Source organism: Papio anubis, chromosome 8 (genome assembly GCF_008728515.1).
Source record: "Papio anubis isolate 15944 chromosome 8, Panubis1.0, whole genome shotgun sequence".
Lineage (NCBI taxonomy): Eukaryota > Metazoa > Chordata > Mammalia > Primates > Cercopithecidae > Papio > Papio anubis.
In genome coordinates, this window is record NC_044983.1 from 35,057,741 (window position 1) to 35,346,098 (window position 288,358).

At 38.2% G+C, this 288,358-nt stretch overlaps 1 protein-coding gene and 1 long non-coding RNA gene across 2 annotated transcripts; one reads left to right on the top strand and one right to left on the bottom strand.

Annotated features, from left to right (window-relative positions):
* Window positions 1-31,366: 31,366 nt before the first annotated feature.
* Window positions 31,367-60,270, bottom strand: LOC103886738. Its single transcript, XR_650530.4, has 3 exons — window positions 60,184-60,270; window positions 41,138-41,220; window positions 31,367-40,444 (listed from the first exon to the last, which is right to left on the bottom strand). It is a non-coding gene; the product is annotated as an uncharacterized LOC103886738 (long non-coding RNA).
* A 417-nt stretch (window positions 60,271-60,687) lies between these two features.
* Window positions 60,688-229,435, top strand: KCNU1 (potassium calcium-activated channel subfamily U member 1). The gene is made up of 28 exons (XM_009212873.4): window positions 60,688-60,731; window positions 65,088-65,490; window positions 68,500-68,619; window positions 86,670-86,731; window positions 87,869-87,959; window positions 88,965-89,076; window positions 90,038-90,113; window positions 91,384-91,459; window positions 96,860-97,030; window positions 98,595-98,686; window positions 100,937-101,047; window positions 118,262-118,367; window positions 119,495-119,577; window positions 121,050-121,119; window positions 121,546-121,698; window positions 125,219-125,331; window positions 125,690-125,761; window positions 130,359-130,448; window positions 130,585-130,682; window positions 149,217-149,334; window positions 193,526-193,622; window positions 197,131-197,355; window positions 198,672-198,861; window positions 212,259-212,333; window positions 215,834-215,973; window positions 224,272-224,466; window positions 226,234-226,346; window positions 228,825-229,435. Exons 1-28 carry the CDS (start codon window positions 60,688-60,690, stop codon window positions 229,228-229,230), a joined length of 3,702 nt encoding a protein of 1,233 aa, XP_009211137.1. The 3' UTR covers window positions 229,231-229,435.
* Window positions 229,436-288,358: the final 58,923 nt, after the last annotated feature.

Sequence of the window (288,358 nt, forward strand, 5' to 3'; positions counted from 1 at the left end):
TTTGAACATTCCACATTCTATGAGCTATGAATTGCTTTCAAAATCAATGAGAACTTAAATATCATCTTAAACAACTCCCTCAATTAAAAGGTGATGAAACTAACTCTCAGATAAATCAAATGACTGCCCAGATCAGAAAGTAGGAAAATACGACTTTTAGACTTCAGTTCTGTGCCTTAATTTATATACATAGCACATACAAAGGATGCTTTTTAAACATTTTTTGAATGTGACTTCTACATACAGCTTAGAAATCACTCTGTATTTTTCTCACATAATGTTAGTTCAAACACATGTTTATTAATTGCTTACTAAGTGCCAAGCAATCAAGTTGCTAAAAGAAATGAACTCTTTCTTGCCCTCAACAAACACACAATACAATGGAAAAATGCAATGAGCAATGGTAAACAAGTCAGCTGTGGGCTGTGGAGACATCAAACAGGGAGGAATTAACTCCATGGGAAGAGATGGTTGATGTCGCCAAAAAAAAAAAAGAAAAAAAAACAAACAAACATAAAATGGATTTGATGGGGGTCACGAAGATAGTAAGTGTGAATTCACTGAATGAAATTGGAGTGGCAAGAAACAGTGCGAACAATGGCAAAAACATTTAGAAGGGCTTGATGCCTTTAGAGAGGGGTGAAGAATGTGGGTAGTTGTGATGTGTGCAGCAGAGAGGTGTGATAACAGGAGTTTAAGTTACTAGGATGTGATTCTCAGCTGTGGCTATTAGAATCACCAGAAAACTTTCTAAAACTCCTGATGTCCAAGGCCCCACTTCCAGACCAATTATACCTGGACATCTGGTAGTGGCTGCAGGCATGGACATTCTAAAAGTTTCCCAGGTGATTCTTATGTGAAAAATTGAATATCAGGGAATTAAGACAAGCTTACTATGGAAAAAAAGATTTTAAGTAAACTATCATATGGATCAATGCAGGATCAGATTCTTAATATTAAATGACTTTTTTAACTTCTAAGAATTGGTCCCAATCAAAAGACAACAAATTTATCTGATGACAAGAACCTAGCTCTTGCTTAAATTATTAGTTTTAGTTAAGGTAGTTTCTAATGCTCTGCAAGAAGGTAAACATCAGAGTCAAGGTAAGAAACTCAATTTAGGCTTGCTTCCAAGATGGCTGAATAGGAACAGCGCTGGTCTGCAGCTGCCAGCAAGATAGAATCAGAAGATGGGTGATTTCTGCATTTCCAACTGAGGTACCTTGTTCATCTCATTGGGACTGTTTGGACAGTGGGTGCAGCCCACGGTGGGTGAGACGAAGCAGGGTGGGGCGTTGTCTCACCTGGGAAGTGCAAGGGATTGGGGGATTTCCCTTTCCTAGCCAAGGGAAGCCATGACAGACTATACCTGGAGAAATGGTACACCACTAACCAAACACTACACTTTTCCAACAGTCTTAGCAACCAACAGAGCAGGCGATACGTTCCTATGCCTGGCTCAGTGGGTCCCACACCCACAGAGCCTTGCTCACTGCTAGTGCAGCAGTCTGAGATAGACCTGCAACAGCTTGATGCGGGGAGGGGCATCAGCCATTGCTGAGGCTTGAGTAGCTTACAATGTAAACAAAGCAGCCAGGAAGCACAAACTGGGCGAAGCCCACCGCAGCTCAGCAAGGCCTACTGCCTCTATAGATTCCACCTCTGGGGATGGGGCATAGTAGAACAAAAGGCAGCAGACAGCTTCTGCAGACTTAAATGTCCCTGTCTGACAGCTCTGAAGAGAACAGTGGTTCTATCAGCATGGCATTTGAGCTCCAAGAATGGACAGACTATCTCCTCAAGCGAGTCTCTAACCCCCATGTAGCCTGACTGGGAAACACCTCCCAGTAGGGGCCAACAGACAACTCAAACATGTGGGTGCCCCTCTGGGACAAAGTTTCCAAAGGAAGGATCAGGCAGCAATATTTTCTTTTCCACAGCCTCTGCTGGTGGTATCCAGGCAAACAATCTGGAGTGGACCCCCAGCAAACTCCAACAGACCTGCAGCTGAGGGGCCTGATTGTTAGAAGGAAAACTAACAAACAGAAAGGAATAGCATCAACATCAACAAAAAGAACATCCACAACAAAACTTCATCTATGGGTCACCAACATCAAAGACCAAAGGTAGATAAAACCACAAAGATGGGGAGAAACCAGAGCAGAAAAGCTGAAAATTCCAAAAAAAACAGAGTGCCTATTCTCCTCCAAAGGATTGTAGCTCCTCACCAGCAAGGGAACAAAACTGGGCAGAGAATGAGTTTGATAAGTTGACAGAAGTAGGCTTCAGAAGGTCAGTAATAACAAACTTCTCTGAGCTAAAGGAGCATGTTCTAACCTATCATAAGGAAGTTAAAAATGTTGAAAAAAGGTTAGATGAATGGCTAACAAGAATAAAGAGTGTAGAGAAGATCTTAAATGGCCTGATGGAATGGAAAACCAGGGCACAAGAGCTTTGTGATGCATGCACAAGCTTCAATAGCCGATTCAATCAAGTGGAAGAAAGGATATCAGTGATTGAAGATCAAATTAATGAAATAAAGTGAGGAGACAAGATTAGAGAAAAAAGAGTGAAAACAAACAAACAAAGCCTCCAAGAAATATAGGACTATGGGAAAAGACCAATTATACATTTGATTGGTGTACCTGAAAGTGACAGGGAGAATGTAACCAAGTTAGAAAACATTCTTCAGGATATTATCCAGGAGAACTTCCCTAACATAGAAAGGCAGGCCAACATTCAAATTCACAAAATACAGAGAACACCACAAAGATGCTCCTCAAGAAGAGCAACCCCAAGACACATAATTGTCAGATTCACCAAGGTGGAAATGAAGGAAAAAATGTTAAGGGCAGGCAGAGAGAAAGGTCGGGTTATCCACGCAGGGAAGCCCATCAGATTAATAGCAGATCTCTCGACAGAAACCCTACAAGCCAGAAGAGAGTGGGGACCAATATTCAACATTCTTAAATAAAAGAATTTTCAACCCAGAATCTCATATCCAGCTAAACTAAGCTTCATAAGTGAAAGAGAAATACAATCCTTTACAGACAAGCAAATGCTGAGAGATTTTGCCACACCAGGCCTGCCTTACAAGAGCTCCTGAAGGAATCACTAAACATGAAAAGGAACAACCAGTACCAGCCACTGCAAAAACATGCCAAATTGTAAAGACCATCAATGCTATGAAGAAACTGCATCAACTAACAGGCAAAATAACCAGCTAACATCATAATGACAGGATCAAATTAAAATATAACAATATTAACCTTAAATGTAAATGGACTAAATGCCCCAATTAAAAGACACAGACTGGCAAACTGGATGAAGAGTCAAGACCCAGCAGTGTGCTGTATTCAGGAGACCCATCTCACATGCAGAGACACACACAGGCTCAAAATAAAGGGATGGAGGAAGATCTACCAAGCAAATGGAAAGCCAAAAAAAAAAAAGCAGGGGTTGCTTTCCTAGTCTCTGATAAAACAGACTTTAAGCCAACAAAAATTGAAAGAGACAGAGAAGGCCACTATATAATGGTAAAAAGATCAATTCAACAAGAAGAGCTAACTATCCTAAATATATATGCACCCAATACAGGAGCACCCAGATTCATAAAGCAAGTCCATAGAGACCTACAAAGAGACTTAGACTCCCACATAATAATAATGGGAGACCTTAACACACCACTGTCAATATTAGACAGATCAACAAGACAGAAGGTTAACAAAGATATCCAGGACTTGAACTCAGCTCTGGTCCAAGCAGACCTAATAGACATCTACAGAACTCTTCATCCCAAATCAACAGAATATACATTCTTCTCAAAACCACATCACATTTATTCAAAAATTGACCACGTAATTGATGGTAAAACACTCCTCAGGAAATGTAAAAGAATAGAAATCATAAAAAACTGTCTCTCAGACCACAGTGCAATCAAATTAGAACTCAGGATTAATAATCTCACTCAAAACTACACAATTACATGGAAACTGAACAACCTGCTCCTGAATGACTACTGGGTAAATAACGAAATGAAGGCAGAAATAAAGATGGTCTTTGAAACCAATATGAACAAAGACACAATGTACCAGAATCTCTGGGACACATTTAAAGCAGTGTGTAGAGGGAAATTTATAGCACTAAATGCCCACAAGAGAAAACAGGAAAGATCTAAAATTGACACACCCTAACATCACAATTAAAAGAACTAGAGAAGCAAGAGCAAACACATTCAAAAACTAGCAGAAGGCAAGAAATAACTAAGATCAGAGCAGAACTGAAGGAGATAGAGACAAAAATAACCCTTCAAAACATCAATGAATCCAGGAATTGCTTTTTGAAAAGATTAACAAAATGGATAGACCACTAGCAAGACTAATAAAGAAGAAAAGAGAGAAGAATAAAGGGAATATCACCACTGATCCCATAGAAATGCAAACTACTGTCAAAGAATAATATAAACACCTCTATGCAAATAAGCTAGAAAATCTAGAAGAAATGGATAAATTCCTGGACACATACACCCTCCCAAGACTAAACCAGGAAAAAGTTGAATCTCTAAATAGACCAGTAAAAGGTTCTGAAATTGTGGCAATAATTAATAGCCTACCAACCAAAAAAAATCCAGGACCAGACGGATTCACAGTCAAATTCTACCAGAGATACAAAGAGGAGCTGGTACCATTCCTTCTGAAACTTTTCCAATCAATAAAAAAGAACCTCATTCTATGGGGTTAGCATCATCGTGGTACCAAAGCCTACTAGAGACACAACAAAAAACGAGAATTTTAGAACAATATCCCTGATGAACATCAATGCAAAAATTCTCAGTAAAATACTGGCAAACCAAGTCCAGCAGCACATCAAAAAGTTTATCTACCATGATCAAGTTGGCTTCATCCCTGGGATGGAAGACTGGTTCAACATACACAAATCAATAAATGTAATCCACCATGCAAACAGAACCAACGACAAAAACCACATGATTATCTCAATACAGACAGAAAAGGCCTTCAACAAAGTTCAACAGCCCTTCATGCTAAAAATTTTCAATAAACTAGGTATTGATGGAATGTATCTCAAAATAATAAGAGTTATTTATGACAAACCCACACCCAATATCATACTGAATGGGCAAAAACTGGAAGCATTCCCTTTGAAAACCAGCACAAGACAAGGAAGGTTGTCCTCTCTCACCACTCCTATTCTACATAGTGTTGGAAGTTCTGGCTAGGGCAATCAGGCAAGAGAAAGAAATAAAGGTATTCAATTAGGAAAAGAGGAAGCCAAATTGTCTCTGTTTGCAGATGACATGACTGTATATTTAGAAAACACCATCACCTCAGACCAAAATCTCATTAAGCTGATAAGCAACTTCAGCAAAGCCTCGGGATACAAAATCAATGTGCAAACATCACAAGCATTTCCATACACCAATAATAAACAGAGACCCAAATCATGAGTGAACTCTCATTCACAGTCACTTCAAAAAGAATAAAATACTTAGGATTCCAACTTACAAGGGATGTGATGGACCACTTCAAAGAGAACTACAAACCACTGCTCAACAAAATAAAAGAGGACACAAACAAATGGAAGAAAATTCCATGCTCATGGATAGGAAGAATCAGTATTGTGAAAATGGCCATACTGCCCAAGGTTATTTATAAATTCAATTCTATCCCCATCAAGCTACCACTGACTTTCTTCACAGAATTGGAAAAACTACTTTAAAGTTCACAGGGAACCAAAAATAGCCCACATAAACAAGACCATTCTAAGCAAAAAGAACAAAGCTGGGGGCATCATGCTACCTGACTTCAAACTATACTACAAGGCTACAGTAACCAGAACAGCACGGTACTGGTACCAAAACAGAGATATAGACCAATGGAACAGAACAGAGGCCTCAGAAATAACACCACACATCTACAACCATCTGATCTTTAACAAACCTGACAACAACAAGGAATGGGGAAAGGATTCCCTATTTAATAAATGGTGCTGGGAAAACTGGCTAGCCATATGTCAAAAGCTGAAACTGGATCCCTTCCTTACACCATATACAAAAATTAACTCGAGATAGATTAAAGACTTAAATGTTAGACCCAAAACTATAAAAACCCTAGAAGAAAACCTAGGCAACACCATTCAAGACATAGGCATGGGCAAAGACTTCATGACTAAAACACCAAAAGCAATGGCAACAAAAGCCAAAATAGACAAATGAGATCTAATTAAACTGAAGAGCTTCTGTACAGCAAAAGAAACTATCATCAGAGTGAACAGGCAACCTATAGAATGGGAGAAAATCTTTACAATCTACCCATCTGACAAAGGGCTAATATTCAGAATCTACAAAGAACTGAAACAAATTTCCAAGAAAAAAACAAACAAACCCATCAAAAAGTGGGCAAATGATATGAACAGACACTTCTTAAAAGAAGACATTTATGCAGCCAACAGACACATGAAAAAATTCTAATCATCACTGGTCATGAAAGAAATGCAAATCAAAACCACAATGAGATACCATCTCACACCAGTCACAATGGCAATCATTAAAAAGTGAGGAAAAAGCAGATGCTGGAGAGGATGTGGAGAAATAGGAACCTTTTACACTGTTGGTGGGAGTGTAAGTTAGTTCAACCATTGTGGAAGACACTGTGGCAATTCCTCAAGGATCTAGAACTAGAAACACCATTTGACGCAATGATCCTATTACTGGGTGTATATCCAAAGGATTATAAATCATGCTACTACAAAGACGTATGCTTATTGTGGCACTATTCACAATAGCAAAGACTAGGAACCAACCCAAATGTCCCTCATTGATAGACTGGATTACGAAAATGTGGCACATATACACCATGGAATACTATGCAGCCATAACAAAGGATGAGTTCGTGTCCTTTGCAGAGACATGGATGAAGATAGAAACCATCATTCTAAGCAAACTATCACAGGGACAGAAAACCAAACACTGCATGTTCTCACTCATAGGTGGGAATTGAACAATGAGAACACTTGGACACAGGGTGGGGAACATCACACACTGGGGCCTGTCATCAGGTGGAGGGTTGGGGGAGGGATAGCATTAGGAGAAAATACTTAATGTAAATGACGAGTTGATGGGTGCAGGAAACCAACATGGGACATGTACACCTATGTAACAAACCTGCACGTTGTGCACATGTACCCTAGAACTTAAAGTATAATAATAATAAAAAGAAATTCAATTTAAACTTAAAAAATCAATTTCCCAAGTTTAGCTCCCACTCAAATGTCCAATGACATTGACATTAAAGAAAGTCCTACAAGGGACATCTCAACTTCCCTGCATCTGCCAAGTCCTCATATTACAATTGTAACCCATTTCTCTAGCATTGTTTTAGCTTGATCATTTCAATGTCCATTCATGCAATAAATATTTATTGCATATCTGTTGTGTCCCAGGCACTGACCTGGGCTCTGAGGATAAAGCTGGGCATAAGTAGCCCCAGTTTCTCCATTCTTAGTGCTGACATTCGATCAGAGGACTTCCTTCTTTCAACTCAGTTCAGCACTTCTAATTTCAGCCTCTCATTCTTTAAACAATCCAAACAAACAACAAATTTTGAGCTTGATTAAAATATGCGATCACTTTTCCCATCCCTCCTCCTATTGTCCTCTTCTACTCATCTTCCATATTAATGTTTTAAAAGCATCGGTGTCACTAAATGCCACTCCCTGTTCAAAAATCTCCAATAGCTCCCCATGACTTATAGCAGAGAATCTACTGACATTTATAAACCTCCTCTCTCTGCCGTTTTTGAGGACCACTGTGGTATCAGCTCCTGTTATTGAGATGAGCCCAGTCCCCATGTCTATTAGAATGGAGAATAAAACACGAATCCTTACACTAACTGCAGCTATGCCTGACTTCCCTTTTCTGTTCAGTCTTATGAATCTCTGATAAAGGAGCATTAGCGCACTCTGTTGTCGACTAACCTTCCATATCCCTGCCTGAGATGTCTATCTTTACCCTGATTCTCCTACCTAAAAGACCCCAGTACTTTTGATCCATCCCTTTCTTTAGCAATGTGTTTCTCTTGAACTAATCTCTCATGCTATTATTTTAATCCCTATGTACCCAAAAAGAAAAATCATTTCTTGAAAAATCAGGGATTTGTTTGATAAATGTGTGTCTTATTCATAGCACCTAAAAGTGGTGGACACATAGAGGCATTGCAGAGTGAATGCAAGAGTTTTAGGCTTAGAAGCTGCAGACCTTGGTTTAACTCTAAGAGCCAACATAGTCAAACTCATTTTCCTTATATCTAAAATGAGAACTATGGCACTCGCCTTTCAAGTACCAAAGAATAAAATTAAATCACAAAGTTTTTTTAAAAAATAAACACAGCTATGAGTATGTCAATTTGCCAACAAGGAAACATGCCATTGAAGAAATTCACTTAGTTGTTTACTAGCTACAGAAAAAGAAATCAGGGGAGTTTAAGTGCTGGAAAGAAGGAGTTAATGGTGGTTATGCTAGTTAAGCTTTGAAGTCTGGCACTATGGATAGAATGAGTCCATGGGTCCAGAGCAATTGGTTGAAATGAGTCCCGTTGTTCATGGGTTAGAACAGCTTTTTCAGTTATGTCCAGTAAGAGTCTAGAGTACTGGGGTCATTCAAAGGTCATGTCTTCCATTTGCTTTAACTAGATAGAGTAACTTATGAAATACAACACTGAATTTTAGTATCTCCTAGGAAAGCACCGCCTTCAATGAAAAATGTCCTTTATAAAGGCTTGTTTAAAAAAAATCTTAAAAGTCAAGTAATTAAAATGTATATTGTCCAGAATATAGTAAACATTTAATAAATTACATGTGGCATTCTTATTGAGTAATATTTGCTCATTAGTTAATTCTTAGATTGGTTCCAAAAGACATGCCCTTGAGTTCTGGTTATCTTTGGAAATAATTTTGAAAATGAGAAGTAAAATTATTTTAATAAATATTATGTTAGCAGCTGTATGGCTGAATTGTGTCCCCACTCCCACCCCCCAAATTCTTATGTTTAAGTTTTAACTCCTAGTACTGCAGAACATGGCTTTTTTTTTTTTTTTTTTCTTTTTTTATTCAGGGCCTTTAAAGAAGAATTACGGTAAAATCCAGTCAAAGGAAGTGGGGGCTAATATAATATGTCTGATTTCCTTATAAGAAAAGGAGATTAGGACACAGACACGTAAGACAGATCTCAAGAACAATGTGAAGACACCAGTAGACAGCCATCTACAAGTCCAGGAGAAAGATCTCAGAAGAAACCAACCCTGCTGACACCCGTAGAGTAAATGTGCCTGACACCAATAATTTAAGCATACCCTTAGAATGACCCTGTATGGCAGACACACTTTAATGTGTGTTCTGAGCTACTGAATCTGGGAGTGGCCAACCTGAAGATTCATTCCTTGTCTATAATAAACATCCTAGCCCCACATCCTGTCCCATGGAACATAAGCCATACAGGGGATTGAGGGAGGCCCTGAGTTTGGGGTTAAGTGAGGTTCCCAGGTGGAGATCATTAGGGGAAGGGTGTTAAGTGAAAATGCTATATAAAGTGCATGACATTTGGAGGTGATTGTGTTTTCCTGTCCAGCTTGCTGCCACTGGGGCATGTGGTAACGTTGTTCAGCCTGCCACCAATGGACCATTTCTATAAGTAAGTTGGTTCTCCTGTCTGGCCTGCAGGCACTGGACTCCTCCGTATGTAAGACCCAGTAAAACCCCATGTCTTGTTTGCTGGATAATGGGTCTCTTCTTAGGCCTCTCAAACCTGGTTTCTTCCCAACTGAGGTTAGTGGGGGTTGGCGCAATACCACCTTGATGTTGGCTTCTAGCTTCCAGAGCTGTAAGGAAATATATTTCTGTTTAAGCCAACCAGGCTGTCTATCGTTTATTATGGCAGCCCTAGCAAACTAATACAGGGGCTTTCATTTATTATATATATTTTAACCATAACCCTGTGTAGTAGACAATATCCTCATTTTACAAATTCAGAAGCTGGGGTTAGAAAAATTAGGTAGACTGGCTTGTATTTTTACAGTGTCCTAAATGCTGGAGATCTCATTGAATCTTTAGGATCAGGGTTCAGACCAAGTCAAGGCTGGTGAAGCACTTGCCTCAGGCTCAAATTTTAAGGGATGACAAAATATTCGTCAATAAAGATAAATGGGTCTGGCGTAGCGGCTCACGCCTGTAATCCCAACAGTTTGGGAGGCCAAGGCGGCCATCTACCTGAGGTCAGGAGTTCGAGACCAGACTGACCAACATAGTGAAACTCCGTGTCTACTAAAAATTCCAAAAAAAAAAAAAAATTAGCTTTGTGTGATGGCGCATGCCTGTAATCCCAGCTACTTGGAAGGCTGAGGCAGGAGAATCGCTTGAACACAGGAGGCAGAAGTTGCAGTGAGCTGAAATCATGCCATTGCACTCCAGCCTGGGCTACAAGAACAAAACTCCATCTCAAAACACAAAACAAAACCAAAACAATAAATGGCTCAATGCAGTATATTTTACATTCAACTTGTTTTGGGGATAATTATAGATTCACATGCTATTATAAGAAATATTACCCAGACCCTTCATGTACCCTATTCTCAGTTTTCCTGAAGGATAACATCCTCCAAAATTATACTACAATATTATACCAGAGTATTAATCTTGATACAGTCAGATACATAACATTTCCATCACCACAAAGACCCCTGGTGTTGCCCTTTTGTAGCCAAAACCGCTTTCCCCATCCCCACTCCCTCACCGACTTCTGAAAAGCACTAACCTATTCTCTATTTCTATGATTTTGTCATTTCAAGATTGTGAAACAAATGAAACCACATAGTAAGTAAGCTTTTGGGGTTGGCTTTTTTCATACAGCGTAATTCTCCGGAGAGTCAGCCAGGCTGTTGTGAGTCTCAGTGGTTTGTTCCTTTTTATTGCTGAGCAGTGTTCCATGGTATAGATCTACCACAGTTTAGCCACTTGCTCATTGAAGGACACCGAGATACTTTAGTTTAGGGTTTTTAAGAGTAAAGCTATTATAAACATTGTATACAGGATGGTTTGTTTCGTTTTGTCAGAAGATTTTGTTTTTATTTTCCTTTTTAAATTTTTTTCCTAGCTTTATTGAGATATAATTGACTAATAATATAGTGCAGGGCTTTGTGTCGTAACTCCTCATTTCTCTGGGATAAATACCCAAGTATGATGGGAGTTGAATGTTTAGTTTGTTAAGAAACTACAGAACTGTTTTGTAGAATGGCTATATCATTTTACTTTCCTACAAGAAACGTGTACGCAATCCAGTTTCTTCACTTCCTAACCAGCATTTTTAATTTTAGCCATTCTGACATATTAAGGGATAGCTCATTGTTCTTTTAACTTGCACTTCCCTAATGGATAATGATGTAAATAGCTTTTTGTATGCTCACTTGTCATCAGTTTATCCTCTTTAGTGAAATATCTGTTTATATCTTTTGTCTTGTTCTAATTGGATTTTGTGTTTCTTTCTTTAATGCTGAATTTTAAGCATTTTTATTAGTCTAGATATCAGTCATTTGTCAGATTTATGACTTGCAAATATTTTCATCCTCTTAAAAGATCGTTTTTTAAAAAGTTTTTAATTTTCACTAAGTCCAATTTATTAATCTTTTTCTTTTATAGACTCTGCTTTTGTGTTGAATTTAAGAACTTTTGCCTATTGCTAAATCCCAAAGAGTTTCTTTTACATTTTCTTTTCTAAAACTTTTATATATTTTCTGTTTTACATTTAAGTCAGTAATCCATTTTGAGCTAATGTTTCTATAAGATGTGAGACAGGCTGAGATCAATTTTTTTGTCTATGGATGTCCACTTTCTCTGAAAGGCTATGTTTCCTCCATTAAATTATTTTTACATCTTTTTGAAAAATTAGTTGGGCATATTGAATGGGTCTCTTTCTTGGTTCTCTAGTTTGTTCCATTGATGCATGTGCCAATCACCTACTGTCTTCATTACTATAGATACATAAATACTGAAATCAGTTTGCAAAGCAAGAAACACACTTGCCTTGTTCCTGATCTTAGGGGGAAACAATTTTGTCTTTCACCACTAACTTTGGGGTCCCCTGTAGGCTTTGGGTAGATGTTCTTTGTCAAGTTAAGAAGATACCCTCTATTTCTATTTTGCTGAGAGGGTATTTTTTAAGTCAGTTGAATCATGTCAAATGCTTTTCCTACATTGATTGATATGATTATATGATTTTTGGTTTTAGCATTTTAATGTAGTGGATTGCATTAATTGACTTTTTTTTTTTTTTTTTTGAGACGGAGTCTCGCTCTGTTGCCCAGGCTGGAGTGCAGTAGCGGGATCTCAGCTCACTGCAAGCTCCGCCTCCCGGGTTCATGCCATTCTCCTGCCTCAGCCTCCCGGGTAGCTGGGACTACAGGCATCCACCACTGCGCCCGACCAATTTTTGGATTTTTAGTAGAGACGGGGTTTCACCGTGGTCTCGATCTCCTGACCTCGTGATCCACCCGCCTCGGCCTCCCAAAGTGCTGGGATTACAGGCGTGAGCCACCGCGCCCGGCCTAATTGACTTTTGAATACTGAATCAGACTTCCATCCCTGAAATAAACCCCACTTGGTCATAGGTATAATTCCTATTATATGTTGCTGATTTATATTTGTTGATATTCATTTACAAATTGTACTAAGAACTATTTTGATCTGAGGGTTTTTTGTTTTTGTGCTGTTGTCAGATTGATGCTGGCTTCATAAAATGGAAAACGTTCCTTTCTCTTCAATTTTCTGGAAAAATGTCTTTTGAATTGGTGTTAATTTCTTTTTAAAAGTTCAGTAGAATTATCTGGTGAAACCATCCGGGTGTGGAGATTGCTTTTGGGGGAATTTTAAAATTATGAGATCAATTTTTTAACAGTTATAGAGCTATTAAAATTTTCTATTTCCCATTTGTGGAGTTGTCATAATCTTTTCTGACAAATTGGTTCTTTTCCTCTAAGTTGTTAAGTTTACATATATAGAGCTATTTGTAATATTCCCTTATTATCATCCTAATGTCAGTGAGGTCTCTAATGACATCCCCTATTTCATTTCTGATTTTGGTAATTTATGTGTTTCTCTCTCTCTCTCATCAGTCTTGCTAGAGATCTTTGTGACTTTTATTGATATTTTCAAAGCGCCAGTTCTTTGTCTTATTTCTTGTTTTTCTCTATTGCTTTTCCATTTTAATTTTATTTCTGTTTTTATTGGTATTGTTTCTTTTGTTCTCCTTGTTTGGGGTTTATTTTGCTCTTCAGTATTTATATTCTTAAAGTGGGAGCATGGATTATTGATAGGAAACTTTTTCTCCTTTCCTTTTATTTTATTTTATTTTATTTTATTTTTTGAGACAAGTCTTGCTCTATCATTCAGCCTGAAATGCAGTGCCAAAATCACAGCTCACTGCAGCCTTGACTTCCCAGGCTCAATTGATCCTCCCACCTCAGCCTCCCAAGTACCTGGGACTGCAGGCATGCACCACCACTCCTGCTTAATTTTAATTTTTATTTCTGTAGAGATGAGGTTTCTCCATGTTACCCAGGTTTGAGCTACTGGGCTAGAATAATCCACCCACCTCAGTTTCCCAAAGTGCTGGGATTACAGGCATGAGCCGCCATGCCCAGCCCTTTGCCTCTTTTCTAATCAATGCATTTAGTGTTACAAATGTCCCTCTCAGCACTGCTTTAGCTGTGCCCCACATATTTCTTATATGCTGCATTTTCATGTAGTTTAATATATAGTTTGATTTCTTTTCAGACTTTTCTTTGGCCTGTGGATTACTTAAAAGTGTGTCGTTCACTTTCCCAAAGTTTAAAGATTCTCCTGTTATCTTTGTTACTGATTTCTACTTGAATTCAGTTGTTGGACAACAATTCAACATAAGCTCATTTTTCTATAAGTTTGTTGAGGTTGAATTTATGACCCAGTATGTGGTTTGTCTTCATACTATATATCCTTTGGGCACTTGGAAAAGAATGTGTATTCTGCTGTTGTTGGGTGGAATGTTCTATGAATGTAGATTAGATACTATTAGTTGATGGTGCTGTGAGTTCTCTTCCACATTCTTACTGATTTTCTGTTTAATTTTTCTATTAATTATTGAGAAAGGAGTGTTGATATCTCCAATTATAACTGTAGTGTTGTCTGTTTCTCCTTTTAGTTCTATCAGTTTTTACTTCACATATTTTGCAATTCTGATGTTTGATATATATACATTTATATAACTTCTTGGTGAATTGATCCTTTTATTATACAATATATCCCTCTCTGGTGATTTTCTTTCCTCTAAAGTCAAATTTATTTGTATACTTTATATTTGTATCAAAATATCACATGTGCCCCCAAAATATGTACAACTATTATGTATCCATAATAATTAAAAAGTTTAAGTGAAAAAAATAAATTCTAATTTATGTAATGTTAATATAGCTACTTTTGCTTTATTTTATTCATGTTTGCATAATATATCTTTTTGCATTATTTTATTTTTAATCTCCATATGTCATGTCTAAAGTGAGTTTCTTGTAAACAGCATAAAGTTTGATTACATTTTTTAATCCATTATGCCAATCTCTATCTTATATTTATACCACTTATATTTAGTGTAGTTATTGTACTATTTTATTTCATTTGCTGTTTTTTTTTTCTTTCTTTTTTTATCTGTTTTGCTTTTCCTGCCATGTTGGGGGGCTACTTTAACATTTTTTAGAATTACATTTGGATTTATTTTTAGTATATCTCTACGGATAGCTTTTTTTTTAGTGGTTGCTCTAGGTATCACTTTATTTATATATAAATTACTGGTGTCCATCTAAGTGACACATAGAAAGCTTATATTCCTTTAAGTCCTTCTACCCTTCCTTATATATCATAGAGTTGGATTAAATATTTCCTCCTATATGCATTTAGAATTACATCAGATAGTGTTATAATTTTTGCTTCGATCACCAAAAATAATTTAGAACACCGACAAAGAGAAAGAAAAACTATACTACTTACCTGTATTTTTGTTTACTGTGTTCTTTCTCCCTTCCTGATATTCTAGGATTTCTTATTCTATCATTTTCATTCTGTTTGAGGAGTTTCTTGTAGACATTTCTTAAGGTAAATGTACTGGCAACAAATTATTTTAGTTTTCTTCTATTTGAAAATGGATTCATTTCCCCCTTATTTTTGAGTAATATTTTTGCTGACCATTGAATTCTGGCTTGATAGTTCTTTTCCTTCAGAGCTTGAAAAATGTTGTGCTACTTTTTTCTGGACTCCATGTTTTCTAATGAGAAATCTGTTGTCATTGAAATTGTTTTCTCCCATACGTAAGGGATCATTTACTTTGACTGCTTTCAAGATTTTATTCTGTCTTGATATTTCACAGCATTTGTTGTGATGTGTTCTTAGTGGATTTATTTTAGTTTATTCTTTTTAGAGTACATTCAGATTTTTGAATGTGTAAGTTTATGTATTGTGCCAAATTAGGGAAGTTTGCAGTCATTTCTTCAAGTTCTTTTAAGCCTCTTTCTTTCTACTCTTCTTTTAAGAATTTTATAATATTTTAAAAGTTCATAAAGTGCTGTCCATATTTAAATTCAGTTTATTTACTCTCTGCTGTTCCTATGGGTAATTTCCAGTATTCTACCTTCCAGTTTACTGATTCTTTATCTGTCCTTTTCATTCTGCTATTGAGAGTAAATACTGAGCTTTTATTTTGGTTATTGTAGTTTTCAGACAAATTTTATTTCTGAAATTTCCACTTGGTAATTCTGTATATCTCTTATTTTTTTACTGAGACATTCTACTTTTTTGCTGAGGCTTTTTTATATTTTTGTTGTTTTAAGCATGTTTGTAATTGTGCACTGAATCATTTTATAATGGCTGCTTTAAAATTATTCTCAGAATTCTAATACCTCTGTCATCTTGATATTAGCATTCATTAGGTCTATTTTTATACACTTTGAGGTTTTCCTGGTTCTTAGTATGATGAGAGGTACTACCCTGGATAGCTTTGCATTATGTTATGGGATTCTGGATCTTACTTAAATCTTCTTTTTTAACTGGCTTTGACTGACACCACTGCAGCAAGAGAAGGGAGAACACTGTCTCATTACTGTTAATTGTAGGTATAAGTCAAAGTTTCTTACTAGTATACCTTTGACATTGGAAATTGAAAGGACATTTTGTTACTGCTGATGAAGAGTATAGTGCTGGTTTATCATGTAGGCTCTACTGATCCCACATTTGTTGAGGATTCATTACTGTTGGGCAATAGTAAAACCCTGACCTCTTTAGCCCTCTTCTGACATTGCCCCAGGAGAGGAGAGAAAAACTGTGTTACTGTCAGTGGGGAATGGGAATTCAGGTTTCCATTATGGTCTTCAATGACACTATCATAGAATGAGACTCAATACTAATCAGTGGGAATAAGAATCCTGGCTTTGGGTAAATCTGACATTTAAGAAGCTTAGAAGACATCACTCTGTCCTAACAACAAATAAAAAACTGAACAAACTGAAAAATACCCAATTCCAGCTCACCCTCACCATCCTATTCTATCTATGAAGAGAGGAAGGGGCTACTGAGAAACACATGTGAAGTACACAGTCTAAAGGCATAGGCTTACTAAATGACTGAGACCTAATTTTAAAACTATAGAATGATTCCCAATACCCAGCCTTTACCACCACATTCCCAAAGGTCTATTTATTACATTTTCTTTTACCAAGTATCATATCCAACTATCAAGAATAAATCACAAGGCATACTAAAAGGCAAAAGCAAACACAGTTTAAAGAGACCGCACAAGCATCACACCACACTTGAATATGGCAAAGATGTTGAAGTTATCAGACCAGAAATGTAAAGCAACTGATTAATATGCTAAGAACTTTAATGAATAGAACAATATGCAAGAACAGATGGGCAATGTAATCAGAGAGATGGAAATTCTGAAATCAAAAAGAAATGCTAGAGATCAAAAATACAGTAAAAACATAAATAATACCTTGAATGAGCTTATTAGTTGACTGTACACAGCTGAGGAAAAATATCTGCACTTTGAACTATCTCAATAGAAACTTCCAAAACTGAAAGACAAAGAGATAAAAGACACATACACACCAGAAAAGACTTATAATGTCCAAGAACTGTGAATCAACTATAAAAGGTGTAACATTACCAGAGCAGAAGTAAGAAAGAGATGCCATATTTGAAGCAATGATGACTGATAATTTTCTCAAATTAGTGTCAAATACCAAACAAAAAATCCACAAGGTTCAGAAGACATCCATCAGGATAAAAGCCAAAGATAGCTATACCTGGGCATATTATATTCAAGTTACAGAAAATAAAAGATAAAGAAAAAACCTTGTAAGAAGCCTGAGAATAAAACATAAATAAATAAATCTTACCTAAAGAGAAGCAACGATAAGAATTATATCTGACATCTACTCAAAAGTAATAAAAGCAAGAAGAGGATGGATAAATTCTTTAAAGTTTTGAAAGAAAAAAGACACTAACCTAGAATTCTGTACCCTGAAAAAATTAACCTTAAAAAGTGAAGGAAATACAAATACATTTTTGGAAAACAAAAATTGGAGGAATTTGCTGTCAGTATACCTTTCTTGCAGAAATTTTAAAAGATGTTTTTAGAGAAGTAAAGTTATGTAAGCCAAAAGCTTAGACATGCATAAGGAACTCCAGAGTAGGAATAAGTAAAGGTAAAATATAAAATTTTATTTTTCTTATTATTAGTTGATCTATTTTTTGCCACTTTCTCCTAGAACTTATTCTTAATTGATCTGACAGATAATAGGTTTCTTAAAAATTATAACAACAGTATATTTGAATACACACACACACACAGAATTCTGTATGCTTATATATAAATGAAATCACTATAAACAATGACACAAGGAACAAGAGGAAAGAATTAGAATTATTTTGTTATTAAAAGACACTTTCATGACCCATAAAGTTGCATAATATTTGTAAGTGGACATGGATTACTTGTAAATGTGTATTGCATATTCTAGGGCAACCATCAACAAAGTAAAAGATGGCCAGGAGCGGTGGCTTATGCCTCTAATCCTAGCACTTTGGGAGGCCAAGGCAGGCGGATTGCCTGAGCTCAGGAGTTCAAGAACACCCTGAGGGCAACATGGTGAAATCCCATCTCTACTAAAATACAAAAAATTAGCCAGGCTTCATAGTACATGTCTGTAATCCCAGCTACTCGGAAGTCTGAGACAGAAGAATTCCTTGAATGCAGGAGGTGGAGGTTGCAGTGAGCTGAGATTCCACTGCTGCACTCCAGCCTGGGCCACAGAGCGAGACTCTGTCTCAAAAAATAAATAAATAAATAAATAAATAAATATAAATTTAAAAGGAAGAATAATATTTCTAAGAAAGGTAGAAAATGAATCATATAAAATGTCCAGCTGAAACCACTGAAGGTAGAAAAAGTAGAAGACAAAAATAGAAACAAAAATCAAGGGCAACAAATAGAAAACAGCAACAAATATGGCAGATGTTAACTATATCAATAATTACTTTACACATAAATGGTTTAAGTACAACAATTAAAGACACAGATTTTAGAGTGGATAGAAAAATAAGACTCAATGATGTCATATGTAAGAAATATTTAAATATAAAGACTCAGGTAGATTAAAAGTAAAGGGAAGAAGAAACATGCTAACAAAAGAAATTATAAATAGCTATATTAATTTCAAACAGCAGACTGTAGAGAAAGGAAAGTCATCAGGGATAAAGAAAAGCATTACATAATGATAAAGGGTTTAATTCTCCAAGAAGACATAACAATTCCTAATGTTTATGCATCCAGCAACTATGCATCAAAATATATAAGACAAATACTAATAGAACAAGGAGAAATCGGTAAATTCACTCTTAGAGACTTCAACATCCCTGTATGAGAAATGAACAGACCCAGTGGGCAGAAAGTCACTAAGAACATAGTTGGACTCAACAGCACCATCAATCAAATGAATATAATTGACATCTATAGACTACTTCATCCAACAACAGCAGAATGTACATTCTTTTCAAGCCTACATGGAACAGTCACCAAAATACATCACATTTATGTCCATAAAACACATATTAACCAATTTTAAAGAATAGAAATCAAGCAATGCCTACTCTCAGACCATAATATAAGTAAATTAAAAACCAGTAACAGAAGGACAGCTGGGAAATCTCAAAATAAATGGAGATTCAACAACATATATTTCAATAACACATAAGTCAAAGGAAAAATCTCAAGATACATAAAAAATATTTTGAACTAAATGAAAATGAAAATATAACATCAAAATTTATGGGATTCAGTAAAAGCAGTCATTAGATGGAAATGTATAGCACTGCATACATATAGTAGGAAAAAGAAAGATCTAAGATAAATAATCTAAACTTCTATTTTAACTAGGAAAAAATAGCAAGTGAAATCCAAAGTAAACATAAGAAAATAGAAATTAGAGCAAAAATCAATGAATTGAAAACAGGGAACTAATATGAAAATCAACAAAGCTAACAGTTGCTTTTTTAAAAAAAGACCAACAAAATCAATAAACCTCCAACTAGATTAACTAAGAAAAAAAGAGAAAGATGTAGTGGCTAATGTCTGTAATCCCAACACTTTGTGGGGGGGCCGAGGCAGGTGGATCACTTGAGGTCAGGAGTTCAAGACTAGCCTGACCAATATGGTGAAACCCCATCTCTACTAAAATTACAAAAATTAGCTGAGCGTGGTAGCAAGTGCCTGTAGTCCCACCTAGGGTAGAAGAATCACTTGAACCCAGGATGCGGAGGTTGCAGTGAGCTGAAATTGCGCCACTGCACTCCAGCCTGGGCAACAGACAGAGACTCTGTCTCCCACACGCCCCCACCCCGAAAAATAAGGAAAAAAAGAGAGAGGACATAAATTACAAATGTGAAAAATGAAAATGGAGGCATCACTATAGATACCATGGACGTTAAAAGAAAAATAAATAAATACTATGAACAACTATATTCTCCCAAACTTGATAACTTAGATGAAATGGACCAACTTCTTAAAAGACACAATCTTCCAAAGTTCACACAAGAGGAAGTAGACAATCACAATAGGCCTATATCTATTACAGAAATTAAATCAGTAATTAACAACCTTCCAAAAGAGAAAGCAACAGACACAGATGGGTTCACTGGTGAATTCTACTAAATACTTAATGAAGAAATTATACCAATTCTCTCTAATTTCTTTCAGAATACAGAAGCAGAGGAAATACATCCTAATTCATTCTATGAGGTCAGGATTACCTTAATATCAAAATCAAAGACATTACAGAAAGAGAAAACTACAGGCCAATAGCTCTCATGAACACAGATGCAAAACTTTTCTTTTCAACAAAATATTAACAAATCAAATCAAACAATGTATAAAAAGAATTCTACGCCACAACAAGTGAGGTATATCTCAGGTATGCAAGGCTGATACAACATTCAGAAAGCAATTAATGGAATCCATCGCATCAAAACTCTAAAGAAGAAAAATCACATTTTTATATCAGTAGATGCAGAAAAATGATTTAACAAAATTCAACAACCATTCATGATTTAAAAAAAAAAAAACCTCTTAGCAAACTATGAATAGAGAAAAAGTTTGTAAATTTGATTTTTTAAAAAAATCTACACAAAACCTACAATTAACATAACCCATAATGATAACAAACTAGAAGCCAGCCAGACACAGTGGCTCACTCCTGTAATCTGTAATCACAGCACTGTGGGAGGCCAAGGCAGGCAGATCACGAGGTCAGGAGACTGAGACCAATCTGGAAAACATGGTGAAACCCGGTCTCTACTAAAAACACATACACACACACACAAAATTAGCTGGGTATGGTGGCACAAACATGTATTTCCAGCTACTCGGGAGGCTGAGGCAGGAGAATTACTTGAACCAGGGAGACGGAGGTTGCAGTGAGCCCAGATTGCACCATTACACTCCAGCTTGGCAACAGGGCAAGACTCCATCTCAAAAAAAAAAAAAAAAAAAAAAAAAACAAAGCAAAACAAACAAACAAAAAACTGGAAGCCTTTCTGATAAGATTAGAAACAAGGCAAGGATATCTTCTCTCACCACTTCTTGTTGATATTACTCTGGAATTCCTAGCTAATGCAACTAAGAGAAGAAAAAAATTAAAAGGTACACGGATTAAGGAGGAAGAAATAAAATTGGCTTTGTTCACAAATGACAATTAAAGAACTGACAAAAACTTTGCTTGTAACCAATAAGTGATTATAGCAAGGGGCACAATAATACGAAGTTAATATTTATAAAACTCAGTTTCTTTTCTATATACCAGCAATGAATAAGTACAATTTGAAACTAAAAATACAAAACCATTTATATTAACCCCCACAAAAATGAAATACTTTGGTATAAATCAAATAAAATTTTTATAAGATATATATAAGGAATATCACAAAACTCTCATGAAAGAAATCAAAGAAATAAATAAATGGAGAAATATTCTGTGTTCATGGATAGGAAGACTAATATTGCATGATGTCAGTTTTTCTCAACTCTATCTATAGATTTAACACAATCTCAATTTAAATCCCAGAAGGCTATTTCGTGGATGTGAACAAACTGATTCCAATGTTTAGAGAGGGAGGCAGGTGACCTAGAATCGACAATGCAATATTGAAGGAGAAGAACAAAGTCAGAGGACTGATACTACCCTACTTTAGATCTACTAAAATGTTACGGTAGTCAAAGCAGCATGGTATTGGAAAAAAAAAAAAAAAAAAAAAAAGGCAGAAAAAGTGTTCAATGGAACAGAAGACAAAGCCTAGAAATAGACCCACATAAATATAGGCAACTTGATCTTTGACAAATGAGCAAAGGCAATACAATAAAGCAAAAGATCTTTTCAACAAATGGTGTGAACAACTGGACATTTACATAAAAAGAATCTAGACACAGAACTTATACCCTTACAAATATAAACATTAAATATATCATGAACCTAAATGTAAATGTAAAATGCAAAACTAAAACTTTCCTAGACAATAACATAGGAGAGAACCTAGATGACACTAGGTATGGTAATGACTTTTTAGATACAACACCAACAGCCTGATCTGTGAAAGAAATCATTCATAAATTTGACTTTGTTAAAATTAAAAATATCTTCTCTGTGAAAAACACTGTCAAAAGTATGAGAAGACAAGCCACAAACTGGGAAAAAGGATATTTGCAAATCACATATGGTAAAGTACTGTTAACCAAAATATACAAAGAATTCTTAAAACTCGACAATAATAAAAATACAACCCAATTTAAAAAACAGCCAAAAGATCTGAATAGATACCTCACTAAAAAAGATACATGGATGGCAAAAAAAAAAAAATAGCATTTAAAAAGATACTCAATATCATATGACATTAGGGAATGGGAAATTAAAACAACATTAAGTTATTCTCACACCACTACTAGAACGGTCAAAATCCAGAACACTGACAATGCCGAATGCTGGTTTGGATGTGGAGCAATGGGCATTCCCATTCATTGCTGGTCAGAATATAGAATGATATAGCCATTTTGGAAGACAGTTTGGCAGTTTCTTATAACCCTAAACATACTTTTACTATACAATTCGGCAATAGTGCTCTTTGGTGTTTATCCAAATGAGTTGAAAATTTACATCCACACAAAAACCTACACATCAATGTTTACAGCAGCTTTATTCACAATTGTCAAAACTTAAAAGCAACCAAGATATTCATAACTGTTACATATATATATATGTATGTATATATCCATACAGTGGAATATTTAGTCCTGAATAATATTCCACGGTGGAATAATATTCCACTGTATGGAATATTATTCAGGACTAAATAGGAATGAGCTCTCAAGCCATAAAAAGACATACAGGAAACTGAAATTCACATTACCAAGTAGAAGAAGCCAATCTGGAAAGACCATATACTACATGTTTCCCACTATGACATTGTGAAAAAGGGCAAAACTATGAATACAGTAATAGAACTAGTGGTTACCAGGGATTAGGGGGAGGAAGAGAAGAATAGGGAGAACACAGAAGATTTTTAGGGCAGTGAAACTACTCTATGATACTAGAACGGTGGATGCAAGTCATTAGCATTTGTCAAACCCATAAAAGATACAACCTCAAGAAAAAATTCTATTGTAAACTATGGGCTTTAGGTATCAATGATGTGTCAATGCAGGTTCATCGACGGTAACAAACGTACCACTCTGGTAGGGATGTAGGTAACAGGGGAGGCTGTGCTGTCTGTTGGGGCAGGAAGCATATGGGAACTCTGCATACCTTGCAATAATTGTTGCTGTAAAACTACTGTAAAAAATGAAATCGATTTTTTTTTAAACCTGACTCCATATTGGCCTTCTCTGATACAATTCCTGTGAGGGTCTTGGGCACCTTGTTTCATCTTCACAAGTGTCCCCCCTCAGTTACCCATTTAATCTTTGCTGGCTTGGGTGGAGTGGAGCCACACTTTTTCTGTAGTATTTGGATAAAGCAGAGTAGCTATTTTCTAAGTTTCCTGTCTTAGTAGACTGCCCCTTTCCTGATCCTTTGAGTAGTGAAAGCAACTGTTTGCTGCTGGGACTAGTTGCCTCTGCTCTAATTGGCATTTATGGGTTGCCTGCTTCTTCAGTTACATGTGCAAGTGACATGAGGTGAAAAGATAATCAAGGGAGTTCACTGCTGTGTCACTCCTCTGGTCCTGAGGAAGCCTTCTGCCTTCTGCTGTCATCACATATAGAATGTATGTCCAAGATTTTTAGTTGTACTTAGTATGAGGAATAGGTGAAAGTATTTGTAATTTATCTTTTCAGGAGCACAAGTCCCAGTGCAATAATTTAAAAAATCGAAATGAATGCAAAAAAAATGCATGATGAATAAAACATCAAAACTGTAAAGGCAGAATCAGTATTACAAAAGTTTCCTCTTCTCTGAGCCTCCAGTGTGGCCTTGTGCAGCACCGCTATTGATCTTGCCTATATTTAACATTTAGAATTGGCCTTCCTTTAGCGAAGAAAACAACAACCAATGGCTTAAACAAGAGAGGAATGTTTTTTTATTGTTGCTGTTGTTGCAGAGAGGAAGTCCTGAATCAGCAGCTTCGGGCTAGGAGATGCTCCATGGCTTTATCAGGAATTTGGGCTTCTTCCTGTCTATTTCACCGTCTTTAGCCTATGGACTCTTTTTCAAGGTCACCTTGTGGTATTCACGGCTAGTCGAGGCCAGAAGGAGGAAGAATGGCTGGAGAGTACAGATGGACTTATGTTCAGCTGAGGCAGCATTTTTCAAGTAGCCTTTCCACAAATTCTACACATTTCCATTCACATTTTCCTGGTAAAGACATTCTTTTGCCTCTTCTAGCTAAACACGAGGGTTGAATATATTCTTCATTTCTGAGCTGCAATATATCAGCTAAGAATTAGGGTTATCTATTCGAGGAAGAAGAGATCAAATGTTGGAGGAAGGGAATTAGCAATCTCTGCCATACATATGCCACTTGGTAAGTGTCCAAAGTCTGAAAGAGACTGGCCCAATTGCTGTATATCTCACGATGCTGTAAATGTTGGTAAATAGGAATAATTTTCTTTGGGGGGAAAAGCAAAGTCAAAAGCAGTAAGTATAAATGCAAGACCTCAACGTACATGCACACTGAGCACTGCTGGAAAACATCAACACTCACAGTTCCTGTCCACCCTCTTCCTGGGGCTGACTTGGAAGTTCTCACATATCCTCCTGGTCAATGTGAATGGATGCTATTTTAGATCCAAAGGGCAATATGTCCTGTTCGCTGAAATAAAGTGTATGTTTTTATTTCCCAATATCAATCCCATTGCTCTGGACATTTAAGAGGCAAGTTCTCATCAGCATTCGGGATGCTGTGGATGGTATCAATATGTTCACACTTCCTGCCGTTAAACTCTCTGTTTTCATTGCTGACAGCTTTATGGGGTGGATATAAAGTTTTCTTAGGCAGCTCGTCAGTCCTAGAGCAGCACACCTATTCGAGAAGGAGGGACAGAGCCCCTTATTGTAGCAATTTTGAACAAGGTCAAGAGTTTTTCTGGCATGACCCAACCCAATGCAATAACAGGACAACAGCCCCAAGCCAAGGGCTGAAAGGCAGAATTTTATTAAATCTTCAAGGAAAAGGGCAAAAAAAAGCCATGCATCTGCAACAGAAAAAAATGTGTGTTTTTTCAAAGGCTAAAAATGAACAAACAAATAAAATCACAGAAAAAATATAAAGCACACATGGAATAAAACATACCTGTTCGTCTTTTTAGTTTTCACTGCTTTCTTCATTGCTTTTCATATTTTAGTTTTCATTGCTTTATATATTTTACATAAATGTATGTGTATGTAAATTTTTATATTTACATACCTTTGATATATTTATACATTTATACACAAATATATTTCATTCACCTGATTTAAATATAACACATCTTTTTGTAGGTTAACACATCTTTTTGTAGGTTAATTCAGAAAATATTTTATATATAACACATCTTTTTGTAGGTTAATTCAGAAAATATTCTCATATACCTCAACTTGGAAGAGCATGTGAAAAAAAGAAAGACATAAGACTTGAAATGACCTTGTCAACTAGAAAACACTATCCAGATATTAGGAAGAGGATTCTGGCATTACCACCATCCAAGAGCTGAGCGTGCAGTCTTACCTCTCAGAGAGATGAAAATATTCTCCAAAGGTTACACATTTAGGAGGAGTCAGAGTCGGGACTCAAACTGATACAAACTTCTACCTGCAAAATACATGCTACTGTCCAGGTATAGGGACACCATAGGCATGAATAGCAGTGACGCAAAGTGCAACAGCCAAGCCATACTAGAGAACAGCTGAGAGCAGGAGTGACCTGGTGCCGGGGTTCCCCAGGGTTCATGAATCCTGACATCACCTTCTGCCATCCACTTAGCTAAGGGTCCTCATGTTTCTTATACTTATTACTCATTTTTTGAAAATGTGATATTCCTGTATTATCCAGTTCATAACTCTCCAATTCTTTTCTACCTTCAGCCACACCAAGTGCCTCTGGTGGTGAGTTAGGAGGAAACTGTGCAAAGGATTAAACAAAAATGACCACATCACTTGACCTTAGAGGAAAATGAAGTTAAAGGCCCTTTCCCCTCTAGGCTGATGATTTCTTACTCTGATTTATAAGGTTAGCAGGAAAAAGCCATTCTGCACCCAACTCTACTTCATTTATTGTAAGATTGCATGCAATTGTATGAGAAGGCAACAATTGCCCAGTTGGTCACTGCAGAGTTTGTCTCTCCCTCTCTGACCCACTCACTTCTATTGGCCAAGTGCTCTCAGTGTGAGGCCACTTGTCCCAGGGCACTCTTGAAATGGGGATGTGTGTTCCTCCATTCAGTACCCATTTCTCTAACTTGCCCTTTATCTCTCTTCTAGAATTCTCAATAAAATAGTTTTTAATTCATTAGCAACTTGTTAGCACTGGGTTGCTGTATCAATTCTTAAGAGAGATGTTAAAGTTAACAGAGGAAACTGGAAAAGAAAATCTCCTAATGCTAAGGTAACACTTGCCTGTGAATACACCACTATGGAGAAAATAGGTAGGGATGTTGGAACGTTCGGTCAGTCCCTAGAGACTTCTACCCGGATCAACGTGCTCCCAAGGGTCGAATTAGGAGCTTCCTGGCAGGCTTCTGACTTGAAGGAAATATGTGGGAAGTAGTCATATCCTTTGTCCTCTAAAGTGCCACTGGTTTCTGTGGGCACTGCAAAAATCCAGAGATTGAGAATGGTTTGAAAAAAAGGTGCTTTTGTAATTGGGAGAAATGTCTACAGCTGTGACTTTCGCCTCATGGATTCTAGAAGATCTCTTTTATTCTGTAATTCAAGACTGCATGGGTAGCAAAAAAATTATGTGGCATATCAGAAGCATGAAGTAAAATTTAAAATACTAGAATAATATATTCAGTCACATCACTGTATATAATCCTTTTTAAGAAATGGTTCTTTCCTTTGTTTAACTTAGTCTAAAATTCCATCAGATATCTGAGGCATCATTATAAGATTTTAAACCAAGATTAGTTCAGTATGTTAAAGGGGAAGAAAATGTTTCTCTTCAGAAATGTTAGTAAAAGTGGGTTGAAATGTTGAATATCATTCCTCTCAAATAAAGCTGACAGAATATAAATCACCCTTAATGTGTCTTATCCTCTTTAAAAAATGTACCAGGAGAAAATGGTCTCTGCTCTTCGTATACTTTGAAGGGTTTTAATCCTCATTTCATTTTCTGACTTAGGTGCAAAACAAAGAACACTGAAGACCAAGGCAAGAGTTGGGTTTTCATACTAAATGAGATTTCTGGTTTATTTAAGATGTTGCCCAATCCAGAAGAAATCATAATCTCAGAACAGCTGCCAAATTAGGAGGCAGTTCTGGGTTTTCCTATCACCTGACATTTTCTGAGTTTGCTGTTTGTCCAGACCCAGAGTTCATTTTCATGTTAATCAAATTTGTCCAGTCACCAGGCGGGCGGGACCACCTGACCTTGTGAAGCTAGCTCATCTGTTTCTCAAATCATGAGCAGTCCCTAGTAAGAAGTGATTCTTGTTAATAAGAAGTAGAAACCCCCATTCGTGACCAAAACAACTTTTAATTAGAAATACAAAAAAAGAGCATTTTCTATAGATATTCTCCACTTAACAATTAAAACATTAAATATTTATGTTTTAAATTGAAAACAGATTTTAAAAAGCCTAGGACCCTACTGTATTGAAGCATATAATTTATAGGAATAATCCATATATGATTGCTTTCTCAAATTACAAACACTAATTACCTCAGCAAGTTAGTCTCTGATTCATTTGGTATAGACTTATACCTTTATGCATGAGTGTTGCTAAGCCAGGATGATCCAAGCAACCTTAAAAAATCTCCTTTATCCACAGGCCTAGGCTGTTTGGGCTCAATCAGTATTCATGAGAAGTGTCCTGGCAATTAGTAGTGAAAGAACAGAGAGAGTTTGATAAACTAAAACTCAGAAAATTTTTAGAATTCAAAATGGTGAGATAGTTTAAGATAGAAATTGATCACATAGATTTCAGTTCTGGATTCCTAAAAACAGATGTAGCAGAGGATTTCAGGTACAGACTGATAAGCCCTTCTTTCCACGGGTTGGCCAGTAAAGCATGTTATTGAAAATCTGTGGTTAACTTTGACACAGAGAGGAATGATGTCATACAGTTTTGTAAGTGGTCAGCGATAGGCACTCTAGGTTAACATAACAAAGGCTAAAGTTTTCTATAGAAAACATAAGGATACTCTTGGCTAAATTAAGGCTGTATTAAGTTTAATTAGAGCTGTCACAACAGAATCTGTAACAAGGAATCCAGATTCTGAAAACATCTAGGTGTCAAGGTCATTCAGATTTTATTAACCTGAGGACTGAAAAAGGAACTGATCTATGGAGAGCATTGCCGCTGCAACAAGACAAGGTACTCGATGCTTTTGGCAGACATCATTTATTTTCGTCTTAACACAGACCTTATGAAGTAGGAATTATGAATCTTTATGTTCACATAGTTTATTAGTTAAGTTATAGCACCAGGTTCAAGTCGAGGCCAGTGTGACTCCAAAGCCCATGCATTTCCCATTGCATTATACTGTTTATGTGGAGGAGGCAGTAGGCATTGGACAGTAAGTAAAATTAAGTTAGCTAAATTACAAATGCATCCATGCTTTCACCTAACCATTCTACCTGGAGTAATTTACTTTGAAAAGATACCTACAGAAGTCCAAAATATAATTCACAAACTTATTGACTGCTGCATTATTTGTATTATTAAAAGTCAGAAAAGAACGCTAAATGTATCCTAATAAGGGAGAGGTTAAATAAGAAACAATGCAATTATACATTAAATTGCTATGTGGCCAGATAAAAAGGATGAAGAAAATATATCCTTACATGGAATAATCTTTAGAAAAAGTTAATTAAAAAACTAAGACGAAGAACACTGTATAAAGGGTTAATATTTATGTGAGAAGCGAGAGGAAATAAGAACATATATGTATATGATTTTATATATTATACACACCCTTAAAATGAGAATCATCAGAAAAAATAACCAAACATTTTTTAAATGTTCAGCTATAGATGGTAGAGAGCTATGGGGTGAGGGGACAGAGATAGAAATTAAATGTCTCTGAAATTGTTGTTTTGACTTTTAAACCATGTAAACATCATACAATGCCTAAAAGTAAATAATAATAAAACAGAAAAACAAAGGAATAAAAATTTTAAAGTGAAAACCATTTGAAACAAATGAACCTTATAATATTGGCCACATGGAGCAAATAATTATTTTAGTGTCATTAAAAACAGCACTGATGTAACACTGGGATATATTCTAAGACAAAAAAAAATTACGAAAATAAATTTAAAACTTTATCCAGAAATTTTGTTTTGTTTTCCTCAGTGGTAATATTTATTTCCTTGTTTTGAATCATTTTTGTGAATATTGTATTATGCTACAAATAGATAGTTGTTTGTTATTATATATCAAGATTTCATTTGTAAGGGAACAGAGATACAAATCTAAAGTTCAAGAAGTTAAGTAAATCTCTTGTTCAAGTTAAAATAAAAACAAAATGATAAATTCATGAGTTTAAAAAATCTATCCATGAAAGGGCCGAAGAGCAATAATACCTAAGTAGTATTGGGCACCACTTATGTCCAAAATTTGCTTTCTATACACCATTCGTCTCTAAAGGAGACTGTCTTTGTTTCTGAAAATAGCTGTTTCCAGATCTAATAGAGAAAATACAGTGTTGGGACATTTTTTGGTCCCAGAAAGCAAAAAGCATTCCAAGACCAATGGAGTTCTGTCAAAAGGACCCAGGGCCCAGTCAAAAGGGATTCTACCAATCAAAATTGAAACAATCTGAGTGACAAAATAAAGATAAAAGTATTTGATTTAAGCATATCGAATATAAACAATTTCAGACTACAATGATGCACACATACCCCTACACACTCACATAAATTTTAAAAAAAAGCTTCCATTAGAGATGACAATTATACCAAGTCCTTCTGTGGAAATTAGTAAATTAATGAATTAAACGATTATATTTTTATTTTATTGACCATAAAATTTCACCAAATAGTCCTAATTGATGAGGGAAAACTTTTATTATAGAAAAACATCGACTAACAATTATAGATGGAATAACAGGGGAAATACCACCACCATTTAATAGCTCCTAATAGGTATTTGATTCAACAAGGATCAAGAATGAATGCTAAAATCATTAACTGACAAGTTGATGGTGCTAAAAATACTGCCACACAGATAATCTCCTAATTGTAAAGGGAAAAAGATAACTTTACAATGGAGAAATCTGATTGCTACTATCATGAAAAATGAATCAACCAATCATTTTGTGCCTCCTGATATGACGGAACATGAAGTACCTACCATCACCAATAACTTACTTTGTTAAATTGTGGTTAAATATAAACAATATAAAATGTACTATTTTAACTGTTTTTAAGTGAACAGTTCAGTGGCATTAAGTGCATTCATATTGATATGCAAATATCACCACCATCTATCTCCAGAACTTTTTATCTTCCTAAACTAAACTTACCACCCATTAAATACTAACTTCTTACCTTCTCTTCAAAGTTGTGGTGACCATCATCCTACTTCCTGTCTCTAAGAATTTGACTACTGTAAGTACCTTATATATGTGGAATTATACAATATTTGTTCTTTGTGACTGGCTTGTTTCACTTACCAATGCTTCAATGTTGTAGCATGTGTCAGAATTTTCTTCTTTGTAAGGATGAATAATATTACATTGTGTATGTTATACTGACCGTTGTCTGAGCATTGGGCCTATTTATTCCTCCTAAAATTATCATTTATGAACCCTCAAAACGGCCACATTTCTCCAATACTCCCTTCCCCTATTAAGATGGATATACAACTATGTGTACCTCATTGGGTCATTGGATAACTATCCTGAAATTCTTCAGTGCTTATGCACATTAAATTTATTTGTATGCTTTTTTCTCTTATTAATCTGCCTTATTATCAGTTCATTTTTAGTGAATCTTTAGAGGGGAGGGGAAGGATTTCCCTTGGCCCCTACATAACAATTCAATTTCTTAAATAGTTGCAAGAATATTCAACTATCTTTCTTATATTGGGTGATACATATATATTATAAAAATTTGTTATATGTTATATAACAAATGTATATATATTATATAACAAATTTGTTTATTCATGCAACCATTGATGGACACTTAGGTAGTGTTTACCTTTTGGCTACCATAAATAATGGTGCTATGACCATGAGTGTATAAAGATCTGTTCTACTCACTGACTTCAGTTTTTTGGGGTTTATACCCAGGAGTGGAATTGCTGAGTCATATAGTAATTCTATGTTTAGTTCTTTGAGGAATTGCTTTACTGTTTCCCACAGCAATTGCATTATTTTACATTCTTATCAGCAAGACAAAAGGGTTCCAATCTCTCCACATTCTGGCCAAAAATTACTTTTTCTGGTTTTGTTCGTTTGTTTGACAATAGCCATCCTAATGCATGGTAATTGGAATCATATGGTGTCTCTCCTGCTGTTATTGTAGATCTGCCTATTTGTCCCTTCAATTCTGTCAATATTTGCTTCATATATTTAGAGCTCTGATGTCTGGTGCATACAAATTTATAATTGTTATATCTTTGATTAACTGACACTTTTATTATTATACAAGGTCTTTCAATATATCTTGTAATGGTTTTTGACTTAGTCTATTTTGTCTGATATTAGCATAGGAACCTCTGCTTTCTTTTAGTTAATGTTTACGTGGAATTTCCCACCCTTTATTTTTCACTTTCAACCTATGCATATCCTTAGATCTAAAGTGACTATGTGGTAGATAGCACATAGCTAGATCCGTTAAAACAAAAATTCACTCCATCAATCTAAGCCTTTTGTTGGAGACTTTAACCCATTTATAATTAATTACTGAAAGAGCAGCACTTACTTTTGACATTCTGTTATTTATTTTTCATACATCTTATTTAATTTTTTATAGTGACATTCTAATTACCTTCTCATTTTATTTGTGTATATTCTACAGATATTTTCTTTTTGGTTAACATGGGGATTATATTTAACCTCCTGAAGTTATAATAATCTATCTTAAATGAATACCAACTCAATTTCAATTGCATACAAAAACCCTACTCCTTTGTAGCTCTGCCCCCTTTATGTTATTTATGTCATAAATTACCTCTTTATATATGTGTGCCTGTTAACAGATTTATAATCAATTTTATGCATTTGTCTTTTAAACCTTATCAAAAATAAAACATCGAATTAAAAACCAAAATTACAATGACAATTTTAAAAAATGTCTTTGTACTTCCCTTTATCAGAGAACTCTATATTTTTGTATGGCTTTTGAGCTACTATCCAGCATCCCTTCATTTCAACTTGAAGGACTACATTTGGAATTTTTGTAGAGCAGATTCAGTGGTTATGAACTCTCACAGATTTTTGTTTATCTGAGAAAGTCTCAATTTCTCCCTGTTTTTTGAAGAACAGTTTTGCCACATATAGAATTCTTGGTTGATGGTTTTGTTTTATTTATTTTTTTCCGCTTTGTATATGTATCAATCTACTGACTTCTGGCCTTCAATGTTTCTTCTGAGAAATCCACTGATAATCTGGGGACACACTGATAATATTGGGAAATTCTGTGATTTACTCATGACATGAATAGTCATTCTGCTGTTGTTCTTCTCCAGATTCTTGCTTTGTCTTTGACTTAGCAATTTGATTATAATGTGTCTCACTGTGGGTCTCTTCAAGTTTGTAGATCATTGAGCTTCTTCCACTTGTAGAACCATACCTTTCCTCAAATTTTGAAAGTTTACAGCAATTATATTTTTCAAGTAGTCTCTCTACCCTTTTCTCTCTTTCTTCTCCTTCTGAACATATAGTGTATGTATTTGTCTGTTTAATGGTACCTTATAAGTTCCTTAGGTTCTGTTCACTTTTCTTAATTCTTTTTGTTCCTCACACTAGATAATTTCAAATGTCCTGTTTTCAAATTTTCTGATTCTTTCTTTTGTCTGCTTGAGTCTCTTGTTGTATAACTGTAGTAAGTTTTTTAATTCAATGATTACATCTTTCAGCTGTGGGACTTCTGTTTGGTTATTTTTATTAAATAACTTCTAGCGCTTTGTTGCTCTTCTCATAGTATTCATTTATTACTTTCCTACGTTTCTTTACTTATCTGTCATGTTTTTATTTAGCTCTGGGAATATTTAAGACAGTTATTTTAAAGTATTTTTCTAGTAAACATGACGCCTGTGTTTTTTAAGGATAACTTCTGGAGATGTATTTTCTTCCTTTGAATGTGCCATGATTATTTATATGACAAATATGGGAAAATGTTCCAATTGTTTGATTTAGGTAGAGGATATATGGGTAGTAATTGTACTATTCTTCCTGCCTTAGAAGATATTTGAAACTATTAAAAATAAAATGCTCAAAATTTAAGAGGTCTAAGTAGAGTAGAACAGGATTAACCACTTATAAGAGCAGAAACTTGTGGTGCAAACAAACAGGGAGCTGAAGTAGCTAAACACAGTTCACAATGGTTGGAATACTCCTCAGTCCCACTGATTTCTCTCACTCATACTTCTTTAGTACGTATGGGTTAGACAATAATAAGCTGGGGATGCTTGTACCTGTAGATCTCAGATGAGGTTGATACTTTCCTTCTCCATAGATTATAGGCAACATAAATATAGAAGCAGTATTTTTCGTTCCTTTTGTCACTCCTTATAGCATCTACCTGTACAGACACTGCCACGGTTATAAATTACCAAGAGGCTTATGAAAATTTTCAGAGGGGAGTGACAATGATAAACACTGTCATAATTTTCTACTTCAACCTTTGTCCACACTTCTGTGCAATGTGACTTTACAGTACTTCCCATCAAAATGTGGAATCTATTCCTTAATTGTTTGCATCTGGGCTGTGACTTGCTTTGACCAATAGAATGCAGCAGAAATGATATTTGTACCAGTTCCAAACCTACTCTTCAGGAGGCCTTGCGTGCCTTCACTCTCTCTCAGAATCCTCCCAGCCACCATGTGAACCAATACAGGCTAGCCTGTTGTGTATTAAAAGATACTTGCTCAGTTCTCCCCGATACCCCAGCTAACAGGTAGCCAACCTGGCTTTCCATAAGCTGACAGATGCATAACTGACAACAGAGCAGAATAACTGGACAGCTGAGCCTAGCGCAAATTGCTGACTCACAGAACTGTGAGCTAAAAATAAAATTGTTATCTTTTAAGAGATGGGGTCTTGCTATGTTGCCCAGACTGGCTACAAACTTCTGTTCTCAAGCAATCCTCCCACCTCAGCCTCCCAGCTGAGACTACAGGTATATGCTGAAGCAAATGTCTCAAATGGTTGTTGTGTTAAGCCGCTCAGTTTGAGGTGGTGGTGCTTTGCATAGAGAAAGATAGATGATGCTAAAGATGAAGGAGGATGATTTTAAAAAGAAAGAGAGAAGGAAGAAAAAAATAAAAGAGCTCCTGAGCATATGTATGACTTCTTTTCATGGATCTCTTAAACCTACATTTTATTTAATCGTAGTTTCTGTTGCATTGGGAGCATTCAGCAAAAACACAAAAGTTATGTTGCATTACTTCTATTTTCTCATGCATGGGATTTGAAATATTTTTACAGACAAAAGAACTCATTATAATTCAAGAGAGTTTATCTCATTTGCCATTTGTTCATATCTACAGAAGCAGCATCTGTCTTCCAGCAATGGGTAGCTACTTAGTCTCACCTATCAGTTTTTCCTTTGATTAATCCCACAAACCAGAACATTGTTGCTTTCCTGTGTCTGTTACGACTTTACCTTTTTAACTGCTATATTTTTTTAAAGCTGTTAATGGAGTGCTGAGTGAGGTGACACCTCAGACATCGACTAGATTCCAGAAGACACAAGGATTCTGGTCCCCAATTCGAAGCTCCTAATTTCTTCCTCTACCTCCACCATACACCACCTCTGAGTATAAAACAATATACCCGGAAATACGTGATGAATCTTATCCAGTAAAAAATACTGACAAAGACCTAAAAAAAAGATCAATATCAAAGTCCACACTAAAGATATTTATTTGAAATATTTATTCACAATCAGAATGTCAGTGTGCTGTCTTGATACTGTGTAAGGATCTCAAAGAATATCTGTGGACAGAGGAGATTAAAGAAAAAGTGGAAGTAAATTTAGAGAAATATCAAACTAAAGAATCACTCAAGTGCCTACCCTTCTCACTCCTCCTCACGTTTTCCCCCACTCCATCAAAGGTTTTGAAAAATTGTAAGAAGTCTGGGGAATTTGGAGGCTGAGCAGGGCAGAGAAGCTTATGTTCATCAGAGAATAAGTTGGATTAAAATAGAAGAAGCAGAAGAGACATCTGATCCACTTCTGCTTCTGTAATATTGGCTTCAGCTACCTTTCTCTTGGGTCCTGACCTTCTCATTCAGTGAGATGCTCTGACAGATTGAAATAAAGTGATTAATGCCAATAAATTTAATTAATGGACCTGTCCAGCAGTTCAGCTGCAGTAGTTAATGTACTTCTGTGGCCCTCTCATCCCTCCCCACCTAGGGTGAGAAGGACAGGGAACCAATGGCTCCCAATACACTATGCAAGAGAATTGCCCAGATATTTTAGTGAAAAAGGTAGACAGGCTCCATCCCTGACCCACACTGAAATCAACGTATTTAAGGATGGGGGCCTACTAATTCAAATTCAGAAAACTATCCCAGTTAATTTTCCTGCAGCCATTCAGATGCTGGTTCATGGATAAAATTTTGGAAATCACTGGAGAAGATGAAATTAAGATCAAGATTTTATGATGTGATATTTATAGAGGTTTTAGTAGAGTTAGTTGACTTCTATAGAATTACTTTAGACACCTCCATAAGTATGCCATTTGAGTGAGACTCTAAAGTAGATAACACAAATATAAATACCTACAGAATAAACAGGCAAGTAGAAAGTGCCAAAAGCCAGAGACTAAAGCCCTCTCTAAAAGTCATAACCCATTACTGCCATTTAGAAATGAGGGCACAGTGTGATTGTTCAAATACATATGAACATTAAGATATTTTAAAGTGAAATTTCTTAATTTTAAAATCATAACAACTTAGTTTTAAAAACTTAAAATACTGTTTTAATGCCTAACTGGATGCTTCTATGGGTCTGAATGTGATTGCCAGCTCCCTTTAGGTATCTGCAAATAAGTTGTTACCTTTGTATAACTTCAATCTATAATAAACATTCTGAAGTATTCCAAGTATCAAAGGATTTTAAGCACAACAAAAAATTACCCCAAATTGAGTAATGACTAATCTTTACCAAATACAATTTTTCCACTCAGCATGCATGAGGGTAGGATAGACATCATTCTAAACACAAACTTGTATGGTGCTCAGCAGCACCCCCTCCCCAAATACAAACTCGAACACACACAGATATTATCTACCAGGGTCTATCTGTATGATGTTATACACACCAGGTGTTTGTTTTAGGCTGGAGGAGGGCACCTTATTCAGGGAGACTTGGGATAATGAGATAATGAAACAACTACTACTACTGTCAGTGCTTCCTGAGCTGTGGTTTTTGACTCCTTGTGGAGAAAGATGTTAAAACCACAGGATAAAATAGCTGTTTCCTTGAGTCTTTATGGGACTCTGAGTACAAGTGCTGCTTGGGGGCCTGGGTGAGAAAGTCAACACAAGCCAAGAGATTGGTATTCTCTGCTTCTTTCTGGTTACTCTATAGCTCCAGCACCTGGAGGGCTGAAGGATAATATAGCTTCATTTGGTGTCACCTGGGATGCTGCAGCCTTTATGGAGGTGGAGTCAGGGCTTCAACATCATTTGGAGTGGCAGCCCTGACAGTGCCAAATGATCGACTTTGAGTCACTTGTGAGCAGGCACCACCTACAAAGAGATCACAGTTGATATAAGCCAATTTGTTCCTGTATCTCAATGAAACTATGCAGGCAACTCCCAGAAAATTGATGCCTCCCCACCACATACCCACCACCATCACAAGCCATGGCTGTACTGAATGTCTTATTCACCCTAATAATTTCTGTTAAGGATAGACCTAAGCCAATTTAGCCATTCAGAGTCATCAGGTTCTCCTTGGTAAATATTGGTTGCCTGCAGTGACTAGTGATGGCTGCAGTCAGTTGTTTTCTCTACAATGTTATTGCTAGATGCTATGTTTAAAAAAATACAAATTCTGAAACAAGTACCAATATGTATTAATGAGCAGGCATCAAAACATGCAAACAATGAGGTCTTGCAAACTTGAGGAACTGCTAGCTCTCCACCCTTCCCACTCTTCTCTTTTGCACACCACAAGGCCACTAATAGCTCACACTGAGACAACCCTACAAATACTCTGATGGCAGAAAAGCAATGTTTCTAGTCTCATAGAGCAAATAATTCTCCATCAGGTGAGAAAGTTGGGAATAAGGGGAGTTTTAGAGCTGAGGTGCTACTCAAAAAATATTAGCCTGCTGGGATCATAGAGGATTGATCATGCAAGAGTAGATTTTTCTGTACAAACCTTTCCAGACAGCATCTATTGAATGCTATTTATTTCTCCAACAATATATTTTTAATATTCCTTATGTCAGTTAATAAACCCTCCAGTACTGAATCAGACTGTGATATGTGAAACACATTGTGTGTAGCTACTTCTGTGAAGTGTGAACTGTGGTATAAAGTTTTCTAAATTCTAAACAACCACCTCTGAAGCATCCTGAAATGGAAATTACTGGGTAACATTCTTTACTTATGTGATCATCCCTGCAGTACAGATTCATGTTAACTTGCACACACATCCACACCTCACACTCTCCAGATATTTTTAGATAATAAAATAATATCCCACAGAACACTATTTTTTGCACAAGGAACCTACTTTATAGTGAATTAACATTACAGTAAAGGAGATCAAGCTGGTGGGTTTCACTGATCTTACGCTCTATTCAATTGTCTAGAAGCAGCTGGCTCTGTAAAATAGAATGGTATATGAAGACTCTGGCACAATATTAATCAGGAGAAAATACCACATGAGACAGAGGTGTTGCTCACAGGCTTGGTATCCCCTCTAAACAGCAACCAACAAGGGGCTCTTTCCCCCTGGATACACAGGCACAGAATACAACTGGTTGAAGTGAAAGGAGTCCCTCTTATTTTTATGCACATAATGGTCTTCTCACAAAATTTCACCTTGTGTATCAGCAAATATATACCTCCTTGATAAGCAAGATCACTTTTATTGGCCAATATCCCAATATTATAAACCTCCTTTCCTCCTGTTGACTTAGTGGCTGGAGAAGCCCAGATTTATCAAGTGGATGTCTCAGCTTCATATACAATGGAAGCATTGTTTATTCTCCTGCTGGAAGCACCAGTATTCTCCTGAAATATTAAAATCTTAAAACCATGGGAGCCTAAGGTTTATCTTGTATTGGACAATGAAAAGAGTGGTATATGGCAGTAGTAACACTTGTTGCTTGATCACTGAATATGGTTTGGCTGTGTCCCCACCCAAATCTCATCTTGAACTGTAGCTCCCATAATTCCCATGGGTTGTGGGAAGGACCGGGTCGGAGATAATTGAATCATGGAGGCAGTTTTCCCCATACTATTCTTGTGGTAGTAAATAAGTCCCACGAGACTTGATGATTTTATAAGCGGTTTCCCTTTTCGCTTGGCTCTCTCATTCTGCTGCCATGTTAAGACGTGCCTTTCCTCCACCATGATCGTGAGGCCTCTCCAGCCACATGGAACTGTGAGTCCATTAAACCTTTGTCTTTATAAATCACCCCGTCTCAGGCATGTCTTTATCAGCAGTGTGAAAATACCATTATTTGAATCTCCTTTCAATGTTTGGGGAATTATTGATGAGAAGCACAGCATACCCCACCCCGCCCCAACTATAGAAGCTGATTATTACAGGTAGCCACGTTCCAAGCCTCTTTTGTAGTTAGTGCATGGCACATGGTCTAAGCATAGCTAATAACAAGCACTCATTCTGGAATTTGAATGAGAAACTGATGAAACAAAGAATTAAGATAGGAGGAAACTTCTCTGCAAGCAGATGAGAGGTGCATCTAGCTTCCCAGGTAACCAAGCCATGAAATGCCAGCAATAGCATCCAGTGATGAGTGTCACAATGAGCCCCATGCCCACTATGGTGCTCAGGGACCATACTAATTTTCTATTGCTATATAAAAAATTATCACCATCTTAGTCCGAAAAACAACACACACTGATTTTCTCACCATTCTGTATGGCAGAAGTCCAGGTGGGTATGACTGACCTCTCCATTCCAGGTTTTATAAGGAAGAAATCAAGGTAGTGGCCAGTCTGAGCTAATATCTACAGGCTCTGGGGAGAATCTGTGCAGAAGAGTAGCTCTTTCATGGTTTCCTGGTGACTTTTCATGTATTTATGTAGCTCATGCATGCAAAGGCTTGAACCACAGCTTACCTGAGCCTTAGAAGAATGCTTTGTGATCCTTCCAGAACAGGAGAGGCTAGGAGCATGATGAGGAGCTTCTGTGAGGCCATCTCCCACTGAACCTACCTCTCCCAAGAGGCTTTCATGAGATGATATGGTTTACTGCAGCTTCCCAGGTTGTGATGAGGCATGGGAATGTCTTCTCTGCTCCCCTGAAAATGGAGCTGTAGGATATAAGACTGCTTAGCTATAGTGTAGAGTTAGCTCCCCAGGAACACCATAGCCCACAATCCATATTATAGCCCCCTTTTGTTTCTGTATAATTCTTTCTGGTGTGAGGGATGAGGACCATTGGGAACTGCAGCCCTTGGTTAATCTCCCTCTTGCTGTCTATGTAAGTAAATCAGCTGTTTGAATCTAAAAAGTGGCTTGTTGTATTTTTACTAAACAGTAAATGAGACTTGCCTTGTCTTGGGTGGGCTTGGAGACCTGCTTCCAAGCTTATTCAAGTTGTTGGCAGAATTCGGTTTTTTTGTGGATGTGGGCTGAGTCTCCCATTTTGGCTGACTGTCTGCTGGGAATGGTTCTTATCTCATCAGGCTCCAGTCAACCCTCATCATGTTGCCGCCTCCATTTTCACACCAGCAGTGGTGCAAATCTCATTCTTCAAATCTCTCCAACTTCTCCATCAGATCTCTTCTTTCTCCTTTCAGAAAAAGTTCTGTTTTAAGGTTCATATTATAACATTGGCCCCACCTGGGTAATATGGGATAGTTTCCCTATTTTAAGGTTCATAAACTTAATTACATTTGCAAAGTCCCTCTTGTCATGTAAAATAACAATGTCACAGGCTCTGGAATTACGGTGTGGATATCTTTTGGGATACATTCTGCCAACTAAAATTGGAAATGATGTTGGCATCTCATGAGACCAGATTTACGGCACAATTTTGAGTCTTGCTATGCCTAGATGGCTTTCAAGCTTGGTTCTACAGCACTTCCAGCTACTCAAGCTACAGTGAGCTACTCAATATCTCTCTATAAATCCCTCTCCTGCTTGTCAGAGTCAACTTTTATTTCTTGCAAGTAAAATTCTAACTGATACCGATCCACATCATTTTTAGCACTGTTGACAAATATTGGATGACATTTCTTAGGGCTTAAAAATTTTTGCCAAATGATCATAGCCCATAGACTGGCTTACAAATATATCCTTTACGACTTTCTAATAACAATGACATCTTGGCATAAAAAGCTTCCTTTTCTTTTTTGAGACAGTCCCCTCTGGGGCTTGTGGTATCAATGTCTGTAACTGTCTTATGAAATAATTCCTTATTCTCAACTGACCATTATTAGAGAAAACAATTGAGAAAGTAGCCACCCAAAGACAAACACCTTACCTCTCACTCCCAGTAAGAATCTTCCATCCTACTCTCGCCTCCCTCAGTCTTATTCTCAGTCAAGGTTATTACACAGACATCATCTGAAATTACAGAGGAAGCAATCACTCCATATCATTTAACTTCTTGCAACTGTACTTTGAACTAATTGTTCCCCTTCCTCTAGGAGCCATCAGAGGTAACCCCACAATGTCTTGCATCCCTGCTGGCCTTAGGTACCACCTGCACTCTTGTCCCCTTCCTGCTTGGAACCCCTCATAGTCTGGTCCATTGCCTTCCCCTTCCTGCCCATGCAAAGTCTACACTATGCACATTAGATGGCCTCACCTGGAAACAGCAAGTCCATCTTCAACAGTTGCTGATTGTGCTTTTACTGAAAGCTGGTTTTCCCATTTCTCTAAAACTCCCCCAGTTGGAGGCCTTTTATCTCCCTCTCTCATTTCCCCACACCGCAGGGCCATGAGGCAGCATAAGTGTTCTCTGTGCTCCCTCTTGCCTCTTCCATACCCTTTCTCCTTCCTCCTGCAATATCCCAGCTCCTCCGATACTGAAGCCACCAGAATATACCAGAGATGCTGCTCCCTCCTTGCTATCATCTGCAGACATCTCATTCTCATCTCTTAACTGAAGAGGTTACCAAGTAAAATGGCTTACTCCTAGATGCACAGGAAGCCAATATTATATCCCTGGGTTTTTGAGAAAAGAAAAGCATTTTTTATTGCAAGTCAACCAACAAGGAGACTAGAGTCTAGCTCAAATCTGTCTCCCTGTACTGGCTCTAAGGCAGTCATTTTATTAGAAAAGGTTTAGGGGGTGAATTCTGAGATTAGTGGGTGATTGGTGGGAGGAAAGAGGAGGACTAAAAAGTTCTCAGGCATGCACAGGTATCTCTTCACTGCCTTCTCATGAGTCAGTCACGTGTGCACATTTGATGGGCATTATTAGTATGAAACATGTGATCGAAATTTGGGCTGTGACATCAGCAAGCCCATTCTGCATAGACTCCAGTTGGTCATATTTGTTCCAATCAATTGTAATCAATGTTTGGCAGTCTTTGAAATCTCATGAGTGGGGGAAGCTTCAGCATTTCAGCAAGTCTTTTGTTGTTGTTTAATCTGCCATCCTACAAACTCATGAATATCTTAGTCATTAGTTTCTTTAACTATTTTGGGCACAGTTTCAATTCGATATGGTTTGGCTGTATTCCACCCAACTCTCATCTTGATTTGTAGCTCCCATAATCCCCACAGATTGTAGGAGCGACCTAGCAGGAGATCATTCAATCTTGGGGGCAGTTTCTCCCCTATGGTAGTGAATAAGCCTTGTGGTAGTGAATAAGTCTCACGAGATCTGATCGTTTTATAACAGGTTTCCCTTTTTGCTTGGCTCTTATTCTTCTGCCTGCTGCCATGTAAGATGTGACTTTGCTCCTCCTTTGCCTTCTGAGACCTCCCCAGCCATGTGTAACTGTGAGTCCATTAAATCTCTTTTTCTTCTAAATTACCCAGTCTCGGGTATGTCTTCATTAGCACCATGAGAACAGACTAATACACAATTCTTGTGGTCTCTGCTCAGATTCCAACTTCTTAAAGGAGCCTTCCATGCCACCCCATCTGAAGTCACTTTACCTCCGCCTCATTTCTTCTCTAGCCCATCAACCTGCTCATTTCCTTCAGAGCATGTATATTCTGAAGTTTTTTAAATTACTTTATTCATTTGTTTAGTGTATGTTTATCCTCATTAGAATAAGCAAGGTCCTCATCTTTCTATTTCACAGATATAACCTCAGTACCTAGAATAGTGTCTGACACTTTTAAGAAAAATTACCTACCTGAAATTAAGTCACAGTTACATGAAGTTCTACTTTCATGTTGTATCCAAAGAGCCAATTTTCCTACTGCTATTGATAGAATAGTAAGCTTTGCTCCTGCTAACATGCAATGTTTTGTGATATATTACATAGCAATATTGGGTCTGTTTCATGATTTTCTACTCTCTCATTTGAATGCATTTGTCTGATTTTTCTGGCAAAGCCAAACTGTTTTAATTACTGTGACTTGATAAACTTGGTAATACTAGTAGGACAAGTTTCTCCCCGCCCCTTTTTTTTTTTTTTGACAGAGTGTGGCTCTGTTGCCCAAGCTGGAGTGCAGTGGCACGATCTCAGCTCACTGCAATCTCCAGCTCCTGGGTTCACGTCATTCTCCTGCCTCACTACAGGTGCCCGCCACCACGCCCAGCTAATTCTTTTTTTTTTTTTTTTTTTTTTTTACTTTTAGTAGAGACAGGGTTTCACCGTGTTAGCAAGGATGGTCCTGATCTCCTGACCTCGAGATCCGCCCGCCTCGACCTCCCAAAGTGCTGGGATTACAGGCTTGATCTTTTCCCCTTTTAAGCTTTTCAGAGGAAGTCTCTTTTATATGGATGTTAGAGTTCAACTTATTAGGGTACTTTCAATGTACAATGACAATGGAGTAAATCATGAGTGAAAAAAATAACTTAAATTTGATTATATAAAAATACAAACACTTTGGGAGGCCAAGACAGGCAGATCATCTGAAGTCGGGAGTTCAAGGCCAGCCTGGCCAACAAGGTGAAACTCTGTCTCTACTAAAAATACAAAAATTAGCCAGGGGTGGTGGTGCACGTCTGTAATCCCAGCTACTCGGGAGGCTGAGGCAGGAGAATCACCTGAACCTGGGAGGTGAAGGTTGCAGTGAGCCAAGATTGTGCCACTGCATTCCAGCCTGGAAGACAGAGTAAGACTACCTAAAAATAAATAAATAAATAAATAAACAAAACAAAACAAAACACAGAAAGAACTTTAGCATGTTGCAAAACACCAGAACCAAACTTGGGAATAGTTAAACAATATGTAGCAGTATTTGTGTTGGGGTTTGACAGAGGCTATGAGTCCTCTTAAGGAATCAGGTCATACCATCCTCAGGACCAGCCTCAACCTGCCATCAAACTCCCAAAGGCCCCACCACCACAGAATGCTCAGGGACAGGGAAGGGATGCTGCACACAGCCAATCACTTGGAAATATCTGGGAGCCAGTAAGAAAGAGAGAACAGCAACCTTCAGCATAATCAGGATTTAAATGTGTCCACAGATCTGACAGATGGACTGGACAGAAAGCAGGAAATGGAGGAGTGTGTCTGGAAGAAAGGGCTTGCTGCTTGATGCACTAGAAGCCAACATCATGGCCTTGGATTTCTGAGCAAAAAAAAAAAAAAAGCTTTTTATTTTAGAGCAACCAACAAGGTGAGTGGAGTCAAGCTCCAACTCTCTCCCAGGGCTGGCCTGGTATTTTTATTAGAAAAGGTTTAGGGGGTGGATCTGGGGATTAGTAGGTGACTGGTGGAAGGAAAGGGAGGTCTGGAAAATCCTCGGACCTGTGTAGTTGTCTCTTCATGCCTCCTCCTGGGTTGTATGCATAAATTCACAGGGAGTTAGTATGAAGCATGCAACCAACATTTGAACCAGATTGTTCTGTGCAAACTTCAGTTGGCCATATTGGTTCCAACCAATTTCAGCCAGTTTTGTTATTTTATAAGCAGAGGGAGTTTTAGCATTTCAGCAAGCTGATTTTATTTTTTATAATGTCATCATGTAAACTCAATAATTGGCCACTCGTTTCTTGACCTCAAGAATTGGCCACTCGTTTCTTGACCTCTTTGGGGCACAGTTTCAAAAGTGTCAGAGCCTAAAGATCAGTGAAAAGGAGTGTGTGAAGCTGGCCTGGTCATGCCTGTTGCAGCCCCTCTATTCTTGGAGTCCTCTGCTATCTGATAAGGAAAAATCTAAGGCAGGAAGGAGCAGATGGAATTCTGTTTCTAAGACCCCAGTGAACTGCTGCGGAAAGCCCTTTCTGAAGAGCTGGTCCTGCCAGTCAGTCACACAGAAGATCCCCTTGTTGGTTCAGGAATGTGGAGAACAGCATCAGGCTGACGGCCAAGGATGATGAGACAGAAAGAGGAGCCATCACGGAAAGGAACAGATGCCTGATTTTCTTGCCAGTTCCTCCCTTTTCCCTAACCAAGTTCTAGGGAATAATGGGGTGAGGGGAACCCTAGTAGAGTTTGATTAGGAGGTGAAGACTCTAATTTGTGGAATTTGGAATTGCTAAATATTTGTAATCACTGGTAGGTGAGGTCAAGACACCTATGAGCTATAAATAAGAGAACCAAAGGGTTAATATTATCCTCAATGGAAAAGATGTTCTTAACTCAAATAAAGACAGGACTGGCTTTCCAATGGAAAAAAAAAGTCAAATATATACATAAACACACACACACACACACACACACACACATATATATATATGTTTTGAGACAAAGTTTTGCTTTGTTGCCCAGGCCTCAGTGCAATGGCACAATCTCGGCTCACCACAACCTCCACCTCCCGGGTTCAAGCAATTCACCTGCCTCAGCCTCCCAAATAGCTGGGATTACAGGCATGCGCCACCGTGCCCAGCTAATTTTGTATTTTTAGTAGAGACAGGGTTTCTTCATGTTGGTCAGGCTGGTCTCGAACTCCTGAACTCAGGTGATCCACTGCCTCGGCCTCCCAAAGTGCTGGGATTACAGGCGAGAGCCACTGCACCCAGCCTATACTTTTTAAATGTTAAATATAATAATATGGGTGAAATGGAAAAGACCTAGGAGTTCCAGTAGGCATAAAAATATTTCAAGCTTTCTAAGAAGAGATTTGGCAACAAATATCAAACACTTTAAAGGAGCTCATTGTCTTTAAAATAGTAATTTTATTTTTAGGACTCAACCCAAGGAGCTCACTGGAGATGGAGACAAATATTTACAAAGATGCTTATGCAGCATTTTTAATCATAAAAACATTGGAAAGAGCTTAAATATGTAGGAGATGGCTAAATAATTAAGATAATGTAATAAGCATTATGCAGTCATTCAAATGATGTCTTAAAGTAATGTTACTGACATGGAAAATATTCAATATATAATGTTCAATGGAAGAAAAAAAAGATGCAAAACGATATAGTATGATTACCTACAAGCCATAAAATCACTGAACTGTACCTCAGGCATTACCCAGGCCACTGCGATCATTTTATGGATGAAGAAATTAAGGTTCAGAAAAAAAATTAAAGATCGGAGAGGATAAACGACTTCCTCAAAGTCACAGAGTTAGTTTGGAGCAGAACCAGGACTAGAATTCTGAAGTCCCTGAACTCTCCACTGAATGTTTCTGAAACTGGCTCACAAAAATTTTTCTTAACCATAATATGCATTTATGCGTTTTTTTTAAAAGGGCTTCCAACCTCCTACCTATATCACTACATTTCTCTCTCTCTCTCTCTCCCTCTCTGCCTCCCACCCCCTTTTTTTCCATTATTATTACTCTTATCAATCTATTATGACTCTGGCTACTAAAACTGCCTTATCTCCAAATCCTTATCTGACTAGGTAAAGGGAATTCTTTTTTGTTCTTTTCATCAGATCATTAACACTTTAAGAAACATACATTGATGTCTACGGCCATACCACACTGAACACACCCGATCTCATCGGACCTCAGAAGCCAAGCAGTACTTGGATGGGAGAAATATACATTCATGAGGGGAATGTCCCTAGGCCTTCTCAAATTTGCAAATCTGAAAATACCCCTATTACACATCATTTTTCCATAAAATGCTATGTAAAGTATAACTTAAAATTTTAAGTGACCCCCTTAGACAATTAATGATTCTATAAATTCAATACTGAAGGCTTTACACAGCTATTAAAATAAATTCTGGCAGAAATAGTTCCACAGATTGCTCACTCTCGTTTCTCTGTAGAGAGCATGATAATTCTGAGTTGAACTCAGCATTTGACTCTATTTTTTTTTTTTTTTTTTCTTTTCTGTCTAAGAAGTATAATCTTCGGAACCACTTAACTTTTATCCCAAACTTAGCTACTGACTTCCTTTTCCAGGTCATTTTTTCAAAAGAAATAAATGTGTGTTTTCGTGTTTGGTTTTTTGTTGTTGTTGTTTTGTTTAATTCAATCACTACCTACAGCCAAGAGACAGTGCTGAGCAGAGAACAGAGTTACATCTAGATTTAGATACAGGGAAGCCAATTATGTTGCCACCTATTAAGATCACTCTAAAATACTAAATTCGAATTCATAACGCTGTTGTGGTATTGGGTGCCTATAATCCCAGCTACTCGGGAGGCTAGGCAGGAAGAACTGCTTGAACCCAGGAGGTGAAGGTTGCAGTGAGCCGAGATCAAGCCACTCTGTCTCAAAAAATAATAAACAACAACGACGACAAAAATTCATGATGCCCACAAAATTATTAATTACTATGTTCCAAAATAATTGAAATTTTAAAGGTTATCCCAAAATGCCAAGTTTTGTTTTCCTATAGCGTTTCATTCCTAGTAAGACACTTTATCACCTCGAGTTTATTTTTTAATATTTTCCTTTGCCTACCTATCCCACTTCCAATTAGCTGAGGTGGCTATTGTGTGTTCCTAACCTCATCTATAGCCCAGCGATAAACACTTTACCAGTTGCTCAGTACTTACCTGCTTGTCTGACAAAAGATCTGCAAACACTTCAGTCCCAGATTGTTGGTAGGATGGAAGCAGGAAAAATCTAAAATGCATGCTCTTGGGATACCCCTATGGTCTCATACAGCCCAGTCTTTGATTTCCTACATTATCTCAAAGCAAATGCTTTGCTCTATTAAAACAGATTAAAATCTGCCATGACCTATCAAGTCTTTTCTTTAATGAAAGGAGAATGAGAAATACATCAGTTAATACAGCAAATGAAAGGGGGAAACTGCATTGTAAAAGTATGGTTGAGGAATCAAATTTCACTGTCCCTTGCATGAAATAAAATACAGATGGACATTCTAATAGTCATGTTCTTCTTTCCTTACCTAGAAAATACCAGTCATCTCAGGATTATTGGATAAGTGTGTCAAGACAAAGTCTGGCCTCATCATGCTGACAACCATGAAGGGTCTAGAATGTGGCCTAATGTGCTAGAAGCCCAGACTTCTCACCGGTGACCTAGGGACAGGCCCTGTTCATTATTACATACATATTTGGGACTTTGAACAATTCAATTATTTTTTATTTATACTTAATCTTGGAATATCTTTCTGTTACAAATTCACTTTGGTTAAGGGAACATTATAAAGGGCGTTTTTCCCATAATTATGATAAAGCTCACCAGCTGTTAGCGACTCTTTGCATCTAGGAAATAAATCTCAATTAGATTTCACATGATAAATACTAGTGTGTCTTACAACCATTCCCATATGCAGTCATAAACAAGTCATCACTATTTTACTCATAAATATCTGTCAATTCCACCCACCCTCCTCTGTTTGACCCTCATCCACTTCCACACTGTCCTATGATAGTGCACTGACCACCCTTTTTCATTCTGGTTCCCCAGCAATCTCTTCTTCTCATTGCAGAGAGAGGAAAGATTTAGAAAATGTAAATCTGTTGTCAAATCTAGGCTTAAATGCTTCAAAGGTTTACCAGTGCTTTCAGGAAAATAAATGCACAGGTTAAAATCCAGGACCCAGAAGCCTCGCACACTTTGTCTGACTCTAGCCATGTCCAGTTCCATTGTCTGCATCTTCTCCTCACCTCAGCCCAGTTGTGCTCCAACCACCAGGTTGAAGGGTATGTCACCTGGAGAGTAAGACCTGGGACGGAGGAGAGAAGGGTGGGGAGCAAGCTAGGGATTGTCGTCTGTTAAGTGTCCCAGGTGATTCCAATATCAGAGTTGAGAACTATTCCTGTCAAGTAGTTTGGAGCAGGTTACTTTACTCTGAATTCTTTTGTGTGTGTGTGTGTGTGATGGAGTCTCACTCTGTCTCCCAAGCTGGAGTGCAGTGGCACAATCTTGGCTTACTGCAGCCTCTGCCTCCCGGTTTCAAGCGATTCTCCTACCTCAGCCTCCCAAGTAGCTGGGATTACAGGCATGTGCCACCATACCCAGCTAATTTTTGTATTTTTAGATGGCCAGGCTGGTCTCAAACTCCTCACCTCAGGTGATCCACCGGCCTTAGCCTCCCAAAGTGCTGGGATTACAGTCGTGAGCCACTGTGCCCAGCCTCTGAATTCTTATAGAAATGTATCCTCTTCATTCATAATACTTATTTTCATTTGTAATTTTACACTGGATCATACACTTGAAAGTTCCTTGGGAGCAGGGACTCTGTGCAGCATAGTGGGCAAGTGCCTGCCACCACATAGAAGCTTCTCTGTAATGACTTTTCAATGAATGAATGAATAAAGGAACAATGGCAAGCTAGTTGATTATTTTACTTAAAATATGTACCATAATACAGTGCATTTTCATTTTAAAGACAATAAAAAGTGTATTTTAACAATTTTTTTTTACTTTTTTTTTCTTTTCTTTTTTGAGACAGGGTCTCACTCTCACCCAGGCTGGAGCTTACTAATATCCTCACAGCTCACTGTAGCCTCAAGAACTCCTGGGCTCAAGTGATCCTCCCACCTCCATCTCCGGAGTAGCTGGGACCACAGGCCCACGCCACCATGTCCGGCTAATTTTTTTAGTTTTTGTACACAAGGGATTCCCATTATGTTGTCCAGACTGGTCTCAAACTTTTGGGCTGAAGTAAATCTCTCACTTCAGCTTCCCAAAATAATGGAATTACTGGCATAAGCCACTGCGGCTTGCCAGAAATATATATATATTTTAAATCCCTATATTTTCACACTAAAAGATAGTAAATGACCCTATATTACATTTCCTTCTGGTCTTTTTTCTAAGCATACAAATTTCAATATTATGAAGATAATATTGTACATTTAATGTTGCTACTTAAAAAAAAATTTAATATTCTTTTGTCATAATTTTCCATACTATGAATGGCAAGATAATCCACCAATGGATGTCTTTATTTATTTTCTTTTCATTTAATAATTAGGTACTTGCTATTATTTTTCCATTAAAAACAAAAATTATTCTTTTGAAGTTTACTTTGAAGTTCTAATTACTTCTTGAGGATAGATACCCTAAAAATGAGTTACCAGGCCAAGCTCAGTGGCTCATCCATGTAATCCCAGCACTTTGAGAGGCCGAGGTGGGTGGATCACTTACAGTCAGAAGTTTGAGACCAGCCTGGCCAACATGGTGAAACCCTGTTTCTACTAAAAATGTAAAAAATTAGCCAGGTGTGGTGGTGCATGCCTGTAATCCCAGCTACTCTGGAGGCTGAGACAGGAGAATCAATTGAACCTGAGAGACAGAGACTGCCATGAGCCAAGATTACACCACTGCACTCCAGACTCCAGCCTAGGCGACAGAGTGAGACTCCATCTCAAAAATAAATAAATAAATAAGTTACTCAGTTAACAAAATAAATATTTTGATACTTCTGCAATATTTACATTTTTAACAGCTGTATATGAGGTAACATTTTTGTGCTCATGACAAAGAAGACTTTCTTTTATATGAGTATTCACATCGTTATCAAATATTAGCCGTAGTCTTCATCACTGAATGTTAATGTTTCTTTTCATTTTTCCAGTACTGTTCAGTATTGCTTACAAATTTTATGAGTTATTTATAAGAGGTACCAAATTTTGTACCAATTATTTGTTGTAAAAATGTATTGCTTGGCTTTAATTTTATGATGTTTATGAACTATAAAGAATTCAATTGTCATATAAGCAAAGAAATCTATTTTTGGTTACTTTTTTCATTCTTTTTATGCTTAGAAAGTCCTTTCTCCTACCATATCATATAAATAGTAACTGGATTTTTTTTTCTGGTTTTAATTTTTTTTTTCTTTTTGAAAGACATTTATTAGTAAATCACACTCTAAAATTAAGAGGAGACATCGTATAAGGGAAAAAATCCATGCTTTGGGATCACAAGATTGGGCCTTCTATTCCTAATTAAGTCTGTGATCTTAGGCACATCAACTCACATCCTAGAGTTAATTGGGTATCATAACACTCATTATCTAGGACTGTTATTGTAAAGGAAGTGTAAAATGGCTAGATCCCAAAAATGTTATTTCTTCCTCCTTTTCACATACGTTCATTCTTACAGTTCCTGACATTTTCTCATCTGGAATGACTCTGTCTCCTTTATCCTCTAAATTCTACCTGGTCATTATTACCGTCTCTTCCTTAAAAACAGTACCGGATCTCACATCCCTCCTTCGGGTTGCACTCTTGAGGTTATAATAAAGTACTAAATTTATTTTTCATAGTTTTTCATTACGCGTGTGTGTTCACTCTCATCGCATAGCTCTCTCTTCCAGCAAGCTCATTGTTTAAAATATGAACAGATTTTGCAAGATGTTGTGGAGGCTGCAAAAGAAGATCTGAAACTCTCGGCTTCCTACCCTACCCAAACCAAGGAGATAGTACTTTTAAAATATTAAGAGAAGGGACAAACTAATCCCAGACATGTACACCAAGCAAGGAATGGCGAATGATGTATCATAGGTTATACCCGCTTCCTGATGCATTTCTGAACTCTGGAGCTATTCCCAGTCTCCATAGTTCAGACCTCAAACTGAAATACTTCTAGATGACCTTGGTTCCACCTGCTAGAGCCCACTTCTTCCTGTCTCCTAGGGGACAACATTTCCTGCAAAGAAACACACCCTCCTCATCTGGCTGCTCCTCAGGAGAGCTCTTGTCTGTGCAGGCTGCAAATGCAGCTAATTAGGTGTGGTGACTGGCTTCAGCCTTTCCTGTATTTTTCCCTTTTCCCCCACTTCCACCCCCTTTTCTTTCTCATTAGACTGAAGAGGTCTCCTTAGATAGAGCATGATTTCCAAATCAGAGTGGTGGAGGCAATCAGGAGTTACCTAAAGCCATTAAAGATCCTTCATTAACATGGAGTGCCCCTTTGTAATGACCCATATGGTCAGAAAGAGGAAGGAGGTTTAACCTCTTTACAGAGAAGCAGCCTCAGATGCTGAAGGTTTCACTGTCCCAGATACAGACAGCAGCTTGCAACACATCTGTCTGTAAAGCTTAATAGTGAGAGCAACGATTTTGGAGCCTGCTTGACTGAGCTGTGAGTCAAAACCGCCACTTATTGGCTCAGAGACCATGGGCAAATCAATGAGTGTCTCTGCCCCTGAAATTTTTAATCTCTAAAGTGGATCAATGTATGTCTACGGTGAACCCCAAATATCTAACTCAGGTCTCCGGTCAATTTAGGAAGTTTATTTTGCCAAAATTAAGGACACGTGTCTGTGACACAGCCTCAGAAGGTCCTGAGGACATGTGCCCAAGGTGGCCGGGGTACATCTTGGTTTTATACATTTTAGGGAGACAGGAGACCTCAATCGATATATGAGGATGTACATTAGTCTGGTCCAGAAAGGCAGGACAACTGGATGCAGAGAGGGAGCTTCCAAGTAACAGGTAAATAAGACACAAAAGGCTGCATTCTTTTGATTTCTGATTAGCCTTTCCAAAGGAAGTAATCAGATATGCATTTATCTCAGTGAACAGAGGGATGACTTTGAATAGAATGGGAGGCCGGTTTGCCCCAACAGTGCCCAGCTTGATTTTTCCCTTTAACTTAGTGATTTTGGGGTCCCAAGATTTGTTTTCCTTTCACACTACTATGCACTTACTGTTGAGATGATTTAGTGAGGCAGTCTGCAAAAACTGTTTAATATAGAACTCTGTGCTCAATAAATAACAGCTATTATTATAGTAGTCCCCCTTTACCCACAGGGCATATGTTCCAAGACTCTCAGTGGATGCCTGAAACCCAATACGTGCATAAAGTACAACGATTTTTCCTACACATGCAGAGCTACAATAAAGTTTAATTTATCAGATATTAACGACAATAACTAATAACAAAATAGAACAATTATAGCAATATCTTGTTCACAATTTCACCAATATAAGATTTGCTCTTACTATATCTCCTAGCAACCTCAGCATACAATTTCTTTTCTTTCCTTATGGAGAATTTTCACTTTTTCACTGAAAAAAAGCACTTGATGGCTTCTCTTTGGCAGATCTGAATTGCCAGCATCACTAAGGTTGCATTTGGGGGCCATTATGAATAAGTGAAGCCGTGTCATTTGTCTGGGGTAATACCTGTGGTTCCTTGTTCCACAGTCATGGAAAACTAGGATTTGGATACACCAGGGTGAGGTTCAGAGCAGAAGTTCAATAGGCAAAAGAAAGAGAAAAGCTCTTTAACTGCAGAGAGGGGTCCCAGAGAAAATGAGTTGCCAGTTCCTTGGTGAAATGCACAGAGTTTTATAGACTACCTTGAGGAGGTGGTGTCTGATTTACATAGGGGACAAAGAATTGTTTGGACCAGATATGCCATTTACATAGTGTGCAAAGAGACTGGCTGCCCCAGCCTAATCTGTTATTATGCAGACGGGTTCTCTACCTGGCGGGTGCCATGTTGCCTGCTTCTTTATTGTACACGTGGCAACAAAGAAAAGGGAAGATGGAGCCTCCACGTTGAACATAACTGGCTTTCAGGTAGCCCTTTTCTATTTGCACAGCTGCTGGCAGTCACCTGTGCAATCTTCCAGCTTGCTTATGTCTGTAGCTCCATTTTTCAGGCTGCTGTTTGTGAGAAAAGAAATAATTTGGGGACTGCTTTTTATTAAAAGGGAAATTCCACTGAGGACTCTCTTACCCTCACTATCTGCCTAAATAATTTCTTTTTAGCTTCTGTATCATTAGGGTGACTTGAACTCAAGCACTACAATTCCACGACAGTCGGTTTAATAACCAGGAGGGCTCCTAAGTGACTAGTGGGCCGGGAGTAGAGACAGTGTGGGTCCCCTGGTTAAAAGGATTCATGTCCTTCCTGGAGGTGGAGCAGGATAATGTAAAATTTTATCACACTACTCAGAATGGTGTACAATTTAAAACATAGACATCTTTTATTTCTGAAATTTCATGTTTAATATTTTCAGATTACAGTTGACCATGGGTGGCTAAAACCATGGAAAGTGAAGCTGTGGATGACGGGACTACTGTATTATTATTGAGTGCCTGAGTGCTGTCACACGAAAGAGCTTTCCTCATGGTGCCTAACTTGACCTCATACTGTCTACGAGGCTTCAGGGTAGGGTAGGTATTTTATCTCCATGGATTCCGCAGGGTTTTTTTTTTTTTTCCTTTTTTTCCCCGGATCTGATAAGTAGCAAAGCCAGCACTCAAAGCCCTCCCTAGAGGATTCAGGGCACTTTTCCCCTGGCCACAGACCCTCTTGCCTTTCCGGTAGAGGAGCTCTAATTTGTAGAGGCCATGATTCCCCTGTGAATAATGAGCTTCTAAACAATGAACAGGGGTTTGTTTGGGTTGTTTTCATTCCATCTACTGGAATCAGTCAGGTAGTATTGAAGCCCAGAAGCCTCACTACTGTGTGCTATCAATTTGTTCAACGATTATTCGAGGAGCAGGTGAATTCCATTAGATGATCCATTAAATGGGGATGTGTGTTTTTCAAACTGGAAACTCTCAGCAAACAGAGAAGCAGAGCCGGCTGATCTGCCTCCCTGGGAGCCACTGTCCTTAGGCTGAGCTTGGGCGGGAAGGATAACAGTGTGGTTATCTGGGTGTTGTGTGGTCAGGCCAGGTATTAGACTCTGAGTATATCCACTGCCAAGAGTTAACTTACCCAGCAGTGAGAAGGATATGAGACGGGTCAGGGAGGGAAAATGACAGCCAGTGTGTGACAGACAGGTTGAGAAGAAGACTCCAGAAACCAAAAGAGCTCCCAGAAGCTTATTTTCTAGCTGCAGAAGGGGTTAGGGATAATTCACAAAGCCAAGAAAGAAAGTCCTGGACGAGCCTTCTAACATCACCACGATCTTTCTGGGGAAAATTAGTTAATTACCTTCTACCTTTCTGTGTTTTTATTTTGTATGGGCACATTAAATGGGGAAAATGGTTAAGACTCTCCCACTTACATCTTGATGTCTGTGTTAGACCTTAATAATCTATGGCTGAGATCATCTTGTAACGTGGTCTTTGCTGCAAGAAAAGTCCATGCTCAGGAAGACATTTTGAGTGGACATGCAATAAACGAGTTTACTTTTTAGTTCTTTCACTAAGTTAACTAATCCAAGGATGGTGATCCAGGACAAGAATGAACTTTGCAAACCTAAATCCTCTCTGGATTTTCAGATGTTAATATACTTCTTAAATATAAGACTCAGAACAAGTTTCTTATGTTCCCTGAAGCATAGTTTTCTCATCAGTGTAAAGAAGAGTCTGAACTGATCTCTGAGATCCCTTCTGGCATTGACATACTACCAATCTTTTACTCTATAATCTTAGATTATTTCTGTAATAGACTGTAAACACCTTACCATATTTCTAGAATCTGACCTCATTCTCCAAATGGACTCTTTTAAAAAATGAACAGAGTTACCTGTGTTACATGCAACCACCCTGCCTAGTTATACTAGTGAGATTCACATCTATAGCCCCAAACACTTGTCCTTCCAGTTTCATCGAGGTGAGCACCAAGGTAATTGCCAGGAAAGTTGCCAAGGGCTCTCCTGTATCTCATTGTTAATCAGGACTGCATTTCTTTCCCCCCATTCTGATCAGGGACTGCAAAGATGTGACTTCTGAAGGGTTTATTTGGCATACTCCTGGGGAAAACACACACACACACACACACACACACACACTTTTCCTTAAAAAGGGGGTGGAAGTTGTGGAAGTTGGTGGGGGTGTTGGCAGGTCCCTAAGAGCAAAAGTTAGACAGTGTTGCCCTCTGGTGGCAAAATTTCCCAACAGTGACCTTTGCTTTGAAGAAACTGCAATGACACTGGCTCGTCAGGGCGCTGGACACAGGGCACAGGGCGCTCGGGACACAGCATACATGCGGAGAGGAAGAGGTCACTTGCTCAGAGATGGCCATTCCATACAGAGTTGCTACCTTGACAAGCAAATAAAATCTTGCCACCAAATTGCTATGCTCTCTCCTTTCACTATCTCTCTTGGCCACAAAGGATTTGATCTTTATCTCATCTGTAGTACTCCCTTTTCTCCCATCAGTTCAATGCTTGTTAGAAATAAGATTAGAAGATATTTTAAAACTCAGAGGATTTGCCAAATCAAAGGTTTTGCCAAATAAGCTTATCATTAGTCCTTATGACTGCTTGACATCATAAGGTTTTCTTTTTTTCTGCGAAATACTATGCGTGTGGATGAATTGGGGTAGCTCTGCATTCATAGTTTGAAGAACAAATTCTTCTGCCCGGGTATCAGTTTCCTCCTTTCTAAAAAGAATGAACAGGAATAAGTGCTAAACAGATTTAATGCTCAATGATTCTTGTACCTCGATATTTATCTATATAGTTTTTGCATTTTATATTCCAAAGACCCATATTTCAAGGACATGCTGAAAAAAGAAAATAAATGTATTAATGCAAACAGCTCCACATCAAGGGCATTGCATAGAAAGGCAGTTTTTAGACAAATGCAATTAAAATCACAATACTGATGAAGAAAGTCAGAAATACCAATAAGGAGGGCAACATTACCCTTTGATGGTAGAAAGAACAAAGCTGGGTGAATAAGTAAAGCTCTGCATAAGAATATGTTAATCAGTTTCAGGGTATTTCATTTGCCTCGTGCATGCATCTTATAGCATTTGTTTGTATTTTCTTGTAAATATGTGAATTAAAATAAATTTTATTATGGAGAGCTATTTTATCTATGGCGTTTTAGTTTCTCCCTTAATTGAAAAACTACTGGGCTATCCTCAAACCAAAGATGGATCTAATGGCCACTCCTTTCAACTCCTGCCAGAGCTCACAAGGAGACAGAAGGCTGTGGAAAGGAGTATTTTTGCATGAACGTGCCAATTCAACAAGATCTGATACAGAAAAGATGGCTTTCATCTCCTATGCTTTTTAACCTAAGCCTCATGTTGGGACTCAAACAAATACACAGTTCATTGTAATTAGGATTTCGGAAACACGTTCACACAGCACCCACGGAAATAATGCAACCAGCCACTGGGCCAATGCCTGGTGATTTGCTTTAGTCTTTTAATGACAGACCACTAATTCCAAATAGGAGTGGTGGAGAGGATGGGCAAAGGGCTGGCATCAGAAGCTTGGCCAGAGTTGCTAGTCAGAACTGCCAACAGTGAGCCTCCACTGCTGTCTCCTTCACTCTGCTTTGTGGTGGACATTAAGCATTCCAATAAAATCACCAGCTTGATGCTCAGCTGGCCTGATTGCTGAAGAGACTGATTGCATTATTCATTCTCATGAAAAGATTTTTAGGACTCTCAAGGATCTATAGAGATTACATTAAAAATATTTAAAAAAACTCCAGAGTTATCAACAGTTTAATTTATCCTCCTATTCTCTCAAAAGGAACAAAATCACAGAAGACAATAGACAGAGCCTGAACAGAAAACAGGTTTTTGCTGAGGTTGAATCAGTTTGGAAGCCCTGCATGTTATGGGATTGGGTGCCCCTCTCTTAGTCTTTTCTTTCTTCTTTTTCATTTCCCCTTTCCACTTTTATTCCAGACAGGTTCCTCTAACTTTTTTAAAAAATAAATAAACAAAAAGTAAACAACACCCCCTCCACCAAAAAAAAAAAAAAAAAAAAAAAAAAAACACCAAAAAAAGTCCCAAAACAACAAAAGCTTGCTGCTTGCTAATTCCCTATGAAATACTTCCATCTACTGGCTGAATGGAGAAGACTCATGTTTTAGCTTTTGTTGTTGAATTTGTACCACAATTTATGAACACCACTCTTCAAGTATTTAATACAAAAAAATAGGAATCGCAAATCCAAAAATTAAAGAAACTGAGCAATGTTTTACTTTATATTTAGCAATAGACCCAAGGAATACCCCCAAGTATTTGATATAGGCATGAACATTCAAATGCACTTTGCAAACACCCAAAATGAGGCACAGATCTGCAGTACTGCAGAAAGCAAATTGGTGAGAAAAAAGGAATTGAGAGACTAGGGAGAGCAATGGTAAGAGATGATCTTTTAAGAGATGATCTTTCTGTCAAGTTAGTCAGGATATTTTAAATCAGACCACATAGGGAACAAGGCCGTAGCATTAGAGATGAAATCAGAGACAGTGGCCAAGGTAACCACATTCTCTTTATGAAGAAAAGTAATTCTGTGAGATCTAAAAAGAAACCAAATTGGATTTCAAGTTATGTTATTAAAGAGGATGCCTTCAATAAAAAGCCATTCAGAAATGATGCTTCTTCCTCTGTGTTCATTTTTTAAGAGTCCATTTGGAGAATGAGGTCAGATTCTAGAAATATGGTAAGGTGTTTAGTCTATTACAGAAATAATCTAAGATTACAGAATAAAAGATTGGTAGTATGTCAATGCCAGAAGGGATCTCAGAGATCAGTTCAGACTCTTCTTTACACTGATGAGAAAACTATGCTTCAGGGAGCATAAGAAACTTGTTCTGAGTCTTATATTTCAGAAGTGTATTAACAAATTCAACAAAAAATACAAATAAAACTCAGAGTTTCCATATGGATGTTAAATGCATTATATTGTTTGTAATATTCTTTCAAGAGTTGTTAGTTTCTAAAAGCAGATCCATATGCACAACAGAGCATCACAGACATCCTGTTATTGGGTTAATATTCACATCACAGTGGAACGTCTTGCTGCGGTTTGTCCATTTAGAATACACAGGGAACAACAGACTGCAGAGAAAATACAGTGCCTTTTTCAAAGGGTAAGTCTCAATAGGTCATGGGGCTAAATAAAATACGGATTGAATTACGTTCCCTCATTAGCTGGGCGTGGTGTTGTGTGCCTATAATCCCAGCTACTCAGGAGGCTGAAGCAGGAGAATCACTTGAACCTGGGAGGCGGAGGTTACAGTGAACTGAGATCGCACCACTGCACTCTAGCCTGGGTGACAGAGCAAGATTCTGTAGAGAAAAAAAAAATGTTCCCTTTGAGGGAACTTCTCTAAAAGTAATTAATATGTTATGTACCCTATTGGTGAAATGTAAAAAGAGGGGTCAAACCAAAAATGAATCCTTAAGAAGGTTTAAGGTAAAGACGTGGTGACTTAAATAACTCCACACACATCTTGAGAAACTGAAGCTCTAATCTTTAAGTCAATTTCCTTAGTGATATATATAAAAACTCAGCAAGGAGAGAGTTCCCCAGAAGTAGCTGGCTGTGATGGGCTTTCGCCATGACTCTAGTGCTCTGTGGCATTACAGCCATTTCCATTCCCAACTTCAGACCTGCTTCTGCCATTGACTGGCCACACGAATTGAAGATTGAGGCTTAGCATTTCTCAACATTGCAATTTCCCAATGGTATGAATGTGCTCTGAGGATATAAAAAGAAAAACTCTGCTTGTAGAAATAGAGAAATGTGGGGGTATAGCATTAAGTGCAATGGATAGGCACTTAAAAGGCAACATTACAATATAATTTATTACTTCCGGACGCATTGCAAACACACACACACACACACACACACACACACATTCATGAGTGCTGTTATCTACACTTAAAAAATGTAATTCTTACTTTCCTTTCCCAGATATGGCATGTTTCTTGATGAGAGTAAATTTTTAAAAATTAAACATTTATTCAATCCCATTACAAAGTATAATTTTCCAGAATATTTGAGTGCCCAGAGGCAAATTGCAGAAATGTGTACAAAATGAAGCAATTTTTCTAATCAAATCACTGACATGTTAAAAAATTCATCTGAAATTTTAAAAAAGAAAAAAAAAAGAATAGATTCCGTAGCACAGTCTTCATTTCTTAGATTTACTATTAAAGGCATAGCAGTGAAAAGCCCCCAAAACCACCCAGAGGTATCACTCAGAGACCCAGGATCAGCTTTGATGCTTCCTGACCCTCACGCCCCAAATGCTGACTTTTCCCCAGACATCACTCACATCTGCGCACTTGTGTCTCTTCCCACCAGCTCCATCCCACCAGGACTAGCGTTCTGTCAGGGTCGGGACCAGCTGTCTCTGCATGGAAACCAGTGTGACGCTTTCACAATGGAAATGCAATCACTTACCTCCCTTCTTTAGAACCTATCAAATATTTCCTCTTGACCTTAGGATAAAGTTGTTCTTGGTTTTTAGCCTAAGCTGGAACACAAAGCCTTGCATAATCTGGTTCCCTTTTAGACAGCCAGGTTGGAAGCGATCCCGGAAAACCTCCAACCAACCTGTGCACTAGGAACAACGCGCGCTGGGGTGGAGACACAGAAGTTCGTGACCTTTGGAGCAGGGAGGAGCCTGGCCCCTCCTCTTCCTGTGTGGAACCTGGGATTCAAACTGCAGGCGGGAAGCGCCCTAGCAGGGACTCGCCTTGCGAGAGTTCGTTTCCCCCTTTTCTTCCTCTTCACCCACTACAACTCTCTCCTACTCACCATTCAAACCACCTGCGAGCCTAAATTTTCATGGCCATGGGACGGACGAGGACCCCGTCTTTAGCCGAACCAAAGAAAAGTCCTGCAACACGTTTATACACGCCCAGCCTTCTTTTGGGTCACGGCGTTTCATCTGGCCGATGATGAATGCCCTTCAGCACTTTGGGAGGCCGAGGCGGGCGGATCACGAGGTCAGGAAATCGAGACCCTACTGGCTAACACGGTGAAACCCCGTCTCTATTAAAAATACAAAAACTTAGCAGGGGGTTGTGGGGGGCGCCTGTAGTCCCAGCTACTGGGGAGGCTGAGGCAGGAGAATGGCGTGAACCCGGGAGGCGGAGCTTGCAGTGAGCCGAGATTGCGCCATTGCACTCCAGCCTGGGCAACAGAGCAAGACTCTGTCTCAAAAAAAAAAAGGTGCATTCTCCTTCCCAGCCTAATCATGCTTTACCCCAGCCTCCTTAACCCCTTCTGTGGTCCTGGCCTGGGAAGCTTCTCATCCTTCAGACCTCAGCTTCAAACATGATGTATTTGAGGTAGCTTTCCTGACCCCCTGGCTCCTTACTAGATTAGTTTATTTTCTAAACACTTTTTGCAGTTTGTCATTGTAAATGTCTTCCTCAGTTGACTCTATCTTCTGTGAGGGAATGAACTAGATTTGTTTTGGTGACCCTGGTGCTGCCAGTCCTTGGTATAAGGTAGTTGTTCAATACACACAAACACACACACACTTAGACAACAAAGATTCTAGCTTGCAGTTGGTAGTCAAAAAAATAGTTATTGTGTTTTATTCTTATCAAACCATCAAGTACAAGGAGAATACTATCTTTCATTACTGTGAAGGGTATCATTGCTTCAAAGTTCTCTAACTTCCAAGTTCTGAACCCTGAACTGCTACCAAGCTATAAAGGGCTATGCCTAGTCACATGTCCACCCATCACCAAATAACTCACTAACCGAGAATAATTACCAATTTTTTTTTTTTTTAATTTTGAGACGGAGTCTTGCTCTGTCGCCCAGGCTGGAGTGCAGCAGCACCATCTCAGCTCACTGCAACCTCCACCTCCCGGGTTCAAGTGATTCTCCTGCCTCAGCCTCCCGAGTAGCTGGGATTACAGGCATCCACCATCCCACATGGCTAATTTTTTTTGTATTTTTAGTAGAGGGGGGTTTCACCATGTTGGTCAGGCTGGTCTCAAACTCCTGACTTAAGGTGATCTGCCCACCTTGGCCTCCTGAAGTGCTGGGATTACAGGCGTGAGCCACCGCATCCGGCCATAATTACCAAATTTAAATTTGCAAAGATGGTGACACTTTGACACTTGATCCAAATCAGGTGCCCTTTTCACTACACACACACACGCACATACACACACAGTATGAACCATGCATTACACACTATGGGTGATGCTTTCATCACAAGAACAGTTTGCAGTCAGAGGTGGAGAATATGGAGCAGAGAACTCTGGATAACTTGGGTTAAGGTTGATGCAGATTCAGTATTTCATTCACCTAACAAATATCTTTGAGGATCAACATGCATTCGTTCAATCGCCAAATATTTACAAAGTCCGTACATATTCCCAGGCACGTGCCAGGTACAACACTAGACATAGTAATCGGTGATGAGTAAAGCAGAAATGACATCCCGTGCTTGTGGAGCTTACAGTCTTGTGAAAGGAGACAGAAAATAAACCAGGCAACAAGTAAATCACATAACAACAAATCTTGAGTACTATGAAGTGCTATAAAAGAAAGGGTCAGAAAGCCGTAAGAGAGACCAAGGGAGATCTGAAGAACAACAAAATAGCAGCCACTACTGACGTGAGTGCTCTGGGCAGAGGGAACAGAGGCATTGTGCTGTAAGGGCCTGGGCCAGGAAAAGGTTTGTATGTCCTCATAGCTAAGAGGAGGCAGCAGGATTGGAGTGCAGCATAGATGACGTGTTGCGGGATGCGGGGTGACTAGTCGCTGCAGTTTGCTAGGACAAGGTGGTTTCTCAAGACACTGGACTTTCAGTTTTGAACCTGGGACAGTTCTGAACAGGGACCATTCGTCACTCTAGGTTCAAGATGGGTTTGAAGAGACTGATTTTGAATCTCTCCTGTCCAGACCTACAACTGCTCCAGTCAGTAAGCAGGGCCTGGGCTCCAGCGCTGTCTGGTGTTCCCCCTCTGCAAGTCTTTGTCCAATAAATCTGTGTTGCTGTTGAGCAACCCTCCCCACCGCTGTCTCTGTTTCTTTTCTCCATTCTAACAAATAGTAAATAGCAAAAGTGAAGAAAATGAGAAAATTAAAGTGATAATGATAGATTAATCATTACTTAAGAGGGAGAATACTAAGTAAAGGATGTGGATGAATTTTGGCTTAGAAACTCTGATCTTGTCCACATAGCTGTAAGTGTATGTGTGTGTGTACATGCACACACACATATGTGAAAGAGATAAACAAGTGATTTCTCCCTTTCTTCCTTCCTCCCTCCCTCCTTTCCTTCCTTCTTTCTTCCCTCCCTCCCTCTCTTCCTTCTTTCCTCCCTCCCTCCCTTCCTTCCTCCCTCCCTTCCTCCCTCCCTCCCTTATTTCCTTCCTCCCTCCTTCTCTTCCTTCCTTCCTCCCTCCCTCCCTTTTTTCTTTCCTTCCTCCCTCCCTTCCTTGTTTCCTTCCTCCCTCTCTCCCTTCTTTCCTTTCTTCCTTCCTTTCCTTCCTTCCTTCCTTCCTCCTTCCCTCCCTCCCTCTCCCCTTCCCTCTTTCTCTCCCTCCTTTCCTTTACTTTCTTCCTCCTCCTTTCTTTATAATTAATGCCATTCAAAAAAGGAACTGAAATGGCTAATGGCATCTTATATTGAGTTTTATGCTTTTCAAAATATGTTCACACTACCTTCTTGAATCCCCACAATAATTCTACCAAGTAGGTATTATCTTCCACATAAAATCAAAAGACTATGAAAATTAAAATGACTTGTTAGACATCACACAGTAACTTAACAAAAGGACTAGGCTGGAACGCAGGGCTCCTAACTCCTCGACCAGTGTTCTTTTAAACACCGCCCTTTATTATTAGCTAGCTCAATGACAGGATTTTGTAGAAATGATAGGTAAGCTTAAAGGCAGGAAATGTAACTGTGGCAGCAGTTCTAGGAAATGCTACAGTTATCTTCTGAAGCAGCCTGCCAAACAGCTCGGAGTCATGGCGGGCTCCCAAGGACAGTGTGAAGATTTCTCTTGGGCCTCTTCACCTGGTGTTAGGTTATCTTCATAATAACTGGGGTGAACTAGGCCCTCCACTGGGCTCTGACATTTCACCTGCCACTTGTGCACACTGAAAGGCATGACATTTCTTACACCTTTGAAAACATCAGGGAAAATCAAAGAAATTTCTCTCATTCTGAACTTTACCTCTGCTGGGCCAAAAGGTTTGCTACCAGGGCAATAATAAAAGCAAGAAAGGAGAGAGTTCCATAAAGAAGAGATAAGTGGAACAGATTTATGGGCTGAAATAACAATCAACCAATGACCATACTAGTTAAATTGCCTTCTTCAATACCTGCACTCTATACTATGCCTTTCTTACGTAAAGAGTAAACAAAACCCTTTTTTTTTCTGTTTCAAGACAATCTTGATTTTCATTGTGTGTAATTAAGGAGTACAATGTGATATTCTTTGGATTGATGCACAATAGATACACATATTTTCAAGTCACGTGGGATAATATGTTCATATAATTTGTACAGATCAAGTCAGTGTACTTGGGATATCAATCAACTTACATATTTGTATTTTCTTTATGCTAGAAACATTCAAATTTTTCTCTTCTAGCTATTTTTAAATGTACAATAGATTATCATAAGCTTTAGTCACCTCACTGATCTTTAGAACAGTATATGTTATTTCTTCTATCAAACCAAATATTTGTACCCATTAATCAACTTCTCTTTATCCCACTTCTTTCTTTGGCCACCCTTCCCGACCTCTGGTAACCACAAATCTACTCTCTTTCTTTATGAGATCCACTGTTTTAGCTTCCACATATGAGTATAAATGCAAAATGCTCTTTTAATATACTTATGCGTAGTGAAACAGTGACTGTAGTCAAGCAAATTCACATATCTGTCATCTCACGGAGTTAATCTTTTTTTGTGTGCATGTAACAAGAGCCCTTAAAATCTACTCTTTTAGCAAAAATCCTGAATATAAAATAATGTTATTAATTATGTTCTTTGTTCTGTACACTGAATCTTCTAGACTTATTCATTCTGCATATCTGCTCCTTTGTATAAAGGATAAACAAAAACTTTAAAATACTTCTCTCTTCTCTCCTTCCAAGCCTACTAAGCACGTGGCATCCTCCCAGATGGAGAACCAACTCATTCACACACATAGTTGGCTGTTGTTTCACTCAAAAGGAGTTGATTTGAAATTATCTGACTGCATTAACTGAACTGATAACCAGCTGATCATTGCTATAGATAATGGGATTTCTTCAAGGCATAGAGAAAGTCAGTAACAATCAGATCTAGAATTATGATTTTTTGACTATTCATATTGTAGGCCCCAGCCATCTCCAGTTGTGTATTCGTCCACAACCCATGAGCTGGCACCGGGGGATTGGCAGACCCTTGTTCCTGGAACCTCCCACTGGTTATCACACCTAACGTTGGAACACTGTGGTACAGTGAACTCTGATTCCTGGAATTGTTACCAGGTGACCACGACGTCATCAAATGGTCTGGCCATTCCTTCTACTGATGTCTCAAACATGTTTCAGACTAAGCTACGAAATGATAGTTGGGAAGACTTGCAGAAAATGTCCTGCACAACTGAGATCCAAGTAGCATTCATTCTCTCCTCCTTTATGACCTTCATCAGTGGACTCATCATCCTGCTGATCTTCAGGCTGATTTGGAGAACTGTTAAAAAATGGCAAATCATCAAGGGAACAGGAATTATCTTGGTCAGTTTCCTTATTAGGGATCCCTTTGTGTGAAGTTACAGATGAGTTTGGGGTAGTTTTGTGTTCAGCAAAAGATCTAAGCTTCATTCAGTTTTTCAGGCTAACACAGTCAGCTTCTCTGGCCTGGTGCCTCAGAAAGGGTAGTAAGCCAGACCTCAGGCCACATTCTGAAGCCTGAAGAGACAGGGTCAGGCCTCTTTTTTCTCCCATCACTGGAAAAAGCAATGTCTTGTATGGTTAATGATTAATGTTAGCTCTGGAAAGGGAGGTCACTGTTCTGAAAAAAAGGTTCATAAACATTATGTCCATGACTCTATCTTGAATTTTAACAAGACAATTGTGCTAGGTTGTAGAAAGGAGGTGAAACGGAACAAGACATCAACGTCAACCTTGCTTTCATAAATTGTTCATGCATAATGCATATGTACTGACATGTGTACATTGTCTTTTGTATGCTATGTGAAGACAACACATTGAGTTGCACATACACAGAGAAGCTCATGCATACATGCCTGTGCTATCCAGGCATAGATGCAAGGACATTTCTTATAACCAAACAACCTTAGCAGGAGTTGATGTTGTTGAATAACAGCTGGCAAATGATGATGATGAGGATAAATGATGTATTATACAGATAAGGCATTGCTTAAGAGCTTGAAATAAAGCTCTCAAATGCTGTGTAATGGATGTTCTATTACCAGAGGTCAAAGACGAAGAGTTTTATTATACCCTGTGTAGTTTGTTTCCATTTTTGCTTCCCAAACTTTCTTTCTCTGATAGATTATAGCAATTTCCATAACACAGCACATTTCACCTGTGCATTATAATATTGAAAATTTGCTTAAAACATTTCTTTTAGTGCTAAAACCTACAGAAAATATAATTTATAAATTGATAATTTTTAAGGTTATTGGTAATATGGAATTTTGTTTTCCATATTTGAAAATTAGCCAATATTGAAGCTTATAGATTTTGTTCCTAAACAAGTTTATTCTATTGATTATTTGTACATTATGGATTTTAAGCAGTGGCACAATAATTGGAGAAAGAATACTGGGATACTGACTTATGGGTAAATAGCCTTGATGAATCTGCCTCCTGTTTTCTACCTTGTTTTGTTGTTGTTAATGCACAACTGAATTTGTAGGATTTTTAAATCGTCTTAGTCTTCTGCTCTAGGCAGTGTTCTTCTCCATTATGTTCATTTTCTGTGATTACAAAAATGTGAGAGTACATTTGTCAATTTCCTATATTTTTCATTTCTTACTTTGGGTGTAATTTATGTCTACACTTCAATCCAGGTGTATCCTTTAATTACAAATATTTAGCAAATGTTACGAAATGTTAAGAAGTGAGCCTGAGCAACCAGAATGCTGTACCGTTCTGCTTTTGAATCTTGAGGAAAGAGTTTGATCAAGTTGAGTTAGTTTTCAATGATTTGTTTTGTTTCATCAAATTAAGAGTGACCTGTTTTTCTCTAAGCCTTTGGAGAAGTTGGACAAATGCAAAAAAAAAAAAAGTCAGAAATCTAGGTGTACTGTGAAGAGTTATTTTAAAAATTATTTGGAGAGTTATAATTTCTCTCCTTAAATGTGCATTTAAAACATTTATTACATCTATAAATATGATTTTATTATATCTTAGGACCAATTTGTTTTTCCACAGAAGGTAGCTCCATTTTATGATGGAATTCAAATGAGTATTCTATATTAATGTCATACCTAGTATTTTTTTAAATTAATTCTCAGACAACATTTAGAAACAGACATGAGTCCTGTGTATTAGAGGACAAATAATTGATCAGGATGTAAACTTTTATCAAAGAGTTTTTAAATGAGACTTCCCTTCTTATCATTCAGAAAATATGAGTAGAAACATTAACTGATTTTGGAAATCTTGGTTTCATATAAAATGAGCTTTTTTGAAAGTCAGAGGGAGTCATTTAGCTTGGTGTGGGTAGTCCTAGGTGGTTTGTGTATTTCTTTGTGGTGGTTCTAAAATATTATCAGCAAACAATGAATGCCAGCTCAGGCCCCAGCCTTTCCTCATTGCCTGATATTAGGAAAGTCATTTAATTTCTCTATACCTTGGTTTCCACATCAATATAAAATTTATTTAGTCATGCCTAACTTTATCATATGAGATTACTGTAACATTTAAATATAATAAGTGAAGACATTCTGGCCGGGTGTGGTGGCTCACGCCTGTAATCCCAGCACTTTGGGAGGCCGAGACGGGTGGATCACAAGGTCAGGAGATCGAGACCATCCTGGCTAACATGGTGAAACCCCGTCTCTACTAAAAAAATACAAAAAAACTAGCCGGGCGAGGTGGCGGGTGCCTGTAGTCCCAGCTACTCGGGAGGCTGAGGCAGGAGAATGGCGTAAACCCGGGAGGCGGAGCTTGCAGTGAGCTGAGATCCGGCCACTGCACTCCGGCCTGGGTGACAGAGCGAGACTCCGTCTCAAAAAAAAAAAAAAAAAAAGACATTCTATAAATGTGAGGAAGGATTATAATTTCAGAATATAATACCAGCCAAAAAAACTAAAAGCAACACAAAATTGCTGAAAACTTCTCCCTTCTCTCACAAAATGCAGACACTTAAGAATCACCTAAAAAATCAATTTGTAATCTTTTTTCTTTGTCCACATATCTTGATGAAAACTGTTACACTTATACCCAGAGCAGAAGAAAGCATGATGCTCCCAATTCTGATCGTTGCAATGATGTCAGTATGAAGGATCTGGGACTGAGTATACATGAGAAAGACATAGAGGAAGATTGCAGAATTTCAGCATAAAAAAAGCTGTGCGGAAAACCAGGAAAGTGCAAATCCAGTAAAATCCATATTATGAAATATTGAATAAGCAACTTCAGGGTTCCCTGATTTGGACAAGGTAGAGTGGTTTTCGACTGATACCATCACAAGAGGCTCTATCAACATAAGTAAAACAGATTTCTTTCTCTCAGATCCAGCTCACATTGTCAATTTCTTTCTCTCGATTGTAGGAACTGTTCACATCAGGTAGCATCCCTAGGAACCATGTAAGAAGCCTCCACTTCCAGGGACGATTTCGTGATCGTATAGAAATGTTGCTTTCGGCCCAGACCTTTGTGGGGCAAGTGTTGGTAAGTACATTTTCAGTGTTAGCTTGCTAACAAACTTTAGCCATAGGTGTGATGATAGTCAGTATAAATCAATTGATTCTGTAGGTAAACAACTGATGTTCCTTTGGTCGTCTTATCTATAATATCACCACCTCCCCGACCCCACCTCCCTGTGTCTACCACTCTTTACCCATTATCTTGCTTTATATCTGGAGTGAATATAATTACTAATAATTGTATTATATTATTATATATTAATGTAAATCATATATATTATTAATAATGTTATATAATTAATAGTATATAATACATTATCTGTAATAATATGTAATTATATGGAATAATTATATAATTATTAATAATTATAATCTTCCTATATATAATCATATATTTATAAATAGTAATTGTAATATTATATATTTACTAATTAATGATATATATTTATAATTATATAATTACTAATTATGTATTATAATTATATTTTATATTTATTGTCAGTCTTTCCACAAGGAAGAAAGCTTTGTTAGGGCAATAGTTGTGAGCGTTTGGTTCTCCTTATATATGCAGATGGGTGTGCACATAGATATTTTCAAAACATGTTTAGTAAACGAATCAGACCTGAAATATATAGCTACTTTCCTCTCCTTTGATTTCAATAGACCTCTTTATATCATTATGCAAAGTAGCCTTTAGTGTCCCTCTATGATATTTATCCCTCTACTTCCTATTTTAATCTCGGTAATTTGAACATATTAAATCTCACTTTGGGCATCATCTCTTTGGGGCATCCTAACCTTACCTCTTTATTAAGTTAAGAGCTCTTCCTCTAGCTTCTTTAATATTTGTTGAGCATTGCTATTAAAATTATCTGTGCACATGCCTATCTCTCTCAGAGTACAGTGAGCTCCTGTCCATACTATGTCATGGAACTGTTTATTTCCCATTATCTGGATATAGCAGATGCCCTGTAAATGAAGATTGCGCTGATCATCCTTTCAGTAGTGTGGTTTGATCTAAAATATGAAAAGATGAAATTCATAATTAGGGGTCTGCTGCCATCAGATGGTCTTATAATGGAAGTAGGTTCGTGTGAGCTAAAGATTATCCTCTGTTTCTTATAACTAGCAAAAACATGGCCCTTTTCCAGTTACTGTTTAATTCCGATCTCATACATTGCTAACGCTTGGTTGGAAGTATTAAGTAAAACTGCTTTCATAAAAGCTGCAGGGAATGTTGAGTCATCTGGAAATGTGCCTCTCCTTTTTCTGTCTTCTAAAGTTTTTTATCTCTTTTCCTGAAATCTCTGTGGGTATGACCCATTGCAGAAGGATTTTGTAATTCTCTCTGATGATATCAAGGATTTCTTGGTTAGGATTCAATGTTCTTCAAATGTTCAAGTCATGTTTGTGTGAGAAACTTTGGGAATAATGTATTAAAGGTCACTAGGGTGAGGGAGAAGGGAACTTACAACATCCATCATATGAGCATTGCATATGGGAAGTGGGTGGGAAAGGAATGATGAAAAATTACCATACCAATAAAAATTACTTATTTAACAAAGGGAAACTGTATTATTTTAACCTATAACAGCTGGTGATTATCTAGTTGGAACAGCAGGAGGCAAGGAGTAAAGCTTAGATTAGAATAAATACTTCAGGCCGGGTGCGGTGGCTCATGCCTGTAATCTAGCACTTTGAGAGGCAGAGCAGGAGGATTGCTTGAGCCCTGGAGATCAAGACCAGCCTGAGCAGCATAGCAAGACCTCACCTCCACAAGTAATTTAAAAGTTAACTCAGTATATTGGCCTGCACCTGTGGTCCCAGCTACTCAGGAGGCTGAGATAGGAGGATCGCTTGAGCCCGAGTGGTCAAGGCTGCAGTGCTGCAGTGAGCTGTGATCATGCCACTGCACTCCAGCCTGGGCAACAGAGAGAGACCCCATCAAAAAAAAATACTCTAGCATTGAAAGCCAAAACTGAGCCTCTTAGAGATCCCAAGTACAGTTTTAAGAGAATAAAACGGCTTAAAAGGAAGGCTTCCTTCCTTCTATCCTTCTTTCCTTCCTTTGTAATTCTTTTACTTCTTTTTTTTTATTTTAATACTTTAAGTTCTAGGGTACATGTGTACAATGTGCAGGTTTGTTACATATATATATATATATATACACACACATACACACACATACATACACACACACACACACGTGCCATGTTGGTGTGCTGCACCCATTAACTCGTCATTTATATTAGGTATATCTCCTAATGCTATCCGCCCCCCCACCCACTCCCCACAATAGGACCCGGTGTGTGATGTTCCCCTTCCTGTGTCCAAGTGATCTCAATGTTCAATTCCTACCTGTGAGTGAGAATATGCAGTATTTGGTTTTCTGTTCTTGCGATAGTTTGCTGAGAATGATGGTTTCCAGCTGCATCTATGTCCCTACAAAGGACACAAAATCATCCTTTTTTATGGTTGCCTAGTATTCCATGGTATATATGTGCCACATATTCTTAATCCAGTCTGTCATTGATGGACATTTGGGTTGATTCTAAGTCTTTGCTATTGTGAATAGTGCTGCAATAAACATACATGTGCATGTGTCTTTATAGCAGCATGACTTATAACTTTGGGTATATCCGGCAGTAATGGATGCATAATGTATATTTCTAGTTCCAAGGCTAAACCAGAAAGAAGCTGAATCCCTGAATAGACCAATAGCAGGCTCTGAAATTGAGGCAATAATTAATAGCCTACCAACCAAAAAACATCCAGGACCAGACTTAATTCACAGTCAGGAATTGGTCGAGAGGCAAGGAGAGTTGGTACCATCTTCGAAACTATTCCAATCGAGGAAAGAGGAATACTCCCCAATCCCATTTTTACGAGGCCAACATCATCCTGGATACCAAAGCCTGACAGAGACATAACAAAAAAAGAGAATTTAGACCACATGCCTGATGAACATCGATGCAAAATCCCCACAAAAATACTGGCAAACTGAAACCAGCAGCACACTCAAAAAAGCTTTATCCAATTATGATCAAGTGGGGTTTCATCCCTGGAATGCAAGGCTGGTTCAACATACACAAAATCAATAAACGTAATCTAGCATATAAACAGAACCAAAGACAAAACCATATGATTATCTCAATGATGCAGAAAGGCCTTTGACAAAATTCAACAGCCCTTCATGCTAAAAACAACAAATTCAGTATTGATGGAACGATCTCAAAACAATAATAAGAGCTATTTATGACAAACCCACAGCCAATATCATATTGAATGGGCAAAAACTGGAAGCATTCCCTTTGAAAACTGGCACAAGACAGGGATGCCCTCTCTCACCACTCCTATTCAACATAGTGTTGGAAGTTCTTTTACTTCTTTTAGCAAATATTTATTGTTTGCCAAGTACATGCTAGGCAAACACTCTAGGTATAGTGGAGAATTCAGGCAAGAAACTTGCATTTAAGAAACTTAAATTCTAGTGAGGGTAGATATGAAAATTACATACATATGTAAATAAGATAAATTCAGATAAGGAGTGCCATGAGGGAAATGTGAGTGAAGTGTTTGTGAGATATGGTTGTTACAGAGTTAGATCACAGTGATGATAGAAAAAATCTCTAAAAAGGTAAGATTTGAGCTAAAGCATGATGACAAAGAATAAAGCAATTGAAGAATTAAGGGAATAGAGTTCCAGATTGAGAGAATAGAATTGTGGAGTCAAAGAGTGCCACAAGAGTTTACTGCAAGTACCAGAAGGAGGCTCCTATGCTAGGGACATGGAGGGCAGGGGACAGCGAGGTCTTACAAGAGACTGTAAAATGGCTCAATGTCTTAAGATTCATAGGGAGGAGCTAAAAGACTCAAAGGGAATCACTCTATTCTAAGGTAAAGGGATGTCTGAGATCTTAAAGCATGAGTTGACATGGTCTGATTATATTTTAAGGTTCAACAGGCACTAAAGGCTGAAAATAGAGGAATTGTCAAAAGTAAGCCAGGAAAATGATGGTAGAAATTAGGAGTACAATTTTAATATCACATAACTTTAAATTCAACAAAATTCAACCATAACCTTTGAAATGATAAATGTAACAAACCACAAAGAAGATATAACATCATTAACATCACTGCACCAAAAATATAACCCCAACATATGTAAAACATTAAAAAGTTATTTTGATAAATGAAAAAGTAATTAAAATAAGTGAACTAAGTATCAAATGCAAAAAGTTAGGGAATAAAAACATTAAATCTAAGCAGAATAAATTTAAAAGATAGTTAGAAAATAATGAATTATAAAACAGTTGATTACTTCAAGCAATGAAATAGAGAAATCAATAGCTACTCTATAAACAAGGAAAAAAAAAGGAAAAAGAACAAATATATGAAATAAGACATTTAAATGAGAAAATAAGTACAGATAAAAAGGAAATTGAAAAATATATATATATGCAATTAATTTTGAAAACTAGATGATTTCTTATGATAATATGAATTACCAAACTGTCCATAAAAGGAGAAATTCAAACAGACCAGTATCTGGAAAAAACAAAGTTGTCAAAGACCCATAATCATCATCACCCTCCCTTTTTGCCCCTTTGAGGAGAGACTTGGATGATTTCAAGGACTAGTCTATAAAACCATCAAGGAGTAGATATCTCTAATGCTAATTAAACAGCTCCAGGTCATGGAAAAGAAAGCATTACATTTTCTTTTCCAATGAAGACACAGTACTTACATGAAAATCCCCCCAAATAGCAAATTTTATATACCCTAAAAACTAATGCCCTTAACACTTTGAGGGAGAATACATGGGCAACCACTCAATAGAAGTCTAAGAAAAGGAAGAAGGAGGAAGAGGAAACTAGGAAGATGGGAAAAAAAAGGAAAACGAGAAAGAGGAAAAGAGAAAGAAGGAACGTGAGAAGGAAACTCCAACAGTAAAATAAAAAGATTCCCTTCATAAAAGCATGCCCTCTAGAAGTCTTCCTATATTATTAATATTAATGGAATGACAAGGTGTTGATCAACTCTGTAGCATCTATGGGTTTGATGTTTAGTGCATTTATGGGTTAGGTGTGTTATATCAACTACCTGCAGAAAAAAATTTTTCTTCTAAATTTAGTTCCAAATATGATCCTATTCTCAAACAATTATCTTATTCCTTTTTGAGATTTTGTGTTGTGGTTAATTATGTAACTGACTGTAATTCTCTATTGCTTTGTGGCTAGAAAATGTAAAACCAAAATTACGGCTTATTTTTAGCAAGTGTATCTATTTTTAGCATCATCCTAAGCACTACTGTATGTTCACATTCTGTTTTTCTGGCTTCTCTGGCGTCTCTTTTTTTTTTTTTTTTTTTTCCCCAGGTAATCTAGCATTTGTGTTTTTATATTCTGCCTTAAATCCTTTCTGTAAATGCATAACTTTTTCTGTGAACATGTAATCCTCTCTGTAGATAAATTAAGCCCCTAGCAACAACAACAGTTGTCAACCTTAGTATAAAGAAGAACTAAATGCACAAATAAAGCATCATAATTCATTTCGAAATGGGAAAGAATATTTCAAAAATGGTGTTTGGAATGACTAAATAACTTATTTTGCTATTTTTGCTCATTTTCCTAATGTAATGCAACCTCTAGGGAAAAAGAATAAGAAAAACATAAAACATTGGAAAAGATCAGTTTCTTCATATTTTATATGCATTGTTTATGTGAAAATAAAATAAACCTTTTCCACCACCTTGAGATAAGCTGTATCTTTATCTTTGTTTTCTTCCTTTCCTTATTCCATATTTTATATTGAATATACCATCAAGCATCAAGAATGTACTTTGATATATATGATGAGAATACAGTTTAGAGATCGCTATCATATGAACAAAGAAAACACTGGCAGGAAACACTACACTACCTTCCTAGAAATGTTTTTGGCAGATGATTACCTTGTTTATGTTTTTTTCTGCACTGATCATTTATGGATATTATTGTTTATCTTTTCATGCACATGATACAGTATTTTAAAAGTACAAAGTAAAAACTAAATTCCTTCCTTACCCCTATCCCCAGAAGCAAGTACCTACTGCCATGAGTTTTTTCCTTCAAAGCTCTGCAAATTCTCAGCAACATTGTCAGATTTATTTTATTTAGGTGTTCAGGCCACTTGGGATACTCTTGTCCTCCCATAATTGTATCTACAAATACAAATTTTGAAATAATGTGTTACTTCTTGTGGCACTTCTTTGTGGAGAGTAGTAAAGTGAATGGCCAGTGAAGCTAGTGGAGGTAAAATGAGATCTGAATTCAGGTTAGTCCATAGATCCTGTCTTCAAATAGGGATACACCCCGCGAGAAAGGGAGGGATGCCAACAGGTTTCTGAGGGGTCAGCAGGTGGAACGGTTCTCCAGCTTTCCTTGGTTCTACTTCCTAACATTGATGAAGCTGCGAACTCCACATGCTCACTTTCCTTTCCCCCACTACCATTTCACAATCCGTTTTTCAAGAGAGGCACTATCATTACCTCCTTTTTAAATGAGGAAATTGACACATATCTCATAGAAATATAATGTAAAAATTATACAGTGGGGATGAAAAATTCTATCTATAGATTTCAATAAACAAGCTAAAACATAAGAATGAGTTAACATTGTAATCATTACTGTAGTGTTGTCATTATTACATGAGTTAATAAGTGTAAAATATACATAGGTTGTGCATATAATAAGCATATATAGGTATCGTTATTAATATTTTTATAAAGAAAATATCTCAGGACTTATATCTATAAACATAAACAATGACTAATATTGATGTTGAACCCTGTCTCATTCTAACAATAAGTGATATCTATAAATACCTACATTAATTTGAAAAGTCCATCTCATGGGTGAATGTCTTATAAAATTTTACTTTTTATGTTTTGCAATGATGAGCTTATAATATGTTGTTTAATAAAAATTATCAAGACAATTCAATATAGAAAAAAATATACAAAATAATATTTTGAGGCAGATGTCAGGAAATTTAGATTCCCTTTGAGTTTCTTGCACCTATCTTGAGATTTCAAACCTGCTGTCCCATTTTTCCATTTGTTTATTACTGGAAATAATATTTGTTAGAGGCATTAAGCAGTAATTAGTAATTAACATGACATTTTATGTTGTAACTAGGATGATCGTAAACACAGATTTCTGCTAGTTGTCCTAGTGTAATTGTTAGTAAAGCCTCTTTTATTCTTAAAAATCTATGTATGGCCAGGTGCAGTGGTTCATGCCTGTAATCCCAGCACTCTGGGAGGCCAAGGCAGGCAGATCATGAGGTCAGGAGTTTGAGACCAACATGGTGAAACCCCGTCTCTACTAAATATGCAAAAATTAGCCAGGCGTGGTAGTGCTCACCTGTAATCCCAGCTACTCAGGAGACTGAGGCAGAAGTATCACTTCAACCTGGGAGGCAGAAGTTGCAGCGAGTTGAGATTGTGCCACTGTACTCCAGCCTGGGTGACAGAGCGAGACTCTGTCTCTTTAAAAAAAAAAAAAAAAAAAAAAAAAAAGCTATATATTTGGACAATAAATAATATAGTCACCTTGGTTTTAAATGAAAGCAAGTTACAGGTCATTTTCCAAAGAAGAGGAGCCAACAGAGAGAAGACAACTTTGTCTCCTTGACGGCCCCACAGATTAAATTACAGCTTTGATTAGAAAGAACCTTTTTTTTTGCTTTTGTTTGGTATGCCTCTTTTTCTCCAATTTGCACCCTTCTTCCCCTTTCCTCATGGGTCATGTTCCTTCCTTTTGGTCTCATTTAGCCTTTTTGGAGATGTATATGTTTCATTAGTCTCATGAAGAAAAGTAGCTTTATTCATTAATTCTACCTAGATGTATGTATATATATATATACTTCAGTGTGTGTGTACAATTTATACACACACATATATGTGTAATTAATATCTTCCTTAGCCTTCTTAATTTTAATATGGATTTTTCCAATTTACCTTAATTTTCCTTTTCTCCCCCTTTAGTCAGTTATATGAATGTATCACATGCTACACCACCAGTTCAGGATGAGCATTTTCTCATAAACTTTTTCTGATACCCAAACTGCTTCCTCTTACCATCCAAAAGTCCATCCTGTCCAGGCATGATGGTTCATTCCTATAATCCCAGGACTTTGGGAGGCTGAGGCAGTAGAGTCACTTGAGCCCAGGAGCCTGAGACCAGCCTGGCAACATAGTGAGACCTCATTTGTACAAAAAATAAAAATATAATTACCCAGGCATGGTGACGCACACCTGTGGTCCCAGCTATTTAATTGAGAGGCTGAGGTAGGAGGATTACCTGAGCCCAGGAGGCTGAGGCTACAGTGAGCTGAGACTGCACCACCCACTCCAGCCTGGGCAACAGAGCAAAACCCTGTCTCAACAAAAACAAAACCATAAAAAACAAAAGTCCATCCCAAGCTGAGGAAAGGGAAGTCTGGTTGGGCCCTAAGTTTCTTGAGAGGAATCCCCAAATCCACATTTCCTCTTTGCAAGGAGGTGGGGCAGGGAGAGCTAATTCTAGCCCACAGGGCAAAAAGGATTAATGAGTAATAAACACATTGCTCAATGGTTCTTGTGAAGCTTGCCGTTTAAAAATAACATCCTCAGCACAGGTTTTCAGTGGCAGTGGCTCACACTGTTGGCTTTGGCAGAGGGGCCTGGGCTCCTTCCCCCTGGAGCCTCTACCTGCCTCTGTTACCAGCAGTGACTAGTCTTGGACGTCTCATGTACTTGGCACTTACTCTTAATCACTGACCCTGATTGCAGATACCCAGCAGCTCTAGCAGTAACCCCCCTCACATCTGGCATCCACATTCATGCCTTGTCCATGCTGTCAGTAATCATCCACTTCAAAGCCAGGAAGTGGCTGATCAATGAGGGGCACAGGGGCTTGGTAGAAATGGCCCCTGGAGGGTATGTACCTGATCCATCCCAGGCTGGCACTTCAGGAAAATTCCTCAGTGGTTGGTGGAAGGTGGTGTGGGAGTTGGGCTGGACACTTACCCCTTCCTTTGCAGAAGCAGCGTGATACTTTCCAAACTTATTCTGTCCATAGTTCCCTGAGTCTGTGTCCTAAAGGCTCTGGCTGTACTTGACTTCCTCCTTCCGTGATGATGAATTCATCATCGTGTTGATGAATTCACTGGACCACTGGATCTTCCAACACAGCTTGTGTTCTTGACTGGGGCAGCTTTGATAAGTGTCTTTCTGAGATCCAGCTCATCCTTTGCCCTCTGGATGAGCTTGGCCGTGGGCTTGGGTAATATTCGTTGTCAGTCTGGGTATCCCCGTATTCAGGACCAGAGATTCATCATCTCCCTCAACTTAGCCCAGAGGCGCAGGACAGCACCACAAGCCCAGGTTAGGTTCCACTATCTTGCACAGCCTTCACCGTGGAAACAGCCATCTGGGCTGGCCACATTTTCCAGTTTCTTGAGTTGAAATTAATTGTATCAGAATTTTTCCTCGGAGTACTTCTTTGGCTATATCTCAGAGACTCTGGCAAGTAATGCTTTTATTTTTATTCATGCATAATTCATCTTTTAAGTTGTTTAAATTTTAATTTTGATTTCTTGTTTGATTCATGATCTATTTAGAGAAATGTTGTGTGCTTTCACTTTCCTTGGATGGAGGGATTTTCGATTGGGGATGGAGTGGCTATCTTTTCTACTTTGGTAGAAATTTATGGTCCAAGAATGTCAAAGCTTTTATGATTTCTACTTCACAGAATTTATGGAGAAATTCTTTGTTGTCTAGTACATGATCAATTTTCATGACCATGTAATGGAATTTTGAAAGACTATATATTATCTATTTGATGTATAAGCAATACTAATTATGTTATATGTGTTTTCCATATCCTTAATTATTTGCTGAATGATTGAAAGGGACATGTCAGAAAGCTTCATTTATAATTTTTTAGTTTTATTGACAGTCATGTATTTCCAGCAGACTTTGAATGATATATTCTTATATGATATCCACTGATATACAAAGTCACCTATTGCATCTTCTTGGTTGATAGTGCCTTTTATCAATATGAAATATCCATTTTTGCCAAATTTTGTATTATTTTTGGCTTTGTTTTGCTTTTGCTGGAATATTTTAGAATGCAATATTAGCATGTAATGTTGATCCTGTTTTCATTTTATTCCTACTGGGATATCTTTGCCCAGCTCTCTTTCAATCTTTCTTTCTTATTTCCTCTTAAGTATGTCTCTTGGAAGTGTCATATAGCTGGATTTTTGTTCTTGTGTTGATTTAAAAATACATATATTTTTTAATTTGCCAGGAGAATGTGATCATTTTCCTTTATGGTGATCTATTTTATTGGTCTTTATATTATAATATTTAGAGATTAAATGTACTGCATAATAGAATATCTAAATATTAGTGGCTTAAACAAACAAATGGGAGATCTGTTAGCAAAGAAAGAGAGAACAGGTATTGGACACACACTAGGAGCTCTGCTAGGGTCTGAATTTCCTACCTCACCAGAGAGGCAGAACTACATGGTGATTGTGAATTTCAGGAGATTTCGGTTCAAACACTCACGCCTCCACTTCCTAGTATGTAATCTTGAGTGAGTTAATTTTTCTAAATTGGAATTCATTCACATAATATGAATATAAAGAAGGTTATAATAACACCCATTAGAGTGTTGCAAGGAGAATTCTATCATAATACATGTAAACCACTCAAGGCAGAGTAAGCACTGACCATTGGCTGATATTTACATTTTTACTTTATTTTTTATTACTTTAATTTATTTTTTGGCATCCTCTAATGTGGCTAATTTAATTTTGATGGACTATTATACACATTATGTAAATCAAATGCAGAACAAACTATCTGCCCTATATTTCTCTGTGTATCTTTGTGTGTTTATTATATCTATATGCTCCTTTTGTATGAGAATAATTGCAGGGGAGGTCAGGTAGCATTATACATGTAGTATGATTCCTTCTTAACATTTACTTTAAAGTCTAAAATTACACTAAAACCTAATTTTATCAGTTTTATTATGTACCAGTTTTTCTTACATAACATACTATTTCTTTCTGAATTTTTCTTCTTCTTTTTTTTTTTTTTTTTTTTAAGAAGTGCCCATATTCATTTGCCATGGGGAAGTGTGGGTAGTATACTTTCTGAATCTTTGAGTGTCCAAAAATGTTTTTTTTTTTTTGCTCTTACAAGTAAACAACAATGTGGTTGAGTTTAGAATTCTTGGCTTGCAATCTGTTTTTCCTAAAACTCTGTAAAAGTTGCTCCAGTGTTTTCTAGCACTTAGGGCCACATGCCAGGTACTAAGCTATTGTCTAGCGGCTCCCAATGTAGCCTCTCTCCTCTGTTTTGTGAGGCGGGGCCAGAACTCAGCAAGTGTGTCTCTTCTATAAGCTTGCTCCTAAACTCTGCCAATAGAGAGTACAAGACGAGGCAGGAAGCCTAGAGGTCAGAAAAGGGAGCTGTTTGTTGCTTCTGTGTTTTGTGTCTGTTCCTTTCAGTCCCACCTACTCAACAGATTTTTAGTCCAGTTGTTGTACTTGATTCTTGTTTCCATTTTTTTTCTTCCAACATTGCCACAAGCAGCTCACAGCATCACTGCAGAGGCACAATTACCATCTGTGCTGGGATCCTTCCTCTTAGATCTTGAGGACTAAATTCTGATTATTTTATCTTGCCCAAATTCCTATCTAAGGGATGTAGGGAGTCATGCCCTACAAACCGTAAATTCTCATCGATAGGTTTTATTTAACCCTATATATTGTGAGTTACTTTCCAATCTGACTGGCATAACATTATGCCAGAAGAAGAAAGTCAAATTATTTTTACCCCAAAACATGTTTCTTTGCCATATTTTGAATGGCCCTGCAAAGCTGTCCTTTGTGGGGGAATATTTGCATGTGTAAAGAATCTCTATTAACATAGCTAGATCTTTTTCTTCCAGGCCCTCCCAATCCTAAAGAGCTTAACTAAGAGTCCAGCAAGTTTTAAAGATCTGGATAGGAAACATTTGTCATCTATTGTCTCTAAGGGCAGCTATCATAAGACTTCAGAAGAACCTTGGTCTCCGCAGTCTTTTACCTTAACTTGAACATTTCCTTTCTATCAATCCCAGGTCTCCAGACAAACTCAACCAATTGTCAACCAGAAAATGTTTAAATTTACCTATATCCTGGAAGCTCCCCACCACTGCTTTGAGTCCTGCCTTTCCATACTAAACCAATGTATTTCTTAAATGTATTTGATTGCTGTCTCATGCCTCCCTAAAATGTATAAAACCAAGCTGCATGCTGACCACCTTGGGCACAGGTTCTCAGGATCCCCTGAGGGCTGTGTCATGGGCCATGGTCACTCATATTTGGCTCAGAATAAATCACTTCAAATATTTTACAGAGTTTGACTCTTATCGTCGACAGTCTGAATCCCAACTCCAAAGAGCACCTCTTTTAAACTACTAAATTTTGAGAATTCCAATCTCTTTTTTGTTGATCCCCCAGGCACTGGGGTGCAGAAGCTCACAGTGAGTTACACCCATATTCCTCTTTTTGCCTTTCTGATCCTCCAATCCTACTTAATAAACTTTTAAAATTCAATTCTCTTAAAATGACTGGTATGACTTATGCTTTCCCTTCCGGATCCTGATTGATACAGATTAGAAAGGAGAATTACAAAGTCAGTCTTACTCTCTTTAGTTTGCAGATAACCTGTATTTTTATATTTTCCAATGTAGAAAAGTATAGACTATCTTCAAAATCTGAAATTTCCCCATGATATGGCTGTGTGTGTGTCTTCTTTCAATGTTTCCTCCCTGACAAGTTTTGGTGGGCCTTTTCAATCTAGACTCAGGTTAGTTTTCAGTTCAGGGAATCACCTTTTGCTTTTTTCTTTAGCTATTCTTTTTTTTTTTTTTCCTTGGGGGGGGTGGGTAGAAGTGTTTGTCTTATCCTTCTAGAATGCCCATTATAGTTGTTTCTCTTGCATTTAACCTCCCTGCCTTTTATTTTTTATTTATTTATTTATTTATTTTATGGCGTATCACTCTGTCACCCAGGCTGTAGTGCAGTGGTGCAATCTCGGCTCATTGCAACCTCCGCCTCCCGGGTTCAAGCAATTCTCCTGTTTCAGCCTTCTGAGTAGCTGGGACTACAGGCGCATGCCACCACACGTGGCTATTTTTTTTTTTTTTTTTTTTTTGTATTTTTAGTGGAGATGGGGTTTCACCATATTGGTCAGGCCTGTCTTGAACCCCTGACCTCAGGGGATCCTCCCACCTTGGCCTCCCAAAGTGCTGGGATTACAGGCATGAGCCACTGTGCCAGGCCCCTGCCCTTTTAATTATAATTTTTATCTCGGATTTTTTGCTTGGTGGTTTTGGAGAATTCCTTTATTCTAGTTCACTTTCATCAGTAGCCATTCTGCTATTCAGTACCTCTATTGAGATATCAATTTTGTCAGTCACATTCCCTCCTGCCCTAAGACTTCTCTCATTCTCTTATTGTTCCTTCTGATTGTAGGCTGCACTTATTTCATCAGTATAATATCCTCTCAAGTCTCACTAGAAACTCTAATTGTAACTTTAAACTGTTAAATCGTAACAGATTCTGTGTTAACTCTTTCATGAAAGTCATTCCATGTACTTTCTTTGCCTGATCCTCCTGTTTTCCTATACTGCTCATAAAACAGGCACTTCTCCATGGTATGTTACTATTCCCAAGGTTTAGAGTACTCCTGGTGCCCTTTTTAAAAAGCATTGCATTTTGTTTCTTATCTGAAGACTCCCACAACTATCCGCTAACTAAACAGGGTTTTTTAAATCGTTGTGAAAATCAAACTCCCAGGTTTCTATGTGTTTCCTCATAAAGATAAGCGTGGGAAATAAGGCTGAGGCCAGCAACTCTACCAACGAGGCTCTGTCTAGATGAGGTCTCCACTCTTTCAGTTAATTTTTCTTTGATTTCTTTCTAGTGTGCTTCCTAGAAAAAGAACTGTTGCCACTAGCCAAGAGGTTCCTCCTCCGGGACTGCTCAGCCTCAGGGTGTCTCCTCTCCACCACTTTCAGCTGGGTGGCCCCATCTCCAATCTATGGCCCCTATGGCTCAGATAGAAGGCTTTCTACCCATCTCTGAACAGTCAACTCTTCCAGATTTTGCTCCTCCAACCCAGTGAAAAATTTACAGCTCTTCTCAGAATTATCTATCATTTCTACCCGACTCACTGAACAGTGTCAGTCAGAGCCCTAGCATCAGAAAGTACTCATCTTGAGAGTTGGTAAGAATGACTGACAACAGTATAACAGGTTTGAAAAAGGAAAGTGTTATCGGAAGGAAAGAAAACTGCAGTAGAGTTCAGCAATGTTCTTCAGCAAAACAGGACTGAGTGTGCAGCAGGGTGCTTCAGCAAAGCAGGACTGAGTGTGTAGCAACAGGACTGAGTGGTCACCAAGGTGCTTTGACAAAACAGGACTGAGTGTGCAGCACGGTGCTTCAGCAAAGCAGGACTGAGCGTGTAGCAACAGGACTGAGTGGTCACCAAGGTGCTTTGACAAAACAGGACTGAGTGTGCAGCAGGGTGCTTCAGCAAAGCAGGACTGAGTGTGTAGCAACAGGACTGAGTGGGCACCAAGGTGCTTTGACAAAACAGGACTGAGTGTGCAGCAGGGTGCTTCAGCAAAAGAGGACTGAGTATGCTGAGATGGATTTTTCCTTAGGGGTGTTTTGGACCTTTAAGCAGGAGCTTAAGGGAAATTTGAACCATATTCGCCCATAGGTCTGCATAAATGATTACATTTGTAGACATCGTGGTGCCTTGATGTCAACAAGGGTTGTGCGATGAGTTTCGACATGCATGCAATCCAGAGATGTATAGAAATTCTGGTTACTTGTAAATTTGGGGGAAAGAAACATGGAACCAGATGCCTGCTTTAGGTAATAGGAAAGCCCAGTTACTTGTAATTCCTCAGGTAAGGAGTTTTGTCTCTGGATGGTCTGCTTGATGGGCATCAGGTGATCTTTCCTCTCCTTAGTGTCCACAAAGCTGTCAGCTCCCAGTGCCTTCTTTTGGTTTTAATATACATTTTGCTGTTGGTTTCCTATGATTTCTGGGTAATGTTCTTTGGGTTTGTGGTATTCAATTCTTAGTTTTGACAATTTTTTTTCTTTTTAAATTTACTTACATGTTTTTGTTCATTTCCATGGGTTGGGGGGGTTGTAAAAGTAAGGCATGTATGCCATCATCTTTCCAGAAATCTGTCAATATATGATTTTTACTTGAACCTTCTATGGGATTTCATAAGAGAAAAAATGTACATAATCATATGTAAAGAAAAGTAAAAGGATTTCATTAAAATTATTAATAATTATCAATATGCTGCTGTTAAACGTATATATGTGTGTATAAATACACACAAACACGTATATATCTCCACTCCCAACAACTTTTCTGAGCTTCAGACCACAGTTGCAACTGAATATCTGCATGAAACCATCAAACTTAGTACTATCTTCATCAATATTTAACCTAGATTTTTAAAATGGAACTTACAGGGCCAAGCGCCGTGGCTCACGCCTGTAATCCCAGCACCTGGGAGGCCAAGGCAGGCAGATCACTTGAGGTCAGGAGTTTAAGACCAGCCTAGACAACATGGTGAAACCCCATCTCTACTACAAATGCAAAAATTAACTAGGTGTGGTGGCAGGTGCCTGTAATCCCAGCTACGCAGGAGACTGAGGCAGGGGAATTGCTTGAAATAGGAAGGCAGCGGTTACAGTGAGTCGAGATTGTGCCACTGCACTCCAGCCTGGGCAAAAGAGAAAGACTCCGTCTCAAAAAAAACCAAAAACAAAACAAAAATGGAACTTACAATAAGAGCTGAGACCCCAGCACTACCACTTACAAAGCTCTTGAAAGAAAACCAGTTGAAGCTCCTAACCTCTTACCCAATCACTTGTAAACTAGGGTAAATTTGAAATAGAAGAGCATTTTTGGAAGGGACTCTGCTGTTGGAGAAATGTGAGGGTACTTTCCTCTCATCTCAAACTTAGGACAGGAAGCTGAAGAGGGACCACTCAGAAATCTCAATTTGCCTTCCTTGGAACTTTGGGAGCACAGAGGACAGGTCTGTGCCTCCTCTGTGGCTCACTGTTGGCTAGCTGCTTTGTGTCAGACGAGTTGCCACCCAGGACATAATCTGTCCCTTCCAGTGTTTGTTGGAGCAAAGAAAACTTAAGAGTTTCCATGGGCCAAACATGAATCACAGGGGAGAGACTTCTATAACCAGCTGAACGGGGGATCTGGGAGGATAAGGGTTCCTGCGGAAAATAGGAGGGTGGGAAGTAGCGAGAGAAGAGTGGCTGTGAGAGAACAGGCTTCACAGAAATAAGGGAACCACAAATCAAAAAGATTGTCTTCCCTCTTCCCCTTCTTCCCCTTGCATTTTCCCCCTTTATTTTGCTTTGTTTTATTTTCAAAGAATTTCACTTCTAACATATCAGATGATTTGCATATTAATTATCTTCATTTGTCATCCAGGCTGTGATGTCCATGAGGGGGCAGGGATCTTTGTGTATGTTGCTCACTGATGAACAGAAGAGTACTTGGGTCACAAGAGGAGCGAGAGAAATCTTTGTGGAATTTGAACATGAATTCAGTTGGAATCTCCAAAGAACAATGGGACCACCATGAAAGTAAACATTAAAGACCTTTCATGGCCAGAGAGCCCCAGGGTGTGAGCACCATGATCTAACACCAGTCAGAGAAGCAAGTTCCTTCTCTCATCTCCCTTTTCTGATCCCTCCCCAGATGGAGCTACAATTCTGGAGAGGTCAGTGCTGGCCTAGTCAGCAGAATCCAGGAATAACAACCTAAAAATGGTTAATAGAGATGAAACCAAGTCCTTTCACAATATACATAGCCCACCCAAGGAATATCTGAGCTAAAATTAAGAGAAGATTTAATCCTAAATAAAAATCCAGAGTTTCATTATTAGAATTACACTGGACTGAACATGTTCAAGAGCTGGATCATTTGGAAACAAGAAATAACTGGAGGAATGTTAAATTACCTAAAATTAACCTGAAATGCATTAAGGCCGCCAAAGGTTTTATCCAAACACCCCCAGGGCTTTGAATGGACAGTTTCTAATTGCATTCCCCGAGTTATCCCTGTTTTACCGAGGCACTGGCATAGGAAAAAACCACCTTCTTCTCACTTGCAGCGTTTTCGCTACTGGGAAAATTCTGGCTATACTTTAGGGAATACATGTCTGTAATTTTTTCTATAGTATAAACAACAATTCAAATCCAGGGTCTATTTCCCATAACCCCTTCTTTTCTAGCGTGTGATAAGTTGCATAATGCCTATTAAGCACTTAATAGATGTTTGATGAGTGAATAAGTGATCACAAGATAGGGCCTCTTGAGATCAAAGATTAAAAGCCTCTAGAAGTGCAAGAAGAACAAACTGTATTCTGAAGTGTATGCAAGTGAAAATTAAGTAAGTAAAATGGGTGCATATTCATTTTTATAATAGTCAGGAAAGGTCCAATCATGTTTTCTTGAATCAGCCAGGCGTGGTGGCTCAAGCCTGTAATCCCAACACTTTGGGAGGCAGAGGCAGGCGGATCACTAGGTCAGGAGATCGAGACTATCCTGGCAAACACGGTGAAACCCCGTCTCTACTAAAAATACAAAAAAACTAGCCAGGCGTGGTGGTGGGCGCCTGTAGTCCCAGCTGCTCAGGAGGCTGAGGCAGGAGAATGGCGTGAGTCCGGGAGGCGGAGGTTGCAGTGAGCCGAGATCGCATCACTGCACTCCAGACTGGGCGATAGAGCCAGACTCCGTCTCAAAAAAAAAGTTTTCTTGAATCAATAAATGAATGAATGAATGAATGAATACTAACATAAGTGAATATGTGAATAAATGGCTGTACATGCACAGGCATGGGAAAAAGAGAAAACAAGCTTTTGTCGATGTTGTTTAATGCAAATAAAGTGGATTTAGACATTTGTTCCTGTTTTTCATTTTCAGGTGATCCTTGTCTTTGTACTAAGCATTGGGTCTCTTATTATCTATTTCATCAATTCTGCTGAGTGAGTACAATGTCCAGCCATGCTTGTCTGCTATATCAGTACATTGCTCGGCTAATTTGGAATTTTCTCCTCAGGAATAATGCTTAATATACTTTCACACACACATGCACGCACACACACAAGCTCATAAAGAATGATGTGTTTGGCCTCTCCCAGTAAGCACTAAGCCCAGCTCTGCAAAATATACAAGAGTTTCCTTGTATCCTGCCACCTTCCACTGCTAGGGGTCAGGGTGGTCTGCAACCCCCACCCCAGATTTATTCTGGAGTCTCTGGGACACCAGCCTTCAGCTTTCTTTCCCTCACTTAGGCCACTCATAAAGATTTTGTATGTCTTTGGTTTCCTTGGGTGTTGGAGCAGAAACTTTTGGTTTCCTTGGGTGTTGGAGCAGAAACTCTGTTGTAGTTTCAGGGTTTCTCATAGGTTTCAGGCAACTTCGGATGGTATTAAGAAAGGAAAATGCCAGCCCTCACCTGCGACAAAGAAGCGAATTGTTGCCTGCTGTCTCTGAAAGCATCCCCTTCTTATTGCTCAGGGTTAGGGCAGCTATTTTGGACAAAGCCCACTCTACTCTGAATTCCATGTCAATCACCTGGGAATTATATTGGATTTCTAGCTAAAATGGACTTGGGATTGCAGGGCCGCAGAAAGCCAGGCAACTTTAGAGAACCTAGGGAAACTGGTTGTCTTTGCATTGTAAATTCCTAAGAGATCTTTTAGGAGATTTTCTTTGAAATTGGTTCAAATCAATCCATTTGACCTAGAGTATCTCTGTATCAGAAGAGAATAAAGTCAAAATATACTGACTAGATAGATGATCTTGCAAACCAGGAAGAGCTCCCTCATCTCTCTGGCTCTGAATCCCCATTGTTAAAATGGAAATAGAACCAATACATCCTACGAAAGAAATTGTGGGTAATTTTTCTGTTATTTCCAGTGCCATGGGCAGTCCACTGGTTTTGTTCATGCATTCCTCTACTCCCAAAAGAAAAGTTAATTTCCTTGAGATCTGAACTTAAGTATCTGGATTCATGGTGAATGAAGAAAAATTTTCCTATTCTTTCCCTTTAGTTGATCTTATATAGACATCACTTTTAAAATGTTCATCTTCACAAACTGTCCTTCTTTCTTTCCCAGCCCTGTTGGAAGCTGTTCATCATACGAAGATAAAACCATTCCTGTTGATTTGGTTTTCAATGCTTTCTTCAGTTTCTATTTTGGATTGAGAGTAAGTACCTACTGAAAGTGGGAGTGAATATCCAAACACCGCAGGCACAACATACAGAGAACTAACTGTGTCTCAGTTAGTCCTACAATCTGCCTGAGTTTTCAAACTCTAAAGATAGATCATCTGTGCCCTAACTTGCTAAATATATACTGATCCCTAAAAACTCTTTCTCTTGCACGTGAAACCCTAAACCAGGTTAAAAGTTCCAATACAGCATGAAAGTGATTCTTTTGTTAAATGCCATCATCGTGTTCCCATGGCCTCCTTACTGGCTTCCCATCTTTACTAATAAAGTCAAACGAGCAGAACTTGAGTAGCAAGTCTCTGGAGATGTCCTTGGCTCCACTGGTGGCATGCCTGCAATACAACTGTGGAAAATAACTTTGTATCTTTATTTCATTTTGTTACACTCATTTGTTAAATATTTCTCTCTCTCTAGAGGTATTTATTAAGACCTTTTCTAGATCTAGATTTCAATCTCTTTATTCATTCCTTGTTTGTGGGAGACTAATGTGTGTATATAAAATATACACATATATGTATGTATATATAGGCATGCTATATATAAAAACATATCTTTTTTTTTTTTTTTTTTAAAGACAGGATCTTGCTTTGTCACCTAGGCTGGAGTACAATGATGCATTCTTCGCTCACTGCAACCTATACCTCCCAGGTTCTAATGGTTCTCCTGCTTCAGCCTCCTGGGTAGATGGGATTACAGGTGCCTGCAACCATGTCCAGCTAATCTTTGTATTTTTGGTAGAGACAGGGTTTCACCATGTTGGTCAGGCTGGTCTCAAACTCCTGACCTCAAGCTATCTGCCTGCCTTGGCCTCCCAAAGCATCCACATAGCATATAAATATACGTGTCCGTGTATATGTAAAACAGAAAGAGATCAAGGCTTCAGCTGATAAGTAAAATGTAGCTGAATAATGCTGTCTCTTGTGTTCCTTTAAAATTCTTGAGGGTAACAGAATTTGTGTTATTCTGTTTCCGTTTCATAGTTTATGGCAGCTGATGACAAGATCAAGTTCTGGCTGGAGATGAATTCTATCGTAGACATCTTTACCATCCCACCAACCTTTATTTCTTACTATTTGAAGAGCAATTGGCTAGGTAAGTGTGCTGTGGGAACTGGTAGCAATATCTATGAAAAAATAAAAACTCAACATTCATTTATAAGTATCTATTTTTCATTTTTGCTTAATGCCTGACTGTCATTTTAAAAACCCCTCACCTTAATAGTATGGTTTTGCAATACACTTGCAGAAACCTTTTAACTTTAACACTTTGCAATGCAGCAGGCACACAGTAGGTGTTCAATAGGTGTTGATGGAATTGACTGCATTTGTCATGTGAGAGGCAAGGTACCAACATCTCATTCCCCTCATAACACCTTTATGCTGGGATCCCACAGGACCTGGGGGAGGTGAAAAACCTCCCTTTGTCTTTAAAAGCTAATCATCACCTCCATATGTACTATGGCATTTTAGAGAATTATTTAATTAATTGTTTTGTCTTTAAGGTGAATGTGTTGACAGTGCATGGACATTATGTAGCTTTTATCAGTTTCATAAAATAAATATGAATTCCATTCTTTGCTAACATTATCATACCACCTAAAGTAAAATATTATACAAACATTGTGAAGCATATCATAGAGACTGTAATGTCAGGAGTTTAAGTGGTTAAGGGAAAATTTGCTCTCTGTTCTAAAGAAGGGTTAAATAGAGTAAAATGAATAGTCCCCATAATATGTCAGGCATGCTTCTACATGCTTGATAGGGATGCTACAACTCTGTGAGGTTGGTACTATTATAATAGTAACATTTTACATTTTACATTCCCATCTTACAGATAAGGAACTAGAGACGGTGAGGGGATTGCCTTAGGTTACAACAGTGTCAGGGCTAGTATTTGAACTACAGCTTAAGCTGTTACACCTATAACATGAGAACAGATTTGGAACATGTCGAGAAGAAAAAGAATGTAAGCAATTCCAATGATGTTATAACGTAGGCTCCCTCTGGGGTGACCCTCTGATTTTGGCAGCTTTCTTCTTTCCACTGGTTTGTAGGTTTAAGGTTCCTAAGAGCATTGCGGCTGCTAGAACTCCCTCGAATCTTGCAAATTCTACGAGCCATCAAGACCAGGTAAATAGCCCTGACCGAAGTACTGCTTACTTACTAGTTTGGATTAGAAAATGAATGTATTAACTGGACCTTAAACTCAATGCATTTCTTATCAGAATTTCAGTGCAAAGATCATGAAATCTCTCAGCTGCCAAAATATTATTTGTTCACATTCTCCCATTATATTGCATCTTAAACTAGCTGAAAACTTTGCAATCATTTTAAATAGCTGGTTTAGTCTTTGTTTTGTAAAGTTATGGTGTATAAGTTTATTTAGGTTTTAATTCTAGGTCCCTCCACCAAAAAAAAAAAAAAAAAAAGTCAAAACAATTCAGAGGCATTGGTTCCATATATTTGCTTTAACAACGCATGTCTCTCCTGGCTAGGTAAAGAAAAAGAAATAATTCTTCAAGCGTTAGAGTATAAAACAATTCCTTGAAGCATATGTCACCCAGTAGCAGCCAGCAGTGAACTATTGCTTGCAGAAATATAGCCACCTAAGTATTTCCAGACAACAAGAACACAATCCAAACTGCCTTTGAGCAGCAATACTTGTAAAGTTTTGAGCAGTTTGATCTGTTACCCACTCAAAATCTCCATGCCTTGACAGTCAAACTAGAAGCATCAAATATTAGAGGCCAGGTGGATTTCATTTCTATGTGTTTATGAATTATGGAGAAGCTGGAGGAGGAAGGGCTGCTCCTGTGTGACAGGTGGTCCTGCCTGAAAACCAGAGAGATCTCAGCTAAACTCTAGGGCTCTCCTTAGGTGACAAGGGCCCCTCTCATCCTTCTTCACTTGAAGACCCTGTTATCAGTTCAGCAGCCTGAGTGACTTTATATTTTTGTGTTCTGTTCAGAATTTTATTTTGCAAATGTGCTCCCTGGATTTCTACTCCTTGGATTCCTGGCATAATGCATTGCATATTATTATGTTGGACAATATAACAATCTCTATGATCCACATGTAGCATATTTTAAAAGTGATATGAGGCTAGTGGATATCGCAGCAAAATTCAGACTTTCCAAACAAGTATATGTAACTGGGCGAGTTTTAAAGCTGTGTTTCTCAACCTCTAATGTGTATGTGAATCAAGCAGAGAATCTTGTACCAATGCAGATTGAAAGATCGGGGCAGGGACTGGGATGCTGCATTTCGAATACGTTCTCGGGTAACGCCATTCCTTCTGGTCCATGAGCCACACTTTGTGTAGCAACATCTTAGAGGATGAGGTGTTTATGTTGTTCTGGAATCTGTTAGACCCAACAGCTCTTTGTCTTTCTTCCTCTAGTAACTCAGTGAAGTTTTCCAAACTATTGTCAATAGTTCTCAGTACCTGGTTCACAGCTGCAGGATTCATTCACCTGGTAAGCATCTCATCACAATTCCTAGTGGCGTCTGTTGTTACCAGCATCCGTTTTTTGAAAAATGGAAGGGAACCTGCTGAGCCCCTGTCTCCACCACTGTAAGCCAGTTAGAGGTGTGTCTTTCTACTTCCCATTTTCAGGTTTTCTTTACCCTCATATTCTCACAAATATGCATATCCTACAATCAAGGTGTCTCTGTTTCCTCTTCCAACTTTCAAAACCTACTCTTAGGGAAAGACCCAGTAAGCTCCAAAAGTATCAGCAATAAGTAAAATGTATCACTGTATCTTCATAAGAGTTCTAGCATTAAAAAAAATTAAAAAGCGAAGGAAATGAAGCCAGTTACAGGATTTCAGACTTATAAATGCTGGAGACATATGAGGGAGGAGTTACTGTTGCAAAGGGAAGTTTGGGGGCTTTTTTGATCCTCCTGAAATCAATCTGTAAACCTAGCTGCCTCCTTTGCCTATAGGAAAGGCTGGTTCTTATCCCACGTAATAAGAAATCTAGGAAATGGATCTCAACCATAGGAAAGGAACTCCTGGACCTTACTTTTTGAGGACAGTTGAGGAGCAGTCATTAGCAAATACAGAAATTGATGGGAAATGTTAAAAGCCTGCAAAAGCTTTTGAGATAAACAAAACAGAATTCATAACAGGTCTTTTTTTATCTGAGCCCTTCTCTCAAAATTAATGTAAGACAATAACAATTTAAAAATACACTAAAAAGTTACCATTGTTCGATTCAACAAGAAAAATGTCAAATGCAAACAAGGATATGAACCTTCAAGAAATCTGAAGCTCTCTACGTCCTCCACAGCACTCAGGAAGGAAAGAGATTGTCCTGAAGTGTCACAGCAGTAAAGGCTGATTCCTGGATTTAGAGAATTGAACCTTCGAGTCCTGGACCCACCAGGGAACAAGTAGACATTAGTGTCCCTTTAGAAACCTTGTGGCCACCACAGGATGCTAAAGGAAAAGTCATTAGGGCTTTTTTCTTTTTCCTTTAATAGCTGTTTCAATGAGAAGCTCGAAGCCTAAATGTGGCCTACAAGCATATTATTATATTTGACCTAATTATGTTTCAATTTTTTGTTTGCTATTTTTTGTCACTTGCTGACTTTTATGAAGAGCTCAGATAAAAATCAGAATTTCTGAATTCTTCAGGAAAATATAAGGTTCTAATAATCCCACTCTCCCAAGGCCACCAACAGCTATAGCTGAAGAATAGCTTCATATCACAAGGTCAAGAGATCGAGACCATCCTGGCCAACATAGTGAAACCCCATCTCTACTAAAAATACAAAAATTAGCCAGGCGTGGTGGCATGCATCTATAGTTCCAGCTACTCAGGAGGTAGAGGCAGGAGAATTGATTGAACCCAGGAGGCACAGGTTGCAGTGAGCCGAGATCGTGCCACTGCACTCCAGCCTGGCAGCAGAGCGAGACTCCATCAAAAAAAAAAAAAAAATAATCTTCTCCCTATGTACAGCAGGTGCTCTTGGGTTTAACACAGTTTCTGCCAGGCCTACTTGAATCATTGTAGTTTTGCTCCACTTCTCTAAGAATGTGAGCATGTTTCCCTGCTGGACATCTGGTCTCCCAGAAAAGGAGACCTCCAGCAAGGAAGTAAGCACAGAAAAAAGGAGAAGCAATCAGATGACATGTGAATTAAATGGTGCCACTTTGAGCCATACCAATTTCTAGAACATTAAAAACCTAGAAGAACTATATCCCAGAGCAAAGAGGATAGCAGATTTTATTGAGGGGATATTTGAAATGACAAGCTAAAATAAAAGCTATGGTTGTCCTAACTCACCATCTTCCCATTCTCATGCTATCCTTCAGCTAAAAGATGATATCATTCAAAGATTAATATTAACTAGAAATGAATCAATATGGCACCTGTGCCTAAATTCTGCTAAAAACAACAAGAAGGTGTATTGGAAAGCGAGAGAAACATTAGCATAATAGAAGTTACAAAATAAAACAGTTATGAGAGCAACAATTAAGATAATTTGCCCAAGGGAACAAAGGAAAAGCTAAGGAAAAAAGCCATTTGTATTTAAAAAAATAAATAAATTTTTTAGAAAAACTGAAAATGATCCTTCACAGAATATTTATACGGTTTTAACTGAGGGATTATTAAACAATAGAAGTAATTGAAAGTGGGCCAAAAGACATCAGAGAAAAATAACAAGAAGAGTATTACGGAGCTAAAAACCACATTAGAGGGAACCAAAATGTAATACATTTGACAAAATCACATTCAGAAACATGATGGACAGGACTGGAGCAAAAATCTTGACATGGAAAATAACAAAGATACTCAAATGGTTGTAAAAAAGAAACGTGAAAGTGGGACAATATTGATTCAACCTACTGTAAATATCATTAGGGTATTACAGAAAATAATAAATGGTGCCAGAAAAGTGTTTTAAAATAAGGTGTTGAATCTGGAGATTAAAGGATAGACTGTATTCCAGGAAAGATAATTCTAAGATATTAATTCTAATCACATATTGGAGCAGTTACAGACATTCAGGGATAAAAAGATAATCCAAGCAGAACAAAATAAGATTTATACAGGGGGGAACCAATGAGACTAGCTTCAGGTTTCTTGGCAATATAGATCAATACCAGAAGATGATACAGCAGTGTCTATAAAGTTTGCATAAAAGAAAGTGTAACCTGTCTTGTCATTTTAAGCACGCAAGGGGTAACGCACCAGTGAGCTTCTTTTGAATCTGTATTAATAGCTTAATGATAAAATTCAGTCACATAGGAGATTAATGAAAAGAGAATTAAAGAATGGGGAAGTCATGGTAAGAAGTAGTAGTAGTGGCTGGGCACGGTGGCTCACGCTTTTAATCTCAGCACTTTGGGAGGCCACGGCAGGCACATCATTGGAGGTCAGGGGTTCGAGACCAGCTTGGCCAACATGGTGAAACCTCGTCTCTACTAAAAATACAAAAATTAGTTGGGTATGATGGCAGGTGCCTATAATCCCAGCTACTTGGGAGGCTGAGGCAGGTGCATAACTGGGGGGCAGGAGTTCAAGACCAGCCTGCCTAATGAAGCCTCATCTCTACTAAAAATACAAAAAAATTAGCTGTGCATGGTGGCATGCACCTGTAATCCCAGCTACTCGAGAGACTGAGGCAGGAGAATCACTTGAATCTGTGAGATGGAGGTTGCAGTGAGCTGAGATCATGCCATTGCACTCCAGCCTGGGTGACAGAGTGAGAATCCATCTCAAAAAACAAACAAACAACAACAAAAAAAACTATGATATTTTGGTCAGGCGCCTTGGCTCATGCCTGTAATCCCAGCGCTTTGGGAGGCCAAGGAGGGGTGGATCACCTGAGGTTGGGAGTTCAAGACCAGCCTGGCCAACATGGGGAAACCCTGTCTCTACTAAAAGTAGATAAATTAATCAGGTATGGTAGCAGGCACCTGTAATCCTAGCTACTTGGGAGGTTGAGGCAAGAGAATTGCTTGAGCCCAGGAAGTGGAGGTTGCAGTGACCCGAGATCATGCCACTGCACTCCAGCCTGAATGACAGAGCAAGACTTCTCTCAAAAACAAAACAAAAAAGTAGTGGTAATGATTACTGAATGGATATAAAATAGAGCTAAGACATAATCAAGGTAATTATCACTACAGAATAGAATGTAGATGCACAAAGTAAAAGTAATATAGCTAATATAAATGTTGATGGGCAGGTAAGAGAAGATGAGAGAATGTCCTCATATTCTTCTTCCTAGTGTATCTCATCTAAAGTTGAAACAAAGTTTAAAATAATAAGAATTCAGTTTTGAAATACGTGGTTAAAGTAGAAAATGATTCAGTCTGTTAACATTAGTCTGTAATACTTTACCTTAACTGTATTTCCCACCTTGGACTGATGGGTCAATGCTAACATGGTTAAGAGAAAGAACAATGTGAATAAGTAGACCCACAGAAGGCTGCCAACTCCCTTCTTCCATAAACTAAAGAGATACTGAGGAAGTGGAAAGGGATTTGAAACACCAAATTATTACTCCCAAGGACAATGAGTTAAATTTCAAAGCCTTCTTTAAAAAATTGTAAAGGATACTTCCAGATTAAAATAAATTTAGTTTTACTTTGTACATATTGTGCAGGGATAATATTGAATCCCTGTACTACGAGTTGTAAGAGACACTATGGGATTTTAGCTTAAAGGGAACTGTGCCAATAAACATGAATGATTTAAATCTGTGTGACTTAAATTTGGTTTTCTTGTAATGTAAGTCTTGGAAAATAATGAAGACTCCAGAAGTCAGTGACTTTGCAACAGTATCCACTATCAGCCATAAGACTTAAGAACAGACATAAAATCCCATTCTTACTTTGGAGTGGAGTATTATAGGGGTCCACACTCTTAACCTATTCATTAAATTTAAGAAAGGGTCAGCACTTGGCACATCACTTTTAAAAAGGGAACAAATATCTGAGCAAACTGCATGGTTTCTAATTTCCATCCTAGTTCTTAAAAACAAAACAAAAAGCCCACTTCCCCCAGTTAGACATCTCTAAGATTTTATCATCTTTTGTGCTAAATAGAAATGGAAACATCTAGAAAATATGTGAGGTGAGGAGAAAAAAAGGTCTAAAAAGAAAAAACAAAAAAGAATTGTATTATAAACTATATATGTATAAATGTATGTTATATATAATATGTTACATAATATTTTACACATATTTATAATAAATTTATATATGATATAAATGTCTAAGTTACTTCATTTATCTAATATAAAAAAATCTGATAAATTTAGTTTTCTTGAAAGGTGAAGACTCAAAGAAAAAATCAGAAGAAAATATTTTTAAAGGTTTTTTTTTTTTTTAATCAACAAAAAGATCATTGTGCAAAGAGATAAACAACTTGGAAAATTGGTTTGTTTTTCCATAGACACTAGCATTCTATATGCTTAAGCTTACTGAAATGAAGTGCTCATTTAAGTGTTTCTTTCTTTAATGATAATCCTAATCTGGTTAAAAAGTGAGAATATGTTATAATTGCTCAGTCTGAGAGCCTTTGGAGTCCCCTGGCTCCAGGATGCAATGTTTGCACCTACTTGAAAAGAGAGCACAGAGGCATCTGTGCCCTGTGGAACTTTTCAAATGCTGTGCTGCAGCTACAAGGCCCCTCATATTTCGGCAATGATCACAATTAAGGAAACCAAGACTTTACACTCACTACCCGTGATTTAGAAACTCTTCCATTTATGTAAACTCTTCATAGCAACCTGAAAGCCATTTGGTATTTCATTTGGATTGAATGAAGTGCAATTAATCTCGTGTTTTGCCTATTCTTTAAAACTCTTCTCTTGGATTCTATTCAGAGACGTTTCCTGAGTCTTCTCTCTTTGAACAGGTGGAAAATTCTGGTGATCCCTGGCTCAAAGGTAGAAATTCACAGAATATATCATATTTTGAGTCAGTTTACCTGGTCATGGCAACAACGTCAACTGTTGGCTTTGGAGATGTGGTAGCCAAGACATCCTTAGGACGGACGTTCATCATATTCTTCACACTGGGGAGTTTGGTGAAGAGTATTTTTAATATGTTTTGAATATAGTTACATAAACCAGAAAATATTTGGTTAGTGGTAATCAATGAAGCAATATAGGTTTAAGAGTGAACGTTGCATTACCTGGGGCACGTGTCAAGGGCAAATGAAACATGCACAGATCCCGTATTTTCCAAACTGCATGCCCTGGAGCTCAGGATAAAATTGCTCGGTTTCCAGGGATGAAGGATGGTAGACAAAAGAAGCAGACTTTCCTGATTAAGATCTACATTGATTTGAGCAAACCTATCTTCCTTCATAGTTTGCCCATCAAACTAAAGTCTTTCTTCTAGAGGAAGGCTATTTGAGATTTGATCTGAAGAAAATTCCATTCCTCCCAGCTCAAATGAGTAACCTTTCACTAAAATAGCATTTAAGTTTAGAGATGTGAATATCTGTGCCTGGGTTACAGGTATAGCAAAGGCAAAAGCCTTCTTTTCTTTTAGTGACTTTCATTTCAATTCCTTAAATTCCACAACAGAGTTCTCCACTTCACTTATTTGATACCTACGCATCCACGGTCTCACATCCCTTTTTTTCAGTCATTGTCTCTTAACCCTCCTCTGTCCCATATGCTTTCATTTTTCCAAGCCCCAAATAGAATAAAGTCAGAGTGAGAAGGGAAGTTTTAAGTGATAAAAGGAGGGCGGTTGGGCGCGGTGGCGCACGCCTGTAATCCCAACACTATGGGAGGCCAAGGCGGGCGGATCACGAGGTCAGGAGATCGAGACCATCTTGGATAACACAGTGAAACCCTGTCTCTACTAAAAATATAAAAAATTAGCCCGGCGCGGTGGCAGGCGCCTGTAGTCTCAGCTACTGAGGCTGAGGCAGGAGAATGGCGTGAACTTGGGAGGCGGAGCTTGCAGTGAGCCGAGATCGCACCACTGCACTCCAGCCTGGGCGACAGAGCGAGACTCCACCTCAAAAAAAATTAATTAATTAATTAAAAGCAGGGCCGGGCACGGTGGCTTAGGCCTATAATCCCAGCATTTTGTGAGTCCAAGACAGGCGGATTACCTGAGGTCAGGAGTTCCAGACCTGTTCGAGACCAACCTAGCCAACATGGAGGCACCCCATCTCTACTAAAAATACAAAAATCAGTCAGGCCTGGTGGCAGGCACCTGTAGCCCCAGCCACTTGGGAAGCTGAGGCAGGAGAATCGCTTGAACCTAGGAGGTGGAGGTTGCAACGAGCTAAGATCTCGCCACTGCACCCCAGCCCGGGAGACAGACAAGAAACTCTGTCTCAACAACAAAAACAAAAACAAAAGTGATGAAAGGATAAGACATGTGGGGAAGTCACCTTGCTGCTTTCCTTTGTTTTCATCATTTTGAATACAGAAAAGTCTTATATTAAATTTTAACAAAATTCAAAGGCTGAAATAAGGAAGAAAAACGGGGTCCCTTTTAACATGCTATCATGTACTCTTAGATGACAGAAAGTTTTACGTACCCTCCTTTTCCTTTCTAATCTTGAAATTTTTGGAGTATTCATCAACATAATTGGAACTAAGATTTTATTTGCTGATCAATTTTAGATATTGTTTGCAAACTATATACCTGAAATGGTGGAACTGTTTGCTAACAAGAGGAAATACACCAGTTCCTATGAAGCAATCAAAGGAAAGAAGTAAGTAGTGTTTTAAGTATTTCTACAGTTTAAGAAATTCTATTAGCCACATATCTCGTTCTAGACATATATTGTCTGGCTTAGCTGTAGAACCCAAGGTGAATATATCAGCAACATCCTGCATTGACTAAAAAGGATTGTGCTAAACTAAATACCATAAGAAAATGATATTTGCTACTTGACACAAACTGCTACATAGATGCCCATAAGAATACTAAATCAACTAAAATGACAGATAATGTTGTAATTCACTGTCAATAAATATTATTGATTATGGCACTATTTGTACATTCCTTTTCACTAACTTCTCCTATAGTCATTATCAATTGTCTTACTCATTTTCCTCGTATGGGTAACTTATGGCTAATTTTACATAATGGATAAGATTAAAGCCATGATTCCAATTTAAAATAATTAGTTTAATTCAGTTGTCTTAGCCAAAGCTCCCCTAAACCATCTGGGGCTCATTTATGGTGAGGATTTGCCCGCCTGAGAAGTTTCTACCCTGTCTTCTGTAGCACCTCCTAGATGACTGATTTTTTTCCATACCACAGCCATGTGTTCCCAGGAGGAAAATGGAGTGGAGTTGTTTTTATATTATTTCTTCTTGGATTCATGTTACCTTGGCTTCCATTAGGTTTTTTTCCTATCTAAGACAAAAAGAATGAAATGGAGTTTGTTTTTTTGTTTTTTTTTTTGAGACAAGAGTCTCCCTCTGTTGCCCAGGCCGGAGTGCAGTGGTACGATCTCGGCTCACTGCAAGCTCCGCCTCCCGGGTTCATGCCATTCTCCTGCCTCAGCCTCCTGAGTAGCTGGGACTACAGGCGCCCGCCACCACGCCCGGCTAATTTTTGCATTTTTAGTAGAGACGGGGTTTCATCGTGTTAGCCAGGATGGTCTCGATCTCCTGACCTTGTGATCCGCCCGCCTCGGCCTCCCAAAGTGCTGGGATTACAGGCGTGAGCCACTGTGCCCAGCCTGAAATGGAGATCTTAAATTAGATGTGATCCTTTTAAAATCTTAGTCCCTGTCTGCTGTAATGAAAGACGCATAATGGAGATAGACTCCCTCAAAGCAGTCTCTTAATACAGTTGGATGAAAACTATAATTGACCTAGGACTATGAAGAGGAAAGGAAAAATATGATGAAATGAACAAAAAATAAATAGTGAGAAGCAATGAATTTAACTAGATGAGCCAAAATCGGGCCTCATTTGTCTCAGGAAAAGCCTTTGGGGCACATACGAAATCAGTCAATAGGTCTGGTAATGTTAACGTTAACTTAAGCTAAAATTATGTTTTCAGTTTTCTTCAATGAGTAATAGGAGGAAAATAGTTCCTTTAAATACATTAAATCTAAAAAAATTTTTCACGACAAAAACTACGTGCATAGAGTTCTGCACCTGTCTTCGATGTCCCTCCACTGGGCTCATGTTTTTGTAACTCCTAGATATTTGTAAATGTGGAAGATAAGCTGAAACAATCTGGAATGTGGTGCTTTCTCAGCCATGTTATTTGGCTCTGGAAAAATTGATGAACTTTTCTGCTCCTCAAGAAAAAAACAAACAACAACAACAAAAACCCTATATCAGACAACTAGGAATCAAGCGAAAAAATGAAGTGAAAAATGTATTATAAGTTATAAATAAATGTGAAAAATCTGGCAATAATAATAGTTGCTCTTGTATTCTTAAAAAGCTAGGTGCAATTTAAATGTTTGGAGTCATATTCTACTTGAGATGAGATAGAAGACTGTGGATATCTGATGCTTCTTTTGTATTAGAAATGCAGTCCTTAGTGTTTCAACGTTTAAAATCTGGGTGAGGCAGGTCAGGCATGGTGGCTCATGCCTGTAATCCCAGCACTTTGGGAGACTGAGGTGGGCAGATCACCTGAGGTTGGGAGTTCAAGAACAGCCTGACCAACATGGAGAAACCCCATCTCTACTAAAAAAAATACAAAATTAGCTGGGCATGGTGGCGCATGCCTGTAATCCCAGCTACTTGGGAGACTGAGGCAGGAGAATCACTTGAACCCAGGAGGTGGATGTTGGAGTGAGCCGAGATCACGCCATTGCTCTCCAGCCTGGGCAACAAGAGCAAAGCTCTGTCTCAAAAAAAAAAAAAAAATGGGTGATGCAAATACCATATTTATTGAAAACTAAGTTTAAGCTAATTATTCATCTCTAAATGCTGACAGGAAGGTGCTTGTGTTCCTCGGATGATCCACCTCACCTGTTCTTGCTGCCTAGGTTTATTGTGGTCTGTGGAAACATCACTGTGGACAGTGTGACCGCTTTCCTGAGGAATTTCCTCCGTCGCAAGTCAGGAGAGATCAATACCGAAATTGTTTTCCTGGGAGAGTAAGTATATCTGTATGGCTCATGGGTTCTAAATGAATACTTAAAATATGAGTGAATATTTTTAATGCAAGAAAATCACCTTCACAATATTTATAGAAAAATTAGATATTGATCATAAACAAAACAAAAAAGAAATCTTTGACCACGCTAATCTCTGCAAATATTTTGGAATATATCTTGTCAGATGTTTTTCTGCATAGGTACTAATATGATTTAAGTGATTACTATTTGACATTTAGGTTACACTACACATTTTTATCATATATGACTGTAATCTTATGCAAAAGCCTGGTGCACTTGGTAACTATTATTCTGTTAATTCTGAGAATTAGAAATGTGAAGTTCAAATCAATACAGAAATGATTGTTCTTGATGCCGTTTTTGTCCTATGCAGTCTATCTTTCCACTAGCAGAGCCTAAGTCAAATATTTTGTCGAGCACTGGGAAATACATATTTAGTACAGAAAGATTTTAAGCATAGCTTAGGTATACAAAATGATTTCTTATATTTTAATTTTATAATTTTCAATTTGGTAAGATTGACTAATTTTCTATGTTTTGACTGTTGGCTTTTCTTTTTGAAATTTTTCTGTCTTTCATCCCCTCCTATTAGGTGGATTGATTACCTGTTGCTTTACTGACTTTTCTACTCAATATATGTTGATACTGGTCATTTTGTGTTACATGTTATACATGTTTTTCTTCCTACTTTCACCTTTTAATTTTTTTCGTACTTTTATTTTCATACAGAAGTGTTTGATTTGCATGCACTCCAGTCAGCTCATTCTTTTAGTGTTTAAGATCCATGGAATTGTTTTGCCTGATGGGTAGAGAATTAACTTCTTTATTTTTCTCAAATGATTCATCAGTTACACAAATATCATTCACTAAATAAGTCAGCCAGATTTTGAAATGACATTTTGATCTTACGTGGGATTGTATATAGCATCGCCTCTATCTTTGGGCACTGTGTAGTTGAGCACTCTGCTTTTACATTATGACATGTTCAATTCACCATAAATCTGGGCCCTCATATATGGAATAACCGATAGCAGTTTGAAGCACTCTGCGATGTTACTGACAGCCAAGAATTTTGTTTAAGTAGCATCACCGTGTCCATCTTTCTAGCAATTTGTGCATTATTTAAATCTTTTGTTGGAAAATAGTAGAAACAAAGAGTACTAAAACTAGGGATTAAAAGCTAATTATTATGATCCAGTTGAGACAGAGAGGAAATCAATAGATGTGTGACATGTTTTACCTGCCTTTGCATTTTTATGGACTAATGTGCGTTGTTGTATGTACTTGCCAAGATGATGAATAATATTTTTAATGGAGAAAAATGTGGAAAGTATCTATATAGAATTTTGTTAATTTCATCTATACTCCGATGACTCCAAAAATTTACATCTTCCCTTAGACATTCTCTGTGGCTTTGTATTTACACAACTAATTGCCTCCTGGATATGTTTAACTTAGTGTTATGAAGGCCCCTCAAGCTCAAAATTCTCAAAAGTGAACTCATGATCTTGTGTTCTCCTTTCCAACTCAAAGGCAAACAAACAAAAATAAAAGAAGGAAAGCAAACAACATTTTCTATCCTGTAAATGAGACCTGATTAATATACTTCCTTAAAACAGCAAACTGAGTATTATCTCTGATACTCCTGTTCCCCTCAATCCCTATATACGTTTTCATCAATACCATTAATTTTATCTCACATGTAAATTCTAATTCTATTTCTACCATTTCTTCTCCACTATCACAACCCTATTCATAGTTAAATCTTGTCTTCCCAAAATTTCTCTAAAGGCCACTTTATTTGTTTGTCCTTTGTGCTCCAAAGCTCTTCTTCTCCCTTTATATGACCAATTTATTCCCATCCTTCCCACTCAGAGAGACAGTCCCTGTCCATTCTGTCTAAATTGGTGTCCTCTAATTTCCTTCTATCTCATTACTCTGTTTTATTTCCTTTAAAGCAATTATCACAATCTATAAAACAGAGCTGTTAACATTTCTTTCTTTTATGATATACTCCTGCCCCTTCTCCCATTTAAATGTGAATTCTCTTTCTTCTTCCTTTGAATCGGGGCTGACTTGTGGCTTAATTTGATAAATAGAACACAGAAGATGTGATACTTTGCTACTTCAGGCCTAGCATTTAGGAGGATTGACAGTTCCAGCTTGGAGTCCTGAGTCATCATGTAAAAAGCCATACTACCTTGCTGGAGAGAAGACCCAGTCAGCTGTCAGCTGCTCTAGTCATATAGCTGAAGCAACAATCGTGTGTATAGCCACTTTGGACATTCCAGCTCCCTGTGAAGCTCCTGGATGAGTGTACCTATGTGGAAGCCGCTAGTCAACAATGCACAGAACACAACAATCTGGCTAGAGACACAATAAAAAAAGAGAATTTTAGACCAATATCCCTGATGAACATCAATGCAAATTCCTCAATAAAATACTGGCAAACCGAATTCAGCAGCACATCTGAAAATTTATCGACCATGACGAAGTGGGCTTCATCCCTGGGATGTAAGGCTGCTTCAATATACACAAATCAATAAATGTAATCCAGCATATAAACAGAACTAAAGACAAAAACCACATGATTATCTCAACAGATGCAGAAAAGGCCTTTGACAAAGTTCAACAGCACTTCATGCTAAAAACTCTCAATAAATTCGGTATTGATGGAACGTATCTCAAAATAATAAGAGTTATTTATGACAAACCCACAGCCAATATCATACTGAATGAGCAAAAACTGGAAGCATTCCCGTTGAAAACTGGCAAAAGACAGGGATGCCCTCTCTCACCACTCCTATTCAACATATTGTTGGAAGTTCTAGCCAGGGCAATCAGGCAAGAGAAAGAAATAGAGGGTATTCAATTAGGAAAAGAGGAAGTCAAATTGTCCCTATTTGCAGATGACAAGATTGTCTATTTAGAAAACCCCGTCATCTCAGTCCAAAATCTCCTTAAGCTGATAAGCAACTTCAGCAAAATCTCAGGATACAAAATCAATGTGCAGAAATCACATGCATTCTTGTACACCAATAACAGACAAACAGAGAGCCAAATCATAGTGAACTCCCATTCACAATTGCTTCAAAGAGAATAAAATACCTAGGAATCCAACTTACAAGTGATGTGAAGGACCTCTTCAAGGAGAACTACAATGAAATAAAAGAGGACACAAACAAATGGAAGAACATTCCATGCTCATGGATAGGAAGAATCAATATCATGAAAATGGCCATACTGCCCAGGGGAATTTTTAGATTCAAGGCCATACGTTTTAAGCTACCAATGACTTTCTTCACAGAATTGGAAAAAACTACTTTAAAGTTCATATGGAACCAAAGAAGAGCCCACATTGCCAAGACAATCCTAAGCCAAAAAAACAAAGCTGGAGGCATCACGCTACCTGACTTCAAACTATACTACAAGGCTACAGTAACCAAAACAGCAGGGTACTGGTACTAAAACAGAGATATAGACCAATGGAACAGAACAGAGCCCTCAGAAATAATACCACGCATCTACAACCATCTGATCTTTGACAAACCTGACAGAAACAAGAAATGGGGAAAGAATTCCCTATTTAATAAATGTTGCTAGGAAAACTGGATAACCATAAGTAGAAAGCTGAAACTGGATCCCTTCACATCTTATACAAAAATTAATTCAAGATGGATTAGAGACTTAAGTGTTAGACCTAAAACCATAAAAACCCTACAAGAAAACCTAGGCAATACCATTCAGGACATAGGCATGGGCAAGGACTTCATGTCTGAAACACCAAAGCAATGGCAACAAAAGCCAAAATTGACAAATGGGACCTAATTAAACTAAAGAGCTTCTGCACAGCAAAAGAAACCAGCATCAGAGTGAACAGGCAACCTACAGAATGGGAGAAAATTTTTGTAATCTACTCATCTGACAAAGGGTTAATACCCATAAGCTACAAAAAAAACTCAAACAAATTTACAAGAAAAAAACAAACAACCCCATCAAAAAGCGGGCAAAGGATATGATCAGACACTTCTCAAAAGAAGGCATTTATGCAGCCAACAGACACATGAAAAAATGCTCATCATTGCTAGCCATCAGAGAAATGGAAATCAAAACCACAACGAAATACCATCTCACACCAGTTAGAATGGCGATCATTAAAAGGTCAGGAAACAACAGGTGCTGGAGAGGATGTGGAAAAATGGAACACTTTTACACTGTTGATGGGACTGTAAACTAGTTCAACCATTGTGGAAGACAGTGTGACGATCTGTCAAGGATCTAGAACTAGAAATACCGTTTGACCCAGCCATCCCATTACTGGGTATACACCCAAAGGATTATAAATCATGCTCCTATAAAGACACATGCACACATATGCTTATTGTGGCACTATTCACAATAGCAAAGACTTGGAACCAACCCCAATGTCCATCAATGACAGACTGGATTAGGAAAATGTGGCACATATATACCATGGAATACTATGTAGCCTTAAAAAAGGATGAGTTCATGGTCCTTTGTAGGGACATGGATGCAGCTGGAAACCATCATTCTCAGCAAACTATTGCAAGAATAAAAAACCAAACACCACATATTCTCACTCATAGGTGGGAACTGAACAATGAGAACACAGCACAGGAAGGGGAACATCACACACCAGGGCCTGTCGTGGGGTGGGGAGAGGGGGTAGGGATGGCATTAGGAGATATACCTAATGTAAATGACAAGTTAATGGGTGTGGCACACCAACGTGGCACATGTATACATATGTAACAAACCTGCATGTTGTGCACATGTACCATAGAACATAAAATATAATAAAAAATAAATAGATAAATAAATAAGTAAGTAAAAGAACAATCTGGCTGAGACCAGCCAACCTACAAAATCATGAACATAGTGTATTATTGTTGCTTAAGGTCAATAATTCCTAGGATGGTTTGTTTTGCAGAAATAGATAATTGATACAACAAGTGGTACTAGAAGTGGGGTGCTATCATATTGAGAGCCAAAATGTGGGCTTTTCCTTGGAACTGGTGGAGACAGAGGCCAGAAGAGTTTCATGGAGACTCAGTAAAGGCTGGAAGAGCAATGAGGAAATTGCTGTAGGGTGCTGGAGGAAGAAAAGCCCATGCATGGTATTATGTCAGAATTTTGGTAACACTGTCACCAGCAATAATATGGAAGACAGGAAATGTACCTAATGAAATTGGGAAGCTAAGAAGATTTCCCAAAGGAAAGTCATTTACTCTAGTTTAATCATGCATGCTAAGGTATTATTAAAAAAATTGAGGAAAAAAAAAAAGAAATTCTTTAGTTTTTGAGCAGAACTTAGAAGAAATACAGAAGGCCCAGAACAATCTCTCCAGTTGGACAAAAAAGCGAAAAATGACCTCAGAGAGAAAAAAATCAAATTTAGGGTGCAATCTATAACATTTGACCTCAAGGTCAAAAATTGAATCAAGGATACAACTGTAAGATCATTTGTTAAGACCTCAGAAAGATTTAAGGTGGTGACTTACAAAGGCTCTCAGTCAGGCACAGGGGCTGCAAAGAAGCTTACAGACATCTGTCCTGGAAGCCTGACATTGTCAAAGTGGAGAGAGATCTGTCTGCAAGGAATCATGGATCTGACTTTTAAAGCATGACATGAACCTGAATTAGGTTTATAGAAACTACTCAATAGAATTCTGCTTTAAACAGAATTTTTCTGATAGCAGCCCTCCCAACTTGAAATAAAAGGGAAAGAAATAGTTCAAAATGAAAAAAAAAAAAAAAAAAAGTGCTTCTGAGCCCAATTTAGCACACACAAGAATCAGGCAGAGAAAGCTACTGAAGTATAAACATAGACCTTCTATTAAAGAAAGGGAAGCATGATGACTCAGGATCAGAGGACAGAGCAAAGAATTATGGACAATAGATTAACTCGTGACCACAGAACTGGGCCATAATTGAGAAACATTCTCTACCCCTAATAATACATGCTCAGATTTCAGAATTTCTGTGGACTCGTGATTTCTCAGTGCCCTCCATTACAACCTCCACCACTTTTGATGGGGCTTGTCTATTACAATTTTCCTATCCCTGTTGGTGTCATCATGGTGAGTGGCTGTTGGAGTCAGGGTATGCACTTCTGCATTCAGTTCACAGGTGTTCACATCAGGACCAGATGTGTTCAGGAGCCCCCAACCAGGTCTGGGCCTAATTTAGATGACAAGATCCAGGACTTTGAGCTGATTCTGTAAAGAGATGAGACTTTGGGAGGAAATGTGAGAATATTTTGTACAAGGGAGAGATGTGAATTCTTGTAGCCAGGATGCAGACTGTGGTAGTTTAATGATGGCTAATAGCAATTCCTCTTTATACATACAGATAGTCCCTGGTTCATGATGCTTTGACTTAAACAATTTTGTTTTACTTTATGATGGTGCAAAAGCCATATGCATTCAGTAGAAACCATACTTTGTATACTCATACAACCATTTCGTTTTTCACTTTCAGTACAGTATTCAGTAAATAATATGAGATACTCAACGCTTTATTATAAATAGGCTTTGTGTTAGATATTTTGACCAAATGTAGGCTAATGTGAGTGTTCTGAGCATGTTTGAGGTAGGCCAGGCTAAGCAATGATGTTTGATAGGTTAGCTGTGTTCAAAGCATTTTCAACTTACCACGTTTTCAATTTATGATGAGTTTATAGGGATGTAGCTCCATCATAAGTTCAGGAGTGTCTGTATTCTGCTCCTCCTACCAAAAGTGGAGTCCTTTCTCCCTTCTCTTGAATCTAGGCTAGCCTTTTAACTCATTTCAACCGTAAGATATCGACAAGTGACAGTATGCCAGTTATGCCAGCCCTTAAGACTCCTGATAACATCTGCTTTCAGTATCTTGGCATCTTGAAATATAACTATAAATAAATAAATGCACACATATCTATGTATGTATATATATGCATCATACATACATATGTATCATATATATGCATCATACATATATATGTATGTATGATACATATATACATACATATAATATATTGATAAATACATACATATATGTATGCTACATATATACATATATAATATATGTATGATACATCTATACATACACATATATACATACATATATATATGTATGTATGATGGAGAATAAGGCCCATCCCACTGCCAGTCTTTCCAGCTAGCTCAGTCGAGGCAGCAGACATATAAATGATGCCATCTTGGATGTTCTAGACCACTAAAGCTCTCCTATAAAGGAAGTCAGTCCTATAAAGGACTCTAACAAAACCACAGGGAACAGAAGTGTCACCCCGCTGAGCCCAGTCAAAACAAGGAATACAAAAAATAATAACTTGTTATTTTAAGCTACAAAGTTCTTATGAGATTCTACACAAGAATACATAAATGATACCATATTATCATTTTCTTTCTTTGGTTACTTATTTATTGCTTGAACAAAGCAGTATCTAACATATTATTCTATGAAATATTATGAAAATAAAATATTAACTTATATTTCCATAAGTCAGACTGCTTAGTTGCACGCAAGAAAAACTATAGTTAAATTAAGCAGAAAAGAATATATAAATAGATATTACACAGCTCTTAAAACCACCAAAAGCCAGATAACTAGGCTTAGAGGCTACATAGCAAGGAGCAGTGATAATGTGATACCTCTTTCCTTGAGTAATTTGTTTTATGAGTGGGCACATAAATGTTGACTTCCTTGTCATTCTTTATGCTGATTGCATATGTACTATTTTTTACAAAATTTAAAAGATGAGAGCTTTCTAGGTTTGACAAAAGAAATCAGTTCTCAGATGAGAAGGTACAATAAATCATGTATACTTCCATATACTTGAAATGTGAAAATCAAAACATAGGGATAAAGAGAGGCATGCATGTGAGTGTTGTCATAACAGAGGGGGCAGCTAATTCAGCAATTGTTAGGGGATGGGGCAGACCAGAGTATGCATTCAGAAGAAAGTACCATTAAGAAAGTATTTGGTTGGTGCAAAAGTAATTGTGGTTTTGCCATTAAGAGTAATGCAAAAACAGTATATAACCGTAAGTTACACATCAAAAGTAAAATACTTACCATGAAGTGCTTATCCCTTCTTCCCTTTCCCCAGTCCTACTGTTCAGAGACAACTGCTTTCAGTTCTTTCAGACTTAATATTTCTTCAAATTTTAAGTCTAAATGTTACCACTTTTTTGATTCCTCGGTTATAGATGGTATTTATTAACCATCAGATTTGCAGATGAGAATTGTCAGCACTGTGCATCACTTCTATTGTTTAAGTATTATGATCTTAAATCTGTAGTTACATGATTAGTGTTTATATCATTGTGGCAAATAAATATTGTTCCTTGCAGATTCAAGTAAAAGTGTATAAAGATAACAGTATATTTCCTCAAAATTTTATTTTCAATCCTCAATGATTGTTTCATTTTATAATATGTTTATCATATATATCATATACAGTAAGTATATATAATAGAGGTACCATATGAGTGGCAATAAATATTTTCCAATTTCTCCAATATGTAATAATACAATAGGAGAAAAGTTGACTGAGAAATTTCTAAGAGTTGCACATGGGTCATTGGACTATAGAAAAAAATATGCCAGAACGTTTATTCACTTCTAAAATAGCAAGGAAATAATTAATCTCCTTGTTTAAACCTTGTTGTTTTTTTGAGAAGGAGTTTTCCTCTTATTGCCCAGGCTGTAGTGCAATGGTGCGATCTCAGTTCACTGCAACCTCCACCTCCCAGATTCAAGTGATTCTCCTGCCTCAGCCTCCCAAGTAGCTGGGATTACAGGTGTGCACCACCAGACCCAGCTAATTTTGTATTTTTAGTACAGACAGAATTTCACCATGTTGGCTAGGACTGGTCTCGAACTCCTGACCTCAGGTTATCCACCGGCCTCTGCCTCCCAAAGTGCTGGGATTACAGGTGTGAGCCACCACGCCCAGTGCCTGTTTAAACTTTTTTAGGCCAAAATGTAATTCAAAAACTCACTTAGAATTAAAATGATTATAAAATGAACACCCATGTAACTACCACTCAAGTCATTAAATAAAGTAGTGCCTCCTTATCTGCAGTTTCATTTAGCACAATTTCAGTTATATGTGGTCAGTCGTGTTCTAAAACTTAGTGAGTACAGTACAATATGGTATTTTGAAAGAGAGACTGCTTTCACATACATTTTGTGACAGCATATTGTTATAATTATTCTATTTCATTATTACTTGTTAATGCCATACTGTACCTAATTTATAAATTAAATGTTATTATAGGTATGTGTATATAGGAAAAACAGTACTGTATATACAGGGTTTGGTACTATCTGTGGTTTCAGGCATCCCCTGGGGATCTTGGAATGTATCCCCCTCGGATAAGGATGGATTACTATATTCCATAACTAGCACACCAACACAACCCTCTGCAACTGAAGCTCCATCTTTACTTCCTAGAAGTAACTACAGTTCGAACATTATATCTTATTATTTTTTGTTTATCTTCTATGTTTATTTAGAATATTATTTGCCTTTTCCTGTTTTCTTAAACTTTTTAAATGGAATATAAATTTCTTTACCTCATTGTTATGTTTGTGAGATTTATCCATATTGCAACTGGAAATAGTTGTATAATACTTATTTTTATTGCTGTGTAGACAGTATTCTATGAATATACCATGATTTTTCTTAATCCATTCAACCATTGGTGGCATTTCTCCCCTATACTTTGGCTATTATAAAGAATGGTGCGGTGCAAATTTTTGTATATGTATCTTGGTGCCCAAAAATGTAATTGTAGGGTAATAAAGTTTAAATATTTTTCTTAGGTAGAACTGTCAGTTGTACAAAATGATTTGAACAATCTGCACCGTACCAGTAGCCCTGAGAGTTCCTGGTGCCCTACATCCTACTAACACTGAAAGTGTAACTCCACACTTAGAAACAGCAGTCTTTTTATTTGTAGCCATTCTTGTGGGTAGTACTTTATCAAGATGGTGGTCTTTCTTGTGGTTTTAATTAACATTTTTCTCACTACTAGTGAGGCCAAGCATCTTTTCATATCCATAAGCCAACTGGACTGCCTCATATTAAATGATGATCCATTTGTCTTGACCATTTTTATGCTGAATTGTTAGTCCTTTTTTATTTGCATGGGGTAATATGTGATTCAAGCCTTTGTCAGGTATATGCATGATTAAGCTTATTTCATGTTAAAAAAAAATCTACAAACGTAAAGTTTTATGACAAATTTCATTAAATTTGCCCTAACATTTAACCTTTTGTTATATTTATCTCTTCTTGCACCTCTGCTCTTCCTTCCTATTGTAATGATTTTCTTCATGCCAAAAAGTAAAAAAAAAAAAATGGTATGAGTTTAAGGGGTACGAGTGCAGTTTTGTTACGTGGAAAGATGTGCAGTGGAGAAGTCTGGGCTTTTAGTGTAACCATCACCTGAATAATTTACATTGTACCCATTAAGTAATTTTTCATCTCCCAACCCCCAAATTTTTAAATTTGCCTTAAATGCAGATCTACCAGTGACTAACTCTGTTGGGTGTTGTTTGTTTTTTTAAGTGTAAAGATGTCTTTTTTTTTCATTCTTGGAGGACAATTTCACTGATACAGAGTTACAAGCTGGCAGTTTATTTACTTAAGAACCACGAAATCTTATTCCACTTATTTCTGACTTCTGTTGTTACTATGAAGAAGTCTGTTGAATTACCTTGTTAAAAGAGCTATCTTTTTTAAAGGTCATACATTTTACTTAATATGGATGTATGTTATACTTTTCCTATGATGTGTATAGGTTTGAATTTCCATCAATTTACCACAGTTAGGATGCATAGATCTCCCTGAGTCTCTGGATTGGTGTCTTTGATCATTTCTGGAGGATTCTCAATTACTTTAATTATATCTTCAAATGTTGCTTGTGTCACCTTTTTGTTTCTCCTTTTCTTCCAGGATTCCAATTACAGTTAACTCTGCTAGTCTTTTTCTTTTTTATTGTTCCAGTTATATGTCCTGATTTATTTATTTATTTATTTATTTATTTGAGACAGGGTCTTGCTCTGTTGCCCAGGCTGGAGTGCACTGGCGTGATCTTGGCTAACTGCAACCTCTGCCTCCTGGGTTCAAGCAATTCTCCTGCCTCAGCCTCCCAAGAAGCTGGGATAATAGGTGCCTGCCACCACACCTGGCTAATTTTTATATTGTTAGTAGAGATGGGGTTTCACCATGTTGGCCAGGCTGGTCTCCAACTCCTGACCTCAAGTGACCTGCCCACATTGGCCTCCCAAAGTGCTGGGAGTACAGGTGTGAGCCACTGTGCTAGGCCATATGACCTGAATTTCTTACCCTCTTTTGAACTTATCTCCTCCCTTTTTATATCTCTGTGTTGCATTCTGGATAATTTGTTTTGACCTAGATTCCAGAACCTTAGCTCTTTTTGTGTGTTTAATCTACTTATAAACCCATCCATTAAGTTTTCAATTTCAGTTATTATATTATTCAGTTCTAGAATTTACATTTGATTCTTTTTTAAAAAAATTAACTTTTATTTTGATTTCAGGGGCACATGTGAAGGTTTGTTATATAGGTAAACTTGTGTCATGAGGGTTTGTTGTACAGATTATTTCATCACCAAGGTATTAACCCCAGTACCCATTAGTTATTTTTGATTATTTATCAAACTGTCCTGTTTTTATTTTTACTTCTTGCATTTCTACCTTACCTTTTGTGTATTTCAACAAAATAAGCATAAATATGCTATAGCTAGTGTCCGATAATTGAATGCCTCACATCTTTGATTTTACTGACTGTGGCTTCTGCTGCATGTTACACACACTGTCTTGTTTTCTTTCTTTCTTGTTTGTGTGCCTATTGTCTTACATTACGCACTGATTCCTGTATTGCACAATTACACATGGAAACATTGTTAACTTAGAAAGATGATGTTACCTTCCTCAAGAGAGTATATTTCTTTACTTCTTTGAAACACAACAGGGCACTTCTGCCTCAGGACCATCTTAATCCAAGCTCAACGCTTGAAACTCTCTGTACTTCCCAGGTGACAAACTCAGGATGACAGCCCATTTATAAGCGAGTCTATTCAATTTTACCCTTCTTCTTTGCTTCTGTGCTTTTGTTATGCCAGTTTTTATTTTGGAAAAGATATCAAACCCTTCATTTTGTATGTCAGGTGAACTGCACTTTTTTGTCCTTTGACTTGTGTGACCACCAAATGTTATCTCAGATTGGTAGCTGCTTCTTCTGAATTATAAAATGCCTTCGGGGAAGAAAATTGGACCTAACCCCCTGGTTATTGATTTCTCTCAGGTTTTGGCCTCATAACTCTTCATTGTTTGCTTATATCATTGATGACTTCTTAGCAGACATTTTTAATATTTCATCCAGTTTTTTTATATATCCTCAGAAGGGAGTTGGCTGAAGTTACCTAACTTATTATTCTTGAAAGTAGAAGCTCTCAGTTCTGTTAATATTGTAATGTATGCAAACATAAGCAGAGCTCTCACTTTTCCACATATGTTGATGGTCATGTGTCACATATTGAATCCAAAGTGTTCTAAGGAAAAGGGGGAAGTTTCACTCATAAGGACTGATAATTTCAGAGTATTTGAAAAATATTGTAATTGATAGTGGGCCTGATAATAAAGTTGTATTGAGTTCATTGTACCATTGTAGAGACTTGGCTTTAAGGAAGGTAATTTTCTCTGTGTCAGTTCTGATTGTTGGAGTACTTTGAGTAGAGGGATGACATGATTCTTCATCAATTATGAGAACTGCAAATTTCTTCTTCAGGTTTGTAATTTGCCTTTTTACTGAATACTGTGTGTTTTTCATATTTAAAAGTTTTTAATATTATCTCAAAGATAGAATAATTTATATTATATTAAATCACCTCTTGTTTTTTGTTTAGAAAATCTTTCCCTATCCCAGTGTTTAAAACATGTTGAACTACATTTCCTACTAAGATTTGGTTTTCTTCTTTGAGTGTTAGAAAATCAGGATTAGATTTATTATAATTCTTAGTCATAACATTCATAATTGGTTTACACATAAGCCCATTTTGGTTATTTATGTTACTAGTTCTTTTTAATAATGTTGTAAGCACCAATGTGTGAACTCACTGCCAAGGTGAAACGTAGGACAATAATCTATATCTAACCGTATAATCTTCCCCATATTTCAACCTATGGCTAGTTTTTTAAAATATCACTACCATTCTTTCTTTCTCCCATGTTTTATTACATCTATATTCACATCTAAAATGTGCATATTACTTTAGACATGTTTAACTTTATAGAAGGAACACCATACCAATGTAATCTTTGGGGTTTTATTCAGTTTATATTATGTTAGTAAGATGCTTTCATATTTTTGAGTGTTGCTGTAATTAATTGGTTGTTCTTGTTAGTGATATTCATTTCCCTCAGTTCCACTCTTCTTTTGGTGTGATTGGGGTTATTTCTATATTTTGCAATTGGAAATAGTTTTGTTATTAACATGCTTGTATATGGCTCCTGGTGGACACATGAAATAGTGTCTCTGTGTGCATGTTTGTGTGCATTTGTGCTTGTACATGTGTGTGCTTAATAGTGTCAAGTATGTGAATATTCATTTTTAGGCCATTAATCATTTTTTCCAAGTCTTCGAACCATTTTGCAAGCCTATCAGGAATGTGTAAGAGACTTCATATATATATATACACATACACACACACACACACATACACACACATTCTTCTCATATATACGTGTATATATACATTCTTCATATATATACACACACATACATATATACACATTCTTTCCAACAACTGATATGGTTATATGTTTTAACCTTTGCAATAAAATCAATGTAAAATGGAACCTTCTTGTGGTTTTGATTTCTATGCCCTTTGGCTCTACAGATGTGGAGCTTCACCATGTTTACTAGCCACACATCTTTTCTCTTTCCGTGACATACTCATTCATGTGTTTTGCCTATTTACTTTTTTTACTTAACTATTTTGTGTGGTTTTTGATATTTAATTTTAGGAATGTGTAATATATTATTTGCAATAATTCTTCATCAGTTGTGGGAACTGCAATTTCTTCTTTCAGTTTATAATTTGCCTTATTACTGAATATTACATATCTTCTGATGCTTAAAAGTTTTTAATATTATTATAGTCAAATATTGAATGTTTTCTATTACGTTAAAGCACTTATTGTTTTTTGTTTAGAAACTCCCTATTACATTGCTTAAAATATGTTGAACTACATTTCCTACCAATAATTTAAAATTTTTGTTTTTGTCATTTATGTCTCTAATTCATTTAGAATTTTTTATAGAGTAAGATACATGTAGAAAGTTTTTACCTTATTCCATATGGATATAACTATTTTACCAGTGCCGGTTATTGAACAAACCCTTCCCTCTCCTCACTGATCTGGCATGTGACCACTGTGAGTAATGTACTTTCTATTTTAAAGAGAAATTTTATATATTAATCTTGTAATTAATTTTGTATGTTAATCATATCTAATCACATAAATTTTGTTTTTTTCTGTAGTAATATTAGGGATTTCCATGTAAATAATTATATATATAATTAATTGTATAATTATTTATATTTGTGTAATTATAATTATTTGCATTAAACCAATTTATGTTTATTATCTTTATAATAAAATAAATTTAAATCAAGATTTATAAATCTGTATAAATCTTTATCAATTTTTCTATTACTGCATTAATACTACACTCTTTTAATTACTAAATCTTTGTAACTAGTTCTATCTATCCCTAGAGCAAGTCTTTTAATCTTTTATTTTGTTTTTTTATAGTAGACAAGCTTTACCTGGCCCTTTATATTTTACATAAATTTTTAAATTATTTTATCATGTATATTATTTTATTATGAAAAACTGCAGAAATGTAATGTGAATCTAATTGAAACTTTAGATGCAGCATTGACTGCTTTATGCTACAAACTTTTTCCAACTTTTACTATACTGGGGTTATTCATTTATTTAGTTCTCATTTAGTACCCCTTAATAATACGGTATAGTTTCCCAGGTAGAGAGCTTACTAACTTTTATTTCTAGGTACTTGGTATTTTCTGATATTAGTTAAAGTAATATCTTCCAGTTGGGTTTACTAGTTGTTTGCTCTTAGTACAGGAAAAACAATTAAATTTTGTATATTAGTCTTATATCTAACCACATAAATTTTATTTTTTTCTGTAGTAATATTAGGGGTTTCCATGTAAATAATTATGTTTATATTATTTATATTTGTATAAGTATACTTATAATTATTTACATTAAAACAATTTATTTTTATTTTATCTTTTAATAAAATAAAATAAATATTAATCCAGATTTATAAATAAAATAATTATTTATAATAAAATAAACATAAATTGTACACATAAGGATTGGAAAGAAGGAAATAAACTATTTGTCTGAAATAATGTAATTGTTGCTGAGACATCAAATACAATGTTGAAAAAGAGCAGTGATGATATCTCTACTTCTCTTTTTTAAAAGCACCTTTAATATTTTTTCATTAAAGATATCTTTTTTATTTTAAAGATATTTGTTGGGTTAAAAATATTATCTTCTATTTCTAATATACCACGAATTGTATTTCTCAACTCTGAAGAACTATTTCTGTCAATTTGTTTCTGCATCTGAGGTGATTATATAATTGTTGTTTTTTAATTTGTTAATGTGGTGATCTCACTGATATTTTTGATAACATAATTATTTTGTCTTTTTTAGTATTGGTTAGGAACTATTTCCTATTTTTACTTTAAAAGGCTTTGTATAAAAATGAGATTATGTGTTGCTTTAAAGTATGGTAGAAGTTAAATGTGGAAACCATGTAGAACTAATGGTTTTCTACATTTTATTTGATGGGGGTGTGTGTGTGTTTGGGTGTGTAGGTTTGTGTGTGTGTGTGTGTGTGTGCATGTGTTTGTTGTGTTTTGAGAGATTTTAAGCCACAGTTTCAATTTCTTTAACAGCTATAGAGCTATTTAGGCTTTTTATTTCTTCTAGGGTTAGTTCTGGTAAGATATACTTTCAAGTAATTTGTTCATTTTGTCTAAGTTTTCAGAGCTGTTGACATTTAGTTATTTGCTGTCTACTTTTATTTTTTAGATCTACTTTATGTATTATATCTTCTTTATTCAATATTTGCATCATTTTTGTCTTTTATTTTTTCTCCATTAACTTTACAAAACTTTTGCCTATTATGCTAGGTTATTTTTCAAAGAACTAACTTTTGATGTGGTTTATCTTCTCTATTTTATCTTTTTGTTCCTTTTTCATTGTTTCTTATTCTTGTTTTTATCATTTCTTTTATTCTTATTTCCTTGATCCTATTCTAATATGTCTCCAAAACTATAAATTATTCCTAAAGCATTGCTGTTGTTGTATCCCAAAGCATATATATTTAATATTTTCAACATATTTCTAAGAATAATGATAAAGAATTGTTGCAATTTATTCTAAGCCCATAAAATTTTTAGCAGTCTATTTTTTTTAATTCCTAAATCTAAAAACTATTTTTATTTGTGTTTTGGTTAACTTCTAAGTTCATTGTATTGTGATCAAAGATCATTATATATAATAACTATGTTTTTGTAATGTGTTGAGGCTTTCATTTTCTGTCAAGTAAAGTATCATTTTGATAAATATTTGTGTGTTCTTTATAAAAATTAGTTCCTCTAAATGTTATTTGCAGAATTTATAAATATTAAACATGTGTGTTCAAAATCCATGATGATGATTGTTTTCTGCTTGCTCTATCAATAGTTTAAAAAGATATGTCAAAATCTCTCATGACAGTGGCAGATTCATCAATTTCTCTTTCTAGTTTTTTTCATATTTGCTTCCTATATTTAAAAGCCATTTTATTAAATGTATAGTTGTTTAAAATGTTATGCCTGTTTCAGTAATTCAATTTTTTAAACTAAATAGTGAACCTCTCCATCCTTAGTAATTACATTTTTAAAAAAAATAGCATTAACTTGATTTGTATTTTTTCATATCACTATGAGGGATTCTACTAAATGCACCAAATAAGTTATAAAAACCTCTAAACGCAGAATCAGTCATCTTTTTTACCTCATTGCTGCCACATTCTTTTTTGTCAAGGAGCCCTCCTTCTTTGGAACTTGAAACCATATTTAAATGCTACTTGGCCTACACAACATTCATTTCTGGATCTGCAATGAAGTGGGAGGATCTGAGGCGAGTTGCGGTAAGATCTAGTTGTTTTAGTTCCTTGTAGTTTTCCTAAGTTGCAACAATTAAAATTACAAGATATATTGCTTTTGGAAAAGATATTATTTCAGCTTCTTTAACTGGAGGAAAATATAACTTCCTCAGCTTTAGAAACAATTGTAAAGGAAGTGTAGTAATTGACCTCCAAATCTGATTTCACAAATGTCAAGCAGACCTCACTGTTTGCCAACACTTATATTTAAATTATTTATTTCACAAAATTCTCTATCTAAATCAGTTTTATTTTATCAGCCTAAGAGGTCTGTAAAAGGTATGGATAGCAAGGTGTGTTTGATCTTACCACACAAATAGAATTCTTACCAGAAGGCAGATCTCTGAGTCTGTCAGCTTTAATCAACTTCTCCTCCTAAATGCATGAATATGCTTTCCAATAGGAAAAACATAAAGAAAAATAGTAGAAATCTCATTAAAGTTGTGACTAAAAATAATGAGCAACAGCCAACCCTCTAGACAGGTTTGGCTTAAGATCAAAGGCAGCTTCCTGTCATGTTCTTAGTCTCGGAGAATCAACAAACAGAAAAGTTTCTGTTTAAAGCCAAGATCTATAGAGTAAACACGAAGAATTGACAGACCCAGAAAAATCTTTCTCTTTCCTGCAATTTAGTACTGTAAGAGCCACTTCAGTAATTTTCTAGAACTTTGAAATTCACACGCCACCAATATTGAATAACTGTTTACTTTGAGCCAAGTGGACTCCCAGTTCCTCTGTTCTTTACTGTCCTGAAAGACAAATAAATACACAGGCAGTTGCTTATAAAGGTCTTATGGCTTATCACTAGGCATCAAACAATGATGACGGATGGTAGGAAAAATATAACTTTGTATTTTACCCACTTGAAAGCAATCTTTTACCTATGTCAGAGACCCTGTGCCCTGGCCCATCAGCTGCAACCCTTGCCTTTTGCGGCATTTGCAGGACAGCAATCCTGATGTAAAAGACATCCTCATTACAACTCATTCCCAAGTGTGTCCTCTTTTTTGTTAGCAATTTTATTACAAAATTCTAAGAAAACCCAAAAGGGGAAGACCAGAGCATTTCCCACATAATTAACACCATGGCTCCTGTCCAATCTTGAAGGGTAGGTGGAATCTGCAGAGGCATGCCTGATTATAGCCAACCCTTTGTGCAGTGATTCCCATGCTGAAGATATTGCCAACATTATGAGGTAAGAATCTGGTATTGTATTTTGTATGCTGTAATGATTATTTTTTTCTATCTCTCTTAAAGTAATGCCTGGTACATAAGCATAAACAGGAGAAAATGCCATCTATCATATCACTAGATTCATCGTATTCCAAGGTTCTGCCTACTTTTTGCCCCCTCCCCAAGACTGTGCAGACAGTTGCAAAAGAAAATGAAAATAGAGCATCCTGAGTGTGAATGTGCTTCTCCATATAATTTCCTGAAGTTTCATATGTATAGTAGCCATCTGAATTTAAGAAGCAAGCATACAAATAACTGATTATTGTTCAGATAGCACCATTATAACTAATATCCTCTCCTCAAAAATAAAGATGCAATTTTATCCCTGTTAGTACACTTTATTTATTGGGATTTTTCTCTAGTAGCTATGGTGAAAGATTATGTGTGGTTCGATATGATGTACTTTTTGACCATCAGTAAGTATTTTCCTTCGTTTTTTTTTTTCTTTTCTGTCTTTTTTTTTTTTTTTTTTTTTTTTTTTTTTTTTTTTGAGACAGAGTCTCGCTCTTTATTGCCCAGTTGCCCATGCTGGAGGGCAGTGGTGTGATCTCGGCTCACTGCAACTTCCGCCTCCCGGGTGTGCAAGCAGTTCTCCTGCCTCAGCCTCCCAAGTAGCTGGGATTACAGGCATGTGCCATCACACCAGGCTAATTCTGTATTTTTAGTAGAGATGGAGTTTTACCATGTTGGTCAGGCTGGTCTCGAACTCCTGAGCTCAGGTGATCCACCCACCTCAACCTCCCAGAGTGCTCGGATTACAGGCTGAGCCACCACGCCTGGCCTGACCATCAGTGAGTATTTTCAAGATGTTATCATATTAAACTGTGAACTCCGAGCAAGAATGTAACTTGTGATAACAAAGCTCTAACTGTGATTATGATGGCAATGGCATTTTGGCTAATCTAGATGAACTTCCAATCTCCAGAGTAAAATAAATACACATAGCTGAAGGTGACATTATATATAGCAAGAAACAGCTGAAAATTTGTACCATGCATAATACAGTAAATATGAAGTAGATCTTAGTTTCTTAATTTGTAAAATGAGGAAGTTGAATTAGACAGTCTATGAGCTATTTCAAGCTATAGACAACTATCAAATTTCTATTTTTACCTGTAATAATTAGGTTTGGGTTTGAAGGCTAAAACATGAAACTGTTGATTTCCTCCTCAAGAATTGGTCTCAGAAGAACACAGTCTTCTAATACCAAGAGATAATCATTCCATAGATTTGGTTGGCAAAGTTATGAAAACAATGACGCTTTTCTGTGTAGGCTACTAAAAACATTTTTCGAAAACAACATAACAATAAACTTTATTGTATGCCAAGTTTTTCTACGCTTACCTACATATCAGTTTAACTCTGAATTAAATTATATTACAAAGCCCTTTGGCTATGACACATGATTAATGAGAGTGTTTGGGGTTTATATAGGGTGCTCTCTATCAAGAACTATGACTCTACCACCAGAATCATCATACAGATACTGCAATCCCATAACAAGGTATAGTAACATTCTAGCGTATTCAGTCTCCTCTTTTTATCTGTATAGCTAGACTAACTTTTTTATTTTCTAATGGATGTGTAAATAAAAAGTTTTTGCTAATCACAGGTAAAATTTGGAGTTTCATTAAGATGGATAATCACTCAACAATGTAAACTGGGGGCAGAATTAGAGGTTTAAGCCATTTGACCTAATTTTGCAACTCTAGCTATTTTTGTTTCAAAAAATGAGAGCCATTGACCACTAACCACTTTCAAATGCTGAATTTGTTCTTATCATTTTCATTGACCTGGGCACCACTTTTATGTGCAAAAATAAAGAATATATGATTGCAAGAAAATTTTAAAAAGAAAGACATCCATCCACAAGAGCTTTCTTGAGGTGTGTTTATTCCTAATACTTGACCTGCTTTGTACTATGGAACAGGTTTATCTGCCAAAGATTCCCAGCTGGGACTGGGATGCCGGAGACAACATCATTTGCTTTGCTGAATTAAAGCTTGGGTTTATCGCCCAAGGCTGTTTGGTGCCAGGCTTGTGTACCTTCCTAACATCTCTATTTGTGGAGCAAAACAGAAAGGTAACCTTGTAAATTAATGTCAATTCTTGGCTCTGTCCCCATGTCCTACATATTAAGATCAGAAATAGAAAAAAAATTTCAGAAAAGCATCAAGGCCCCAAGAAATGAGATTTGACTTCTGCTTGAGCTGGGAAAGGATTAGAAGATCTGGATTTAAAAGTCCCAGGTACCACACTGACCTTGAAGAAATCATTTATTTTATTCCTGCCTAAGAATATTTATCTACAAAACAGAAAAATTATAACTCTGCTTCCTACCTACAGTCCAGTATGTTTTAAATCAAAGTACATTCATCAAGGTAGAAGCATTGAGTTATTGAAAGCGAAAATATAAATAAAGGTTATATTATTAATTAAGGATTCATATATTTCAATATAAATTAAATCCAAAATAATTGGTATAATAATAATTATATTCATCAAATAGAAATAATGATCAAATAGTAATTCAAATCTAATTTTTCCAGGTTGTTTTAGGGAGAGTTCCATGCAGGAATAATAACAGTAACCACATAATAAGTGCCTACTGTCTTGTGTTTCCCCTCAATAATATGTTAAGTTAGTAACCCAGCAGTGAATTGGTGAAGCTAACTAACTTGATCATACAGTAAGTTAGTGAGCCACAGAGCTAGGACTGTCTGGTGCACAGTGTTGTTACCATAGTGCTCTATGTCTCTGGTGTTATTTCCACACAATGTCTCACATCAAGATTTTTGATATTTTTGTCTGAGACAAAGTAAGGGGCTAAAAGTGACTCTTGGGATAAATTTTTGTAGCACAAAAGGTGGTCTTCCAAATATCATTTCCATGAAATGCTCCAGCCAAGGCGTGCTAGCCCTTGGCTGGACCTGGTCTTCCTTTTCTAAAGCTCTTGCAGAGAATGACCTTACTGTCTGTTTAATTCTGAGTCCATGCTTGCCTTTCATGCACTTGACTTCCCTCCTGACCTCTCTTTGCTTGCTCTTTCCTCTGTTCTCTTTTTCCCGTGTTCAGTACAAATGTTTGCATCTTTTTCTGTTTCTTCCCTGGTGCTATTTAAGGAAAAGCAAAAGAAGTAAGAGATGCTCTGGCCAGCTATATGCTAACTGCAACAAATGGAAAGCTTCTGTAATTCCTTCTGTGAATGTAAAGAGATATAATATACAGATGTAAAGAAATAGCAGTCAGGGTGGAGGGAATGAGCCTTCATGCAGCTATAACACACAAGCTTTTACTTTCATGTAGTGTTCACTGTATACAGCCTAGAAAATGGTTTATAAGGACATTGTCTTTGTGTTGCATATTTAGAAAGTAGCAGAGAATTTCAATATTTCTTGTGATTATTGCGCTTTCAATCTCCATGGCTGGAGAAAGTAAATGGAAATAAATGGAATGTGAACTCTATATGAAGACTTATTCTCCTTCATGAAACTATAGAAGATAGAGATATAAAAACATACTATTGTATTTTTCTTATTTAAAGAGTTGTGGCCAGGTATGGTGGCTCATGCCTGTAATCCCAACAGTTTGTGAGGCTGAGGCTGGCAGATCACTGGAGCTCAGGAGTTTGAGACCAACCTTGTCACCATAGTGAAACCCTGTATCTACTAAAAATATTAAAAAAAAAAAAAAGTTAGCCAGGCATGGTGGCATGAGCCTGTAGACCCAGCAACTGGGGAGGCTGAGGCAGGGGAGTTGCTTGGACCCAGGAGGTGGAGGTTGCAGTGAGCTGAGATCATGCCACTCCACTCCAGCCTGGGCAACAGAGTGAGACTCTGTCTCAAAAAAATAAATAAATAAAATAAAAATAAGATCTAGAGTTGTAACCTCCCCACTGAGGATGATCACCTGTCATTATTTATACAAGATGGATTTTAGCTTACAGGAATTGAGAGATATTTGTGGTCTACTTAATGATTTTTTGAGTGAAGTCTGAAACCTACTTTCAGGAATCCTTACTGAACAGCATCAGGCAAGATGTGTGAAAGCTGCATTATTCTTTGGTGCTTTAGGTTCTAAAACAAACTATCGACTTTGGTTTAATGGCTGGGACTCCAGAGTTTTATGACCGATTTCTCTCAGAGTAGGCCCTTACTTTCTCTGTCAGTTTCTCTACCTATAAAATTAAAGTTATTAATCTCATAACTGGGTTTTTCCAAATATTGAGTTAATATTTGTAAAACTTCTGAGAACTCAGACTAAAGGCCTTGAATCAGTGCCATGTGTTTTAATTATATTGATCATATTGTGAGAAATTGTAGCTCGAAGAACATTTCCGGTTGGTCCTCGGTTCAGAGCATGGCCTTAAACTTAAATTAACATTAGATCTGATCCAACTGGCTTACTTGAGCACCCAGATTCTTCTATCCAAAATCCTCCTGTTTTCCTTTCTGATCTTTTTAAATCTATCTCAGGAAGTCTTCTCCATCCCCATGCTATCGTTTTTTACCTTCTTTCAAACATCAAAACATTTAGATTAGAAGCACTAAGCCAATTTCTTTAGTTATTGGAAATTAGTGGTATGAACCACCTAATGATCAGAGCCCTCCTCATGAGAGGACTGTAAAAGTAGGAAAAGGCAAAAGATTCATTCAGCTGAATCTTGGTGGTAGAAGCAGGCACTGGATTGCCTGAAATAGTCTGTCCTTTTTAGTAGGGCAGAATTGTTTGTCTATGTGTTTGGTTTTGCTTTGCTTTTTTTCCCAAACTGCATGATGACCATCTGAAGAGAATTTCTGAACCAGTCATAACTCTCCACAGCAACAGTGCTCCTAAATGTTTAGAAATTCAAGATTTTCATCTGAGATTCTGGGCTTTAAGAAGACTGTCTTGCTATATCAGAACAGTGTGGTGGTGATTCTCTTGGCAGTAGGTGGAGAAGGATGAGGAGAGGGTCTTACACAAATGTCAGCCACAAGTTCCTAACAGCCTTTCTGTTGGGTTAAGTGCATTTAGCCGTTTTGAGATATCTTTCTCCTTTTACATCTCCCATTTTTCTGGAAACCTACTGTTTGCCTTGATTTCTCCATTCTCTCTTCTATGCATCAGGATGGTCCTTCAAGTTCATTTGAACTTATGAAGGGTTCTGATACTAGACAGAAGCCATGAGTATTTTCTTCATTGAGGTATATGGTTAGTAGAAAACTAAAATATTTTAAACCAATCTTGAATAGTCATATCCAGAGAGAGATAATTTAGATTCCACATTAACTTTCCCATCTGATTTTTACTAACTCAAAAGCTGAAATCAGGACTTGGCGATGGAGAATTCTCACTGCCAGCAAGGAAACTTGAACGCCGTCTGTAAAGAAAATAAATAATGATGTGTCTGCCTCATCCTGAACTCTGGTGAAAATAGTTAAGATGGAGTTAGCTTTTTAGTTATTCCTTTAACATTCTCTAGTTAGGCACTGTGATAAATCTCCTTTTTATGACTTACATGCAATAAAGACTCATTTGTGCTTAGCAGAATATGCAATGTGAATTCTAACGTTCCACATTCCTTGCCATTTTGCTTCATGTGGCATGATTATGTATTCCAGGTTACACCTAAACAGACCTGGCAGAAACACTTCTTGAATAGCATGAAAAACAATATTCTGACCCAACGTCTCTCTGATGACTTTGCTGGAATGAGCTTTCCTGAAGTTGCCCGGTAAGTGAAGTGAAATTCTTCCCTCATTCTTCAGACAACAACATTCTTTCAACAACGTGCACTGAGGGCCCACTATAGGCCAGGCTCCATTACAAACTGAAGATCTAAGAAGGGACAGCCCAGAGTCCCTGCAACTTAGCAGTTCACAGTTGGGGTGGGGCAATTTCATCTCTGTCCCAGTTGGTGCAGTGGCCGTTGGTTACTTTTTAGGTAGTTTCACTTACAAGGGATCATTCCATATTGGGAGTTATTTCCTCTAAGATGTTGGTTTCCTCCTAGGCCCAGGGCACAGAGTGTTAGTTATTTTTTTGTTCACTGACCCCTTGCTCTCCTTATGACTCCTCGTCTTCTTTCCCAGGCTCTGCTTTCTGAAGATGCACCTCCTGTTGATAGCCATCGAATACAAGTCCCTCTTAACAGATGGTTTCTGGTACCAATAAGTCTGCTCATCTCTTCAGTTTTGTTTCTTTTTTTTTTTTTTTTTTCTGGAGAATCTTTGTGATTAAGACTTTTTCCAAAGATGCAGCTATAACTAAGCTTTTTCTCTTTGGTGGATTGGCTGAGAGGAAGCCTCTGGGGCTCCCTGGCTCCTCTGCTGTGCTGTCTCTGATGGCACGGGTTAGGGTGGTGACCCTCTTGGATAAACACTTCCCTTTTGTTCCTCAGACCCTACCCCAGTCCTCTCTCAGGAGCAGAGAGGAGAAGAAATGGTCACCTTCTCAGAACTGTTTCTTTCAATATTGCCAGATCTTGACCATGAAATAATACCACAAAATTGAATTATTTGTAATAAAAATGTTCCCACAAACACTGGCCATGAAAAGTCAAGGACAATGCTGGGCATGGTGGCTCATGCCTGTAATGCCAGCATTTTGAGAGTCCGAGGTGGGTGGATCACTTAAGGCCAGAAGTTCGAGAGCATCCTGGCCAACATGGTGAAACCCAGTCTCTGCTAAAAATATAAAAATTAGCAAGGCATGGTGGTGCACCTAGGCCAGTAATCCCGGCTGCTTGGAAGGCTGAGGCATGAGAATTGCTTGAACCTGGGAGGCAGAGGTTGCCGTGAGCCGATATCATGCCACTGCGCTTCAGCCTAGGTGACAGAGCAAGACTCTATCTCCAAAAAATAATTTTTAAAAAAGGAAAGCACAAAATATGCCAAAATGGGAATCTGACCAGCTGACTGGACAAAGGCTTTTGTTGATAGAGTAGATAAAGGAGATGTTACATCACCAGACATCAGCATTTCCCAAAAACCCATAAGTGAATAAATATGAAAGTAAGAGAAGTTATCACGTAATGCAAAATAAAATTCAGAGCAAATGAAATACACATAAACAAATGGGAGAAAAGGGGGAAAAGAAAGACAAATACATACTATAATATAGAGAAAAAGATCCGTAAAAAAAAAAAAAAAAAGAAAAGGGATGGGGCTTAAATGGGATGAGGGCAAGAAAGACTGTGTGTTGGCTCATGTGTACTTTTTAGTGAAAAATTAACTTGTGCTAAATAAGAATTAACAGACTAGATTCTGATCCTGACTGATTTGCTGGCCCTGTGGCCGTGGAGAAGGATTCATCATTTGTAGAATGAGGAAATAGAGTTAATGAAACTCTAACACACCTTGCTGTTCTAAAATTGACATTACCAGAAATTGTAAAATTATAGGAAAACATTCAAAATGAAATAATTTTCAATTATATCAGGTGGACTATAAAGGAATTATTATATGTGAAAAGTTTGGAAAGAAGCAAAGACCTGTCTGAGTTGAGAGGTTGTAGAAGGCCTCTGGGTAGAAGACGTCAGTGGGATATTGTAAAAAGCAAGTCATTAATAAGAGAATAACAAGTAGTAGTGTCTGTCTGCCTAAGTTCTGTTTTAAAATCCTGCTGTGCTCAAGAAAATCTCACAATCAAAACCTCTGAATGTAAACATCTGCATAAATGGGCCTCCTACTAGAAACAGGTCATAGTAAAATGGGTAGACTCGGAATCATAAGCCAGGTAGTTTGGGTTTCAGACTGGCCCAAAATTTTATCAAGTTTTAGTAACAACTTTGGCTTTCAACCACCTGGCTTATATGTCAGAATTACTTGTATAAGTTTTTTTGTTTTTGTTTTTGAGATGGAGTTTCACTTTTGTCGCCCAGGCTGGAGTGCAATGGCACAATTTCAGCTCACTGCAACCTCCACCTCCCAGGTTCAAGAGATTCTCCTGCCTCAGCCTCCTGAGTAGCTGAGATTACAGGCATGTGCACCACGCCCGGTTAATTTTTGTATTTTTAGTAGAGACGGAGTTTCACCATGTTGGTCAGGCTAGTCTCAAACTTCTGACCTCAGGTGATTCACCCACCTCAGCCTCCCAAAGTGCTGGGATTACAGGTGTGAGCTACTGTGCCTGGCCTGTTTGCATAAGTTTTAAAGACTTATAGATTCCAAAACCCTACTTTTGACTGCAAAACCAAGGGTGAGCCTGAGAATTATTTCTCAAGTCTCCATGATATATTTGGTTTATTCACTGGAATCTGGAAACTACAACCACATGCCCTTAAGATCCTTTTCACCTCTTAACATTCTAGATTTCTGTAAACTTTATTAAGATGATGGTTAGGACATTACAGACCGGAAACATGAATATTTATTTAGCAACTAATCTCACGTAGATTTAAGAGGTCCTGTTTACTACCTAACACACATATACCCCAATGAAAAGGGGATTTACGGAAACAGAGATTTAACTTTACCTTCTCACTTGGAAGTCTGGTGAATCAAAGGGATTAAGTTCTTATTTGGCAAATGTATTGATAAGAACATTCCCTTACATGATTGATACTTTGTGACCAACACTGCTATAGACCTGTTACATATGTTAACTCTTGAATAATCCTCACAACAGTGCTGTGAGATGGGTACTATCATTATTAGTCTCATTTTACAGAGGAGGAAGCTGAACCCCAGAAAGCTAAATGATTTTCCCAACCTCACACAACACCCAAGTGGCAGAGTCAGGATCTGAACTCAGGTCCTCTGGCTCCAGGGCTGTACTTCTGTAACCATCCTGTAGTAAATTCACTGCTGCCATTATTGGTAGAAGGAAGACAGAACGTTTAAATAGTTGGACTTTAAACAAATATATTGAAATTCTGAGGAGAAAACCTATCTTTTCTCACCTTTTAATTCCTCTTCTAATTGGCAAGTTTGAAGAGATTGTAAGACTTGCAAAAGGCTTCGAGAATTATAAGAATTTTTCTTAGGGAATTATTTGTCACCTGCTAACAGATGAAGCTGGATCTGACCCCAGTCACATACTGTAATGATTTTGTTTCAGGAACAAACATTCTCTGATAGAGCAACTGGCCAAATCATAAAGAGGGAATCAACTAAAAACACATTAGGAAAGTGTTTAAGAGAGGCTCACCTCTTTTCTCAAATACAGTCAAATATATGTTTTATTGTGACAGTATCTTCGTAGCTAGATATTTAATATGAGTTCAGAGAAACCTCTCTCCTTAAAAAAAAAAAAGAAAGAAAAATAGGAGCGGCCGGGCACAGTTGCTCACGCCTGTAATCTCAACACTTTGGGAGGCCGAGGCAGGTGGATCACCTGAGATGAGGGGTTTGAGATCAGCCTGTCCAACATGGTGAAACTCTGTCTCTACTAAAAATACGAAAAATCAGCCGGGTGTGGTGGCATGCACCTGTAATTCCAGCTACTCAGGAGGCTGAGGCAGGAGAATCACATGAACCAGGAAGGCAGAGGTTGCAGTGAGCCGAGATCGTGCCATTGTACTCCAGCCTGGTCAACAAGAGTGAAACTCCGTCTCAAAAAAAAAAAAAAAAAAAAACCAAGGCTGTGTAAGACACAACTAAGCATGCAGCTGCTACTTATTGAGCATCAGCCAATAATATTTAAGGGGCCACAGCGGTATTTTCTTTTCCTTCCAAAGTTAAGACCAATTATTTCACTCATTAATATAAGTCAGTAAATACTCAGAAAAGGCCATCCATTGTCTTAGGTAGTAATCTACCTGAACACAGCTATACAGCCTGGGTCTTGGCATGAGACTGAAGAACTTTGGCTGTGCAAGCTCATTTACTTTTGTGAGGGTTCTCTAACACTTGAAAGGTGTGAGTATCGCAACAACAGAATAAGCTTTGCCAGAATTAAAACTTCACCTCATTCCAATGTGAATACAAGAGGAGGGATGATTTTTACAGGAGGAAAGAAGAACTTCCATTCTGCAAAAAGTGAGAGGAATTATAGGATTGTAAGACCTCACCATAGACATCTGAAATGAAGGAAATAAAGGCAGGAGATCCTGATGAACAGGGAGAAATGTGGGTAATTTGAAAAGCATAGCAGAATACTGCATCAAAGAGTATCATGGACAGAAAATTATAATACAATATCTTCAAACACATAAACCACAAGAAAATAGAAAATCAAAAGGTTCAAGTAAGATAATAATAGAAATAGTTCACATGGTTCCTGCTCTCAGAAATCTGGCAATCAAAATAAACAAAACCAAAGTCAAAAGAAATGCATAACCTCAAAAGCTGCATAGTTGAATACAAGAAACTTTTGAATCCAGCTGGTTAGTTAAACATTAATTTTAAATGGCAAGTGGCCTAAAGATGAGCACTACTAGTATGATGCTAATCCTGGAAACTGTGTGGTCTCAGCATATTTGTCATTTGATAGCTTAAATCAAAAAGATTTCGTGCATCTGAGTGCTCGGATCATCTCAGATGCGTGACAGAATCCGGGAGAGGCTTCCCCGCAAGTCCACTGTGTGTTCAGCTCACTGATCAAGTTGTTCCGTGGCTGCCCTCTGCATAGTCAGCCCCAATCAAACAAAGAATCACAAATGTCAAATTCACACTCTCCACTGTGTTTGGCAGTAAGAGGAGGTTGAATACGATTAACTTAGCAACTTAGAGAATCCATTGATCGTAACAGAAAGAGGCACCAACTATTGCCACTGAAATCAGAGGGAAACATTACTGTGTGTTTATTTTTCATTTCCAGTGGTCTGATACTAAATCCACCTGCACAAGTTAGGATACATAAGAACACACTAGGGTTCTTTATTGCTGAAACACCAAAGGAAGTCAAAAGGTAATTTTTTTTATTACTTTATGGGGGAAAAGCACTAAAGCAACTACAGCTTAGTGGGAGGCTCACTGAGTCAGCACCATGCCTCCTTTGTGTTAAGACTCACATAAGTCATTCTTGGTTTTCTTTCATTGTCCAGAGCCTTGTTTTACTGTTCGGTCTGTCACGATGATGTGTTTATTCCTGAGCTAATTACAAACTGTGGCTGCAAAAGCAGAAGCCGGCATCACGTCACAGGTAATTGCACTTTATTTCTGGCCGTCCTTAGCCCAGCCTCTAGGGAGCTGCCTGAGGAAAGAGAAGAGGGTTCCATCTCTTAAAAGGCAATGTCCATTTGAACTTGGCCAGGAAGTGGCAGACATTTCCTCACTGGCCACATGAGAGGTGAGAATCAGTGTTTTAGAGCTGGAAGAAACCTAACTAGTTATCTAATTCAATTCCTTTAAAGGCAGGCAAATGTGTTTTAAGAGATCCAGTCACTTTATTCCAAAGTCACATAGCCAGTTAGTGGCATCACCAAACTCAATCCCAGGCATGCTGACTTTCAGCCCATTGCTTTTTCATGATTTCACAGTTTTTCACAACTTCAGACTGAAAATTCAGCCTATATCTGACCACTTGGTTGGCCATGAGGATCTACTTCATGACCATACCTTGAGTACTCTGTTTCCTTAATGGATAGTAAGAAGTTTAAAGTTTACTCATCCTGACATGGTGCCAAGGGAATGTAATTTTCTCTATTTTCTCTAACTGAACTCAGCAGTTTACCAACACCCTTTTCCATTTAATGGCAGAAATGGAAAAATTAATCTCAAGCATTCATAATCACTTAGTCCCTTCTGGTTTAAAATTTAGTCTTGGCCGGGCACGGTGGCTCACGCCTGTAAACCCAGCACTTTGGGAGGCCAAGGGGGATGGATCACAAGGTCAGGAATTCAAGACCAGCCTGGCCAAGATGGTGAAACCCCGTCTCTACTAAAAATACAAACATTAGCTGGGTGTGACAGTGTGCACCTGTAATCCCAGCTACTTGGGAGGCTGAGGCAGAGAATTACTTGAGCCCGGGAGGCGGAGGTTGCAGTGAGCCGAGATCATACCACTGCACTCCAGCCTGGGTGGCAGAGCGAAAAAAAAAAAAAAAAAACTTAGCTTCGTCCAGGTACATTCAGACTCTTTGTGTAAAACCCCAGTGTTTCAGAATTTAAACTTAGTCCATTCAAAATATGAATTTTCTATCAGGACTATTTTCATCCCTAAGGTTCTTATTCTCTCCTTCTTCTCAGAAAGCTATTTAAATGCAAGAGTAAGCTGGCTTAGCATCATGAGTGTTCTTGCAGTGAACCGCAAGGCTTCACTGATTCCTCCTGAGGTTCCTCATTAACTTTGGTCTGTAGTTGTCACCTTCTGTCACCTCTGAGTCAACAACCAATGAATCTGCTCCTCCCAGCTTTGGGTCAGGCTCTATCACTTGTTACTGAAATCCATTCTCCTAGTCTTGAAGTCTGTAAAAACTCTTTTCAGTAATCCTTGTCTTTTCATTCCTTTTTAAATTTTTTTTCTGTTACTTTTAGTTCACATGTAATAATTGCATATATTTTTGAAATACAGAGTGATATTTTAATATAGATATATAATGTATAATGATCAAATCAGGGTAATTAGCATGTCCATCCATCACCTCAAACTTTTGTCATTTTCGTGTTGTGAACATTCAGATTCCTCTCTGTTACTCTTTTGAAAATACACAATAAATTGTAGTTAACCGTGAAGGACACTAGAAATTATTGCTCCTGTCCAGCTGTAACATTGCATTCTTTAACCAATCTCTCCCCATCTTCCCTTCCCTCTTCCCTTCTCATCCTTTAATAATCACAAGTCGAGTCTCTACTTCCATGAGCTCAATTGTTTTTAGCTCGCATGTATGGGTGAACATGTGGTGAACCTAATGTCCTCCAGTCTCATTCATGTTGCTGCTAATAACAGGATTTCATCTTTTTTAATGACTGCATAGTATTTCATTGTTCATACATATCACATTTTCTTTATCTATTTATCTTTTGGTGTACATTTAGGTTGCTTCCATAACTTAGCTATTGTGTATAGTCCTACAATAAACATGGAAGTGCAGATACTTTTTTGATACACTGATTTTTTTTTATAGATACACAGTGGTAGAATTGCTGGATCATATGATAGTTCTACTTTTAGTTTTTTTTTTTATGAATTCCCATACAGTTTTCCATAGCAGCTATACTAATTCACGTTTCTACCAACAGCGTATGAGTTCCCTGTTCTCCACATCCTTGTCAGCATCTATTGTTTTGTTTTATTTTTTTGTCTTTTTCATAATAGTCATTGTAACTGGAGTAAAATGATAACTCATTGTAGTTTTGATTTGCATTTCTCTGATAATTAATGATGTTAAACATACTTATATACCATTTGTATGTCTTTTGCAAAATGTTTATTCAGATCTTTTTCCTATTTTAATCAGATTTTTTTTTTTTTTGCCATCGAGTTCCTTGTATATTCTGGATATTAGTCTCATGTCAGATGAATGGTTTGCAAATATTTTCTCCCATTCTACAGGTGTCTCTTCTGTCTGTTGATTGTTTTCTTGACTGTGCAGGTTTTGGTTTAATATAGCACCATTTGTTTATTTTTGGTTTTGTTCCCTGTGCTTTTGAAGTCTTAGCAATAAAAATATTTGCCTAGTTTAAAATCTTGAACCATTCTTTTCTTCTAGCGGTTTTGTAGTTTTGGGTATTCCATTTAAGTATTTAATCCATTTCGAGTTAATTTTTGTATGGGGTGAAAGAAAGGGGCCCAGTTTCATTCTTCTGCGTATGTATATCCAGTTTCCCCAGCACCGTTACTGAAGATAATCCATTCTGCTTGGTGTGTTTGTGGCACCTTCATTGGCCTAATGTCATTTTAGTCTCTCTGCTGTTTGGGATTTTTAACTCTCCTCCTGTATATGCATTTGTATGTCAGGATGTGGGAACCTCGGTGGGTTTCTCTGCACATTTCTCCCTGCTTACAGACACTATCATGTTTCTTCTTCTGTGATCCTCTTGCGTTGTTGCTAGACACCGTTTCAGGAGCACCCCACCGAGAATCCATATGAAAAGGGAAGCATTTCTCTCATTTTTCTGCTTGCACATCACACAAATATCATATTTTCCTGGCCTGGTCACCCCTTATCAACCTGAAGCACTGTGGGGAGGGGGTGGAGAACTGGGTTCTTTCTCAGAGATCAGGCTCTGTCCTATCTTTATAACATCTTTATTCAGATATATCTCAAATACCATGAAATAAATACATATCCATTTACAGTGTACAATTCAATGAGTTTCTTTATACAAATAGAGTTGTGTAGTCATCACTACAATAAATTTTAGAACATTTTACTCACCTCAAAAAGAAACCCCATAACCAATAGAAGTCACTCCTCCTTCTCAACCCACAGCCCTGGAAAAAAACACTAGTCTATTTTCTGTCACTGTAGATTTTCCTATTCTGGCCATTTCACACACACACACACACACACACACACAAGATCCTATAGTTTGTGGCTTGTTGTGTCTGGCTCCTTTTATTCAGCCATGCTGTAGCATGTATCAGTACCTCATTTCAGCTGGGTACAGTGGCTCATGCCTTTAATCCTAGCACTTTGGGAAGCCAAGGTGGGCCGATCACTTGAAGTCAGGAATTTTAAGACCAACCTGGCCAGCACGTTGAAACCCCGTCTGTACTAAAAATGCAAAAATTAGCTGGGTGTGGTGGTGCATGCCTGTAATCCCAGCTACTTGGGAGGTTGAGGCAGGAGAATCTCTTGAACCCAGGAGGTGCAGGTTGCAGTGAGCCAAGATTGTGCACTGCACTCCAGCCTGGGTGACAGAGCAAGACTCTGTCTCAAAAAAAAAAAAAAAAAAACCCCACCAAAAACCTCATTTCCTTTCTTGCTGAATATTATTCTGTTGTGTTTTTATTGATGAATAATATTCTGTTGTATAGATCTATACCTCATTTTGTTATACATTTATCTACATTTATCTATTGATGGACATTTGGGTGGTTTCCGCCCTTTCCATATTGTATATAATGCTGCTATGCACATTGGGGTAAAAATATCTATTCAAATTCCTGCTTTCCATTTTTTTAATGTATACACCCAGAAGTAGAATTACTAAATCAAATGCAAATTCTATGTTTCATTATTTGCAGAATCACCACACTATTGTCCACAGCAGTTACACCATTTTATATTCCCACCAGAAATGCAGAAAGGTTACAATTTTTCTACATTCTCACCTACACTTATTTTTCATTTTAGAAAATAGTGGTCATCCTAATGGTTGTAAAGTGGTATCTCATTATGGTTTTGATCTAAATTTTCCTAAATGGCATTTTTTCATGAGGATCTCATTGACCATTTACATATCTTCTTTATAGAAATAACTACTTAGATCCTATTTTTAAATTTGATTATTGTCTTTCTACTATTGAGTTGTATAAGATCTTTATATATTCTGAATATATAGGCCCTTATCAGATGTATGATTGGCAAATATTTTCTCCCATTCTGTGGTTTTGCTTTTCATTTTTGTTACATACTTTGAATCACAAAATTGTTTAGTTTTGATGATGTTCAATGATGTATTTTTTATTTTGTCACTTGTGCTTTTGTGCAATATCTAGGAAGCTTTTGACCAACCTAAGGTCAGCAATATTTACTCCAAAACTTTCTTCTAAAAATTCTGTATTTTTGGCTCTTACATTTAGATCTGTGATTTTTTTTTTCCTTTGAGACAAAGATTCACTCCATCACCCAGACTGGAGTGCAGTAGTACAGTCATGGCTGACTGCAGCCTCGACCTCCTGGGTTCAGGAGATCCTCCTGCCTCAGCCTCCAAAGTAACTGGGACCACAGGTGCACACAACCACGCCCAGCCCTGCATTTTTTGTAAAGATGGGGCTTTATCATATTTCTCAGGCTGGTCTGGAGCTCTTAGGCTTAAGTGAGTCACCTGCCTCAGTCTCCAAAAATGCTGGGATTACAGGCACGAGCCAATGTGCACAGCCTCTATGATCTATTCTGAGTGATTTTCGTTTATGGAATAAGAAAAGGATCCAACTTTACTCTTTTCATTGTGGCTATGCAGTTGTCCCAAAATTCATTTATTCAAAAACTATTCTTGTCAAAAAAACAATTGACTTTAAATATCTGAGTTTATTTCTGGGTCTCAATTGTATTCTATTAATCCATATGTGTAACCTTGTGCAAGTACCACACTGTCTTCATTACTATAGTTTTGTAGTAAGTTTGACACTGGGAACAATGAGTCCTCCAACTTTGTTATTCTTTTTCAAGATTTTTTTTTTTAATCTGGATTTCTGCATTTCCATATGAATCAGGATCAATGTGTTAATTTCTGCAAGGAAGCTAGCTGGGATTTTAACTGTTAGCCTATTGAATCTATAGATCAATTTTGGAAAATCTTAATTATATTAAATATTCTGATCTATTGATATGGTTTGGATCTGTGTCCCCACCCAAATCTCATCTTGAATTGTAATCCCCATGAGTCAAAGGAGGAACCTGATAAGAGGCGATTGATTATGGCGAGGTTTAGATCCTCTTTAATTTCTTTGAACAGTGTTTTATAGTTTTCAGATCATAGGTTTTGTACTACTTTTGTTAATTTGATTAGTAAGTATTTTTATTGCTATTGTAAATAAAATTGTTTTCTTAGCTTTATTTTCAGATGGTTCATTTGTAGTATATAAGGGTACAATTGTTTTTTGTATATTGATCTTATATCCTGCAACCTTACTAAATGTGTTTATTAGTTGTAATAGTTTTTTGATTGTCTCTTATTTCATTTATTGCGTAATTGCCCTGACAGAACCATCAGTACATTGTTAAATAGAAGTGGTGAGAGCTTATATTTTAACTTTGTTCCTGACCATAGGGGGAAGGCATTCAATCTTTCACCATTAGTTATGATGTTGGCGGTGAATTTTTAATAGATGCTCTTTATTTGGTTGTGGAGGTTCTGGTCTATTCCTAAATTGTTGAGATTTTTTTCTCATGAAGGGCTCTGATATTTGTCAATTTTTTTTGCTTTATTGAGATAATGGTGTGTTTTTTGTATTTTATAATATTAATGTGACATATTGGGTTAATTGATATCCAAATGTTAAACCCACCTTGTATTTCTGAGAGAAATCTCACTTGGTCATAGTATAGAATCTTTTTTATACATTCTTGGGTTTGATTTGCTAGCATTTTGTTGAGGAATTTTTAATCTGTATTCAATACAAATTTTGGTCTTTAGGTTCCTTTTCTTGTATGTCTTTGTCTGCTTTTGCCATCATGTTAAAACTGGCCCCATAGAATGAATCGGAAATTTCCTCCTTTTTTATTTTTTGAAAGGATTTGTGAAGGATTTGTGTTAATTCTTCTTTAAGCATCTAATAGAATTTTACTTGTGAAGCAATCAGGGCCTAACTTAACATCTTTTATTATTAATCAAACTCTTTATATGTTATAAGTTTTTCAGGTTTTCTACTTCTTCCTAAGACAATTTTGGTAGTTTCATCTTTCTGCCAATTTGTTCATTTAATCTACATTATCAAATTTATTGACTTGTATACATCTATTCATATGAGTATACATCTGATCATATAAGTATACATGCTGTATACTTATGTGTACATATGATATACATAAGTATTGCTTTATATTTCTTTTTTTTTTTCAGAATGGTGGTAATAATCTGTCCTTCGTTTTTTACTTTGGTAACATGAGTGTTCTCTTTTTTTGCAGCCAAACTTGCTACAATGTTTATCTATTTTGTTGATCTTTTCAAAAAGAACAACTTTCCTAATGGATGTTTTTCTAATTTTTTCTATTCTATAATTTATTTATTTTCATTCTAATTTTTATTATTTCCTCCTTTCTTCTAGATTTGAGTTAACTTGCCTTCCTTTGTTCAGTATCACCTAAGGTGAAACATTAAGTGAAGTAATTGATTTCAGATTTTTCCTTTCTTTAAAATAGGAAAAAAATTAGGCTGCCAGCTGCGGTGGCTCACACTTGTAATGCCAGCATTATGGGAGGCCAAGGCTGGCGGATCACCTGAGATCAGGAGTTCGAGACCAGACTGGTCCACATGGCAAAACCCCTTCTCTACTAAAAATACAAAAATCAGCCAGGTGTGGTGGCACATGCTTGCAGTCCCAGCTACTCGGGAGGCTAAGGCAGCAGAGTCACTTGAACCCGGGAGGCAGAGGCTGCCGTGAGCCAAGATCATGCCACTGCATTCCAAGCTAGTTGACAGAGCAAGACTTCTCTCAATAAATAAATAAATAAATAGGCATTTATATCTAAAAATTTCCCTCTAAGCACCTTTAGGAGCATGGTGTATTTTTAATGTGTTATGTTTTTATTTTCATTGATTTAAAATACTTTATAATTTCCCTGTGTTTTCTGTTTTCTTTTTTTTTTGTATGGTTTTGACCCATTATTTAGAAATGTGTTGTTTTTACTTTCACATATTTGTGAATTTTCCTAATTTTCTCTTTTATTATATTCTTATTTAATTCCATTGTAGTTGGAAAGCATACTTTATATGACAAATTCTTATAATATTTTAAGACTTGCTCTGTTGTCTGATACATGGTCTATCTTGGAGACTATTCAGTGTATACTTGGAAAGATCATGTATTATTCTGTTGTTGGATGGAATGTTATATGAATGTCTGTTAAGTATAGTTGGTTTATAGGGTCGGTTAAGTATAGGTTGGGGTGTGTGTGTGTTTGTGTGTGTGTGTGTGAGATTTGTATTTCTTCTTGTGGATTTGAATTATTGCCTAATGTCCTTTTATTTCAACCTCAAGGAATCCTGTTAGTATTTATTGTAGGGTTTGTCATATATCAACAAGATCTAAGTTCTTGTTAATCTTAAAAATGTCTTAATTTATCCTTTATTTTTGGAGGGTAGTTTTGCTAACTATTAAATTCTTTGTTGGTAGTTGTTTCTCATTCAGCACTTTAAATATTTCATCCTACTTCTTTCTGGCCTCTATTGTTTCTGATTAGAAATAGCTTTCAATTTGATTGGTCATCGTTTGTACACGATGAGTCACTTCTGTCTTGCCGATTTGAAGATTCTCTGTCTTTGAGTTTCACGTTTTTGATTATGTTGTGTCTCCACGTGTCGATCTCTTTAAATTTATCCTACTAGGAGTTTATTAAGCTTTTTAGTTGTGCAGATTAATGTTTTTCAACCCCTTTGAGAAGTTATTGGCCATTATTTCTTCAAATATTCACTCTATCCCTTTCTTTACTCTCCTCCTGTATCTATCATTAAATCCTTTGGTACACTTGATAATGTCCCAATGTCCCAGCAGTCCTTTAGGCTGTCCTCATTTTTCTTAATTCCTTTTTCCTTCTGTCCCTCAAACTGGATAATCTTCATTCACCTATCTTTGAGTATGCTGATTCTTTTTTTTTGTGCATGCTCAACTCTGATCTTTAGTTCTTCTTGTAAAGTTTTTATTTCAGTTATTGTACTTTGAACTCCAAGATTTCTACTTTAAAAAAAATTGTAGCTATTTAATGATAGTCTCTATTTTGTGAGACATGATTCTCATATTCCTTTTGGTTCTTTATATATAGGCTTTTAAAGCTCTTCAAATATATTTAAATTAGCTGATTTTAAAAGTATTTGACTGGTAAGTACAATGTCTGAGCTTCTCTCAAGGACAGTGTCTATTGAGAGCCTTTCCCTGTGTATTTTTATCTTTCTTGTTTCTTTCCAAGTTTTATAATGTTTTGTTGAAAATTGGACATTACACAGGTTATAATGTGTTATTTATGGAAATCAGATTCTCCAGTAGACTTTCCCAAAGTCTACATCTCTGTCATTTGTGGCCATTGGATTTTCTACTCTGTTAGTTTAGTGGTAAGCTTATAATTGGACAATGATTTTTGTTAAACACCTGGAACCAAGAAGTTTCTCAGTCTTTGTCAAGGGATTCTGTGTTTGTGTTGGGGCATGCCTTCAATATTCAGCTGAAAAGTTGACAACTCTGTTTAACCTTCATTTTCTGCTTTTATGAAACCTCAATGTCAGTCAGAGATGAGAGCTTTGGAGCTTCTCAGTCCTTTCTGCTTTTGCATACTGTTTTGCAAAGTTCTGGGCATCTTCATTGCCATTTAGATTTCCAGTAACATTCCAGAGTTTTTCAAAGTCCCTTATAAATAAGAAGACATTTTATTCTTCAGTTTTCCTTTTATGCTTTTATTTGGTCTTCAATTTGCCCTGCTATGTGTTGCCTCAGGCACATGTGACGTTAATATATTTGATAACACTCCCTGGGGATAGGCTTATAGCACTAGACAAATGCAAATGAGATTGCAAAAGACAAGCCATTCAAGTAAGGTTATCCAGGGAACCACCAGACAAGTCCAATAATGACTTTTCTTTGGAAATAAGGCTTTTGAAGAACTGTATTTCTGCTGTAATCCCTCTCGTGTCAAGAATATGGAGTATTACATTTTGAAAGCTATTGATGAGCTGTGGAGCTAGAGATGAAACTAGTGTAAATTAAAACAACACAAATCTTGTATCTCTTACTGCTATCTACTTATTTATCTTAACTAAATGTTTCCATGGCTCCTGTTGGTTAGTTTCCAGAGTTCTAAAAAATAAAATAATTCTCACAAGTTTTGCCAGTTTATTCTATTTTTATGCAGGGGCAGCCTATCTCAGGTCCCTCCTCTACCTTTTTATTCTGGTATCTTGTCTTAATTTTTTTGTTTTGTTTTTGTTTTTGTTTTTGAGATGGAGTCTCACTCTGTCGCCCAGGCCGGAGTGCAGTGGCGCAATCTCGGCTCACTGCAAGCTCTGCCTCCCGGTTTCACGCCATTCTCCTGCCTCAGCCTCCTGAGTAGCTGGGAATACAGGTGCCCACCACCACGCCCGGCTAATTTTTTGTATTTTTAATAGAGACGGGGTTTCACCATGTTAGCCAGGATGATCTCGATCTCCTGACCTCATGATCCACCCGCCTCGGCCTCCCAAAGTGCTGGGATTACAGGCGTGAGCCACCGCTCCCGGCCTTGTCTTCATTTTTTAAAGGTAGTTTTCCTGGGTATAAAATTCCTGGTTGGCAGTTTATTTCAGCACTTTTTTATAACATCTTATTGCCTTGTAACGTCCATTTGTTTCTGATAAGAAGTCAGCTGTTTCACATGAAAACCACATTTTTCTCATGCTGATTTCAAGATTTTTCGTGATGTAGCGCACAATGTAGTCCACAACAGTCACATTTTGAGGTTCTGGGTAGACATGTATTAATATTTGGGGAGACAGTCTCCAATTTATTAACCCCTCTAGTGAATAATTAACATCAGTTAATGTACTTTTCAACTATAAAACTTCTATTTGGTTCTTCTTAAAATTTTTATTTGTTTATTGATAATGTTTCTTTAGGGAGACATTGTCATCATGCCTTTATTTAATCAGGATTTCCTTCATTTCTTTCAACATATTTAGAATATTGACTTTTAATATTTTTTTGCTAACTCTGACATGGACTCTTGCACAGAAAGTTTCTTTTGCTTGCTTTCCCCACCCTGTGTATAGCTCATGCTTGCCTGTTAATTTGCATGTCTCATGCTTTCCTGTTACTTTGCATGTCTCATATTTTGTGTTGAAAAATGGATATTGTAGATAATTATAGCAGCTCTGAAACCAAGGCTTGTTGTTGTCACTGGCTGAGTAATTAATTGGTTAGTGACTTGGCTGAACTGTTTTATAAAATCAGTTTCCCCTAAGTGTGAAGCCTTTGATGTTGCACATTGGAGAGTGCAGCCTTGGACTACAGTGGTTAATAACCATTGGGCTGATGGTGGTTTTAGCAGGCTCATTTTAATTATCTCTTTTCCTGATCTCTATGGTAAGCTCTCTGCCTCTGTTGGTATCACACCCAGTTCCTAGACTACACTAGCAGGCTGCCTATTGTTGTTTCTTACTATGCCTGAGGCATCTGTCGCTCCGCGGTATTATGCAATTAAATTTGGGCCCCTTTGCAAGAGTGGTTTCTAAGACCAGTCTTTGCAGTTTGTTCTGTCCCTAAGAGAACAGTTATTAGCTGTATTTTTTCCGGTTCACTATGGTAAACTCTGACTTATTGTTTGTCTTGTTGTTCTCAAGGAGATACCAGCCTCCAATTAATTGTTTAACACCAAAATCACTGCTGTCAAAAAGCACCCTTGGGCTTGAAATTCTTGCTACTCTGTTCCAAGTAAAGTCAATTCCTTTGGGCAGAGCTTCAGAGCTCTTTGTTCTTATGGCCTGCCTCTCCTCCTGGGCAAAATTTCTGAGCCATTGCTCCCAAGCTTGCAGAATGGTGGGTGGTGTTGGAAAAGAAGTCTGCTTCTGTTGAAGTGACACACCTGTTTTATGAGTAGGACACTAGTAGTAGTGTCTGCTAGCAGTAGTAGCCTGGCCTTCTTTGTTTGCTTCTCTCACTATGAAACCTCTGCCTTGAGGGTGAGCTGAGGTAAGGAAGATTAATACTTCATTGTTTTCATCCTGTGATACCTAAACAGAGCCTCACCTATAAATGAGAGCTGTGAGGACTAAGAGAGTCTCTATCCTCTAGGCTGCACTCACCTGAAACTTAGTTTCTGCAACACAGAGTGGGAAGGGGATGAGAAATACTGACGCTGTGTCCCTCACAGGGACATAGCACAGCCTTTGATTGGGAGCTGGAGGGAGGGGAAACTCTGCATTCTTGAGCACACTTGTCCCGAATGAAGCTTTTATCACACCTAGCTGGGTTTGGAGGAAAGGAAGCAGTTTGTGTTTCAAGTGTCAAAGATTCTTGATGCCCTTATTAAGATTTAGTATATTTTACTGAATACAAGTTTTTGTGTTGCTGTTGTTGTTATTGAGATGGAGTCTCACTCTGTCCCCGATCCTGGAGTGGAATGGCGTGATCTCGGCTCATTGCAAGCTCCACCTCCCAGGTTAAAGTGATTCTCTTGCCTCAGCGTCCCAAGTATCTGGGATTACAGGTGCCTGCCACCACACCCAGCTAATTTTTGTATTTTTAGTAGAGATGGGGTTTCATCAGGTTGGCCAGGCTGCTCTCAAACTCCTGACCTCAGGTGATCTACCCACCTCAGCCTCCCAAAGTGCTGGGATTGCAGGCATGAGCCACTGCACGCGGCCACAAGTTTTCTTCATTTGCTATATGTTCACAGAACAATTTCTAGAGATTTTCAATGTGTGTGTGTTTATGTTTTGACAATTTCACTAGTTAGGGCTGTTTCACTGAGGAGCAAGTTTATGAAGCTTCTGCTGCTGCTATTCCACACCCAAAACTAAAGGCTCTGTCTTAACGTTATCTTAACGTAAGATTCTCTGTGAATCTTTCTACTTCCCCTTGAAAGTCTTAAGACAATTTCTAGGATGGCCAAAAATAAATAAATAAATAAATAAACTGTTCCTATGTAATTTCCTGAAATCCCTATTATCTACATCCTGAAATCCCTATTGTCTACAGGGTAATTCAACTGAATGCTTGAGTCTGAAGAATATTGTTTCTTAAAGTTTCTTCAAGACTTTATTTTGGGACTGGAAATTTAAACATGGACTCCTTACATTCAATAAAAATGTGAATCTTTTTGAAGCAATGGGTGAGTCTGACTAAATAGGAAGAAAGTCCCATTAAAGGAAGGGCCCAAAAAAAAGAACAAGATAATACCCTAAAAAGTATAATCTCATTACACATGTCATCCTATTATATGTAAATTTAGTATAGTTTCATGCAGTATACATATGCCTTTAAACACTGTACAAACCAAACTTTCTGAAAAGAAATTACACATACAAGCACACACATGCGTATACTTCTGTCATTCTGCAAACAAAAATGCTTTATAAAAATAAATAATCATCCCTTTTTAGCTGACTTTTGTGACTTTACTATAAATGTTAAAATATTTCTATATAAAAAGGAAGATTCTGCCTTCATATTTGTAGACCTGACAAATTTTGCCCACTTCTATGACATGTATTTTATGATGTCTAGGGATAAGTTAATGAGACTTTCAATTTACAATCTAATTTCTTAGCTTCGATGTAGTCTTCATACTCTTCAGAATCTTTCATTACTCTTAGAATAATTTCTTTTTCCTACCCTATACGGATCCTCAATCACCAGTATTACCAAGTCCATTCCACTCCAGCCAGAACTCTATTAATCTGGTACTGAGATTCTGAAGTAACAAGCAGGCAACGATCAAGTGTTACTGACTTCAATTTGCCAGATGATGGCAGCAGAGTACCATGAAATGCTCACAGGTCACTAGCTTGGTGTGTGAATTTGAATCTGCAGATCCTGGTTCTAACTAAAATGTGCCAAAAGAGAACATCATTTTAGAAAGGTGTTGCTTGACCATATAGTTTTAAATGTCATGATATTATCTGGGCATTCTCTTAGAGAATTAACTTTCAAAAAGAGCTTAGGAACTTATCAATAAATGACAACATAGAAACCTTACACTGACTGAATTAGGACAATTATCGCGTTGAATACTTTATGGGTTTAGAGCCAGTTAAGAGTATCCTCAGTCCACTCCTTTCAAATAGTTATCTCTTTAATGAGTTCATTAAACTTCCTTGGTCCCACCAGTTTCTCCCCACTACCATACTCAGTGAGAACTCAGAAGACTTGAGTTGTGATCACAGCTATTCCACTGATTACTGTGGTTGGTGAAAAACATGTTAGCTTTTGGGGTCTCAGTGTAATCACCTCCAAGGAGGGGAATTCTCACTCTCTATGCCCTTTTCAACTCTGGTGCTCTATAATTCTGAATCCCTATTTTTTTTATTACGTCAATTTTTCTAAACTAGAACCACACTAGAGGTTCTCCAATTAAATTCAAAATCAAATATTTTACAGAGGCAGAATAGAGTGCTGGTTAAGAACATGAATTCTGGATTGGCCATTTACTAACTGTGTGACTTCAGGCAAATTATTAAAATTTTCAAGGTGCTTCAGAGTTTTTTGAAATGTTGACAATAACATTGCATATCTCAGAAAGTTAAGTGGGAATATCAGTATATAAAGAAGATACAAATTGATTATATTAATATAAAAAGCATTAAGCTAGTAAGTTCTGCATATATAATAATTATTATGCCACCCATGGGAGCACAAACTCAAAAGGAATCTTTTTATTTTTTTCAATCAATGAAATACAGATAAAATAAGAATTGAAAGAGAATTCCTAGTAGATTATACTTATTTTAACCCATTACCTGATTTTTTTTCTTTTCTGGTTTTTTTTGTTTGTTTGGTTTTTTTTGTTTTTTTTTTTTTGAGATGGATTCTCTCTCCATTGCCCAGGCTGGAGTGCAGTAGTGCGATCTCAGCTCACTGCAGTCTCTACCTTCCAGGTTCAAGCGATTCTCCTGCTTCAGCCTCCTGAGTAGCTGGGACTACAGGTGCCCTCCTGCCACCATGCCCGGCTAATTTTTTGTATTTTTGGTAGAGACGGGGTTTCACCATGTTAGCCAGGATGGTCTCGATCTCCTGACCTGTTGATCCACCCACCTCAGCCTCCCAAAATGCTGGGATTACAGGTGTGAGCTACCACACTTGACCCATTCCCTGATGATTTTTGCGTTCACAGCATAAACACAAGTAGGGCTAAGCCTTCAGAGTAGGAAGAATAATTGTCTTTCCGACCTTCTTCTTAATGGAATTAGTTAAGTTATTGGGCATGAAGTTTCCTAGCCTCAACTCTACCATTCACTACCTGCTATTTCTTCATTGCAGTTTCTAACACCTAGGATAGTAGTATCCAACCAAGGCAAGGAGGGGTACATAAGAATCTTTACATGTGATAGAGTAGAAGGAATGGGCAATTTGAAAGTAGCCCTTAGGAAAGTTGTGCCCAAATTCTGCTAATCCTCACCCCTTGAGAACTGTTTCAGAGTCTGCATTAAAATGCTAATATTCTGCAATACAGTCAAATCTAATGGAAAGCAGAATTCTGAAAAGGAAATTGGAAAGAGGGTACAAAAAAGTTAGGGACAGGAAAAAAAAAATGACAAGAAATGGGCTGAGTAGGTGGTCCAAATATGGATTTATTTTACTTTATAGTTTTCTTTAGGTTTGACCCTGGGTCACCTTTTTTTTAAATAAACATTCCAGACTATTAATTGACCTTTTTAAGGAGGAACGACCCCAGCCAACGTTTCCTAGGGAGGAGAACTCCAAACTCAAAAGGTAGAGATTTAGCTACCCTAATGAATATACCAGCTCATTTTCCCAGTTTAGCTTATTTAAGCAGCAGTGAAGAACAGTCAGAGATCCCAATGGTCTTAGGTTAGGTAGGAGAAAGAATAGGAGATGGTTCCTGCATATTTTCTTCTCTAAGAGTTCAGGACTACATGTCCACCAAATTTCAATAAAAAGAAAAGCAACTTGGTAACAAACCTATAAAGGCCCTACACAGATATATTGCACTCCTATATTTGTGTCAGTTGCAGTTATTCTTCTAATGGTACAGTTGAGTATGGCTTTCGTGATTTCCAGTTGTTAGCATTATTTCTGCCCCAGCTGAGGCCTTCTTTCTCATCCTAGTGACTACAATAGCTTTCTACTTGGCCTCCCTGGCTCTGGTCTCCTTTCATGCCAATCCATGCCATTTTTCATAGCTGTAATAATTTTTATGACATTCTGATCATGAATGGATACATAAATAAATAAGGAATAAATGGGTGACTGTTACCCCACTTCTGCAAGACTAAGGCATGGGCTTGCTCTGTTTCCCTGTTGCTTTTTCAGCTTCTAAAAGTAGTGGTTTTTAGCTAGAATATGTAATATCACTTTTTAGGCATGTCACAATGAGTGGTAAAGTACTACATTTTATAAATAATTGCAACAATTTAGCTATTTAGTAAATTGGAGAAGATTTGGGATAATCTGAATAATATAGGCATTATTTTCACTCATTTGAACTGTGATAAAACTTCTTGAGGGAGATAGAAATAAGTGGAATTATTGCTATCCATATGAGGCATTTCTTAAAATGCAGTCCTATCATGTATTCCAGAAAAGGAAAGATTTGCTTGTTGCTTTCAAAGGAATTACCTTTTGAAAGAGAAAGATAACCAAAAATGTTGGCCATGTATTTAGAAGAACTTTCATTTTTTCTAGTCATTTACAGGTCTCAGATCCCATTTTTTTTTAATTTTATTTTTTAATTTTTATTTATTTATTTATTTATTTATTTTATTTTGGTATCCAATGCTTTATCTAGAAATCTGTAAGGTATCCATAAGGAAGTCATGGTAAGTCATGACATTAACAGTTTAGCTAAACTGTTAGGAAAAATCTATTTCAACTTTCCTTGCCTAAAATAGATTTAAAATATATTGCACACTGTTAGCTATAGGTAAGTAGATAGATAGAAAGATAGATAGATAGATAGATAGATAGATAGATAGATAGATAGATAGATACACAGATAGAAGAAATATAAATAAATAAAATGATCAAACAGAATGAAATCAGAGAAACTTCATTGCCTATCTACTGCCTTGAGGAAGGGACTTTGTCTTCTTATTTTTTTCTTAAAATTTTTTCCTCAAATATTTGAAGCAATATTGAAACTGAGGATAAACTGTTGCAATTTCTTTATCTGCCCTATCTTGCAACCTGGTAAATAAACAATTTTCAACTTCCTTTTTGAACGCAATTAGAATTATAGAATTTAGACCTGGAAGGAATCAGAAGAGATGACTTGGGCCAGTTTGTCCTTGATCTTCAGGTGGTCAACACCAATCAGAAATGTCAGCAATCTCCATACAAGCTGTTCTGTCCGCCCCACACACACGCACATTCTTCCATAATTACGAAAGCTTCCAAAATTATAAAAATCATTAATGCGTTTTCAGATGAGGTTTTAAGAATGATTCAAGGAAAGATTCAAAGCTTTAGCAAAGATTTTGAGAGTTTTACAGAGAGCACTCACCCCTCCCACTTATCCTTCCCCCAACCCTCATTTTTTAACAGCTGACAAATGGTATTGGTTGGAGAATTAGGCTTTGAGAAAAGGAGAGACTTCCTAAAAGTTCTATAATTCCTAGGCCAGTTCAGGCATGTTGTCTTAGACATTCCATAATTCAGTTTCCATCACAACCAACCAGCCTTTAGAGACAGACAGCTGGTAACACAGCTAGTCCTTCCTCAGATTTTACTTCAAGTGTTCCCTTCCCAAGCCATTCCCCCCAGGGCAAAATGTAACCTTGAAATAAGGAAGCATCAGTCAAGTGAAGGCTTCTGAGGATTACAGGTAGGGTAAACTTATTCCAAACCCATCTCTTAGCACACCTGGGTGATGCAGTCACTGCCAATTTAAGTTGAGAAATCACATATCCAAAGGATGTCCTTCTTTCAGAAGTGTGTTTTGACTCAGTTGATGTTTTTATGGATTAGAATGGTTCAGAAAAGAATTACATCAAAAGAAAGAGGGATGCCAAGACATCTTCACGACTTTTTCTGTCTGCCACTGATCAAAATGAGGTGATAACTGGGATTAAGGGCTTGTCCCACACAAACTCCCCACTGTGGTTAGTCTAAGTACAGAAATAATGCTTATGTTGAGACAGTAGGAAAAGGTCACGTCTGCTTTCTGCACTTGGGTGGGCAGGGGAAGAGGAGTATCAGTGATAACTGCCCCTTGATGTGGTCCACCTCCTTAGGAACTTCTGCTCAGACAATCTCTCTGTCTCTGATCACCAAGCAATCAGGTTCTGGCAAGCGGATTACACAGGCTCTTTGAAAATTGAAGAGAAGTATTTAACTTGCAAAGCATTGTTTAGAATATGTTTTTTAAAAGTCACAACAGCAAGTGCAAATTCTTATTGTGTGACAATGCCTACCTAGCCTAGATGGTTGAAAATGATTCTTGGGTTGAATCTGGGTTCCAGGATAAGAACGGCATGATTACATATCAACATATAGGTACAGGAAGAAGTATTGGCTCACCTGTCACATTTTTCCATATTAAAGTGGCTTCATGGTGCTCATTGAATCTATTAATTTCAACATTCTTGCATGTATCCTTATAATCATCCTTCATAAAGTCATGGTAGTATCCCTATACTGCAGGAGAGAAAATTATTTCCTTTTGTGTTATTTCCAGATTTGGAAATATACAAAGGCTTTGATATGCATCTACTGTAAGATCGAGATTCTTCAAAAGTCAAAATTAATAATAAAGAAAGCCTCAAAGAAAACATAAAGCAAAAGGAGGTGATGTCCAAGCAGAATGAACTGCAAGCCTGGGCAGCATCTGCAGGAAGGAGACAGGATTTTTGTAGAGTGATGCTTTCTTAGCGTCCTAAGGTGCCTCTAGACATGCTGTAGCAGGAAGGCTCCTCAAATGCACTTGGGTGAAATGGGAGGGGTGATGGATTAGAAAGGTGCAACAGCTACTCAGTAGGTACTTATTTTAAACACACCATATGGAATTGAAATCCTTTCGCACTCCCTAATTCTGTAGAAGGAAACCAAAGAGTTTGCTACAATTCATCCTCTTAGAACTAGGCTGTAGCTGAGACTCCCCAGCCTTTCCTTAGTCAAGGGTCTATAAATGACTCAGCCAAGGGGAATAGTCCAAAAATCCCTTGTGAAGAGATGTGCCAGCTCACTGAGGTTTCTATCCTATTGCAGTGCCAGCGGTAAAGATAGTGAAAAAATGTATGAAGGGACTCTCCTCTCGTATGGCAGGGCAGGATTCTCCTCCAAGGGTACATGCAAGCCCTTCAAGAATATCAGACTTCACCACCAGGTAAGAGCTGCAGAGAACCCTGGTCTCCTGTAGTTTTTCTGAGACTCAGTGGGATACACACACACACACACACACACATATATATATATGGGGTAATATATTGTATTTAAACCATTGTAATATATTGTATTTATAAACTCCTATACTGACCAAAGGAATCGTTCCTCCCCAAAATGAAATCATCTCCACCTCGCCTATATCATTAAGCTAATCAGATATACCTCTTTCTTCCATTGCTCAAATCATCCATACCCATAATAACCCAAAAGGTAAATACTCAACTTTCTTTCAGACCACCTTTCAGGCACTTTAGAAATGTAAGTTAGAGACAAATTTTAGCAACTCCAAATAGCTTTTCTGTTGTTAATCAGTCCCCCATTTCCAATACATTCAAGATGTGATTGCCTTAGTTTTTGCATCTGCAAAATATGGGCAATAAATCCCTCCTCCCTGCCCTTTTCCTTGCAGCTTTTTAGTACACTGAAACCTCCACTAACCAGAAAGCAGAGTTGGAGGAGGGTGATCTACTTAGTTGATTTTAATTAGAGGGGCAATCCAAATGTTCTATCATTCCAAACTTTAGTGAAAATAACTCTGTAATATCTTGACAACATTTCAGTTTATTAGGGATAATATACCAGGAAGATCTTTGATGATTAAAAACTGTGATTATCTAAGGGTAAATATATTATCAAAGAGTCATTATACCCTGGCATTACACGATGTTATAAATATTTTGTAGGTTTTTTATACTGATTAAATGAGATTAGGTATTTAAAGCACTTTGCTGCTGCAGCCAGTATGGAAAATAATATGCAAGTTCTTCAAAAAATTAAGAATAAAACTACTATATGATCCAGCAATCCTACTTCTGGGCATTTATTCAAAGAAAACAAAATCAGTATTTCGAAGACAATTCTGTACTCCCATGTTCATTGCAGCACTATTCACAATGGCCAAGATGTAGAAACAACCTAAGTGTTATTCAGAAAATGAATGGAATAGGGCTAGGCATAGCAGCTCATACCTATAATCCCAGTGCTTTAAGAGGCTGAGCTGGGAGGATTGCTTGAGCCCAGGAGTTCAAGACCATCCTGGGGCAATATAGAAATACCCTGTCTCTGCAAAAAAAAAAAAAAAAATTTTAAATGAGTCAGGCATGGTAGCACACAGCTGTAGTCCTAACTACTTTGGCTACTGAAATGAGAAGATTTTTTGAGCCTGGGAGTTCGACTCTACAGTGAATTGTGTTCATGCCACTGCACTCTAGCCTGGGTGACAGAGCGAGAGCCTGTCAATAAAAAAAAAAAAAAAGTAGAATGGATAAAGGAAATGTCATACACTCACACACAGAATATTATTCAGTCCTAATAAAGAAGGAAATTCTTCCATTTGCAGGAACATGGATGAACCTAAAGCACATTATGCTAAGTGAAGTAAGCCAGACACAGAAAAAGAAATACTGCACGATCTTGCTTATATGTGGACTCTAAAATAGCCAAACCCATAGGAACAGAGTGGAGTGGTAGTTTTCAGAAGTGGTGGGTGGGGGAAATGGGGAGCTGTTGATCAAAGGGTACCAAGGAATCACTTTGCTTGATTCCTGGCTGCTAGTATGTCCTCATTAAATGCTTCTTATTATTGCAATGATCAATTCTTATAGCCAGGAAGATGTTTGAAATTGGGCCGAGAGTGTAATAAGTGCAGAGCCTTCCAATGATGTAGATTTCGCAATAAATCTTTTACTTGTACTTGGTTTTGATACAATTTACTTATTTCTTTTAACACACAGTTCTCTTCTGTTTACCTGAGGATTCTGGATTGTTGGGTCTGGTTAATGGAAATTTTCCTGTATCCTCCCAAAGGTGGGGTGGGAGTCAAACGTCTGAGCCACCAATTTTCCCTCCCTTTTATGCACTTTCTAAGAGCAATATAAAAGTCCAGGAATTACAGTTTGTGCCCTTCCTGCCTTCCATTCCCAGATTTTATAAAGTGGATGAGATAGCCTATGGGAAAGCACTGAGAACTAGTTGAAGGAAAGGTCTTGGGGCATTTCAGGGACCTAGATTTTGCCTGGCTATTTCCAACAACAAAACAGTTACAGATGAGCACAGGGATCTGAAGATGCTTTTTCTCCAAAAGTGGTTGGTGAATAGGCATTTATTGAGTAGCCTGTACGTGCTAAGTAGGCACCATGCTTGATGCTTTTGTAAATATAGAAATCATGTTTCAACTTCCGTGCTGTCTAGATGGGTAAACAAGATGAATTCACATAAAATGAATCAGAGGCCAAAGAAAGAATAAGTGCTAGTTTTTGACAGCACAGTAAATTGACTATAGTTAACAACAATATATTGCATATTAAAAAAGTACTCAAAGAGAAGATGTAAAATGCTCCCAGTGCAAAGAAAGGGTTCACACGTGAGGTGATGGGTATTCTAAATACCCTGGCTTGATCATTACACATTCTACACACATATCAAAATATCACGTATACACCATAAATGTGTACAAATATTATGCATCAGTACAAATATACAGAAAAGATAAGTTAATTTTCTTCCCTAGAAAGTACAAGGGAAAAAGTTGGAAAACTTTCACAATAAAAACTTTTTGCAGTTCAAAATAAACACATAATAAGATCCAATCAATCAATCAATCAATCAGAGGCCAAATAAAGTGGTACTCTTTCAAGTGCTACATTGGTGGTTCTGGCAGAAGGTAGGGGAAGACAAGGTCAATGAGGGCTGGAAAGATTGTTCTAGAAAGCTTTCTGTGGGAGGTGGGAATTGGAAAGGTGGGAGACAGTGGGAATCTCAGCTCCTGTGAATAGTGTGACATGGATAAAGCCTGGGGGGAATGTGGCATTTTCCATGTAACAGCTAGCCATCCTGACAAGAGGAGAGAATGCATGGTACAGTGTCATGGGAAAGTCTCAAATTTATCAAGAACACAGTCTTGGATTTTGGTATTGTGCATGCATGCATGTGTGTGTACACTATGTTTATGTTAATGCAAAGTTGTCATAAAAACATGATTCAAATTTGAAAATTGTTTGTGAACACATAAACACAACATATGTGATAACACAGAAAATGCTCCAATCATGTTTGTGCTTTTGTTTATTCTCTCCCACTTCTTCTCTGTGATGGTAAAGGGTTGGCAAGCCATGGATAATCAAACGCCACAGAAAATTCTCAAATGTAATTTTACCCATTCAGTTTCACTGGCTTTTCTTTTTATTCTTTAGCACAGCTGTTAAAACAAAAATAATTTAACATATCAGAATTTTTCCCATTGGTTTTAATTCCCCTTGTCTGTAATAAACAAGAAAATGGTTTAAAGCAGGCGTCTAAAAGAAGAATGGATCCAGATAACCTGGTTCATCTGCAGACCTGGTCTGTCAGCCCTGTTTCTGGTTGGGGATCCCTAAATATGCTTTTGACCCCAAGTAGACCAGAGACTGTGATAGTAACCCATGCAGATGATTGCTAAAGCTGATGATTAATTCCCTTGCACTTCTTAATTCAAAATCAAGGTATGTTTGCGTGAGTTAAAGAGCTTTAAATAAATAAACAAAGGCCACACTGCATAATCTTTTAGATGGTGGTATATCCTTGAACAAATATGTTCCATTTGAGGGTAAGTCTCTGTGATATTTCATCAATGGGGTTGGTTAGCTCGGGTGACTTACATACCGTGTTAACGAGTCAGTGGTATAGTACTCCCTCTTAGTACCATAGAAAAGAGTTTGTGTTTGTTTTGTGTTTATGTTGTAGGGCAAAGGGAGTTCCAGCTAGCAAACTGGCAACATGTGTCTAGTGGATCTATGTTTGCCATAACAACAATGAGTGGTAGAATAAGCTGGATGGCTTAATAGAGATTAGTAGGCATTTTTGGGAAAAAAATGTGAAGTATGTGGTATGTGCTATTTGTGATCCATTTTTTATGCGTTAATAGTCTTGCATTCACAAATCAAAAGCAACATAATATTATTTATAGTTTTGCTGACAATGAGCTTGATATTCTTAAAGATGTAATCTTCAGGCCACCAGTGGGTTTTCCAGTAAGTTCAGAAACTACTATTTTCTATTCTTAGTACTTAAAGCACTACAGACAGCTCTAACTTATACAAAAGTTATTGTCGAATATTTTATGGTATCCCTGGTGTCTTTCTTTTCCCATAGAATAAGCAGTGTTATAAATAGCAGCTATGTCGTCAGGCTAGCACACAAAAGACTGTTTAATAGATGGTAGTTAAATATATATTTGTTGAATGAATAAGTAGACAAACATTAGCTCTATTCTCTTGAATTTTATGTCCTTAAATCAAGGGATCATATGATATAAGAGCGAGAAAGTATTTCCTGTTTCTTTTCAGGGAGATAAAGTTAGACCTGTGCAGTGTTTCATTGTAAGTGAACATGAATCTCATTCATTTCCGGAGCTCCCTGGTCCTAGCTTCCAATTTCTTTACCTTGGCCATTCCATTTTGGGTGAGTTAGGTAGGACAGTTTTGCCCATTCTATGTATTACACAATTATTTACTATTCTCTGCTTCTTCTCTATCAAAACTCTCTTCTTTAGTAAAACTGATTTTAATTAGATATTAGAAAGAAAAGGTTTAGATACAACTAATTTGTATGATGTTGTGACTAATGACACCATAACCACAATAAATTATCCAAGTTTCTAAAAAGTAGATGTGAATAATCTCAAGTGAATGGTGAAAGATATTTAATTGGTGAAACAAGGCAGAAATTTCCAAGCATTGTATAACAGACCTGGGCCAGGAGAGGGAAACATTTTTAATAGAAATACTTGTTTTGTTTGGCCTTATCAGTCTTTCCCTGGAAATTCTCCCCACTGGGTCTGCTTACGTCACCTTATGGCCCATACTGAAATCTAAATATTTTTCCATATAACATCCTTTCTCACCATGTCTTGATGGTATCTATGAATGAGATCACATTTATAATATCAACGTCATCTCCATCCTTTCTATGTTCTTTTACAGATACCAGGGACCATAAATGCTATTTTTTTCTCTCTTTGCCAATGTCCAAGCCAGCCTTAGTTCTTTCAAGGATAAGTGGTCCACAAATATTAGCCATGAGCAATAGCACCTATGGCAGACGTGAGTTCCAGATTGCCATCTTCTTAGCCTGTAAGCTTCAGTTTTCTCATCTGTAAAATGACATGGTATTAGAATCTAATTGAAATGTTGTAAGGATTGGTTGAGACAGTACTGATTCAATTCTTAAGTAGTGCCTAATATACATAGTGAAAATACAGCAAGTGAAAAATGTTTCATTGTGTTGTTGTCATTGTATTTCCTGTCACCCTCTGCCATCATGTCTCTGGTTCTTAGACTTCTACGTTTTTGCTACCACTTTCTTTAACATTTTAGAGGAGAGGTTACAGAGTTCAAGACCTCGCAAGATTTCATTCACTGTCCACAATCACCATCTATAGACCACCAGCCTGGCAAGCATATCAGCAGGGTTTTCAGTGAAGATCTATGATGCAGTAGTTCGCATTGGTAAGGTCACTTTGCCATGTCCAAGTCTGCCTATAACTTGCCATTCTTCCTCCAGAACATTCTTTTCCATGGCAATTCCAGCTCCTTCCTTGGCTATTTTCCAGTGCCTTCCAGTCATCCCATGGCAGTCTTTCATTTCCAACCAAACGGTAGTCCATCCAGAAGGACTGCCAGGATAGCCTTTGCCAAGCTGGAAGCTTGCTAGTAAGTAGTGCACTGGCCGTAAGGGTATAAGAGGATCAATCCAACTGGGAGAAGTTGTTTGTTTCTTTTCTGGCACATCTATTTCCAGCCCTACATAATTTATGCCCAGGCCTGACTCCTGAGACACCTTTTCCTATGACCTCTCACTTTCATGCCTCCTCTGCCATACATACCATGTTGTCTCAGGAAAAGAAGCCAAGCCCTTCCTCCCCTTTTACTCTCAGTTCTGTACACTTTATCGAATTCTGTGTCCCAAACTATTCAGGCAAGAGAATCCCCATCTTTTAGCCTCAGTAATGTCTGAACTCCTACTGAGAACCAGGCTCTGAGTTCACCTGGGGGCGGGGGGCAGAAGATCGGATACCAATCACTGTACATGGCTTTTTTCATGTCATTTCTGAGCTTTCGACAGAAACTGTTCAGATGAGATTATCTGAGCAATTCCTTTTATCCCTTCTTATTTCATATTAAGCTTCTAAAACTACTTTCCCTCCAGACAAGCATAGACTTTCCTGTTTGAGTGTAATGTAGCCCATAACTAGGAAATCACAAGCATTCTCTGGTTCTTTCATTCATATGTGCCTATTGAGTGGTACCTTTACTGTAGCATTTCAAATCATGTTCTGGAAATCTACATTCACGTAACACTATATGGCCAGTATTTCATCTTCCAGAGTTACCTTTCCCCAAGAGTCCAATTGGCACTTATGTTTCCCATTATATGGTTTTCCACCTGAGATTCTAGAACCCCTAAAATATGCTTTCTCTCATTTTAATTGATGGTGTAATTTGGGACCACCAGGATCCCTAGCAGGGCTATGTGTCTGCAATGAAGTTTAATAAATATTTTCATCAGGTCTCAATAGCAAGACCAAAGAAGATAGCAGGACAAAATACATTCTCATATAATTATGGGGATATTCTAGGGGTAGGATTGAAAATAAACATACACATATACATATAGAAACTATACTTTTAATCACAATGAGCTTGAGTTCCAAAAACAGATGAAAGAGTTAGGGTGGCAGGAAATAAGAATTTTGAAAAGATGACTTGATATTTTCCTTCAGATCCTCTAAATACCTCTTTTCTAGTTCTTATTTTGTATTCATAGGCAAAAATCCCATTTTTGAGAAGCAATGTGCCACAATCCTAGCAAAGTACCATATATAGAGAGAGAGAGAGAGCACGCGCATATAGACAGAGAGAGAGAACGCACAATAATTTATCAAGTATGTATTGAATAAACTGATTCTTTAGATTAACAAACAACATTTTATTGTTATTGCTTAAAAATGGCAGAAGAATAGCTTTAGGCTTCATAAAAGCATCAGAACTGTACCATGGAAAACTCAGCATATCTCTTCCATTACTCTCATCTCCCTCATCCTGCCTAGCTTAACAGACTATAATAAAGGAGGGACAAGGCATTTTGTAAATATCTTTGTGAGTCTGTGGACAGGTCTTTTAAAAAACTAAAAACCAATTCTCCTGGAATTATGGGTATGGAAATGGATTTCGCTGGTTGCTAAGATGGGGAAGTGGCCCTCAGATCATTGCAATAAAAATTACGATGGGATGACTGATCATTTACTGAGTGCATATATTTATTTGCATTAGTTAACTAGTATTTGCATGCTTTTATTCTTCATCTCATTTATAATCTCCTAAAAGGCAGGAATGAGACCTTGTCTGTTTAGGGTCAGATATAAAAGACCGACTCTATAAGACAAGGTGAAGATTATGTGAAGCTTAGTCACTGTTTCTAAGTAAAACTCTCTTCAAGGCCTTGAGACATGACTTGCATAGTTTCCAAGGGAAAAAAAAATGTGAAGTAGGGAAATGGCACTGATTTTCAGTTTGTGTTATTTGCCCTCCGAGTAACACCTTACCATCATCTTTCTCAGGGGCTCACAGTCCCCAGACACTTAAATGTCCTCATCAACATCTATTATCTAAAACTTCATTTGCAAAAACAGAAGAATAAAATATTAACCCTTCTGGGGCAGCTTCCCTTTCATCATGGATCAGAGACTTCAGCTAAGGAACAAAGCCCTAACAGATTTCAGGTATCACCATAAAGGGGAGGTATAATTGTAGGCGACCTCCAAGAAGAGTCTTCTGTGTATGTCCAATACCACATCTCGAAGCCTATCGCATGCTATGCTATGTTAGCTTTTTGGCTTCAGAATGAGGGATAAAGGGGGACACTGCCCCGCCCTGTAACTATGGTGGGGGCTCCAGCAGTAAACTGTGAAGTGTCAGATCACAACTCTGTGATGCTCATGCTCTGTGACCATGAGCAAGTCACTTACTGTCCTGTGGCTCAGATCTCCCACTCAGTACAATAAGTAATACCAATCTCATAGAAATTATGAAAAGATTAAGTATAAGACTTTGAGAGAAGTTCCCAGCATTGAATAGTAAGCATTAAATAAATGCTAGCAATTATCGCTATGCAAGAGGCAGGAGTGTCCCATAAAATAATTGAACCCAAGGTCTGGAGAGTCACCGCAAAGCAGCTTTCTGCTAAAATTATATTAAAATTCTGCATTTGTGCTAACACCAACAGTTTGAGTAGGTAAGACAGAGGACTTAGAAATAAATGTTATTTCAATTAACATCTTGGGCTGGGTGCGGTGGCTCATGCCTGTAATCCCAGCACTTTGGGAGGCCAAGGCGGGTGAATCACCTGAGGTCAGGAGTTTGAGGCTAGCCTGGCCAACATGGTGAAACCTCGTCTCTACTAAAAATACAAAAAATTAGCTGGGTGTGGTGGCTCACACCTGTCATCCTAGCTACCCGGGAGGCTGAGGCAGGAAAATCGCTTGACTCTGGGAGGTGGAGGTTGTAGTGAGCCTAGATTGCACCATTGCACTCCAGCCGGGGAAACAAGAGCAAAACTCCATTTCAAAAAACAAACAAACAACAACAACAACAAAAAACCCCAACAATTTACATCTTGTGGGGGTGGCAAAGTGGCAGCAGAATTCACTTTTAGTAGTAAGAGAAGTAGACCTTGTCTCATTCTCCCCAGGGAGCAATGTGGTCCTTGCCTACTAAGAATAATTACTTTCTTTCTTTCCTTCCCCCAGCCCCCACCCCCAACCCTTTCTTTAAAGATAAGAGAAATAAGAATTCTCCACCTGTATTAGACCCATGCTTGGCTCCTAAAGACCACGCCACTTTTGATAGTGAAAGTCAAGGACACAACCATAATTGTCCTCCTCAACTTAGCATCAAATATAAAGGCTGCTTACCCAACACTATAGATTATTGGCTTATCCAACACAATATATTATTGACTTTTATACAATTATTTATACCTTTTAAAATAAACATCAAGAACAAGTGAGCGTGGAGTCTGTAATAGTTCCCATTTAATTGGGAAAATCTTTCTTGCTGAGAGAGGGTTAAGAAAAGGCACCTTTAACAAATTCTTCTCCTTGAACGCCCTTTTCTCTCCTTGCTCTCTGTTCCACAGCTGGCTGACGACTGCAAGCACAAGGCAGGCAGAACTTCAGGGTTGCTGGGCAGCTTTACAACTTGGCAGCTCTCTTCAGCACATGCGCAACGATCAGGACAATAAAATATTGTTCATTGCTTCTACCCCACAACCAATTAGGTCAGCTGTAAATATTGGAATTGCTTGGTAAACATGCCGGAAGATTGTGCTGACTTGTTAATATAAGTGAAAATGTAATTAGATTTATAACACTTTTTTTCCAAGCCATAATTTACAACAACAACAACAGGAGGAAAAAAAAATCTCTTGCAACCTGCTGAAATATCATTATTAAAATGCACATGAAAAGTCAATTATGCCAGAGGGAGGTATTTAAGAGAAGTGAGTTTCCATACCGTGGGATTACACCGTGGGGATTACATATTTCTTATTTATTTTTTTCCCTGGATCTTTTCTGCTGCCAAATGAAAAGGAACAGATATTTTACTTATTTCACTCTGAAATATTGCTGAAGATAGTGCTAAGAAGTAAACCAAATAACCTGACTCCCTGGAAACCTACTCAATTCTCTTCAAAGCCCCAGGAAAAGCCGAGTAGTCACCATTCTTTTTTATTTATAAGCCCATCTCGCTTTAAGCAATAGTCATGTTCCTTAAAACATGTGGAAATGCATTTTTTTTTTCCTAAATGCTGTTCTGTTTTACACTGTAAATGAGTAGATTATTATATAGAATTCTGTGGGGCAGTCCTTATGTAAAGATAAGAAATAAGCCCTCATTTTCATTTTAAAATCTGGAGTTTCCTCTGCTCGCAGGGTGATAGTGGGAGCGCCACTCTATCCTCACTGAAAGATGGTACAGAGTGGCAGGACATTCATGTGACATCCCAGGCACAGGTGCCACCACGTGCCCTCCCTGGGTGGGAGATCTTGGTGGCATCATCCCTGAGCTGGGCTTCATCTCATGAGGGGTGTTGGGGTATCTGTGTGTCAGGTGAGGACACAACCATCATTGTCCTCTTCAACTTAGCATCAAATATAAAGGCTGTTTACCCAACACTATAGATTATTAGCTTACCCAACACAATATATTATTGGCTTTCACACAATTATTTATACCTTTTAAAATAAACATCAAGAACAAGTGAGTATGGAGTCTGTAACAGTCCCCATTTAATTGGGAAAATCTTTCTTGCCGAGAGAAGGTTAAGAAAAGGCACCTTTAACAAATTCTTCTCCTCGAATGTCCCTTTCCCTCCCTGCTCTCTGTTCCACCAGAGGGGTTCTGTTCCTTCCTTAGAACCCCTCTCTTCCTCCCAGAGGGGTTCTGTTGCTTCCTTAGAACCCCTCTCTTCCTCCCAGAGGGGTTCTAAGCCCAGTTCCAATCATAACCCAGCCAGATTGCTGCCCTTCTGCTTCCTGGTTTCCTCCTAATGAATGTAGGTGGTATTATATCTCATTTACATTTGAGGTACCAGTGGGGAAAAAGCTAGTTAAAAAAAATCATAAGGCCATGTGTAAGTATGAAAGAAGCTGCCATTTTCAGTCTGTCCCAAACTTCTAAAATGTTCTGTTTAGATAATGGAAGAAATCTTTTAATGCATTTTTTTAGAATTGCTAGTGCACATATTGCAGATATATTACTCTTTAGGGGAAGATTTTCATGTTGCCACATAAGAAACAACCAAAATAAATCACATGTATGTGTGTATATGTATACACACATATGTATGACTTATTCATACATACCAATACTTACATGTGTTACATATATACATTACAGATATATAATATATATTACAGATATACTATATAATGTATTGTATATTTTATTATATATTATGTTATATATAATATATAATACATAATAACATACACTATGTTATATAGGTTATTGTTATATATTATATATTATATGTTATATATAACATATATATAACATATACATTACAGATATATACACACACACACACATATTACAGATATATTATATATATACTGGGAGATCTAGAAGAGCCAAAAATAAGGAGTGGCAACATTTACAGACTTTGATTCAAAGTAGCCTTTTAATCCAGTGATATGACTTTGTAATTGACAACAATGCAAGTGACCTTCCAAAATAAAAATGTCCAGTTTTTGTTTACTTATTGCATGTAATAATTATGATTAATACCTTTATATTCGCATTTTATTACAAGTAAAGAGCACATTAAAATTTCTAGTTCGTAAAATAATTTTTTTAAATTATACTTTAAGTTCTAGGGTACATGTGCACAACGTGCAAGTTTGTTACATATGTATACATGTGCTATGTTGGTGTGCTGCACCCATTAACTCGTCATTTACATTAGGTATATCTCCTAATGCTATCCTTCCCCCCTCCCCTCTCCCCACAATAGGACCCAGTGTGTGATGTTCCCCTTCCTGTGTCCAAGTGATCTCATTGTTCAATTCCCACCTATGAGTGAGAACATGCGGTATTTGGTTTTCTGTTCTTGCGATAGTTTGCTGAGAATGATGGTTTCCAGCTGCATCCATGTCTCTACAAAGGACACGAACTCATCCTTTTTTATGGCTGCATAGTATTCCATGGTGTGTATGTGCCACATTTTCTTAATCCAGTCTGTCACTGATGGACATTTGGATTGATTCCAAGTCACTACTATTGTGAATAGTGCCGCAATAAACATATGTGTGCATGTGTCTTTATAGCAGCATGACTTATAATCCTTTGGGTATATCCCCAGTAATGGGATGGCCGGGTCAAATGGTATTTCTAGTTCTAGATCCCTGAGGAATCGCCACACTGTTCTAGTTCATAAAACAATATTTTTAAGAAAAATATTTTCATGCAGATTAGCTGGCTTTGCTTCAACTGAAATATGGTTTGATTTTATACTCAGTCAAGCCTGGTGCCTGGATTTTACACTGTTTAGGTATAAATATAAATATGCAGAGATCTTTCTAAAAATCCCTGGTTTCAGCTGTTACCCACAGCATAGTTATCTGCTGCCAGGACCTTGGAGAACGTGCCTTCTTTTTTGTCAATTGACTTCTGTTTTATTCTTTTCAGGAATTCTTTAATGAATCTTAAAACTTGGAAACCAGTTTTAAGAGACTTAGAGATAACTCAGAGGCAAAAGACAATTTGAAGGGATTTTCAGGGCCAGGTATCTGCTTGGCTTGTGAGTTTAGTCTTCCAGGAACAGCACCAGTATCTCCTTCCCACAGCAACCCAGGTCCCACTCAAACTAATTGATTTCCATCATGCATCCCGTAGGGCCACCCAGGACAGGTTCTGAGCTAGGCAAAAATAAATAAATATATAAAAATAAAAAATCTATGAACCCACTGGCATAAGGCTTTGACTTCTCTACATAGATGCTATCTGGGTTTCTTTAAAGCTAATCAGGAAAGATTTGAGTGAATGTATTAAAAAAGAAAACAGACAAGGAACCATCCTGGGTGGCTTTTACATTTTTCTGTTTTTCAAAGTCCAAGAGCTATGTCAGAGGACTCTCAATCTTTAGGGAATCAGGAATAAGATCGCAGAAGAAACATCTTTGTATAATTATACAAGCAGATCATCTCTGTCAACCCTGATTCTATCCCTCCTTCCAACAGTCTTTCAAGGTCTATCTTCCCACCTAGAACTATTTTCTTTCTTGGAGACAGGGCAGGGTAGGCATTCCTAATGAGGTGCTCTGTCACCAGACATTCTTACCCAGAATCTTACACCAGATTCTTACCTCCAGATCTGTGGAGCTGCCTCAAGTTCTCCTCCTCATTCCCCTTCTTCCTCCTTTCCTCTTCTTCAGTTCACCTTACAGCCACTACATTTGGTTCTAGTACTTTTTCAAGCCAAGAAATAAGAGTAGAGAAGAGATGAAACAGTACTTTCCAAGGTGGGTGTGTATGTAGGTATGGATATCAAAATGTCAGGGGATATGAGGCTTCTTCAAAACCTTGTCTAATAATACACCCCCTAGCTTGTCTGTTTCCACCCTAAGAATCACAGCACATACACAAGGCCAGATGTTGGTGATGGGAGCACTGAAGCAGAAAGGAGGTGAGGAGACAAGAGAAGAAACAGAGAAGTAGGAAGAGCAACTGGATTCTGGAAAAATAATTTACTATACCAAATTAGAGAATACAATTATAAAATCAACACTTTTCCCAAGCACCTGATTTCTCTCTAACTTTCTGTTACCTGCACTTAGAAACACACTCTAAAATAAGCAAAACCAAAGGGCAAAGCAGACGATCAATGTGAACCCAGCAGGGGCTGCAGATTGTTCACACCTGGGCTAGCAGGTGGGTTAAGGGTTCATAGAATCAACTGAGGAAGATGTGAGAAGGGTTTCTCTCCTCAGTTCAGTCAACCCTCTTGCTTTCTCTATTTTATTCCTAAGAATTTCTTGAATCTCTAGTTTTTCCTTTTTTTTTTTTTTGTTTGAGACAGAGTTTCACTCTTGTCGCCCAGGCTGAAGTGCAATGGTGTGGTCTCGGCTCACTGCAACCTCCGCCTCCTGGATTCAAGCGATTCTCATGCCTCAGCCTCCCAAGTAGCTGAGATTACAGGTGCCCACCACCACACCCAGCTGATTTTTGTATTTTTAGTAGAGATGGAGTTTCCCTGTGTTGGCCAGACTAGTCTCAAACTTCTGACCTCAGGTGATCCTCCTGCCTCGGCCTCCCAAAGTGCTGGGATTACAGGCATGAGCCGCCACACCTGGCCTAGTTTTTCCATTTTTAATTCTAATCCCAAATCAAGCTACCATCTTCTCTTCCTAGACAAACACTGAAATATCCTCTGGTGTGGTCTTCCCATATCTATACTTGTCCCTTCTTCTCTGTTTTTATATCACAGCTTGAGGGATGCAGCAAAAATGAAAATGTGAAATACTGCTTCCCTGGAATGGTTTTTCCATGCCCTTAAGAATGAGATCAAAATCCTTAACAATGCCCTTTATCATATAGTTTCTATCTCTCAAAAGCCCTCTTAACTCAAACTATATTCTACCCTCTCACTTGTCCAAATATGCATTATACTTCTTATCTGCCTTGGTCCTGTGTGTATACATAGAATGTGTTTCTGTCTTCCCATGTTTGCCTAATAAATTCTCCCTGCATTCCAAGGATATTCCAAAACTCAATTCTAAATACCCCAGATTACCAAGATGAAAAGGATTTTGTATTTTATTAACATCCCCAAAATATCTAGCTTCTCATTATGAGGAATGATCTCTTTTCAAACAAAAATGTGCCTCTCATGTGGTATTTTTAAAAGCTAATTTAGCAATAAAATATAAATATTTTAAATAATGCCCAATTAGTTGCAAGTAAGATAAACCAATTAAAAATAAAGACAAGAAAATTTCTGATAAGGAATTTCAGATCAGAAAAACTCTAAGGGAGAAAGTGATGTTGGCCTTCAGGTGAGACTGGAACCAGGAATGGAAAATCTGTGTGCCCCACCCAAGGAGGATGCCCTCTCAGCTGCACTCTGCCGTGGGTCCACGTGAGCTGTTGTGTAGACCTCACACTGCACAAAGACTCTCTTTACCTCTGTAAAGCAGCAGGTGGTTGTCCCTGTACTGAAGTCATATCCCTGCTCACAAACTAGGTGACTAGCTTCTCAGTTTCTCTGTTTCTTATTACGAGAGTATCCGATTGACTCAAGTCAAGTCAGCTTTCTGTGTTATATCTGGAAGTGGAGACATTGGGAACAAACTTGACCATTGGGTAGGGGATGAAATAGTTCTCAAAGAAGTAAAGAAGTGCAGACATGGACTTGGAAGAAACGCCAAACAATTTATTCCAAATAAACACAAAAACAATAGCCATAGTAAAAAAATACTTTTAAGCATTATCACATCAATTAGGCCATATGTGTATATTTTATATATATAAAATATAATTATACATGCATATCTGCCTTAATTGACAGTATAATGCTTAAAAGTATTTACATATTTTATATAATATATATTTATATTGTATATGTATATAAATATATAATACATTTTAATACATTATATATGTTTTATATATTATTTATGAACAATTTTATATATAGGGAAATGTAGACTGGCTTTCCGCCAGGTGAAATTTACCTAGCAACTATGATAGTAAATCATTGGGACTTTGCTGAAGTCACTTTCTCAGATCTTCTGGAAGGCCTACATTGAGTGGGCACTGTAAAAGATTGGTTTATGGCTTGGGTATTTCTTGCATTTTAATAAGGCTTGGAAACTTAGATGTTATTCACTGCAGCTGCCAATCAAGTACTTGTGCAATTCAGGCATGTGTGTGTGTGCGTGTGCGTGTATATATATATATATATATATATGAAATATATGAGATATATAAAAATATATTTTTATGTTATATATATACACATAATATGCTATAGTTTTGTATAAAATTATATTTTTACTATACCTACTAGGTACACAGTGGTATAACACACACTTGTGGTATAAATCTAACCTTGAGAAGTATGTGTCTGGTATGCAAGAAAAATTAGCCATCAATTAATTGCAGAATCGATTGAATAAATTAATGCAGAGCATATTTCCATCTAATATTTGTTGAGTGCCTTTGATATGCATTGTGCTTTCGTGAATTTATGAATGAGAAAGCTGTGTTGAGGGATGGGTCAGGTATTGTGCTAGAGATCAGAAAAATAGTGAAATTAATAAGGAAGGCTTCCTGCAGGAGGCAGATCTTGAGCTGCATTTGAAATGCCGAATGCTTCAACAGCTGGCGTACTGTGATCTGCAGGAATAAGAAAAAAAATTAGTACAAAGCAAAGCAAACCTGATTGAAGGAAAATGCAGATTGGCTTTCCCTCAGGTGAAATTTACCTGGCAACTATAGTAGTAAATCACTGGGACTTTGCTCAAGTCACTTTCTCAGATCTTCTGGAAGGCCTGCCTCGAGTGGGCACTGTAAAAGATTGGTTTATGGTTCGGGTATTTGTTACATTTTAATAAGGTTTGGAAACTTAGACGTTATTCACTCCAGCCGCCAATCAAGTACTTGCGTAAAAGCAGGACAAACATAACAATAAATGCTAAGCACTCCAGTGTGCAGCAACTCTGGCAGGATGTACTGCAGGCTTTATGAATGTATGAGAGTGAATATACAGAAGCTTGGGAAAAGGTCATTGGTATTTTTGGAGCAATAAATCAAGTATGGAAAGATTTGCATTTTGGCTGTATAACATGCAGGACTGGATTAGAGGGAGAGAATACTTTGAAGTAATATTTCTCTGCTGACTTGTTTTATTAGCTTCTTTTAAACATGTTACATTATTGCTTATAGAATTTCATTTACTCGGATTGGCAGCTTGATAAATACGTCTATTGGCGATGATTTGGATTGCTCTGGGCATTAATATTATTAAAACCTGTCACAAGGAAATGTCTGAAAGATGACTTACTGTAAAGATTGCAGCATGAAATAAATCATCCAGTGGTATTTGTTACCATTTATGGCCTCTTGGAGCTGAGTCAATCCCTTTTTATGTTGCATTATTTTTCAAGTTTTTATAGCCTTACATTATATATTGCTGTCAGAAATGAACAGATGGGGTGTCGAACACAGGCTTTCTGAATAATTCCCACCCTCCAGTTATTGGTATGAAGGACAAGTGCAAAACTGTGCATTCTCAAGCAAAAGGGAGCGAGAAAGAGGTGGGGAAGTTGCTGTTGAGGAAAGGGATCCCTTTGTCAGATGCTTTAGGCCAATCCCACCAGCTGGTTGGAATTCCTGACTGGCAGTCACCCTGTTTGGGTTTCAAGCAAGAGATGAGGTGGCTGTATCTGGCACCAGCAGCCAAAAATTGCAGTTTTCAAATGCATTTTTTTCCTGAGTGCCTCTTGCTGAGACACCCACCTCCACATTTGGAGGTAAATGTGTCATGTTACTTTTTTCCTAAAAAGCTGAGAAATTAAAAAAGAAAATCTGGTAGAACAAAAAGAAAGATGCACAGAAATAATTGAATATTCTTTGAGTAAGTGACTAATACTGCAAACATCCTGTTGTTGGGCTTGGGGGTGGGGCATGAAGGATTCTGAGTAATGTGGATTGCTTTGCAGGGCCCTGGGCATCAATATAAAATAAATAAAAGGAGCACCCTGGAGGTTCTCAATATCTCACAGAGGAGGCAGGAACATGGTGCTCTAAGAGTTCCTACACACTGAAGGCAGTGTGCCTTTAGGGGTCATTAGCTGCCCCCACTGACAGGACCAGGCAGCCACCAACCCTTTCGGGAGCCCTTCTGCAAAGTTCTGAGGCTTTGCAACCATTGAAGGAGGAGAGAAAGTTAACTCACTAAAAGGCCAGCCAACTGGTTTTTTTTTTTTTTTTTTTTTTTTTTTGAGAGAGGGTCTTGCTCTGTCATCTAGGCTGGAATGCAGTGGCACCATCACAGCAGGCTTGAGCAATCCTCCCACCTTAGCCTCTGGGGTAACTAGTGCAACAGTCATGAACCACCATGCCCAGCTAATTTTTAAAATTTTTGGTAGGGATAGGGTCTCACTGTGTTGCCCACTTTGGTTTCAAACTCCTGGCTTCAAGTGATCCTCCCACCTTGACTTCCCAAATCACTGGAGTTACAGAAGTGAGCCGTTTCACCTGGTCAAGCCAACCAACTTTTTTAAGGGGATGGGGGAAACATGAAATTTTCCTCATTTAGTCTCCACACACACTACTACATTCATTCTGAGTAGTTGTACAAAGTACTAGCATATTATAGAGGAACATAGACACAAAGCCTGAGTGTCTGGAATTCAAATTCATTGCTCACCATCTTGGGACTTTGAATGAGTCACTTAATTTCTCTTCATCATAAAATGTGGATAAAAATATTTTTTCCTGCCTGCCTCGTGATGTTGCTGGGAAAAGTCAAATCTCACACACACACACACACACACACACACACACACACACACACACTCAAGTTTACTGGCCCCAACATTTGTCAAAGATAGGTATTTGAGTCACCATGTTACAGCCAGATTCTTACCTTCCCTCCTATAAAGCTCTGCATCTTCACGAGTTTATCAATCTCTGTTATTCATCTCCTCATCCCCAGATCCCTAAATATTCAGTCCTTTCGCCATTATCTCTTAAAAGTGCTACCTTACTAGGAGTGATTTGCAGACAGTCATCTACAGCCTCTCCACAAAGAGACCCATTCTCTTTTACCACACCTCTTGACTCCCTTGTCTCAATCGTTTCTTCTTTTATGTCATTTCCAAAAGGACCTTTCATATGGGTTTCTCTCTGTTTGTCTCATTCATGTGAGGATGTCATTTGGATAAGCCCATTTAAAAGTCCATATTTACCAGTCACACCTAAAACCGGCAGGGCTGTGGAGGACTGTTTCTTTCCAGGCAAAGTTCACAGCATTGCTCCTTCTCATTTGAGATCTCATTCTTGAGTAGCACAGAAAGTTTTCTGTCCTTAACCCAGAGAGAGAGTGTGTAGAAGTGTGAATTTCAGATAGTTGAGTTTACAAAGGCAGTCAATTAGTTATGTATGCAGAGCTAGAATTTCTGTATTCCTGTGAGAGATACCTCTTGCCCCTTCTCTGCTTCTTTTCTCCCATTGCCTCTACAAAGGGACATTTGCGTAAACCCCATTGTCCTCACCAAATTGGCAGCACTGAGCCCCCATAGGCTAACTGATACATAAACATTTCACTGGTTTTTTTTTTGTTTGCTTGTTTGTTTGTTTGTTTGTTTTGAGATGGAGTTTTGCTCTTGTTGCCCAGGCTGGAGTACAACGGCACGATCTCGGCTCACTGCAACCTCCTCCCAGGTTCAAGTGATTCTCCTGCCTCAGCCTCCTGAGTAGCTGGGATTACAGGCATGCACCACCACTAATTTTGTATTTTTAGTAGAGATGGGATTTCTCCATGTTGGTCAGGCTGGTCTCAAACTCCTGACCTCAGGTGATCCTCCCACCTCGGCCTCCCAAAGTGCTGAGATTACAGGCGTGAGCCACCAGGTCCACCACATTTGTCTAACTCTTATATATAGAATCAATCTATAAAATATGCATTTCTCTTTTTTTCTTTCTTCTCCTTCCCTTCCTTTTCTATCCATCTATTTTTTGTCTTCCTTATCTTTTGCATTTTATTTGCTTTTACTTATCCAGAGATATATTGAATGAGTCATCAAAGTTCTTAGCATCTTCTGAATAAGCATCATGATATCTGTGTTTCCACATAGTTATTTTCTTGTCTCATGAGAGGCTATAATTCACCAAGCTGAACAATCAGTGAATTATCTTTTCTTTCCTCTGAACATTTAGCGTGACCAGCCATCAAAGTTCTCTCAACATGCTGAGAAAGTTGATGCTCACCAATTTCCTCATCAGTTGGTTGCCTATCACGCTTTAAAGAAGAGACACATAGCACTAGGCTTGATATCTGGCTCTCTTAGTAACTGGCAGTCATTTATTCTCTCTAGGCTAAATCCCCTATATGTGAAATTAGAGAGAAAATGAGACATAATCATCTAAGCTTTGAACTTTATCATTTACTCCTGTTCCAGCTGCCATATCCAGAAACAACCTCAGGGTAACTAATTTCTCCTTGTTGTGCTTTGCCTTTTCTGGGAAGAAAGACTCCCACTGGCTGGGCACCATGGCTCACGCCTGTAATCCCAGCACTTGGGAAGGCAGAGGTGGGAGGATCACTTGAGTCCAGGAGTTCAAGGCCAGCCTGGGCAACATGGTGAAACCCTGTCTCTACAAAAAAAAAAAAAAAAAGACTTCTGCTGATTATAGTTGCCAAATATCTGTGTCCAATCAGTTGCAAAATACTACCTCATACAGCGTTCATAAATCCTCTTCCTTCTCCTAGCTTAGCTTTCATTTAAAAAAGTTATCATAAATTCACTAAAACCATTAAATCGTGTATTAAACTATCTTAAAGGTAGGGATGCATCTTCAGTGTGTTGGGTGTGGGGTTGGGAAGACATGCAACTTTGACCCAGAGTGACCTGAGATAATGAAGTTTCATAGTAATGGCTAATTACTGCTACCCACCTCTTTATTATTAATTCCACAATTCCAGCACATAAAATAACTTAATCATTTTCAGAATTTGCATGACTAATGGAGTGAGTTCTGATAGAATAAGGATAAGTTTCATAATTAGGTTTTGCTGGGAACTTGTGCAAACCAGTCTATTTATAATTTGGTCAGCTCCTGATTTTTAATGAGGACATTGAGAGGGACTGAAGCCTCTGGCAGCATTCACTTCATATTTTAATTACCCACAGTAATTCTGACAATTACACATATGTCATAAATCACATCATAATGACCCGTGAAGAAAGTGTGTTTAATTACTGAAAGGGGAGTTTTCAGGTTAAACACGTGGCGGAGGTATGCCGTGATGTGAACCACATTTGAAAACCAATACCCGGGCGCGGTGGCTCATGCCTGTAATCCCAGAACTTTGGGAGTCTGAGGCGGGTGGATCACCTGAGGTCAAGAGTTCCAGACCACTCTGGCCAACATAGCGAAACCATGTCTCTACTTGTGCACAAAAATTAGCCAGGTGGAAGCAAACTCTGTACCCCAGCTAGCCCAGAGGCTGAGGCAGAACTTTGAAACCCCGGAGGCAGGAAGGCTGTATGGAGATTGAGCCACTGCACTGGGTGGAGGAGGGTCCATCTCAAAAGGAAAAAAAAACTGCAACATGCAGGAAAGCAACAATAAACAACAACAACAAAATGGGGAAAAAGGAAGGAAACCAAAGCCTCTGTTTCTAAATTAGGAGAAGCAGCCCTTTTTTTTTGAGACGGAGTCTCGCTCTGTCGCCTGTGGCTGGAGTGCATGATCCGGCCACTGCAAGCTCCGCCTCCCGGGTTCATGCCATTCTCCGGCCTCAGCCTCCCGAGTAGCTGGGACTACAGGCGCCCGCCACCTCGCCCGGCTAGTTTTTTGTATTTCTTAATAGAGACGGGGTTTCACCCTGTTAGCCAGGATGGTCTCGATCTCCTGACCTCGTGAAGCAGTCTTAGTGAATAAGGAAAGCTGTGGTTGAATTTCCAGTTTTAACTCTGACTTGTAAAGATCTTTGAAGTCATTACTCCTGTCCTTACAATAACAAAAAACTAAACAAACTGAGAAATTAGAGACTTTTCATGGCCCATCAGTGAAACTGAAGTTATAGGGCAAAATCCAGAAATGTGCTGAATCACAGCTGAGATCTGTTCACTGGGGGAAGCACTGAAGCTGTAAGCTAGTAGGAATATTTACATGATAACTGGGACAAATTACTACAGGTTGAGTGTGGATAAGGTATAGAATGAGAAACTCCTGGGGGCACACTTTGGAGGGTTTTGCCTTCAGGAATTCTACCAAGTTCCAGGATTTTTCCAGTGAAAGGCCTAGAAAAATTCCGTCAGAGACTCTGGCAGGGTGAGAGAAAGAGTAACCATTGTGAAATACAGCCAGAGGCCAGGCACGGTGGCTCACGCCTATAATCCCAGCACTTTGGGAGGCCAAGGCGGAGGGATCTACCTGAGGTCAGGAGTTGAAGACCAGCCTGGCCAACATGATGAAACCACGTCTTTACTAAAAATACCAAAATTAGCTGGGCATGTTGATGGGTGCCCGTAATTCCAGCAACTGGGGAGGTCGAGGCAGGAGAATCACTTGGAGCCAGGAGAATCGCTTGAAGCCAGGAGGCGGAGGTTGCAGTGTGTGAGATCACACCACTGCACTCCAGCCTGAGTGACAGAGTGAAACTCTGTCTCAAATTTAAAAAATTTAAAAACTTGAAGGCAGGAGTTCGAGACTAGTCTGGCCAATATGGCGAAACCCCATCTCTACTAAAAATACAAAAATTAGCTGGTCAGGTGGTGGGCGCCTGTAATCCCAGCTACTCTGGAGGCTGAGGCAGGAGAATCGCTTGAACCCAGGAGGCGGAGGTTGTGGTGAGTCAAGATTGCGCCACTGCACCCCAGCTTGGGCCACAGAGCAAGGCTCTGTCTAAAAAAAAATGTAAAAAGAAATAGAATCAGAACATTCTCCATTACAAGGGCCTGCTCTCCAAGGAAAAAAAAAAATACTTTCCCAGGGCTTTGCCTCAGCTGAGGGAATGGCATGTCTCCTACTGTACCCCTGTATCACCTGAAGAAGAACGGAGAAATGTGGGGAGTTAAGATCCATGCTGATGGTCACAGCCTCCAAAAACAGACCCACTAAAAATCTGAGACTTCATCATACAATCATATAATCTTCCTGTATCCCACACATTACCACCACACCAATAGGGCTTCAGTATGACAAAAGTGAATTATAGTTGAAAGAGGTGCAAGGTACAGATTATTCAAGAAGGAGTTCTTAGGAAAACCCGAAGACAACAAAGTAGACAAAAACAATGACACTAGGGGAATTTGGAGCCACTGAAAACTACAGCTACAGCAAACAATAGTGCAATTCCCAGCTAGATTAACATAAAATCTCACACTGAACACCTATTTACCTCAGTTCTTATTATCTAATACAACATATCCCATTGTAAAACAAAGTTGCAAAGAATGCAAAAAGCCAAAAATAAAACAAAACACTCTCTGAGATGTTCAGTTTAAAATCACACAATTTATAAATTCGGAAAGGAGACTTTATTTCTTGTAAAAGGTTACAGCCTGTAAGGTGGCCATCCCACAAGCTGGGAAGTGAGCCTTCAGGAAAAAACAGAGACAGGAATTTCAAAGGAAAAGGGGTTGAGCTAGGAGCTTTATGTTGAACAGGTTGGCAAAACATATGTATTCAACAGGTTACAGGAAAAGCTATGAATGTGCGTGCAACATGAGACCCATGTTTACCTTTGGGTAGAGACTTAATAATTTTTTAACGTCTGCTTTAGGGGGACAAGTGGTTTTTTGGTTACATGGATGAATTGCATCGTGGTGAAGTCTGAAATTTTAGTGTACCTGTCACCAAAGCAGTATACATTGTACCCAATATGTAGTTTTTTATCTCTCATCCTCCTTCCAGTGTCCCCCTTCTGAGTCTTCAATGGCCATTATACCACTCTGTATGCCTTTGCATACCCATAGCTTAGCTCCCACTTATAAGTCAGAACATACAGTATTTGGTTTTCCATTACTGAGTTACTTCACTTAGAATAATGGACTCTACTTTCATCCAAGTTGTGACAAAATACATTATTTTGTTCTTTTTAACGGCTGTGTAGTATTCCACGGTGTATATATGCCACATTTTCTTTATCCACTCATCAGTTGATGAGCACATAGGTTGTTTCCATATCTTTACAATTGTGAATTGTGCTGCAATAAACATATGTGTGTAGGTGTCTTTTTGATATAATTACTTATATTGCCTTTGGGTAGATACCCAGTAGTGGGATTGCTGAATTGAGTGGTAGATCTACTTGTGGTTCTCTGAGAAATCTCCATACTGTTTTCCATACAGATTGTACTAATTTCCATTCCCACCAACCATGTAGAAGCACTCCCTTTTCACCACATCCATTGTTTTTTGACTTTTAATAATGGCCATTCTGGCTGGAGTAAAGGTGGTATCTCATTGTGGTTTTAATTTGCGTTTATCTGATGATTAGTTGAGCGTTTTTCTGAAAATGTTGAGCATTTTTTTCATCTGTTTATTGGCCATTTGTATTTTTTTTGGAGAAATGAGACATTTAAATGTATCACAACTAGGCCTTAAACATCAAAATTCCTTTTCAAGGCGTGAATGCATATAAGAGTGTAGCTTCTGGAAATCGGCCAGAACCAATCCATGGTTGATGGTCTTCTTATCTGTAGAAAGTGCTGAAATCAGTCTCTTGTCCCATAAAAGCTGTAGTTATGACTGGTAGAACAGGGATCAATTAGTCAGAATGTGGTGGTGAGCTACAAATTGTTTTAATATTGCTTATCTTAAGGTCGGTGCTTGTTTAGCTACTAGAGAAACAAACCAAAAGCTTTGTGGCAGTTCGAATGTCATTTATTTCTTAAGGGTAGGGTACATGACTTAACCCTTGCCTAGAATGGCCTTAAGTTCTGTTTGTAATTTGGTATCTTATTGCCACAAAGGGTCTGTTCTGTCAGTCTTATAATCTCTATTTTAACATTAATACTAGTCAGTAGTCATGTTGAAATGATAGAAGGGAGGAGGTATCATGAGGCTCATCTGATCTCTTCTCCTGTCATGGCTGGGAACTCAGTTTTTAAAGATTTTTCTGTGGTGCCTTTGGCCAAGAGGGAGTCTGTTCAGTTGGTAGGGGGAAGGGGGATTTAGGATTTTATTTTTATTTTATAGAGGAGAAAAACCAAGTAACAGAAACAATCTAAGAGATGATACCAATTTGGAATTATCATAATTTGAAATGGGTGATTTATGTTAAAAGACTTTGATGAACATAGATACAATATGGTAAGAGAAAGAAACTGGGTATTCGTTAGGAAAAAGAAGCAAAGCCACAAATTTGTCCTCGTTTTGGTGATGACATGGACAATAGAAACTCACACTGTTTCTCCCAAATCTTCCTTTAAGCGATAAGTAAACTTCTGCAAAGTCTCAGATGGCTACCAGAATGCAAAATCAAAGTATCTAAGCACCAAGAACAGATAAATACAGATGTCGTAAACGAGAATGAACTCAGCCCAACAAATGTCAAAACATACCCAGAACCAACCGCGCGAAATAACTTCGCGAGAACCGGCTAAAACCACCGTCAGTGAAATAAAGAGGACACAAACAAATGGGCTGGTACCATACCGTCATGGATAGGAAGAACCACGACGGAAAATGTAGTCATACTGCCCGCGTAATTTTATATCCGGGTCGCCATCCCCATCAGTCAACATTTTCGCCGTAATCGGAAAACCTGCTTTGAAGTTCATAACGCCAAAAGAGCCCGCACCGGCAATCCTAAGTCAAAAGAAGGTGTTGAGCAATCACTACCTGACTTCAAACTATCTAGCTGGGCGCCACAGTAACGGCAGCCCAGCAGTTTGGTACCAAAACAGAGATAGATCAAATGGAATAGAACATCTCAGAAAGGCTACCATTGGCTATCTGGCAGCCACCATTCTTGACAAACCGAGAGAAACAAGAAATGGGGGGTGCACTTCATGACAAATGGTGTGCTGGAAATTGGCTAGCTATAAGTAGAAAGAAACCGATCCTTCTGATCTTTTATAGCCAGTACCGAATTCAAGATGATTAGACTAAACGTTAGACTCAATACCATAAAAATCCCAGAGGAAAACCTAGTAAAAACAAGACTGTGACATAGGTATGTGACTCATGCTCCAAAACAAAAGCAACGTGGCAAAAAGCTAAATTGGACAATGGATCAATGAACTAAAGAGCTTCTAACAGCAAAAAGAAACTACCATCAGAGTGTGAATTATGCAACCTACAGAATGGAGAAAATTTTTTATAATCTACCACTGCATGTATTAATATCCAGAACCCACAAAGAACTCAAAACAACTGCTAAGAAAAAACAAACAACCCCATCAAAAGTGCAAGGTGCTGGATATGAACAACAGACAGCCCTCAAAGAGATTCCACAGCCAACAGATACATGGAAAATGTCACCTACTCACCTACCAGAAATGCAAAATCAAACCGCTTATCGATACCACCAGTTAATTAAGACGGTCCAAAAGTTGTGTTTTAAAGCGAGAGATGGAGAATAGGAATGACTTTGCCAATTGCTGCGGGACGAAACTAGTTCGAACCGAATATAAAAACAGTATGGCGATTCCTCATGATCTCGGTGAACTGATGCACTTATGATCCACATCCTTAATACTGGGGATATTCAGGCGATTATGGAACATGCCGCTGGAGCATACATGCACACGTGATAAGCTTACGGTGCACAGTTCACAGCGAAAGCAAAGACTTGGAATCAACCCAAACGTCCATCAGTGATGACGGACATGAAAATAAAAACATATACAATTCATGCGGAATACCATGGCCGCGCGATGAGCTTGGCGCCCTTTAGGGACATGGATGCCGCCAAACCATTCCAGCAAACCATCACGCAAGAACAGAAAACCAAAATCCATGCCTGCCCCGCAGTGGAAACCGAACAATTATATCTACCGGAATTCGTGGAAGGGGAATTATCGCCAGCACCAGCCTCAAATGGGAGGGGGGAGGGGGGAGGATTTGCAATGGAGTTATACCCATGTAAATGACGAGTTGATGGCAGCAGACCAACATGGCACAAGCATATGGCTATACCGCAAAACCCGCACGTTATGAACATGTACCCCGCCAACTCAAAGCATAATAATAATGAAATAAAATAAAGTTGTTCATAGACAAATATGTGGCTCCAACAAATTAATACAGTAAGCAGAGAGGAAATCCCTTGAAATAAATCAAGGAAATACAAATCAAACTACAGGAAATAGAAGCAATGCTCTGATTGGGCTCACCAGTAGACTGACAGCTTAAAAGAAGAGGAAGCCTCCCCACTCCTCCCTCCCCCACAACACCATTCTGGCTGCACTGTGCTCTGAGCTCCAGGCTTCTGCTAAGCTAGTGCCACCTTCATCTCCCTTCAGCCCTATCACGATTACCTTCCAGGACCTCATCAGTCACAATGAGATGTTCTCTGACATTTACAAGATCTGGGAGATCACAAATGGGCTGTGCCTGGAAGTGGAGCAGAAGATGGTCAGTAAGACAACAGGGAACACTGATGACTCACTCATTGGCAGAGATTCCTCCTCTGAAAGTACTGAGGGTGAAGTTACTGCAAGTACGATAATCACTAGTGTTGATATTGTTACAAACCATCACTTGTAGGAAGCAACTTCACAAAAGAAGTCTACCAGAATTATATCAAAGATTACATGAAATCAATCAAAGAAAAACTTGAAGAACAGAGACCAGAAAGAGTGAAACCTTTTATAACAGGAATGAAGAACAAATCCAAGCACATCTTTGCTAATTTCAAAAACTACTAGTTCCATTTTTTTTTCTTTTTGAGACAGGGTCTCACTCTGTCACCCAAGCTGGAGTGCAGTGGCACAATCACAGCTCACTCTAATCTCTGCCTCCTGGGTTCAAGTGATTCTCTTGCCTCAGTCTCCCCAGTAGCTGAGATTACAGGCATGCACCACCATGCCCAGCTAATTATTGTATTTTTAGTAGAGACAGGGTTTCACCATGTTGACCAGGCTGATCCCAAACTGCTGGCCTCAAGTGATCCACCTGCCTTGGCCTTCCAAAGTGCTTGTATTACAGGCATGAGCTACATGCCCAGCAAAACTACCAATTCTTTATTGGTGAAAACCTAAATCCACCTGGCATGGTTGCTCTGCTGAACTACCATAAGGATGGTCATCATAAAACATATATGATGTTTTAAAGAATGGTTTAGAAATTAAAGGATGTTAACAAATTTGGTAGTTACTTTGGATCTATCAACTGTCATCATAACTGGCTGCCACTTGTCATCGACACAACACCAGAGATTAAGACAAATGAGACTGATTTCATCTTGAGCTCTTTAATTGTTTTGACTCTGACTTATTTGGCATGGAGGCATTACTTTTAAGGAAAAAATCTTGTTATGTAAATTGTCTAAAAATAAAATGCATTTAAACTAAGAAAGAGAGAGAATAAGTACTCTTGAGGATACATCTTCAGAAATTTTCCAAACTCATATAAAAGGGCATAAAGAAGAGTAAAAAATAAGAACAATATAAAAGAAAAGTGGGCCAAATTTAAAATGTGAATATATGCATAACTGTAATATGAGGAGGAGAAAGAAAAAATGGAGAAGAAATGTTTGAAGTAGTAATAGCTGAGACCTTTCCAAAATTAATAATGCTAACCCACAGACCTGGAAAGTTCAGAAAACAAGTAGGATACATAATAGAATATATACAACTATGCGTATCATATTCAAACTGCTAAGAAAAAAAAGATAGAGAAAATTATGAAAGAACCCAAATGAAAAAGAAGTCATCTTGCCCATGGAGAAGCATAGAAAATAATTATAGTTGTCTTTTTGTCAGAAACCATAAGTAAGAACAGAGTGGAGTGAATTAAAGTATTGAAAGAAAAAAACCCATCAACCTAAAATTCTATTTGCAGTAAAATTTTTCTTCAAAATTGAAGGAAACAGTCAGACTTCCTCAAACAAAAACTGAGGCAGTTTATCACCAGCAGGCTTACCCTACAAGAAATGTCAAAAGATGATAAGAAAGTCTTCAGGCAGAAGGAAAATTATATAGATCAGAAACTGAGATCTATATAAAGAATATTCAAGACAGAATAAATGAATTAAAATATTTTATTTTTCTTATTTTTAATTGACTTAAAATATAACTCTTTAAGGTATTAATAGTAAAATTGTATGAGGTGACCAATATACCTAGATACTTGAAATGAATGACAGCAGCATCATAGGAGATGGAAAGGATGAGTCAGAAATAAGCTATGTACACTACACATCAGGCAGTGTAGTGTTATTCAAAGAGAAACTTAAATCAGTTAAAAATATATATTGCAAATTTGAGGTCAACTCCTAATTTTAAAAAAATAAATATAAGTGTTGTATTATGCTACAAAAAGAGATAAAATGAAATCATATAAAATGTTCAATCAAAACCAGAGAAGACAGGAAAGAAAGAACAAATGTAACAAATTAGAAAACAGTTACAAATGTGGTAGACATTAATCCAACCATATCAATAATCTTTTCAATATGAGTGGCATAAATACAACAATTAAAACACCGCTATTGTTAGAGTTGATAAAGAAACAAGACTCAACATGTGCTGTATATAAGAAATCTACTTTTAATATAAATATTTGGACAGATTAAAATAAAATAATGAAGAAAGATAAATCATGCTAACACTTGTATTTTAAGTACCTTTTTTCTTGATGTCTGTTGTGTTTATTATTAGTATGACCACTACAGTTCTCCTTTAATTACTATTTTCATGCTGTTATTTTCCATCCTTTTACTTTCAACCTATTTGTGCTTTGAATCTAAATTCTTTCTCTTGTAAATGAAATATATATTTTATGAATATTATTACAACCTCTGCCTTTTTATTAGTGTAATCTATTTACACCTAAATTGATTATGAATAATGAAGCATTTAAGTCTGCCATTTTGGCATTTTTTATATATGTCTCTTGTCTATTTTTAACCTATTCTACCATTACTGCCTTATTTTTTTGTTAAATAGATATTTTCTATTGTACCATTTTAATTCTCTTGTGATTTCTTTTAGAATATTTTTATTTTATTAGTTGTTGCCTCGGAGATTACAATTAACAACTTATAGCCACATAGTTCATGTTAATACCATCTTATTTTCACTAGTACACAACTATTTTACTTCTATGTAGCTCTAATTCTTTGCCTCACCTTTATGCTATGATTATCATACAAATTATATTTTGATAATATTATAGGTTCATCAACACTCACCAGTACACAACTATTTTACTTCTATGTATCTCTAATTCTTTGCCTCACCTTTATGCTATGATTATCATACAAATTACATCTTGATAATATTATAGATTCATCAACACAATCCTATAATTGCTTTGCAAACTTGTATTTTAAGTCAGACAAGATAATACAAAAGGATGGATGGATGGATGGATGGAATAATGGATGGATGAATGGACGGATGCATAGAGAGATAATACTATCTTTCCTATTTACCTATGTAATTACTTTTACTGATACTCTTTATTTCTTAATGTGGATGCAAGTTAATGTTTGTCATCCTTTCACTTCAGCCTGAAGGAATTGTAATACTCTTTAGTATTATTCATAATAAAAGTTTGCAAACAACAATTCTGGCCATTTTTCTTTATCTGAAAATGCCTCCATTTCTTCATCATTTTTGAATAATACTTTGTTGGATATAGAATTCTTAATTGATATGTCTTTTTTTTGAGAACTTTATATATGCTCTTCCACTGCCTTCTGGTTTTCATGGTTTCTGATGAGAAATTAGCTGTTAATCTTATTAAAGGTCCCTTGTAGATGCTGAATTGCTTTTTGCTTGCTGCTTTCAAGATTCCTATTTGCCCTTGGCTCTGAACAATTTGATTATGATATATCCAGGTGTGAATATCTTTGAGATTACTCTACATAAACTTCCTTTAGCTGCTTATATATGTAAGTTAATGTTTCCATTAAATATGTAAAATTCATGTCCATTATCTAAGTATTCTTTCTTCTTTCTCTCTCTCTCCTATTTCTGGAACTCCCATTTTGTGTATGTTGATACACTTGATGATGTCCCACAGTTTTGTCAAATTTCTGTGTATATTTCTTCAATAGGTTTTTATTTCTATTTTTCTGACTGCATTATCTCCATTGACTTATATTTAAGCTCATTTATTCCTTCTGTCAACTCAGATCTGCTGTTGAGCTCCTCCACTAAAATTTTCCTTTCAGTTATTGTAGTTTTTAACTCCAGAATTTCCATTTGTTTTTTTTTCTTGTAATCCATCTATTGGTGTTCCCACCCCCCACCCCACCTGCCAGGTATGGCCCATACTTCCTCTGTCTTTGTGTCTCATAATTTTTTTGTTGAAAGCCAGGCATTTTAAATAATATTATATGACAACTCTAAAAACTATTTTGCTAGGCTTTGTTGTACATTGACACTTAAATCTCTACTCACTTAGCTTTATGGTCAGCTAATGATTGCACTGAGATTTCCTTAAATGCCTTCAACTGATAAGTCTTCTTATATTTGCCAAGGGATTCTGTGTGCATGTTGAGGTAATTCCTTTGACATTTTAGCAGTTTACATCTTTGCCTTAGCCTTCATTTTTGGTTTGTGCAGTCTCAATATCAGCCAGAAGAGATTAGGAATATCTCAGGTTTTTTTCCCTAGGTGTATTTACAACTCTGCACATGCACATGATTTTATTTTTATTTAGTTTCCTACAGTGAATGTTTCAAAACCTTTTAATACCCTCTATAAGAAGTCGGTTATTTTCTTTTGTTTTGTTTGAGACAAGAGTCTTGCTTTGTCACCCAGGACAGAGTGCAGTGGCACAATCTTAGCTCACTGCAACCTCCACCTCCTGGGGTCAGGCAATTCTCCTGACTCAGCCTCTCGAGTAGCTGTTATTATAGATGTGAGCCACCATGCTTAGCTACTTTTTTTTTTTTTGTGGAGATGAGGTTTCACCATGTTGCCCAGGTTAGTCTTGAACTCCTGGCCTCTGGTGATCCACCTGCCTCAGCCTCCCAATGTGCTGGGATTACAGGCATGAGCCACCACACCTGGTCCTCTCTATAGACTTCTAATTCTCCAGCTTTTTCTTTTGAAGATTTTTATGAGTCTTTTTTTGGCCACATTGTTAACTATAACTCAGATACTTGCAATTTTAAAAAATTACTGCTGATTATTTTTTTAAAATGCCTCAGGAAAAAATTCCGCTGAGGAAGCTCCCAGGCCAAATAAAGATAAGCCCTGCAAGTGGGCATTTCCAGGGAGCTGCTAGAAAGCTCAAATAGTAACATATTCTGTGAATAAACATATTTAACAGCTTCAGATCTATTATTTTCTCTCTGGTGGCTGCCAGACTACTGGTTTTCAGAGCTACTGTTATTGTAAGGCTTCTGATCTTGAAGGCTGCTGTTGAACTAAAGAGAGCAGAATGGGAATACCACTTCTCAAAAATACCATGAAACTTATTGTTCTTACCAAGATCTCACCATTTTTTCTTAAACAAATACTCCTCATATTGCTTCAAGTCTCTGGTCTATTTCCAGAACTCTGAAGATGTTGATTTTGATAATTTTTTTGTCAATATTCTCATTGCTTGTGTAGAATAGTGAATATTCAAAGGCCCTAACTCTGCCATTCTGGAAGAATGTCCCTTGTAGTTACTTCTTATAGTTATTTTTCATCTTATTATTAAACGTGTAATGGTCTCTCAAGCTGGTTTAAGACCGTCTCTTTGCAGCAATGCCTTTCTTCATCTCTAACTTGACACTTTTAGTTGGCAAGCCAAAAATCCAAAAATGTTAGAAATATAGATAATTCACAAAAAAATTTTCCGTTAACAAATGCCACTGAGTATTTGTGATATCTTTGGTCTATGCAAATGCTATTTTAAAATGGTATCAGTCTGCTTTCTAGATTAGAAGTCAAAATCCACTTCGCTACCTGTTTTTATATGATTTGCCATACAAAGCATTGTGTTTCATTTGCGATGAAAGTATAACTGTGGTAAAAGAATACAATATATGCTGATATTATCAAACTTGGCACTTAACACAATATTCCCAATTCACGGTGAAGCCATGGTTAGAAAAATTATAAAATTTTAAAAGAACGTCTTAGCACAGCAGAATTTGCAACCAGAGTTTGTTTCTGAGTGACTCACTTGTTAACCAAGAAAGAGAAGTCATTTACTGATGGCGAGTCAATTAAATTGTGTTTGATTGCAGAAGACCAAAAGATGTATCCAGACAAAATAAAACTGCCTAGCACTATTAACCTTTCAGCAAAAATCATTGCTAGAAGAATTGAAGACATCAGAAGCAATATTAATATCACTTAAAAATAAGGAAAATAGTTGTGAGTGGTTTCCCTCAGCTTTTAATATGTTAACATTCATTACTGATACAGCTTAGTTATTGTTTATTCAAGGAGTCAGTGCAGAGTTTGAAGTGCCTAAATGGCCTCTGTGAATAGTTTGCATGGCACAACTACCTGTGAAAATATATTCAAAGAAGTTGAGAAAATATTAATTCAGTATAATCTGAAGCAGAATCTGCTAAGATGTAATACACCTGATACAAAAATACATGTGGACCAGAAACAGTCCTAGTTAGACAAATTTACAAAGTTCGTAAAATGTAAAATGCATAAAGACTATAGTCCTTATTGTGTTATCCGTCACAAAGTATTTTGTGAAGAATATATGAATTTATCATGAGTTATTGAACCAGAAGTGTCAATGGTAAACTTCATTTAGCTCTCATAAACTTTGCCATTGTTAGTTCCATAAAGTTTTGTAAGAAATAAAAGCTGAATATCCTGACTTACCCTACGACACATCAGTTTAAGAACTTAACAATAGTAAAGTTGTTTGTGGGTTTTTTTTTGAAACAGAGTCTCTCTCTGTCACCCAGGCTGGAGTGCAGTGGCACAATCTCAGCTTACTGCAACCTCTGCCCTCCCCACTGCACCAGTTCAAGTGAGTCTTCTGCCTCAGACTTCCAAGTAGCTGGGACTACAGGCACTAACTGCCACACCCAGATGATTTTTATATTTTTAGTAGAGGTGGGGTTTCACCATGTTGGCCAGGCTGGTCTCAAACGCCTGGCCTTAAGTGATCTGCCCGCCTTGGCCTCCCAAAGTGCTGGGATTGCAAGCATGAGCCACTGTACCTAGCCTTTTGTGTTATTTTTTAAACCTGGATCAAGATTAAAATGTTTCTGAATAAGAAGAACTGTGCTGTCGACCACTATTTCAGAACACCAAACGACTTCAAAACTTATTATTCACTGCAGGTTTCATCATCTCCAATTGAAAGTCAAAGCAGAGCTAATATGTGAAACTTGCTCTATCATAATTACAATGACAATCATCAATCTTTGAATCACAACTAATATCATGCTTCTTTATATACTTCCCATGCTGTCAAAAGTTAAAATAAAAAACGATTTTCAGTAGATATATTTTCTGATCTCAATTTCAGCATTGTCGTTTTAGACCTTGATGCAAGTGCTAAAAAAATTCTATATTTCAAAGTTTACTTAACAATGCAATTGAGAAGATTCTACCTAAACTTTCATTGCAAGTGATTAATCTGCAATATAATGACATGCTAAAAGGCAAATATCAAAAGAAGAATCTAATAAAATTCTATAAATGACTTCTAAGCAATAAATATGCTCAATTATTATAGAATCTTATGCTCTTGGAGCACTGTTGGTATTTGATAGTACCTATCTGTGTGAAAAGACATTTTCAAAGATAAAATATGTTAAATTTTGTTGGTGTCAACATTAACATATGAACATTTGCAATTAATTTTGATGATAGAGAATATTAACATGAATGCCAATTTTTAAAAATTCCTTAAAAATTATTTTGTTTTCATTAGTAGACCTATAATTTAAGAAATTTAAATTACTAAACTATTATATTTTAAATACCATCAATGAATATTTATAAAAACTTTTTTTCTTTCTTGTTATGTAAGTACCTACATGATACCAATGTAGCCTCTTGACCTGAAGAGCTTAAAATATTTTTATCTAGCCTTTTGCAAAATAAAATTTGTCAACTCTGTTCTAGATAGTTAAAATGAACAGTATCACATCAGATGTCTGGAAACAATAAAGATTAGATTTATGATAATTTGACAAAGGCAATAATTTTCATTCCAAACTACTAATAAATGTTTTGAGTTTAGATTAATAGGTTGTTGGAAAATTGGGAAAAGGTAGGGGTGAATAATACTTTTAAAGAGAAATTGACTTAATTATATAAGCTTAATTTTCCATGGAAACAAAAAATAATAGTACAGCAGATAAAGGAATCAAAGAATAGAATGTGATAATCATTAAGACATCTAAAATTTGGTGTGGTTACTGTTGGACTTTTATCCCTGAAACTCTGAGAAAGAAGGTCTGCTCCTTTGAGATGATCAAAGAGAAGAGGTTGGAGGAAGATTTCAGAGAACATGCAGTTTATTTTCTTTTTCAAACAATAAAAAGAGCTGAGACATGATTGGGAATTTATTTCAATGGAGTTTTTGATATGAAAGAGAAAGAGATAATAGGAAAACATTTTTTCTTGCAAAATAATCAAGAAACTGATCACCAGGAAGTGAGATTATTTATATTTGTATTAAGATAGTTTCATACATATGCCAGTTTATTCTAGTCTATAAAAGACAAGGTTGCTTACCTAAAAAACTTTAACAGTACACAATTTTGCATCTTCCATTTACTTCACAAGATCAGTAAAGAGAGAAATGCATGTGCTTCTGCATGAGTTATAACTAGTGGTGAACCATGAGGTGATTTTGTTCTTGCTATGGGACAATAGCAAAAAGGGTCTGAGTCAAAACTCACTTATCAGCATGCACAGTGGTTCCATTGTGCAGACATTTTGATTAGACATAAGACAGAATTTTATTGCCAAAAGCTGTGTGTATGTGTATGTTTGGTGGTAATTTTTAAATTGTAGAGAAATTCCCATAAAATTTATAGAATATCTCTCTCTCTCTCTCTCTCTCTCTCTCTTTCTCTGTCTGTCTGTCTTCCTCTCTCCCCCCATAAATGGCTGCAACTAAGTAAAAACATTTACAAGGAAATAAATGACTTCCAGTATTTCCCTCTGGAGCTTTAGAATAAGAAGTGGAACATCTAGATAGTTTCTTGGTGTAACAGGTCTTAGCTTCAAGGAATCCAAATATGAATGTGACCAAGAGTCACACATCAGGAAAGCTGAGGAATTACTGACCTTTAGAAACTTCATTTCAAATTAGAGGTGAACAGAGCAGGGTGAATATCCTCCTTCTTACCCCCTTCCATTTTCATTCACCTTTAATTTAAAAAACTAAAGCATAGGAAACATCTAAGTATGAGTGCCCCTGCCTTACTGAGGCTATCTCATCCTGCACTTCTTATACGGCCCACTAAAAAACTCTGATGCTTACCTTTCATCCCTAGTCACAGCCCTACACTAATCACATCTTCTTGTTAAAGAACACTGTCCATAACCTTTTCCCTCCCACAAGAGACTCCTAATTTTAACTTTTCATCTTTAATCAAGGCGTGCCTCCTTTTAAAAATAGCCATTGTGTAACACACAGACTGGGAGGACTCCATGTCGTGAGTGATCCCAAATGGCCTCCATCTCCATTATCTCCATTGCTTCTTGACAGGTTGCTGGTACTAAGTAAAATGTTATAACACTCAGGATGCCTGTATTCACAGGCTTTCCTCCAGTGATGGCTTCCAGATGTGAGGAAATTTTTAAAGTCTGTGGTCCTCAACATATCATTGGGTCCTTCCAATGTTTTCAAAAATCCATAATCACCAGCACACTATGTTGACTCCATTTCAACTTTCAGCCACAGGGATTTCAGAGAAGCTAAGCAATATGGATAAGAATACTTCACAAATAACTTCCCATTTGTAGAGAAAATACATTAAAATATCCACATACCCTGCAATTATTTTAATTTCCTCTGCAGAGTTTGATACCTACCCCCTGTATCCTTCTCTCACACACATAAACACATGGGCACCTCACACCAGTAACATTTTGATGGGTGCTATCTTTTTCCAGTTCCAATTCCTTTTGGGGGATATTAATGTTAATAATTTTCCAGGCCAAGCCTCCCAACCCACTGCATAAAGAAAGCATTTATGTCATGTTGAACCCTGACCTGAACTCAATCCCATAAAACCTTGGGAAGTGAATCAATACAATGAAAAGGGAAGTAGTTTTCAGATATCTCATGCTCCTACTCCCCATCTCCATACCCCACTAAAATGGAAAAAAGAAAAAAAAAATACAGTCTTGTCTATGAAATTTGCATTTGTTTCAGTGATGCATTTTAGGATTGAAAGTGTCAGAGTAACTGACTTCATTGTTCAGTTCATTGTCCAATACACAAAGAAAACTGTATGCCACAACTGTCTAAGGGAGGGAAGTATTTTTTTTTTGTTTTTTTTTTTTTGAGACGGAGTCTCGCTCTGTCGCCTAGGCTAGAGTGCAGTAGCGCGATCTAGGCTCACTGCAAGCTCCGCCTCCCGAGTTCACGCCATTCTCCTGGCTCAGCCTCCCGAGTAGCTGGGACTACAGGCGCCCACAACCGCGCCCGGCTAATTTTTTGTGTTTTTTTAGTAGAGACGGGGTTTCACCGTGGTCTCGATCTCCTGACCTTGTGATCCGCCCGCCTCGGCCTCCCAAAGTGCTGGGATTACAGGCGTGAGCCACCGCGCCTGGCGGAAGTATTTTTTATTTAGGTCAACCTCTACACTTACTATGCAAGTTGATATTTAGAAAGTGTTGGAGAGTGTGGGAAAGAGCACCTAAAACTATAACCTTATGCTGAAAAAAATTGGCTGAGGAAATGGCTCCTATGAGGGTTGCCATGAGCCCGAGGCTTGTCGAGGGCACAGACTCTGACTTTTATTAAAGGAACCTGCTGCTCTGGGTCATATCTCATTTGTCCTCATGTTATAGAAAATCCCAAATGCAATATCCATGAAATGTAAAGGGATTTAAATGAGGGTTCATCTGTAGAATGGGTGAGAAAGAGGGAAATTGTCTTTTTATCTTTCTCTTTTCGTCTGGTAACAATTTATACTCAGAGATGCCTACACAAGTGTTTTCACAGAAAATGCTCTGTGGAAAAGCTGTCAGTTTTTACTCATCAGAAATAAAGCAAAGCTTAACACAGAGAAGTTCAAATATCGGCTCAGATGTGGGTTTATCTAACAGAAACTCTATCCTGGTCTTGCCTCACCTGGGCTGGGGCCACTCTGACCTTGGATCTAACTTCTAAGCTAGAAGATAGAAAAAAAAGCCTTTGTGGAGATTTTATATTGTAAACATTGAAAGCAGAGGCCACAAGTTTGATAGAGCCCATCTGTAAAGCAGCATTTAAAGGCAAACAGAACGCTCCGCTCACAGCTGATCTGGTTTACCTTAGAACACAGTTTACATTCTCCTACGTAGACTGAAATTAGATTACACTGAATAGAAAGATATCCTGAATTTTTATATACCTCCTTTAAAAAATACCATTTACAGATGTTTTTAAAATCATACCTATTATCTCTACTATTAAAGTTTATAATTTAATAATGACTTCATGACGACTCTGTGTATGCAAAGAATCAGGAGAGACCAGGAAGTGGAGAGAGGTTGAAGAATACAGAACCTGTTTATCTTAAAACATTTCAGGGCTATTTGCCACCTCACTGTCTTCTCTGTCTGCTCTTCCATTAAACATCAACAGAGCTCATCAATAAACACAGAGGTGTAGAAAGTTTTCTGCACAACGTGGAAGGCTTTCTAGGCATGATATTTCAAGTGTTTTATTCTTTCTTTCCTCTTCTTCCTCCCAGGGAGCTTTTCAAATTAGCACAAAGAAGTATCTCCATTTGGGCAACAGAGTGACCAGTTTTAGCCCTGAAAGTCTCCATGTCCTGGGAAACCCAAGCAAAGCAGAATGGCTGGTAGACAGTGGGTTTATTTTCCTCTTCTCAAATGGTTTCCTAAGGTTTTCCCAGATGGCAAGCAAGGGGGCTTGGTGCTTTGGAAGTAACCAGGCTGCTGTCAATGTATGTCACATCCCATGAGACTTCATGGCAGGTCTTTATAAAACAGCAAGGATTAACTGGCCAAGCCGGATGCAAGACACAGAGCCTGGTGCCCATTTCACTCCTCGTAGGAAAGGAAGGAGTCACAGAGGCCTTTCTAACAGGGAGGGTGAATTATGTCCCCAGTTGCTTGGTCCTGAAAGTTTCTTGGCACTCACAGGATCTCTTTTCAGCTTGCTCATACACAGGTTCCTGGGGAAATGAACTATATAAAATTATCAATTTTTTTAAACCTTAAATTTCCCTCTAAGGTAAAATAAAATGCCTCGTAATGAATAAACAGCAATGAGATGAAATCCAGAAAAATTAAATCATAATGTGGCCATAAAGATTAGGCTCAGATTTTAATATTTGACTACAATATGTGTATCGCTGTGGGAGGGGGTATGTGAGTAGGATCAGGTGGGAAGCACTGATTATGTAACCTGTCCTTACATTCCCCAATTTTTGGTGATTTTTTTTCCCCATAACATGCAGAATTCATCAGAATTGACAATAAGTGAGTGTTTCCAAGTCAGGTGTAAACTGAATAGCCTTGCTATATTATATATAAAGTCATTGGAGAGAGGGCACATGTGGCCTTTGATATACAAAAATCTCAGAACCATCAAAGGCATCCTGAGACACAGGATTTTTTTATTGAGTTTTGGCGAGAACTTGACTATTATGTTCAAGAGACAGTCACAATGGAGTTTTCAAAAGATTGAACCAAGAAAGCCACTCAAACTGCTGGACACACAAATGCTCTTCCCTCCTTCTCTCTATGCTAGAACTTCATGAAAGTTGTTATTTCTGTAAAACTCAAATCTTGCCCCAAAAATATATTACTCTACATCCAGGCCAGAAAACTCTCTCTTAAGAATTTACAAGCCATCTGTAGGGTTTTAAGGAAATTTCAAGTAGAATGGTCATAAGCCAGGATTTCCTAACATAGCCGAAAATGAGGTCTACAAAAGAAAAAAAAAAAAGGAATTGTAGAGGCTTTTTGAACTTTCTAATAAATATTGTGAACAGTGGAAGATCTCATTTTTTTGGCAGATCACCTTCAAGAATCATCTGAGTCAAATCTGTAAGTTGGAGAAAATAATGATAACAAATTTACATTCTTGGAAACCATGCCTCCTGACCTGGCACAATGAAACCTAGTCCACCTTCTTAATAGAAGTTTTCTTACATGGTTTGGTCTGTCTTTCATCAGGTGCCACCACTGGCAACCAAAGGCACAAGGTTTATTTATTTTTTCCTTTAACTGATAGGATTTATACAGGATAAGTTGCTAGGAACATGAGAGAATAGAAGTTCTATTCAGAATGGTCACAGAAAACAGAGCTGCCTTTCCCTGCTGGAACATGTTCAAGTGACACGTTCTGTTCATGAGGCAACACATTCTGCTCATGAGACACAGTCTTCATGCATATCAAAGCAATCCAAAGAAAAGCAATCATCAGAAAGGAATGCTGATTTGCGTGCTGCTCTACACAGCCACAAGTGGACAGGCTGCAAAAACTGTTCTTATCCAGCAGCTTCCAAAGCTGAAAGCTGGAGATGGGACTCAGACATTTCAAGGTTCATTGCTTCCTGGATGCTCCCAGGCAAAAATACAACACGCTGTTGCTTGGGCAGTAAGAAGCAAGATATGTGACCAAGGGAACCAACCCCACCATTATCCCAAACACATCCTGCTGAAGGCCACCCCATAAAACTCCCACCACATTTCTTGCCAGCCTCTCCTATATACAAAGCCCCCTCGACCTTGGTCAGACTTTGACAGGTCTTTTTTTGACCTGAATGGTACCCCGTGGCTACCTTTTCCTCCTATAGCATAACCTTTATGGTCTATTCCTTGCTTCCAAGTTCTAAGACTGCTGGTGCTGAACATTCTCATAGATGATTTATTAGTCTCTGTAGGACAGTATGTTTCTGTGAGGATCATGACATTTGCAAAGCATATGGAAGAAGGGAGCTTCAGTTAAGGGATGGTGATGTAAATTGCATTTGGTTTTGCTTTGGCAAGGACACCAGATGGATGCCTTTATGATGAAGTGGGTTTCCTCCAGAATTTTTTAAATATCGGTCTCCAACAGGTGTTTCCTTTAAGGCATGTCTGTTTTTCATAACATTAGAATGAAGAAAAATGTTGCCTGTGACAGCTTGTATACATATATCACACTTTTATTATGATAAAAATGTACAGTGATTGATTCCCTATTCTGAGTCATGTTAAAATGTGCTTGGGAGAAGATCACCTTAAATTTGCCAAAAGGGCATTTAATTACCAGACCAAAGACTCTTCATTTATCATGAGGGTGGAGAGGGTGGAGAAGGAGGGGAAGTAGAGAAAAGCTGAAGAAAGTGACCAGAAGGAAAGTAGTAGTAGCAGCTGCAGACTTGAGTGCTGAGGGCAGACAGCAGGGAACCACCTCCTAAAAGGCAACATAGCTATTTCCAAATTGTTCTCAAAGAGTCCCTGAAAGACAGTCACTACCAACTTGGTCATGATATGTAAACACATGTTCTGAGGAATCCTAGGGAGAGTGTCTAGGAAGCGACTCATAGAGAGAAAGAGGTTCTATGGATGAATAATATCATTCATCAATTCTCCAAATCCTGATGAAAATCAAGACCAGACTCAGGTATTAGCTGTGTTTGCTGGTGAGTCCCATTAAGAAGCTTGTCATAAGGCTGTCATCAGGGTCCTGTCCGGTGCAATTAAGAGAGCCTGTGGGGCTTTTGGAACTTGGTGTTGGAGCTCATGGCTTATAGATATTTAAATTGCCAAAAGATATGTTAATTTGAATGAACAGGGTAACCCATTTTGGTCAAGCTGACCTTGAAGCCTGTATGTTACATCGTCTAACTAGGCAAATGATTAGAATTCACTAAACCCACTAAGTTTATAGGTAGTTCTTAAGTGCAAGAGGAGATTAAGGATTGCATCAAGACCTTGGCCACTCTTGTTAGGGATTATCCTCTCTGACTTTCCAAACCTGTTTCTAGTATCCCATTCCCCCTATCCTGGCTTCTCCTTCTAGGTCCTCTCTGTCCTATTACTTTGAAGTATGACACTTCAATCTAAGTTGGAGTAAGTTCTTTTGTCTGAAAAAAAAATAAAGTGTAAGATATCAATTTAGAATCTAGACTGCTTGAGGAAAGCAAAATTGCTTGTCATTATGTTGAGGTCTGAGTTTGGGGGCTAGGCGTTGAATAATAAACTGTATTAATTCACAAGGAAACCCCATAACCCTGCAGCATGAAGGGGAATAGATTGTATTTCTCCCAAGATGTAGAGTAAAATTGCATGGGAGAACATTGTTATCAGTTACATCTGAGATGAGCACGACTGAATCTGTAATGTGACACACAGTACAGTATATTCCAAAAGACTTTAGGGGACAATAAGATACTTTTAAATAAATAAAATAAGTAAGCGTGTAAGTAAATAGTGAAAGCTTTTGTGGTCAGATAAGTTGTGAAACACTGGGTTATACAATTTTTAAAGGATTTCTATATTGCAGAAATCCTTTTATATGCTGTTGTCAGAACCTTTCACAGGCCAAAGTACACTGTGACTACATTATTCTGTTCTCACACTGCTAATATTTGAGACTGAGTAATTTATAAAGGAAACAGTTTTGGTTGACTCACAGTTTAGCATGGCTGGGGAGGCCTCAAGAAACTTACCATCATGGCGGAAGGAGAAGCAAGGAAGTCCTTCTTCACATGGTGGCAGGAATAAGTGCAAAGTGAATTTTGGGAGAAGCCCCTTATACAACCATCAGATCTCCTAAGAACTCACTCACTATCATAAGACCAGCATGAGGGTAACCATTCCCATGATTCAATTACCTCCCACTGGGTCCCTCCCATGACACATGGGGATTATGGGAACTACTGTTCAAGATGAGATTTGGGTGGGGACACAGCCAGACCATATCAGTGACTGTCAAAGAGGGGCCATTGCTCTCAAACTCTGGTTACTTCTAGGATGTCTCCAGTTACTAATATACCATGGAACATGTGTTTTGCAAAAGGAATTGGTGTTAGAATGGGATGGACTTATGCCCTGATAACAACTATGAAATCTCAGTGGCTGAGCACAAGAAAGGTTTATTTCTTGTTCACATTACGTATCCAGCATAGGCCAAGCAAGCCAGGGCACTCAGTTCAAGGTGCCCACTGGAGCAGCCAGGCTAGGAGAGACCCTGAGAACTTCACCTGAGAGCTTCTCACTGCCTGACCCATCTCTTCTCACATTTCATTGGACAGAACTAGTCACATGGCCCCACCTACCTGTCCCTACACTCAGGAAGGAAAGCAGCTGGATATGGTGAGGTTGGTAACCTCAACTTCAGCACTCTATTCAAATGCCAGTTTTGTACTTTGTTAGCTCTTTGACTTTTATGCATAAAATAAGGGCGGGTAGTCTTTAAAGTTTCTGGCAGAGACAGAAATGTTTACTGAACAATTTAAGTTACTTCCCATGTTCTCCAGACCTCTTAAAGTCAGCAGAAGCCATGTGACTAATTCTGGCCAATGAGATGTGAGGAGAAATGAAGGGAGTCACCCTGGACCAAAGCAGTTAGAGGCCTAGGCTTGGTTCTCCAGTTCCTTTCTCCTCCCCTGCCTGGTGACTGAGGAGTATGCATGCTCCAGATGTTGAGGCCATAAGATGGTAGAACCTCTGTCCCCCAGGTTCTGGCTGGCTGTGTTGAGCAGAGACATCTTTTCACCTGTGTAAAATATATCGTGTAGGTGAGAAGAAGTAAGTTGTGTTGTGTTAGGCCCTGGGGATGTTGAGGTTGTTTCTGCAGTGTAAGCCTAGATTTTCCTGGCTGATATAGGCCTTTCTAATCCTCAATTTTCTGTAATTTGACAAGGGTTTTCTTATTCTCTCACAAGCAAATATGCATTCCTTAGGATGAGAGTGAGATTTTTCAAAAGAACATCCGACCCTGTCATGGATTGAATATATTATGAAACAAACTTGTGTCTAACTGCAGTGTGGGGTGACCATGGGGATGGCATTGCCAAGACTTAGATCAAGATCAAAGCAAAGTCTAGGCAAATGCAGACCAGTGATGAAAGCTTTAAAGAATGCAAAAAGTATTTACTAAATCAGAATGTTTCAACAGGGAACCATTCAGAAAAATATATGGAAAGGAGACAGGAGGAAAATATGCTAAGGAGAGAAATGTCACCCATGATTGAATCTCTCACAGCTATGTAAATTCTATATTCAGGTGCCCAAAACACTGCTCATGATATCTACCAATGAATAACAGTATCATACAGTATCAAAATTAAAACCAGAAATAACTATCTTCAAGGTACATATAATCTAAGGCAAAAAAAAAAAAAAAAAAAAAAAAATCCCGATGTGGCTTTTGCCCAAAGTGTGTCTTCAGCTATGATACAGTCTGGGCTCTTTGTGCTCTTCACATCTAAGCCTTTATTCTAGAGTCTTACAGACCTGTGGTCATTCTACTTATGCTATTCTCCTCTTTGATCTCAAGGCTCTGATGAGTTTTACATCTCGGCTTTGTTACAGAGGAGCTCCAAATAGTCTCAAACTAACTCTCCATTCTTCCTATTTAGGACTTTTCTACATGATGTAGAACAAGATTCTGACCAGCTTGATAGCAGTGGGATGTTTCACTGGTGCAAACCAATCTCTTTGGACAAGGTGACTCTGGTAGGTGATCTTGCATCATCAAATCTCAAATAAGATAAAGCATTTCTTAGGGTAAATGATGTTCCTATGTTAGTCATAAGCACCTGTCACTTCTCTTTGTAAACTATGAATTTGTCAAAAAAAGAAAAAAAAAAAACCCATATCCCTCACCAGCCATATGAATAATATACAAAGTAACACATGAGGCATTTGACAAAGCCTACTTGAGTAATATGCTGGAATTTCAAACAATTATATGTCTTCAACTATTTCCTCTCTCCTTTAACAGTTTGGCTGACTCAGTTATTCAGAATAATGTTCTCGAAATTTTGCTGTTTTCCTAGTAAATCTAATTAATTTAAATGCACCAGGGAAACCTACTGTTTACAAGGACTCTGCAGTCTTTTTTTTTTTTTAAGTAAATAAGAATTTTTCTAATGTATTGGTTTTGAAATTTGGATTTTCTGTAGTGGTTTTTCTTAAAGCTGGCTCTACTTAGATTTAACACATTAGCCACAAATATGCCTCCTAAACACTCCATACAACCAGGGTGAATCTTTGTGGATATTACAGTCATATCCTTGTCTCTCTTCTCAAAGAGACAAACTAACTCAACTCACAGAAATACCTGCAACTAAGATGGAAAAAGTCTTGTATCCTAACCCAGGGTCTGGCACCTGCTTTCCAGATGCCCACCTACTGTAATTTTCTGGAGTTGGAAACTGAAGTATAATCTTAGTGGTTTACTTTACAAGTAGTAGCTGATAAATTTAACTAATAAAAATGATTGTTTGCATGCCGTATGAACCCTATATATTTTTTTATATATGACTAATTGATACTTATATATATTTTCTTGCTTTCCAAAAGAGTTTAGTTCACTTTTTTGATAGATGCACACATGCATACATACACATCTTTGTGGCTCAGTGCCAATGTCCTGACAGAATATATTTCAACTTTTGTAAAAGCATGATCCATCATTTGATCAGAAACACAAAACTGTCAGAGCTGTCATACCAACTGGAAGACTATTAGGGTTGCTGAAACTCACCATTTTAGCAATTATGTCTTATTCTGAACTATACAAAATAAACATCCGTTGAGCAGGAAGACAAACATATTTTCAGTGGGAGGCAAATCTTTAGAAAGGTTAGGAAGTTGGTTGCAGATTGAGACATTTGAGACCAAAGGATGGAAATAGCAGAAGTTTTATTAGATCATATTTATTAAGAATGCAGACAGGTTGCCATGATTGATATATCCCTTATGATACTTGATATGGAATATAGTTCAGAATATCAACTGGGTCTTTTGTTAACTTTAGGATGCCTTCTAGTTTTAAAAATGCTAAGAAATTTGAAATGTGTACCCCTAGGAAAGAAATATCTGGATTGCAAAATTTGAGGAGCCTTTAAACTTGGTTTCATCTGCAAAAGGGCCAAGTAGAAATGATCAATTTAAGTTACTTTGAACAAATAGGACATCCTCCCCTTCCTCCAATAGCCACCATCTTTCTTAATCAGGAGACAGTTTTGTGCCACAGTTTCTTGGAGAAATTGCCTCTGTAGCTGTGCCCATTAATGCACTCTGCTATGTATCTTGTTTCTAATTGTTTAGTTCTACTCAGAAGAGCAATTGTTGGACTTTAGACATGTTACATTAAATACAGTTAGAGGCTTCATTATTCAAGTTAAAACTAATCGGATTAGCTAGAGACAATTACTTAATAGATTTGGTTAAGATTCATATCACTCTAGGAAGGCTCTCCAGACAAGTAGCTTTATTTCCCCTCGCAGGGGGATCCCTCTCGGAAGGAGGGTACAGTACAGTATTCCCAGTATATGCTAATTTGGCAAACTTTTAATTGTTGAAATGTCAGATGCTACTTGTTTATCCTGTTAAATTTCATCAACGCCTGTTTCATAGAAGATTGCCATTTAACCGAGCAAAGGACTGGCATAAAGAAGAATGATATATCCATTTGAAGTATTCTGAGTCTTTGTGTGTCTAGGAATATAGGAAATGCTCATGCTGAAATTTAAATACACTTAACTTACTCTGTACCAGCTTCTAAGTGTCCTCCTTTGAAAATATAGAAATTCAATAACTTTTAAATTTGATTGATAGTTATTGAACAACTTTTAGTGAGTTAAGAAATAAACACTTTCAATATATTATGTCCTACAACAAAATTAACTCTCTGTTTTATTTTTTTTCCATTTTAAACACAAAGAAATTGAGAACCAGAGAAGTTAAGTAATTTGCTCAGTCATATTGCTAACAATGGAACCAGAATACAAAATCACATCTTCTCACTCCGAGTTCAGGGTTCTCTCTGTCACATCTCAGTGCTGTTAGGAGGAGACATTAGCCGTACGCTGAAAGAAACCACACATAGGCTTAAGATAAGTTTCCTACAGGAATATCATTCTTTAAAAGTTACATTTATTGTTTTTATGGGTCTGTATAACTGTGGGAGAAACCTAAATATATTCCATACATATTCTTTTATTTTCAACTTAGAGACACAGGGACAATATTAACAATTGGCAATGCTGATAGTAGTATGAGACATATTCAAATGTTTGAGATCAAATGAAATTTTTTTGTTATACTTTAAGTTCTAGGTACATGTGCACAACATGCAGGTTTGTTACATATGTACACGTGTGCCATGTCGGTGTGCTGCGCCCATTAACTCTTCATTTACATTACGTATGTCTCCTAATGCTATCTATCCCTCTCCACTCCCCCAACCCCACGACATGGATGAAGCTGGAAACCATGATTCTGAGCAAACTATCGCAAGGACAGAAAACCAGATACCGCATGTTCTCACTCATAGGTGGGACTTGAACAATGAGAACACTTGGATACAGGATGGGGAAATGAAATTTTTATAATATTTCTTTTTCTTTTATACATTTTGTTTGATGAATTTCCTTGATGCAGGAGTCTATAGAACCAGTTCAGTGTATTCAACTGAACCATATGAAATTGCCACTGTTCAACCATTTTTGACCCAAAAAAGGTAAATTCATATGGTTCAAATTAATGAATGAAACCCCACTGAATATGCAATATGTTATACAGCTTGCTGTATAACACTAAAAGACATAATTTAGCATTGAATTTGGATTCTTAGGTTTTCACCGAATTTTACTGTGGCACATACAAGGCTAAAAATATGTAATAAAAATCAAGAAATACTTTCTCCATTTGGTCCAATGATTTCACACCCTGAAGAATGATGCTAATCTGAGTTTTAGTTGATGCACTCCAAGCTAATAGAAAACTAAAAAGAGAGTGAAATACAAAAGAAATTCCACAAAAAAAGTAAAAGGTGTAATTGCACCACTTACGCATGAGTTCTGTTTTTTATAAACAATTTGCAAAATTCTATTCACCTTAAGAAGGTAGGGCTATGGATGTACCTAGAAGAATTGGGAGGAGGAGCGGTGGTCCATTTGGAGGGATTCTCATCTTGTTTATAAAAATGACCAGACTCTGGAATCCTTATCCTTAGAAACGAAGTCGCAAGTTAAAACATAAGTTTCGGAACCACATTGTAGCATGTGTATTTGGAGATGCCCAATCAGCCCTGATAGGGCTTCGGAACTTTGTAATGCCCTTGAGAGCCAGCAACTATACCAGGAAGGAGCTGAAGGACATAGTGTTCATTGGGTCTCTGGACTATCTACAGAGAGAATGGCGATTTCTCCGGAATTTTCCCCAGATATACATTCTGCCTGTAAGTATCATATAAGGAATAGCTAATAATTATAAGGATTTCAATATTAATGGGACTAGAATTAATAATGATAATAATATTGCAGTTCTACAGTGCTTGCCAGATGCCAGAAACTCTTCTAAATATTTTCCCTATATTAATTCATTTAATCTCAAAACCACCCTATGAGTAGATGTTAAATTTATTGAACTTTAAGCATGGGAAGAGTAAGTGACTTGACCAAGATTGCACAGCCAGTAAGTAAGTAACAAAATTAGGATTTAAATCCAGATGTTGTGGCTCTTGAGTTAATGCTTGAATCACCATGTTTTATGGTCTTTGTACAAATAAGTTTCTCTGCATTTCTGAGTCTGATTATAATTTAATGGCTACACCTAAGCTAATACTGGTCAGCCTTTGTGCTCTAACTTTTTCATCTTTTCTGGAGACATTTTATATGAACCATATAATGCCACATGGTCCCTGATGGCTGTATGGAGAGGAGGGATTTTGCTTATGTGGTATTGTGGTTGCAACTATATTTTCCCAGAACTTGCGTATATCTATGTCCCACTCTATGCCACCATTTCGCTCGTTGAGGAGTCCATTATGTGCACTGTGAAATGCACCAAAGCATTTCATTTTCATGAGATATGCACCAAAGCATTTTCATAATGCTAGGAACATATTTGAAAGTAATGGCAAAAACCATGGTTACTTTTGCACCAATCTAATGTAAGAAATATTTTTCAAATTTCAAAAATAATTCTCTCAAGAAGCAAATTGCATTTGCTTTATAAAAAAGCCACTGTAAGGTTCCCTGTACTACCTCTCCTGCTTAAGTCCATTGAAAGGCAGAAAAAAAAAGAGCAAATCTGATCCAGCTAGTGTTAGGAATTACCCTATATTAGACTCCAACCTACCGGAAGACAGTACCAGATCGATCTCTGTTTTCCCACCAAAGAAAGAAGCAACTGTCACCTTGCTAGTTAACCCAGAGAGTACAAGTAGGGCCTCATCACTGTTACCCTGACCCTACTCTCTTCTTCCACCTCAGTCAGTGGCATGGACTTCTGTTCCTCCCTCCCCACTCTCCTCTGTCTCATCCAAACTTGCTTTCAGGAAAGAATCTATGAAACTTATTCACACTAAAATATTAATGTTTGATAAGATTAAATGTGTCAGATATGAGGTAACTAAGTTTTAAAATCAAATCAGTGAAGGTTGGAGCTCAATGCTGAAAAATTACGTCACTCACAAAGAGCTACCACCATGAGCCATGATATAACATCCTTCCATCAGACAAGTGCCTCCCCTCTCTGTTTGCCTCTCATTAGGGATGCGCACTTTATTCTGGAGACCTCCATGCGGCCGATATAGAGCAATGCTCCATGTGTGTTGTCTTGTCCCCCCCATCCAAGCCATCAAGCAGCCAGACTTTGGTAGACGCAGAAGCCATCCTGGCGACCCTCACCATCGGATCTTTGCAAATTGACTCCTCCTCTGACTCGTCACCCTCAGTGTCAGGTGAGAACAGCACCCCTGACAAGAAGTTAGGACGTATGGAAAAAGAAAAGAGAATTAACTCCTCTTTGAAGTATTTTAATTATGGGGAGCAGGAGGGTGGGCCAGATGTCCTCTGAGGTCCCTTCCAATCCTGAGAATCCTATAGTAGAAATAGCCCACAGTTCAGGGCTCTGGAATTCTAAGTCAAATGGATAATGGTATGCATCTTCTAAATGGAATGCACTTAACACAGGTTTTTTATTTTTTCATTTTTAAAGAAAAAACACAATTTTGAAGTGTTATCGTTTTTGTTGTTATCAGTGAACATAGCATGTGGGATATTATTTTAATTAATGAGGTACTACTATAGTTATTATTATTATGAAATTCTCATTGGATCTTATAGATCTAATGCAATCAAGTTAAAATTGTTAGTTTTGTGGTTGAGAGAATGAACCATGATTCTCTTTTCCTTTTTGAGATAGTTTCAGTATATGAATTTTAGAAGACTAAGATCTTTTCTAACATCTATAGACTAAAACTGTCATACTTCAACTTCAGACTAGAAGGAGATGGTTAGGGAGATACAAGGGTCTTTCCAGGATGGGGATCGTGTCTTTCTTCCCTTTGTATTTCTCTCAGTGCCTATTGCAATTACTGTCATTTGGTTGATGTTTAACAAATACTCGTTGAACTGCAGCAAATGAGCCTGTGACACCTGAGGTGCTTCTGCACATTTCACTATGCCCAAAATGTGCCTATGGTCAATCCCCGTGAGAAAATTGTGATTTTCCTTCTCCCTCAAAATGGGAAAAAGCTTATACATTAGTCTGTTTCTAAAAATTGACTACCATCCCCTCAACCTAATCTAAAAGTACTATTACTAAAGAATTTTCTGTATCTAAAACAGATTTCCAATTCAAGAAATAAAAGTAAGTCATGATTGGAATCCCCTAGATCCAACTATGTTCCTTGGGGACAATTGATTCTCTGTATCAAGATCAGGTACTCAATCCTTGGGCCATGCAACCTCTGACCACAGCTGTCCCACTTTGCATGGCACTTGAAAAAGTTAGCATTGAAGGCATTGCAAGGCTTTTCATAATAATGGCTATGGATAAAAATGTTCATGATTCAAACTGGGAAACCAAAAATCTCTCTCTGATTCTGAGACACTGTTGTTATGCAAGAAAATATAAGGTTATTGGCACAAAGGAATAAAACAGTAATCTAATCTTTGGTGGGCAAACTGAGCTAGCTGTTATACAGACCTTCACTAAGCAACCAATGCCAACCCAGAGACCAGGGTTTCAGGGTGTTTTCCAAAGCAGAGCTAATAACAAGGCACTTCATGAATATCAAAGTGCCATGAACAGCCAGGCTCAGGAGGGGTGAACCCTACCTCTGCTGAGCAAATCTGAAGTTCCATAAAAGTGCTGTTCTGTTCTGCCATAGGAATCCTTAGCTTAGCAGTTAGGGTCACTCCTTGGATTCACTCATCATTTGTTTGTGTGTGTGTGTGTGTGTGTGTGTGTGTGTGCATGCTGGTAACTGTCCATAATTGGACAAAGAACAAGTATTCACTTTAAAAGCAGTATAGGCAGGGCTCTGTGGCTCACGCCTGTAATCCCAGCACATTGGAAGGCCGAGGCGGGGGGATCACGAGGTCAGGAGATTGAGACCATCTTGACCAACATGGTGAAACCCTGTCTCTACTAAAAATACAAAAATTAGCTTGGTGTGGTGGCTCTTGCCTGTAATCCCAGCAACTCGGGAGGCTGAGGCATAAGAATTGCTTGAACTCAGGAGGCAGAAGCTGTAGTGAGCCAAGATCATGCCACTGAACTCCAGTCTGGTGACAGAGCAAAAAAAAAAAAAAAAAGTTTATAAATCCATATACAATGAAAATGCATGCACAATATAAGCTCAGGATAACTGACAACACCATAAGTCATTTAGTTGATGGTCTAGGTGAATATTTCTTCCTGTTATTACTATTATTGAAATTTCACCTTCTTTAGGGACTGGAAAAAACATAAACCTATGATTCTAATTTTAGTTTCCTTTATATCTAGTGATTTTCCTACTTTATTCATTAAATCAACAAAAAAATTGATTTTTTTTTTTAATTTTTTTTTATTATTATACTTCAAGTTCTAGGGTGCATGTGCATGTTTGTTACATATGTGTACTTGTGCCATGTTGGCATGCTGCACTCATCAACTCGTCAGCACCCATCAACTCGTCATTTACAACAGGTATAACTCCCAATGCAATCCCTCCCCACTCCCCACTCCCCATGATAGGCCCCGGTGTATGATGTTGCCCTTCCCAAGTCCAAGTGATCTCATTGTTCAGTTCCCACCTATGAGTGAGAACATGCGGTGTTTGGTTTTCTGTTCTTGTGATAGTTTGCTGAGAATGATGGTTTCCAGCTGAATCCATGTCCCTACAAAGGACACAAACTCATCCTTTTTATGGCTACATAGTATTCCATGGTATATATGTGCCACATTTTCTTAATCCAGTCTGTCACTGATGGACATTTGGGTTGATTCCAAGTCTTTGCTATTGTGAATAGTGCCACAATAAACATACATGTGCATGTATCTTTATAGCAGCATGATTTATAATCCTTTGGGTATATACCCAGTAATGGGATGGCTGGGTCATATGGTACATCTAGTTCTAGATCCTTGAGGAATCGCCATACTGTTTTCCATAATGGTTGAACTAGTTTACAATCCCACCAACAGTGTAAAAGTGTTCCTATTTCTCCACATCCTCTCCAGCACCTGTTGTTTCCTGACTTTTTAATGATTGCCATTCTAACTGGTGTGAGATGGTATCTCATTGTGGTTTTGATTTGCATTCCTCTGATGGCCAGTGATGATGAGCATTTTTTCATGTGTCTGTTGGCTGTATGAATGTCTTCTTTTGAGAACTGTCTGTTCATATCCTTTGCCCACTTTTTGATGGGGTTGTTTGTTTTTCTCTTGTAAATTTGTTTGAGTTCTTTGTAGGTTCTGGATATTAGCCCTTTGTCAGATGAGTAGATTGCAAAAATTTTCTCTCATTCTGTCAGTTGCCTGTTCACTCTGATGGTAGTTTCTTTTGCTGTGCAGAAGCTCTTTAGACCCCATTTGTCAATTTTGGCTTTTGTTGCCGTTGCTTTTGGTGTTTTAGACATGAAGTCCTTGCCCATGCCTATGTCCTGAATGGTATTACCTAGGTTTTCTTCTAGGGTTTTTCTGGTATTAGGTCTAACATTTAAGTCTCTAATCCATCTTGAATTAATTTTCGTATAAGGAGTAAGGAAAGGATCCAGTTTCAGCTTTCTACTTATGGCTAGGCAATTTTCCCAGCACCATTTATTAAATAGGGAATCCTTTCTCCATTTCTTGTTTTTCTGAGGTTTGTCAAAGATCAGATGGCTGTAGACGTGTGGTATTATTTCTGAGGACTCTGTTCTGTTCCATTGGTCTATATCTCTGTTTTGGTACCAGTACCATGCTGTTTTGGTTACTGTAGCCTTGTAGTATAGTTTGAAGTCAGGTAGCGTGATGCCTCCAGCTTTGTTCTTTTGACTTAGGATTGTCTTGGCAATGCGGGCTCTTTTTTGGTTCTATATGAACTTTAAAGCAGTTTTTTCCAATTCTGTGAAGAAAGTCATTGGTAGCTTGATGGGGATGGCATTGAATCTATAAATAACTTTGGGCAGTATGGCCATTTTCACGATATTGATTCTTCCTATCCATGAGCATGGTATGTTCTTCCATTTGTTTGTGTCCTCTTTTATTTCATTGTCGTTCTCCTTGAAGAGGTCCTTTACATCCTTTGTAAGTTGGATTCCTAGGTATTTCATTCTCTTAGAAGCAATTGTGAATGGAAGTTCATTCATGATTTGGCTCTCTGTTTGTCTGTTACTGGTGTACAAGAATGCTTGTGATTTTTGCACATTAATTTTGTATCCTGAGACTTTGCTGAAGTTGCTTATCAGCTTCAGGAGATTTTGGGCTGAGACAATGGGGTTTTCTAAATATACAATCACGTAATCTGTAAACAGGGACAATTTGACTTCTTCTTTCCCAACTGAATACCCTTGATTTCTTTCTCTTGCCTGATTGCCCTAGCCAGAACTTCCAACACAATGTTGAATAGGAGTGGTGAAGGAGGGCATCCCTGTCTTGTGCCAGTTTTCAAAGGGAATGCTTCCAGGTTTTGCCCATTCAGTATGATATCGGCTATGGGTTTGTCATAAATAGCTCTTATTATTTTGAGATACGTTCCATCAATACCAAATTTATTGAGTGTTTTTAGCATGAAGGGCTGTTGAATTTTGTCAAAGGCCTTTTCTGCATCTATTGAGATAATCATGTGGTTTTTGTCTTTGGTTCTGTTTCTATGCTGGATTACGTTTATTGATTTGCGTATGTTGAACCAGCCTTGCATCCCAGGGATGAAGCCCACTTGATCATGCTGGATAAGCTTTTTGATGTGCTGCTGGATCCGGTTTGCCAGTATTTTATTGAGGATTTTTGCATCGATGTTCATCAGGCATACTGGTCTAAAATTCTCTTTTTTTGTTGTGTCTCTGCCAGGCTTTGGTATCAGGATGATGTTGGCCTCATAAAATGAGTTAGGGAGGATTCCCTCTTTTTCTATTGATTGGAATACTTTCAGAAGGAATGGTACCAGCTCCTCCTTGTACCTCTGGTAGAATTCAGCTGTGAATCCATCTGGTCCTGGACTTTTTTTGGTTGGTAGGCTATTGATTATTGCCTCAATTTCAAAGCCTGCTATTGGTCTATTCAGGAATTTCACCTCTTCCTGGTATATTCTTGGGAGATTGTAAGTGTCTGGAAATTATCCATTTCTTCTAGATGTTCTAGTTCATTTGCGTAGAGGTGTTTATAGTACTCTCTGATGGTAGTTTGTATTTCTGTGGGGTCTGTGGTGATATCCCTTTTATCATTTTTTATTGCATCTATTTGATTCTTCTCTCGTTTCTTCTTTATTAGTCTTGCTAGCAGTCTATCAATTTTGTTGATCTTTTCAAAAAACCAACTCCTGGATTCATTGATTTTTTGGAGGGTTTTTTGTGTCTCTATCTCCTTCAGTTCTGCTCTGATCTTAGTTATTTCTTGCCTTCTGCTAGCTTTTCAATGTGTTTGCTCTTGCTTCTCTAGTTCTTTTAATTGTGATGTTAGAGTGTCAATTTTAGATCTCTCCAGCTTTCTCTTGTGGGCATTTAGTGCTATAAATTTCCCTCTACACACTGCTTTAAATGTGTCCCAGAGATTCTGGTATGTTGTATCTTTGTTCTCATTGGTTTCAAAGAACATCTTCATTTCTGCCTTCATTTCGTTATGTACCCAGTAGTCATTCAGGAGCAGATTGTTCAGTTTCCATGTAGTTGAGCGGTTTTGATTGAGTTTCTTAGTCCTGAGTTCTAGTTTGATTGCACTGTGGTCTGAGAGACAGTTTGTTATAATTTCTGTTCTTGTACATTTGCTAAGGAGTGCTTTACTTCCAACTATGTGGTCAATTTTGGAATAAGTGTGATGTGGTGCTGAGTAGAATGTATATTCTGTTGATTTGGGGTGGAGAGTTCTGTAGATGTCTATTAGGTCTGCTTGCTGCAGAGATGAGTTCAATTACTGGATATCCTTGTTAACTTTCTGTCTCATTGATCTGTCTAATGTTGACAGTGGAGTGTTGAAGTCTCCCATTATTATTGTATGGGAGTCTAAGTCTCTTTGTAAGTCTCTAAGGACTTGCTTTATGAATCTGGGTGCTCCTGTATTGGGTGCATATATATTTAGGATAGTTAGCTCTTCCTGTTGAATTGATCCCTTTACCATTATGTAATGGCCTTCTTTGTCTCTTTTGATCTTTGATGGTTTAAAGTCTGTTTTATCAGAGACTAGGATTGCAACCCCTGCTTTTTTTCGTTCTCCATTTGCTTGGTAGATCTTCCTCCATCCCTATATTTTGAGTCTATGTATATCTCTGCAAGTGAGATGGGTCTCCTGAATACAGCAAACTGATGGGTCTTGACTCTTTATCCAGTTTGCCAGTGTGTCTTTTAATTGGAGCATTTAGTCCATTTACATTTAAGGTTAATATTATTATGTGTGAACTTGATCCTGCCATTATGATATTAACTGGTTATTTTGCTCGTTAGTTGATGCAGTTTCTTCCTAGCCTCGATGGTCTTTACATTTTGGCATGTTTTTGCAATGGCTGGTACCGGTTGTTCCTTTCCATGTTTAGTGCTTCCTTCAGGGTCTCTTGTAAGGCAGGCCTGGTGGTGACAAAATCTCTAAGCATTTGCTTATCTGTAAAGGATTTTATTATTCCTTCACTTATGAGACGTAGTTTGGCTGGATATGAAATTCTGGGTTTAAAATTCTTTTCTTTAAGAATGTTGAATATTGGCCCCCCCTCTCTTCTGGCTTGTAGAGTTTCTGCCGAGAGATCTGCTGTTAATCTGATGGGCTTCCCTTTGTGGGTAACCCGACCTTTCTCTCTGGCTGCCCTTAAGATTTTTTCCTTCATTTCAACTTTGGTGAATCTGGCAATTATGTGTCTTGGAGTTGCTCTTCTCGAGGAGTATCTTTGTGGCATTCTCTGTATTTTCTGAATTTGAATGTTGGCCTGCCCTACTAGGTTGGGGAAGTTCTCCTGGATGATATCCTGAAGAGTGTTTTCCAACTTGGTTCCATTTTCCCCCTCACTTTCAGGCACCCCAATCAGATGTAGATTTGGTCAATTTACATAATCCCATACTTCTTGCAGGCTTTGTTTATTTCTTTTTCTTCTCTTTTCTTTAGGTTTCTCTTCTCATTTCATTTCATTCATTTAACCCTCAATCGCTGATACTCTTTCTTCCAGTTGATCGAGTCAGTTACTGAAGCTTGTGCATTTGTCACGTATTTCTCATGTCATGGTATTCATCTCTGTCCATTCATTTATGGCCTTATCTGCATTAATTATTCTAGTTATCAATTCTTCCACTCTTGTTTCAAGACTTTTAGTTTCTTTGCACTGGGTATGTAATTCCTCCTTTAGCTCTGAGAAGTTTGATGGACTGGAGCCTTCTTCTCTCATCTCGTCAAAGTCATTCTTCATCCAGCTTTGATCCGTTGCTGGCGATGAGCTGCGTTCCTTTGCAAGGGGTGATGCACTCTTATTTTTTGAATTTCCAGCTTTTCCGCCCTGCTTTTTCCCCATCTTTGTGGTTTTATCTGCCTCTGGTCTTTGATGATGGTGACGTACTGATGGGGTTTTGGTGTGGGTGTCCTTCCTGTTTGTTAGTTTTCCTTCTAACAGTCAAGACCCTCAGCTATAGGTCTGTTGGAGATTGCTTGAGGTCCACTCCAGACCCTGTTTGCCTGAGTATCAGCAGCAGTGGCTGCAGAAGATAGAATATTGCTGAACAGCGAGTGTACCTGTCTGATTCTTGCTTTGGAAGTTTCCTCTCAGGGGTGTACTCCACCGTGTGAGGTGTGGGGTGTCAGTCTGCCCCTAGTGGGGGATGTCTCCCAGTTAGGCTACTCAGGGGTCAGGGACCCACTTGAGCCGGCAGTCTCTGTCCATTGTCAGATCTCAACCTCCGTGTTGGGAGATCCACTGCTCTCTTCAAAGCTGTCAGACAGAGTCGTTTGCGTCTGCAGAGGTTTCAGCTGCTGTTTTTGTTGTTGTTGTTGCTGTTGTTTAGCTGTGCCCTGTCCCCAGAGGTGAAGTCTACAGAGACAGGCAGGATTCCTTGAGCTGCTGTGAACTCCACCCAGTTTGAGCTTCCCAGCGACTTTGTTTACCTACTTAAGCCTCAGCAATGGCGGGCGCCCCTCCCCCAGCCTGCTGCTGCCTTGCTGCGAGATCACAGACTGCTGTGCTAGCAATGAGGGAGGCTCCGTGGGAGTGGGACCCTCCCGGCCAGGTGTGGGATATAATCTCCTGGTGTGCCCGTTTGCTAAGATCCTTGGTAGAGCGCAGTATTGGGGTGGGAGTTACCCGATTTTCTAGGTGTTGTTTGTCTCAGTTCCCCTGGCTAGGAAAAGGGATTCTCTTCCCTCTTGGGCTTCCCAGGTGAGGTGATGCCTCGCCCTGCTTCAGCTCTCGCTGGTTGGGCCGCAGCAGCTGACCAGCACTGACTGTCCCGCACACCCTAGTGAGATGAACCCAGTACCTCAGTTGAAAATGCAGAAATCACCTGTCTTCTGTTTCGTTCACGCTGGGAGTTGGAGACTGGAGCTGTTCCTATTCGGCCATCTTGCTCCGCCCCAGGCAAAAAAAATTGATTTTTTAATGATCTGTCGGGTACTCTGTTACAGGCAAGAAGGTTGCCCTTAAAGGAGAAGCTGACTGGTTTTGGGGGAAGGAGGTTGAGAAAAGAAAGAATAAAAATTGGAAAGGCAAAGAGAAAAGAAATGGAAGGAATGTCAAAGTATTTGAATCATTATGAGTATGAGTGTGCTTAAGCAAAAAGATGAAAAGACAAGGTTAGAGAAGAATGTGCTAAGTTGGGCTTGTTTGGATGGGATCACACCCATTTGTGTGACGGGGAAACATAGATCCAGATAGGCTCTAAGGACCCACCTAATGAAGGTGTCAGGTCTGCTTATCTGGCACTGTCACATCAGTGAGGTCACATTTTAAGAACATTTTGAGGCAACCTGTGAATAGCAAAGGGCTCTTACCCAAAATCTTCCCCAACTACTCTGGCATCATAAGTCTCTATCTGGAGTTTGTATTAATAATATAGAAATTCCCAATAATCACAGAAGCCTGTTTGGCTTTCTTAATCATTCTTCTCATTCCATAATAATACTCCTCTTCCACCATACGTAAGAGGTAGAACCAGGAACACACACCCCCAAGAACTGAAATTATAAAGGATTGTGAGATTCTACCAGGAGACAGAAAGCATCGTCCACAATGAGCACTAAAATAATATTTGCTGGTAGGAAGTTTTCTATCACTTTCACTCGGGGATAGAGTGTTTCTCAACCAGTGGCAATTTGTCTCCTGAGGTCACCTTACAATGTCTGGAGGCAGTTTTGATTTTCACCACTGTGGGAATGCTATCACCATCTAGTGGGTAGAAGTCAAAGATGCTGCTAAACATCTTTCAATACAAAGGACGGCCTCACACAATTAGAAAATGTCAACAGTACCAGGTGGAGAAACTCTGCCCTAACCTATCTGGTGAGCCCTTTGAGGGATCAGTGGGCGTTTCCACATCTTCATAGTCATGATAAACATAAATGTGAAGCCAAGCTAGGACCACCAAGGCTATTCCCTGCAGAAATTCACCCAGGGAAATTGGATGCAGCAGGGAGGTTTGGGGGAGCAGCAGAGTGAGGACTTTCTGAAGGATCAGTGAGAATGCCAGGCCTCCTGGACATCTCCATGGGAAATTTTAGGTTTTTCCATAATACACTAATTACTGCCCTGTCACATCACAAGGAGAACAGGCTGGCAAACCTAGGTACTAAACTAAATAATCTGTGGCATAATCTAAACATACAACGGTAATTAAGCCTGACAACTTAATATGCTACTGAAATTTAAATGTACAGAAGTAATCTACAATTAAGCAATCTTTTGTAATAGCACCCTGCCAGACTGGAAGATTTCAGGTATAATACTGTGTACTATTAGGTAGCAAAAATATTGACATTAGTAAAATGTACCCAGGCTATGATATGACACATTCAAATTAACCATTGCTAGAAAAGGAGATGGAGTTAAGGTGGAAATTCAGTTGCTGTCCTTCAGACGGCATCAGAAGCAGATTTTCATACAGCTGCTTCAGCTGATGTGAATGTGTCTGTACCCAATTAGAACACTGGATTCTAAACATCAGGATATGTCAAGTCCTTTATTAGCAGAGAACTGGAATCAGAAAGTGGGGTTCAAAGGGGCATTTCCCCATACAGAGGTTTTCCCTTTGTAGAAAACTGATTTCAATATTTTATTGAAAATTCCAGTCAAACCTTGTATATCTTAATAGGGCTACAACTTAAGTAGGTACCCTGAAAAAGAGTATGGGCTTTGAAGTTGGTACTGATCAGGCTGTGAAGCTTCCTCCATTATTTACAAGCCATGTGATCTTGGGCATGGTATGTAAATCCTGGTGGCAGTTTTCTCATCGTCAAAGGTAATCTCACTATAGTTAACTCACAGAGTACATGTAATAATCATGTAATTCTTATCTCTTTACAGTGTCTACTGCTTACAGCAGCCAGAGATTTTTTACACATATTCATCGGATAATCTCATTTCCTTACTTTAAATTTTACAATGTTGACCCATGGCAATTAAAGGAAAATCTAGGATCTTGCAAGCCAGCAGGGACCTTTGATTCTCTCTTCCTTCATCCTGTTCACACTGGCTATTACCCACCATGGGTTCTTTATCATAACCCTTCTGCCAGGATGACTTTTCCTTTTTCCTCAGATTCTGTCCCAATGTCAGAGAAGTCCCCCTTTGGGGCCTTATCTAAAGTCGTGTCTCCAAACTCAATGACTATCCTCTGAAATTTGGGGTTTTCTCATACTCATCAATATCTGAAAATCTTTTGTATTTGCAACATGTCGTATGTGACTGGGGCAAGAACTGTACATAGTTCTAGTATGGAGTAGATACTTCAAAATATTTATAAAGGAAGAAAGGGAGGGAGGAAGAAAAGAGGAGAAAGGAAGAAAAGGAAAGAAGGAAGGAATGAAGGAAGGAGGAAAAGAAAAAAGGAAAAAGAAAAGAATGAAGGAAAGGAAGAAGGGCAAAAGAAAGTAAAGGAGAAGGGGGAAAGGGAAGAAAGAAAGAAGAACAGGAGGAGAGGGAAGGAAGGAAGGAGGGAGGGAGGGAGGGAAGGAAGGAAGGAAAGGTGGGAGGGAAGGGAAGGAAAGAGAAAGGAAGGGAAAGGAAAGAGGGAAGAAATGGAAAGAAGGAAGGAAGGAAGGGAGGGAGGGAGGGAGGGAAGGACGAAGGGAATGAAGAAGGGGAGAAAGAAGGGAAGGATAAAAGGAAAGGAACGAAATTAGAAAGGAAAAAAGAGAAGGAAAGGAGGGAAAGGAAGAGAAGAGAAGGGAGAAGAAAAGGGAAAGAGGGTGCATGAAACAGATAAAGCATCTTAATCTGAGAATAAAATAGAACTTTAATTCCCCCAAGTCTTCCTGCATTATGGAAATCTCAGACATATTTTTAAGGAAAGATAATTTCAGGTATTTAGATCCCATCAAGAGTAAGAATTATCAGTGAATTAGGATCTCTAACCAGCCATGTAAACCTTCCTCTTTAATAGCTGTGTGAATCCAGTTAGCCCTCTGCGCTTCCATTTCCTCACCAAAAACTGAACAATTTTGTGAAATCCTGGAGGTCACTGATGGTTCTAGACATAAACCAAATGTCTTGGGTTCTTCATGAGGACCTTCAGTTTTTATCCTACATACATTACTCAGAAATTTACTAGAAATCAGAAATATATTCAGCTCTACTCTGCATTAACAAGAAGTGGTTCTTTTCCATCTCAGTAGCGAGATGGGAAAGGTGTGAAATATTGTAGTATGTAGCATTTCCTCTGGAAACAAACCTCTCTTTGGATTTCCCCTTTTCCTGGTCTCCACCTCAGTGACTCCATTCCCTGTCATCTTCCCATTGCCTGTTTCTCAGAGGGCCTAAGCACAGAGCTCACCTCCATTCATTCCACTTCTTACCCCTACCAATTACCCCACTCGGGGAACAAAGGACCTTCCAAAGATTTTGCTCTCTTCTTAGCAGCAAGGAATCTTAATTACAAGGAGATCTTGAAGGTTTACAATATTTTTTTCCTCTTACATCCTCAGAAAACTTTAAGAAAGTAACCAACAGTTGTAAGCACAACTTACAATGCCATTATAGTGTTTTTCTTTTTCTTTTTTTTTTTTTTAATGGCACCCTATTTTCCCCACCAACCTTTTTTTTTTTTTTTTTGAGATAGGTTCTCAGTCTGTCGCCCAGGTTGGAGTGCAGTAGCACGATGATGGCTCACTGTAAGCTCTGAACTCCTGGGCTCAAGCAACCCTCTCACCCCAGCCTCCTATGTAGCTGGGATTTCAGCTGTGCACCACTACACCCAGCTGATTTTTAAAAAAATTTTTTTAGAGAACGGGTCTCTCTATGTTGTTCAGGATTGTCCTGAACTCCTAGACTCAAGTGATCCTCATGTGTTAGCCTCCCAAAGTGTTGAGATTATGGGTGTGAGGCACTGCACCCAACTTTCTATTCCGTTTCTTTCCTCTTACATTTTTAGTTTAAGTTGGAGACTAAACCTCTGATGTCATACTTCTTTCTGAAACTCACCATGTGATAAAGCTCTTTCAGGCCAGTGCCGTGCATCCCTGTTTTGGGGTCGAAGCTCACAGAGGTTACTGCGGTGCCTTATCTCCGAAGACAGGAGGGAACCGTGTCTACAACCTGAGCACAGAGATCAAGGGTTCTGAGTGACATCCCAGCCCAGTCTTTAAGAAACCCCACAGCTTTCCATATGGAGACAGGCAGGCAGCCAGTTCTGCAGAGACAAAGCAATGCCTCAGCCCAGGGAGGAGCTAAAGAAGCAGAGAATATCCGGAGTCAGCAGCCACTCATAATGTGTCCTAAAGCATTCATGGGGACAGCACCACCCATATATTTGCAGTTTCCTTAAAATACTACAGGCAACTTGATGTGGTTTGAGCTACTGCCTGACTGAATTGTTACCTAGCACAGCCACTCAGTGGAGAGTAAGCATATCTTAATTGTGACATCAATAAGCAACTACTGGGAGAACTTTGCCTTTTTTGTAAGTCATTTGAAGCGCCATTTAGAAAGAACAGACATAGCCAGGCATGATGGCTCATACCTGTAATCCCAGCACTTCAGGAAGCCAGGAAAGGAGGATTAGTTGAGGCTGGGAGTTTGAGACCAGCCTGGGCAGCGTAGCAAGACCCCATCTCTGCAAAGATAAAAATAAAAATAAATTAGCTGGGTATGGTGGCATGTGCCAGAAGTCCTAACTCCTCAGGAGGCTGGGCAGCAGGATCACTTGAGTTCAGGAGTTGGAGCCTACAGTGAACTCTGATGGCACCACTGTAGTCCAGTCTTGGTGATGGAGCAAGACCCTATTTCAAAAAATGCAAAAAAAGAAAAAAAGAAAAGAAAGATCCCCCCCACACACACACACACATACACACTCTCCTCCCCACATTTATCAAAAGGAGATGCTGAGGAGACCCACATCATAATTTTTTGTCTAAACATAGTAAAGGATTTGGGATTTGCACATGAAAGTAACTTTGCTAAGATGAAGCACAAAGTTACATGATATTCTTCTACATTTTTGACGTTTCATAAGGCATTGTGCTTGCATTTATCACCTCTTTTCTTCTTTGCAGAGGAGACTGCAAGTTACACAAATGGACATAATGAGAAATCAAACTGCCGAAAAGTCCCTATCCTTATAGAACTGAGTAAGTGGTGTTTCGAGGGCAAAATTCAATGGAGAAATTTTTGTGATATATAACTGATGTTCCAAGGATCTTTTTAGAATGCACAAAGGACTCAGGAACCAGAATGGGACTCAGAGCTTCAAGTGCTTGCCCGGATGTTACATTTGGGCTTTGATCCAGCTGGGGACATCAGTGTATCTGGTGTCAAGGTTCAGAAATGACATCCGCCTTTTCCACTCTTCTAGTTACCAGGAGAGGGAGGGGGACCAGCAACTGGCTTAGTCTTATTCAGAGGGAGGGGCCACGGATTTGAAGACTGCTAGAAAGAATCTCCCTGTACTGACTAGTCAAACCCATCACAGGACTTTAGGTCAGATGCCTTCCTTTCCAGCAGTGACACCAGCACTGGGCCAGTGTAATGCAGGAGAGGCACGTGGGGTACAGACTTAGAGAAGGTGCTCACCCTTGGTGTACCCAAATTTTGTGTCCCCTGTATTTCCCCCCTGTCACCTTAATCCCAGCCCTGAGTGATACTTTCCTAAAATAGGCAAAAAAAAAAAAAAAGAAAAAAAAAAGAAAAAGAAAAAAGAAAAGAAAAACTCTTGAAGAATTAACAGAATATGCTGTTATCTGTGACCAGCACCAGTACAAAACTTCCCTAGGCACAAGGAGCTCTGGGAACAGAAGACAAGGGAGGGAAGGCAGGGAAGGGTAACCAAGTGCATTTGGTAAGGTGCATTGCTGGGGCACCAGGGGACACACTGGGATTTACTACTGAGTATAGTTGAAGAGAAAAGGAGAAAATCCCAGGCAAAAGGAGAACGGTGCCATTAGTGCAGATTGAACCAATTCAGAGATGATCACTAAAAGCTGCTCCTAGCTGTGATTTGACCTATTTTACTAACCAGAAAAATGCATAATTGGCATTTTATGAGCAAGATTACCAAAACCAGTGGGATTTATCCCAAATTAGATGAACATCTAGAGCTCTTAGTCCTGCAAAGTGGGAGAACTTAGAGAGGAATCAGTAGGTGTCACCGCCATGTGAGCTGGGAGTGACAGTGTAGAAGGTGAGAGGTGAGTCACTGCTTCATTGCTACCTAGCATTCCTGGCCGTTTTATGGAGCAGAGGCTGTTGCAACTCAGCTCTGAAGATCCTAGACCCCTGGATCCTAGTACCTGCCTGCCTATTTGGAACCACCTTGAAGCTGTCTGCTGCAGTTTTTAATTATATTTTACTTTTTTCCTCCCCTTTGAACCATCTCTAACTGTTGAGCTGTATACAGTTGGTTCTCTGTATCTGTGAGGCATTGGTTCCATAACTCACTCTCCACTCCTCCCCTTGCCCTACTTCCTACAGACACCAAAATCCATGATGCTCAAATCCTTTATATAAAATGGTATAGTACCGTCAACCCTCTGTATCCATGGGTTTCCATCTGCAGTTAATTGAATCCTTGAATGCAAAACCTGTGGAAATGGAGGACCAACTGTATACATCAAATGCATTAATTCAAAGAAGAGTGTAAGTTAGAGTTGTTGGGAAGAAATCAGCCAGTTTCTCACTGACCCAGAGGTGCATCTGGTCACTCTCTGGGGACTTACAGGCTTTGTTTCTGGCACCAAGTAGCCCTTATCAAGTTAACCTAACAACCCACCTGCCAGCTTGTCCAGGTTCTTGTTGTCTAGCTGACTGGAAATGGTCACATTGACATGGGAGCTGCAGGTCTGATGTTCTGTACCACTTTGTTACAGAACGGATGGGAATCTGAAGGAAATGGCCAGGAAAGCTGAGGCCGCTAGTTTAGGATGATACAGCAGGATTTGGACAAAGGCTCATGGGATATTTGTGTGTGTGTGTGTGTTTGTGTGTGGAGGGTTCACAATGCAAGAAGAGGAATGTAGAAGTGCACAGGAGATGTGGGTTGATATTAGTCATACCTTGCTCATCTTTTATAAAAATAATGCTGTTCTCAGAAGAAAATGATTCATTAATATTACTTCATTCATTAATGTCACTTCCCCCAAACATACTGAGGAATAATTTAAGGCATTAGGGGATAATCCAGACATAGTAAGCAATGGATTCCGAATTGTGTGTCCAGCATATTTGTTTGGATTGGTCATTTCAAGAAGTGTAATGTCAAGAACTGTGGAGAGTCTAAGGCTATCCTATTTGCAAACCAACAGGTGCACCTACCCCAGTCTCATGGATGCTGGCAGAAGATATAAGACTCCTGGATCAGAGAACAAAACAAAACCAATCAGTTTTATTACTCAGAGTAATAACAGCAGCCAGAGTATCCTCATTTTTGTGTTGGTTGCCCAAGCCCTGCTTTCCACCGGGTGACATGAAGAGTAACACCTGTACCCACAGTGGATTACTCTTTAGGATAGGAACCTGAACTCAGGAAACCAGAGTCTTTTATAACAGGCAGTAAGCATGCCTTCCCTTTGCTCCTGTGGGAGACATCGTCTCTATCTTCCAATGCTGTTCTTGAGACATTCTTGAAGCAAGAGTCTAAAACAAACTTTGGGAGGCTGAGGTGGGTGGATCATTTGAAGTCAAGAGTTTGAGACCAGCCTGGCTAACATGGTGAAACCCTGTCTCTACTAAAAATACAAAAATTAGCTGGACATCGTGGTACATGCCTGTAATTCCAGCTACTTGGGAGGCTGAGGCATGATAATTGCTTGAACCTGGGAGACAGAGGTTGCAGTGATTGTGCCATTGGGCAGCCTGGGTGATGAAATGAGACTTACTCAAAAAAAATTTTTTTAAAAAGAGTCTAGGAACAAAGGCAGCCTGTGTCTCTCCTCTCACGGACCACAATGATGCCTGTATTCACCTCAGAGGCTGCCTACAGGGGTCTGAGTTGGAGCCTGGGGCCAGTACAGACATGCTGATAGATAACTTGGCTACTGCTATACTGGCCTTAGTTAGGATGATTCCCTAAGCCCTTGCCACACAGAGTGCCATCCATGAATCGGCAACCTCAGCAGCATCTGGGAGCTGGCTGGGCATGTAGACTTTCAGCCCTCAGCCTAGATCCAGTGAATCAGAATCTGTATTGCAACCAGATCTCCAAGTGATTCATATGTGCATTAAATTTTGAGAGGCACTGGGCTTAAGTGACGGGTGACCATGTGTTCCTATTCATTACTATGATACCAGGGCAGTTTTTGAGCATGCTCCCTTTTGCTCCCCCAAAATATCCTGGTTTGAAAGATGAATTATACGAGGATGACAATCAGAACACTTCTTGAGAAACTGAGCCTGTGCTCCAGCAATGTCCCCTTGATGGTGAATGTACCCAACAGAACTATGTCTTTTGTGGGAAGGAAGATATTTGGAAAGGAAAGAAAAAAAAATGTACTGAAATAGGGGTAGATCCGACAGAGACCCCAAAGAAGACATCAGATCTTTTGATCAAGTGGTCGCCCCTTGGCCTGCATGGATGGCAGTTCTTATATTCTTAACTTGATCTGATTGTCTTTCCTTTTTGCCTCTTGCCTTGCAGAAAATCCTTCCAACATTCACTTTATTGAACGGCTTGGTGGACTGGAAGGGTCCCTCCAAGAAACAAATCTGCATCTCAGCACTGCCTTTTCTACAGGCTCTGTTTTTTCTGGCAGCTTCTTGGATTCTCTCCTGGCCACGGTAAGAAAAGTTAAGCCACAGAGCCCACAAAACCAAGCCCTCTGCAGAGAAGTGAGCAGGTGGCTAAAGTAGATGATAACATCTCTCAGTTCTAAGTTCTCTTTGATTTTCAAAAACAAGCTTGTTCCCACACATTAATTTATCTTTTCTGATAACTACTTGGTGTGGGAAGCAACATTTTCACATTTTCAAGATTAAAAACATGAGGCTCTTGGAGCCAGAACCCCTGATGCCAGGAAAAGTGAGTGCTGGCCTCTCAGCTTCGAAGGCATCACTGCAGACCAGTCCCCTTGGGATCAGAGCTCAGGAGATACTACTTTCCCTTCTCTCTAAAATCCTCCCAACAGCTCATGTGGAAATTGGCCATAAAGGGATCCAGAGTTTCAAGGAAGAAGCTCTGGCCTTTGCTGGTGAGTTTTGTTCAAAGCTAAGTCAAATCTCCCTCCATGTTCCTCCTCTCATGGGGAGCATTGTTGACTACATGGTTGTTCTTTAGTTTTTAGCACCTCTTTAGCCACCTGGCAAATTTTTTCCCCCTGGATGGAATTAATTCATCCTACAAATGCCCACTGAACACCTACTCTGTGCAGGGCACTGTTGGGGGGTGGTGCTGGGGAATCTGCAGCTTGAGAATGACAAAAGCCTCACCCACATGGGGCCTGCTGAGTGGAGGGTATTGGCATATGCATCATAAATAAGTAACACAGAGGGATGCCAGTTACACGGGCTAAGGAGATGTGAGATAGGAAATGTGGAATTTGGGGAAGGAATTGCAAGATTCAATAACATGCTGAGAAGGTGGCAGGTGAGCCCAGCTCTGGGGAAGAGAAGAGAACACAGGATTCAAAAGAAGTGAGGTGGGAGCTGTTAGAAATAGATAATCAGTGCCATGAAGAAAAGTCAACATGGAGACAAAAGATCTCTCAGCAAGGCAATCTTTACTTTCTGCAAAAAGGGTACTCAATGGCAGATGGAACAATGGTGAGAGCACAGTTGAACAAAGGAAAAGCAGACATATTTATCCCTTATGCATTTGGGTCATCCTTACTGCTGTGTCCTGCATTCATTGGCCGGAGCTATCATCACAGTCTTAAACTGATACCCAATTTGCTAATAACCTAAAACTTTCCTAAATAAGTAAGTGCAAGGAAAAACGAAGAAGAAGAGGAAGTTGCTTATGACAGGTTTAAGGAAGCAATAGCATTTCCACATAAGGAAGGTACAGAAACTATGAGCTAAGACTTGCCTGGGTCTGTCCAGGCATGCCTGAGTAAGCCAAAACAACTAACTGGAGGAAAATGTAAGAAGTAATAGTTGATAGGAGGATTTAGAGTAAGGAGCTATTATTCCTAGTGTCTATTATTTTATTTTTAAACCAAGATGAGCTTTGAAGAGGAACTTTTCTACTTTCTACAGAGTACACCCCAGGGTGTTAAAGGAGTTTCAAATTGACTGAGACTCATGAGATCGGTGTGTAGCCATTGGTGAATGACTTGCAAGAACTCTTCCAAAGGAAAGCCATATAACCCACTGCCTCCCACACTCCTCCTACTTGGGATTTTCAAGGGAAGAGCTGCAGAATGGCTGGATGTCAATATGCAGATGCTTATATGCAGAAGAATCTGAGCACAGTTGACAAACTTGTGTCTTCTGGAGGTCCACATGAAGAGGCATCACGCCTGAATTTCAGGAATGCCTCAAGGCATAGTTTGCAAGTTTAAGGGAGCATGGCTGGGCATATCCATCCCCTTCCTAACATCAGTGCCATTTGGCATGAGATTGTGTTGCCCTGGACTCTGCCTGTCTAAGCCGTGGTAGGGGTCTCATATACCCCATCAAGCTCTTAGAGAGAGAATACCACTTAAATGGTAGTTTAACATTAAATAAATTAGTAGAGTGCAAAGCTCCTAAAGAGTTAAGCAGCTCAGCCTTCACTGTGCCAGGGAGGTACTGGAGGAAGTCAAGTCAGGTTACTTTTCTGAGAAGGTGGCTCTGTCAGAGAAAGTGTTATATCACTGTCTGTCACTGATACATCAATTAACTCGCCTGGAATTAATGACTGGAGTGTCAGGCAAGAGGTGACTTTCGATGAACTTGACCTGTCTGCAGATACATTTCAGATGGGTTTCAGGTCCCAGTTCTCTTCAGAGATCCTTAGATGTCAGGCAGCTTCATGCCTTAAATTAAAATTGAGACTTAATTAAACACCACCAGCTCACGCAGGCAGGAACAGAGCCACAGATTCTATTTAGAATTGGTCAGAAGGGCAGGATGGACAGGGAAGGGCTGGAAGAGTAGGGACAACAACAAATGAACACACAAGCACAAGCCAGTATGAGGAATACAGATTTGGTCACGAGCCTAATTCCTCCCACCACTCAGCACCTGATCGTGACATTGGCCTTGGGTGGTCTAAAGAGTGCAGCTTCTTCCCAGGCTGCCTTCAGATATTGGGTCAATGGGCTTCACTTGGTGGAAGAGGAAGATTCTTGCTGGAAAACAAAATGTGCCACATAGAGAATAAAGGCCACACAGTGTGACCTGAAACTGCGGTCATCACATGAGGTCACAACACACAGTGGATCAACAGCTTTGCCTTCAGAACTCTTTGTAAGTACTTATTTTAGGACTGGCATTTGTTCAACTGAATTTGGGCAGGGGTGGCAATGGAGCATCAGGGAAGAAGGCGTCTTCTATGTCAAGGGTGCCAACTGAATCTTGAACCTCTAAATCTCTACCTAGCAGTTTTCTGCCCCAGCTCTTGAATCTTTAATAATGTACACCACAGCAAAATGAACACACTGTAACATTATTTAATGATGAGTTGAACTAGGCCATTGAAAATAATTGTGAATGCTGATTATTTTTGTTTTCCTTCTCTTGTTTCCCTTCTCTCTGCACCTGATTCTACTGGTTCTATGTGCCCTTATCAGTGTGGGGGTGGCTTTCCATCACCAAAGAAAGACCCAAGGATCAAGACTGAGCCTCCAATCTCATTGTCTCCTTTATTCTGGGGACCATTTGATCTTGGGTGGACTCTGGATCTTACCACCTGGTCACATGGAAATACCCTCGGAGAGGAAGAGAACATTTATCACCTTCCAGTAACAACATCTGGAGTCACTATAGTGGCTCCTGAATACATTCTCAAATACTTCACTTATTCTCTGTATGTGCTGGAGCATCTCCTGGCGGAGGGTTGGTAGGAAGGCAATGACCTCGATCTCCCCATTAACTTAGAAAGGCAGTTGTGGGTCCTGGAGCTATGACCTCCACAGACCCCCCAAGGCAGACATTGCCGATGACCACAGTTCTCTTCCCCCAGATCATACCTTTTTCTATATAGGTCTCTAGGCAATTTATTTTGATGAGTTTTCTTGTTGAGATAATATCAAGAATAATAGCTATTGATCCTAAGAAGAGTAACATCTTTCAAGCACTTACCCAGAGCCAAGGAGTTCACTAAATGCATTACCTCCATTATCTGGTTTAATTCTCCTGTCAAATATGGAAGCTTAGCTGAGTAAATAATCTGCCAAAGGCTGCATCATTTACAAGTAACGAGTTGGTTTTCAGATCCAAGTGTATGTGATCCCAGAGTCATTCCTTGCTGCCACAATCAACTGCCCCTCCAGAGATCCATTTCTGTAATGATCAGTGTCCTTGCAACACAGGGATTTTCAAGTTTAGGTTAGACGGCTCCTTCCCTGACAATGCTCTGTGCAGAAAGAAGGAGATGTGCCCACCCTGCCTTGCCCACCCATACCTCTCCCCTCCATCAGAGCAACTCCACTTTCATCTGTGGTATATTAGAGGTGCCTGCATAAGATTCAATTGCACAAGAGACATCTGTTGTTAAGAAGATTTTGGAACTCATTCCCTTGAAGTTAGGATGCAGGACCAACAGAGAGGCATAACATAAACAGAATCCTATTCTCCTCTATTCTGAGACAGTTTTCCAATTTCCAGCCAGAAGTCTGGTGTGGGAGGCAGGAGTCAGTCATTTTGCCCCATTTTGCATGTCCCTTTTATCCATAATATCCCTCCACAAAGACTGTATTCTGGGTTTGACACTTCCAACCTGCAGCCCAGCTTAATGCACCAAGAGATCTGTGTCCCATTGCAACATAGAGGTTACAGAGGTTACAATTAGACTCTCAACGTTGGTTTCCCTGATACCTATACTACACAGAAGGTCAAGGCTAAGAGCAGATGCATTCAGGACAGGCTCCCTGAATGTATCTGCTAATGCTTCAGCAGTTTATGAAACAAGATGAGAACACCAGCCATTACTTCAATCCCAGTGAACTGTATTTTCAACCGGATATTAAGGGCCCTCTTCCTTCCCATGTGTACTCAGACACCTCCATAGTGCTGTTCCACCTTTCTCTCTCCACTGCCCCTAATAAACACCAAGAATAAATGTACGAGTCCCAAGAAGGCCACAAAGCCCACAGTCATGTGCTGTGAACTTGTCACTGCTTAGAAATACTAAGGTTTTGTTTAAATTTTCATGCAATTTAAAAAATTCTATCCCTTGATAGACCTGTGCTAGTTTTTTCAATGTAAAATGATGGGTTTTTCTCTGCCACCTTCTGATACAGTTGACATTAGAATGGCTTCAAGTACCCCTGGTATACTACCCTAAACTCCTGACTAGCTGAAGAAATATGCCTATAGGATGTAATTCAGATTTGCTTTTAATCCTCTATCAGTTCAATGCTATAAAAATTCAAATATGGTGGAGCAGCCAGGCCCATATGCAGGACTCCTATCTTGTTCTACAATCAAAGACTTTCCAAACTAGATGTGAACTTGGGGAGCACTTTCCTTTACTTGTAAGGAAATTGAAGCCCACACAAATTATTTGACATTCTTAAGGTCACTTGGCTTGTTAGTTGCAATTTTCCTACCCTATAATCTCACTCTTAGATTAGAAGTTATTTCCCAAAGAATGTTTGATCTTAAGGTCTTTGAGAATTCTCAGAATGAAAAGCAGCATTTGGCTAGGATGTTAGCATCTACACCATTAGGTAATATTCTAGGTTATGACAGGGACCATAGCATTCATAGTAGCTAAAAGTTACAACATTATGGGCATCAACATTTTCTAACATTGAAAGTCCAGGTTCCAGTAAACAAGACGATATTAGAAACATTGGCCAAATTTGAAAGTCTGAGATATTTCAAGTGCCCTTGAACTTGCAGATTTTCTTGTGAAAGACAAGAGGGATGGAGAGAGAACAAGACGGGGAGTGAGAACTAGAGGGAGGGAAGGAGGAAGGAAGAGAGGAAAGAAGGAAGGAAGGAAGGGAGGGAGGGAGGCAGGGAGGAAGGAAGGGAGAGAGGGAGGCAGGGAGGAAGGAAGGGAGGGAGGGAGGCAGGGAGGAAGGAAGGGAGGGAGGGAGGGAGGAGAAGGGAAGGGAAGATAGAAAGAAAGAGATATTGAGAAAGGTCTGTGCCAGAAACCCCAAATAATAAAAATAGGAGATGAGCTCACAGAATATGAGTGACATGTAAATCCCATTATTTTTCTCAGTATAGAATTATAATCCTTTTGGTGTCAGAACTGAAGAAATGATATATTAAAAAGCTAAGCCTCTCTCAGTTAAATATGTAAAGCACATGTTTCCCTAGAGTTATTGACACCAAGATAACCCTAGAATTTACACCTTTTCTTTAATCAGTGGAGAATTATTCTAACACATTATGTTTGATCACTCTACACTATGGCCACATGTTCTTAAATGGATTGTGGTTCAACCTGAATTTATGTCCTCCACTACCCCCCCGCCCCCCGGATGTCGGGGACTTTATTCCATAAGCACCCTCCCAGGTGGTAGTGGGATGTAGCAAAGAAGAAACATAAGGAAGAAGACATCACTCAGGGAATTCCTTTAGTCTGGGGACTAGGGCGAAGTCATCTTTTAACCTAAAAAATACTGTAGAAGTTATTTTTATTATCTTCTAATTCATATAGATTATATTATTCCTTAAGTCAACTTGTCCCAATCACGTCTACATTTTACCAGCAATATTTATTTGTTAAAAATTACCTATCCATTGAAGTCAATATTCTTACAGCTTTCAAACACATGCCTTGTTCAGTGCACTACTGAGGATATGAGTGTTATATAGACATAGCCTATCTTCTGAAGGAGCACATCATCTTCAGGAATTATTGCTCAGTCTGATCTGAGGACAACCAGTGTCAGAACCACTCAGGGTGCTCTTTAAATTCTGATTCCCACTCCTGTCCATATATTCTGATCCAGGAGATCTGGGATCCCAGAAATCTACACTCATTAATATCACTTCAGATGATCCAGATACACAAGAAGCAATGATAAAGAAAACAGAATTTAGCAATGTGTGCATTATATTTTACTTAATCCTGCAAGCAATGCTAGAAGGTAAGTATTGCCATGTCAGCTTTAGAGATTATAAAACTGTTGCTGAAAAAACAATCAGCCAGACACAGTAGCTCATGCTTGCAATCCCAGCACTTTGGGAGGCCAAGGCAGGTGGATCACTTGAGGTCAGGAGTTTGAGACCAGCATGGCCAACATGGCAAAATCATGTTTCTACTAAAAATACAAAAAAAAAAAAAAAAAAAAAATTAGCCAGGTAGAGTGGTGCATGCCTGTAATCCCAGCTACTTGGGAGGCTGAGGCAGGAGAATTGCTCGAACCCAGGTGGCAGAGGTTGCAGTGAGCCAAGATCGCGCCACTGCGCTCTAGCCTAGACAACAGAGTGAGACCTTGTCTCAAACAAACAAACAAAAAACAAAAACAAACAAACAAAACACATGAATTGCCCAAAGGCACCCAGCTGGAATATGGCAGTCCAAGATTCAAACTCAAGTGTGTTTCTAACTAACTGTAAAAAACTGTAAAATATAGAAGAATGAAATTAAGTAAAACCCAATGCCCAGGGAATCCCAAAGAAAGAGAAATTTCATTCTGCTTTGAAGACCCAGAAAAGAGTCATGAAGCTGATGAACCAGAGGTTCAAAAGCAAAGGCATGAAGCGGTAAAAGAACGGCTTAAGTACCTGTAGATAGACTAGCGTGCCCCAGAGGGAACATGTCATGGAGGAAACAAGCCTGGGAAGAAGGACTACATCAGATCCCGAAGGTTTTGAAGGCCACGGTGGAGACAGAGGGCCTGGTGGCCTGGTTTTATGTGAGGATACTAAAAGGTTGAGGAGGTGGAGGTCATAATCTGATTTGTGTTTCTGGGAATTGCTGTGGAAGCATTGTAAACAGTGGGATGCAGATGAGAAGAAAATCAAGGCAGAACAAGAAGTAAAGAGGTTCCTATGATAATCCAGGTTTCAGAAGATGGATCCCTGATTTTGAAAGTAGAGAAAATAAATGGTAAATGTATAATAATTGAAGTTATTCCTGATGTTTATTATAAAAACAAAATGATTGCATTTAGATAATATATAAAAATAAAAATTCTCATTTTTAATAAAGCAAAAGTCTAATTTAGATAAAATGAAGGATGAAAAATAAAGCCTAGTGGGTAATATATTCCAATGACTTCTCCATGTATGCTAATGCCTGATCCATACTGAATGTGGTAGCAATCCTGGAGAAAGAGACTTTATTAAAATGGCTGGGATTATTCAGACTCAAGCTCATTTCAAAATAAGAAGTTTGCCACGTCTTCCTCTGGTTTAATTTGGATGCCAAAGATTCTGAAACCCTATCCATTTAATTATTAAGCACCTATAATTTCTAAAGTATAATGAGAGCTATGGGAAATCCAAATACTAATAAGACCTATGTCGATATGTGTCCTTAAGTAGGTCACAAACAAAAGGATTAAAAGTAAATTCACATCCAAAAGGCTCAAGTATAGATGACAATAATATCATTAGTTCCCCACTGGAAAATCTACAGAGTGTCTCAGTAAATATATGTATTTTTAAATATACATTGATGATGATTAGGGTATCTGTGGCCTGACATATATACCTCCTCTGGTCATTTTGGGAAGAGGGGAATCCCTGGTGTCAGTATCATTATCCAATTTCTTCTTCATCTGCTGTGTAATCTCCAAGGAACAGGAACTGGGTCAGTATTGTTTTCTCTGCACTTGGCCTAACCTAGCACAGTTAGGTTAAACTGCCATCCTTCAGCTGCATTAGATAATGATAATGAGAAACACTGTTCTACACCATCAGGTCCATGTTAAACAGCAATGCCCGCTAAATCTCCAAGCCTATACCCCTCCGCAGTTTACATATTGGCTCTTCTGACTTTGTATGTGGCTTGTCCTTGTCTTCCAGGCCTTCTACAATTATCATGTCCTGGAATTGCTTCAGATGCTGGTGACAGGAGGAGTAAGTTCTCAGCTGGAACAACATTTAGATAAGGATAAAGTCTATGGTGTGGCAGATAGCTGCACGACGCTCTTGTCTGGAAGAAACCGGTGTAAAATGGGGCTTCTGTCCTTACACCAAACCATTTTATCAGACGTTAACGTGAGTCTACTCTTCTCAGAATTCAGTTTTTCACTTCCTTTCCTCTCTGAGCTTCTGAAAATGGTCCGGGCTATTTGGGTTCATAGATGTCCCACAGCACAGAAATGATAACAATAAAAATAACAAAAAACGAATACAAGTTTATATTATTCATAGAGTATTTTACAAATCACAGTGTGTTCATATGTTATATTTATTTTTTATAATAATTATGAGAAGTAGATAACGCAATTGTTATTATCCCCATCTTCTAGATAAATAACCTGAATCTACAGGGAGTATCAGAGAGGCCTGGCAACTTTGTACCTTGACAAGGGTATTCATAATAATTATAACAGCTAATGTTTATTGAGTATTTTCTCTGTGCTTGTCTTTTTTAGTATTTTTTCCACTTAATCTGTCCATGGATTTATATGGTAGGCATTATTATTAATTCTGTTTAACAGATCAAGAAACTGGAGCTCAGAGAAGCAAGGACTTGCCAGAGACCACATTGTCAATCAGTGTCAGAGCAGGGACCCAGCTACAGCAGTTTGACCCCGGGCCTGCCTACTCTCCCCATACTTAAAATGCTAAAGAAATCTGATAAGGTCAGCTGAAATCAGGCAGAAGACTTTTGTACATGGGTCTAAGAATCTGGCTGCGCTATCCAGTGGAAAATACTTGTGTTTTCTTAGCCAAGGGAGCTGGTAAACAGTAGATTACAGCAAGGGAGAAGATAATAATTCTGGAAAATTCCAACAGGGCATCCAGGCATTTGGGAATCACAGTAGGGTCTAGCAAAGAAATGAGAAATCTATGTGGTGCCTTCTGGTTTGGTTTTAATTGGCATTGCATTCAGTTGTCCAGTGTTAACTGCTAGGGGCAGGCTTTTCCAAGGAAACATCTTTTGTTGATTCAGAGGACATTAGCAAAACCCCTGGGTAGAACACTATACCTGGTGCATGTCGATGTGTGCTGCCAAAAGGGGCAAGACCCATGTTCTGTGCATTAGCATTTCAGGTGTGAACTACGTTCCAGAAGTTCCTTCGATATAGTCTGGTCCTTTACATTTCCGTAGTCCTGGGTTGCTCACCTACAGGTGGACTTGTAAGTGTATATAAGCCCAGGAAACTGTGGCTAGCAACTTCCTGTTGGCATCAAAGAGGATGGTAGACTTGTCCCCACTCCTCTCCCTCCTCTCTCCATTTATGCCATGTCCTCCCTTTGTTCTTTATCCTGAGGAATTACAGAACCGGATGGATTGATCTCTTTTGATCTTGCTGAGCCCATTTACTGCTGCAGGGGGCTTGAAATTGTTGTCTATTCATAATGATCTTGTTGGGTATAGCCTGAGAATAAGGTCCAGATGAGTATTTGGGACTGGGATCTGTTTTACAGTAGGATAAGATGACTCTCAAGAGGTCATTTAACATCCCAACTCATTATATATCTCAAAAGCTCCATTTTCCAATCCGTGGCTCATTGTTAATTCATAGTGGTTACCAGAATGGCAATGGTAATAAGGACAAGCACAACAGTATGTCACACCACACCCACCAGAAGCTCTTGAAAGAGCCAGAATGATAAAAACAATCGCTGGGATTAGAGTTTCAGAACTAATCATTCTCTTAATTACCTATCCACCTGGCAGTGCTGCCACAAAGATATTAGGAAATGACTTTCCAAGCTTCTACTACGAGGTAAAGCAAACGACATTCCAGTGAGTGCTTATAATTGCTTGATCAAAGTGCCCAGCAGACGTATTTTTGTCTCTTCTCTCCCCAGCCAAGAAACACCTTTGGACAACTGTTCTGTGGCTCATTAGATCTGTTTGGAATCCTGTGTGTTGGCTTATACCGAATAATTGATGAAGAGGAGCTCAACCCAGAAAACAAAAGGGAAGTGTGCTAGATTAGAAAGCACCATCCACCCATTCAAGCATAAGAACCAAAACTACTTTATTCAATGTGAAAGAGAATTCCAGAGCTCAGGGTCCATAGTTGCAAGGAAGGGTGCATGGGAAATAAAGAACTATGTAAGAATAAGAAGGAATGGGTATAAACAAGAGGGACCTGAATAATTAGGGTCCAATTAATATTGGCCATGTAAGAAGAATGGAGTCTCTGTCCCCTAGTGAAAATTGAAATGTGGAGCTAGATTTTAAATCAGCTCATTTCAGTTTTGTAACTTACTCCTCATCCATGTCTGTACAACTTTCTAAAGCTGAACGCCACTATCCACATTTGAAAGATGTACTTGTTTTCTGCTGGATTCATTGTGTAAATATTGATTGAGATCTACTTTGCTAGCCATGATGCTTTTTACATATAAATCATAGGGGTGATATGTTCGACTTTCAATTTAAAGAAAGACCACTCTGACAGCCCTGAGTAAGATAGAAATGTATGTGGAGGGGAAAGGGAAAGGAGAGGTTACAGTCTAGAGACAACACAATCGTGTAGGCCCAGACTAAGATCTTCACAGTGGGAATGGACAGGATTCAGTAGGGAAGTAGAAGCTGAAAGGAATAGAGTGGAAATAGATCGATGGAACCTGTTCCAGGAGAAAGGAGAAGGAAGCCAAATTACTCAAAGTGGAGCGGTCTTGAATAGAAAATAACAGCAATGATTTTTTTGGCCCACAGAAGAAAAGGAGGAAAAGAAGAGATGCCAAGGCAGATCTAGCTCTAGGTGAGGGCTGTGTTTATGGGAATTTTTATTTTGCACTAGGATTTCTCAGTGCACAGTCATTGCTGAGAGAAAGATGGAAGAAATATTGTCAGGAGTTGAGAAAGGAGTCAATGTTTAGATTAACTGCTGAGAGGAGTGGAAGAGGAAGCTTATTGTGGATTTGTGAAGAAATCCTAGACCATACAGTAAAAGAAGAAAGATTGGAAATCTCAATGCATTGAATAGTGGATGTACTCAGAGTTAAGGGAGTGAGAGAGAAAGTATGATGAGAAGTTGTAGTCAGCAGTGATTTATTGAAATGTAACATTTTAGAAGTGGAACGATGTTAGGAATTAAAACAGCTAGGACATGGCCAGGAAAGTGGTTTGGAGGTAAAGATCATTGGGTACTGGAAGTCATAGCAATGTGTCTGAATGCTGGAGTTGTAAACCACATAGACACTGCAGGCATGTAAAAAGATAGCTGCACTAAAATTTGAAAGGAAGAGCATGTCAAGTGCCAAATGACAAAATAAGCGTGGAGGTCTACAGATGACTCTGATGGATGGGGAAGGAAGGTGCCATGGCTTTATAGCACCCACCACCAAGACAATGGGGGAGGACTGATGTTCTGGAAATAGCTCTCTCTCTCCCTCTCTGCCTGAACTCCACTCCTCCCCGAAACACCTCCGTATAGCCCTTGCAACATGATAACTGGGAAAATATACAGCTTATATTAATACTTGACCTCAGGGGGAAAATTGATATTTTTGTTTTAAACAGAATATGTGATCTTGTTCAGCACATTTTTTTTAAGAATAGAACTGAGGTTACAGAGGACTCAGTGGGAAAGATAAAAGTAGATAGGTCGTTCAGTGAAGGAAGTTCAGTGGTACCTTGAGATCTATGCTAGGAAAGAGGTGATCATTTGAGGCACTAGTGAGGCAATGCGGGATGAAAGTCATACAAGGCTACCCTGCCTCAATGTTCCCACATAAGCACTGTTGCACTCATTACTTCAACTCACATTTTTGGGCATTTGCTGTGTACCTGATGCTGTGTTAAGGCTTCTGGGTATTCTTTAGGGTTCATTGACATTCGCTATTTGCTTGCCAGTCAGGTTTCAAATGAAACTGTTTTTTTCTAATGCTTTTCTCCATTGGCCAGGCTACATTCTGTGTGAAAGTTGGTGGCATAAGCATTAGGTTAGAGTAGGTCTAAGTCAGGATGAAAATACCTGAAATATATGTCATCTTTCTGTTGACAAAGCTTGGCTACGAGGTCAATATTGTGCCAGCTGAATTAATGAGTATAGTGTCTTTTAAAAGCAAATAGACCTGTTTTTAAGGCCATTAGACATCAGTCAGTCCAAACCACAGTCTTCCCCCTCTTCCCACTCGAACAAAAGATGAGTGCAGGAAGGCCCAGAGAGGGAGGACACCATGCCCAGAGTCAGAAGTGGTTGGGTTCAGAGGCACGGATGAAAGCCAGCCCCCTCATTCCTACTCCAGAACCTCTCCTCTTGCACTGTGCTACAGGAGTAAGTACTAAATAGATATTTACTATTAATCAGAAACCCATGAAGCAAAGCAAAACAAAAATGTTTCCTCTTTGCACCCAGCAAAATGACCTCTTTATTTGGGTCACTGCCTGTCACCACACTGGCCAGCTGCAGAGGCTCAGCATTTATCTTTGACTTGTCTTACAGGTTTGTGATCACCCGGCCAGCCAATGAGTTCAAGCTGCTGCCCTCAGATCTTGTGTTTTGTGCCATACCCTTCAGCACTGCTTGTTATAAAAGGAATGAAGAGTTCTCATCACAAAAGTCATATGAAATTATAAAAGAAGCATCACAGACAACAGAGACACATTCAGACACAAATTTTCCTCCCACCATTTATTCAGTTGATGAGACATTGTATTCACCAGTCTATTCTTACCCGTCAAGAACTAACTCCGTCTCTTCTGCTAAGCAAACAGCACGGAATCAGATTAGAACAAACAGTTCTATAACATCCCAGAAACCTTTAGGTGACAATGCAAAAGAAAATGGAAAGAAAATCTCAGACGAGATTTCTGATGAGGACCCCTTTGCATTTTCAGAGCCACTATAGACCTGCCCATATTCTTCACGTGCTCTTAACTTGCTGCTTACAAATCATCTCCCGAGATGCTAACTTTGAACAAAGAAAATAAAAATGGAAGCATGTCATTTTTCTACCCATTGCTTAGTGGTTCATGAAGGCCACACTGTTTCAGATGAGACAAAAGTCTCATCCCACTGGATCTTGTGTGATAAATAAAGAAATATATGATCAATGCTTCTGTAAGGAAAGTTCATTGCTCCGTTTCCCTTGAGTAGAAAATATGTTAATTTGTGCTGCATTAAGGAAGTCCTCCAGTTCTTGCTGGATTCCCCAGATGAGGAAATACAGGTAATCAAGATAAAAATGAGAATTACTCAGACGTAGGAAAGAAGTAAAGAGACCCCCTTCAATCAAGAATCATACATTTTATTTTATCCCAGAACAGGCAAACAGTAAACTAGTATATATTTCCCTCTTTCTCTCCCCATCATATTTTTTGTTATTCCATTGTATTTTTTTAAGGTTGTTAAAATATTTGTTTTTTATTTATTTTATTTTATTATTATTACACTTTAAGTTCTAGGGTACATGTGCATAACATGCAGGTTTGTTACATATGTATACGTGTGCCATGTTGGCGTGCTGCACCCATCAACTCGTCAGCACCCATCAACTCGTCATTTACATCAGGTATAACTCCCAATGCAATCCCTTCCCCCTCCCCCCTCCCCATGATAGTCCCCAGAGTGTCATGTTCCCCTTCCCGAGTCCAAGTGATCTCATTGTTCCAGTTCCCACCTATGGTGAGAACATGCGGTGTTCTTTTCTGTTCTTGCGATAGTTTGCTGGAATGATGGTTTCTTCATCCATGTCCCTACAAAGGACACAAACTCATCCTTTTTGTAGCTTGCATGAGTATTCCATGGTGTATATGTGCCGCGTTTTTTCTTAATCCAGTCTGTCACTGATGGACATTTGGGTTGATTCAAGTCTTTGCTATTGTGGATAGTGCATAGTAAACATCACGTGTGCATGTCTTTATAGCAGCATGATTTATAATCCTTTGGGTATATACCCAGTAATGGGATAGCTGGGTCATATGGTGCATCTAGTTCTAGATCCTTGAGGAATCGCCATACTGTTTTTCCATAATGGTTGAACTAGTTTACAATCCACCAACAGTGTAAAAGTGTTCCTATTTCTCCACATCCTCTCCAGCACCTGTTGTTCCTGACTTTTTAATTACCATTCTAACTGGGGTGTGAGATGGTATCTCATTGTGGTTTTGATTTGCATTCCCTCCTGATGGCCAGTGATGATGAGCATTTTTTTCATGTGTCTGTTGGCTGTATGAATGTCTTCTTTTGAGAACTTGTCTGTTCATATCCTTTGCCCACTTTTTGATGGGGTTGTTTGTTTTTCTTGTAAATTTGTTTGAGTTCTTTGTAGGTTCTGGATATTAGCCCTTTGTCAGATGAGTAGATTGTAAAATTTTCTCCCATTCTGTGGGTTGCCTGTTCACTCTGATGGTAGTTTCTTTTGCTGTGCAGAAGCTCTTTGAAGATTTAATGAGATCCATTTGTCAATTTTAGCTTTTATTTGCCCGTTGCTTTTGGTGTTTTAGACATGAAGTCCTTGCCCATGCCTATGTCCTGAATGGTATTACCTAGGTTTTCTTCTAGGGTTTTCTGGTATTAGGTCTAACATTTAAGTCTCTAATCCATCTTGAATTAATTTCAGTATAAGGAGTGAGAAAGGATCAGTTTCAGCTTTCTACTTATGGCTAGCCAATTTACACCACAGCACCATTTATTAAATAGAGGAATCCTTTCCCCATTTCTTACATTTTCAGGAGGTTTGTCAAAGATCAGATGGCTGTAGACATGTGGTATTATTTCTGAGGACTCTGTTCTGTTCCATTGGTCTATATCTCTGTTTTGGTGCCAGTACCATGCTGTTTGGTTACTGTAGCCTTGTAGGATGGTTTGAAGTCAGGTAGTGTGATACCTCAGCTTTGTTCTTCAGACTTAGGATTGTCTTGGCAATGCGGGCTCTTTTAGTTCTATAAGACTTTAAGCAGTTTTTCCAAATTCTGTGAAGAAAGTCATTGGTAGCTTGATGGGGATGGCATTGAATCTATAAAATTACCTTGGGCAGTATGGCCATTTTCACGATACTGATTCTTCCTATCCACCTTGAGCATGGTATGTTCTTCTATTTGTTTGTGTCATATTTTATTTCACTGAGCAGTGGATTGTAGTACTCCTTGAAAGAGTCACATCCCTTGTAAGTTGGATTGCTAGGTATTTTATTCTCTTTGGAAGCAATTGTGTGGTGAGACCATTCATGATTTGGCTCTCTGTCTATTACTGGTGTATAAGAATGCTTGTGATTTTTGCACATTGATTTTTTGTATCCTGAGACTTTGCTGAAGTTGCTTATCAGCTTAAGGAGATTTTGGGCTGAGACAATGGGGTTTTCTAAATATGCAATCATGTCATCTGCAAGCAGGACAATTTGACTTCTTCTTTCCTAACGGAATACCTTAATTTCTTTCTCTTGCCTGATACCTAGCCAGAACTCCCAACACTATGTTGAATAGAATTGGTGAGAGAGGGCATCCTGTCTTGTGCCAGTTTTCAAAGGGAATGCTTCCAGTTTTGCCCATTCAAGTAGGATGCTCGGCTGGGTTTTGTCATAAATAGCTCTTATTATTTTGGAATCGTTCCATCAATACCCGAATTTATTGAGAGTTTTTAGCATGAAGGGCTGTTGAATTTTGTCAAAAGGCCATTTCTGCATCTATTGAGATAATCATGTAGTTTTTGTCTTTGGTTCTGCTTCTATGCTGGATTACCTTTATTGATTTGCATTATGTTGAACCAGCCTTGCATCCCAAGGATGAAGCCCATGATCATGCTGGATAAGCTTTTGATGTGCTGCTGGATCGGTTTGCCAGTATTTTATTGAGGATTTTTTGCATCAATGTTCATCAGGGATATTGGTATAAAATTCTCTTTTTGTTAATATCTCTGCCCAGGCTTTGGTATCAGGATGATGTTGGCCTCATAAAATGAGTTAGGGAGGATTCCCTCTTTTTCTATTGATTGGAATAGTTTCAGAAGAAATGGTACCAGCTCCTCCTTGTACCTCTGGTAGGAATTCAGCTGTGAGAATCCATCTGGTCCTGGACTTTTTGGTTGGTAGGCTATTGATTGTGCCTCAATTTCCAGAGCCTGCTATTGGTCATTCAGAGTTCAGCTTCTTCCTGGTTTATTCTTAGGAGATTGTAAAGTGTCAGGAAATTATCCATTTCTTCCTAGATGTTCTAGTTTATTTAGTAGAGTGTCTATAGTACTCTCTGATGGTAGTTTGTATTTCTGTGGGGGTCGTGATTGATATCCCTTTATCATTTTTATTGCATCTATTTGATTCTTCTCTCTTTTATTCTTTATTAGTCTTGCTTCTTGATCCTATCAAATTTTGTTGATCTTTTAAAACGCTCCTGGATTCATTGATTTTTGGAGGGTTTTGTGTCTCTATCTCCTTCCAGTTCTGCTCCTGATCTTAGTTATTTCTTGCCTTCTACTGGCTTTTCAATGTGTTTGCTCTTGCTATAGTTCTTTTAATTGTGATGTTAGAGTGTCAATTTAGATCTCAGCTTTCTCTTGTGGGCATTTGAATTATATAAATTTCCCTCTACACACTGCTTTAAATGTGTCCCAGAGATTCTGGTATGTTGTATCTTTGTTCTCATTGGTTTCAAAGAACATCTTCATTTCTGCCTTCATTTTAGATTTATGTACCCAGTAGTCATTCAGAGACAGTTGTTCAGTTTCCATGTAGTTGGGCGGTTTTTGATTGAGTTTCTTAGTCCTGAGTTCTAGTTTACAGTTGCACTGTGGTCTGAGACAGTTTGTTATAATTTCTGTTCTTGTACATTTTGCTAAGGAGTGCTTTACTGCCAATTATGTAGTGAATTTTGGAATAAGTGTGATGTAGTGCTGTAGAATGTATATTCTCTGTTGATTTGGGGTGCAGAGAGTTCTGTAGATGTCTAATAGGTCTGCTTGCTGCAGTGATGAGTTCAATTACTGGATATCCTTGTTAACTTTCTGTCGTTGATCTGTACAATGTTGACAGTGGGGTGTTAAGTCTCCCGTTATTATTGTATGGAGTCTAAGTCTCTTTGTAAAGTCTCTAAGGACTTGCTTTATGAATCTAGATTGCTCTGTATTGGGTGCATATATATTTAGGATAGTTAGCTCTTCCTGTTGAATTGATCCCTTTACCATTCGTAATGGCCTTCTTTGTCTCTTTTGATGCAGTGGTTTAAAGTCTGTTTTATCAGAGACTAGGATTGCAACCCCTGCTTTTTAGATTCCATTTTGCTTGGTAGATCTTCCTCCCATCCCTATATTTTGAGTCATATTATATCTCTGCAAGTGAGATGGGTCTCCTGAATACAACAAACTGATGGGTCTTGACTCTTTATCAGTTTGCCAGTGTGTCTTTTAGTGGAGCATTTAGTCCATTTTACATTTAAGGTTAATATTATTATGTGTAGGCAGTCCTGCCATTATGATATTAACTGGATTTATTTACACTACACTCGTTAGTTGATGCAGTTTCTTCCTAGCCTCGATGGTCTTTACATTTTGGCATGTTTTGCAATGGCTGGCACCGGCTGTTCCTTTCCATGTTTAGTGCTTCCTTCAGGGTCTCTTATGAAGCCAGGCCTGGTGGTGACAAAATCTCTAAGCATTTGCTTATCTGCTTAAAAGTTTTATTTCTCCTGCACTTATGAGGCGTAGTTTGGCTGGATATGAAATTCTGGGTTGAAAATTCTTTTCTTTAAGAATGTTGAATATTAGCCCCCACTCTCTTCTGGCTTGTAGAGTTTCTGCCGAGAGATCTGCTGTTAATCTGATGGGCTTCCCTTTGTGTATTGACCTTTCTCTCCTGGCTGCCCTTAAGATTTTTTCCTTCATTTCAACTTTGGTGAATCTGGCAATTATGTGTCTTGGAGTTGCTCTTCTCGAGGAGTATCTTTGTAGCATTCTCATATATTTTCTGAATTTGAATGTTGGCCTGCCCTACTAGGTTGGGGAAGTTCTCCTGGATGATATCCTGAAGAGTGTTTTTCCAACTTGGTTCCATTTTCCCCCCTCACTTTCAGGTACCCCCAATCCAGATGTAGATTTGGTCAATTTACATAATCCCATACTTCTTGCAGGCTTTGTTCATTTCTTTTTCTTCTTTTTTTCTTTAGATTTCTCTTCTTCATTTTCATTCATTTTGATCCTCAATGGCTGATTCTCTTTCTTAGTTGATTAAAATTAGGTTACTGAAGCTTGTGCATTTGTCCGCGTATTTCTCATCATGGTTTTCATCTCTGTCAGTTGGATTTATGGCCTTCTCTGCATTAATTATTCTAGTTATCAGATTCTTCCACTCTTGTTTCAAGATTTTTAGTTTCTTTGTGCTGGGTATGTAATTCGTCCTTTAGCTCTGAGAAGTTGGATGGACTGAAGCCTTCTTCTCTCATCTCATCAAAGTCATTCTCTGTCCAGCTTTGATCCATTGCTGGCGATGAGCTGCGTTCCTTTGCAGGGGAGATGCACTCTTGTTTTGAATTTCAAGCTTTTCTGCCTGCTCTTTCCCCATCTTTGTGGTTTTATCTGCCTCTGGTCTTTCATGGTGGTGGCCGTACTGATGGGGTTTTTGGTGTAGGTGTCGCCTTCCTGTTTGTTAGTTTTCTTCTAACAGTCAGGACCCTCAGCTATAGGTCTGTTGGAGATTGCTTGAGGTCCACTCCAGACCCTGTTTGCCTGGTATAAACAGCAGAGGCTGCAGAAGATAGAATATTGCTGAACAGCAAGTGTACCTGTCTGATTCTTGCTTTGGAAGCTTCCTCTCAGGGGTGTACTCCACCGTGTGAGGTGTGGGGTGTCGGTCTGCCCCTAGTGGGGGATGTCTCCCAGTTAGGCTACTCAGGGGTCAGAGACCCACTTGAGCAGGCAGTCTGTCCGTTCTCAGATCTCAACCTCCGCATTGGGAGATCCACTGCTCTCTTCAAAGCTGTCAGAGAAAGTCATTTGCATCTGCAGAGATTTCTGCTGCTTTTTGTTGTTGTTGTTGTTGTTTAGCTGTGCCCTGTCCCCAGAGGTGAAGTCTACAGAGACAGGCAGGCCTCCTTGAGCTGCTGTGAGCTCCACCCAGTTTGAGCTTCCCAGCGACTTTGTTTACCTACTTAAGCCTCAGCAATGGCAGACGCCCCTCCCCCAGCCTTGCTGCTGCCTTGTTGAGAGATCACAGACTGCTGTGCTAGCAATGAGGGAGGCTCCATGGGTGTGGGACCCTCCCGGCCAGGTGTGGGATATAATCTCCTAGTGTGCCCATTTGCTAAGACCCTTGGTAAAGCGCAGTATTGGGGTGGGAGTTACCCGATTTTCCAGGTGTTGTGTGTCTCAGTCCCCCTGGCTAGGAAAAGGTATTCCCTTCCCCCTTGCACTTCCCAGGTGAGGCAATGCCTCGCCCTGCTTCAGCTCTCGCTGGTCGGCCTGCAGCAGCTGACCAGCACCGATTGTCCAGCACTCCTTAGTGAGATGAACCCAGTACCTCAGTTGAAAATGCAGAAATCACCTGTCTTCTGTGTCGCTCGCGCTGGGAGATGGAGACTGGAGCTGTTCCTATTTGGCCATCTTGCTCCACCCCCATTCCATTGTATTTTTATTTCATTTCTTTTTATAGGAGGTAAGAAGCACCAGATGGGGACATGTGACTGTAATTGGAAAACAATTTTTCTATAAAACCTGGGCATATGCCTGGAACATAGTAGAGGTTTCATAAAAATGAATGTAGAGTATCCTGGGATGGGATTCCTGAGTGAAATAAGATAGATTAAAGTATGTAACCTTCCAAAATCTCTAATTCAAGAACAGAGACATCATTGCATAAAAGGTCTGAAACATTTCCCTATTTCATAATCCAAAACAAACCTATCCACTGCTCTATAAACCTTATCTTACAATTAAGTCATTTCACCTAGGGGTTGCTGTTTACATTGTAAATAAAAGTTCAGGATATCTAGGATGTATTCACTCCCAATTGGTTGTCTTACAATGATGAAATTTGTAAGCAAGGTCCTTGCATTATCAATACAACACAGGTAGAAGTGGGGTGAGAGGAGAAAGAAAATAACCATTTCTCATAAATTGTTTTACATAACATTTATAACATCCTTGACATTTTTAACAATATATTTGCTGATTTGGTATTATTGCTTCTGTTTTACAGGGCAAGAAACTATGTCACAGATAGTGTTGCCAGATCAAATAAACATGCCCAGTTAAATATGAATTTCTGATAAAAGAACAAATAATATTTTTAGTATAAGTATGTCCAAATTATTCCATTCAGCTAGTAAGTGATTGAATCAACATCCAGACCTGGTTTATTTCACTCCAGCACTTGTAAACATTATACTTTGAAATATACTAATAAAGAAAGTAAAACAAACTAAAGAAACACAAAAATATCCATCCAGAGGAAATACAATTTTGCATCAGTTAAGCTTTAGTTGTAAGGAAATCAACTCAATCTATGTGGAAAATAGAGTAATTGTAAGGAAATTTGTCAGGAACCAAGGAAATTAAAAAAATTTTCTTGAAGTCTACCAAAGTCATCTTCATCCTTCCCCCTTTTTCAGATAGACTTTGCTTTTCCATATATATGGCAAGATATATCTTCCTGCAATTCCAAATTTATAGGTAGAGTTCTAGGCATATCAAAGTTTTAACTGACTGTCTCTAAATCTCAATCCAATTTTTAAATATTTGATGGGCTCAGCTTTGGCCACTCCATTCCAACTATCAAGGACTGAGGATGAGGGTGCCTCTGAATGAAGGACTGTGCTCAGGGAAGGGAGGAGGGTCCATGGCCTGGGGTGAAGTGCCACCAGAATCTATTGCAAATACAGTATTAGTCCCTTTTCCCTATTTCCCTGGCCAGTCTGTACACATAGCAGGTTTAGTAGAGACAATATGTTCCTGAGAAAGAAAGTATGGATTGGCCCTATGGATATTCAAAATCCAGTATTTTAGGGAAATGAGTACCGGAAATCTGGCTAAGGAAATATCTGTTGCAACTACAGCCAGTGTGTAAGTATTCATATTGTCAGCCTTGATAAATGTAGTTGGCAGAGTACCCTGAAATTTATGTGCCACGCAATTCTATAGCTCCAGAACCCAACTCTTCACCTATAAGTGACAACATTTTTATAATACAAATCACAAACACCAGGTTCTTTGGCAATATGGTGGATATTTAATTCATAATAATTGTTTGATTCTTGTTAGTAGAAGAACTGACATGAAGACAAGGGAAAACATACAAGGAATTTAGTTCACAAACAATATGTGGACCAGAAGTTCTTAAGTTTTTTGGCACTTTAATACTTTCAAAATTGGATGACAGCTACAGACTTCCTCCACAGAAAAATTTATATATGCATATATTTCACAAAATTCCTCATGTAAGTGGGAAGGAGGACATGGATCACTCTATAGTCTATTTATTGTCTTTCAAAATCCCTGATACAGACTTTTTATGATCAGCAGAGTAGTCACCAGATAGAACATAGGAGAGGGAAGTCAAGAGACCTGAGTACATGCTTTGGATATCTCATTACAGATTTTTTGTTTGTTTGTTTTTAATATTGGGCAAGGTCTTAAAACCTTCCTGAGCTCATTTTACTGTTTGCAAAAGGATAAAGTTTAACTAGAAGATGTTGAGCATTACTTCCGTCTTCGTTTATTCAACACATTTTTTTTTTACTTACTATGTATCAGGTACTGTGCTAGATGCCAAGGATAGAGCAGTAACCAAGACAAAGTTGCTTTCTCCATGAAGCATACATTATAGTTGAAGGAGGCAGAAAATAAGAAAGAAATCTAGCATTGTTAGAGGATAGTGAATAAACCAGAGGAAATGTTACATGAGATGAGACTGGAAAGACAGGCAGGACCTAAGTAATAAAGACTCTATAGACAAAAAAGACTACATTTGATTCTAAGTGTGACGAGAAGCTCTTTAACAATTTTAAGTACTGGAGTGAGTGATGTGATTTACAGCTGATCCATGAACAATACGAATTTGAACTGCATGGGTCCACTTGTATACAGCTATTCATCCTCTCTTGAGACAGCAAGACCAATCCCTCTTCTTCTTACTCCTCCTCAACCTACTCAACGTGAAGATGACAAGGAAGAGACCTTTATGATGATCCACTCCCACACAGTAGTAAATGTATTTTCTCTTCCTTATTATTTTCTTAATAATATTTTCTTTACTCTAGCTTACTTTATTGTAAGAATGCAGTACAAAATAGATATAACATATAAAAATGTGTGTTAATGAACTGTTTATGTTTTTGGTAAGGCTTCCAGTCCAGAGTAGGTTATTAATAGTTAAGTTTAAAGGGAGTCAAAATTTATATGTGAATTTTTGACTGTGTGGCGGGTTGGGGCTCCTAACTCCTGTGTTGTTCAAGGGTCAACTGTATATTTTTCAAAGAACAGTGTGGCATTTAGGGTTTCAGAAGTATAACTAACTGGATTCAAATGGATTTTCTGTCTGCTAGAAACACTCATAAATGCTAGGTAAACTATAATAACTTTTAAATATATATATATAGCAGTTCCTTGTTTGTTTGTTTGTTTTTCTTTTGAGACAGCATCTTGCTCTGTCACCCAGACTGGAGGGGAGTGCAGTGTCACAATCTCGTCTCACTGCAACCTCTGCCTCCCAGTTTCAAGCAATTCTCCTCCCTCAGCCTCCTGAGTAGCTGAGACTACAAGCACGTGTCACCACACCCAGGTAATTTTTGTATTTTTAATAGAGATGGTGTTTCATTATGTTGGCCAGGGTGGTCTCGAACTCCTGACTTCAAGTGATCTGCCCACTTCAGCCTCCCAAAGTGCTGAAATTACAGGCATGAGCCACCACACCTGGTCTATAGTAGTTATTTAAAAAGAAAGAAAACTCCCAGGCAGAAGCAAGAGGGAAGTCATAGCCAGGGAGGGTGTCTGTAGGAGATACAGGACTAATATGTAAGACTGTTTAGTCAGTGGCTGGGATTATGATGTCATGGAGAAGCCATAAGATGAGATGGGAACTGAGAACCAATATAACTTTAAGCTGGGAAGGACCAGCCCATCTGAGCAAGAAGCAATAGAAAGCCTCCTTCCACTGGCCAAAAGAGGACCAAAAACATTTATCTTTGCTTCGGAATCTGGGTATGAAAAACACCTGTCATGAGAAATTGAAGCCCCAAGCTCATATCATGTGCTGATGTAATATTCAAATTTATGCCATGTGTGACAGAAATTTGAAACTGAAATGTAATAAAGAAAAATCCAGTTCCAAATGAGTAACACTCTTGAAATGACATGAAAAAACAAGGAAACATGACACTACCAAGGAAAAAAAATAATTATCCAGTAACAGATCACAAATAAAAGGAAATATACAAAATGCTACAAAAGGAAATCAAAATAATAAACTTAAAGACATGCAGTAAAACACCAGAGAATAAAGATGGACAATTTGATGAATCAGGGAAAAAAATCCATGATCTAAATGAGAAACTCAACAGAGATAAATACCATAAGAAAGAACCAAACAGAAATCTTAGTGCAGAAGAACTTAATGAATAAAATAAAAATGTCCAGAGCTTATATGAAATGCTAAATCAAGCAAGAGAAAGAATTTCTGACCTGGAAGACAGATCTTTTGAAATAACACAGGCAGATGTAAAAGAAAAAGAAAAAAAAAAACTTAAAAGAATGAAGACAGCCTATAGGATTTATGGAACACCAATAAGCAAACAAATCTTCATATTGTATGAGTTCCAGAAAGAGAATAGACAGGAAAAGGCATAGGAAGCATACATAATGAAATTATAGCTGAAAACTTGCCAAGTCTAGGGAGAGAGATAGACATCTGCTCGAGAAACAGTAAAAATCTCCAAATACCTTCAACTCAGACAGATCCTCTCTGAAGCATGTTCTAGTCACATTTTCAAAAGTCAAAGAATTCTAAAAATGGCAACATAAAATGTGAAGTCACTTATAAAGGAATCTCCATTAGACTAGTGCAGCTTTCTCATCAGAAACCTTACAGGTCAAACAAGAATGGGATTATACAGTCAAAGTGCTGAAAGAAAGTAAATCTGCCAACCAAGAACACTGCACCCAGCAAATCTATTCTTCAGAAATGAAGTAGTGTTTCCCAGACAAGCAAAGACTGAGAGAATTTATCACCACTGGACCAGTCTTACAAGAATCACTTAAGAGAGTCCTACATTTGGAAGTAAAAAGGCAATAGCAATCATCATGAAAACACACACACACACACACACACAAAATCTAAAGCTCACCTGCAAAGCAGATACAAGAAAAAAGAAAAAGGAATCAAACCTTATTGTGATAGAAAAACCACCAAACCACAATGATAAACAATAATAGAGGAGGAAATTTTAAAAGGATATACAAAACAACCAGAAAACAATAAAATGATAGGAGTAAGTCCTCCCCTATCAATAACTTTGATGTAAATTGATTTCCCAATTAAAAGACGTAGACTGGTCAAATTGGTTGAAAAAATAAGCAGACATAACTATATGCTGCCTATGAGAACTCAATTCACCATACAAACATGAATAGACTGAAAGTGGAGTGATAAAAAAAGATATTTCTTGGAATATCAAATGGGTACCAAAAGCAAGCAGGAGTAGCTACATTTATGTCAGATAAAACAGACTTTACATCAAAAACTGTAAAAAGAGACAAAGAAGAATATTACATAACAATAAAGGGATCAGTTCAGCAAGAGTATATAACAAATGAAAATATATAAGCATTAACACCAGAGCACCCAGATATATAGAGCAAAATATTATTAGATCTAAAGAGTAAGAGAGATTCCAGAACAATAATAGTTGGGGACTTCAACATCCCACTCTCAGCACTGGACAGATCATCGAAACAGAAAATGAACATAAAAACACCAAATTTAAAGTGCACCATAAACAAAATTGACCTAACACATTTATAGATCTTTTCACCCAATAGCTGCAGAATACACATTCTCTTTAATATTCCCCTAAATTAACCATATGTTATGACACAAAACAAGTCTCAAAAATTAAAAAAAAGTTAAAATCATACCATGTATTTTTTTCTGACCATAATGGAAAAAAAATAGAAATCATTAACAAGAATATTCAAAAATATACAAATACATAAAAATTCAGCACCATATTTCTGAGTAACCAATGAGTCAAGGAGGAAATTAAGAAGAAAATTTAAAATTTCTAGAAACAAATTGACATAGAAATACAACATACAAAAACCTATGGGGCACAAAAAAGCAGTATTAAAAGACAGGTTTATAGTAATAAATAAATGCCTACATTGAAAAGTAGAACTATTTCAAATAAACCACGTAAGAAGGCACTTCAAGGAACTAGACAATAATAACAAACCAAACCCAAAATTAGAGAAGGAAAGAGGTAATAAAGATCACAGCAGAAATAAACAAAACTGAGACTATCACATTACATAAACAAAACAAAGAATAAAAACCACATGATCATCTCAATAGATGCAGAAAACACTTTCAATAAAATTTAACAACACTTCATGTTAAAAACCCTCAACAAACTAGGTATAAAAGGAACATACCTCAAAATAACAAGAGCCATCTATGACAAACACACAACCAACATCATACTGAATGGGCAAAAGCTGGAAGCATTCCACTTGAGAACTGAACTGAGACAAGGATGCCCTGTCTCACCACTCCTATTCAACATAGTATTGAAAGTCCTAGCCAGAGCAATTGGGTAAGAGAGAGGAATAAAAGGCATACAAATAGGAAGAGGGGAAGTCAAACTATCTTTCTTCACTGATGATATCATTCTATACCTAGAAATACCCATAGTATTTGCCCAAAGCCTCCTAGAACTGAAAAACAACTTCATTAAAGTTTTGGGATACAATGTCAACTTACAAAAATCAGTAGCATTTCTATAGATCAATAACATTTAGGCTGAGAGCCAAATCAAGAATGCAATTCCATTCACAATTGCCACGAAAAGATTAAATACCTAGGAATACAGCTAACCAGGGAGGTAAAAGATCTCTCCAGGGAGAATTACAAAACACTGCTGAAAGAAATCATAGATGACACTAACAAATAGAAAGTCATTCCACGCTTATGGATAAGAATAATCAATATTGCTAAAATGGCTACACTGCCAAGGGCAATTTACAGACTCAATGCTATTTTTATTCAACTACCAACATCATTTTTTTCACAGATTTAGAAAAGACTATTCTAAAATTCATATGAAACCAAAAAAGAGCTTGAATAGCAAAGCAATCCTAAATAAAAGAGCAAAGTAAAAGGCATCACATACCTGACTTCAAACTATTCCACAAGGCTACAGTAAACAAAACAGCATGGTATTGATACAAAAATGGACACATAGACAAATGAAACATGTTACAAAAGCCAAAAGATAAAGCTGCACACCTACAATCATCTGATCCTGAACAAAGATGACAATAACAAGCAATGGAGAAAACACTTCCTATTCAATAAATGGTGCTAGAATCACTGGCTCACCACATGCAGAATATTGGTAATGGACCCCTTCCTTTTACCATATGCAAAAAATCAATGCAAGACAGATTAAATACTTAAATGTAAGACCTGAAACTATAAAAATCCTGGAAGCAAACCTAGGAAATACCATTCTAGACATAGGCCTTGGCAAAGATTTCACAATGAAATCCCCAAAAGCAATTGCAGCAAAACCAAAACTGGACAAGTGGGACCTAATTAAACCAAAGAACTTCTGTACAGCAAAAGAAATTATCAGCATAATAAACAGCCTACAGAATGAGAGAAAACATTTGCAAACTGTGTATTAGACAAAGGCCTAACATCTAGAATCCATAAGAAACTTAAATCAACAGGAAAAAAACAAGCCCATTTAAAAATGGGCAAGGAAAATGAACAGACACTTCGCAAAAGAAGGCACACATGTGGACAACAAGCATATGAAAAAACATGCTTAACATCACTAATCATTAGAGAAATGCAAATCAAAACCACAGTGAGATACCATCTCATACCACTCAGATGGCTATTATTTAAAAGTCAAAAAATAGCAGATGCTGGCAAGATTGCAGAGTAATAGGAATGTTTATGCACTGTTGTGGGAATGTAAATTAGTTCAGGCACTAAGGAAATAAGTTTGGGGATTTCTCAAAGAACTTAAATCAGAACTGCTATTTGACCCAGTAATCCCATTACTGGCTATAGGCCCAACGGGATATAAACCATTCTACCAAAAAAATCATAAATACATACTTTATTGCAACACTATTTACAATAGCAAAGACATGGAATCAATCTAGATGCCCATCAATGGTGGGATGGATAAAGAAAATGTATATATGCACCATAGAATACTATGCAGCCATAAAAGAATAAACTCATGTATTTTGCAGCAACATGGATGCAGTTGATGGCCATTATCCTAAGTGAATTAATTTAAGAACAGAACACCAAATACTGCATGTCCTCACTTATAAGTGGGAGCTAAACACGGAGTACCCATGGACACTAAGATGGGAACAATAGACACTAGAGCCTGTTTGAGTGGGGAGGGTGGAAGGAGGATGAGGGTGGAAAAACTACCTATTGGGTAACTATGTTCACTATTGGGTGACCAAATCATTTGTACACCAAACCCCAGTGACATGCAAGTCACCTATATAGCAAACCTGCACATGTACCCCTGCACTTAAAAGTGTAAAATAATGATTTAAAAAAATTTTTTTTGAAAATAATTGAAAAATCTTTAGCTATACTAAGAAAAAACTCAAATTAATAAAATCAGAAATGAAGAAAAATGTTGCAACTGATACCAACAGAAATAGAAAGAATCACTAGAGGCTATTACAAACAACTACAGAACAAAACATTTGAAAATCTAGAGTAAATGGATAAATTCCCAGATACATACAACCTACCAAAATTGAACCAAGAAAAAATAGAAAACTGAAACAGACCAATAATGAGTAATAAAGTTGAATCAGTAATAAAAAGTCCACAAAGGGGCCAGGCACGGAGGCTCACGCCTATGGTCCCAGCACGTTGGGAGGCCAAGGCGGGCGGATCATGAGGTCAGGAGATCCAGACCACCCTAGCTAGCGTGGTGAAACCCCGTCTCTACTAAAAATACAAAAAATTAGCCGGGCATGGTGGCAGGCGTCTGTAGTCCCAGCTACTTGGGAGGCTGAGGCAGGAGAATGGCACGAACCCGGGAGGTGGAGTTTGCCATGAGCTGGGATAGTGCCACTGAACTCCAGCCTAGGCTACAGAGTGAGACACCATCTAAAAAAAAATTTTTTTAAGTCCCCAAAAGAGAAAACCCAGGACCAATGGCTTCACTGCTGAATTCTACCAAACTTTTTAAAAAAAACTGACACTAATTCTTCTTAAATTATTCCAAAAAATTGAAGGGAGGCTAATTCTTCCAAACTCATTCTGTAAGGCCACCTTAACCCTGATATTAACATCAGATAAAGACACAACAACAACACTACAGGCCAATATTTCTGATGAACATAGATGCAAAAATTCTCAAAAAAATACTAGCAGATTGAATTCCACAGCACGTCAAAAAGACTATACACGATAATCAAGTGAGATTTATCTCCAGGATGCAAGAATGGTTCAACATATGCAAATCAATAAATGTGATATAACTCATCAACAGAATGAAGAACAAAAACAATACGATCGTTTCAATAGATGCAGGAAATATTTGATACAATTCAGCATTCTTTCAAGATAAAAACTCTCAATAAATTAGGTTTAGGAAGAATGTACCTCAACACAATAAAGACCACATATTACAAACCCACAGCTAACATTATATTTAAAGGGGAAAAGATAAAAGCTTTTCCTCTAAAAACTAGGACAGGGATGTTCACTCTCACCGTTCCAATTCAACATAGTACTAAAGTTCCTAGCCAGAGTAATTAGGCAAGAGAAATAAATAAAGAGCATCCAAATTGGAAAATAGGAAATAAAATTGTTCCTGTTTGCAGACAACATAATAATATATATAGAAAAACCTGAAGACTCCACCAAAATACTCTTAGAACTGATAAACAAATTCAGTAAATTTACAGGACACAAAAACATTAACAATCAGTAGTGTTTTTATACACCAACAAACTAGCTGAAAAATAAATCAAAAAAGCAATCCCACTGACAGTAGCTAAAAAAGAAAAACCTAGGAATAAGTTTAACCAAGGAGGTGAAAGGTGTCTATCAGGAAAACTATAATACACTGATAAAAGAAATTGAAGATGTAAGCAAATGGAAATCCCACGTTCATGAACCGGAAGAATTCATTTTGTTAAAATGATCATACTACCCAAAACAATCTAGGGATTTAATGCAATCTCTATCAAAATACCAATGACATTTTTCACAGAAATAGAAAAAAAAATCTAAAATTTGTATGGAACCACAAAAGTTCCCAAATAGCCAAAGCAATCCTGAGCAAAAGGAGCAAAGCTGGAGGCATTATACTACCAGACCTCAAAATATACTACAAAGCTATGTCTGATAAACAAAAAAAAGCATTGTATTGGTATAAAAATGGATACATAGATCAGTAAAATGAAATATATAACCCAGAAACAAATACATGTATTTACAGCTTATTGATTATTGACAATGGCACTAAGAACATTCATGAGGGAAAGGACAGTATCTTCAACAAGTGGTGTTGAGAAAACTGTATATCTATACGCCTAAGAATGAAACAAGACTCCCATCTCTTACCTTATACAAAAATCAACTCAAAATGGAGTAAAGACTTAAATGTAAGACCCAAAACTATAAAACAACTAAAATAACAAAGGATAAATGCTTCAGGACATTGGTATGAAAAATGATTACATAAATAAGACCTCAAAGGCACAGGCAACAAAAGCAAAAATATAGATTATATCTCTAGTTAGATAGATTATATCTAACTTAAAAGTGTCTACACAGCAATGAAAACAATCAACACAGTGAAAAGACAACCTGCAGAATGGGAGAAAATATTTGCCAACTATTTATTTGACAGGAGATTCATATCCAGAGTATATAAGAAACTCAAGAGAAAAAAAAGTCATCAGGTTAAAAATACAGCAAATAATCCAAATAGACATTTCTTAAAAGAAGACAGGCAAATGGCTAACAAATATATGAAAAAATGCTCAACATCACTAATTATCAGGGAAATGTAAATCAAAACCGCAATGAGATATCATCTCAACCCACTTAGAATGGCTACTATCAAAAACACAAACAACAACAACAAATGCTGGTGAGTGTAGGGAGAAAGGGACCTCTTATACACTGTTTGTGGGAATATAAACTAGTATACGTATTATGTAGAACAGTATGGAGATTCCTCAGAAAATTACTAGTACAACAACCATATGATCCAGCAATCCCACTGCTGGTTATATATCCAAAGGAAAGGAAATCAGTATGTTGAAGAGATGGCTGCACTCCCATGTTGTTTGCAGCACTGTTCACAAAAGTCAAGATATGGAATCAACCTAAGTGTCCATCAACAGATGAACAGGTAAGGAAAATGTGATAGATATACATAATGAAGTACTCTTCAGCCATTTTTTTACAAAGAATAAAATCCTGTCATTCATGGCAACATGATTGAGCCTGGAGGGCGTTAATTTAAGTGAAATAAACCATGAAAAAAAAAATACCTCATGTTCTCACTCAGATGCAGAAGTAAAGAGTAGAATAGAAGTTACCACAGGGTAAGAAAAGGAGGGGGTGGGAGTAGGGTAGAAAGGAATTGGTTAAAGGTACAAAATGACAGCTAGATAGGAAGAATAAGTTATATTGTTTTATAGCACTGTAGGATGACTATAGTTAACAGTGCATTATTATATACTTTCAAATAGCTATAAGAGAGTACTTTAAATGTTCCCAACACAAAAAAGAAATGATAAGTGTCTGAGACGATGGATGGGCTAATTACCCTAATTTAACCACTATACATTTTATGTACTGAAACATCACTTTGTAGACCATGAATTGTGCAACAGGCAAGGTGGCTCACTCCTTTCATTCCAGCATTTTGGGAGGCTGAGGTGGGAGGATCGCTTGAGCCCAAGAGTTTGAGACTAGACCAGGCAGCAAATAAAGACCCTGTCTCTACAAAACAAACAAACAAAAATTAGCCAGCTGTGGTGGTGTGCACCTGGTGTGCACCTGGTGTGGTCCCAGCTACTTGGGAGGCTGAGGTGGGAGGATTGCTTGAGCCCAGATCAAGGCTGCAGTGAGCAATGATTGCACCACTGTACTCCAGCCTGCACAACAGAGTGAGACCCTGTCTTTAAAAAACCAAGCAAGCAACAAATAGAAAATAACAAGTGTTGGGAAGGACATGCAGGAATTGGAACCCTTGTGTACTGTTAGTGGCAATGTGAAATGTTGTAGCCACTATGGAAAACAGTGTGGAGGTTCTTCAAAAAGTTAAAACTTGAATTACCATATAATCCAGTAGTCCCACTTCTGATTACCCAAAAAAAAAAAAAAAAAAAAATGAAAACAGTATCTCAAAGGGATATTGCATGTGCCCATGTTTATTGCAGCATTATTCACAATAGCTAAGAGGTGAAAGCAACTTAAATGTCCATCAGCAGATGAATGGATGAAGAAAAGGTGGTATAGGCATACAATGAAATATTATTTAACCTTAATAAGAAAGAAAATACTGTATCCATGCTACAACGTAGACAAACCTTGAGGATATTAAGCTAAGTGAAATAAACCAGCTACAAAAAGACAAATACTACATGGTTCCACAAATATATGGTATCAAAAGTCAAACTCTTACAGAGTAGAACGATGGTTGCAAGTGACTGGGGGAGGGGGTAAAGGGGAGTTTGTTTAATGGGTATAGAGTTTTAGTTTTGCAAGATGAAAATGTTCCCAAGATCTGTTGCACAGCAATGTGCATATAGTTAATAACACTTTACTGTAAACTTAAAAATGGTTAAGGTGGTAAATTTTATGTTATGTGTTTTTGACCACAATAAAATAAATTGTTACATATATATAAATTAGTAGAAAGAAGTGAATTTGTAACTTTACATGCATATGTAGGAATAGATGAAATCTTAAAAATTAATAAGCTAGTCATTCAATTTATTATAGTAAATTAGAGAAAGAATGGCAGAGTAAACTGACAAAAGTCTACAGGAATTTTGCATCAGTCTTCACATTTCCCAACATACTTGTCTGGAACAGGAAACCAGAACGCAAATCAAGACTCTGCTTTGCTCAATAGCTAATCATTTGTTATTTTGAGAAATAGGGAAAACATCCTCTATCAAATGGATTGTTTAAGTAGCCTAGAGAAATACTGGAGCAACGTTTGAACAGAACTGAAGAGTAGGGCAACTACGGTAAGATGAAGAAGCTGGAAGCAATACGTAAAAATCTCTTTAAGATGTGCTGTTCAAAATATGGTCCCCCAACCAGCAACATCTATGTTACCTGAAAGTGGGCCCCATCCCTGGCCTATTGAATCAGAATCTGGATTTTAACAAGATTGATAAATGATTTATCCATTAAAGTTTGAAAAGTAATATTTTCAAGGGATATATACATGTGCATGTACGTACGCAACATATGTGTGTCATATAATACACATGCACACATACATATACTAATATATATATACACAAATATGCATACATATATAAATACAGACACACACACAGTGGTTTCTGAAAAATTAAAGAGATCTGGAGGTTTGGTTTCAATGAAAACTACCTCATCATAGTAACATATACATGTGAATGTGTATATGCAATATATATGTATCATATAGTACACATACACATACACAAATATACACAAATATGCATACACATATAGATATAGACACACACACACAGTGGTTTCTGAAAAATTAAAAAGATCTGGAGGTTTGGTTTTAATGAAACGACTTCCACCAACATGCTGCTATTTGGCATGTTAACTTCTATCTAAGACATATAGCTTCCAACACCTCCAATTAATTATTAAATTTTCAAGCTGCACACCTTCAAACCATAAAGGAGTTAAGGGAGGTTAAAATTCAATCAGGTTGATGTATATTTTCCTGGAGGAAAAACAACTTACAGCTCAAAACTTAAGAGTTGTTTCTTCCAGGCCAAAGAAACACAAGAGCCGGAGCTCTAAAAGTCATCTCAAGTCAGTTCCTTGATTTGCATGCACAGGGCGCTCTGAACAGTGAGAAGGAAAGGAGGGAGTGAGAAGAATGAAGGGCTGCTGGGGACAGGAGGGAGCCAGCGAGGAAAGGCCCTAACACTAATTAGGTTTGAAAGACTACAGGATGAGGCCAGCCACCGCATGCTGAGAAGAAAGGAACCTGAGCAGCTGATGCTAAGTTCAGACTAAACTAGCTGCAAGTCCCCTGGGGACGTCCCAAGGTAAACCTGATCGTCTCTGTCATTTACAATCATTATCAGGCAGGCTGCCTCTGTAATTTTACTGGGGAGCCAATTAACAGATCCCTGAAGCTAGGGGGGAAATGTCCCAGCCCTCCTCTTGTTTTTGAAAAGAAAAAATAAGGCAGTCCCTGTGCTGCTGTGTTCTGAGTGCTGCCTTTTTTAAAGGCAGGAAAGATGACTTCATACAACACAGATGCAGTGACTCCTCGGGTCAGGTGGATGGTGGGAGTCAGTCTTTTTTCTGCCTTAATTTACTCTTTTCTCTAGCAAACTAAATTAGCCACCAGATACCCCAGCGAGCCTTGCTTCCTCCTTTATGGAAATGCTGACCAGCTCTTGTACTCTTCTTTGCCTTCAAGAAAATGTCTTTGCAGCATTTCATCTGGTAAAAAAGTGGGAAAAGCCAGCTAATGTGCTAAGGAGGCAGTAAAGAAGGACCACTCTTCTATTTATTGCTCAGCGACACGTATTTTCTCCTGCCCCTATCTTGCCTTCCCGTCACGAACTTGGGAACTAGTTGTCTATATTCACTACTTTATTTCAACATCTCTGATTCACTACTCAAACCACCCAACCTGGCTATACATCTACTAAGAATGCTGTTCCTAGGATTAGCAATGACATTTATGTCACTCAGGATACTAGAATATTTAGTGCTAGCCTGACTTGAAGCCTTAGCAGGACTCAATACAGTTGATCCTCCTTCTCCAACCTGAAACACTGTCTTCCCTCGACTTCCATGATATAACAATTGTCTAGTTTTTCTTTCACTTCTCTGGCTATGCATTCCCACATTACTTTTGATTCTCCTTTTCTACAACACAATTAGGTATTGGGATCACTCACAGTGTGATCATGCACCCTCTTCTTTTTTTACTCTCAGGGATCCCTTAGTTAGGCAGACAAAAAAAAAAAAAGTACTGGAGAGCATATAACTGAAATGAAAAGGACAAGGGCTACTTGCCTCTAGCCATTGCTGTCATGCAAGAATGCGGGCTCGGTGTTGCTAGATTTTTTTTTTTTTTTAAATTTTTAAGAGAAACTGGCAATTCGGGTATTTATATGACATCATTATCCTTTTAAAGTTTAGATTATGGCTGTGATAGAGTAGCTGTAGCAGACCAACCCTCACTTCTAGAAAAAAATTAGAACTAGATAAGCATTTTTAAAATTATCTATTTGAAGTAATCAGAGAGCAACAAAGTCGGTGAGACCTTGAAAGGCTACGATCCAAGAAAAAAGAAAAACTTTCAGGTGAGCGCACCATTCTCTGCCTCTTTTTCCTTAGGGTATCTGCCAATTAGTACGTGGTACTGGACAAGAGATCAGGTTGAACTGTAAAGCTCTTAGTTTTCAGTGGACTCGTGGTCGTGGGAGAAAGAAAACAATTGGACAGTGGGCTATCAAGGTAGCCAGGTTTTGAGGGGACTAGATTCAGGAGAAGAGAACTGGAAAGCAGGTCCTGTGCTGCTTTTCTCCTTGAGGAATTTATTTATTCCCAATATGTTCAGAATGAGAGGCTGAGCACCTAAGAAGAAAGCATTAGCTAAAAAACTAGAAAGCTAAGCAGAGCTTTTGTCCTTCTCGTAGTGCTAGAAAGATGAAAATTGGCATTCAAATCCTGGAAACGGGAATAGACCCCCAAAGCCATCTCTTGTTTTCACTGGGGTCCTTGAAAGGCCCTACTTTAGGATTACATCAAACTAGGAATGGAGCAGTTCTCACAACATCCGAAATCCAGTTCAATGTCTCCTGTTCCCTGACTATGTGAAGGTGATCAATCCCTACTGTAACTGCCTACGAGAAAAAAAATAAGATAAATTCTCTCTGCTAGAAGTTAACATTATTCAGAGCTTTTCTATGCTCTGTATACACAGTATCAAGCACTCAATAAAAATGGTTAGTCTCAATCTCATCTCTGCCTTTACTTACTCTTTAGGTAGGGCGGCAAGCTTTGTTTTTTTCTTTTCTGAGTTACAAAAATGTTGACCATCTCTTATTCCTTTTTTACCCCTGCAAGAAATAAATAAGTAAATAATTATCATGAATGGCAGCAGCAGATAAACTCAAAAATAATAATAATAAACCAGAAACCGAGAAAAAATAGATAATGGAGATGGACCACAGGCGATCTAGATATCACACATAAGACATGGACTTTAAAGTCACTCTAATTACCACGTTCAAGACATTGGATGACAAGATGGAGAAATTTACCAGAAAATGATCATTTATCCAAAAAGTATTTTAAAAATACAAGAAGTAAATTTATAAATGTAAGAGACACATTTAACAGTTGTCTGGGTAAAAAAGAAGGTAAAATTAGAGAACTGCAAAATATGTTAGCAGAATAAAATCAGAGGATAGCATGAAGAAAAAAAGAAAACATGCATAAATACGCGTAAGAGACATGGTGATAATGCCTGAAATGGAATTAGAGCCCCCAGAAAGGCAGAAAAGAGATAGCAAGTGGAATAGAATTTTATGGAAATACTAACCAAGAATTACTCTAAACTGAAGACGTCGACCCCTGCATTCAAGAATCTTTTTGTACCTCAAACATGAAAAATAAAAAGAACTCCTAAACACATCGTGGTAAAATGTCTTTGTATTAAACTAAAATAAAACATCTTAAAGACATCCAGACAAAATATACACATTGTCTTCAAAGAAGCTATGATAAAATGTAGAGCTGACTTTTTAATTGAAACAATGAAAGTCATAGGTCAGTGGAATAAAACATTTAAAGGTTTGAAAAAGAAGAAAACTAACTGCCCAGCGTCCTATACCCAGTGAAAATATCCTTTATAAATAAAGGCAAAATACAAACATTACCAGAAATACAGAAAGTGAAATAATTCATCACCTTCAGACTTATACTATAAAAAACACTAAAGGGAATTATTTAATCAAAAGAAGAGACCATAAATGGTAATATGGAAATACAGTACTGAATGAAAAGCAAAAAAGTGGTAAACACAAATTAATACTGACCAAGATAAATGATAGTAATTATCTTGTAAGATTTAAAATAAAAAAAATAGGAGTTGCTAAATAGAGGTAAAGATATCTAACGTTTGTGCATTGCTGGAAAATGACTGAACACTGGTGAAAATGCTAATTCATAGTAACTTTATTAAGTGAAAGATACTCATTATAATTCACTGGGTAAGCATTAAAAGAATAATAAAAAGAATACATAATGAACTATAAAAAACAAAATGGAAAAAACTGTGATTGGTCAAAAGAAGGCAAAAGACAAAAAGAAAAAAGAAAAAAGCTACTAATAATCAAATAGCAAGATGGTAGGCTTTAAAAATAAAAATAAACGATTTACTCAAAAAATAAAAATTTTCAGATTGAATAAACAATCCCAAGGTATATAATGCCGATGAGACACAGCTTAAATATACGGCACAAAAAGATTGAAAAAAAGGATAGAAAAGCTTATGCCATAAAAATAATAGAAAGAAACTTGGCATAGTATAGTAATAGCAAATAACACAAACTTGAAGGTAAGAAACATTAATAAAGATATTCAGGGACATTTTGTAATAATAAATATGTTAATCCAATGAGAATGTTTAAAAATTCTAATTCTAAATTATATTTACCTAATAATATGTTCTTAAAATATTTAAAACAAAAAATGACAGCAGAGACAGAAAAACTAAATAAATACACAAGGTAAAACATTTTAGCAAACATATCCTGGTAACTGATAGATTTAAGAGAAAAAATCAGTAATGTAAGATTTAAGTAGCAAAATAGAATAAATCAACCTAATGGAAAAATATAAAACATGATATGCAACAACTGCTGAATAAACATTTTCTCCAAGGGCATGTGGGATATTTACCATTTGATCATATTTGGATCATAACGAACATCTCAATGAATTTCTAAGGACTGAAATTATTTAAAGTACATTTTCTGAGCACAGTAAAATTAAACTAAAAATTAATGTTTAAAAAACTAGAAAACCTCTGAAATGCCTTGAAATCAAGCAATATACTTCCAAAAATCCATAAATGCAAGGATAAAAGAAGAAATTAGAATACATTGGGAATTGAATTACAATGAAATATATGCAAAATTTAAGAAATGCTGCTAAAGCTATACTTAGGAAATTTATCATTTTAAATAGCTACATTCAAAAGAAAGATTAAAAATTAAGAGTCTAAGTATCTTTCTCAATAAGTTATGAAAAGAAAAGGTATTCAAAACCAAAGAAACTGATAGTAAATAAATTATAAAGAATAGAAATTAATAAAATGAAAATAATACAACAAAGAAATTTTCAAAGCCAAAAGTTATATCTTTGTTAACATTAATCAAATTGGTTTACTCTATCAAAACTGAGTAAGAAAAACATAGCAAAGCCATAAATGATCAGTATTAGAACTCAGAAAGGAAACATTGTATAGATCTTACATATTAAGGAGCTATGAACAAGTTTATATAATGAATTTGGCAACATGGATGAACTGGGAAAAATTCTCTGAAAAGTGTAATTTATCAGAAATTGTGCTTTCAGTATAAACAAAACATCTGGAGGTTTCTTGTATGAGTCAGAGTCCAGTAGGGAACGGAAATCTTACCCCTAACTTAAAAAGAGATTTAATAAAATAAATTATAAACTGATACCAAAGGATTAACTGTTAAGAAGGATAAAGAGAGGTCTGACGAATAGAAGAACAGCATATTTAGGAAGTAAGCATTACCTGTCTCATAGGTCTGAGGAGAAGTTCACAAGGCCCCCCAAAGCTGAACTGTGGGCATCATTGGGTATGGCTATGGCCCACTGGGTGCCAGAGAAGTTGTTAAGGTGCCAACGGGTGGAACTTGTGAGCAAAAACCACCTCCTTGAGTGCAGGTGAAAATCACTAGAAACAAACCTACTTGGGTGAAGTGTAACTCTCTGGGAAGTCACCCACTTGGGTGCCAGCACAACTCCCTGGGATGCCACCTGCTGAGGGGCTGATACAATTTCTAGGAAGCCACCCTCTGAGTTAAGTGGGAGTTAAATAGGTATTGCTAATCCCTACTTCATTCGAGCTTTTGATTGTGGCGTTAGCTTCTGCAGCTCTCTCAGAGATGAGGGATTATTCCCGCTTTACTACTTTGGTAGGGAGAGGAAATTCCAGAGACTTTCACTTAGCACTTTTTACCATGATAGCATTCACACCCATGGGTCCAGAGTGCCATTGAGCAAATTCTGCCAATTCTCAAGTATGTCTGTTCCAACTACACACACAGGAACTACATGTGGGGGTGAGTCCACATGCCAACTGGGGCCAATGAGAGAGGGACTCTGGCTATTACCTTATCACTGTAAGCCTCCAGGTTGGCCAGGGGACCACAATGGCATTCTGGAGCCTTAGGAACTAGAATCAAAGCAAGGGCAAAGGCTAGTAATTTTTTAAAGGCCTGAATATTTCCTTTTCCCCAGGGTACAATCATTTTAATAAATGGCCTCTTCCTATCCAGTGTTAATGTTTGTTTAAAAAAGATAGTGACATAAGCCTACATATTAATGGAGACATTTAGAGATTTTTAAGGAATAATAACATTTAAAGGAAGGCCCATCAAAGAGAGAAAGAGAGAACAAAAAGAACATAAAAAGACTCCAGGCTTAGGAACCACACTTCGAGACTTCCGTTTTCATAGAATCTTTAATTTATTATGATTTTAATTTTGAGGAATAAAATCTTAGAAATAGTACAGAAAACACTTACGTTTCTATCATTTGTAAGTGACTGTTATCAGCATTTTGTTGTACTTCAATTTTTTAAATAAAAGAAGATATTACAGAAAAAATTTTAAATTTTATTGGCTCCTGAACCTAATCCCAATCTGTCCTCCTAATAAATGTGTATAAAGGTAACCATTATCATGAATTTAGTGTATTCCCTTCTAATTTATTTTTAACTTTTACACACATATATATTTGTGAATTATGTATACTTGTCAGTGTTTTTAATATGCAAAAATGGAATTTTACTATTTTTATTAAGCATATTATAGATCTATTCATTGAGACATATATAAATGTAGTCTATTTCTCTACATTGTATCATGTTTTAAAGATATTGAATACATTTAAAGTAGTATAAGTGATATGAGTATTATGAAACACAAAATATAGTCAGCATTCTTGAGCCTCCCAACCAACCCAAGAATTAAAAAATTTTAATAACTTGCATCTATTTCTGCACAGCTTTTATACAATTTTATCACATTTAAAGGTGTATCTGAAATGGTTTTTTCAATTAGTTTTGGTGGGTTTTAAACTCTATTGTGTTGTTTTAACACTTTCCTTTTTCTCTCAACATTATGTTTCTAAGACTAATTTGTGATGTTTTGTTATTTCTCATTCATTTATGCCAGTGGCTGTATAGTATTCCAACGGCTGAATATATCACGATAAAATCACTTCTCATGTCAATGGACATTTAAATTTTTGTTTTGTTTTATTTGTCATTGTAAACAGTTTTATACATTTTTACTGATGTGGTACACGTGTGCAATAATATCACAAGAATATATATCCAGAAATCAAAAATGTAATAGCAGGATTGTAGAATATGTGAGTGGCCATCATTACATGATATTTTTCCTTAAATTTTCTTCCTCTCTGGCTGCTTTTAATATTTTCTATTCATCACTGGTTTTGAATAATTTTATTATGAAATGTCTTAATATAGCTTTTTTCCTGTTTCTTGTAATTGGTGACTCATTGAATCTCTCATATCTGTGAGTTTAGAGTTTTTTTTCCAATTTAGAAAAATTTTAACCATTATTTCTTGAATTTTTTGTTCTCTACCTCCCTTCAGGGACCTTGATTATATGTATAATTAAACCTGTTGAAGTTTCATTACCATGATATACCCCTTCATTTATTTCACTCTTAATTTGTCTCAACTTTTTTTTGTAGTTTTTAGAGTATAAATCATGGCCATATGTATCCCCATGTATTTCATAATTTTTGATGTAGTGGTAATGGGTACTTTTAACGTTTGAATTATAGGTTTTTTGTTACTAGAATATAGTACTATTGATTCTTGTATATTAAGTTTGTATCTGTGATGTTGTCATACTCACTTATTAGTTATATTAACATTTTCCAGATTCCTTGGGTATTTTTACATCAATATTTATGTCATCTTTGAATGAAGCTTGGTTTACTTATTCCTCTCTAATGTTTACACCTTTTTTCTTGAAGGCATTGTCTGGGACATCCAATAAAATATTGGAAGGCAAAAATAATGTTTATTTATTTAATTTCAGTATTCTAAAGACATTGTCTTCAGAGTTTCATAGTTTCTTACGGGAAGTTCGCTGTAATTTTTGTTTGTATTCCTCAGGATATGGAGTTTCTTTATTCTCTGGCTGCCTTCATGACTTTCTCTTTATTTTTGATTTTCGGCAGTTTAACTATGATGTCACTAGGGGTTTATGTGTGTGTGTCTGTGTGTGTGTGTGTGTGTTTACCCTACTTGTAGTTCTCTGAAACTCTTAAATTTATGGTCTGTTGTCTTTCATTAAAGTTGGAAAATTTCAGCCATTATCTCGTCAAATATTCCTTTTGCCTCGTTTTCTGTTTTCCATTCAGTATCCAATTACACATATGCTATTTATCTAATATTATCCCTCAGATTTTGGATACTCTGTTCAGTTTTTGTTTGTTTGTATATTTTTTATTTAACTATTTTTCTCCTTATGTTTCAGATCAAATCATCTCTTTGGTCTCTTTTTTAAATTCCCTTATTCTTTCCACTCATGTATCAAACTTTTGATAAACCAATCACTGAGTCTTTTTATCTTTCATATTGTGGTTTTTTAAATTCTAGCATTTTTATTTGACTCCTTTCTTTGGCTTTCCTTTTTCTATTGACATTTTCTATCTGTGTAAAATGTTAATCTTTTCCATGAGTTATTTTAACATATATATCTTTGTAATTTTGAAGTCCTCATCTGATAGTTCCAACATCTAGGCCACCTCTAATTGCTTTGACTCCTGTATCTTTTGATAATTACTTTTGTTTTGATTATTTTCTGTCTCAAAATAATCAAAGTAATTGACTGAATGCTAGACATTGTATGTAGAACAGCAGAGGCTGAGGCCTATGTGCTAACTTTGTGTTGAAAATTATTTGCAAAAATTTTGTGTTGAAAATTAGCACATACATTTTTCTTTCAGGTAAAGAGTTTGGAGTTTAGTTAATTGAGTGTATTTGGGTTTTGTTGTTGAAATAGTTACTCTGAAAGCCCTGTGGACCTCAAATTCCTGCAGCAGCAGCTATTGTAACTTTGCGGTCAATGTTGGGCATGGGGTGTAATTTTGTGGTCAATGTTGGGCATGGGGTGTTAAAGCCTTTTTTTCTACTTCAATTTTAGTTTTTTTGTAGGTCTTGTTTCGCTCTACTACATAGAATATTTCTCTTTATGCTGTCTTTCCCCCAAGCAGTACTTTCCCCCAAGCAATGCTACTACTGGTTAATAAGTATAATATGTATGGAAGGAGCAGAGATTCTGGATTCTCTTGCTTCAACCTCAGTTTTAATCAGGTACTGCATACTTGATATCATGGTTAGGGTTTTCTCAGTATGACTTTCCCTTCCTTCTGTGGCTGCCAAACTTTGCCAGCTGCCTATGGGGAGATCTTGGGCAAGAGAGCACTTCCTGCCCCTCCCCAGTGGTCACCAGTCTTTGGTTTGCAGCAGTGCAACATCCTCAAACTCAGGAGGTTTTTCCCCTTCCCAGTGGAAAACAGTTCTTTCACTCTTCCCTCAATGCATTTCCCTTTGCCTCTCACTTATTACTCAGCACGAGGATTGTGCTTAAGGATATTTCCTACATCTCCCTTAGGAGCCTACAGGTTTGACGTCTCTTATCTCAGTATCAGTTCACCTTTTCCTGGGACCCTGGACAGGAAGGTCTCCTAGCCTGTTACCTAGAGTCAGAAGGCTTTTTTCCCCTGCTCCTACCCCAGAACAATGAATCTTTGCTTATGCCTTGTGGGAAAGAGGTTTTTCTGCTTTCCCTCAAGCAGTTAAAGGTTTGTACTTTGCAAGAGAGAAAGGGACTGGAGAATGAGGAGAGGTCTCATGCCTGTGCACCTCCAAGGAGTCTCTCTCCGATCTCCGCTCTGTCCACAATCTTTTGAATGAGCATCTGATGAAGGACCATAAGAAATAATTTTGTTGTGCATGTGGACTCCTCTTGTGTCTGAGGTTCTCAGGAATTTTCAATGTTATTCTACCCCTCAGAATTACAAAATGTGGATGTTTATTCTTACCTACTATTATGTGGGTCACTTCTTCCTTCTGTGCTCTGCAAAGATGAAAAGATCTGTGTGTCCTGTCTTTGCTGAGAGGGTCTTGTCAGATTTTGGAATTTAGGGCACCAAGGTGCCTTGCAAACTTAGCTCCCCATGGGTTTCTTGAAAAGTGATTGCTTTGTAGATTATCTGGGGGTGGTTTATGCATTGTTATTAGCTTGAGATTGATTTTTGTTTATGGCTTTCTAAATTCTAAGATAAATTCTAATAAGTGTTTTCTATAAACATCTCAAATCATCTTTAAGATAATTTTATAAAGACGATGTTTTTGGATTTACTGGAGATTTAACATTTTATATTTGCATTGTATCATCTTTTTTAAATTATGGTAAGAATATTTAACATGAAGTCTACCCTCCTAACAAATTTTTAAATGGACAATACATTATTGTTAACCATAGGCACAATGTTTCATAGAAGATATGTAGAACTTAATCATCTTGCATAACTGCAACTTTATACACTTTGAATAACAAATCCCTATTTCCCTGTTTCCCCAGCTCCTGGCAACTGCCATTCTATTTTACATCTACATGTTTGAATATTTTTTATACTTTATATAAATGGTATCAGCAGTATTTGTCATCTGTGACTAGATTATTTCACATAGCATAATGTCCTCAGGGTTTATCTGTCTTGTCACATATGGCAGGATTTCCTTCTTTTTTAAGGCTGGGAAATATTCTACTGTATGTATATACCATTCTTTTTATCCATTTATTTACCAATTGACATTTAAATTGTTTCCACATCTTGGCTATTGTGAATAATGCTGCAATAAACATGGGAGTGCAAATATCTCTTCAAGATCCTGTTTTCCTTTCTTTTGAAATTGAGGTAGTGAGATTGCTGGATCATATGGTACTTCTATTTTTGATTTTTTGAGAAGGTGCCACACTGATTTTCCAAAGCAGTTGCACTATTTTACATTCCCATTGACAGTGTACAAGGATTCCAATTTCTCTACATCCTTACCAGCATTTGCTATCTCTGTTTTTTGAATTTTTTGTTTTTATAATAGCCATCTTAACAGAGGTGAGATGACATATCATTTTGTTTTGATTTGCATTTCCCTGATGATTATTGAGGTTGAGCACCTTTTCATGTAACTGTTGACCATTTGCATGACTTTTCAGGAAGAGTTTATTCAAATTATTTGCCCATTTTTAATTGGGTTATTTGGTTTTTTGTTATCAAATTGAAGGAGTTCCTTATATACTTTGGATATTAACCCCTAATCAAATGTATGGTTTGAAAATATTTTCTGCCATTCAGTTGATTTTCTTTTCACTCTGTATTTTGTTTCCTTTACTGTGCAGAAGCTTTTAAGTTTGATTTAGTCCCATTTGTTTATTTTTGCCTCTGTTGCCTGTGCTTTTGGTGTCATAGTCAAGAAATCATTGCCAAATCTAATGCCATGAAGATTTTTCCCCTATTTTTTTCTAAGAGTTTTATAGTTTTCGGTTCTGTGTGTAAGTCTTTAATTCATTTTGAGTTAATTTGTGTGTGATATAAAGTAAGGTCAAAATTTATTCTTTTGCATGTGGATATACAGTTTTCCTAACACCATTTGTTGAAGAGACTATCATTCCCCCAGCCCCCACCCCACCATTATGTATTCTTGATATCCTTGTGAAAGATCAGTTGCTCATATATGCATGGGTTTATTTTCAGGCTTTTTATACTATTCCATTGTTCTACATGTCTGTTTCTGTCCAAGCAACATACTGCTTTAATACTGTAGCTTTGTAGTATATTTTGAAACCAGGAAGTATGATGTCTCCAGCTGTATTATTTTTTTCAGCAACCTTTTTTCTATCTGGGTTTCTTTGTCATTTCCCATAAATTTTAGGATTTTTTTTTCTGGTTTTGTAAAAAAAATCACTGGGCTTTTGATAGCGATTACATTGAACCTATAGATCATTTTGGATAGTAGGTCCACTTTAATATTATTTTTTCAAATCCGTGAATCCACGAACATGGGATATCTTTCCATTTATTTGTACCTTCTTAATTTTATTTCATCAACATTTTAACATTTTTAGTGTATAAGACTTTCACCTCAAGTTCATTGCTAAGTATTTTAGTCTTTGTGATAATATTAATATTATAAATGAGACTATTTTCTTAATTTCCTTTTCAGAAAATTTATTATTGGTTCATAGAAATACAACTGATTTTTGTTTTTTCTTTTTGAAACGGAGTCTCACTCTGTCGTCAGGCTGGAGTGCAATGACGTGATCTCAGCTCACTGCAATCTCCATCTCCTGGTTGCAAGCTATTCTTATGCCTCAGCCTCATGAATAGCTGGGATCACAGTCACGTGCCACCACATCTAGCTAATTTTTGTATTTTTAGTAGAGACGGGGTTTCACCATGTTGGCCAGGATGGACTCGATCTTCTGACCTCGTGATCCGCCCGCCTCAGCCTCCAGAAGTGCTGGGATTACAGGTGTGAGCCACCATGCCCGGCCTTATAACTGACTTTTTTATGTTGAGTTTGTATCCTGCAACTTTACTAATTTCATTTATTAGTTTAACAATTTTTTTTGTCTGTGTGGCGTACTTAGGGTTTTCTACATGTAAGAGCCTGTCGTCTGCAAAGAGAGATAATTTCTTCTTTTCTAATTTGGATGATTTTCAAGTATTTATTTTTATTATTATATTTTTTCCTGTTGTTCTGACTTGGACTTTCAGTACTATGTTGAGTTAAACTGGTAAGAGTGGACATCCTTGCTTTTGAATCTTAGAGAAAAACCTTTCAGTTTTTTTGCCGTTGAGTATAATGTCAATTATAAGCTTTCCATAGGTAGCCTTTCTAGGTTGAGGTAATTTCCTTCTATTTCTAGTTTGCTGAGATGATGTTTTTTTAAATCATAAAAGGGTGTTGAATTTTACCAAATACTTTTTCTGCATATATTGAGATGATCATGTGATTTTTATCTTTTGTTCCATTAATGTGGTGTATCACATTAATTGATGGGTTATGTTGCACCTAGGGATAAATCCTGTTTTGTCATGTTATATGACCATTCAGTGCTGTTGAATTCAGTTTACTAGTATTTTGTTCAGTATTTTTTGTGTCTGTGTTCATCGGGAATATTGGCTTATGGTTTTCTTGTATCGTTTTTGTCTGGTTTTGGTATCAGGGGAATGATGGCCTCAAAGAAACAGCTTAGAAGTGTCTGTTCCCTTCAATTCTTTGAAAGTAATTAAAAAGTACTGGTGTTAATTCTTCTTTAAATGTTTGGTAGAATTCACCGGTAAAGCTATGTAGTCCTGCACTTTTTTGGTTTTTTTTTTTTAAGATTTTGATTATGGATTTATTCCCCTGAGTAGTTATAGGTCCATTCAGAATTTCTGTTTCTTCATAATTCAGTTTCTGTAAGTTGTACATTTCTAAAAATTCATTCATTTTCTTTACTTTCTCTGTACCACCTCACCTTGTATCTCAAAATACTTTCCTGTAATAATGTTTCTTCTTTCAGAGTTGCTTAAGAAATTTTTGTAGCAATTTTCTGGTGATAAATTCTATCAGTTTTTGGATCTCTGTAAATATATGTCTCATCCTTATTATTGAAATGAATGTTTGTGATCATAAAATTCCTTGTTGACAGTTATTTTGAACAGCAAAGACCAATCACCTTAATAGTTTAACAATTCTCCTGAGTGGTCAATTGATTTTACACATGGCTTTTACCTGTGTTTGGTGCTTGAATCTGCTGTAAAAGCCTCCAAGCAAGGACATCAGTTGACTCAGAGTCAGGTGATGAGAGTCCGATGAGCACAATGCTATCTAGAGTCATGATGAAAATTCCACAGTTAATAGAATCTCCTAGTTTCTTAAGTCATTCCAACAATTCCCAAATATTCTCCTCACTGTAAAGCCGTTTTATTATTGCCTGTTATTCTATTGAAAAATGGGAATAGAATGAACAGATATTTGAGAGCTCTCAGTACTTCTTGTGAGGTCATCCTCATTCTCATAAAATGCAAAATAGGCAACTACTATCTCAGCTGACTAAATCCCTGAAATTGTGTTGTTCTGGACCCCGAAATAGCCTTAAAATAAGTTTTACTTTGGCAGTAAATCTACAAAATGCATACTCAATAAGCCCTGGGCTTTTTCCAAAGAAACATCCATGATCATTGTCCCCTGAAAACTCCTGCTTTGCCGACTTTCATGATACCTCACTTTTCTGATTTTCTTCCTTTCTCACTTGTCACTTCTTCCCAGACATATTGGATAGATCCCATTATCTAAACTCTAGAGTTGGAATGTTCCACAGATCAGAGCAAGGCTGATTCTTCTTCTCCATGTTTACTATCTTCCTTGGTGATATCATCCAAGTCCATAATTTTAAGTATCTTCTAAATGCAAATGACTGTGAAATTTATATTTCAGCCCTTACATCTCCCGCTGAGTTCCATGTGTCCATATGTCAACATCAACATCATAATGTTGGGCGCATCTGAAATTCAATATGGTCAAGAAAAAACAATGAATTCCACCATTTCCTGGGCCCCAGGCTTCATCTTCCCTGTTACTCTGTGTCTTAGTTAACTCCACCCTCATGTACCCAATTGCTCAGGCCAAAGGAGAAAGGCCTTATCCTCTCCTTTCCTCATGTCCATATCCAATCTATTAGCAAATCTGTCACTTCTATTTCTCAAATATATTCTGGTTCTGTAAACTCATTGCCCCTCTATTAAATTGCTACTACCTCTTAGTTTACTCAAGTTTATCACTTTACAACTGGGCAATTTTCCTGGCCTCCTAACAGTTATTATTTTAAGTTTTAATTGAGTTTGTTTTAGGTGGAATTCTGTAAAAGACTCATTTGTCCCATTTGCTATTGTATTCTTGATATTTAGAATAGTGCATATTAGATGCTAAATAGATATTAGTTGAATGAATGAATAATAAATGTGAGGTTTCATACCAAAAGAGCACTTTTCATAGTTTTACAAATTCTCACTTAATTCACCCATAAATTTATAAATTCTTTGTCAGAACATGTGTCCTGAAGTTTTATACCACTGAAAACATGAGCAAAAGCAGTTCAGGATAATAGCAGCTCATTATTTTATTACTATCAAAGATACTCCATTTGGGCATCTTCACTCATGGGGTTCTGATTGAAGACTCAAAGGAAATCTTACTAGTCTTCTGCCAAAGGAAGATCTTACTAGTCCTCCTCAAGAAATCAGTACTCCAAGAAGTCTAAGAAGAATTATTCTTTTGAAGATATTCTTCAGAACTTATGCCCTTTATTAATCCATGCATTTAGAGCATATTATTAAAATTCCACAGTTAATAGAATCTCCTAGTTTCTTAAGTCATTCCAACAATTCCCAAATATTCTCCTCACTCTATAGCCATTTTATTATTGCCTGTTAATCATCCCAAACCCAAATAATCTCATCTAACCCCACTGGGTAAACATCACCTTCCTATTAAGGTGATAAAAATCTGAGTACCAGAAATGGGTAAAACGGAAGATGGAGAAAAGAAGCTGGTTGTAATGTCAGAGAGGCCCAGGCTCCAGGTTTGGCTCTGTTGCTTTGTGGGGCATGAATTTGAGGAAGTAGCCTATTCTCTGCAAATCTCATTTTTCCTACCTGAGAAAGGCTACCAATATGCCTGTCCTGCAAGATCCTTGTAAAGTGTAGGCATAATCTACCTGGCCGGGCACACAGGGGAAAAGTTCAGGCTCCATGCTTGGAGCTAGTTAGCTTTTTTTTTTTTTTCCAGAGTTTCACTCCTGTTGCCCAGGCTGGAGTGCAATGGTACGACCTTAGCTCACTGCAACCTCCACCTCCCCGATTCAAATGATTCTCCTGCCTCACCCTACAGAGTAGCTGGGATTACAGGTATGTGCCACCACGCCTGGCTAAATATTTTTGTATTTTTATTAGATATGTTGGCTAGGCTGGTCTTGAACTCCTGACCTCAGGTGACCTGCCTGCCTCAGCCTCCCAAAGTGCTGGGATTACAGGCGTGAGCCACCACACCCTGCCACTGCTAAGCTCTTGAAAACTCTTCTGTGTCATCCCTTCAAGGGCTGTCTTTTGGCCACTGTCAATCAGCTGTAACTGACTACTGTAACGAACACCAGTGGCAGGGCCTACCTCTTCCCAAGATCCAGATAACTTGGGGGAAGTAAGAAATGGGGAGTCCTGAGACAGTTGCTATGAGTCTCACTCATTAAATTAAATGTAGATACTCAATCTGACTTATACAGTCATGTGGGAGATGATCAATAAACAATCGAGAATGAGTTAACAAATGAAGATGGAGGTTGTTCTTCATCAGTTACTTCCTAGATAGTAGAGCCACATGTTTCGTTGTTTTGTTGTACTTTACAGTTCAGAAACCTTTGGACTTAGCAGATGGTACAAAAATGAGTGCTGCTGTGTCAAGGGACTCAGAAGCAAGGAGGGTGGGGGGCGGGGGGAATTGCGAGTCAAGGGAGAGCAGAGATTTCATTCTGAAGAGCAAATCCTTACTGGGTCAAGGCCGTTTTTGCATAATTCTATTATCACCAAGAAGAAGAGAAATAATCATATTAGATGTGTGCTATACTGCTCGACATGGCTTGTCTTACCTTACTTTTTGAAGTCACACAGGTTTAAGTGCTTTGTGTGAGTGAGTTGTTCAGAGGCACCTGATCAATAAGGCATGTGCTGTCAGGGTAAAGCAGGGAAGTTTTTGATGTTGACAATGACATACATTCTCATGCAGAAAGGAGTAATCCATTTGGTCACAGCAATAAAAAATGTTGTATGTGTATTGCTTTAGAGAACAGAGACAGTGCCATCAGGGAAGGCTGCTTCTAGGCAAGCCAGCCACAGGACACCAGCACGCTGGTAGGTCAGCCCATGACCAAGAGGAGCCCTTTATTGCACCTCCCTGTCCTCTGTATGAAAAAATGGGCATTTGCACAAGCAACTGAGTAGTGTTACTGAGATCATTGACTCCCCCCATCTTCTGATTACAGAGCCCGGGCATCTCATTAGGTAGCATTGAGTTTCTGCCCAGCATTGCCTCTTCCTGAAGCCCAGTGCAGTTCACAGCAAGACCTGTGCCCATCCAGGCTCTGCTGGTTCCAGGTGGGGCTTGTACAAAGCCTCCCCTATGGTGGACCAGAGGTGGCCAGGGAAACATTAGCACTTCCATCTTTCCAGCCCATAGCTCTTGTTCTCTTTCTTCAGATGAGGTATCTCATCTGGTAGTGGCCACCTGAAAACGCATCAGAGACAGTCTAAAGAAGAGAACACCAAATAAGGAAGGTGTCAATCTTTTTAAAGGTGTAAACACTCTCCATCGTTGAACAGTGTTGGCTTCGTAACAAAATGTCCTCCTTTCTAAATCCTCTATTCTACCTCAGCCTCTATGAATGATGGCAGGCTTGGCACAAGATGCTAAAACTCTTGTTTTAAAGAGGAAAAAAGCTATCTCACCTCATGTAGCTCCCAGCTTATGGTGGAGAAGCAGTCTGCAAAAACAAGCACAATGCAAAGGGGAGGTAGCAATGAATAGTGCCTAAAAGTATGGGCTGTAGAAACAGGGACTTCTTTCCTCCAGACTCCACCTTTCCATCTATTCACTGGGTATCTTTACCTACTTAGCCCTTCGGTACTTCCAGTTTTGTTACTTCATATATCTGTAATGAGGACAAAATAGGATCATACCTGTGATCCTTACCATGATTTGGGCATTTAGTTGATTTTTAATAAATGTTAATACTTTAAATAATAATTACCATGGAGAAATCTCTGTACTGTGTTCTTCAGATGCACAAAGAAGGGAGGGGCCAATTCTAATTAAGATGGTAAAGAAAGCCTTCCTGTAAGTGAATTCTGAAAGAAGATAATGGTTATGATTTTTATTGTTACAATTGTATTTTAAAGCAGTTACTGTGTCCTGGTCTCTGTGTTAAGTACTTACAAGTGGTGTCTTCTGTGTTCACAAAACAACCATAAAAATTAACTAAACTGCCCTTACTCCCATTTTATGGATGAACATAAGTGCGTAGAGTCTGATTAAAAACAAATAATCTGTGAATGCATAGAGAAAATAATGAAATATTATTCAGCCTTAAAAAGAAGGAAATCCTGCCATTTGCAACCACAAAAATAAACCTGGAGGTGATTATGCTAAGTGAAATAAACCAGGCAAAGCGTATGATCTCACTTAAATGTGAAATCTAAAAAAAATCAGAGAAGCAAAGAGTAGGAAGGTGGTTATTAGGCAGTAGGAGGTGGGGGAAGTCAGGGCATATTGGTCAAACGGTCTAAACTTTAAGTTGTAAGATGAACAAGTTCAAGGAATCTAATGTATAGCATGGTGGTGATGGACACGTTAATTAATTCGAGTGTAGTAATTATTACACAATGGATACATATATAGAACAATCACATTGTATGCCTTGTATATATGCAATCTTTGTCAATTAAATATTTTTTAAAAACTAGTAATAAAGTTCAGAAGATAGAACTGAGAGCTTCCAAATGTGCCCTTACAGAGCAAACACAGACTTGCCGTATATGTACAAAGCGAAAGCAAACTTTATTATCAATTGTCACCTCTCTGGCCCCTGTGGGAAGGAAGGAGAGTCCCCTGGCGCTGATGGGGTATTTGTTTTCATCCCTGCAGGCAGGGCCCAACTCACACTGATCCCAGAGTTTCAGTTTCAGCCAAGAGGGAACTGGGAGTCCATCTCTCCAGATGAGAAGAAAGAAGAACAGCACAGGATAGAATGCAGTCCTGTTATGTGTCTATGCAGGTTCAGAAAAGACCAGCACACTTATTTCAAGAGGCCAACAGAAGTCACATCATGGCTCTTGATAAGAGCAGCCAGGCCTTTGCAGACCACTCACATTTATGCAGATAATCCACAAGTCCTCCCAAACCACAGGGCATTTGCAGTGAAGCTACTGAACTATTACAACATTGCATTCTCTTGCTTAAATCGTAAGACTTACAGGCTTCAACTGGTTTAGGCAAGAGTTTGGTGAGCAAAGGGAAAGGTCCTTATTAAAAGCTAAACTGCTTAGAGCATCCAGATAAGAGATTTTTCTGGGGCTCATTCCTTTGGGTATTCTTCACACAGGAAGAACATGAAAGGACACACCCAAAGCGGTCTTAGGAGGGTAAGAACAGGCACAGAGTTGTGGAAAAGCATGGTGTGTATTCAGTGCTCATCAAGTTCTTTGGTATGATTAAGGCTTAGAGTGTTGGGGGAGGGTAGAAAAAGTTAAGACCAAAGAATTATGCCTAGGCCAGTATGGAGGACTTTGTACTTTAGGCTACTGAGCTCTGGCTTTGTTTTGTATGCTTTCAAACTATTTTATAGTTGTTTAATGACTCTTGTATTCACATTAGCACTTACAGTAGCTGGAGTAAAAATACGTAGCATAGTCAGCCACTGTAGTTTTCCATGCCCATGGCAGACATTACTAATTGATCATAGCACTCTCTTCCTGAGCCTGAAGGCAATTTAAGAAATTCTTCATTGGAGCCCTCTAGACAGCTATTAACAATTGATCAGAGTTTTCATGACTTAAAACCTATTTTCCATCCCAAGCTCATGAGTAAGCCAAGTGCGTATGTGACAGATAAAGGTAGAGTCTTTCTGGCTGAGGCCCTGGGATGGTCAAGGAGGTGGAGTCAATGGTGCACTAGAGCTGACTTCACATTTCTTGCAAAATCTCATGGTGCTGGTAGCTTGAAATTGACCACAGTGGGAGTGTCTGTATTATAGAAACTAGCCAAATCTACAAATAAGGATTTTGTGGGAGGTTTTTGTTTTCACTTTTGGGGAGCTGGTTGTTAAACATTTGCCAGCACAATACTAAGCTAGGGGCTGGGGGCAGAAAAAGGATGTCTATACTTCAAAGCCCTAAATTGCCTTCTCTCCCCACCTTTCCCTGCAAACACTTGAGTGAACCAATCCTTCAGGGTGACAACCATGGTAGGAAGTGACCAGCCACAAAAACTTTTGAGTGTGCTTTTGTTTAAGACCAGATGTGTACTTTAGAAAGGCAACTCTGGCTGCAATGTATTGGATAGACTGAAAGGGTGTAAAGTCACAGAAAATATCAGAGGCAAGAATGCTAGAAGGTAATCTAATGTCCTTGCTCAAACAAAGGTTAATGAGTCCTGAACTAAGGCAGGAGCAGAAGGAATAAAGAAGAGAGGACAAATATAATAGATGTTAGTGAAACCGAGATGATAGGACTTATTGGTTGATTGAGTGTCAAAGTGAAAAAAAATAAAAATATTCAAATTTCAAGTGGTCTTGCTATTTACCATGACGGGGTATACAGGAGTAGCAGATTTTGGTGGAAAATTGATGGCTTAGGTTTAGAGCAAGTTGAGATGCCTGAGCAGTAGGTAGAGGAGGCTGAGGCTCAGAGGCACAGGGTTAACCAAAAAGGATTTTCAAAGTCAGAAGATGGTGGGAAATTGACACCAGGTGATTAGAGGGAATCGCTGGCGGACAATATGAAGTAAGATGTCCAAAGAAGAAGCATGGAAACATGATGTTTAGAGGGCACACAAAGAAATGAGTCAGCAAAGGTCAGAAGGATTGGCCAGTGGAGGAGGAGGAGAACTGGAAGATAAGCAAACGGAGTTAGAGGATCAGATGGCCATGGATGCAAAATGCTGGGTCGGGGTCAAGGAAGATGCAGTCCAATGGAGAGCAGGATTGGTGTAGCTGTGAGAAGACTGCAAGAGCCTTTTGCCAGAGCAGTTTCTGTGGAGTGCAGGGAGAGAAGGAGCCAAACTGCAGTTTGTTTGAAGAAAGAAAACTGGGAGGTGGACAGATGGAAAACAAGTCAAGAAGCAAGAATTTTTAGGCTTGGATGGTAAGAAAAGAAAAGAAAAGGAGGTGTAGGATCAGGGGAGGACTTTAAGATGGACAACATGCTTGATCATAATTTTATGATATGAAGAAGGAGCCAATCCAGATGGACTTGCCCATTTGGGAAGGAGAAAGGGAATCCCAGGTGCAACAAAGTCCTTGGGGTGATAGGAACATTGTCAGTCAAGGGTACAGGTGGAGGGAATGGCTTTAAACTAGAGAAATAACAGCTCTTCCTACAAGACCTGAAGGAGGGTGTGAAAATAAATGCAAATATGAACAGCTTTTCAATGGTTGGAGTTTGAGGGTGTTTACGCCTGATAATTTCAGTTGCCTCTTGAAGTCTGAAAAAGTTTAAGTAGAGGAGTAGAAGTTTGAATTAAGCACTGTTGGGAATAGAACAGGTCATAACACTCTGCTTTAAACCTACATTACATTTTAATGGTATAATGCCCATACATGATTTTATTGTACTGTTGTGTTTTGTCTATTTTGTGTCTCCCTGAGTAGCTGTACCATCACAGTCATAATAGCATGGCTCACACAGCATTACTAGTGCTTATTTGATTACCTGCTTTCCATGTAGCAGTAATCCTTGATAGGGAAGGAATAGTGTGTCTAGCCTAGCAAAGCACCTGAAATATAATTAATCATTAACAAATGTTTGTTGAATGGATGAATGATTAAGCTGTAGATGTCTAAATTAGTCGAGTCTTTCCAACTAAACTGTTAACTCCAGGGTGGGGATTGTGTCTTAAACTTGGTTGGATCACTCAGCATGTTTGGTACAAAGGAACTACACAATAATGACGCATTAAAATGAATCAAAGGTTGGGTGCAGTGGCTCACACCTGTAATCTCTGCATTCTGGGAGGCCAAGGAAGCTGGAGGATCGTTTGAGCTCAGGAGTTCGAGGCCAGCCTGAGCAACATGGCAAGACTCCACCTCTACAATTTTTTTTTCTTTAATTAGCCAAAAGTGGCGGTGCACACCTATGGTCCCAGCTACTTGGGAGGCTGAAGTGGAAGGATCACTCGAGCCTGGGAGTTTGAGGTGACAGTGAACCGTAATTGCACCACTGCACTCCAGCTTGGGCAACAGAGTGAGACCCTATCTCTAAATAAATAAATAAGTAAATAAATAAATAAATAATATTGAGCTACATAAAGACCAAAGTGTGAATGTGAGAAATCAAGAAGTGCCTTCCAAAGGAGGAGCTTGAGATGAGATGAAATGATGGAGGAATGAAATTCAAAACTAGCTAAACCTTTAGAAGAAAATACAATCTTCTTCTTCCCACAGCTTTCTGTCATTATTATGTAAGTTTTAGGTAAAGGATCTTTTGAACATCCCAGTGCTTGGCATTTTCCATTTCTAAGTGGAATGGTCCAATCATTACCAGAATCTCTCATCCAACCTATTCTCTGGTTTCTTGGACCTTAATCCCCATGGTCTAGAAACTGAGGTCCAGATAAAGGAGCCAATTATTGACTATTTCCCTGCTTTGTGGTTTTTCTAGTTATAAAACTGTGCTCCCAACTGCCAGCCCTCTGTAACAATGAGAGAGAAACCCTTCAGGCAGGCAAGGAGAAGCAGCTTCTCTCTGCTTTGCTCTGAAGGGTCCCATAGCAAATGACAGTGGCAGGGAAATGTCTTAATAGAGCCTGCTGTTTAGCATAATTGATGTTCAGATGCAGCCTTGGTAGAAACAAGACCAGTTAATTGGTCTCTCAACCTACATTAGCTGTTGCATTGCAGCCAATTAGGCAGGGGCCAGAGGGCCCTCTGCTCGGTCATTAGAGCCCTGCACACTGAGGTGGGGAAGGGCAGCAGTTAGGGAGCGAAGCTGGTGTGAAGGGCTTTGATGAGGTGTGTGTGCAGCTGCACCACGGCCGGGGCCATCTGTCCATTTAGGAGTGCGAGACCCTCAACGACCAATCTTAAAGGTGACAAAAGGAAGGTGACATTCAGGAGAGGGAAATCTGGGCACTCCCCAAGGGGTGAAGTGCTAGAGGAAACTTTGAAAATCATAGATTTGAAGAACATTGTCCTACAGTAAATATTTCTGATGAATGAAGAGCCCGTGTCTATTCTCTGAGCTTTGATGTTACGAGGAATGCCCTGGATATAAAAAAGAAGGACTAGGCTGGGGTTGTTGGCTCACAATCCCAGCACTTTGGGAAGCTGAGGCGGGTCGATCACCTGAGGTCAGGAGTTCACGACCAGCCTGGCCAACATGGCGAAACCTGGTCTCTATTAAAAATACAAAAAAAAAAAAAAAAAAAAAAATAGCCAGGCGTGGTGCAGGCGTGGTGGTAGGCACCTGTAATCCCAGCTACTTGGGAGGCTGAGGCAGGAGAATTGCTTGAACCTGGGAGGCGGAGGTTGCAGTGAGTTGAGATCGCATCCTTGCACTCCAGTCTGGGTAACAGAGGGAGATCTGCGGACCAGTGGCACCACAATCATCTGGCAGTGTCCTAGGTAGACAGGCCTCAGGCTCACTCCTGACATACTGAATAGGAATCTACAATTTAAGAAGCTTTCCGGGTGTTTCATATGCCCATTAAAGTCTGAGAAGCCGTGCTCTAGGCCAAGGGTCAGCAAACACCTTTCACTGGCACACAACCATATCCATTCCATTACCCATTCCTCATGGCCGCTTCCACACTTCCATAGAGGAGCAGAGAATTTGCAACAGAGACCCAATGGCCCACAAGCCTAAAGTATTTACTCTCTGACCCTGTTTTACAGAGAGAGTTTGCCAACCCCGACTCAAGGCTGCACTGACCAGGATGGCGGAAATCTCTGTAAGGAACCCATGTGACAAACATTTCTGTTCATCCTCAGAAGATAGGCTAACCCCAGATATTTAATTTATTGTTTAAATATAGTCATAGGGGCTGGGTGCGGTGGCTCATGCCTCTAATCCTAGCCCTCTGGGGGACCGAGGTGGGTGGATCATTTAAAGTCAGGAGTTCGAGACCAACCTGGCCAACACAGTGAAATCCCGTCTCTACTAAAAATACAAAAATTAGCCAGAAATCACTTGAACCCGGGAGACAGAGGTGCAGTGAGCCGAGATTGCGCCACTGCACTCCAGCCTGGGCAACAGAGAGAGATTCTGTCTCAAAAAATAAACAAACGAATAAATAAATAAATAAACAAGTCATAGCTGTGTTGTGTCAAACCCCTGTTAACTTCAGTAGGGAAGGCATCAGGTTTGAGAGGCTGAAGAAGAGACTCAGAGACGTGGGATTTTATTTTGGGTTTATATAAGGAGAAAGAGTCCAGTGGTGGTGGACTGGACAAGAGATCCACCTTCTTTGGTCCAGGGACAGCAGGCTAGCCAGGAAAACCATGGCCACCTGCAAACATTATGCAGTTTCTATGGCATTTTTACTTCGCACCCTCTAGCCAAAGACCTCTACCTGGCAATCTTTATTTAACCCAAAACTGGGGACCTCAATCCCCTGTATAGAATGTGTTCCACAGGACAGGCGCGGGGCTCAGATGTTTATCAAAAATAAGGAACAAATCTCTGGGTTGGCCACTCCCACATTCCCTAGCTCAGAACACACATGCAGGTGCATCTGTCCTACAGGGTCATTCTAAGGGTCTGCTTAAATCATTGCTAGCAAGTGCATTTATCCTATGGGATCCTATGGACAGGTAGAGGAATATATGTTAGGTAATAAATAACCTCAATTTCTAGAGGCTTAGAAGTTCATAAAGACTTCAGCAAAAGTTGGCAAAAAACTTTGAACTTCCTGCTACCATGAATGAGTCAAATCGTTTTCCGAATTCTTCCCTCCACATAGAGAATAAAGAAAAAATGATAAACTGAAACTAGTAATAAAACAATCACCAATTTTCTATATTGTATCATTGAGAGCATGTTTATTGTGACTAGCAGTATTTGCGTTTTTCCCAAATTTATCAAGAGGTGGCTTTGACTTTATTGCTAGAGTTTGGGGATAATTTTACAACCAACGAAGTACCCAAAGAGACCACTTTCTTCCCTCTTGTTTTTCTGCAGTATGAAATGTTACAGAGACATGGACTCTTTGAATGTTTGAGGTAGGTGTGTGGTGGCACACACCTGTAATCCTAGCTACTCTGGAGGCTGAGGCATGAGGATCCCTTGAACCCAAATTCTAGGCTGTAGTGTGCAAGGATCGTGCCTGTGAATAGTCACTGCACTCCAGTCTGAGCAACATGCAAGACCCCATCTTTAAAAAAAAAAAAATATAGGCTTGGCTACTCTTCTTTATATGTAGCAAAAGAATTGTTGGAAATATGCCTTCCTTAGTGTATCCGCCCGTAAAGAGAACTAGACTCCACAATAACCAATGATTAGGAAGAGGCCTACTAAACCAACATTTCTGAAATGGCTGAAATATTTTGATAGAAGATTCTGGCTTCGAGCTTCTAGAAGACATGCACTTATAAGAATATTAAAGAGACCCCTCACCGTTTTCAAAACCCATGGAGTTTTTCCAAGCTCTAGCTACCCAAGTCTGTCTCTGTCCCTCAGTCTCACACGCATGCCCGCATGCACATGCACACACACACACCGCCAACAAAAGCCAGGCTGCAGCCTCAGACTCCAGACGCATGCATCAATCATAATTGCAGCACCGCCGGCAGTCATGTAACTGCTTAAAGACCTCAACAGCCTTCTGGCACTTAAAGGAAAAAAAAAATCATCTAATTAATCACAGGTGAAACAGCTTGGACTGTCTCCAAAAGCCCCTGAATTTACTGCCAAGCTTTGATGCTAATTTTCTTTCTAAGTAACCCCCTAAAGAAATTTACGATTAGGTAATTAAAGTAATGAATAAAGAGATACTTAGGTGGAGGGAAATGAGGAGAGGAAAAAAGTCTATATTTCCATCCTGCAATAAACGCCTCTGGGTATGCATCATTTGTGAACCCCAACTTAAAGGTCCCCAAGTGGCTTTCTCCTGAAGAATATTTTAAAAATCAATATTTGAAAGACTAAAATGAGGCACATAAATGAAGTTAGGAACAGGTCATTTGCTAGGGCCTGTTAGACAGGGAGGGCAAGTTGTCTTCTGCTGGATACTTAACTCTTGACTTAAAAAAATAATAATAATGTCATAGGTTATATCCTTTGGGAAGGTTGGTAGTGGTTTCTCTCTATGAGCTGATTGGATAACATCACTGGGTTTGATTTAGAGATCTCATCCTCCACCTATTCCCCATGTCCCTGCCGGGATGAACTCTAGATTTCTGGTTTTAATTGGTTGAAAAGCAATTGCTCCAGCCTTTTGTCCTTAAAATTGGAAATGTTCAGGGAAGGGCTTTGGGTTTTATTATTCCAGCCCTGATCCTTCCCTAGATCTCTGACACTTAATATTGGAACACTCCAGGAATGGGGAACTTTAGTTAATTGGTTACTTTAGATTACAGAATTAAACAGAAATGCTCGTGTTTAAATAATTCATCAAACAAGTTTCTGCTAAACTCCTAAACACCTAGAGCTTCAACTCCTGCTGAAAAATCTTGGTAGCAACTATTTTTCTGATTTAATAAATACAGTGTAATAAGCATAATGCTTTTTTAAATAATTCAGAATCTTGAATTTTTGATTGAAAGGCTCTTTGCTTTGATTTTTGTGTACCCTTTGGGATCGTTTACAAGCTTCTGCAAGGAGAGATCAAAGCAGGTCCCCATGTTGTCTCTTTCCCACATCTAGCAGAGCATGAGCGCTCATTATTTATTACTGCTCGATGGTATTCCAGTTTATGCAAAGAGGTTGTAAGAGTTTTTACTAAATAAACACTGACTCAAAGTGTCATGGCCTGAAAATTTAGGGTTTTTCTTTTTCACTAAGTTACCATATGAACTTACATATTTAGTTTTGTACCCCTCCTGAAAAGAGAAGGGTGAAAATTGTACATTTAGAATTTTGATTTGGAAGTAAGATTGGCGATTTTATAGTCTGAAACTTCATTTCTGAGCTGAGGACATGGAGGCTTAGAAAAGTAGGATGATTTGGCAAAGACACACAGCCACCTAAGGGGTTGTGAAGATCATACACTCTAAAGCCAGATGAATCTGCATATTGTAAAGCACATCTGCTACTTACCAGCTGTGGACCTTGAGAAACTACACGCTTTATTCTGAGTTTCTTTTTCTGATCCATACAATGAAAATAATAATGTTCTGAAGATTAAATGAGCTAGGATAAGAAAGATGCATAGCATCATGCCTGGGATGTGATAAATGCTAAAAATCACTTAGCTCTTATTAGTTTTATTTATTCATTATTTATTTATTTTCAAGGATCTTGTATTAAATTATAATTTTATATTTATTTAAGAAATTTATTGTCATCATTCACAATCCTTTACATCATTTATAATGATGTAAGTGAATTATTTTCATCATTCACAATCCATGGAAGGTAAGGTCTTAGTCAAAAGTGGCGCTTTGGTTGCTCACAGCGAGATGGTCATAGAAATTCAGGTTTGTGGGAGCTGGACCAGAGCTCAAGTGCTCTGCATAAGAAAAAGCTACACATTTTCAGCCGGGCATGGTGGCTCACGCCTGTAACCCCAGCACTTTGGAAAGCTGAGGCGAGTGGATTACTTGAGGCCAGGAGTTCACGACCAGTCTGGCCAACATGTTGAAACCCCGTATCTACTAAAAATACAAACATTAGCCAGGCGTGGTGGTGCACACCTATAGTCCCAGCTACTCAGCAGGCTGAGGTAGGAGAATCGCTTTAACCCATGAGGTGAAGGTTGCACTGAGCTGAGATGGCACCACTGCACTCCAGCCTGGGTGACAGAGCGAGTGAGACTCTGTCTCAAAAAAAAAAAAAAAAAAAAGGCTACACATTGGAGTTCTTTAATTCAGTGCTTTTTCTTCTTCCTAACTGATGTAGAACAATATGAGATTTGAAACATATTCCTAATTGAGGACTGAAAGATCCTGTCCCCAAATTTCAGAACATGGATGAGCCTCCATAGAGAGGTGGAATGTAGGGGCAGGGGTCATTTGAGGATATGGGTACCTCTCCATTCCTCCCGAATCAGCCACAGTTGAAGGCCACCATTCAAGCTGCCTAATCTCTCTGCTCTATTTCCCAGTCCTAGGAGCCTCAGGCTCTCCTCTGAGCCTTTATCTGAAAGGCTAGAGAAGTTGGAGAATCTTTCCAAGTAGGAATTAAAAATGACAAAACAGCTGATTAGATCTGAGGTGACAAGAATGAGAAATAAAAGCCATTAGAGCCCATTTGCAACATGCCCTCAGCGAGTCAAGTTTCAAGGTATTCCTCCAAAGATTATTAATGATGTGACAGTGTTTTCCGTGCGGGAATCTGATACATGAAATAACACCGGTGCACACACGCTGCATTCTGGATGGTAAGAGAGGCCTGCCCTCATTTATTTAGTTTCACGGATTTGAAGAGACACCCTAATTCAGCTGTCAGGGTGAGGGTCAGTGTAAGCACCCAGCACTTGAAGGAACAGATTTCCATGGTAAATAGTTTTCCTGTAAAGCAGGGGTCCGTCACCATGGCCCAGAGGCTAACCTGGTCAGTTGCCTAATTTTTGTACAGACAACGTGCAAAGAGTGTTTTTGCATTTTAAAATGGTTGGTACAAAAATCAAAACAAAACTAAGTGATGACCCATGGAAATGTTGTGAAATGTATGCTGGTGTTTATCAATAAAGTTTTATTGGAATATAGTCTCCCTTATATGTTTGTGTATTGTCTATGGCTGCTTTCACACCACAACAGCCGTGTTGAGTGGTTGTGACAGAGATGGTGGGCCTGGAAAGCTTCAATTATTTACTATCTGGATCTCTACAGAAAAAGTTTGCCAACCCACCTTGTGTAGGATAGATTGGCCATATTGTTAACACTGCTTTTGCAAAAGGAAAAGTCGGCACAGCTTAGAAGAATACCAGAAGGGTTTCCTATAGCAGGCTATAGCCTCAGCTTAGAATCACAGCACAGAAATCAATGTATCCACCACTGTCCAAGGCCAAGCCACCTAATCCCAAAAGCAGCAAGTTCCAGATTTTGTAAGAAGTCATTGGACTTTAGGTCCTCCAGGCCCCTGGTGGCCATTCGGTTCTAAGAGAAGCCAACAGCTCCAAACGGCATTGTAAGCATCTTACTCTTTCAGAAGTCATCTCAGGCTAGTAATCAGGAATCCTGTTTAATTGGTTACCTTAGAAGTTACTTGCATTGGTAAGGGATAGGTGAGAGCTCAGAAGAGAAGACGTCAATTCTAATTATTTTCATCTCCACCCCTGCCTCAACATGCATCGCAATTTCATTTCTATGCCTAGACTTTTTTGCAAGATTTAATAAAAATGGAATTTTACTCCCTTCTACATTATTCCCCGCCTCCTGACAAAAACTAGCTGTGTCCCTCAATTAGTACTACCAATTGTATCTAAGATACTTGTTATCCTAGAGTGACTTATTGCTTACAATGTCACTTTCTGGTACGTTTATTATTATTATTTATAAATAGGAGCAATGTGGTAATCTTGAGATGAAGAAAATTGTTGCCGTTGTTTGGATGACACCAGGGATGAGGATTGACCACATTTACCCCAGATGCCTCAGATGCCAGTTTGCGTGAAACCACTCATGAAAACTCTCCCTCCTCGACATGCTCAGAGGGCTTTAGCAGCCAGTGACCAGCGGCTTCTTATCCAGCAGGACAGACGCAGCCCAATGTTGACAACCAATACAGAGGAGAAGGTAGTCCATGTCCAAAAGGAAGGACTCACAATAAATGGAGAGGCCTTACAGGGAAAGGGCACAGCACGTGGCAACTTAACAAAAAGAGAGTTGGAATTGAGTGGAGGAGAGGGGTGAATTGCACCAGTTGGGGGGAAATTAAAAAAGATTTTGAGATGAGAAAACTCTTAAACACTGAGCCATTTAACATCTTAATTACAGTGATAACTTCATCCAGTAGGGCTGCTATAACAAAATACTTTAGACTAGGTAATTTGTAAACAACAGAGATGCATTTCTGACAGTCCAAGAGGCTGGGAAGTCCAAGAGCAGGGTTCTGGCAGATTCAGTGTCTGGTGAAGACCCATTTGTCACAGTCAGTGCTTTCCCACAGCAGCCTCATCAGGTGGAAGAAGCAAATTTGCCCCCTCAAGATCTTGTAGAAGGCACCAATCCCATCTATGAAGCTGGAACCCTCAAAGCTAATCAACTTCTAAAGGCCCCACCTTTTAATACTATCAAATTTGTGGTTAGGTTCAACATAGAAATTTGGGTGGAGACATTCATTCATTGCTATTCAAATCATAGCAAGTCAGCTGGTCACAAAGCCAGTCTCTTGACTTTTTAATTGAATACTCTTTCAGAAAAGAGTAGACAAAGAACCTTTAACTAGTGTCTCAATTGCTAGAGGTAGGAAGATTTGTAGTACATGCTTTTTCAAACGTAGAATGCTACTTGGGTAGTCCTATCTTTGGTGAGGTGTAGGGAGAAAAAGTGATTCAAAATCTCAGCAGATTTTGAATTCTGCTTTTTTATAAAATGAGATAAAGTTTGAGCACTCTCACCCCTTGACTAATGGGACCACAACAGCTTCAGTTTGGGGGGCTCCCCTGCAGGATAAATAATCTATAAATTGAATTGTGATATGCAGGTCAAGGGCTACCAAAAAGAATTCTGAACCAAGTTCAGGAGCAAATCATAGAAATGATGTTTCTTCTCCTTCAGTCTTTAATCATTCTTTTCCATAGGTCTTTGCAGTATTTTTTTCCTCTTTCATAGTGAAGAATCTCTTATCCATAAATACTGAGGTTTCTTTCAATCAAATTTGGAAGAAAAACCTTATTTTGGATTGTGATCTCACAAAGGTATAGTTGAGAGGGGAAGTATGGGGTTAATTTAAATGACTTCAAAGGGTCTTTTTTGTTTTCTCTAAATGTTTCTCTTTTAAGCATATATCCCTGAATTATAAGCAGGTGGTCACATCAAACTGGATAGGAATTGTAAGACACTCAAATTAATGGTCTTGCAAAAAAGTAGGTCATAGGGAAACCTGATAGAAATTGTATCTGAAAGTGGGAATTATGACATAATACCCAATTCACAAATAATATCACAATCACTTCAAAGCATCATAAGAAAACAGCTATCCTATGAACAAGAGGCTCCATTTCAGCACTGCCCCCTGTGACCTCCCTCTAGGGGTTGCCAATAGTTAAATTATCGAAGGTTGAAATTTTATGTGAACCACGTCCCTTTCCCAGGTGTCTGTACAGCTTTGCCTATGCCATCAAATTCCTGTCCTTTGAGAAATACAGAGGACTGTTATTGTCAGTGGGTTATGCCCAGTGCTTCAGGGTAAATTTCCTAATAATTGAGACCCCTGCCAGGTCTCCCACCTGGTCATCCAGCTAATAGAAGGGCAGCCTCGCCAGAGACTTGGCAGTGAACACCTTGTTCTGCTCATTGCCTTCCAAATAGCTGGTATAAATCTTCCAAGAGGCATGAGACCACCTCCAGCCCAGAAAATACCAACAGGGAAATGAAGGTGAAAACAATTGCTCTATTTAGGCAGAAATGTATATTTCTATATATAGAAGCCAAGATACTCCTCTCCCATTGTGCAGCCATGAATGCATAAGTGTTGTGTAGGGGAACTATTCTTTAGGGGGAAAAACCCACTAATTGGCAGTATGCTATTATTATAATTAAAAGCTTCTTTAACCAGAACAAAGTTTATTCCTGCAGAAACTCCGAAGAGGGCAAGATGGCTGCAAGTTCCACCCAGAAGTGTCAGCAGGCCTGAACTCGCCTTCCTCTTCTTCTCTCCTCTGACAGTCACAGGAAGCCTGAAACCCTTTTGACACTCACCTCGGCAATGACAGATCCTCCCTGAAGACTCAGTGGCAAACAAATGCATTGTTCTCCTTGTCAACTCACTATTGAAAGGTGATCCACAGCGAGCTGCAATTGGCCTCATTTGTTAGTGTTAGCAAGTGCTAGGCTGAAAGCTCATTACCCTGAGAAAAGCAAAAGCCGAGAACAAGTTCCTGATATCAGGCTGTAGAATCAGAGACCTGTCAGCGAGGTCTGAGTGAAGGAAGGCACCACCTCCACTGGGTGAAGGAGTCCATCTTGTCCCTGCCTCGATTGGCCCCATCCCCACCTCGAACATCTCCAGAAAATTGAAACACAGGGGTATTGCATATCGGGAATATGAATGTCAGTTTTCTTCTCCAGTTTTCTTTTCATCACTACACATGGCCTCCCTATGGAGTGAGAGAACCCATGGATTAGGACTCTTAGGAGCACCTTGAACATGTGGCAGAAGTGATTGCTCCATCATCTGAGTCCCCATAAATCTCGAGCCCTTACCCATTTCAGCATTGCACATAGAACTGCATTGTGCAATGTATATGGCTGCTGAGATGTTTGTGTGTCAGGCTATCTTTCTGAAACTGTGAACTCCTTAAAGAACGGGGTTTTGGGCCACTCGCGGTGGCTCATGTCTATAATCCCAGCACTTTGGGAGACTGAAGCAGGTGGATCACTTGAGGTCAGGAGTTCGAGACCAGCCTGGCCAACATGATGAAACCCCATCTCCACTAAAAATACAAAACTTAGCTGGCCATGGTGGCACATGCCTGTAATCCCAAGTACTTGGGAGGCTGAGGCATGAGAATTGCTTGAACCCAGGAGGTAGAGGCTGCAGTGAACCGAGATTGTGCCACTGCACTCCAGCCTGGGCAACAGGGCAAGACTCTGTCTCAAAAAATAAAATAAAATAAAAGTCAGGGGTTTTGAAGACAGATATGGGAGCATGGACTTTGGCCTGTGTTCAAAAGCTGGCTCTACCATATCCTCAAGGTCAACTCTCAGATCTTTCCAAGGTTCAATTTTCTACTTACACAATAAAGAAAAGAAGTCGTCTGAATTGTGTCCTGCACCTAAAATTCGTATGTTGAAGTCTTCACCTGCAGTATCTCCGAATGTGACTTTGCTTGGATATAGGGTCTTTAGAAACATCGTTAAGGTTAAATGAGGTCATCACGGTGGGCCTTAATCTGATATGACTGATGTCCTTACAAGAAGAGGAAATTAGGAACCAGACAAGCACAGAAGGTGGACTATGTGAAGACATGGGGATAAGAGGGTCGTCTGCAAGCCAAGGAGAGGGGCCTCAGAAGAAACCTCCCCTTTCAAGACCTTGATCTTTAATTTGCAGCCTCCAGAATGGTAAGAAAATGAGTTTCTGTTGTTTAACCCACCCACACTGCAGAACTTTGTTATGGCATCTCTAGTCAATGAATACAGGAAGGTGTGAGCTAGGGCCCCTTCAGCCCGAACAATCCAGGCTTTTTGTTTATAACTTTGAGGATCACACACCCCTTTGAGAAGGTGCTAGAGGCTAGGGACCCTCTGGGAAAATTCACATACAGATAGAATTTTGCAAACCATTCAAAACCTCAGTGATCTTACTATGGTTCTTAATACCCTAAGGATCCTGGAAACTTGATTGATGATTGAGAAGTGGAAAGGGAATAAAATTCCAGGTGATAATGAGATGTTTCTGAAGAGATAGGCCCTTCATGGTCTGGTCAGGTGAAAGAGTTAAAATCTGGGGGAATAAATAATGCAGCTCTTGTTTCAACTCATATTCCCTGAAAGGTACTTGAGTCCTTTATTTTAGGGGAGAAAAAATTTGATTCTCAGATTCCTCAGATTTTTAAATTATTATTATTATCTTTGAAGACATCAGAAAGAAGAGCCCCTCAGGGCATTTTTCTTACTTTATCAGCTTTGCTTAAAAACACAAATAAAGGAGCCAAACTTGATGTGCTATGATATTCAGGGACATAAGGGACATTTTTCTTTTCTGCCCACATCTAAAGAATGAAAGCATTTGGCCATCTCACTTTATTTGGAGGAAAATGGTATGTGATGGGCAAGGAAATGACATGACTTAGATCATAGTTCTAAAAATGTTTAGCCTTTTCAAAGTCACGGCACTTTCAGAGAGAATTAAAGACTCAGACTTTCACTAGAAAACTCTAAGTAAGACTTAACATGTTTCCTCTTATTTTTCCCACCCTGGTCACCCACTAATGATCTAAAACTTAACATCACCACCTGTACTGGACATTTCTGTATTCTCCTTTTTCCATCTCCTCCTTCCCCATTTCTTATTATGTAAAATCAGCAGGTTGAAAAGATCTCTATGGCCCCTTTCAGCTAAAACAAAATCCTATGATTTTATGATTTTCTGAATCCCAGTGCCGCGGTAGCTCTAATTTCAGGCTTGTCTTTAATTCTTTGCTTTGCTTCACAGAGCAGGAGAATAGCTTATGTTGCAAAATGCATCCCAGAGAGTAGCGCCCTAGAGACCAAGAACAGGGCTAATGCAGGCAAAGCTAACACAGCACTGCAGCCTGACAGGCTGGAGGAGGAGGGAGGGAATCTTGTATGTTGATTGCGAAAAGCTTTGCTTGGCAATTTGGCAGTGCTGGTAATTATGGGAGGGAGGGTGACAGGGAGTTAAGTGATGGTGAAGATTTCCGTTAAAAGAGCTCTTCCACAAGTTTCTCCCTAATTTACCTCTACTGGAGAATTGGGAGAGCTGGCAGAGCCTAGGATAAACCTTGCAGGCAGCAATTCAGCTTCCTTACCTGCCTAGTTTTAGGAGATAACCCACGATGTCTGAGCACATTGCTTTTTTTCCTTTTTCTTTTTCCTTTTCTTTCTTTCTTTCTTTCTCTCTCTCTCTCTCTCTCTCTCTCTTTCTTTTTACAAGCTTTCCATGAAATGGAAGGTCACGGACTCACCCTTAACCCTTCTTGTAACATGTCTTCTTAGGCAATACTATCGGACAGAACCCAGGATAAGTCATGCATAATTTAAAGAACTTCCATAGGAATTAAATGAGACAACATAAGTGAATGCGATTTAAAAATGGTCATATGTGAATCCACAAGGCAGGTGGTAGCAGAAGAAGCATTGGCTCTGTAGACAGAACTGGCTAAGATCTGGCTTTGCGTTTAGCACCTAGTAAGACCTTGCAACCAATCCTCTTTATGTCATACTTTCCCTAACTTTAAAGCAGTGTAAATGTTGTTATTGTAATAACAATTACAGGGTGACTCAGGGATGGTATTAGTAATAGGAGTAGTAGTAATAATAGTGATTCCCCTTCAAAAGGAAAATGAACCACACTCTCCAGAAACTTCAGCTTTATCCTTGGCACTGATGGATTTTCTCCCTGAAGGCCTCTCTCCATGGAGTTGGCTGGGTCAAGAGTGTTCTGGTCACAATAGCTGCAAATGATACCTTCTAATTTCCAATACCGAACCCTGTTGCCACCTTTAAAATCGTTCATATGAAGAATCACCCACCCCGAGCCACCAAGGAGTGATTTACCTTTTTTATGGCTCCAGAGGGCATCCGAGAGGTGGTGAAAGAAACTGGACAAACTTCTATGAGGCTCCCACAAAAATAATGTCAACACTAGCAGAAGTACAAATACTATATTTACAACTGTTATGGACATATAAATCCAAGTTATAAAAACACAGTAGGTATCTCTGGGTGATGGAGTTATGGATGATTTTTGGCATCTTTTCTATATTTTCCCTTATTTTTCACTTAAATGAGCATAACATTTTTCTTTGGAAGGGATCGGAAACGATGTAAGGGCCGAGTATTTTATCTTCCCTATTTATGAAAATTAAGAAGACCCAAGAAGAAGCATGCACACACATGTGCACGGGCACGGGAATGCAGGCACACACGCAAATTGAAACACACACATCTGATTGAGGCAACTGGTTCCTTATGCCTAATTTTTAAACTTTCTTTCATGAGACAAAGGAAAACTAGAGCCCCAACTTTCCAGGCGGCTAATGGCCTTTTTCTAAATTCCGTGCTTTTCCAGTGACGTTATTTATTCTTTGGGTTAAGAAAAGAGAGACAAATAGAAAGAAGAAAAAGTCCATAACAATGCCCACGCCTGCTTTAAGGAGCAACTGGACCCTCACTGTTAACAGAGGAGGTGCCTGCGTGTCCAACTCTCCCTGAAAGCCAGCCCTGTTTTCTGTGCCTCTTGGCAGACACATGAGTGATTTATTGCTCCTAACGTCTCTTAGTTTGTAATAAAGTTTTCAGCAGTTCTTTTTAGCTGCTGCAACCTCTGCCCCTGAAAACACTCTTTCTCTTTTTCTCTCTCTCTTTCACACACACACACACACATTCTGACTTCACTTTGTTCTTTTTTCACATAATGTCAACTCATAAAGCTTTCATCAAGTCAACCAGGTGGAAAAATCCCTTTTGCTGAAAGAAGCCTTCATTCCGGTCTGGGTGGTGAAGGAGAGTCACTGGGCAGGAGAGGGGATCAGCAGACAAGGTGGGGAAGAGAAGAAAGTGTGCTGCTGATGGGAAAAGTTTTATGTGTGACGAGGTGAGTGCGAGCTTCACAGGGGCGTGCCCTCTTGATGAAAGGGCTTCTCTCCTATGCTTTCCCTGGTTGCCAACATCCACAGAAGCTGACAAATCTGTCATTGCAGGAATAGGGGATGGAATTCATAATATATATATTCAAAGAAGTAGAGCTTTGGACCTAATACCTAATGATGATAAGATGGTATAAGCAAAGTCAGGAATTCTTCCTTTGCAGTACAGACCAGCCTCTTGTGAGGAGGTTGGCTTCCCCTTCATTCCTCCCACGATTGTCTAATGCCCTGGTTTCCATCTTCAGCCCTGCTACATCCTGCCAAGGTCACCCCTACTGCCAGCCCCATCCTGCTCCTTAGAGCCTTCTCAGCCCAATCATTTCATATTGGCTCTTAAGTACCCTAGAGCCATGTGGGAAGGAAAAGTGTCACCAGAAGAATAATATACTTGGAGAAGGAAAGACCCAAAGAGATCAAGACTACAAGGAAAGGTAGAGTAAGATGTGTGAGGTCCTTTGTTTTCTCAAGAGCCAGTGTCAATATATAGGAGTTTAAGATTTGGGGAAAGGTTGAGTATTGCCAGAGCCCAGATCTCCTGATTTTCCTTACAAGAGGTTAATTTGACAGATACTCCCTGAATTCCTGCAATCCTCATGAAAGCTCCGTGGTATTTTATACATGGAGGGCTTCCAGTACTCCTGTGAAGCATCTGAACATTAACTTCACCCTTCCAGAGATGGGATGGAGAGGACTCTACTGTCCAATCTCTGATTTTCCCCTCCCTTACTCATGGTACTTAGTAAGAGCAGAGAACACCCACTGCTACATAGCAAATAAACTTTTTCCCCAAGTCAGATCGTAAACAGAAAGCAAGATGCAGCGAAGTGAATGCATGCAAATACCAAGAGATACAGCTTGCACTAATGTGCTCAGAAATTCTGTGTTCTCTCTCCCCTCTCCTCGAGTCCAGTATTGCAGCAAGATTTCCAATGCTGATGTACGTAGCCAAACAGCATTCTACTCTTGTCAGAATTTTCTCCTTTTCTTTGATTTCAGTAGTTTCATTATAATGTGTGGTAATTTTTTTGCGGGGGGAGGGCGTTTTTATTTATTCTGCTTGGGGTTCATTGAACTTCCTGATCTGTAAATTTATGTCTTTCATCAAATTTGGCAAAGTTTTTTTTTCTTTCTTTGTTAGAGGGAGTCTCTCTCTGTCACTTAGGTTGGAGTGTGCTGGCATCATCTCATCTCACTGCAGCCTCTGCCTCCCAGGCTCAAGCGATTCTTCTGCCTCAGCCTACCACACCTGGCTAATTTTTTGTATTTTTAGCAGAGACGGGGTTTCACAGTGTTGGCCAGGCTGGTCTTGAACTCCTCACCTCAGGTGATCCACCCGCCTTAGTCTCCCAAAATGCTGGGATTACAGATGAGAGCCACTGAGCCTGAGCAAATTTGGCAAATATTTAAATCATTATTCCTTCAATTTTATTTTCCTGCTCCATTCTCTCTCTCCTCTCCTGACACTTCATTTTTGTTAGACCTTTTGATATTAGTTATTTTTCTTCAAGTTTTAATGAAAGCCTGTATATAAGATTACTTCATTCCTGCATCTTCTCAATTGTTTCTGCCTTGTGTTTGCCCATTTCCTTTCCTGCTTGGTGAGATTTGGTTTTCTGTTCAAGGATCTTTTTCCTGTCTTTGACCAGTTTTAGCTTAGTGATGAAGTGTTGCTGGGGCGAATGCCTATGTGTACAGTTGAGCTGTCAGCCTTTTCCCACTGCACCCTTTCAATGTCGACAACATATTTCTTCCTGTAAACCTGTACTATTTTGCCCATTTGTTGACCTTTATAGTGTCCTGGTACAACCTGAACTTTGTCATCCTTTCAGATGGGCATGGATCAAATGTTGCATTTCTGTCTCCTGTCTCAGCTCTTTGGAAAGAGGGGAAGACATAATCTTCCTGTGAATGTGAGAAGGTGCATTGAAATGCCTTTGGTGGTCTTGCTTTGGTCAGAAGTCACAAAGGGATTGAACATCGTTTTGGCTGCTCCCACTTTGGTGATGGCCGCAAAAGGGAAGAGAGCCACACACTGTGTCCGGTTCTATGCATTTATGAAAGATTTTGGTTTGGGGATTTTTTTTAACTTTGTTCTTCAGATTGTATATTTCCTACTGCTCAGTCTTCAAATTTACTGACACTTCTGTCATCTCCAATTTGTTCTTCAGCCTCTCCAGTGATTTTTTAAAATAAACGTTTTTATTTTGGAATAATTTTACATTAACAGAAAAGTTAGAAAAATACTAGAGGCTTCCCCTGTGTGCTATCACCTTCCAACCAATTTCTCTCATTGTTAATATCTTTCATTACCATGGTACATTTGTCAAAACTAAGAAATTGACACTGATACGTTACTATTAACCAAACTCTAGAATCTGTTTGCATTTTAACATCTTTCCACTAGTGTCCTCTTTCTGTTCCACACCCAGTCTAGGGTACGACTTGACATTTGACTGTCATGTCTCCCCAGTTTTCTCTGATCCATGATAGTTTTTCATTGTTTTTCGTTTTTAATGACCTTGACAGTCTTGAGGAGTACTGGCCAGTTAGCCCATAGAATGCCCCAGTCTAGGATTGTCTAGTGTTTTCTTATGATTAAAATGGGCTTTAGGGTTTGGGGCAAGATACAACAGAGAGGAAGTATCCTTCTTGCTGGATCATGCCCGAGGGTACGTGGTATCTACACGACACCACTGGTGGTTACCCTTCACCACATCGGTTGATGTTCTGTTTGCCAGGTTTCTCCACCTTAAAGTTACTACTTTTTGCTTTTACTATTTTATTATATCCTTT

Coding starts and splice junctions, on each gene's coding strand:
- KCNU1 (XM_009212873.4), top strand. CDS start 60,688: ATGCCCTTCAGCACTTTGGGAGGCCGAGGCGGGCGGATCACGAG. Junction 149,335..193,525: donor ATATCAGACTTCACCACCAG/GTAAGAGCTGCA, acceptor CTTCCTATTTAG/GACTTTTCTACATGATGTAG. Junction 212,334..215,833: donor CCCTATCCTTATAGAACTGA/GTAAGTGGTGTT, acceptor CTTGCCTTGCAG/AAAATCCTTCCAACATTCAC.